This window comes from Oncorhynchus nerka, linkage group LG4, assembly GCF_034236695.1.
Source record: "Oncorhynchus nerka isolate Pitt River linkage group LG4, Oner_Uvic_2.0, whole genome shotgun sequence".
Classification (NCBI taxonomy): domain Eukaryota; kingdom Metazoa; phylum Chordata; class Actinopteri; order Salmoniformes; family Salmonidae; genus Oncorhynchus; species Oncorhynchus nerka.
In genome coordinates this window covers 36,742,638-36,976,754 of record NC_088399.1, presented here as the reverse complement: position 1 = coordinate 36,976,754, position 234,117 = coordinate 36,742,638, and the positions used below count along the sequence as shown (strand labels likewise).

Sequence of the window (234,117 nt, the reverse complement as noted above, 5' to 3'; positions counted from 1 at the left end):
ATATTTCACTGTACAGCCTTGTCTATGGATTGTGGATCAAAGAAATGGGGTATCAGTCTACACAGTGACACCCACAGAAAACAGCTGTGGAGAGTTTACACAAATATTAGCATCATAGCTCTTGTTACGGAACACTGAAATCCATGTGAAATGAGCCTCATTAAGCCTACAAGTCAACCTACTATGTGTATTGGACATTCATTTTCTCTGTAAATCAAATCCAATTTTATTGGTCACATACACATGGTTAGCAGATGTTAATGCTAGTGTAGCGAAATGCTTGTGCTTCTAGTTCCGACAACACAGTAATATCTAACAAGTAATCTAACAAATTCACAACTACCTTATACACACAAATGTAAGGGATGTACATGTAAATATATGGATGAGCGATGGCCGTGCGGCATAGGCAAGATGCGGTAGATGGTATAGAGCAGTATATACATATGAGATGAGTGATGTAGTATATGTAAACAATATTAAAGTGGTGTTATTTAAGGTGACTAGTGATACCTTTATTAAGTCCATTAATTAAAGTGGCCTGAGATTTGAGTCTGTATGCTGACAGCAGCCTCTCTATGTTAGTGATGGCTGTTTAACAGTCTGATGGCCTTGAGATAGAAGCTGTTTTTCAGTCTCTCGGTCCCAGCTTTGATGCACCTGTACTGACCTTTCCTTCTGGATGATAGCGGGGTGAACAGGCAGTGGCTCGGGTGGTTGTTGTCCTTGATGATCTTTTTGACCTTCCTGTGACATCGGGTGCTGTAGGTGTCCTGGAGGGCAGGTAGTTTGCCCCCGGTGATGTGTTGTGTAGATCAGACTACCCTTTGGAGAGCCTTGCATTTGAGGGTGGTGCAGTTGTCATACCAGGCGGCGATACAGCCCGACAGGATGCTCTCGATTGTGCATCTGTAAAAGTTTGCGAGTGTTTTAGATGACAACCCAAATCTGTACAGCCTTACCTATGGATTGTGGATCAATAAAATGTGGTATCAGTCTACTCAGTGACACCCACAGAACACAAAAACACTCATATTTGTGTAAACTCTTTATAGTTGTGTTCTGTGGATGTCACTGAGTAGACTGCTAACCAATTACATTGATCTACAATCCATAGGCAAGGTTGCACATAAGTATGCCCCAATACAAATCTGAATTTCTATTTTACCTTTATTTAACTAGGCAAGTCAGTTAAGAACAAGTTCTTTTTTTCAATGATGGCCTAGGAACAGTGGGTTAACTGCCTGTTCAGTGGAAGAACAACAGGTGTGTACCTTGTCAGCTTGGGGATTTGAACTTGCAACTTTTCGGTTACTAGTCCAATACTCTAACCACTAGGCTACCCTGCCGCCCCTGCTATGCCAATTTGAATATATTAACAGTGCAATTACAAAAGAGTTTTACTTTTTTTGTCAAATTAACTCATTATTGTCTTTTGTTGAATTTATATAACAACATTCTAACCTTGTTGAGCATTATATAGTCCAAATATGGCACGATTACAGTATTTGTATCCATTTACATCACTTTCAATGGGGACTTTTATTTAGAAGGCAAACCACAAATCCCACTAATGTGGCGAATCCTTATTGTAGCTAGCTTTACATAGATCTCAGTGGGTGAGTGCGTAAAAGGGCTGGACTTTCGACAGTCTAGCGGAGAAAGGCACTTTATATTAAGACATGGGATATTGTCCTGAGCAGCATGAAAACTGTGTGAGTATGCACAAGGACTGCACATTTGTATTTGATATGTAAATATAGAAAATTGATTATATGGGTTTAAACCAACATTAATAGCCGAGATATTCTTTTAAACAGAGGCTCCTCAATAAAGTTCACCACATGTTGTTGCAAAATAACAAAGCACTTCATTGATGAAACATGCATTTCTTTGATGAAACATGAATACCTGAAGTAATAAGTAATAATGTATGTTGGCTGTGAGCTATTTACAGCAAGGGTTCTCAAAGTGGGGACCACTACTCTAGGGGCCACGGCCAAATCTCAAAATATAATTTTTTTAATAATATATATTTTTAAACAATTGTACATAATTTTTTTAAATTAATATTTCTAACAACAACAGATGAAACAAATGTTGGCCAAGGGATCCCCAGAATAAGTTTAAAGTGTGGAAAACAATAAAATGTCATATTATTAATCTACAATTGATGTTCTTAACCCTGAGTAACATGTGCCTGGGAGGCTCACAAGGATATCGATATCCACAGTACTCCACCAATTATACATTTTGCAACTCAATACTTCTTGTATTCCCCAAAAATGGTCTATCTGCCTCATGGAAAATTGTGTAGAATTGCAGGATATAAGCGTCAAAGCTGCAACAACAAACAATCTCTATGCCCCATGACAAAATGTGTAGATTTAGATTTAAGTAATTTAGCAGACACTTTAATCCAGAGGTACTTACAGCAGCAATTAGGGTTAAGTGCCATGCTGAAAGGCACATCGACAGATTTTTCACATAGTCGGCTAAGGGGATTCGATCCAGTGACTTTTTGTTTACTGGCCCAACGCTCTTAACTGCTAGGCTACCTGCCATGGTTAAAATTAAGTAGAAAACTGAGAATTGGGCCTTTAAAGTGTTCCTTCCCAGGGCCGAGACGTGGTTTGACCAGCCAAGCACTGCCAAAGTCATTGTATGCTATTTTTTTTATGTCACTCAAGTTGTGTTCTGATTATGAGGGGGTCTCTGATGAATTTGCTATCACAAAAGGGGTCCAGATGTAGTTGGTGGATGGGAGGATGGATCTTTCCCCCTTTTGTACTCTACTCTGCCTTTCACTGACCACTCAGCTCCTGGTTTTACTGCTGAAAGTCTACTGACAAGGTAGTGAGCCTGGGTGTCTGCGTGACTTTGCATTTAGCCCACTGAGCTGACTCCTAGGCACCTTCTGTTCAAGGCATTACATCTCAGACAAGGTCCCACCACGTAGTTAACCAAACAACCTCTGCTTTCATTCTTCCACCTCCTACATTTGTGCTGTGACTCAGATCAGATAGATTATGTCTACATCAACAATTGCTAGTATTTAAGCAAGGTTAATGGGCAATTCCAGCAATTTTCAACCTCATATTCATTATCTCCACCACCAAACCAGTGTATAAACATGTGAAAATAGCATGTTTCTATGATCTGTGGTTAAAAAGATATGAAGGAAGGTCCTAAAAAATACTTCTGTGACATCACAGGGTAGGATTAAAAAGTCAAACAAACCTGCAATGAGTTTCTAGCTCCACACGTCACTGCGAATCTCATAGTGTTTGAAAACCACTGTTATTCAAATGTTTAAACTTTCGATGATGTCATCGAGTCTAACTTTTTAACTTAATATTATTGTAGAAATGTGCCGTTTTCACATAAGACTGGTATTATGCTGGAGATAATAAAAATGAGGTTGAAAAGTGGTGGAAGTGGCCTTTAAAGTGGGATGAGTGTGGTGGAGAGGAGCTACTGCTTAGCACAATTGATTCTCCACACATTTTTAAAAAACAAAGTAGACATAACTTCAGGGATGTTTTTCCACATGCTCAGGGTTTTGACATCAATTGACAGTAAAAGCCTCTTTGCAGATTTCTTATGGTTTCAATTAATACAAAAATAACACCTCATGACAGTGTACACTCAAGTATTCTGCTGTTAGAAAAGGTATAATCAACAGTATGCCTACAGCATATGTCCAGGAGGGGGAGCCCTTATCTAAGTTTTAAAAGGATATAATAGGATAAGCCAGAAGAGCAGGGAATGAAGAAAGGGGTGGTTGTATACCTTTTACACAATTTCACACTAGAGTCCTCTAGGAAACACTGACCAAAACTTGGGGATCTATCGTGTCACAAATGGGTAGCATTTGTTACGCCACCTATTCAGTACTATCTAAACCTATCAGATCAACACATGAGCTTAGAAGTAGGGGGGGCACTCTTTTCACGCAACTTCAACATTAAGTGATTTTCGTAGCAGGTTAGGAGAGGCTTTTCGCTAAACCCAACTCTTTTCATAACCTCAGTCTGTATCATAATAACCTGCTACGAAAAAATAACTTGGTTATCGAAATGGGGTGAGAAGTGTTTCCCTTGTACGTAGGGGTTGCTTCTGACATTGACAGTGACATAATACAGTTTACGGACGAGACAAGTCTAAGCTTGTTCTAAATTCATAACTGGAACGTTTTACAGACGAAGTAGTGGAAGCAAAACTTACTGGGACGCACCCCTAGCGGTGTCTGTGACGTTTCATCAATGCAGTGTTTGCGAACTTCTGCAGGCGCACGAGCGGGAATCTGACATAACAAAATGTATTACCTAGCTAGTTACACGTTACTTACAATTAAAACATTATGAGATGCATCTATAATTGACTCAATAATGGCTAACAAGCTAGCCAGCTTATTTTTTGCTTGAAGCTAGTGGCTAGCTAACTTATCTAGTTATATTTCTGAGATACTAGGTGCTGTAGTTCGCTAACGTCAGCTAAATTAACACAATTGTCACGAGCTATTTTACCTATAAATAGTAAGTTACATGGCTCAGGTGATGGCTAGCTAACAGTTTGCAACTACTTTATATGTATACCTTTATTGAGCAACTTTTCGGTTACTGACTCAATGCTCTTACCACTAGGCTACCTCCCGCCCCCTTGTGAATAGCTCCAGATGAGAGCCATAAGTAGCTAGCATTGAATCTTTGTCAGCATAGTAGTTCTAGGGTCGTTCCACCTCAAAAAACTCAAGAAAGAAGATTTCGACATCTCAGATTGTTTCTGAAATCGTTTCTGTAATTAGAAACAAATAAGGTAATTCCGGGAAAAGTATTTTGTTCAAAGACAATTTGAACTAAATTAAGCTAGTAGTTTGCACCCAAATTGGCCATTTCAATGTACAGGATTCATATACTGTAGCTAATATTCAATAAATATAGTACCCAACATCCAATTTGGACCATACCTTTTCTTAACATTGATTAAGACACGAGGATGACAAATAAATGGTCAAAAGCAACTCACGGATTCCCCAAAGCCCACACCAAAGTCCAGTATACATTATCAGTTTTCTGTCTGACAAGTTGTGGGAAGCGGCGGCTAGCAGTATATTTTTCATTATACAATGTAATGTATTTTCATTCAATTTGATGATAGTTATTTACCCCTGTTCAGAGAAATTAGTCATTGATTACCGTTACATGCACACAATAATACAATTATTGAGGATAGTCAGATTAATGTAATAGTTTTGATTAAATCGTTTACCTGCTTTGCAAGAAGAACAATTTCCCTAATAATTCTGTTTACATGGACATATCTGAAATCAGGCTACCTGATGGGACCAATCAAAATTCTACTACAGCGACCATGTTCATTTTGGAAATCCTTTTTGATTCAGACATATAACATTTGTATGTGAAAACTACTTCTAAAATGCATACCTTCAGTTGTTCCGAAACTCACTTCACTTGCGCTAGAGGGAGGCACACAGCTGGATCTAGCACATGGGGCAGATAGTTTTAACTATGTTTTGAGGCTATACAGTGTTTGTTTACATTTACTTTGTTTACATACATTGGAGTAAAACAAGCTTATATTTTGGTTTTGATGGGGTACGACAGTTGAACTAAGCTCATGAACTAAGTTAAATTCTTAAAAAATAATTTGGTACATACACTGCTCAAAAACATAAAGGGAACACTTAAACAACACAATGTAACTCCAAGTCAATCACACTTCTGTGAAATCAAACTGTCCACTTAGGAAGCAACACTGATTGACAATAAATTTCACATGCTGTTGTGCAAATGGAATAGACAACAGGTGGAAATTATAGGCAATTAGCAAGACACCCCCAATAAAGGAGTGGTTCTGCAGGTGGGGACCACAGACCACTTCTCAGTTCCTATGCTTCCTGGCTGATGTTTTGGTCACTTTTGAATGCTGGCGGTGCTTTCACTCTAGTGGTAGCATGAGACGGAGTCTACAACCCACACAAGTGGCTCAGGTAGTGCAGCTCATCCAGGATGGCACGAGATGTGGCAAGAAGGTTTGCTGTGTCTGTCAGCGTAGTGTCCAGAGCATGGAGGCGCTACCAGGAGACAGGCCAGTACATCAGGAGACGTGGAGGAGGCTGTAGGAGGGCAACAACCCAGCAGCAGGACCGCTACCTCCGCCTTTGTGCAAGGAGGAGCAGGAGGAGCACTGCCAGAGCCCTGCAAAATGACCTCCAGCAGGCCACAAATGTGCATGTGTCTGCTCAAACGGTCAGAAACAGACACCATGAGGGCCCGACGTCCACAGGTGGGGGTTGTGCTTACAGCCCAACACCGTGCAGGATGTTTGGCATTTGCCAGAGAACACCAAGATTGGAAAATTCACCACTGGCGCCCTGTGCTCTTCACAGATGAAAGCAGGTTCACACTGAGCACATGTGAGTCTGGAGACGCCGTGGAGAACGTTCTGCTGCCTGCAACATCCTCCAGCATGACCGGTTTGGCGGTGGGTCAGTCACGGTGTGGGGTGGCATTTCTTTGGGGGGCCGCACCTCCATGTGCTCGCCAGAGGTAGCCTGACTGCTATTAGGTACCGAGATGAGATCCTCAGAACCATTGTGTGACCATATGCTGGTGCGGTTGGCCCTGGGTTCCTCCTAATGCAAGACAATGCTAGACCTCATGTGGCTGGAGTGTGTCAGCAGTTCCTGCAAGAGGAAGGCATTGATGCTATGGACTGGCCCGCCCGTTCCCCAGACCTGAATCCAATTGAGCACATCTGGGACAACATGTCTCGCTCCATCCACCACAGACTGTCCAGGAGTTGGCGGATGCTTTAGTCCAGGTCTGGGAGGAGATCCCTCAGGAGACCACCTCATCAGGAGCATGCCCAGGCGTTGTAGGGAGGTCATACAGGCACGTGGAGGCCACACACACTACTGAGCCTCATTTTGACTTGTTTTAAGGACATTACATCAAAGTTGGATCAGCCTGTAGTGTGGTTTTCCACTTTAATTTTGAGTGTGACTCCAAATCCAGACCTCCATGGGTTGATAAATTTGATTTCCATTGATCATTTTTGTGTGATTTTGTTGTCAGCACATTCAACTATGTAAAGAAAAAAGTAATTATTAAGAATATTTCATTCATTCAGATCTAGGATGTGTTATTTTAGTATTCCCTTTATTTTTTTGAGCAGTGTATAATTAATTTATAAGCCCAAAATGTATGTAGCAACTGCAGATTGCTCATTTTTATATTTGCTCAAATACATCTCAAAGAAAATCATATGAAAACAAAAACAGCATTGAGGACTACTCATTCCTCATTTCATTCTTTGACTTTCTTTTCTTTCTTCAGTGCATCTTCTATTACAGGGGTTCCCAAACTTTTTTACTCGGGGGGGCTTCCCACATTTCACATCCTGCGCCCACACGCCATGTCCATTTCTATGGGCACCAGCACTGTTCATGACACAAACTGTTCACACCCCTCTTGTTAGTGCAGAATATGTTGCAGTATTAACGCTAATTTTCTTTCAATTCTATACTATGTCTAATGTGTATTAATGTGATATTTTTTTTAAACATTATCAATGGGCCAAAAAACATCATTAAAATAATGTTAGCTGACATGGACTAGTTGATCATGTATGCAATGACTAACATAACGCACTACCCAAATACCCAAAGCCTGACTTGAGTTCCTTTAAAAAAATATATGTATATATGTGTATATATATTTTATATATATATATATATATATATATATATATATATATATATATATATACACACACACAGTACCAGTCAAAAGTTTGGACACACCTACTCATTCAAGGGGTTTTCTTTATTTGTACTATTTTCTACATTGTAGAATAATAGTGAAGACATTAAAACAATGAAATAACACATATGGAACCATGTAGTAACCAAAAAAGTATTAAACAAATCCAAATATATTTTATATTTGAGATTCTTCAAATTAGCCACCCTTTGCTTGATGACAGCTTTGCACACTCTTGGCATTCTCTCAACCAGTTTCATGAGGAATGCTTTTCCAACAGTCTTGAAGGAGTTCCCACATATGCTGAGCACTTGTTGGCTGATTTTCCTTCACTCTGCGGTCCAACTCGTCCCAAGCCATCTCATTTGGGTTGAGGTCGGGCGATTGTGGAGGCTAGGTCATATGATGCAGCACTCCATCACTCTCTAAGTGCAAACCAGATGGAATGCTGTATCGCTGCAGAATGCTGTGGTAGCCATGCTGGTTAAGTGTGCCTTCAATCAGTTCTAAATAAATCACAGACAGTGTCACGAGCAAAGCACCATCACACCTCCATCCATGCGTCACGGTGGGAACCACACATGCGGAGATCATCCGTTCACCTACTCTGCGACTCACAAAGAGACGCCAGTTGGAACCAAAAATCTCAAATTTGGACTCATCAGAAGAAAGGACAGATTTCTACCAGGTTTAATGTCCATTGCTCGTGTTTCTTGGCCCAAGCAAGTCTCTTCTTTTTATTAATGGTTTCTTTGCAGCAATTCAACCATGAAGGCCTGATTCACGTAGTCTCCTCTGAACAGTTGATGTTGAGATGTGTCTGTTACTTGAACTCTGTGAAGCATTTATTTGGGCTGCAATCTGATTGTAGAATAATAGTGAAGACATTAAAACAATGAAATAACACATATGGAACCATGTAGTAACCAAAAAAGTATTAAACAAATCCAAATATATTTTATATTTGAGATTCTTCAAATTAGCCACCCTTTGCTTGATGACAGCTTTGCACACTCTTGGCATTCTCTCAACCAGCTTCATGAGGAATGCTTTTCCAACAGTCTTGAAGGAGTTCCCACATATTCTGAGCACTTGTTGGCTGATTTTCCTTCACTCTGCGGTCCAACTCGTCCCAAGCCATCTCATTTGGGTTGAGGTCGGGCGATTGTGGAGGCTAGGTCATATGATGCAGCACTCCATCACTCTCTAAGTGCAAACCAGATGGAATGCTGTATCGCTGCAGAATGCTGTGGTAGCCATGCTGGTTAAGTGTGCCTTCAATCAGTTCTAAATAAATCACAGACAGTGTCACGAGCAAAGCACCATCACACCTCCATCCATGCGTCACGGTGGGAACCACACATGCGGAGATCATCCGTTCACCTACTCTGCGACTCACAAAGAGACGCCAGTTGGAACCAAAAATCTCAAATTTGGAGTCATCAGAAGAAAGGACAGATTTCTACCAGGTTTAATGTCCATTGCTCGTGTTTCTTGGCCCAAGCAAGTCTCTTCTTCACGTAGTCTCCTCTGAACAGTTGATGTTGAGATGTGTCTGTTACTTGAACTCTGTGAAGCATTTATTTGGGCTGCAATCTGATTGTAGAATAATAGTGAAGACATTAAAACAATGAAATAACACATATGGAACCATGTAGTAACCAAAAAAGTATTAAACAAATCCAAATATATTTTATATTTGAGATTCTTCAAATTAGCCACCCTTTGCTTGATGACAGCTTTGCACACTCTTGGCATTCTCTCAACCAGCTAACTCTAATGAACTCATCCTCTGCAGCAGAGGTAACTCTGGGTCTTCCTTTCCTGTGGTGGTCGTCATGAGTGCCAGTTCCATCATAGCGCTTGATGGTTTTTGCGACTGCACTTGAAGAAACTTGAAATGTTCTTGAAATATTCCGGATTGATTGACCTACATGTCTTAAAGTAATGATGGACTGTCATTTCTCTTTGCTTATTTGAGCTGTTCTTGCCATAATATGGACTTGGTCTTTTACCAAATAGGCCTATCTTCTGTATACCACCCCTACCTTGTCACCACACAACTGATTAGCTAAAACGCATTAAGAAGGAAAGAAATTCCACAAATGAACTTTTAACAAGGCACACCTGTTAATTGAAATGCATTCCAGGTGACTACCTCGTGAAGCTGGTTGAGAGAATGCCAAGAGTGTGCAAAGCTGTCATCAAGCAAAGGGTGGCTACTTTGAAGAATCTCAAATATAAAATATATTTTGATTTGTTTAAGCATTTGATTTTCTAGTTTGCTGCTATGATGGTGAGTACTGGATTGGAATTGCAGATGCTGTGGATGATGGAAGTATGGACGTAAATGTGAAATTCATGCATCCAAGTTATCCAGCAAGGTAATTTTCTTGGCAAAACAGAGTGGACACGTTATGTACCAAAAACAAGCATCATCTGCCTGGCTACCCAAACTCCTTTCTTCGGCCAAACGCTACGCCAGGCCCACGGACGTTACTTTCTTTTCCATAATGAGCCTGGATCTGAGTACCTCCCAGACGATTTCTAGAACGCAAACACATTCTAACCGTTCTGATTGGTCTCAGAAATCGATGGGTTGGGCTAGAGACAGAACACACATGGGTAAAGCGGTATTTAGAAAAATGTTCATTGGCTTTGATCCTCTGATTTGTTGGAGATTATCCAATAGTTGATTACTTTTTTTGTACAACGCCCCTTGTTCCCCTTGTCACCACAAACGACTTCAACGATGGAAGTCTGACTGAAGTATGTAGCGAACAGAGCACCAGAATAATTCCGTTTGAGTCGTCTGGGAAATCAGCTGCACCATTAAAATGCTCTGCATGGTCAATACGACGTCTGACGAGGTCATACAGCATTTACTGTAATGCAGACTTCAGGGCTTTCATACTTCTTGCGCTTAGCATAGCAGAGCTATTGTGAAGAAAGTTGTCAAGGAATTGAGTTTGTGTTTTATACAGGAGGTTCCGCACCGGCCTACCGTCAACTGTTCCTAGGCCGTCATTGAAAATAAGAATTTCGAATTCGTAAATTTGAGAGGTGCACAGCGACGCGGTACGGAGCTTGATTTTGCCTCTGCATGCCTCCAGGGGCTCCTCAATTACATCACACCTTCCAAACGAAGCCCCCGACCACATTTTCGGATCAAGCATAAATTGGCTATAAGGCACCAACCACTGCAATCTTTTGGGATGTAGCGACATCACTGCAATAGAAGATGCACCGAAGAAAGTGAAAGTATGAAATGAGGAATGAGAAGTCCTCAATGCTGTTATTTGTTTTCTTATGATTTTTATTTGAGATGTATTTGGGCAAATAAAATGTTCTAACTTGAATTCTTCCCCCACGTTTATAAATCATTATAATTTGAAGGTTCTGTCTTGAATTAACATTGAGGGGGAGGGAGATTCATCACACTTTTTTCAACAAAGAGCAGGAACAGCACTGTCTAGTGGTTAATTCCTGGTAATATCAGGTTGTATGATGGTGCATTAACTTCAATGACTAATTTCTCTGAACAGGGGAAAATAACCATCACCACATTTACTGAGAATACATTACATCACAGGTGGTTGGTGGCACCGTAATTGGGGAGAACAGGCTCATAGTAATGGCTGGAACGGAATAAATGGGATGGTAGCAAACATATGGTTTGCATGTGTTTGATAAGATTACATTCACTCCATTATAGCCATTATTATGAGCCATCCTCCCCTCAGCACCCTTCTGTGCATTATCTAGTATGAAGAAACAATACTTCTAGCCGCAGCTTCATACTACTCGTCAGACATCGGGAACGATACTGTTTACTGGCCGTTGGGGTGGGCATGGTGGGGGGGTCCGTAGGTTGCTTTTGACAATTTCTTTGGATTCCTCATGTCTAACTAATTGGTAGCATGAAGTTTGGTACAAATCGGATTTTAGGTACTATATTAGTTTAAAATTATGTGAATCAATTTAGGTGCAATCAATTAGCTTAATTTCTCTGAAATCAAATTATATTTAAACAAAGTCATTTTAAAGGAATGCTAATCTGTCTGCAGAAACCATTTCAGAACATTCTGAGATGGTAGGTGTCATGGCTTCCTGAAATGACACTCTACCCTTTGTCTCTAGTTAGTTCAAGTAACATGTGACAGTCATCTAGAGAGATTGCAATGTATTGTTGTAAAGTAGGTTGCTCATTAGCTACATTTGATGAACTCTTCTGTTCTACAGTGCATCATGTCACAGTACTGCCTCCCCCAAGCCTGCCATGGGCCACTCCAAACACTCTGGTAGTGGAGGGCCCAGGGGCAAAGGGCTGAAAGACATACGCATCCATGAAGAAGTTAAGATTGCTGTGAACATCTCCCTTGATAGGTTTCAGTACAGTGAGCAAAAAGGTAAGAGAAAATGGTCCTTCTACTCATGCTGATGAATTGATGATTCATGGAGAAATGTGTATTATATTATTATTAGCATTATACATATATTTTTTATATTTTTTTTTACAGAGATTGAGTTTCCTTCCTCCCTGTCCAGTACTGAGAGGGCCTTCATCCATCGCATTGCGCAGTCCCTGGGATATATCTCTAAAAGCAGAGGGTGAGCTATCCAAATTGATATGAGGGATATCAGAGCCCATAGCCAGGTTGGTTGTTTAGCAACAAAACCGACTTGTGCGCAACTATGGGGCTTAACAGATGAGGTTGTCTTAAATTGTTGACAACATGTAAACTATATTTTGGCTCCATGTTTATTGAAAACATAAATACATTTGCACAATGAGCACTTGTTGTCTCTCAAATACATGGTTAGAGTTGTTAGTTAGCTACTGAATTGTTGCCATATTAGCATTGACATGAAATCAGTCAAAACAAGACATGGTATCAATAACAAGATACAATGAGCTGAAACGAGCCACCTATGATTCCCCACATAGCAGCTTATTGTCATTGTTGCTAGCTATCTGACCGTTCATAATCATAACAAACACACAGCTTCTGGCCACATCAATGCGCGCGCATAATGTTTTTGGTAATGTTGTCAGCCAACCTGTCTATAGTCTTTAGGTCAATCTCAGATACTCCCATATACACTGAGTGTACAAAACATTACAAAAACCTTCCTAATATTGAGTTGCACCACCTTTTTCTCTCAGTACAGCCTCAATTTGTCGGGGCATGGACCTACAAGGTGTCAAAAGCGTTCCACAAGGATGCTGGCCCATGTTGACGCCAATGCTTCCCACAGTTGTCAAGTTGATTGGATGTCCTGTGGGTGGTGGACCATTATTGATACACATGGGAAACTGTTGTGTGGGAAAACCCAGCATCATTGCAGTTCTTGACGCACTCAAACCTGGCACCTACTATCATACCCCGTTCAAAGGCACTACAATATTCTGTCTTGCCCATTCACCCTCTGAATGGCACACATACAGTGGGGCAAACAAGTATTTAGTCAGCCACCAATTGTGCAAGTTCTCCCACTTAAAAAGATGAGAGAGGCCTGTAATGTTCATCTTAGGTACACTTCAACTATGACAGACAAAATGAGAAAAAAAAATCCAGAAAATCACATTGTAGGATGTTTAATGAATTTATTTGCAAATTATGGTGGAAAATAAGTATTTGATCAATAACAAAAGTTTATCTCAATACTTTGTTATATACCCTTTGTTGGCAATGACAGAGGTCAAACGTTTTCTGTAAGTTTTGTATGCGTCCTTAACTATGTGTCCCAGTTTACTCTTGTATCTCTATTTTATTTGTGTATGAAATAATGACACCAACATAATCAAAAATGTAAATAAAAAAATGTAAATACATTTTTTTTAAATGTAATCCCAAGAGTTGAGAGTAATATTCCCAGTAGTTCCAAGCCTGATATGTCCTCCTCCTTCTGCTTCTCAGTGGACTACATGCACAGTGAGACAAGCGCCACTCCCCTCATGGTGGCAGCAGGTCGAGGGTTCCCCAGTCAGAATGAGCAGCTGCTTAGTATGGGAGCCAGCGTCAGAATAAAGGCCTCCAATGGCTGGTAAGGGTTCTTTGAATAACTGTGTAAATGCATCCTCTTTTTATTTACTCTATACACCATGAATGAGTCTGAAATATTGATCAGTATTTGGTTTGTTTCAGGACAGCACTGGACTGGGCCAAGCACTTCCAGCAGGCAGAGGTGGTGGACCTACTATAATCCTACCTGTAAGAGCACCATTTATCACTGTATCATTGTTATGAATGGCTCTATGTGAAAACCCTGCCTTTGTTTGAGGATGATAACAGAAATACTCCCTTCCTTGGCAGCTCATCCCTGGGGGCGGGGAAGCTGGACGAGTGGTTCCTGGTGCAGGCAGCCACCACAGAGATGAGCCCGGAGGACCAGGAGCTGCTCAAGGAATACCACCACAGCTTTGACGACGAGCAGGTGGACCTGGACCTCATCATGCACCTGCTGCAAAACATCTGCACCAGCTCTGAGGAAGGTGAGAGATTGTCTTGTCTAGTGACTACTTCATAGTCTTGTGTGGTGACTACTTGATGAGTGTTATCTAACGACTACTTGATAGTCTTATCTAGTGACTACTGAATGGTATTGTATTTTTAAACTTTTCTAATTGTTTGGCGCAAAGTCGAGAGCTTGGTGTTCTAAGGTTCTATCTGCAAAAAGATCATTATGAGCTAATTTTCTTTAAAGTTCCAAACCCTCGTTGTTTTGAATGGTGTCAGCAATTGTTATCTTCTATTCTATTGAACTGAAAACTTAACCTGAATTTGGGTATTTAGAGTACTATATAGGTAGAGAACATTGAACAGAACAAGGAAATGACAAAAATGTAGATAGATCCTTTAAAAAAAAAAAAAAAGTATTTTATTTTTAGTAGACAGTAACATGTTATTTTGGTGCCTCTCAGGGCTATGCGCGGATGATGTCGGTCATCAGACAGGGGCACTGTCAGGACTGGGGACTTCAGTGTGGAGTGGACCCGGAAGGAGAGCCTGCCCTTCCAGTATGCCCAGCAGCTGCTCAACCCCTGGAACGACAACAAGAAAGTGCAGATCAGCAGAGACGGACAGGTGGGTTACCTAACATCAATACAGTCAGAATAACTCCACAGACTAGAACCAATATAGACAACCGAATAAAGAGAGATGTTATGCTGCTAATATGGTGGTGAAAATGTCTTCACAGACTCCAGCTATTATCTCCCTCACTAACTTTAAGCACCAGCTGTCAGAGCAGCTCACAGATCACTGCACCTGTACATAGCCCATCTGTAAACAGCCCATCTATCTACCTACCTCATCCCCATACAGTATTTATTTATTTATCTTTCCCCTTTGCACCCCAGTATCTCTACTTGCACATTCATCTTCTGCACATCTACCATTCCAGTGTGTAATTGCTATATTGTAATTACTTCACCACCATGGCCTATCTATTGCCTTAACTCCCTTATCTTACCTCATTTACACTCTCTGTATATAGACTTTTTGTTTTATTTTGTTCTGCTGTATTATTGACTATGTTTTGTTTATTCCATGTGTAACTCTGTGTTGTTGTATGTGTCGAATTGCTATGCTTTATCTTGGCCAGGTCGCAGTTGCAAATGAGAACTTGTTCTCAACTGGCCTACCTGGTTAAATAAAGGTGAAATAAATAAATAAATACAAATAAATATTATGGTCAAAACTCCCCCACAGTCTACTGTTAAGAGAACTTGCCATCTTGTTGTCCTAAAAAAATGAAATGATTTAGCATTTTTTTCCTTGTTGGCCATTCCTATGAAGTCCTGTGTGGCTCAGTTGTTAGAGCATGGCGCTTGCAGAGCCAGAGTTGTGGGTGCAATTCCCAGTATGAAAATGTGTGTAATCATTATTGTAAGTCACTCAGAATAAGATCATCTGCTAAATTACAATTTAAAAAAAAATGTTTATGGGATGTGTGCTGAAAATAAGGTCTGAATTTAACAAAGGCTTAGGGGATCTTATACTTTTTGTTCTATGAGATATCAGTCCGTTAACATGAACTTTATGAATTATTAAGCCTTTATGTTATTGTTTTGATTACTCAAAATGCTTCAAAATTCACAGATAGTGATGTTAGCTGATTGAGATTATTTCATAGAACAAAACGTATTTTAGGAGATCCTCCTAAGCCTGTGTTTACCACAGACCTTATTTTCAGCGTTTATCCAAAAACCCTACAAAAAAAAACATTCATTTCCCCATAGGGAAATTTAACTAGGCAAGTCAGTTAAAAACAAATTCTTATTTTCAATGACGGCCTAGGAACAGTGGGTCAACTCGCTGCTCAGGGGCAGAAAGACAGATTTGTATCTTGTCAGCTCAGGGGTTTGAACTTGCAACCTTCTGGTTACTAGTACAACACTCTAACCACTAGGCCAACACTCTAACCACTAGGCTACCCTGCCGCCCAAAGTAAGGTATAGATATAAAGACTTTATCAATAACCTGTCAGCTTTTTTATACATCCCCATTACAGTATTACCTGAAAAGGATCGTTCACCCTAAAATCAGATTATATGGTGCCAAATCTTTCCTACCTAATGTGTATTCCAGACTGTTGAATTTAAAAAGTTGTCCATAGGAGTGCAAATCTATTCATGAATTCACTGGAATTTAGACTGAATTATTGGCACCAACCCTGACGAGAACCCTTTGATTTTGTGGTGAACAATCCCAATGAAGGTGCTGTTGGCTTATTACTGTACCTCTCAGTAAGTCATAGGAAAAACACATTTCAATAGTGCAAGAAAATATTTATTCGCTACATATTTACATTCCTTCCACCCCTAGTGGATTGTACAATGCATATTTAAGTTGAAGCCTTAGAAATGAAAACTTACTGAAGGCTACTGTAAGCACAGTAAATATTAATGTACTAGAGCTGATTGCTTTTCTTATGTAGCAAACCCACTCTTCCTTTCCTGTGTCCTGTTGTATGTGTATGCTGTGTAGGTTTTTTGCAGTAGTAGTGCATGTGAAACTGATCTAGGCGCTATTCTGGGTGTGTGTTTTGGTGAGGGCTGGCCAGTGGTTTGTTACTGAGGTCTCTCCCTTCTGGTGGCATGCAGCATCCACTGCAGCAGATCTCCTGCCAAACCTTCCATCAAGGAACTGTTCTGCTCGCTGGGTGGCTGACGTTTACTGTCGTCTAGGCAGTCTGGGTCCAGTAGACAACTCTCTGTAGAAATAAGATAGAACAATCATATAGTAGACCAAACATCAATATGGATTTTCTTTTGCATTACTATGAACTGAAGTGTCACCTCACTAACCAGTGGATGATGCAAAAGTTAAATATAGGCAAAAATATATTCTGGGTTCAAGTATTTACACAATAAGTCACCTCTTACTAGTAAAAACACTATCACATCGGTTTCAAGCTCACCTCTCCATTTACTGTCTTTATCAAGTCCAGCAGACAGACAGGCTTGGGCTAACAAAGAAAGAGGACTGTCTTACCAGCATCACAGCACACCCCAGGTGCAGCACAGTGTCCCTCCTCAGACCCACACACTCTTCCTCCGGCCTCACAGGGAGAGGGCAGGTAGTTCTCCTCCACACAACTAGCTGCCTCTGGGGAGCCCACGTAGCAGCCCATCCCTTCCCCACAGCAGATACTGGGGCCAAAGCAGAGGCCCCGGTTTCCGGGGCCACATGACATGCACTGAAAATAAAAGGAACCTTTGTAAATAGCTGTGTAGAAGGTTAAAGCCAGGTAAGTTACAACACCGCTGATTTGCCTACTGTGTTTCAGTGGCTTAAATTAATAGTTACTCTTATTTAAGATTCAATACTGCAGGCATTATCAAGGAGTCATTCACATTAAGCTGATTTGATGTGTATCTGTAAGAACTGTTTCATTAACCACGGAACAGAATGAATAGGCTACTTAATTTCAAACCAATGGATTCTTTGCACCAATAGGCCTAAAGTGTACTAAAACACCAAAGCACTCACTTCCTTCCCGAACAACCTAATTAAAACCAATCAACTGTTAAAATGATTGCGAACAAAACTGAGTAACTTTCCTTAGAAAAAATATTTTCCATCGAAAAATAACTTACCGGTCTTTGCAGATCAGGAAAAGAGCGCTTCCCGCCTCGCGGACAGTTCTGGATGTAGCATGCAGAGGAGAGCGCGAGGAGCCCCAGGACGCACAGAAGTGGAATAGTAGAATCTGGCATCTTGTTCCGTCTAAAGTGCTTCGTCCAATTTGTACTGTAGGCTACGGCTACAACTGACTCCTTCAAATGGCTCGTTTTTTTTTAACGACTTTCCGTTATTTATTGGGATCGTCCAAGTTGGTACAACGCTGATAAAGCTTAAGCTTCGCGCCTACGTCATCACATAATTTGCCTCTCCCCACCGTGACCATCGCCAATGTCCGGTCTGATCTCTGATGATTTAACTGTCAAAATTAGGCTAATCCCTCTCCCATTTGATTAAAGACTAATTAGAATTGACCAATAACACTGGTAAATTAGATGAATGAGACTGACACTGTCTGTTTATATACAGTGGCAAGAAAAAAGTATGTGAACCATTTGGAAATACCTGGATTTCTGCATAAATTGATCAAAAAATTTGATCTGATCTTCATCTAGGTCACAACAATAGACAAATCTGCTTAAACTAATAACACACAAACAATTATACGTTTTCATGTCTTTATTGAACACACCGTGTAAACATTCATAGTGCAGGGTGGGGAAAGTATGTGAACCCTTGGATTTAATAACTGGTTGACCCTCCTTAGGAAGCAATAACCTCAACCAAACTTTTTCTGTAGTTGTGGATCAGACCTGCACAACGATCAGGAGGAATTTTGGATCATTCCTCTTTACAAAACTGTTTCAGTTCAGCAATATTCTTGGGATGTCTGGTGTGAACTACTCTCTTGAGGTCATGCCACAGCATCTCAAATCGGGTTGAGGTCAGGACTCTGACTGGGCCACTCCAGAAGCCGTATTTTCTTCTGTTGTTGATTTACTTCGGTGTTTTGGGTCTTTGTCCTGTTGCATCACCCAACCTCTGTTGAGCTTCAATTGGCGGATAGACAGCCTCACATTCTCCTGAAAAATGTTTTGATAAACTTGGGAATTCATTTTTCCGTCGATGATAGCAAGCTGTCCAGGCCCTGAGCCAGCAAAGCAGCCCCAAACCATGATGCTCCTTCCACCATACTTTACAGTTGGGATGAGGTTTTGATGTTGGTGTGCTGTGCCTTTTTTCTCTCCACACAGAGTATTGTGTGTTCCTTCCAAACAACTCAACTGCAGTTTAATCTGTCCACAGAATACTTTGCCAGTAGCACTATGGAACATCCATGTGCACTTTTGCAAACTTCAGACGTGCAGCAATGTTTTTTTTTGGACAGCAGTGGCTTTTTCCGTGGTGTCCTCCCATGAACACCATTCTTGTTAAGTGTTTTACGTATTGTAGACTCATCAACAGAGATGTTAGCATGTTCCAGATATTTCTGTAAGTCTTTAGCTGACACTAGGATTACTCTTAACCTCATTGAGCATTCTGCGCTGTGCTCTTGCAGTCATCTTTGCAGTACGGCCACTCCTAGGGAGAGTAGCAACAGTGCTGAACTTTCTCCATTTATAGACAATTTGTGGACTGATGAACATCAAGGCTTTTAGAGATACTTTTGTAACCTTTTCCAGCTTTATGCAAGCCAACAAATCTTAATCTTAGGTCTTCTGAGACCTCTTTGTTCGAGGCATAGTTCACATCAGGCAATGCTTGTTGTGAATAGCAAACTCAAATTTTGTGAGTGTTTTTTATAGGGCAAGGCAGCTCTAACCAACATCTCCAATCTCATCTCATTGATTGGACTCCAGATTAGCTGACTCCTGACTCCAATTAGCTTTTGGAGAAGTCATTAGCCTAGGGGTTCACATACTTTTTCCAACCTACACCGTGAATGCTTAAATTATGTATTCAATATAGACAAGAAAAATACAATACAGTTTAAGCATGTTATGTTTGTCTATTGTTGTGACTTAGATGAAGATCAGATCAAATTTGATGACCAATTTATGCAGAAATCCAGGTAATTCCAAAGGGTTCACATACTTTTTCTTGCCACCGTACTTCAAGGAGTTGTCTGGAGAACGCTCTTGACAAGCCTATCCACTGTCAGGTTTTTGCGTAGGCCTATATGAAATGTGACACCATAGACATTCCAAGCATATGCATTACAAAGAAATATAACCATTTCATTACATATAATGCCAATGACTTCAATAATTGTCTCTAAAAACACATCCTAAACCTGTATTTCCATAACATAGGCCAAAATATCATTTGTAAGTGATCTCAACTCATTTTAGGTCATGCAAGTGGTCTCCCCTTAATTAACCGTTTGCATCCCAATCAGACAAGAGACTGAGAAGAGGGATGGCAATGTTAAAAGAGAAAGAAGGAACAGAAATAGTTAGTAATAGAGAAATGTTTGACTAAATGTGAAACAAAATGTGTGACATTGATCCAGAGTGATGTGCTTGTGACAGGTTATTAGACAGACAGACAGACACAGAGAGAGAGCAAGCATTGTAAGACCCAGAGTGATGAGCTGCATCATAAATCTTCCATTTTGTTTATGGCACATCAAGCAGGACCTCTGGGCTAAAGAAGCTGTCAGTCCTTTACAGCGATGCCACGGCTAATTGCTCTGAATATTTATGACTGTTACACTAAACCAGCTGTTCGTATGCAAGGCAGAAAACAAAATGGAGCAACAGTGAGAAGTCATGGGGAGCCTTCAAATGAATGGAGCAAAAAGAACAATATCTACCCTCCACCCCCATGGCTGTATGGAAATGATGTGATGTCACAACCACAGCCAGTGCAACTAGTTGGGAGAGGAAACATGATTCCCAATGATATTGTTACATTAGCATAAAATGGTGCAGCTTGGCACACACATTTCTTAGACTGACCAATTATTCCATACATAGTCTACTGTAGAGCAATGGCAGTTGTGGGGGAACTGTGAAAGAGACCAAAATTCTGAATGGAACAATCGTTCACAGAGCTATGGCAGTGGTGGGGGAACTGGGAAAGAGACAAGAATTCTGAATGGAACAATCGTTCACAGAGCTATGGCAGTGGTGGGGGAACTGGGAAAGAGACAAGAATTCTGAATGGAACAATCGTTCACAGAGCTATGGCAGTGGTGGGGGAACTGGGAAAGAGACAAGAATTCTGAATGGAACAATCGTTCACAGAGCTATGGCAGTGGTGGGGGAACTGGGAAAGAGACAAGAATTCTGAATGGAACAATCGTTCACAGAGCTATGGCAGTGGTGGGGGAACTGGGAAAGAGACAAGAATTCTGAATGGAACAATCGTTCAGGGTTCCATCCAATAGGCCTTATGCACATTCCATGATTGAACGTTCTAAACACACTTCCTATCGGTTTGGCAATTTCCGGTCAGTCTAGTTGTTATCGACGATATAACGTTACTACCACTATGTCGCAGTTTTTTTACTTAGGTGTCTTCAGGACTTGCCTCAAATGAATATTGTACATCGAATTGTTACATCAGCCTCCGAGACTCCAGCTAGCAAGAATGACAAGGGGTTCAAGATGTATACAGGAAGCTACATAGACAACTATGTTGATAACAACTGGACTGACCGGAAATTGCCAAACCGATAGGAAGTGTGTTTAGAACGTTCGTTCATAGAATGTGCATAAGGCCTATTGGCAACAGATTTCCATGCAAATATTCTAAAATATGCATAAAGAAAATATGCAAATTTTCTCACCAGTGGTGTTTCCACCAAACAGACTTACTGTGTGATGCCATTGTGCACACAAAATGTTATTTTTTGCTTAAAAGATTTCATGTACCGAATACAAATCTAAAGCTCAATGTGTTTCGCATAGTTCATTTTACCTCTCACAAAAAGATCCCACCATGTCAAACAAACAAATTATCTGTAGGCATTTATAAAATTGTACCAAAACTTCTTGTTTCCATCACAGCTGTAGTGACTTTTTTTATACTGTATGACTTTACTCGCATAAAAACTGTGCATAGAAACATGGTTTATGATAATAAATACCTTGAAATAAACCTTGAAACCAATATCAGTTGGACATGACATGGACAGATGGAGCAGGGAGAAAATAAGCTACAGCTTGTGTGTGGTTTTGAACACGACCATATTTATGCAGTGACATTTGACACGTTTTTATTTACGAATAAATCAAGCCATTGGAAATTCAAATGGGCCTTTTAAATGAGTGTTAATTCTCAGTGTCCTAACAGGTGGCTTGTTGCATATCATACTGACGTTAGAATAGTAAATTCTCAATAAGGGTCTCATCAGAATTAGTCAGGGGAAAAGTGACAAACAAATCCAATGCAGAGATGCACCTGGGGACATCATGTGCATGTATATAGCTCAGTTTATACCTGTGGTTAACATGCGTCCTACATCCTGATATGGTCTGTTTACACTTATAAGATCACAATGTGTCACACCCTGACCATAGTTTGCTTTGTATGTTTCTATGTTTTGTTTGGTCAGGGTGTGATCTGAGTGGGCATTCTATGTTACATGTCTAGTTTGTCTATTTCTATGTTTGGCCTGATATGGTTCTCAATCAGAGGCAGGTGTTAGTCATTGTCTCTGATTGGGAACCATATTTAGGTAGCCTGTTTGGTGTTGGGTTTTGTGGGTGATTGTTCCTGTGTTTGCACCAGATAGGGCTGTTTTGGTTTTTCACATTTCTTGTTTTGTTAGTCTATTCATGTATAGTTTCTTTATTAAAGAACCATGAATAATAACCACGCTGCGTTTTGGTCCGCCTCTCCTTCGACTCAAGAAAACCGTTACAGAATCACCCACCACAACAGGACCAAGTGGCGTGGTAACGGGCAACAGCAACAGCGGCGCAAAGAGGAATGGACATGGGACGATGTATTGGATGGCAAGGGTTGCTACACATGGGAGGAGATCCTGGCGGGAAAAGATTGCCTTCCATGGGAACAGGTGGAGGCAGCTAGGAGAGCTGAGGCAGCCGGAGAGAGGAGCCGGCGATATGAGGGAACACGGCTGGCAAGGAAGCCCGAGAGGCAGCCCCAAAAATGTATTGGGGGGGGACACACAGGAAGTATGGTGAAGCCAGGTAGGAGACCTGAGCCAACTTCCTGTGCGAGAGAGACTGGGCAGGCACCGTGTTATGCTTTGGAGCGCACGGTGTCCCCGGTGCGTAGTGCGGTACATACCAGCTCTGAGTATCAGCCGGGCTAGAGTGGGCATCGAGCCAAGTGCCATGAAGCCGGCTCTACGCATCTGGTCTCCAGTGCGTCTCCTTGGGCCGGCTTACATGGCACCAGCCTTGCGCATGGTGTCCCCGGTTCGCCTGCATAGCCCAGTGCGGGCTATTCCACCTCGCCACACTGGCAGGGCGACCAGGAGCATTCAACCAGGTAAGGTTGGGTAGGCTCGGTGCTCAAGAGCTCCAGTGCGCCTGCACGGTCCGGTCTATCCGGTACCACCTCCACGCACCACCCCTCCGGTGGCAGCCCCCCGCACCAGGCTGTCTCTCCGTCTCATCCTTACAGGTGCTCCCGCCTGTCCAGCGCTGCCGGAGCCTTCCACCTCTCCAGCGCCGCCTGAGCTACCCGTCTGCCCAGCGCCGCCTGAGCTACCCGTCTGCCCAGCGCCGCCTGAGCTGCCCGTCTGCCCAGCGCCGCCTGAGCTGCCAGTCTGCCCAGCGCCGCCAGTCTGCCCAGCGCCGCCAGTCTGCCCAGCGCCGCCAGTCTGCCCAGCGCCGCCAGTCTGCCCAGTGCGGCCAGTCTGCCCAGCACCGCCAGTGCCGCCATTCTGCCCCGCGCCGCCAGTGCCGCCAGTCTGCCAGGGGCCGCCAGTGCCACCAGTCAGCCAGGGGCCGCCAGTCAGCCAGGGGCCGCCAGTCTGCCAGGGGCCGCCAGTGCCGCCAGTCTGCCAGGGGCCGCCAGTGCCGCCAGTCTGCCAGGGGCCGCCAGTGCCGCCAGTCTGCCAGGGGCCGCCAGAGCCCCTCAGCCCAGAGGCGCCAGAGCCCCTCAGCCCAGAGGCGCCAGAGCCCCTCAGCCCAGAGCTTCCGCCCCTCTGTCCCGCCCCTCTGTCCCGAGCTGCCGCCCCTCTGTCCCGAGCTGCCGCCCCTCTGTCTAGTGGGGTCATTTAGTAGGGTCGCCATGGTTATAGGCCACGGAAGCGGACAATGGGGCGGACTAAGACTATGGTGAAGTGGGGGCCACGTCCAGCACCAGAGCCGCCACCGCGGACAGATGCCCACCCAGACCCTCCCCAATAGGTTCAGGTTTTGCGGCCGGAGTCCGCACCTTGAGTCACACCCTGACCATAGTTTGCTTTGTATGTTTCTATGTTTTGTTTGGTCAGGGTGTGATCTGAGTGGGCATTCTGTTACATGTCTAGTTTGTCTATTTCTATGTTTGGCCTGATATGGTTCTCAATCAGAGGCAAGTGTTAGTCATTGTCTCTGATTGGGAACCATATTTAGGTAGCCTGTTTGGTGTTGGGTTTTGTGGGTGATTGTTCCTGTCTCTGTGTTTGCACCAGATAGGGCTGTTTTGGTTTTTCACATTTCTTGTTTTGTTATATTCATGTATAGTTTCTTTAATAAAGAACCATGAATAATAACCACGCTGCATTTTGGTCCGCCTCTCCTTCGACTCAAGAAAACCGTTACACAATGCGTCTTTTAAACATCTACCCCTGTCTAAAAATGTGGGCACAATCATAATGTGGATGAGATCAAATCAAAATCTAATCTAATTTTATGGCATCGTACTCATATGTTGTAGATGCAGCAAAATGCTTATATTTCTTGCTATAATAGTGCAGTAATACTGAACAATACACACAAATCCCCAAAATAAAAATCAAGAAATTTCAGAAAGAGCCATGTCTGAGTCCGGAATATAAATATAATTAGAAACTGGGTGGTGGTATATTAGACCATACACCACCGGTAATACAAAATATGTATTTTTACTGATTAAATTACATTGGTAACTGTCACATTCTGACCTTTATTTCCTTTGTTTTGTATTTATTTAGTATGGTCAGGGCGTGAGTTGGGTGGGCAGTCTATGTTTGTCGTCTGAGCTACCCGTCTGCCCAGCGCCGTCTGAGCTACCCGTCTGCCCAGCGCCGCCAGTGCTGCCAGTCTGCCCAGCGCCGCCAGTCTGCCCAGCGCCGCCAGCCGCCAGTCTCCGCCAGTCTCTGAGCCCAGAGGCGCCAGAGCCCCTCAGCCCAGAGGCGCCAGAGCAGCCGCCCCTCTGTCCCGAGCAGCCGCCCCTCTGTCCAGTGGGGTCATTGAGAGGGGTTGCCATGGTTAGAGAGCCACTGAGGCGGACAATGAGGCGGACTAAGACAATGGTGAAGTGGGGTCCGCGTCCCGCGCCAGAGCCGCCACCGCGGACAGACGCCCACCCAGACCCTCCCCTATAGGTCAAGGTTTTGCGGCCGGAGTCCGCACCTTTGGGGGTACTGTCACGTTCTGACCTTTATTTCCTTTGTTTTGTATTTATTTAGTATGGTCAGGGCGTGAGTTGGGTGGGCAGTCTATGTTTGTTTTTCTAGGTTTTGGGTATTTCTATGTTTCGGCCTAGTATGGTTCTCAATCAGAGGCAGGTGTCATTAGTTGTCTCTGATTGAGAATCATACATAGGTAGCCTGGGTTTCACTGTGTGTTTGTGGGTGATTGTTCCTGTCTCTGTGTTTTGCACCAGATAGGGCTGTTTTTGGTTTTCCACGTTTATTGTTTTGTAGTGTTCATGTTTATCTGTTTTTATTAAACATGAATCAATATAACCACGCTGCGTTTTGGTCTGCCTCTACTTCACCACAGGAAAACCCTTACAGTAACCAATTTAGCTCTAGGGGTTAAGATTATGTTTAAGGTTAGGATTTAGGTTAAAGGTTAAGGTTAGAGTTAGCTAAAAGGGTTAGGGTAAGGTTAAGGGAATGGTTAGCTAATATGCTAAGTAGGTGCATGGTAGCAAAAAAGTCGTTTCTAATTACCTAAAATGCTAAAGTGGTCCGTGATGAGATTCAAACACGCAACCTTTGGGTTACTAGACTTTTGAGTTATAATAACCTCCTTTCGTTTTTGCCTTAAGTAACTAACCTAAACTCAGCAAAAAAAGAAAAGTCCCTTTTTCAGGACCCTGTCTTTCAAAGATAATTTGTAAAAATACAAATAACTTCAGATCTTCATTGTAGAGGGTTTAAACACTGTTTCCCATGCTTGTTCAATGAACCATAAACAATTCATGAACATGCACATGTGGAACGTTTGTTAAGACAATAACAGCTTACAGATGGTAGGCAATTAACGTCACACTAAAGAGGCCTTTCTACTGACTCTGAAAAACACTAAAAGAAAGATGCCCAGGGTCCCTGCTCATCTGCGTGCCTTAGGCATGCTGCAAGGAGGCATGAGGACTGCAGATGTGGCCAGGGCAATAAATTGCAATGTTTGTACTGTGAGACGCCTAAGACAGTGCTACAGGGAGACAAGATGGACCGCTGATCGTCCTTGCAGTGACAGACCACGTGTAACAACACCTGCACATGATCGGTACATCAGAACATCACACCTGCGGGACAGGTACAGGATGGCAACAACTGCCCGAGTTACAACAGGAACGCACAATCCCTCCATCAGTACTCAGACTGCCCGCAATAGGCTGCTCATTCTGTACATGATTTCCTGCAAGACATGAATGTCAGTGTTCTGTCATGGCCAGCAAAGAGCCATTCCATTGAGCACGTCTGGGACCTGTTGGATCGGAGGGTGAGGGCTAGGGCCATTCCCCCCAGAAATGCCTGGGAACTTGCAAGTGCCTTGGTGGGGTAACATCTCACAGCAAGAACTATTATCTAACCATATCAAAGGTAACATACCTGTATCATACTAATTTAAGTGTCCTGGATTTCCATTTACTATTTTACGTCTAGTCTATGCAACCAGTCTGGATCAGGACAAAGGACGCATGTTAGAACCGGGTATAAACAGGCGTGCTTTTGTTAATGTGCCTGTGTGTGTGTATGAGAAAGAGAGTGGGAAACACTTATTGCACAGCACTTATGCGCATCTGACAGAAACCTTGGTGACATTACAAGCTTTGATGCTAATTCATGCTACAGCCTATCATGCTGACACCGTTACATTTTCCCCTTGTTTTAACTGAAATATAATTTTTTAAATACCAAAAGTTCTTCAAGAAAGTATTTATGTATGAGTAAAATGTATCGATATACCTTATAAAACAACTTAAAATAACAATTACATAAAGTTGTATTTTCTTCAAAACATTAAATCAACCAATTTTACCTGCCGTTTATTATGGTTTTCACAATCTGTTGTCTATCATGAGGCCCTGTGATTTAAATTATTCACTCTATATGAAAATTAGATTTAGTTACACAATATTTGTTTATGAACTTTGCAAACAAACACTTCTATAACTCCCTCCACGACTGTTTGTCATAATGGAACACTTCATTTTTATGTGACAGTCCACTTAGCAGGACCAGTGACATCTGGCGCACATCCTCTACTTCGAGAATGATTTAGTATTTTATTAGGATCCCCATTAGCGGTTGCCAAGGCAGCACCTACTCTTCCTGTGGCCCAAACAGAAATAAAACATGACATCATACAAAACATTTCTCCATTATTACATTACAATTTTACAATACATGAATAAGAATAATGTGTGGGTGGGTGTAGAGTGTGTGTGTTAGAGTGAGTGTATGTGTGTGTTTGTTCACAGTCCGCATTGTGCCTTTATCTGTTTATTAAATCAGATTTCATTGCTAGCTTGAGTTACCTGAGGTGGGAGAGAGTTCCATGAATGGCTCTATATAGTACTGTGCATTTCTTAGCCTCTGTTCTGGACAGAGACGTCTGCAGTATGTCTTGTGGGGTATGCACACTGACATAGCACACCCCCACAAGGCCACGCCACTGGGTATGTATGGGTGTCAGCTAGAGGTCGACTGATAAATCAGAATGGCCGATTAATTAGGGCAGATTTCAAGTTTTCATAACAATCGGAAATCGGTATTTATTTATTTTTACACCTTTATTTAATCTTTATTTAACTTGGTTAAGAACACATTGTTATTTTCAATGACGGCCTAGGAACGGTGGGATAACTGCCTCGTTCAGGGGCAGAAAGACAGATTTTCACCTTGTCAGCTCGGGGGATCCAATCTTGCAACTCTACAGTTAACTAGTCCAACGCAATAACGACCTGCCTCTCTCTCCTTGCACTCCACATGGAGACTGCCTGTTACGCAAATGCAGTAAGCCAAGGTAAATTGCTAGCTAGCATTAAACCTATCTTATAAAAAACAATCAATCATAATCACTAGTTAACTACACATGGTTGATGATATGACTAGATATTATCTAGCGTGTCCTGTGTTGCATATAATCTGACTGAGCATATACTGTAAGTATCTGACTGAGTGGTGGTAGGCAGAAGCAGGCCATAAACATTCATTCAAACAGCACTTTCGTGCCAGCAGCTCTTCGTTGTGCGTCAAGCATTGCGCTGTTTATGACTTCAAACCTATCAACTCCTGAGATGAGGCTGGTGTGACCTAAGTGAAATGGCTGGCTAGTTAGTGCGTGCTAATAGCGTTTCAAACTTCACTCGCTCTGAGCCTTGGGGTGGTTGTTTCTCTTGCTCTGCATGGGTAACGCTGCTTCGATGTGGTGGCTGTTGTCGTTGTGTTGCTGGTTCGAGCCCAGGGAGGAGCGAGGAGAGGCACGGAAGCTATACTGTTACACTGGCAATACTAAAGTGCCTATAAGAACATCCAATAGTCAAAGGTTAATGAATTACAAATGGTATAGAGGGAAATAGTCCTATAATAACAACAACCTAAAATGTCTTACCTGGGAATATTGAAGACTCATGTTAAAAGGAACCAGCTTTCATATGTTCTCATGTTCTGAGCAAGGAACTGAAACGTTAGCGTTCTTACATAACACATATTGCACTTTTACGTTCTTCTCCAACACTTTGTTTTTGCATTATTTAAACCAAATTGAACATGTTTCATTATCTACTTGAGGCTAAATTGATTTTATTGATGTATTATATTAAGTTAAAATAAGTGTTAATTCAGTATTGTTGTAATTGTCATTATTACATTTTACATTGGCTACAGAACTATGCTAGCTCTGTGAAGAACGGGACCGCCAAATGCTGAAGCGCATAGTGCATAAAAACGTCTGTCTTCAGTTGCAACACTCACTACCGAGTTCCAAAGTGCCTATGGAAACAACGTCAGCACAATAACTGTTTGTCGGGAGCTTCATGGGATCACCATGCGCAATGCCAAGCATCAGCTGGAGTGGTGTAAAGCTCGCCGCCAATAGACTCTGGAGCAGTGGAAACGCGTTCTCTGGAGTGATGAACCACACGTCAACATCTGGCAGTCCGACGGACTAATCTGGGTTTGGTGGATGCCAGGAGAACGCTTCCTGCCCCGATGCATAGTGCCAACTGTAAAGTTTGGTGGAGGAGGAATAATGGTCTGAGCTGTTTTTCATGGTTTGGGCTAGGCCCCTTAGTTCTAGTGAAGGGAAATCTTAACGCTACAGCATACAATAACATTCTAGACTATTCTGAGATTCAAACTTTGTGGCAACAGTTTGGGGAAGGCCCTTTCCTGTTTCATCATGACAATGCCCCCGTGCACAAAGCGAGGTCCATACAGAAATGGTTTGTCGAGATCGGTGTGGAAGATCTTGACTGACCTGCACAGAGCCCTGACCTCAACCCCATCGAATACCTTTGGGAGGAATTGGAATGCAGACTGCGAGCCAGACCTTATTGCCCAGAATCAGTACCCGACATCGCTAATGCTCTTGTGGCTGAATGGAAGCAAGTCCCCGCAGCAATGTTCCAATATCTAGTGGAAAACCTTCCCAGAAGAGTAGAGGCTGTTATAGCAGCAAAGAGGGGACCAGCTCCATATTAATACCCATGATTTTGGAATGAGATGTTCGACATTATCACAAGTGTTGTGATAATTGCGATGTTTGCTCTATAACCTGTTAGCTCATATGCCCTGTGACCATGACATATGCCTAAGGCCGAGACAATAAGAAGACACAGTGGCAGAATAAATTCAACAACAAAACCCTGAGAGAAACCTCTGTCCGGTGAAGTCAACAAAGATAATGTTTCCGAGATTTTCCGACTACTAAACAAATATGGATTCAGAACCACGGAGAGTCGCAACATTTCTTTATCATCATAGGAGTATGCTTAGTCTAATACAGTGACAACTAAAAGATACCAAAAACTATTTAGTCCAACCAACGTAAGCTAAATATGATGTGGCTGTCCATGGTTCTGATTTGTGTGTTTGTGTTCGTGCAAGTAGAAAAACACGTTGACTCACCCTACTCATCCTCCTCTCTCATGTTGAAGAAATGGTCTATGACACTGTCATACAGTACACGCTTTAATTTTTTGTTGTCCTAGGCTACATCCTTCCAGGCTAACTTCCTTTCATGGGCAACATTAGCTAGTTAACATTAGCCTGACAGAGCTGGTGTAACGGAGTCAGGTTTGTAGGCCTCCTTCCTCGCACATGCTTTTTCAGTTCTGCCCACAAATTTTCTATAGGATTGAGGTCAGGGCTTTGTGATGGCCACTCCAATACCTTGACTTTGTTGTCCTTAAGCCATTTTGCCACAACTTTGGAAGTATGCTTGGGGTTATTGTCCATTTGGAAGACCCATTTGCGACCAAGCTTTAACTTCCTGACTTATATCTTGAGATGTTAATTCAATATATTCACGTAATTTTCCTGCCTCATGATGCCATCTATTATGTGAAGTGCACCAGTCCCTCCTGTAGCAAAGCACCCCCACAACATGATGTTGCCACTCCCGTGTTTCATGGTTGGGATGGTGTTCTTCGGCTTGCAAACCTCCCCCTTTCTCCTCCAAACATAACAATGGTCATTATGGCCAAACCGTTCTATTTTTGTTTCACCAGACCAGGGGACATTTCTCCAAAAAGTATGATCTTTGTCCCCATATGCAGTTGCAAACCATAGTCTGGCTTTTTTATGGCGGTTTTGGAACAGTGGCTTCTTCCCTGCTGAGCGGCCTTTCAGGTTATGTCGATATAGGACTCATTTTACTGTGGATATAGATACTTTTGTACCTGTTTCCTCCAGCATCTTCACAAGGTCCTTTGCTGTTGTTCTGGGATTGATTTGCACTTCTCGCACCAAAGTACGTTCATCTCTAGGAGACAGAACCTGTCTCCTTCCTGAGCGGTATGACGGCTGCGTGTTCCCATTGTGTTTATATTTGTGTACTATTGTTAGTATAGATGAACGTAGTACCTTCATGTATTTGGAAATTGCTCACAAGGATACACCAGACTTGTGGAGGTCTACAATTGTTTTTCTGATATGTTTTGATTTTCCCATGATGTCAAGCAAAGAGGCACTGAGTTTGAAGGTAGGCCTTGAAATACATCCAAAGGTACACCTCCAATTGACTCAAATGATGTCAATTAGCCTATCAGAAGCTTCTAAAGCCATGACATAATTTTATGGAATTTTCCAAGCTGTTTAAAGGCACAGTCAACTTAGTGTATGTAAACTTCTGACCCACTGGAATTGTGATACAGTGAATTATAAGTGAAATAATCGATCTGTAAACAATTGTTGGAGAAGTTACTTGTGTCATGCACAAAGTAGATGTCCTAACCAACTTGCCAAAACTATAGTTTGTTCACAAGAAATTTGTGGAGTGGTTGAAAAACGAGTTTCAATGACTCCAACCTAAGTGTATGTAAACTTCCGACTTCAACTGTACATTAATTATTACTTTTGGTTGCCTATCCTGACGTGAAGTTTGTTTTATAGAAAGTATTTGACTCTGATGTGTGCCACAGAAAGTATTTTACTCTAGCCACAAAATTAGAAGGCGGGGGGAGGATTTCGGCAAGGCCATTTTCTTGCCTGCCGAAATTCTCCCCCCTTCTATCTTGGTACTGCAAGGCCTGGCGCACTTCAGAATAATTTTTGGTGACCTATCATGCCCTCCGATGTGTGCCACATGAAGTATTAGACTCTAGTCACAAAAGGAAGTGGTTATTTCAGCAATAATAGTTTTCAGACCCCTCTACTGTTCTCTCTACCCATCCCTCAATCCCCCATCTCATCGTGCTTTTCCCTCTTATGGCTTTTCCTACTTTTTTTTAACACTTTTTCTGTTTTAGTTTTTAAGAATGTAGGTACAGTAGTAATAATAAAATAATAATAACAATAATAAATAAAAAATGTGTACTCTGGGCAAACAAGAAAGTTAAAATATATAAGTCAACTTCAGTGCATATCCATAATCACAGTAAACTTATAATAATATATTTTTTTTAAGATTAAAAAAATACATATATAATAATATAATAAACAAAACTATGACAATGTGCCTCAATGAAGAATCCCTTCCCCAATAGGTCCCTTCGCCCTCAATAGGACACCCCCAGCACCTCCACCCTCCCCATCAACCTCCCCCCACCCATCAACCACAAAACACAATAATGATAATAATAATAGAAATTAAAATAAAAAAGATATTAAGATATATATATATACATATGTACAGTAGATAAACATAAACATATTCACAGGACACTCAACTTATCTCTTATCTCTGTCACTTACATCAGATATGCAGGTGACATTTCCACCTGGATGACAGCACATAATCAGCAAGACGGAGATGCTCTTCATCCGAGGGAATGCCTGCCCATTCTCAGATGTTAGATAATCGGAGATGATCACGTCATTTACATTCCAGCCCTTGTCAGCTCCAGATTTGACTACTTCATTTCACACCCTGCTGGAATCCCTACATTCTCAGATTCCCCTGTTATTAATCTCTACATTGTAATCAATAAACTGTTTCAAAATGCTGTACTTGTATTAACATATATGTTCAGATCATTCCTGAGAGAGAAGGGGTGTAATACCTCCAGATGGGCGTGTGGTACCCTTCCTCACCCATGCCAACAAGATGTTACTTCTTGTGGGGTCTTTACCTTGAAAGTAAGTATGAGAGTATAAGTAATGAACAATTAACCTACTGAAAGTATATTGACTAAAAGGCCAAACAGAACTGTCAAATTATATTACAGCTGCGTCATTGTATACTTGCGAATTAGAACCTTAAGTGTAACAATTATGTTGGGGAAAACTGAAATTGCCATCAAATTTTTTTCCCCAGTTTGCTGAAAGTGTTCTGAAGGAGGAGTTGATTGTCTTTTCAAATACGGACAAAGATGTTAACATCATGAGAGAAGAAATAGCAGTCACTCTCCTCTAAAACACTGGTATGTCAATTTCTAATTTAATATAATTGTTGATAAAAAATAAAAATGTATATGGATCTTTCAAGGTAATCTTTGATCCAACTTCTGACTAGATGGCCACTAAAACACATGTAGTTAATTATGTTACAAGAATCCTATACTATTCTCTTGTTCCCTGTTTGCTCAGAAAAATATATGTAAAGCTGTATAGAGTACTTGACATTATGTTTTGCTAGATGACCTGAGCCAACTGTACCACTTCTGTGGGGAGGTGGACAATAATGAGGCAGACACTAACTGGGTAATTGCTTGTTCACTTCTAAAGGGACATTTTTAGGAGTACAAATTGGTGTAAGCAGTAATATTTCTAAAGAGTGTATCATCAGTTTTGTCTGATAATGAAGTGATTGTAATTCCAGAAAATGTATTTAATGTTTTAAACATATTAAACATTTTCATCATAAATTTCAGATTGGTTGTGACCGCTGCCCACGATGGTTCCACCAGTCCTGTATAAAAACCATCCCATCATTGGAGGATTATGTCTGCGCTGCCTGTCAGGACGAGGTTAGGCTTGAGTTCCAGGCAACGGTATCACCTGGAAAACTTTCCATAAAAAGTGGACTAAATGTTCAGTCGAGCTGTTGCAGCTTTCCAATATTTGTTTATGTTATTTATTGTCTTTTTATATTTGATTTGTCATTTCATACCTTATTATGCAAAGATCTAAATTTGTATTTCTTATTTAATGTTTGTTAATTAACAAACGTAACTTTCTTTTATGTTTTTCTGTAATTGTGTGATAATATTTGTGTATTATCATCCATTTCTTAAACATTACAAAATGTTTCTGAAATAAATGTTTATGTTTCTTAATACTCTAATTTTGCTTTCTGTGACACACACTAGCGGTCAACATGGCCTACCAAAATGATTCTGAAGTATGCCAGGCCTTGCAGTCCCTAGATATAAGGGGGGATTTCGGCAGGCAAGAATGTTTGCCTTAATTTTGTTGCTAGAGTAAAATACTTTCTGTGGCACACATCAGAGTCAATCATTTCTATAGAACAAACTTCACGTCAGGATAGGCAACCTGAAATTAATAATGAATGTATGTGTGTTATATTAAGCATAGAGGGAGTAAAATGAAACAAATAAACATTTCAAACTGAAAACAAATATTGCAGATTTATTTATAGACTAATACACTTGAAACAAATAACCAAACTGAAAACTGCAGATATTACTAGTACCTCCCCCACGATCACACCGACATACAAATCAAATGAAACGCAGCCTAACAGCAGTCTGTGCGCGTTCGCCATCGTGCACATTTATTTTGTCCCCCCACACCAAACGCGATCATGACACGCAGGTTAAAATATCAAAACAACCTCTGAACCAATTATATTAATTTGGGGACAGGTCGAAAAGCATTAAACATTTATGGAAATGTAGCTAGTTAGCTTGCACTTGCTAGCTAATTTGTCCTATTTAGCTAGCTTGCTGTTGCTAGCTAATTTGTCCTGGGATATAAATATTGAGTTGTTATTTTACCTGAAATGCACAAGGTCCTCTACTCCACCAATTAATCCACACATGAAACGGTTAACCAAATCGTTTCTTGTCATCTCTCTTCCTTCCAGGCTTTTTCTTCTCTTGACTTTATATTGCAATTGGCTTTCATAAATTAGGTGCATTACCGCCACTGACCTAGTTCTCTTTCAGTCACACAAGTGGGTATAACCAATGAGGAGATGGCATGTGGGTACCTGTTTCTATAAACAAATGAGGAGATGGGAGAGGCAGGACTTGCACCTGCGATCTGCGTCAGAAATATAACTGATTTCTATTGTAGCCCTTGGCAACGCAGACGCTCGTTGGCGCTTGCGAGCAGTGGGTGCAATAATTGATTAACATAGATTTCTACATTTATTTTGCAACGCTCCCATGTAGTCAGCCTGTAACGTGATCAGAAATCTCAACAAGCAAGCAAATCATAACAATGAAGATTTGAGTGCGTGCGCGTTCACGCGAAGGGTGAGGGGAGAATTCTAGCAGGGGGAGCTTTTCGGCTCAACACAGTGTTGACATGCTAACTAGTGATAAAGCTATCTGTTCTTGTTAACTAGCAACATATCTATTTGATGTAACTAGCTAGAAATCTAGCTACTTTAGTAAAATTGCGGAGTTCTACCACTTTTCGAGAACTAAATAGTTACATAACAAATAAATACAAAATACTTTACTTGATAGCAGTTTTGTCGGACGGAGATCGCTCTCGCGTTGTCACCAGCTGTCTAATACCTTAGATACGGATAACGTGATTGGCAGAGACAGTACCATGGATAGTATACACGTTTTGATTGGTTTACAGTTTAGTACACTGCGGCGTGTGCCTGTCCAGCTAATGAACACAAAAGTTAGTATTTTAATAACATGTGCAAGAATTGACATTGCCAAGAAACGGAAATGTGTTCAGAATAAATAAATATGCACATGTACAAATAAAAATAAATCCTCACCTCGACAGAGATCGATCTGGAAAACTAAAACAGCTTGCCCATCATAGAGGTCTTTCCTACTCTAAATGAAATGCTGCAGATGTGCAAGGCAGGGTTTTCCTAGTTATGCAGTTGGTCAAATTGCATTCAATCAATTGATAATCAATATATGACAATAAAATTATAATATTTACATGATCATATCATAATACTGAAATTGGCCATAATTTACCAACTGTATCCAAATAATCCTAATTATTGAACATGATTGGCCAATTGTATTTCTAATAAGAAATGAGCTACTGCAACATGTTTAAAACTGAAAGTCATATTAGTCGTAGTGGATGTGTGTACACTCTAGGCCAAAAAGGAGTTCTTCAAGATGATTTAATCACGACTTTATTAATTCAATTCATATTAGCTAAGATTTGCTTTCTTCAAGCCATTTTTCAGTAACACAAAATAAGAAATAATACCAAAAAAAAACTTGGCAGCATTTTGTCTTTTAAGACATTGCAAGAGATGAAACAACAATAAAAAGAAACAGACAATGGTTTTTGAATGTTCGCTTTAGTTGTACTGTAACATGTAGTAGATCAAAATTAAAAAGATTTAATATATGTATATATTTATATATTTATATTGATATAGTAAAAAAAATTAAAGCAGAAATGTCTGTCTCATTAATTCACAATAATCCTCTTAAAGTATTCACACGCAATAGCTTGATATATTTGAATATATATGTACACATAATAAATAAATTATATTTACATCCAAGTACACTGACTTTCTGTCTCTACCAAGAACACAGCAGGACACAACAGAAGTACATAGCAGCAAATGTTGCCCCAAGACAGAGGGTATGTGGGCCTCCATCCCTCTATACTTACACCATCCTCATATAAACCAGTCCTCTAACATTCATTCTCTCTTTAAGTCCTCACTCCTTTCACCCCTCACTTCACAAAGGCATTCTCTAAATTGCCCAGACCCATTATAAAATATATGTCAACATATACTGTACACACTATAATGTTTAGAATAGTTTCGTATATTGTAAAATGTCCCATACAGCCAAATATAATCTTGATATCTATAAAGGTAGTATATATTGACATATACATAGTTTTTTCAAATAATGGTGGGTCCTGTTCAAACAAGTACACCACACAAAACTCCATTGTCTCAAAGAATCATTCCTAAAATACATTACTCTTCCTATAAAGTCTGAATCTCACCATGAGTATTGGCTCAGCTACAACCTGCTGCTAGTGATCTTAAATAGACACTTTGCTCAGATAAGCAGCTTCATTGACCAACCTTGCCATGCAAAACAAACTCGCCCATTACCTAATCCCTAACATGTCCTTTTCTGTCACTTTAAGAAATATCAATAGAGACCAAAAGCATCTAGAACGTCAACAAATTACAAACTGCTTTTGGCTGTCGCCTACATAGTTTCGAAACGAAGAAAAATGCCACAAGTCATCCTGGGATTGATCAAGCCATTTTGTGTCAGTTGTCGCCACATGGTGGCAATCCTCAGTCACTGCAGCTACTGACAGCACAGAGAAACCTACATGTACAGCATCACTGGAGAGGTAGGAAACAAAGGCTTTTAAACCCAGCAATGTGCTGTTAATCATTCACAGCTGCAGCTCCATCAAATATTTGGAGATCTCCGATTGGTTTATACAACTGATCCTGTCATGCAATCCTGCCCCTTAGGGTTCTGAAGCCTCATTTCCATATCTCAACCAAGCACGCCTCTCACCAGTCCCCCCCTTACCATGATACAATGCAATACACTCCTGAAAAACACATCTCACATCCCTTAAAAACGGCTTCTGTATCCTAACCTTTTGGTTGTTTCCTTAGTGATTTGGTGTGGTGGTGTGTTCTTATAGCACACATAAAGCCACAGGGGGAGGCTGTGTGGATGGATCTCCCCATTTACCTGAATCATAGCTGTCTTTACCTCGTTCCTATTGTTAACAGATTATTCTAATCTGTGTACATGACCAATAAACTTTGATTGGATTTTGTTATAACCATGTGAATTAAGCAGAAGAACTGGCCCTGGACCAGTTGCACATGGCATACCATAACCACACATGCCCAACAGTCATGCCTCAAATCTGACACTTACAACAGTAGTGTTCAATGTTGTCCTTCAAGCCCCTTTTTGTATATAGGTTGGTAAAACTGTGTTTTATTCAAACTCTCTATCATACATCAGTTATTATGATGTCCTAGGCAAAATCTGCAGGATAATTCCATTGTCTATACTTTTACATTATTTGTTAACTGTAGTAGTAGTATTGGGCTTGATTTAAATAGATTCTACAGGTTTTGTATTTCAAATAATTTCTCCCACTCACTGTCTTGCTCTTTATGATATATGAATATCATGCTAACAACAATGTAACAATAGCTTTTCCAGTAGTGTGTTACTCTTGACTCCAATCTTCACCCCAACCTAAATGTTCATTTGATTGCCTCATATTGTGGACAACAGATCCATCGATCTAAAAACCTGCATACAAGGGGGCTTGAAGAGCGGCTTTGAATACCACAGTCTAAACTGTTATTTTTCTCCCCCTTTCCCATTGGTCCTCCATGCCTCTGTCCACCATTCATAGTGCAGTGCGTCCTAGGACCGCCCCGGGGTAGCAGTGAGTAGTATAACCATTTAGGACTGTACCAAATTAATGCTATTGATACAGGTGCTATGTGGTATGGTTTAATTATTGTAAACGTTTGTATAAGCTGAATTTAACTGATCGGCAGTGTTCTGGAGGGCCATATATCTACAGCAAATAGAATCTAGATCTCTGTGGACTCTATCCTCTCCAGACGGGTGGGCACCGGCCAGGGGGGCCAGCTGGTGGAGGGCGGGGGGGAATTCTTGTCCTCGGCGAGGGGAGGTGGGGAGAGAGAGAGGGAGGGTAGGGGGTGACGGGGGCAGGCAGGGGGATGGGGGCCAGGGACTGTCGGGTTGGTGAGGTGGGCGAGGGGGTGGTGTTGGTGGAGGTGAGCTTGGAGCCCAGCTGGCCGACGCGGAGCTCCAGAGCCTGGTTCTTCTGCAGGGTCTCCACATAGCTGAGCTGCAGCTGGGCCTGGTACTTGAGCACACGCTCCTTCTCGTCCATCCACACGTGGCGCTCCTTCTTGAAAGTGTGGGCCTGCCGCTCGCGCTGCTGCCGCTCGAGACGCAGCTCGCCTTGGAGGCGCTCCAGCTGCCGGCGCAGATCCCCCGCTTCCTCCCACTGCTGGTGGGCCTCCTGGCGCTGCTGGTGGATTTCCTGCCGCAATTGAACCTCTTGAAGCTGGTGGGCCTCCTGGCGCTGGTGGGCCTCCTGGCGCTGGTGGGCCTCCTGGCGCTGAACTTTAGCTTCATCGCTCTGCAAACTCAGTATGGCATCTGGGGGAGGTACAGGGGGTGGAGGCAAGGCTGGGTAGGAGAAGGCAGAGCCCTCAGGTGGGCTGTGTGGGGAGGAAAGCCCCCCTCTGGTCCTGGATGCTTCCCTGCTTCCTCCGCCACCCCTAGCCTCGATGGCCCTATCCCTCGCACTGAGCTCACCTAGGGCCCGCTTCAGCCCCACCACCTCAGCCTCAAACATGCCCAGCTTGTCCCTCAGCAGAGAGACCTGGAGAGACACAGGGAGGGGAGCAGGATGGTCAATCAGTAGTTAAGAGTTCGATTTTCAGGTTAAGGGAAAATGGGAATCAAGTGTGTGTGTGTGTGTGTGTGTGTGTGAGTGAGTTGTGTGAGTGAGTGAGTTGTGTGAGTGAGTGAGTTGTGTGAGTGAGTGAGTTGTGTGAGTGAGTGAGTGAGTGAGTGAGTGAGTGAGTGAGTGAGTGAGTGAGTGAGTGAGTGAGTGAGTGAGTGAGTGAGTGAGTGAGTGAGTGAGTGAGTGAGAGAGAGAATTATTTGTGTCTTTCAAAGTGTATGTGAATGCCTGTATCGGTATGCATGTGACTGACCCAAGAGCGCAAAACGTGTGGTGCACAGAGCAGAACAACTCTACAAATTGTAGCTAGTGTTTCAGGTCTGTCTACCTCGGTCAGCGTCCTCTGCAGCTCCCCTTCACAACGCTCCAGCTCCAGGCTCTTGGTGCTGTAAGAGTCCTTGAGGCCCAGCATGGCCTCCTCCCGGTCCCTCAGCTGGGCATTGACCTCCTTCAGCTGGCCCCGCAGGGCCACCATCTCCCCCGCCCGCTGGGTCACCTCCGCCTGGCTCTCCCTCAGCTGCTGCTTCAGCAGGGAGATCTCCCCTGCCTTCTGACACACCTTGAGGGGAGGAAGGGGAGGGGGGATGAAAGGTATGAAGATGGTGGAAATAGAGATCAACAAGCATGTCTCTGTCTAATGGTTATACATGTACAGTATAGGACAGCTATTGCATATATGATCATTGGTTTTAGACAGTACTGTCCTTTTGTCCTTTTTTGGCATGGACATCTAGTAGATGTTATGCTGGGCCCTCACTCATCTCCCTAGTATTCCACACCCAGCCACACACACCACCCCCTTAACCCCAGGTAGTCCCACCCCCCTACCTCACCTCCCACTTGGTCTCCTCCAGGCGGGGCAGGATATCGGCCTGCTCCTTCCTGTAGTCCAGGCACTTCCTCTCCAGCTCCTCCTTCTGGGCCAGCAGTGCAGCCATCTCCTCCTGTAGGCGCCGCTTATCCTGCGACAGACGGCTGATCTGGGCCTGCAAGGCACTCTGGGAGCGCTGAGCGCGACGCGTCACCTGGGTAGAAATACTTTTAGTAGAATGGACATTCCCCATTCAAATCAACATTCGGCAGTGGGTATACCGGTGGCAACCATATTGAGTGTACCATTTGGAATAAAATTAGAGAGCAGTGATTAAATCATCTCTTTGCACAGAACTTTACTCTGCATCTCTAAACTGCTCTTTTAAGCTCATTATTTGCCTTTTCTCAGTGTTTTTCCATGCAGCCATGGCTAATGCTATTGTGCTAAATGATATTGGGTATAGCCTACCACCCCACAATCTGTGAACTGAGGAGCCATTCTATACTTTTAATATACAGTATATTCTGCAATTCTAATATCTATCTATTGTAGTTGTGTGGTCACCTGCTGCAGGCGTGAGGCATAATTCTGCCGCAGCTCGTCCATCTGGCGCTCCCACACGCGCTGCTTCTCCTCAAACACCTGGACGATGGCCGCCTCACTCTGGTCCAGGTTACGGCGCATGTGGAGAACCTTGCGGAGGGGAGGAGGAAGGGAACTCGGGTGTAATTAATGTGTATTGTGAGCTGCTCATATTTCCATACACTGCAGGAGGTGTTGATGGTTATTTCACAAAATGGCTGACATCTATTATCAAGGTAAGTGCATGAGGACCAGTTACTGCCCCACTAGTCTTTCATATTTCTTTGTACTTCTCATATGCAATGTCAATGAATGTTGAATATCAATTGATAGCATTTTAGGTGATCCACTATGTCTCCTTGTATTGCATTGTATGAGGGTAACACACTTCACCCACAAACTGCCACCAATGTGTACCACTCCAATATCACATATCGCTACTTCCAAAACCCTCAGTACTTGAAAACCTTGCACTACTATTTCAGACACAAGGCCTAACGTATCTTACCTACTTGACCATCAGCTAATAAGAATACAGTTGTCCACTCAGCGAGTTTCAAGGCACACCCAATGGTTTTAACGGTTTATTCTTAAGCCATAGACAGTATTATGTACACCGTAAAATCACTGGTACAGTTACCCATGCCCTCTACAGGTCATGCAAACTCCTCAAATAACAGATTTTTGTGATTACACTCCTCTCCATATGTACTTGGACAGTGACTCTAAAATTGTACATTTGGCTCTATACTACTCCAGCATTTTAGATTTGAGATCAAATGTTTTATATGAGGCGGCAGTACAGAATGTCACCTTTTATTCAAGGGCATTTACATACATTTTACAGTTTAGAAATGAAAACACTTGTATCTAGTCCCCCCCATTTGAGGAAGTCATTTGGAAAAGTATTTGGACAAATTAACTTGAAGTGTATTAAGGTAGTCAAAGGTTTAGTATTTGGTCCCATATTCGTAGCACGCAATGACTACATCAAGCTCGTTGCATACTCGTTGCATACATTTGCAGTTTGTTTTAGTTGTGTTATATTTTGCCCAATAGGAACAGAATGGTGACTTGAGTAATTTTCTTTCTAAGTGAAAGATGTTTTCTGAACACTTCTAATTAATCCTGATAATGCCATCATTACAGAGGCTACAACAAAACATGCTACCTCTCAACATTGGGTATTGCCAGCATAGATTGTTCTGGCAATTCTCACATACTTAGAGACTTACCCAGAAAGACTGCCAAATATGATTCAAACATGTATTGACTCAGGGGGTTGAATACTTATCTAATCAAAATATATTATAGTGTTTTATATATTATATCATTTTTTGCAAATGTTAGAATTTTTCTTCCACTTAGACAGAGTATTTTGTGTAGAATCCTTGACAAAACAATTGACAATTAAATTCTAATCCAACTTTGTAACTCAACAAAATGTGGAAAAAGTCAATCAATGGGTGTGAATACTTTCTGAAGGCACTGTCTAGGTATAAAAAGAGCCAAAAATGTGCACTTTCATAAAGATTCTCAAAAATGGTTTGTGATACAAATGTAAAAAGCATGTTAAACATCCTTCCTCCCAATAAAGTTTTTATGTGAGAATTGCCAGAACTATCTGAGATACCAAAAATGTTTTCGGGCCATGCTGGCGTGGAATAGTCCCATTACCATTAACAGGGGAGGTTAGCATTTTTTGGCGGATATGATCTTTGAGCCTCTAGCCTCATTTTTCACGATTCATTCATGATTATCAATAATCATGTTAGCATCCACATTAATGTAGAAGTGTTCAGAAACATCTATTCTTACACACAATCAAAGTGACTCAAAAATGACACAATCCTGAAATACCAGCCTGAAACACAACCGAAACAAACTGCAAATACATGGAACGAGTTTGTGAGTCACAAGCTTGATGTAGTCATTGAGTGCAAGGAATATGGGACCAAATACTAAACTTTTGAATTCTTTAATACACTTGAGGTGAATTTATCCAAATACTTATGATTTACTTAAATGGGAAGGCTAGATAAATAAAGTGCATTAATTTCTAAACAGTAAAACAGATATGTAAGAAAATACCCTCAAAAAGCTGAGTTCTGTACTGTCACCTCTTATTAAACATTTTATCTCAAATACAAAATGGTGGCGTATAGAGCCAAATGTGAGAGTTTTGCTTCACTCTCAAAAATACATATGGATGGGAGTGTATATAAAATAACTGTATTCACTGTGCTATAGTTTTGATAATTTGTTCCCATTTGTTTGTTACTTCCAATATAATCTCTTAAGACTCCTCCCTTCTTAACCCCACAATAGTATCTATCCTCTCCCTTTTCATCCCTCCCTCTTTCTTTCCTCATCTCCCTTGCTGTCCTCACCTCTTGCTCTCTCTCCCATAGCCGGTCCTCCAGGTCCTGGATGACATCATCGGAGGAGGGAGAGGGCCGAAGCGGCGCGGGGGCGTCACTCAGGTGGCTGAGCCTCTGATAGGACAAGGAGCTCTTCCCGGAGGAAGAGCGACCACTATCCGAGGCGCTCAGTCCGTTCTGGTATCCACTATTACCCCCGCTACCGCTAATGCCACCAGGCTTGTCCAACTTCTCTGGGGCCCCCGTGGCCCCCAGGTGGTTGATGTGGCTGGTAGAGGCACTCAGGGGCCCCAGGACAGGCGGAGGCCCGTAGCCCGAGCCAGCATAGGTGGGCAGGCTGGTTAGAGAATTCCTCCCTGAGTCGGACAGGCTCCCCTGGCCTCCGCCCCTGCTGCCGCCCCCTCCTCCGCCTCTGGTACCTCCACCCCGGCTGCCAGGGCTGTCTGTGTCTCTGAGGGGTCCTGTTACACTGGGACCCCCACCACCTCCAGACCCTCCTCCGGCGCTGCGGCACACTCCTCCGGTTTGGGGGGGGCACACCAGATTCTGCATGGAGTGGAAGCTCTTGGGTACCACAGGCTTAAAGGCAGACGGGCGGACCAATCCTTCGTTGCTCTGGATGGGGGAGGAAGGCAAATGGTATTGGTGATGAAATATAACGCGAGGATTGTACAATATACGTTATTAGGTTTACAGGGATTATGAATATGCTGCTATATGTATAATTACTTAAACAACCAGCATACTGAAGCTAAATGTGAACTTGTGATCTTAAATTCCCTGATTACAAGGGGTATTCATCTTATTTACTATAGTTTATTAATATACTGGTACACAAACTATATATGTAGATATACATGTACCAGACCTTTTCATAAATCTAATATAGCGTACAGTAATAGCTAAGGCTAATGTTATTACAGTGCATGGATGAGTTGACAGGAGAGGAGATCATATTTCATGTAAACAACTCCCTGTCATAAATGAACAACACTGATTTACAGCCGGTAGGTAACAAAGTACAGTACATGAATTTCCGACAGTTTTTTATTGCTTGCACCATAACATACACATGCCTGTGTATACTTATACTCAACCTACAGCCTGTACTTGGACACACACACACACCATACACACACCTGAACCCACCTGAACCTGCTCCATCTTCCCAGAGATGGGGAGGATGTTGGGGGGGTTGTTATGGTTATCCAGCTTGGCTGCGCTGGCGCCCGTCTCCTTGTACTGAGCCAGCTGTTGGCTACTGTTCTTATCATTGTTCAGCACGTTGTTCCCACAAATATCCAAACTCACCGCCCCTCTTGGCACCTCTCTACTCCCATCACGCCCATCCCTCTGGTCCCGCCCATCCCTCTGGTCCCGCCCATCCCTCTGGTCCCGCCCATCACGCCGCCCGCCTCCATTCAGAAACACTGCATTGGCCACCTGCCTCTCACTGTTACCTGCCGCTGCCGCTCGGCTCCCATTGGGAATGCCCCTATTGCCATTGGAGACATGTCTGTTGCCATTGTTATGGATGGGGGCCCTCTCTCTCTCTGTCCCCTCGCAGAGCGGCGGAGGACGCTCGCTGCCGTAGTAAGTAGAAGAGTTCTCAACGGTGGCAAAGCTGCGTTCGTCCGCCGTAGTCCCCTTAGCATGGGTCAGGGGAGGAGGTTGCTGGGAGGACCTCTCGATGCTGTAACTCCTATCTTCCAAGCTCCTGCCCCTGTGGGTAGAGTTGGAGGTGGAGGAGGAAGAGGGGGTGGTGGGGGGGCGCGAGGCAGGCTGTTCTGCTGGGTGGTGCGGGTGCCCACGCTCCGCATGGCGATCTCCTGCTGCTGTTGCTGCTGACCAGAGGTGGTGGTGGTCGAGGAGGATTCCCCGCTGGCCACACTGCCCATGCCCTGGGGGCGCCCCCCCTCACTCAGCACCCCGTGCTCCACACGCACTATGATGGAGGGCAGGGAGGCAGCACCTGCCAACACACACTGCAGGACACACAGAGACAGGGACAGGGGACAGAGGGGGAGAAAGGGTTCATTAGGAGTAAGGTACACACTGTAAGTAACAGAATTACTTAATAACTATAGACTACATACAGACACAAGGAAGAGAGTAAAGGGGTTGCCATAATGTGAAGTAGACACACACACATTTTTTTAGTGACCATACACACATGATCTATAGAGTGAGACATACTATATTGTAGGATATGACTGTTGATTCATATCTTTGCACTAAGCTAAAGTGCCATAGGCCTATACGTCAGCCATGCCATTTCCTCATGCAATGTAATACTGACTGAACACCCCCCCCCCCCCCCCCTCCCCCGGGATACTGATACAGTGGGTGAGGTCATCCTTTCGCCCCCTCCTTACTTCTCTCCACCCGTGCTCTCCCCCTCACCATAGCAATGAGTTCCCAATTCCCTGTTCCCTCCTCTCCTTCTCTTTCTGTCTCTCTGAGATAGGAGTCATACTATACATCCTGCAAAAGCTATTTAGGCGATTCAAACTCTTTAAGAACAAGGTTACTTTGACACTAATTGAGATTTCTTGAGCATTCAAATATGATGTATAATTTTTTGGGACAAAAATAAGTACATTGAATGTATGATTAAAGCTTCCCCTTATACTGTTACTCCTCATTCCACATCATATCACAATTCACATATGCAACAATAATGAAGGCACAGCTGATATAAAATGTAAAAACTGTTGATATTAAAGGGCCAACAAATAGCCTAGCCAATGCAAATGATTATCAAGTTCAATCAAATCATAAAAAATATGAACTACATTCTACATTAACAGATTGTACCTCAATTACAGATCCTGAATATACAACCATAGAAGGAAAGGTTATTCTGCTCTCTGCTCACACAACCTTCTTGTCTTGTTCCTTTCTCTCACCATCTCACACTCTACTTTGTGATTGGTTAGCAGAGCAGGTCTTTTGTACACCTGGTATAGTTGCATGTTAACCCCTTGCCTTCTGACACATACACACAGTTGTTCCCCCTGTGCCAATGATAATGACAAAAACCCATCTTCTTTATCAAACCTCTAATGGAAGGAAAAACATGGGAGACAATCGTCAATACTTCATTGCAAATAAGGCCATGCACAGTTTTGTGCATATAAAGACAGTACATCACTGAGTGCAAAAAGGAACACTATCCATATTTGTATTATATCCCTGTCACTGAACCACACCCACAGGGAGCACTAACTGATTACTCACTAGAATATCTATCTCTGATTGAACATTGACCTAAAGGTAATATGTGAATTTATAGTCCATTGTACCAAGTGTAGCCTACTACTATCTGAGCAAAGATGCAGTCAAACCTTTGTGTGAATTCTCTCTCTCTCTCCATCGTCTCTCCCCATTGTCTCTTCATGCCTGAAGCCAAGCCTGTGCACATGAAGCTACTATGCTTCTATGTTACTTTGCTATAATAAGGTGAGTATTGACATTCCATCTCAGGTAGGACATGGGAACAGATTGGGATGTGAACAGGGGAGTACTGAATCCTTAGGATGAGGTGCTGTGTCCAAAACGGCCAACGGTACGATACTGCCTCGGGCCAGCAGAGGGCCCTGTTCCAGTGTTGGCTGAGCTGTGGCACGTGCCTACACTCGCCTCACTGCCACAGTTACACACTCCTAGGCATTACATCATCGGCTCCATGCTTCAAATAGAGAGCGCGCACACACAGGCAGGAACTCTCTCTGGTGCGCGCTCCACCATCATTCTCACACTTCCTCTCATTAAGGGAGTCTTCTCAATCTAATCTCCTGTGTTGACATGCAGTATGAGATAATTCCTAGATTAATAGGTGTAGTCTACACACCAGTAATACATTTTGCTCCACATATTTGCACTACATTGTCCATACATAGACCCCTATATACACCTCAAATGCAAACAAACCGCCCCCCAAACGGTGACCGCTGCTATCCCACTACACACACTTCATTCAAGGCCTCAAATAGGCCAGGCGTAGAAGTCCCGCAGAGCAGTCACATTGGGTATAGAGGTAACCACTGTACTGTAGAGAATATTAAATAATAGGCCAATTTTATCAGAGCTCCTTTGCCATTACCAGCATATTAAAACAGGCATGCTAGCTCACACTTCTAGTCCATACATATCCTCATAATAAGCTTTATATCATGTCAATAATACAGTATTTGTTTCATATATGTTTGGTAGTGATGTAGGCCTACAAATCAGCCTATTGCACGTCCAAGCAATCTATTCCTTTTAAGTACCAAGGTTGGTCTAAATTCTACTGTAGGCCATTTGCTCTTGGTCTGTCCATTTAAACTCCATGTATTCAAAATCCTCTGATTATTTTTGCAGCCGCTACAACAACCTCCCCATCACCACAGTGGTGTGTATAGGCTGTCAGCTGACGCGGCAATGCTAGAGCACAATGGTGAAATGTTACTCGCTTCTCCATACCAGTGAAAAAGACCTAACCCAGCCACTAAAGGCAAGAAGAACGAGATAATTGCCATGATCTATTCTATCCGTTTTCTTTTCATTCACGCAATAGATAATGCGTGTGTGGGTCACGCAAAGCGCTCTACTCCACTCGCAGCTCTCTCTCCGTGGGGGGAATCGGAAAGGAGCGAGCTCGAGAAAACATCAGCATCCGCTACAACCCTCGCGCACAACCTCTCGCTTGCGCCTCACCGATTTCCCATCTTTACTTTCAATCCAATGAGCAATATTAAAAAACACGGTCTCTCTCCATCTCGCTCTCCACTTATCTCTCTGCCACAACAACATTTGAATCACCCCAAATCCAACATGGAAAGCGGGATGGAGAGAGGATAATGGATTGGCAATGCGGTGAATGACGATAAATATAGAAAAACGCAGGTGTAGATTGTGCGCCGCGCTGCGTCGCTTACTAGGTGCGCGTATTTCTCTATGGAAATGAAAGAGCGCTCGGCTCCATCTCTTCATAGCCGAGAACAGCTCCGCACTTACTATTAGCGGCAGAAGCAGCACAGACAACGCCGAATGAAGCCGAATTACGTCGCCCCACTGCTCCTCGGCGAGCTGTCCGATTCGGGGTTCGCAGATAGGGACGTTGGAGTGGCAGTAGGCCTATAGCCTACTCGTGTGGCTCTGGTCGGGGGAGACTGCAACCGCTATTGCCCGTAGCGGATATCGGGTGATGGAGACAGCGAGAGGATGCGTGTATCAGCTGTGTCACACACCCACCTCCGCCCCGCCCCTTCTGATAGAGCACAGCACCTCCCCCTTCCCAGACCCGCGCCTGCGCCCACACAAAGGTGTGAATTCTTCCTCCACCTTGGAATAGCACACAATGTATTGATTCTGTTCCACACAGAATACGTATACAACTGCCGGAAAATGGGGACCCCTGCCAATTTCTATCACTATGTATGCATCTGCACATAACATTCTGTATTTATTCCTTTGAGTACTGCACAACTGAATTACACATGACCGGACAGGTTGAGTGTGTGTGTAGCTCGGACTTCAGTTCTTAGTACCAAGGGCAAGCGAGGCCTTGGGCAAACATGATGCCCAGTTCCCAGGGGCAGAGAAAGCAGAGCTGGCTGTGTAGGTGAGGAACTGGAGCCTGAAATCAGCCTCACTCAGGACTAATCGAGAGAGAGAGAAACAGAGACAGATTGCAGAAAGAGACGAGAAAGAGCATACGGCAGGGAAAGAGGGCAGAGTGAAAGAGAAACATACATGTTGAAGCTGTGGCAGGAGCTGAACCGAACTGTTAACTTGTCTGGAATTGAATATTTGGTGCTGGTCATAAAGCCAACAGACACCATCTCCCATAAGAGATAAAGTTGACAAGAAGACATCTGTCTAAAATGGCCACTCCAACGACAAAAATGAGGATAGGAGAGAGAGATGAGTAGATGGATAAGTATGACATAGAACTCTGTCCTATTTTCTAAAACTGACTGGGTTTACCAAAATCAAATACGTGTATGGCGTTAAAAATCACGGAGCTCACACACATAGGCCTTTATATGGATACAAAAACATTACAACATACGTTCCATGCAAAACACATATATCCTTTCATTGTATATGAGAGTTGCAGGTTTTATTTGGAGTAAATCAGGATCAAATGTCAAGAAATGTGTGACTCGATTCCCACTCATAATTCCTTCTTCATACACACTCCACTGTGTGCACAATCATACCTACTACAACCACTCTTCTACACATAACCCCGTCAACACGATTAGAAAACAGCCATGGTCCTTCACACTAACACACAACTGCACACAAGCCACTCCAACACAATTCACACGCACGCACGCAACTCGCTTTGCCAGTCGTAGAGGGATTACACACGACCGTCATCAGACTAAAAACACACATACACACTCTCTGATCCAGGTTGTCAGAGAAAACAATGAATACTTACATGGTACATACACACGCACTAAAGAAAATATGACCCTTGTCGCCACGTACATGGTGAGCCACACCCACTCTGGTCATTAAAAACACATATGTATTCACATTTCATGCTGTACTGACCTACTACACATAAACATAACACAGGACCAGATAGGCTACACAGGGACCGCATTCAAGTACGCAAGTGAAACAGGATCTGACATCCATCTTTAATAACGCCACTGTTCTTTCTCTCCTCTCCTCCTCTTTTTTAATTTCTGAGCCGCCATAGTTGAGTGAGAATAGGAGAATAGGAGAGTCAGAGGAAAACTGAGGGAGTGGAAGGTATACAAAGAGCAATCTCACAGCTCCACTAGTAGGCTCGTCCCTGTCGGTTCTCTCTTCATCCCTCGCTCCACTCCTCCATGTGGAGATGAACTGTAGTAATTCTCACCGCGTCCCAGCCCCTCTGAGCTACCAATAGCATCCTCTCGTTCCTCCATCCGCCTCCATAAAGTACACGCGTGCGCAAACACACACGCGCTTTGTTGAAAATATGTCCGATTTACCTCGCAAAAAGTGTGAATATTAGGGTTATAAAATAAATACATGTTTTGGAAATGCACCATATTTCAAACTATCTACATGAAAATCTGTAACTTCCCGTATATTTTTGTACAGTAAACTAGTGCTAGCACGTACCTTACATGCGTGTGTGGTGTACACACAGGATCCCACTCACTACACAGGATCCCACTCACTCACCCATGACCGCAACACCAACACTAAAATATGCTCAAATACCCTGCATTAGTCCTCTCCATTCACAAATTCACTGGCAACATCAACAATTTGTCAAGGTTACTATGGCAATGATTTCTGTCCAATGAGAGAAGGGGCTGGACTCATGTGACAGAGTAGAGGGAAAGATGGCGGGAGGGGAAAGAAACGGATTATTTCTATTTACCAATGAGTGGTTTGTCTGCTGAAGTCATTGCTTGTAGAGGGGACATCATGTTCACAGAGAGTCCTTCTGTTTGGCTAACCCTAAAATCTGCCTATGCATTCAGAAAGACATGTGGGACCGTGTTGAGGTATATTTAGAGCCATCTGACTGTCCATGAAGAGAGGTCATCAGTCCCTATATAGTCACATATACCCCAGGATACTTACTCTATACAACAGACAGGGTTCAGATTTAAATTTGGTTTAAGACAAAATCCCTAGACCCCTACTCGATGTCTCATTTGATGACAAGATGTTCCCACAAGGTGAATTTGGGTAGCAATTGATTTTATGGTACTGTTACCACCAGTGTTAGTATGGCTTTAGGTACTTTGATATAATTCACACAATTTCATAACCTATTACCAAATGGTGCCTATTGCAGGGGCTTGTTTAAATGAACCCCCCCAGAAAAAAGTAATTCATTCTGTAGATTATTACTGGGTAATTATCATTTAACCTGATCATTTGCATACCAGCAAGCAACATAATGTGTTAGATGATCTCATGGTTTTGCATTAAGATCATGTCCTGATGATGTTGGTTGGAAATAAACCTGTAGTGTCAGAGATGAGATATCAACACAAACAGATGAGTGGGAATAAGAGGAACTGGACTAGACACTTCTGTTCTGGAACAGGAAGAAAATGCATTCACACATCTCACTTAAACAGTTTAATGAATAAATAACATAACAAACAATCACAATGAACAGTCTGATTCATAGAGATGGGACTGTGACCCTGGAATAAGAGAAGGAATGTCTTCCTATGTACCTGAGGAAGAGATTGAGGGATAGTTTCCCGGACACAGATTAAGCCTGGTCTTGAAATAAAAAGAGAATCTCGATTGAACATGTTTCCCAATCCAGGATTAGGCTTAATCTGTGTCCAGGAAACAAGTGGGTAAGGAAAACCTGATTCTAGGCAGGCTCTTAGCTATCTTAATTAATTAAGCCAATATCCATGGTCCTACCATCATCTGCATCCAAACACCATCAAGGAGCTTGTTTTTTTGATTGCCTTTAAGCAGGATAACCCTGCTTTATAGAGTGGTTTGTGCTGTAATGTAACCATCTAAAGATGCCAAACTGGAATATATTTTCACAGTGATATGTATTATCTAGTAACCAATAGCAGTGTCAACATTTTATGAAATCAGAAACATTCGAATACATAAAATATTCAATACATCATATTTTAATATCATTAGTATATCAAGTCATATAAAAGGCAAGAGCCATGTATTTACACTACCTGTTGTGGAAAGGAAAGCTGTCATATCCCCCTCAATTCTTCCTATAGTAGTAAACATCCATGCATTAATAAATAGTGCATCAATTAAAAGTGATAAAAGCTAGTGGCAATAATAGCCAAACTGGCTTTTTAAATTTAACTTCTCAAAGGAAACTCTAGTTTCAGTACACTTCAGGTAAATCTATGAATAATCTATTGGATTTCTGTCCTCCATTTGGGAAACTTCAAGTGTCACTATGAAAGACTGTGCAACGGGTTTAAGAAGTTAAGATAATGCATAGGTTAGAAAACAACCTGCAAAAATCATTTTAAAAAACCTTCCTGTAGGGATTTTTATAACTAGAAGAGAATAGGTGATTGTACAAACATGGGCTATATTTCAACTTATGCTCAATTGAACATATTTTCTGGTTTTGAACTGTTTGAAACCATTCGCTGATCCTGAACACACCCCAGTGGTTATTTTTCAGTAATGGGAACAGGGTCAACGCTTGTGACGCCACGTGTTCAACTATATTGAAAAGAGCATATAATTTGTATAACGCACTTGCCCTGGTCACACAGACAGAAATAGCTTAAACATGTGGCACACTTTTTCAATCACAGCAAGCAAAATAACTATTGACCTTGGTCAAGTGAAGTTGGAGACTCTGGGCCTAAACTCCCACAAGGGAAAGATGTTATTCTTTTTAAAATGTATATTGTGCAACTGTATACACACTGACCCGAGAAGGAAGTTTAGGCAGACAAACATTAAGAGAACATTAGAAAACGTATCGGATCTCTTTTTTGGCTCCTGACAGGATTCTACTATCTTGGTCAAGTGAAGCATTAAAAGGAACCAAAACATGACCAGGGAAGGGGCCAGCACTGCTGTCTAATATAGTCTGTTACAGGCAATGTGTGATCCTGGTTCGCATTCTAGTAGAAACCAAACCACAGCTCACCTTTTGGGCTACACATAAACAGAATCCCCTTTAGCAGTCTCCACCTCCATCCACCTCCACCTGATTCAGTTCAGGGACCACCTCTCCTGCCCACTCCTCCCCCCTGTTGTCTCCGTCAGACTGGCCTACTCCCTGCTCCCTGGGGGTGAGGGGCTCTGTGTCACTGTCGTCCCCTTCCACCACGGCTGTGTAGTCACTCTGGGTAGAGGTGGGGTCCCCCGGGCAACTCAGGCTGATCACGGAAGCCAGGCAGGAAAAAAGTAGGCCCAGAATAGCAATGTAGAAGCTCTCCCCTGGGTAAGCCTGCATCCCCACTGCCCCTGCTTGGCTTCTGGTGCCAGGCCTAGGAGACCAAGACCCAGACCCGGGCCAGGTCCAGCCCCCTACCCAGTCCCACAGTAGCCCAAATTTGCCCTCCTGAAGGTTGCCGCTGATGACGTACAGGCAAGCCCCACACACTCCCAGCACGGACATTAGGAAAACAACTGGAGAGAGTGGAAGGGAGAAAAAGAGACAGAGGGAAAGGGAGAAAGAGAGCAAGAGGATGATAAACTCATTAATCCCAGAGAGAACTGCAGAGAGTGATGTAAACAAACATGGCTCTGCAAACATAAGCAGTGCGGCTTGGTTGGGTTGTTTACCGGAGGACGCATGACTTTCAACCTTCGTCTCTCCCGAGCCCGATGAGACAAGATAGTAGCTACTAACAATTGGATACAGCGAAATTGGGGAGAAAAAGGGGTAAAATAAAAATACATTTTAAAAAAGAACATTGGGCCAGTAACCGAAAGGTTGCTGGTTCAAATCCCCGAGCCGACTAAATAAAAAATAAAAAAATAGGCAGATGTACCCCTGAGCAAAGAACGTAACCCTAATTGCTCCTGTAAGTCACTGTGGAGTAGAGTGTCTGCTAAATAACTAAACATTTCAAAATATATAAAATGACAGTATAGTGATAAAACCCTCAGAAAGAGAGACAAACAGAGCGGCAGCAATTGAGACCGAACGAGAAAGAAAAAGAGAGAATAAGAAAAGTGAGACAGATAGACAAAGGGAGAAAAGTTAGGTTACCAGTGGAGATGTGGAGTGACACCACCAGTCGAGGGTGGGACATCCCAGTCCCCAAGAAGTCCAATAAGAAGGAGGAGCTGGAGAGCAGGACAGCAGTGTAGCACAGAGCCGCCAGGGCATAGAGCAGCCACATCCCCCAGCCGTTAACACCACCCAGGGGACCTACAGGGAGGGAACACACACGTACTCTCAGTCAACTCCACACACATAAACACACACCACACTCCCAGGCTTCTGCATAAACAGAAAGTAAATACGTTTAAGATCACAAACATGGAATTACGGACGAGTACAGTACATAGGCCTTTACCAGATATATGTGGGTGCAGTTAAACTGTAGAAAATGTGAACTATACAGTGTCAAAACAGATGACGACTGTCTGGTAGCAGAAATGGAAGACAAATGTCAAACAAGCTCTTCTTTGACGGTCCAGTCTTGCCCTTCCCTACCTGTGTCAGTGATGTTCTGGGCAGCGTGCAGTGTGAAGGCCACTCCATAGATGATTTGTTTTCCTCCGGGGTCAGTACTGTTCCTGACCTGGATCCAGTTGGGGTCAGCAATGGACGTGCACAGGGACACCAAAGTAAAGCACTGGCAAACCGCAGCCGGAGACATGCTCAGAGTCATGGCTGGAAGGGAGACACAATGTATCCCCATCCATAACAATTTGTACAGTCAACTGTTGCTCAGAGAATTTGCAAAAGTTGCCAAATACATAGATGTAATGTCACCATTTAGGCAAGGTGTTTTACTAGATTGTCTAACTGTTTCAGACAAATCATGTGTATGGTTAGCTGTAATAATATGACTTCAATGGATGTACAACTAAGAAATAAGAAGAGTTTATGCAATAAATAACCACGCAGCACAGAATGCTGTTGCAGGTTGTAAGAACATTTGACACTGTAAACCTGAAGTTGGGAAACTTGAAATGAAGAAGAGATCTGTGGAATGGGTCGGTATTATTAAGGCATCTGTCACTTAACCCTTCACTTACCAGCAGCTAGACTAGCACTAACCCAATATAAGATGAAAATGTAGACTAGCTAGCCACTTGCTGCTAAGGGATAACCTAGCCAAGTAAAACACAACTCTACAATGTACTTCACATCAACATAGTGGAGTTGAGTTTTACTTGGCTAGGGATAACCAAGTGCCACAAAAAAAAAAAAGTAATGTGACAACTGAATTGTCTATTGTTCAGCATATTGTCTGAAAAGCAAGCTAAAGTGCCATCAGAAAGTATTCAGACCCCTTGACTTCCTACAAATTTGATTGTGTTAGTCTGAATTTAAATTGGATTAAATGTAGATTTTTGTCACTGGCCTACACACACACACACAATACCCCATAATGTCAAAGTCAAATGATGTTAGACATTTTTACAAATGTATTAAAAATGAAAAGCTGAAATGTCTTGAGTCAATAAGTATTCAACCACTTTATTATGGAAAGCCTAAATAAGTTCAGGAGTAAAAGCATGAGATGACTACCTCATCTCTGTACCACACACATACAGATAGTTGTAAGGTCCCCCAGTTGACCTGTGAATTTCAAATACAGATTCAACCACAAAGACAAAGGAGGTTTACCAATGCCTCACATCTATTGGTAGATGGGTAGGGGGAAAAAGCAGACATTCAATATCCCATTCAATACACTTTACACTACAAAGACACAGGCAGTTGCCGGAGAGGAGAGAAAACACTCAGGGGTTTCACCATGAGGCCAAACAGTTACAGAGTTTAATAGCTGTGATAGGAGAAAACTGAGGATGGCTCAACAACATTGAAGTTACTAAACAATACTGACTTATTTAACAGAGGGAAAAGAAGGAAGCTTGTACAGAATAACAAATATTCCAAAACATGCATCCTGTTTGCAGCAAGGCACTAAAGTAATACTACAAAAAAATGTGGCAATACTCTTTTTTTTTGTGTCCTGAATACAGTGTTATGATATAGGGCAAATGCAATACAACAAATTACTGAGTACCACTCCCCAAAGTACTGTTTTCTGGCATCTTGAAGGCTGCGTTATGTTATGGGTATGATTGTAAACGTTAAGGACTGATGAGTTTTTCATGTTAAAAAATAAACAGAATGAAGTGAAGTACAGGCAACAGACATCCTAGAGGAAAACCTGGAAAGCGGACTTGACCACCAGACAATGGGAGATTAATTCACCTTTCAGCAGGACAATAACCTAAAACACAAGGCCAAATCTACACTGAAGTTGCTTACCAAGACAGTGAATGTATCTGAGTGGCCAAATTAGTTTTGACTTAAATCTACTTGAAAATCTATGTCAAGACCTGAAAATGGTTGTCTAGCAATGATCAACAACCAATTTGGACAAATTATGGACAAATTATGCACAATCCAGGTGTGGAAAATGTAAGATTTACCCATGAAACCTCACAGATGTAATCGTTGCCTAATTTGCCTCTACAAAGTATTGAATCAGGGGTGTGAATACTTATGTAAATTAGATATTTCTGTATTTCATGTTCAATAGATTTTTTTTAAATTCTAAAAACATGTTTTCACTTTGCCACTATTGGGTATTGTGTCCAGATGGATGAGGGGAAATCTATTGAATAAAATGTTTTATTCAGGCTGTAACATCAAATATGGAATAAATCAAGGGGTATGAATACTTTCTGAAGGGTGTGTAGTCAGGTTGTACATAGGCATTGCGAAATTGCACATCTCGTGTCCTGAGAATCAGTTGTCAATCAAGTAACTATAGCAGGCTAGCTAGCATATGCGCTTGCTATTTCAAATGCACGCGCACAATAATAACTCTACACAAGCTTGTTCTTTCGGAAATAGCTAGGCTAGCGTTACTTACCAGAGATACGAATACAAGGAAATCCACGAACATACAATCTATTTCTTTAAATGTATATAAGTGCCTCACGGGTGTGGCTAAATATATGTTTTTTTCTGCGCCGACATAATCGAAAGCCAATTCAAAGCACGGAATCATCTAACTTTCATTTGGCTAAAGCTGGCTCGTAGACGGTCTTCCGGGATGACCGGAAATTACAATCACGAGTGCAATGTTGTCACTAGTTACCACAGCCACAAAGGCTATATCGTAAAACTTCCTGAAAACAATCATGTGTCTTTTGGTCTTTATTTAAGATTACGGTTAGGAATGAAGCTAACGACACCGCTAAGGTTAGGTGTAAAATCATATTTTTAAAGAATAAATTGGTTTATGACTTTGTGGCTGTGGTAACTACTGACGACCCGAGTGCAACGGTGTGCAAACAATTAGTCAGTGATATGATGTAATTAACTAGCAAATCCAATAAAGCGTAAATTAGTATTTTTGTATACTGTACAATTATATACCTGTATCTGACAGGTTCATATTTATCCCACCAAGGAATCAACAATATGCTAAGAAATCTGGAACATAAATCTGCTCTAAGATTGCAATAATGTGCAACGTACTCAAGGTATAACTGTGGGTAGTGATTGTATGGCCGAGTTTAAGATACAAATAAATATGGGCTGGAAATAGACATGAAAAGAGGAAACATCCAAAATCCAATTCACATGTCGACTTTATTCATATACAGTCCGTATACTGAGTATAATGAGAACACTCAAAATAATCCAGTGTATGAAATTATAATTGTGAGTCTGTACCAGCATGAGTGTTGTCTAATCTGTTTGTGTATGCTTCATTACTTATCCGAGTTTGGCATCACAAATCTGGCAGCATTGAATATTTCAGGTTTTACTGTAGATTGATGAGGGAGTTTCTAGCTTTGGCTAAATCTGTCCTCAATGTGTGTGTGTGTGTGTGTGTGTGTGTGTCTGTATATTCCCCATTAGGTGGTGTTTCGTATCTCGGGCGTGAGGTTGATGAGTGAGTTACTAGCTTGGGCCAGCTCGCTGATAGAGACCCTCCCTCTCTGTTTGATGAACTGAGCCACAGCGTTTAACTCTTCTGGCGTGATGGAGATAAACTTCCCTCTATCGTCGATCACTCCTGAAGAAAATAATGAGAATAAAGACAGTCAGACAGCAGAGAAGCAAGAGTGCCTGACTGTACTCATTTACTCAGAGAAATAATGTTAATTTTGGCAGACACTTTTATTCACTTACCTGTGAGTTCACCATCAGCTAAGAGGTCCTGCAGTCTCGCAATTGCATCCTGTGAGCAAAGATTAGTTATGATGACCAATCTCCCTTCTCTCAACCACCACAAAAAACACTAATATAACCTTGAACCTTGTGGAGACACAATCTGACACACATTTAAAAATGAGAACAGACCATGGAGTGCAGGAATCATAGTCCTGCACTCATGGCACCCTTTGATATAATTTTCCTGCCATCACCTGTGTGCGCATTCCAAAGTGAGACGCCAGGTCTTCCAGCAGTACTACCTTGGAGTCCTGAGAGATAACCAGAGGAAAAGAGGGTAAAAAACCTACACGTGCAGAGCAATCGACTTGCCTGTAGGGGGGCAAGGAGACCCCCTGCTCTGCTAAAACCATTGACAACTGTGTGCCTTTTTCAAGGGAATGTTTTTTCAAGGGAATGTTTTTCAAGGGAATGTTGAATAAATAAAAAGTATTTAGTTGTACATCACCTCTTGAACAGCAGTCAGAACTACACATTTCTGATTATTCCATACAAAACAATTGCTGACATTTACTGTAGCTCTATCATCATAATTATACAGCAAATAGCCTACCTGCATGCTTTTCATCACCAGTAAACATCAATTGATCATGTGATTTCAGATACAGTTGAAGTCGGAAGTTAACATACACTTAGGATGGAGACAAAACTACTTTTCAACCACTCCATTAATATCTTGTTAACAAACTATAGTTTTGGCAAGTTGGTTAGGACATCTACTTTGTGCATGACAAGTGATTTTTCCAACAATTGTTTACAGACAGATTATTTCACGGTATCACAATTCCAGTGGGTCAGAAGTTACACTAAGTTGACTGTGCCTTTAAACAGCATGGAAAATTCCAGAAAATGATGTCATGGCTTTAGAAGCTTCTGATAGGCTAATTGACATCATTTGAGTCAATTGGAGGTGTACCTGTGGATGTATTTCAAGGTCTACCTTCAAACTCAGTGCCTCTTTGCTTGACATCATGGGAAAATCAAAAGAAAGCCAATACCTCAGAAAAATTGTAGACCACATGTCTGGTTCATCATTGGGAGCAATTTCGAAATGCCTGACGGTACCACGTCCAGCTGTACAAACAATAGTACACAAATAAACACCATGGGACAACAGCCATCATTCCGCTCAGGAAGGAGACGCGTTCTGCCTCCTAGAGAGGAAACTATTTTGGTGCAAAAAGTGCAAATCAATCCCAGAACAACAGCAAAGAACCTTGTAAAGATGCTGGAGGAAACAGGTACAAAAGCCTCTATATCCACAGTAAAATGAGTCCTGTAGCAACATAACCTGAAAGGCCGCTCAGCAAGGAAGAAGGCACTGCTCCAAAACCGCCATAAAAAAAGCCTATGGTTTGCAACTGCACATAGGAACAAAGATCATACTTTTTGGATAATGTCCTCTGGTCTGATGAAACAAAAAAAGAACTGTTTGGCTATAATGACCATCGTTATGTTTGGAGGGAAAAGGGGGATGCTTGCAAGTCGAAGAACATCATCCTAACCGTGAACCACAGGGCTGGCAGCATCATGTTGTGGGGGTGCTTTGCTGCAGGAGGGACTGGTGCACTTCACAAAATAGATGGCATCATGAGGGAGGAAAATGATGTGGATATATTGAAGCAACAGCTCAAGACATCAGTCAGGAAGTTAAAGCTTGGTCGCAAATGGGTCTTCAAAATGGACAATGCCCCAAGCATACTTCCAAAGTTGTGGCAAAATGGCTTAAGGACAACAAAGTCAAGGTATTGGAGTGGCCATAAAAAAGCACTCACTTTAATCTTATAGAAATGTTGTGGGCAGAACTGAAAAAGCGTGTGCGAGCAAGGAGGCCTACAAACCTGGGGTCAAAAGGAATGGGTCAAAATTCACCCAACTTACTGTGGGAAGCTTGTAGAAGGCTACAATTTAAAGGCAATGCTACCAAATACTAATTGAGTGTATGTAAACTTCTGACCCACTGGGAATGTGATGAAAGAAATAAAAGCTGAAATAAATCACTACTATTATTCTGACATTTCACATTCTTAAAATAAAGTGGTGATCCTAACTGACCTAAAACAGGAAATTTTTATTAGGATTAAATGTCAGGAATTGTGAAAAATTTAGTTTAAATGTATTTGGCCAAGATGTATGTAAACTTCTGACTTCAACTGTACATGATGATAGCCTCACGATCTCTCTTAATATTGGCTATTTGGGTGATCTAAAATACAAGTGAAGTTAACTATACCTCAGTGTGAGTGGTTTAGGATAATTTCCCATCCTTTGTGGGCTCTGCATGTCAAGAAGGGCTCGACTGCCGATGTACTGTTAGCTGATCATGTTTACGCATATTGTGTTGCAGCCATGCGGTGTTGTCTTCGGTCTCTCTTTATGTAGATTTGTGGTATCTCTTGTGATGCATGTTTGGTCCTACATTTTTAATCCCAGCCCAGGTCCCCGTAGGAGGCCTTTTGACTCTTGTTAAATAAGAATTTGTGCTTAATTTGACTAGTTAAATAAAAAATGCAATAAAATTCAAATACAAATATTACATTGCAATCTACCGGTAGAAATGTTGCACAGTTGACTAAACAGAAACTATTCATACCTCAACTTATTCCACATTTTGTTGTGTTAGAGCCTGAATTCAAAATTGATTATAGATTCTTTCCTCACCCATCTACACACAATATCCCATAATGACAAAGTAAAAACATGTTTTTAGAAATCTATAGAAAATAAAATATAGAAATATCTCATTTACATAAGTATTCACACCCCTGAGTCAATACTTTGTAAAAGCACCGATTACAGCTTTGAGTCATCTTTGGTAGGCATGTATCAGCTTTGCACATCTGGATTTGGGAATTTCCTCCCATTCTTCCTCAAGGATTTTTTCAAGCTCTGTCAAGTTGGATGGAGAGTGGCGGTGAATAGCAATCTTCAAGACTTTCCACAGATTTTAAATGAGATTCAAGACTGGGCCACTCAAGAACATTTCACATTCTTGTTCTGAAGCCATTTCAGTGTTGCTTTGGCTGTATGCTTGGGGTCATTGTCTTATTGGAATGGAAATCTTCGCCCCAGTCTAAGGTCGTTTGCACGCTGGGGGAGGTTCTCATTACGGATTTGGCTCCATTCATTGTTCTCTCTATCCTTACCAGTCTCCCAGTCCATCGCTGAAAACCATCCCATAGCATGATTCTGCCACCACCATGCTTCATGGTAGGGATGGTGTTAACCAGGCACAGCTCACACCCGTCTTTCTCCACACACAGCGTTTTGCAATTCAGGACAAATAGTTCAATTTGAATTATCAGTCCACATAATCCTTTGCCTTATGCTCTGAGGCTTTCCCATGCCTTTTTGCAAACTCCAGGTGTGATGTCATGTGCTTTTTATCTCAGGAGTGGCTTCTGTTGGGCCACTCACCCATAATGCACAGATTGGTGAAGTACTGTAAAGACTTGTCCTTCTGGCAGGTTCTACCATCTCAGCCAAGGAACTCTGTAGTTCTGTCAGAGTGATCATTGGGTTATTGGTCACCTCCTTGACCAAGGTCCTTCTTACCCGGTTGCTCAGTTTGGTCGGACGGCCAGCTCTAGGCAGAGTCTGGGTAGTTCCATATTTTGTCAATTTTCCAACGACTTGGATCAATGTGCTCTTGGAAACGTTCAACACTAGTAATAGTTGTATACCCTTCCCCAGATACATGCCGCATTACAATTCTCTGAGTTCTATGAACAGTTCCTTGGATTTCATGGTATAGTTTCTGCTCTGGCATGCCTGTCAATTGTGGAACCTTACAGTACCAGTCAAAAGTTTGGACACCTACTCATTCTAGGGTTTTTCATTATTTTCACAATTTTCTACATTGTAGAATAATTCTGAAGACATCAAAACTATGAAATACCACATATGGAATTATGTAGTAACCAAAAAAAATCGAAATATATTTTATATTTGAGATTCTTGAAAGCAGTCACCCTTTGCTTTGATGACAGCTTTACACTCTTGGCATTCTCTCAACCAGCTTCATGAGGTAGTCACCTGGAATGCATTTCAATTAACAGGTGTGCCTTGTTAAAAGTTCATTTGTGGAATATCTTTCCTTCTTAATGCATTTGAGACGATCAGATGTGTTGTGACAAGGTAGGGGTGGTATACAGAAGATAGCCCTATTTGGTAAAATACCAAGTCCATATTACGGCAAGAACCGCTCAAAAGCAGAGAAACGACAGTCATTACTTTAAGAAATGAATACCAGTCAATCCGGAATATTTCAAGAACTTTGAACATTTCAAGTGCAGTCACAAAAACCAAGCGCTATGATGAAACTGGCCCTCATGAGGACCTCCACAGGAAATGAAGACCCAGAGTTACCTCTGCTGCAGAGGATAAGTTCATTAGAGTTACCAGCCTCAGAAATAGGCAATTAACTGCACCTCAGACTGCAGCCTAAATAAATGCTTTAGAGTTCAAGTAACAGACACATCAACTATTCAGAGGAGACTGCGTGAATCATGCCTTCACAATTTCTACAAAGAAACTACTAAATTACACCAATAAGAAGAGACTTGCTTGGGCCAAGAAACATGAGCAATTGACATTAGACTGGTGGAAATCTGTCCTTAGGTCTGAGTCGTCCAAATTTTAGATTTTTGGTTCCAACCACCGTGTCTTTGAGACACAGATTTGTTGAACGGATAATCTCTGTATGTGTGGTTCCCACCGTGAAGCATGGAGGAGGTGTGATGGTGTGGGGTGCTTTGCTGGTGACACTGTCAGGGATTTATTTAAAATTCCAGACACACTTAACCAGGATGGCTACCACAGAATTCTGTTTTGCGCTTAGTGGGACTATCATTTGTTTTTAAACAGGACAATGACAAAACACACCTCCAGGCTGTGTAAGGGCTATTTGACCAAGGAGGAGAGTGATGGAGTGCTGCATCAGATGACCTGGCCTCCACAATCACCTGACATCAACCCAATTGAGACGGTTTGGGTTGAGTTGGACCGCAGCGTGAAGGAAAAGCAGCCAACAAGTGCTCAGAAATGTGGGAACTCCTTCAAGACTGTTGGAAAAGCATTCCAGGTGACAACTGAGAGATGATTGAGGGAATACCAAGAGTGTGCAAAGCTGTCATCAAGGCAAAGGGTGCCTACTTTTAAGAATATAAAATATATTGTGATTTGTTTAACCCTTTTTTGATTACTACATGCTTCCACATGTTATTTCATAGTTTTGATGTCTTACCTATTTTTCTACAATGTAGAAAATAGTCAAAATAATGAAAAACCCTTGAATGAGTAGGTGTCCAAACCTTTGACTGGTACTGTATATAGACAGGTGTTTCTTTCTAAATCATGTCCAAACAATTTAATTGGCCACAGGTGGACTCCAATCAAGTTGTAGTGACATCAAGGATGATCAAATGAAATTGGATGCACCTGAACTCCATGTGTAGTGTCAAAGCAAAGGGGTGTAAATAGTTACATAAATTAGATATCTATTTCATTTTCAATAAATCTGCAAACATTTCTAAAAACTTTTCACTTTTTCATTATGAGATTTTGTGTGTAGATGGGTGAGGATTCAAATATATTTAATCAATTTTGAATTCAGGCTGTAAGAACAAAATGTGGACTAAGGGGTATGAATACTTTGAATGCATCTTTTTTATTTAACTAGGCAAGTCAGTTAAGAACAAATTCTTATTTACAATGACAGCCTAGGAACAGTGGGGTGCCTTGTTCAGGGGCAGCTTTTTACCTTGTCAGCTCGGGGATTCAATCTAGCAACCTTCGATCTAGCAACTGGCCCAATGCTCTAACCACTAGGCTACCTGCCGCCCCATGAATGCACTGTAGTGGTAATGGATTTTTTTCTCCAACCAACGTAGGCCTACCTAATTAAGTTAACACTATTCCCTTTTCAACATTGTTTTTAAGAGTGTTTAATCACAATTGCAGTAGACAGACATGATAGGCTACATTGATTAATGGACGATGTCAAATTGGCTACCTAGCTAATAACAGATCATGTCAATATGGTTAGTTAACATTCAGGGGATAAACTAGATGGCTTTATCCAAAGTGTTTGATTTGCTTGCCATCTAGTGGTGATGACATAAGTCCAATAAAGTTAAAAAATAAAAAATGGTTAGGCTATCCTCACGCTTCTGAAATGACATGATCAATTGATCATGAAAAGCATGCAGTTAATTGCTATAGCCTATAACTATGATAGAGCTAAATGTGGAATAATCAGAACTGTGGTAGGTCTGACTATTCTCTTCAAGAGGTTATGATGTTAAAACCAAATAGTTAACATTTATTTAACATTCCCTTGAAAACAGCACATTGTTGTTAAAGGTTTTAGGAGCTGGGGGTCTCCATGCCCTGACGAATTGAGGCTGTTCTGCGGGAAAAAGGTGGTGCAACTCAATATTAGGAAGATTTTCCTAAAGTTTTGTACACAGTGTATATGGTACTGGTTAGGTTCCTGCTCATACCTTGATGTACTGGATGAACTCTTGTAGAAGGTTGCGTGACTATAAAAAAAGAACAAACATTTACATAAAATAGGGATTTCATGCCAGGAATCCAGGTTACCGAGATTTACCGTCCAAAACTACTCCCTTTTCCCGGGATAAATAACTACGAGAAACCGGTAAATTATTTACATGAACAACATAGTGTGAAATGGAACTGTTAAATTACATGCGATGTCTAAATGTGGCTTCTCTACGGCCTCTGCCGTGGGGACAGACAGCCCATCTCAGTATGGAGACCTATCATCTCATGGTAACAAAATGTTTTTATTTTGACAGGTAGGTCTACATTTGTTGCAGCATAACCTACACTACAGTAATATAAAAAGATAGAATGCTTGTCTAATTTACCCATCTGGCTTTCGGGGGTGACCTTGTTTTTTAATTATAACAATTTTCTTATTATTGCAGCTGCTGAGTTTTAAAACAAATCAGTCGAATATCATTGCTTTAAAATCAGTGCACCCGCAGGCACTCTCTAGCAGTCTCTCGCAACGCCATTGAAATTTTATCCAAACTAGATAATCCTGTGTAATGCTCATGCTGTTTAATCAGCTTCTTGATATACCACACCTGTCAAGTAAATGGATTATCTTGGCAAAAGAGAAATGCTCACTAACAGGGATGTAAACAAATTTGTGGACATACGGCACAACACTTTAGAGAAAAGCTTTTTGTGCGTATGGAAAATGTATGGGATCTTTTATTTCAGCTCATGAAAACAACACTTTACATGTTGCGTTTATATTTTTGTTCTCTCTCCTTTCTTCCTCCCTCCCTCCCTCCCTCCCTCCCTGGGCCAACAAAAGGGGGACAGTGGGCCGCCATTTGCCCAGCCCCAATCTACTTGATAAAAACGGGTTTATGTCGACAGCCACCTAAACCAAACTATGTGAATACACTAGTAAACTACCTCTTCCTCTGTGACATCATCAGCTTCACCCTGCTCCTCGACGACAAAGGACTGTTTGAGCCTTAGGTACTCCTCTTCCTCCTCCTTCTCCTGCTCCTCTTTGGCCCGCCGCTCCTCTTCCTCCTAAACAGAAAATAATAATAGGAGAAAGAAGGAATGAGTGCAAGAATGGGAATAATAAGTGATGTGTCTACCTGCATCTGTGTTCAAAATAGTGAGATAGTGTGTGTGTGTGTTTTATTACCTCTTTCTGCTCCTGTTGTCTCTCTTTCTCATCCTCCTTGCTTCTCTCCTGCTCTCGGAGCTCCTGCATTTTCTTCCTTTCCTCTCTCTCTGCCAGCTCAGCCTGAGGAACACAGCATCAAACCAAGTCGCCAAGAACACTTGCAAACATAAAATATAATGATTTGAAAACGCAGGGTGGGTCAAAGCAATATGGTGGATGCCCTTCACCTGCCTGGTTCTATCACAGCATTGCAGCTGAGAGAAGAAGCAGTGCTGCTGAAGGGAGAACGCCATTTGAGGAGAGAAAGCCATTGTAGACTATTGACTAGGGCAATATTATTGAGGCAATATTTTTGTTCATGGCAAACAGGAAAACAAGAAGCAGATTGGTCCTTTAAAAAAACTGCTGTATGTAAAATCAAATCAAATTCAAATCAAATTTATTTATAAAGCCCTTCAGCTGATGTCACAAAGTGCTGTACAGAAACCCAGCCTAAAACTCCAAACAGCAAGCAATGCAGGTGTAGAAGCACGATGGCTAGGAAAAACTCCCTAGAAAAGCCAGAACCTAGAAAGAAACCTAGAGAGGAATCAGGCTATGAGGGGTGGCCAGTCCTCTTCTGGCTGTGCCAGGTGGAGATTATAACAGAACATGGCCAAGATGTTCATAGATGACCAGCAGGGTAAAATATTGTGTGCTATAGCTGGAAAATAATTGTGACACTGGATGACAACATAATTATGTTTGTTTCCAACATTAGGGCTGTTTTCCTAAAGAAGTTAAATCCGCTTCATGTTTTGTTTCCTTGCCACAATACTAACGAGTATTGTGATACTGGTATCATCCCGGCCCTACTGTTGATTGACATGCTACTGATAACATATAATGGACAATCTCCAATGGAGAACTGTTCTCCAGCTGTTCCAGAGAGTGGTAATACCTCTCTCTGAGCCCGTTTGGCTTGTTTCTCCTCCAGTTTCCTCTGCTTCTTGGCTCCAAGCTTCCCTGTGGCCTGGAACTGCTGTTCCTCCTCTTCTTCCTGTTCCTCCACAGCCACTTCTTCTACAGGGCTGTCCTCTGAAAGAGCATTCACACATTTGTGAAACTTCATTTTCACAGTAGAAACACATGTGATACTCATGTGTGTGTGTGTGTGTATGTCAGATGTGTTACCGTTGTCGGATGCGTCCCTCTGGGCTCGCCTCTGGGCCATTACCCTGCTGTTGAGATTTCTACGGCGCCGGGGCATGCCCACCCCACGCTCCTCGGCCACCTGCGGGCGAGGAGCTGCCACCCGAGCCAACACATCCTGCCTCTGTTCACGATCAGCTGGAGAGAGAGAGGGGGGGGGTCAATGACAGATTATCGGGTCAATTTAGGCCCAAAACGAGTGCACATATGCGGAGAGGTAAAGAGCAGGAGGCATGGGGAAGAGTTAATGGAGGGAGTCAGGGAAGGCAGATAATGGGAGCACAGATAGACTCGATTACGTTTACTAGTAGAATGTAGAGGAAGAGAATAGGGGAGGGAGACTTAAGTATAGCAAGAGAAATAACGTAAATAAACTTGTCAACATGTTCCTTAGTCAGCTACAACAGTAGCTAGCTAGCTAACGTTAGCTAGCTACATTGAGAACTGACAGGTTATGACGAGCAAGTGACAGGGAAAATTTTTTAACACCCAAACAACCTATACTTTTAACTTATAAATAGCCAGTGTTAAACACGAATAGAAACGCGATTGCTAACGTTAGCTGTTTAAGTATTGGTGTCGTTATCCAAACGCTTGGTAGCTACAGTTAACTCCTTACCTTCCTCTGTTTTTCCTCGTACCTTCACAGCAAAAACGATCAACACAATAAGGATTGCTGCAGCAATCAAATACACCACAATGTCCATTGCAAATTTAAAATGGCTATTTCAGATTCTATGAATTTCACATTTCAAACTCTCTTCTCCACCATGACAGACACGTATGTTGTGTTGTGCTTCAGCCTCCCATGTCACGTGATATTCTTCTTCTTTAAGTTTTGATTGGCGAATCGCAACCAACTAATAAGTGCATACACCGCCATCTACTGTGCTGGAGTGTGAGGCCGGTCACGACCTACCGAAAACACCATATTCTCTTAATTAACTAACCCCGAATTTCGAAGAAAATAAATATTTCCCTAACAAACCTCTCTACTCCCATCACCCCCACCCAAAATATCACCCACTCCACATTCAAGTCCAACCTCTCTGACCCTGTCAAACAACCTCTCATTCTACATCATACATTTCACAAAGTAATAATACATGTTCAAATGTTTCCTCTACCATACAGCCATTACACATTCCAGTACCATGTTTCCCTATCAATTTCAAAGACAAATTATGCCCTAATCTCATCCAACACAACATAACGTCCTCCCTTCTATTCCCATTATATGGCACTACCTCCCGTACAGATTTCCTTGTACTATAAACATTTCTGCCATCACTACTTTCACCCCATTGTCTCTGCCAGCAATCTAACCCATTTTTCAGAATAAATGTTTTCATTTCCCCTCTTCCCAACTGTACCTGTATATCCACAATAGTTTTTTTCAATGATTTTTTGCTATTATGAGCAGGAATCCAACAGAACTGAATTTCAATTACCATTCTTTTGTAATCCAGCAACAGCATAAATATTTCTAACCATAAAGCCTCACGTTCTGACTTTCCAGATTTTAAACTACACAAAACTAATACAGAGTCCGAACATATTACTACTCTTCTTGGTTGCACCTCCTATGTCCATTGCAATCCAACAATTATCGCAACCACTTCATGGAATATACTGATACATCATTTGTTAGTCTCTTGCATATATTAACATCGAACTCAAGAATAAATACACCTTCTCCTGTTTTCCCATTCATAGGATCCTTTGAACCATCTGTATACACTGCAAGGCAAGAACAAAACTGAGTACTAATATACTGATCCACTATTGTTTCTACATTAGCTTCTTCACACCACTGTTTATTTTCTTCCATCAGGCTATGATCAACATGTGGCCTTATATAAAACCATTGTGGCACATTTCCTATTGCCACAGATGGCACTATAACAAGGTCCCCGAGTCCATATTTATCAACCCTTTTCCCAATCTCTGACAAAACCCCTATTTTGATGTCGTTCATAGTCCCAGCAGTTTTCTAATACTGTCAGTGTTGGATGATCTACCGTACTACCATTCAGTCTGCCAGGGCTAGATGAACTCATCTAAGGGATTGTGGCATTTCTGCAGAATCTACCTGTAAAGCCTCAGCAGGTGTAGTTTTAAATGCACCATCGCACATCTTGAGTGCCCTCGCTTGCATTCTATCAAGGCGCAACATCGATGTAAAAGCCGCAGAACCATATGCAAAGTACCCATGTCACGTGATCAACTAGCGTTGTCTCATTATTTAAATGTCAAATCATAGAGCGTGAAATACCAGAACCGTGTGGCTAGACAAATTCATAGCATAAAGACGGCAAGGCGCTACAGAGGGTGGTGACTACAGCTCAGTATATCACGGGGCCGAGCTCCCTGCCATTCAGGCAGTGGCGTGTATTCATGGATACTAAGGGAAGCCAGACTTTCTCTAAAAATTGATCAAGAAAGAAATATAAAAACATAAAATAAAGTATATTTTGTCTCTCTGTGTTTCATAATTGTCCTTCAATTTGAAAGAGGCGAAACATCACCCCCTGTCTCTGTATGTGTTGACGCCATCTATCTGACGCTGTCTGGTCCAAAGGAGTACGACATTGTTTCCGCCCGTAGCATTGAATGCAAGAGAAGCCAGGGGGCATTTTGGCCTCCCTTGATAAAAAAGTATAACATAATAGCCAATCAGCATTGAGCTAAACTGAGTGAGCTCAACTGTGAATGATCCTGCCGCACCAAAAGAAAATGTAATGGGAAGTCAATTTGGACTTGGAGTCAATCTAATAAAATTGCATTGAGAGCATATGTAATTGACAGAAACAACTTGAATTGTTGCATCTGGTTGTGTTGTTGAATTCCAGTGGCTAGCCAGCTAGATTGCTAAATTGTCCCTTTCCTAAATTATCCATGAATGGAGATAGGGATTTGGACATGTGGTTTTACTTAATTCTCCGTACTGGCCAATGATTAAAATGACGATTCTGATCCAACCATTAATTCATACATTGTGCCTCTGGCCTGAGTGGATGGAAGTTAAATATGTTGCTACAGTAGATGTAGAAGGCTAATGTTAACTAACTAACGTTGCCTATGATCATCACTCAATGCCTAGGTTTACCTCCACTGTATTCACATTCTACCATACCTTTGTCTGTACATTATACATTGAAGCTATTTTATCGCCCCCAGAAACCTCCTTTTACTCTCTGCTCCGGATGTCCTAGACGACCAATTCTCATAGCTTTTAGCCGTACCCTTATCCTACTCCTACTCTGTTCCTCTGGTGATGTAGAGGTGAATCCAGGCCCTGCATTGCCTAGCTCCAATCCTATTCCTCAGGCGCTCTCTTTCGATGACTTCTGCAACTGTAATATCCTTGATTTCATGCATGTTAACATTAGAAGCCTCCTCCCTAAATTTGTTTTATTCACTGCTTTAGCACACTCTGCCAACCCGGATGTCCTAGCCGTGTCTGAATCCTGGCTTAGGAAGACCACCAAAAACTCTGAAATCTCCATCCCTAACGACAACATTTTCAGACAAGATTGAACGGCCAAAAGGGGTGGTGTTGCAATCTACTGCAGAGATAGGCTGCAGAGTTCTGTCCTACTAAACAAGTCTCTCACTGTTGCCACCTGCTATAGACCACCCTCGGCCCCCAGCTGTGCTCTGGACACCATATGTGAACTGATTGCCCTACATCTATCTTCAGAGCTCTTGCTGCTAGGTGACCTAAACTGGAACATGCTTTAACACCCCAGCCATTCTACAATCTAAGCTTGTTATCCTCAATCTCACACAAATGATCAATGAACCTACCAGGTACCACCCCAAAGCCATAAACACGGGCACCCTCATAGATATCATCCTAACCAACTTACATCTCTGCTGTTTTCAACCAAGATCTTAGCGATCACTGCCTCATTGCCTGCAACCGTAATGGGTCAGCGATCAAGCGACCTCCACTCATCACTGTCAAACGCTCCCTGAAACACTTCAGCAAGCAGGCCTTTCTAATCGACCTGGCCCGGGTATCCTGGAAGGATATTGACCTCATCCCGTCAGTAGAGGAAGCCTGGTTATTTTTTTAAATGCCTTCCTCACCATCTTAAATAAGCATGCCCCATTCAAAAAATATAGAACCAGGAACAGATATAGCCCTTGGTTCTCTCCAGACCTGACTGCCCTTAACCAACACAAAACATCCTACGGTGTTCTGCATTAGCATCGAACAGCCCCGTGATATGCAACTTTTCAGGGAAGTTAGAAACCAATATACACAGGCAGTTAGAAAAGCCAAGGCAAGGTTTTTCAAACAGAAATTTGCTTCCTGCAACACCAACTCAAAAGAGTTCTGAGACACTGTAAAGTCCATGGAGAATAAGAACACCTCCTCCCAGCTGCCCACTGCACTGAGGATAGGAAACTCTGTCACCATCGATAAATCCACTATAATTGAGAATTTCAATAAGCATTTTTCTACGGCTGGCCATGCTTTACACCTGGCTACCCCTGCTCCGGTCAACAGCACTGTACCCCCAACAGCAACTTGCGCAAGCCTTCCCCATTTCTCCTTCTCCCAAATCCAGTCAGCTAATGTTCTGAAAGAGCTGCAAAATCTGGACCCCTACAAAACAGCCGGGCTAGACAATCTGGACCCTTTCTTTCTAAAATCATCTGCTGAAATTGTTGCAACCCCTATTACTAGCCTGTTCAAGCTCTCTTTCGTGTCGTCTGAGATTCCCAAAGATTGGAAAGCAGCTGCGGTCATCCCCCTCTTCAAAAGGGGGACACTCTTGACCCAAACTGCTGCAGACCTATATCTATCCTACCCTGCCTTTCTAAGGTCTTCGAAAGTCAAGTCAACAAACAGATTACCGACCATTTCGATTCGCACTGCACCTTCTCTGCTATGCAATCTGGTTTCAGAGCTGGTCATGGGTGCACCTCAGCCACGCTCAAGGTTCTAAACGATATCTTAAGAAACAATATTGTGCAGCCGTATTCGTTGACCTGGCCAAGGCTTTCGACTCTGTCAATCACCACATCCTCATCGGCAGACTTGATAGCCTTGGTTTCTTGCCTCGCCTGGTTCACCAACTACTTCTCAGACTGAGTTCAGTGTGTCAAATCAGAGGGCCTGTTGTCCGGGCCTCTGGCAGTCTCTATGGGGGTGCCACAGGTTTCAATTCTTGGGCCGACTCTCTTCTCTGTATACATCAATGACGTCGCTCTTGCTGCTGGTGAGTCTCTGATCCACCTCTACGCAGACGACACCATTCTGTATACTTCTGGCCCTTCTTTGGACACTGTGTTAACTAACCTCCAGACGAGCTTCAATGCCGTACAACTCTGCTTCCGTGACCTCCAACTGCTCTTAAATACAAGTAAAACTAAATGCATGCTCTTCAACCGATCGCTGCCTGCACCTGCCGCAACAAAGCATCCTTCACTCATGCTGCCAAACATACCCTCTTAAAACTGACCATCCTACCGATCATCGACTTCGGCGATGTCATTTACAAAATAGCCTCCAATACCCTACTCAATAAATTGGATGCAGTCTATCACAGTGCCATCCGTTTTGTCACCGAAGCCCCATATACTACCCACCACTGCGACCTGTACCCTCTCGTTGGCTGGCCCTCGCTTCATACTCGTCGCCAAACCCACTGGCTCCAGGTCATCTACAAGACCCTGCTAGGTAAAGTCCCCCCTTATCTCAGCTCGCTGGTCACCATAGCAGCACCCACCTGTAGCACGTGCTCCAGCAGGGATATCTCTATGGTCACCCCCAAAACCAATTCTTCCTTTGGCTGCCTCTCCTTCCAGTTCTCTGCTGCCAATGACTGGAACGAACTACAAGAATCTCTGATACTGGAAACACTTATCTCCCTCACTAGCTTTAAGCACCAGCTGTCAGAGCAGCTACCAGATTACTGCACCTGTTCATAGCCCATCTATAATTTAGCCCAAACAACTACCTCTTTCCCTACTGTATTTATTTATTTATTTATTTTGCTCCTTTGCACCCCATAATTTCTATTTCTACTTTGCACATTCTTCCACTGCAAATCTACCATTCCAGTGTTTTACTTGCTATATTGTATTTACTTCGCCACCATGGCCTTTTTTTGGCCTTTACCTCCCTTATCTCACCTCATTTTCTCACATCGTATATAGACTTATTTTTCTACTGTATTATTGACTGTATGTTTGTTTTACTCCATGTGTAACTCTGTGTTGTTGTATGTGTCGAACTGCTTTGCTTTATCTTGGCCAGGTCGCAATTGTAAATGAGAACTTGTTCTCAACTTGCCTACCTGGTTAAATAAAGGTGAAAAAAAAAAAATATCAAGGGTTTTCCTTTATTTTTAATATTTAATATTTTTTTAGAATAATAGTGAAGACATCAAAACTACTAAATAACACATATGGAATCATGTAGTAACCAAAAAAGTGTTTCAGATTCTTCAAATAGCTACATTTTGCCTTGATAACAGCTTTGCACACTCTTTTTTTTCTTTTTTCGATTGACCAGTATTGCTATCTGCAGCGTTAGTTCTTGGTAAATGTTGCAATTCTTCAGCAATTCCTGGACCTGTCGGAAGTTTACATAGACCTTAGCACATGACATCATGCCTGGAGTTTGCAAAAAGGCATGGGAACGCCTCAGAGCATAAGGCAAAGGATTATATAGACCGATAATGCAAAGTGAACTCTTTGGCCTGAATGTAAAGCGCTGTGTGGAGAAAGACGGGTGTGAGCTGTGCCTGGTTAACACCATCCCTACCATGAAGCATGGCGGTGGTGGAAACTCATTTGCGACCAAGCTTTAACTTCCTGACATGTCTTGAGATGTTGCTTCAATATATCCGCATAATTTTCCTTCCTCATGATGCCATATATTTTGTGAAGTGCACCAGTCCCTCCTGCAGCAAAGCACCCCCATAAAATGATGCTGCCACCCCTGTGCTCCACGGTTGGGATGGTGTTCTTCGGCTTGCAAGCATCCCCCATTGTCCTCCAAACATAACGATGGTTATTATGGCCAAACAGTTCTATTTTTGTTTCATCAGACCAGAGGACATTTCTCCAAAAAGTACAATCTTTGTCCCCATGTGCAATTGCAAACCGTAGTCTGGCTTTTTTATGGCAGTTTTGGAGCAAATCAAATCAAAATCAAATCAAATCAAATTTATTTATATAGCCCTTCGTACATCAGCTGATATCTCAAAGTGCTGTACAGAAACCCAGCCTAAAACCCCAAACAGCATGCAATGCAGGTGTAAAAGCACCTGTAGATTGCAAAATTGCAGTGGCTTCTTCCTTGTTGGGCGGCCTTTCAGGCTATGTCGATATAGGACTCATTTTACTGTGGATGTAGATAATTTTTTACCTGTTTCCTCCGGCATCTTCACAAGGTCCTTTGCTGTTGTTCTGGGATTGATTTGCACTTTTCACACCAAAGTACGTTCATCTCTAGCAGACAGAACACGTCTCCTTCCTGAGCGGTATATTGTTTGTACAGATGAACGTGGTACCTTCAGGTGTTTGGAAATTGCTCCCAAGGATGAACCAGACTTTTGGAGGTCTACAATGTTTTTTCTGAGGTCTTGGCTGATTTATTTTGATTTCCCCATGATGTCAAGCAAAGAGATATTGAGTTTGAATGTAGACCTTGAAATAAATCCACAGGTACACCTCCAATTGACTCAAATTATGTCAATTAGCCTATCAGAAGCTTCTAAAGCCATGACATAATTTTCTGGAATTTTCCAAGCTGTTTAAAGGCACAGTCAACTTAGTGTATGTAAACTTCTGAAATAATCTGTCTGTAAATTGTTGGAAAAATGACTTGTGTCATGCACAAAGTAGATGTCCTAACCGACTTGCCAAAACTGCAGTTTGTTAACAAGACATTTGTGGAGTGGTTGAAAAATGAGTTTTAATGACTCCAACCTAAGTGTTTGTAAACTTCCGACTTCAACTGTATATAACATTCTATTGGTTGCAAGAATTTTGCATAATCATTTAAATGTTGTTTTGTGTATCAGTTCATAAAAAATGTGCCATGGAATTGGTACATCAAAAATCTCTTCCCAGCTATTTTGCAATTTACATGGCACAGCTGTCAATTTCTTGGTCCTTAAATGGAACTGCTATAGTTTTTTATTTATCACAATTGTCTTTGGTCATAGTGGAGTTTGGAGTGTGACTGTTTGAGGTTGTGGACAGGTGTCTTTTATACTGATAACAAGTTCAAACAGGTGCCATTAATACAGGTAACGAGTGGAGGACAGATGAGCCTCTTAAAGAAGAAGTTACAGGTCTGTGAGAGACAGAAATCTTGCTTGTTTATAGGTAACCAAATACTTATTTTCCACCATAATTTGCAAATAAATTAATAAAAAATCCTACAATGTGATTTTCTGGATTTTGTTTTCTAATTTTGTCTGTCATAGTTGAAGTGTACCTATGATGAACATTACAGGCCTCTCTCATCTTTAAGTGGGAGAACTTGTACAATTGGTGGCTGACTAAATACTTTTTTGCCCCACTGAATATACTGAGATCATGTGACAGATCATGTGACACTTAGATTGCACACAGGTGGACTTTATTTTACTAATTGTGTGACATTTGAAGGTAAGTGGTTGCACCAGATCTTATTTAGGGGCTTCGTAGGAAAGGGGGTGAATACATATGCACGCACCACTTTTCCATTTGTTAGTGTTTAGAATTTTTTGAAACAAGTCATTTTTCATTTCACTTCAGCAATTTGGAATATTTTGTGTATGTCCATTACGTGAAATCCAAATAAAAATCTATTTAAACTACAGGTTGTAATGCAACAAAATAGGAAACACGAAGGGGGATGAATACTTTTGTAAGGCACTGTACATTACAAAGTAATTCAAAGTAATTCTGCTGTTATGAAGTCAAATATTTTGTGTTAGGTTCTTCAATCTCTCCCATCTTCATCTTCCAAAGAACATCTGCCAGGTACTACATGACACACACACACACACACACAAATCTTATCCTCCTCCCTTCATCCTCCCACCCCTGCTTTTTCCCTTATCCCCCTCCTCTTCCACCTCTCCCACACTCCCTACTGTAAACAATTTGTCTCCACAAGGCTGTGTAATCCCAGACGCATCCTCACGTGTTTTGGTGTTTTTTTTCAAGTATTAATTACCCTGTGAAGTGAAAGGGAAAATGTGACCCATCCAGCCCTGTTTCCTATAATAAAAACGGAGTTATGTATCTGTCAACTCCTTTTTTTTTTACAGGATATTACAGCATTCTTGTAACGGCTTTCTAATGGTGAAGGAGAGTCGGACCAAACTGCAGCGTGTCTATTGCGATTCATCTTTAATAAACAAACGTAACACGACAAAACACTAACACTACAAAACAATAAAGAAACGAAAACAGCCTATACAAGTGTCTACTAACCTCTAACAAGGACATCAATACACACAGGACAATCACCCACAATACAACCAAAGAATATGGCTGCCTAAATATGGTTCCCAATCAGAGACAACGGTAAACACCTGCCTCTGATTGAGAACCACTTCAGACAGCCATAGACTCTCCTAGAACACCCCACTAAGCTACAATCCCACTATACATACACACCAAAATCCCAAGACAAAACACACCACAATACAAAAACTCTATGCCACACCCTGGCCTGACCCAATACATGAAGAAAACACAAAATACTTAGACCAGGGCGTGACAATTCTATAACTCATGACATTCAATGAGGTTTTATTGCTTGGTATTAAATGGGGCTATCCTATATAACTTCAAATAACAACACAGCAATGTATTCTGATTGAACTTGACCATTTTTCATACACAGTATGTGACCGTCTTGCTATCCTTCAGATTTATATATTTTGACAAAAGATAGGAAGGGGCACTGGATGAGAGGAACGTGTGAACAGCCAATGTGAATCAGCCAGATACAGGAAGCAGAAAGGAGAACAAGAGAACTGGTGACTTGTGCAGAATGTGGTAATGATATAATGACTGTGGTAATGATATAATGACTGTGGTAATGACAGATACAGTAGCTAGAGTAATAGCAAAATCAGCAGAGATAAATGTTTGATCAGGCCTCTTCCCAGTCAGCTGCTTCCTACTCCCTTCCCCAGACAGACTGACAGACAGACACAGCTGCCAGACCAAAATACCCTGCCTGGCCTGAACCAACCCCAAGGATGGGAGGACACCCAGGCAGACCTGGGCAAGTCCCCCCTATGGAGCATGCCTGCCCAGTACTTCCACTCCCAATCCCCTTGACTCCCACAGCTCCCCCTCCCACCCAATCCACACACCCCTGCCCCGTCATGGCACAGTCCCACAGTCCCAGGATGGCCAGTCTATTTATGGAGGGCGGGGTCTGGCTGAGGAGAGGGGCAGGTGCTAAAAGTTTTTGGAGACTGTGAGAGTCGGTGAATGCACTTCAGCCAGCACTTTCTTCCTCTCCCACTCTTTTTTTCTGTGAGGTGTTCCAGTCTTCTATCCACTTGGTAATGACCCTGGATATGGACAATGTGGAGGTGTTTGATACTGGGGTAAAGGGCAGAGGCCTCAGGACCACCAAGGACCTCTGTGCTGGGGAGGTGGTACTCGCTGAGCCCAGCTTCGCTGCAGTGGTCTTCGACAGGTAGGGACCAATGCATGGAGATTTTGGTCATAATGACCAAATTTCTCAGTGGCATGCACACACACATCAATTATTTCTAAGTAAGAAAGACAAATTGAATGCAAAAAGGATACCTTCATGGTTCCTGTATCAATTCATATCCTTAACAATTTGATATTGTGGTTCTATTTATAAAAAAAATACTTACATTCTGCTATGTCTTTGATGGGTAGGGCCTGGTTCATGGTTTGTATCGTGGTGGCCAAAAGGCCATGTATAGTATTGGTATTTCACAGTGGAGTGAGCATATCCATTACTCCTCAGGTGCCAGCCTGGTCTCATAGACTAGGCGTAGCATAGTATACGTAAATCCAGGATGTTTCGTATGGTTATACACTGAGTATATAAAACATTAAGAACACGTGCTCGTTCCATGACCTAGACTAACCAGGTGAATCCAGGTGAAATATATGATCTGGTATTGTTGTCACTTGTTACAATTGAGACATGGATTGTGTATGTGTGCCATTCAGAAGGTGAATGGGGAGGACCAACAATGTAAGTGCCTTTGAACGGGGTATGGTAGTAGATGCCAGGCGCATTGGTTTGTGTCAAGAACTGCAACCGGGTTGCTGGGTTTTTCACATTCAACAGTTTCCCGTGTATATCAAGAATGGCCCACCATTCAAAGGATATCCAGCCAACTTGACACGACTGTGGGAAGCATTTGAGTCAACATGGGCCAGCATCCCTGTGGAACCCTTTCGACACCTTGTAGAGTCCATTCCCAACAAATTTCGGCTGTTCTAATGGCAAAAGGGAGGGACAACTCAATATTAGAAAGGTGTTCCTAATGTTTGGTATACTCAATGTATAAGACAAAAGGTTATTTAAGGCAAAAACAAAAGGAGGGTGTTTGGTCGGGTGGATGGGCAGGAATATAACGCAAACATGTCCGAACCCAAAAGATCAGTGTTCAAATCTCATCATGGACAACTTTAGCATTTTAGCTAATTAGCAACTTTGTAACTAATTACTACTTTTTAGCTACTGCACAACTACTTAGCATGTTAGCTAACCCTTCCCCCAACCTCAACCCTTTAACCTAACTTCTAATCTTAACCCTAACCTTAACACTTAACCATAACCCCCAGCCGAGCTAACGTTAGAGTTAGCCACCTAGCTAACGTTAGCCACATCAAATTGGAATTCGTAACGTGTCATACGAATTGTACTTCGTAACATACAGTATCATACGAAATGATTGATGGACATCCACAAATTAACGCATATAATTTCGAAACAACATATTATACTAAATGGAGGGAGACAGATTTACATTTACTATGACGTTATGTCTACCCCTGAGTCCAGATTGCAGGTGCTGGGTAGAAAATGATACCTGCTGTTTATGTACCAATGTAAACATAATCAATGTAATATCTCTTTAATATTACAATCTTACAGATTCTTGAAAGAAATGTCAGTGAAGTTTGTTTAAAATTCAACATCTTGTTGTTTGAGTGCTTTATAAATGGGTTGGGTTTGTCTTTCAGATACTCATGTTGTCACACTTTCAGTGATGTGCCACTCATATACAGTAGAATGATGTCATACTATGTCCTTTGCCACCATTATTATTTTCACAAGGGGGAGTCACTCTGTCCCTCTCAAATAGGAAAACAAAGGTGAGGCTATTTTTACAAATGACAATGTATAGTGCAGATATTTCTTAACTGTAGAAAGTCCCCACATAAAAATACTTCAGTTTACTCTAGAATACTATAGTACTTACTATAGAATTCTATAGAATTATGTAGTAAACTGTAGTATACTGTAGAATCCTATACTCAAAACTGTTGTATCCCTCGATCGTGTAGTGCATACTATAGACTTTTGTTGTATACTGTAGAATACTATACTACACACTGTAGTGTATCCTTCGATCATGTCGTGCTTACTATAATATTTTGTCGTATACTGTAGAATACTATACTACACGCTGTAGTATCCCCCTTGATCGTGTAGTGCTTACTATGTAATGTTGTAGTATACTGTGTAGAATACTATACTACACACTGTAGTATCCCTTGATCACGTAGTGCTTACTTTAGAATTTTTTGATCGATTGCACCGCTAGCTAGTTTTATCGATGCTGTTTTTGTGAGGACAGACGCTGGGAGACGAAAAGCAAGTACAAGGAGGGGATATTTAATATATAACAGACATGAAACAAAACAAGGACAGCATATGGAAAAGCGGAACAAAATAACATTAATGCAGACACGGGGATCAAACCGAGGAACAGACAGATATAGGAGGGGCACTATACAAAATAATGGAGTCCATGTGAGTCCAAAGATGCGCTGGTGCACGTAACGATGGTGACAGGTGTTGGTAAGGATGGATAGCCTGGTGCCCTTGAGAGCCAGGGAGGGGAAGCTGTAACCCCCGCTATTGGGGGTGCCACCCAGTGTCCCACCTGGGCGAGCCTAACAGGCCGGCAGTGACATGGGAGTCGGACAAGCCGGCTGAGGCATGGAAGCCTGACGAGCCGGCTGAGGCGTGGGAGCCCGACAATCCCGCTGAGGCGTGGGTGCCTGACGAGCCAGCTGAGGCATGACGTGGGATGGGAGCCTGATGTGCCAGCTAAGGCGTGGATGCCCGACGAGCCAGCTGAGGCATCCCCAGTTCCATCGGTAGCGGCACCCGGACCCGACGTCACCAACAAAAACATAAAAGTCCCTGATGCTTCAAAAATTTGTTTCTGCATTCCGTAAGGACAGACGCTGGGAGACGAAAAGCAAGTACATGGGGTAAACATTTAAGAAATACCGGACATGAAACAGAACACGGACAGCGTCTGGACAGGGGAAACAAAACGGCATTAATGCAGACACGGGGATCAAGACGAGGAACAGACAGATATAGGAGGGGCAATAAACAAAATAATGGAGTCCAGGTGAGTCCAAAGACGCACTGGTGCGTGCATCGATGGTGACAGGTGTGAGTAATGATGGGCAGCCTGGCACCCTCGAGAGCCAGGGAGGGGGAGGGGAGCAAGCGTGACAGTTTTGATTTGAACGTGCTGTCCTTGGGGAGCTCATTGCCTCTGAGGTTCCCCCCTTTAACATTTTTGTGGACATAACATTCTATAGTAATCACTGTAGTGTTTTTGTAGACTTTACCTTAGTATTGAATATAGCGTTTTGCAGATTTGACTGTAGTATACTGCAGTATTTACTGTGGTGCTTTTGCGGACTTTACTGTAGTATAGTATAGTAATCACTGTAGTGTTTTTGCAGACTTTACTGTAGTATTCAATATAGTGTTTGCAGACTTGACTGTAGTATACTGCAATATTTACTGTAGGGTTTTTGCGGACATGACTGTGGTATAATATAGTATTCACTGTAGGGTTTTTGCAGACTTTACTGTAGTATTCACTATAGTGTTTTGCGGATATGACTGTAGTATACTATAGTATTCACTATAGTGTTTTGTAGACTTGACTGTAGTATACTGCAGTATTTACTGTAGGGTTTTTGCGGACATGACTGTAGCATGCTATAGTATTCACTGTAGGGTTTTTGCAGACTTTACTGTAGTATTCACTATAGTGTTTTGCGGATATGACTGTAATATACTGCAGTGTTTTTGAGGACATGACTGTAGTATGCTATAGTATTCACTGTCGTGTTTTTGCTGACATTACTGTAGTATTTACTGTAGTGTTTTTGCAGACAAGACTGTAGTATATTGTAGTAACACCTGCTGACTAGAATTAGCTAAAATGGCACAACAACCGACAACCCCAGTTACTTTTTAATGAGAGGAACACCTCAACCAGAACATAAGACACAACGGTTTGTGACAGGCCACCTATTGAGTTGGGTCAACAGTTCTGAGCAATGCAACAGACCAGACAACACCTAGCAAAAATATACCATTTTTATTACAATTGTAACATCTAAACGTTAGACACTTTCTAGGCTCATTAAATAATGTAATTGATTATTGTCATTGATAATTGCCATTAACAGTTTTGTAGGTTTTGCTCATTGTGTCAAGGATTATTTCTGTCTGTAATAAAGCCATTTTATGGGGAAAAGCTCCTTCTGATTGGCTAGGCCTGGCTGCCAAGTGGGTGGGGCTATGCCCTCCCAGGCCCACCCATGGCTGCACCCCTGCCCAGTCATGTGAAGTCCTAATTAATTAATTTAATTTGACTGATTTCCTTATATGAACTGTAACTCAGAAAAATCTTTAAAATTGTTACGCGTTGTGTTTATATTTTTGTTCAGTATAGATTGGAATGTACTTTATCTAGTGTAGATAAGCGACACACACACAAACACATATTACAATACAGTGTATCAATCTCTCCATCTACTGTACAGGTGGATGGCCCATGAATAAGACCACACTTTCAGTTCTGTGCACTGTACTCTGTTTCTAAATGTGTATGAGTATGTGTTTGAGAGTGTGTGTGCATTGAGGGGTCTCGGTCTCAGTCTCATTATCTGCTGGAATGCTGGTCACAGATATGCCTGCTTACTGCTGGCCAGTGTGGAACCATATAAGCGCTAGCATCGGGATGACAGCAGACATAGCAGGTATGCAATGAAAGGATCACGCTCTTTGGAAAGAGGGGTGTGTGAGCTTTCCAAAACTAGAGAAGAAGAATAGTGCAGGGGCTGTGTGTGTGTGTGTCTTGTCCCCTGGCAGCTATCTGCTTACAGAAGATGTGTTGAAGCTTTACAGCATGCCAACAATCATTGCAGGCATTAAGCTAGGTCCATTTCCTTTTAGACACACTCCCAGACACTCATAGGATAAACTGTTTACACACACAAGCCTGTCTTCAAGGTGTGGCAGTTATTTTATGGCTGTTTAGTATTGTGTTTTTGGCATAGCCATGTCACTTACATATGTTTTTAGTCCTACGTTGAAGCTTTTTGCACAATCTTTGCACACCTAGGAAAATATTGTGTCGTAGTCCACTTAGTCGTTCTATTTTTATATACAAAACCATACTGTACTCACCCGCCTTCACCTTAAGGCAAAGTTCAGAGATCGAGGAAGTTGTGTACAACATGCATGTCGAGAAAGCAAGTTTGAATGCTGCTAGATGAAAAACGCTTAGAAAGTCTGGCCTCATGTGTATTGCGTGATTGTCTATTATAGAAATGGAATCTCAGGTACCTGTTTATTGGCACATCAGGGGAATGATAGCTGGGACCAGTCGGGTGCCTGTCCACCGGGGTGTATTTAGTGATTTGGGGGCCTCCCCAACCTTTCCACAGACATTACTTGCTATGATTATGTTTATCCCACAACTGAATATATTCATTTCAAAAGCTTTTTTTCATTTCAGGAATTTATTCAATATATAGGCTGCATAAAGTTGTTAACAATCAGTCAGTGGGGACCACCTGGTCAGCTGGGGCACGTTTAAATGGAAAACTATGAAACATACTGTAGCAAGGTTTGCCTCTGCCTGTCATAAACACATATATACAAGCATACAAGCGCAATCACACAAACATGATTAAACATTGTTTTAGGGTAACGTTTTGTTGTTTTCCTCATTGTTGAAATGGTTGAGATGTTTGCTTCATGTTCAAGTGTCACGGGTAAAGTAAATAATGTCCTTATTTGTTCAGTTTGGATATTACTTTATAATAAGCTCACATAAAAAAAATACTACAGTTTACTATAGAATACAATAGTACTTACTATAGAATTCTATAGTACTCTGCAGAGGTGGGAACAAGTCATTGTTTTATAAGTCACAAGTAAGTCTCAAGTCTTAGCACTCAAGTCCCAAGTCAAGTCCCAAGTTACGTCCCAAGTCAAGACAGGTAAGTCCGAGTCAAGTCTTAAGTCAAGAACGTCAAGTATCAAGTGAAGTCTCAAGTCCTAAACTTTGAGTTTTGAGTCCTAAACAAGTCATAATGTGCTCTTCAACAAATGTAATACCATTTCATATTTTTAACAAGATTAAGTTAGTATATTACATTTACGCAAATCATGAATGCTTTTAAAAATATATATATATTTATTACTTTCCAAATAAATGTTATATTTCCATGGAAATACATGGGTAGCCATGAGAAAGACACATCCCCTCATAGTGATCAAGGATTGCTATGGGGCACAATCGGGCGATGTTGGCTTGTACACAATTGCCCAACCTTAACACACACACACACACACACACACACACACACACACACACACACTCTCTGTGGTTATGGTAGGCTAACGTATGTCAATGATTTGAGCCAGTTGTAGCTCAATCTTGGGTGCAATGATCACGTCCCCGCACTGACTGACTATGTGGAGGCTCATTGATTTAACGTTATGTTAGCCATACACTAGTAAAGTAATAAAATATATAACTGTTGGCTATATTAGCTACAACTTACCCTTCTTTGTGCAGCTTCAAATGTCGAACAAAGTTGGAAATTGTTGCGCCTCCGTCTGTAATTTTCCCCCCGCATGTTTTGCAAGTTGAAATCAGTTTTTTATTGATATGTCGTCTTTATATCCGAAAATAAAAATGTTGGGAATCATCTTTCCAAGGGCTCCATCTAAATTCACCCGCCGACATTCCTCTGCACTGCCACGCACAACTTTTTTTCAGCTTGCACAATTTGATTGGCTGCTGTCCGATTCAAACTGTAATCCGTTAAATGAAGAGTTGATGCTCTGCCCACTTTTTATAATAGCATCATTTTTTATATTTGGGCTTGGGGAGGTTATCAAGTCAGGCGAGTCAAAAGGTTCAAGTCCAAGTCATTGGTGTTAAAGTCAAAGTTGAGTTGCAAGTCATCATATTTGTGACTCGAGTCCAAGTCATGTGACTTGAGTCCACAACCTCTGGTATTCTGTAGTAAACTGTAGTACACTGTAGAATACTATATTACACTCTGTAGTATCCCTCAATCATGTGTAGTGCTTACTATAGAATGTTGTAGAATATTATACTACAACACCGTAATATCCCTCGATCGTGTAGCGCTTACTATATCATTTTGTAGTATACTGTAGAATATTATACTATACACTGTAGTATCCCTCGATAGTGCTAATATCCCTCGATAGTGCTTAATATATACAGTAATTTTGTAGTATGCTGCCAAATATTATACTACACACTGTAGTATCCCTTGATCATGTAGTGCATACTATAGAATGCTGTAGTATACTGTAGAATAATATATACTACATACTGCATTGATATGCTAATATTAAATTAGCATATGTCCCTTTCATTCCCCTCCCCCATACCTCAATGTGTGCCACCCATGACTGAAAAACCTTCATGCCAAGTAGAGACCATATATTGTTAAATAAAATATTCTCCATACCTAATTAATTCAATGGAAACACAAACGACATTGGAAGAGCAGGAGGAGGCGAGTTTGATAATGACTCACCCCGCTCCTGTACAAAGGACCGAAGACAGCTTTTTAACATATTTTCCATGTCTTAAAAATGTTTTACTTTTGTTAAATCATTTGTACACATTTTAAATGGCTTTACAGAATTGGATGTTTTACATAGAAAAGTGCTTTTAATTATGGCTTGTTTTTATTGGTTTTAACATGTACTTTTTAACAAATTTACATGTAATATCCAAATGCTGTTTTTATGCTTTTATGCCATTTTTACGTGTAAAGAAATGACAAAAATATATATGAGCTGTTTTAAAGGAAATGCGATAAAACTTTTCCAAAAGAAAAAATCAACAATAAGCACAACCATTCATCCCACTACTCAAAAATCACAAACCTCCCCTCCCAGTATCTTGAAGAAGAAGTTTCCATCCCCTACGTTAAATTTTTAATAAAGTTATTTCCTCTTTCCTCCAACTCAAGTCACCTAAACCGGGTTTGTATCCTATTCCCAACCTTTACCCTAAACCAGCTTCGTATCCTCTTGTATTTTTTACTTTACTTCTTTACTTATTAAAATCCATAAAAAATGTGTTTTCATCAAGTTGAGAAAAAAAGGAGAACTCCCCCATCCTCTCCCCCTTGTACCTTGCCAAACCTGACCTTCACCAGACAGAAGGTCAACCTAACCGGTCAGACCACTGTCCTACCTACAGTACATACAGGTTATTGTAATGTAGTCTGTGTGTAGCTGGTGTAGAGGGGTCAGGCGCAGGACAGCCGATATGAGTAAATAAACATATTTTACTCAAAAAATAGACAAATACAACACAAAATAAGTGAGCCCACATAAACGGACCGTATTACATAAAAACAATCACTCACAAACAAACATGGGGGAACAGAGGGTTAAATAATGAACAAGTAATTGGGGAATTGAAACCAGGTGTATAAGACAAAGACAAAACAAATGGAAAATGAAAAGTGGATCGGCGATGGTTAGAAGGCCGGTGACGTCTACCAATGAACGCCGCCCGAACACGGAGAGAGACCGAATTTGGGGGAAGTCGTGACAGTTATGGACAATTTGCTTTTTTGTGTTTGTCCAGTAAGTTTCCTCAAGGAGAAAACCCCCAAATTTTTTTCAAGATGATTAAAAAGATAATAAAACAAAAGACAATTCAACAAAAGCACTATAGTAAATACTACATATACTACAGTAATGTCTGCAAAAACAGTACAGTAAACACTACATTCATGTCCACAAAAACACTTCAGTAAATACTACAGTATTACAGTATTCACTCTAGTGTCTAGTGTTTTTGCCCAAAAACACTGCGCAAAAACACAACCGTGAATACTATAGTCAAGTCCGCAAAAAAGGTACTGTGAATACTATAGTATATACTGTACATCAGTTGGGGTCTCTATAAGCTTGAATATGAGTTCCTAAACATAGCATGCAAGTGTATCCTTGTAGCTCTGTGGGCTAATATAGTCAAAATATTTGCCTTGGTGTAAGTTGAGCCAATGACCATGGGGTAAGTTGAGCCAATAGTTGAGCCAATGGCAAGTTGAGCAAATCTAAGTGTTTTCTTCCTAGGCGTGATGCAAGGCATCATCGCTGAGATGTGAGGTAACAACAGTGCTGGCCTATGTTAAAAGTGTTTGTTAGGTTTAAAGCCTGTTAAAAGACGCTTAAAATTATTAACAGACAAAAAAGTGATTGTGATTGTATTGAATTGTGTTTGGGAAATAAAGATAGACTTGGTTTTAAAAAGGTAGTGGTAATATTTAATTCAGTACAGACATTTGTACACGGCTTAACTTAACCCGGGGGAGGGTCGTGCCAAATGACCACTTTTTTTGGACAAGCTATGTTTTCAAAACTGTAATGTTTACATGAATTCTGATTATTTCCAGGTATACACAACATTCTGAATATATGCAGATATCTTTGCTAAAATTTGATTTCCTTTTACGGAATGATGCTGATAGTAAAAAATGGCTCAATTGACCAACTCTCCCCTACATATAGTAAACCAGAACAGATATAGTGGTGGAGCTCAACAAGTACACGGAATGACAGTGGAAACATTCTCAGATGAAGTGCAAACAGATTTTTAGAGAGAGAGAGAGAGAGAAGTTTGGAAGAATACCATCATATTTCTGTAAAGTCATCTCAGTATAGCTCATTACATAAATACAGTGCATTCGGAAAGTATTCAGACCCTTTCACTTTTTCCACATTTTGTTACGTTAAAGCTGTATTCTAAAATTGATTACATTATTTTTTCCCCTCATCAATCAACACACAATACCCCCATAATGACAAAGCAAAAACAGGTTTATCATTCTTTTTGCAAATATATTAAAATAAACAGATCACATTTACATAAGTATTCAGACCCTTTACTCAGTACTTTGTTGAAGCACCTTTGGCATCAATTACAGCCTCAAGTCTTCTTAGGTATGACGCTACAAGCTTGGCACACCTGTATTTGGGGAGTTTCTCCCATTCTTCTCTGCAGATCCTCTCAAGCTCTGTCAGGTTGGATGGGGAGCATCGCTGCACAGCTATTTTCAGGTCTCTCCAGAGATGTTCGATTGGGTTCAAGTCCGGGATCTGGCTGGGCCACTCAAGGACATTCAGGGACTTGTCCTGAAGCCATTCCTGCATTACGCTTCTACCCTTCACTACCCTTTTCCAGATCTGTGCCCTGACACAATCCTGTCTTGAGCTTTACGGACAATCCCTTCGACCTCATTGCTTGGTTTTTGTTCAAATGTATACATTTGCAAAACAAATTACAAACCTGTTTTCGCTTTGTCATGGGGTATTGTGTAGATTGATGAGGATTTTTTATTCATTTAATCCATCTTAGAATAAGGTTTAATGTAACAAAATGTGGAAAAAGTCAAGGAGTCTGAATACGAGTCAATATTTATTGGGTCTGTATGAAAAAGGGCGAGGGAAAAGGGCGATGCACTGAAAAAAGGGCAAGGGAAGAGGATAGCCAGGAAAGACATATAAAAAAAGGAGAGAGGAAATATGAGGTAAGTAGTTAAGGGACTGCGAGATTTAAATGCTGACACAGAACAGGTCTTTCTCTTCACTGATAAGGTACAGAAATGGCTCCCCACTCAGTTTGCTGTGAGAGCGTATTATCATTCATCCCTAAACCTACACTCTCCAGCACACCAACATATCCCTGTTTTTAAAAATCTATTTAATGTCTTAATGTCCAACCTGCTGGCTTCTCACACTACCATGGCCATCTAATCACCCCCAGCTTCAAATAGGCGCAATCACTCGTTTTAAGACCCACCAGAGTGAAAATTGCTAGTGAAATAAATCCACTCCATTGTCAGTCCATGATGTCATCCACTGGTCATTGCCTTGCGTTGTTATTCTCTACCCCATATACACTAATTATACTAAACATTAGGAACAACTTCCTAATATTGAGTTGCACCCCCCCATTTTGCCCTCATAACAGCCTCAATACGTCGGGGCATTGACTCTACAAGGTGTCGAAAGCATTCCACAGGGATGCTGGCCCATGTTGACTCCAATGCTTCCCACAGTTGTGTTAAGTTGGCTGGATATCCTTTGGATGGTGGACCATTCTTGATACACACAGGAAATTGTTGAGCGTGAAAAACCCTGCAGCGTTGCAGTTCTTGACACAAACCGGTGTGCCTAGCACTTAGTACCATACCCCGTTCAAAGGCACTTCAATCTTTTGTCTTTTCCATTCATCCTCTGAATGGCACATGTACACAATCCATGTCTCAATTGTCTCAAGGCTTAAAGATCCTCCTTTAACCTGACTCCTCCCCTTCATCTACACTGATGGAAGTTGTTTTAAAAAGTGACATCAATAAGGGCTCATAGCTTTCACCTGGATTCACCTGGTCAGTCTGTCATGGAAAGAGCATGTTCTTAATGTTTTGTATACTCCTGACCACGACTCCATTTTGTTGATCCCTGCCTACAGGCAGAAACTTAAACAAGAGGCTCCCACGCTGAGGTCTGTCCAACGCTGGTCAGACCAAGCTGACTCCACACTCCAAGACTGCTTCCATCACGTGGACTGGGACATGTTTCGTATTGCGTCAGATGAAAATATTGACGAATACGCTGATTCGGTGTGCGAGTTCATTAGAACGTGCGTCGAATATGTCGTTCCCATAGCAACGATAAAAACATTCCCAAACCAGAAACCGTGGATTGATGGCAGCATTCGCGTGAAACTGAAAGCACGAACCACTGCTTTTAATCAGGGCAAGGTGTCTGGTAACATGTCCGAATATAAACAATGCAGCTATTCCCTCCGCAAGGCTATTAAACAAGCTAAGCGTCAGTACAGAGACAAAGTGGAATCTCAATTCAATGGCTCAGACACAAGAGGCATGTGGCAGGGTCTACAGTCAATCACGGACTACAAGAAGAAACCCAGCCCAGTCACGGACCAGGATGTCTTGCTCCCAGGCAGACTAAATAACTTTTTTGCCCGCTTTGAGGACAATACAGTGCCACTGACACGGCCTGCAACGAAAACATGCGGTCTCTCCTTCACTGCAGCCGAGGTGAGTAAGACATTTAAACGTGTTAACCCTAGCAAGGCTGCAGGCCCAGACGGCATCCCCAGCCGCGCCCTCAGAGCATGCGCAGACCAGCTGGCCGGTGTGTTTACGGACATATTCAATCAATCCCTATACCAGTCTGCTGTTCCCACATGCTTCAAGAGGGCCACCATTGTTCCTGTTCCCAAGAAAGCTAAGGTAACTGAGCTAAACGAACCGCCCCGTAGCACTCACTTCCGTCATCATGAAGTGCTTTGAGAGACTAGTCAAGGACCATATCACCTCCACCCTACCTGACACCCTAGACCCACTCCAATTTGCTTACCGCCCAAATAGGTCCACAGACGATGCAATCTCAACCACACTGCACACTGCCCTAACCCACCTGGACAAGAGGAATACCATGTGAGAATGCTGTTCATCGACTACAGCTGCATTCAACACCATAGTTTCGTCATCAAGCTCGAGACCCTGGGTCTCGACCCCGCCCTGTGCAACTGGGTACTGGACTTCCTGACGGGCCGCCCCCAGGTGGTGAGGGTAGGACAACATCTCCTCCCCGCTGATCCTCAACACGGGGCCCCACAAGGGTTCTGAGCCCTCTCCTGTACTCCCTGTTCACCACGACTGCGTGCCACGCACGCCTCCAACTCAATCATCAAGTTTGCGGACGACACAACAGTGGTACTTGATTACCAACAACGACGAGACGGCCTACAGGGAGGAGGTGAGGGCCCTCGGAGTGTGGTGTCAGGAAAATAACCTCACACTCAACGTCAACAAAACTAAGGAGATGATTGTGGACTTCAGGAAACAGCAGAGGGAACACCCCTATCCACATCGATGGAACAGTAGTGGAGAGGGTAGCAAGTTTTAAGTTCCTTGGCATACACATCACAGACAAACTGAATTGGTCCACTCACACTGACAGCGTCGTGAAGAAGGCGCAGCAGCGCCTCTTCAACCTCAGGAGGCTGAAGAAATTCGGCTTGTCACCAAAAGCACTCACAAACTTCTACAGATGCACAATCGAGAGCATCCTGGCGGGCTGTATCACCGCCTGGTACGGCAACTGCTCCGCCTCAACCGTAAGGCTCTCCAGAGGGTAGTGAGGTCTGCACAACGCATCACCGGGGGCAAACTACCTGCCCTCCAGGACACCTACACCACCCGATGTCACAGGAAGGCCATAAAGATCATCAAGGACATCAACCACCCGAACCACTGCCTGTTCACCCCGCTATCATCCAGAAGGCGAGGTCAGTACAGGTGCATCAAAGCTGGGACTGAGAGACTGAAAACAGCTTCTATCTCAAGGCTATCAGACTGTTAAACAGCCACCATTGAGTGGCTGCTGCCAACACACTGTCATTGACACTGACCCAACTCCAGCCACTTTAATAATGGGAATTGATGGGAAATGATGTAAATATATCACTAGCCACTTTAAACAATGCTACCTTATATAATGTTACTTACCCTACATTATTCATCTCATATGCATACGTATATACTGTACTCTACATCATCGACTGCATCCTTATGTAATACATGTATCACTAGCCACTTTAACTATGCCACTTTGTTTACTTTGTCTACATACTCATCTCATATGTATATACTGTACTCGATACCATCTACTGTATGCTGCTCTGTACCATCACTCACTCATCTATCCTTATGTACATATTCTTTATCCCCTTACACTGTGTATAAGACAGTAGTTTTAGAATTGTTAGTTAGATTACTTGTTGGTTATCACTGCATTGTCGGAACTAGAAGCACAAGCATTTCGCTACACTCGCATTAACATCTGCTAACCATGTGTATGTGACAGATCAAATTTGATTTGATTTGGCTCCGTGTATAAGCTATGTTCCCAGGACAGTTTGGAACTTCATTTCCCACAGGGCCTATGTAGTAGTTCGGACTGATTTCTCTAGGGACCATGTGTGTGGGCCTGCCATTAGGTTGTATGGTAACAGGTTTCCACTAAATCTGATAGTTACCAAGGACAGAAGGGAGGATGAGAGCGCAGCAGGGTTTGATTTTCAATTGTTTCAGGGGGCTGGTAAACCCCTGAACCCCATAAGAAATCATGACCTCTAACCCTTGACCTCCCCACTTTTCCCAGTCTGTCTCAGCAGGTGTGTCATAGCTGCTTCCGTCGCCAGGCCAACCTCCACCGCTGCGCCCAGTGTAAGTTTGCCCATTACTGTGACCGCACCTGTCAGACTGCATGCTGGGACGAGCACAAGCAGGAGTGTGGTGCCATCAAGAAGAACGGAAAGGCCCCCAATGAGAATGTCCGGTAAGAAGGAGGGAGGAGAGAGAGTGGAGGAGGGAGACAAATAGAGGAGAAGGAGAGAGAGTTAGCGGAGAGAGGTGGTGGAGGAAGGAGAGAGAGGGGAGTAGGAAGAGAATGGATGGACAGGGGAAGGTGAGTGGTTGCCAATGCCTTGCCAAGTTGCATAAAAAAGAAACCAGGCTATGTCAGCCACTCATATAAAACTATAATGCTAACTCTCCCTGTCCCTCTCCAGTCTTGCTGCCCGTGTGCTGTGGCGCATACAGAAGGACACAGGCATTGTGTCGGACAGCCAGCTGACCTCAGTGGACCAGCTGGAGGACCACGTGGCCGACATGCCCGCCGACAACCTCAAAGAGCTCAAGATCGACGTGCACAACTTCCTGGACTACTGTCCCAACACCAGGCATGGCGTGGAGTACATCTCACACATCTTTGGCATAGTACGTATCAATGAGTTAGTCATCTTACCATCCAGATATCTCAAACTTTGGCACAGTACGTACAAGACCACTAGTTGATCTATTTTGACTATAGTATGTGTTATTTTACTCTCTATAGACTATGAGGTAGTGTCATTAACCATTCATCTCTTTATTCCTCTCTCTCTGTCTTCTTCCACTGTCATTCTCATTCCATCTCTCTCTCCCCTCTCTTTCTTTTTTTCTCTCCATCCCCCCCTTTCTCCATCCATCTGTAGATCAACTGTAATGGTTTTACTCTGAGTGACCAGAGGGGTCAGCAGGCAGTGGGAGTAGGTCTGTTCCCTAACCTGTGTCTGGTCAACCATGACTGCTGGCCCAACTGTGCTGTCATCCTCAACCATGGCAAGTATGTATCCCCCAAGAGAGGGAGAGGGAGAGATGAAACGTTTGTACGTGATTTGTAAACTCTTTGACTGCCATCTCTTCCAGTCAGTCAGCTCTGAATGCAACCTTCCACTCTAAGAGGAGGTGGGTCTTTCTGCCTGCTTCAAACTAACATCTAACCTTTGAACCTTGAGCATCCGATCCTCAAAGATCTCATTAACACATGTTATTAACCCTCAATCACTGGAGGTTAGTGAGGAAGTCAACATAACAACAGTACCAAATGACAGTCAGGCATTCTAATCTTGACCCTGACATTGAATAGTGTGATTTCCCCTATATTTCCCTATGTTTCCTTCTTTACCACAGGACCGTTTCCTCATTAAGCATGATCAAATGACTCATTATCATAAAATTATTATCAAATCTAACCCCTAAAGTTAATAACTGAGGGGAAAACAGAATATTACGAAACAAATTGTGTCTGTCCGACTATAGCATGGTTTGTTTAACTCTCAGTAGGACTGAGTTGCTATTCTGCTTGAGGCTTTGTTGTGTGAAGTGTGTCTATTGTTAGATTTTGCTCAGTTTTCAGTCAACTACCTGATAAGATTACTTCAAACATCACATCATAACATGAATGTATTTTTAGACTTCTAGACTGCCTGCACTGTGTTGGTGATGATGGCTGTTTTTGGTTGTCTGTCAGTGCAAAATCCCAAAACTGCTTTGTTAGAATGTTGTTTCAAGTTGAGTGAAATGAAAACCCCCACACTGAGCTTGCAGCTGGGCTATGGATGTTCCTCCAAAGCATATTTATGAACGATCACTATAACTTTCTCTGAACCACGAGCTGCAAGGATTATCCAACCAGTGATGTTTATGTTTGCTGACTGGTCAATGAAGGTTTCCTATCTCCAAAAAAATACAAAAATGCTGTCAGCTCCCTGGCCAACTATGTCACTGCAATAACTTTCCTGGCCTTTCGCTATTGTAGCAATTGAGAGAGAACATTCGTAGCAGGGCTTGAACTTGCAGACCTGTCCTAGTAGTGCAGCGGTCTAAGGCACTGCATCTTAGTGCATGGTTCAAATCCAGGCTGTATCACATCTGTCTGTGATTGGGAGTCCCATCAAGTGTTGTACAATTGGCCCAGTGTCGTACGGGTTTGGCCAGGGTAGGCCTTCATTGTAAATAAGAATTTGTTCTTAACTGACTTGCCTAGTTAAATAAATAAAAAAACAGGGAACGCTGTAAAGGTCCAGAGACCTACTAGGGGCTACACTACACTACCCCCTTTACCATCCCTTATGGTTACTGCCATCACACTACACTACCCCCTTTACCATCCCTTATGGTTACTACCGTCACACTACACTACCCCCTTTACCATCCCTTATGGTTACTACCCTCACACTACACTACCCCCTTTACCATCCCTTATGGTTACTACCCTCACACTACACTACCCCCTTTACCATCCCTTATGGTTACTACCATCACACTACACTACCCCCTTTACCTTCCCTTATGGTTACTACCATCACACTACACTACCCCCTTTACCCTCCCTTATGGTTACTACCATCACACTACACTACCCCCTTTACCATCCCTTATGGTTACTACCATCACACTACACTACCCCCTTTACCATCCCTTATGGTTACTACCATCACACTACACTACCCCCTTTACCCTCCCTTATGGTTACTACCCTCACACTACACTACCCCCTTTACCCCCCTTATGGTTACTACCATCACACTACACTACCCCCTTTACCCTCCCTTATGGTTACTACCATCACACTACACTACCCCCCGACCCCCCTTATGGTTACTACCCTCACACTACACTACCCCTTTACCATCCCTTATGGTTACTACCATCACACTACACTACCCCCTTTACCCTCCCTTATGGTTACTACCATCACACTACACTACCCCCGACCCCCCTTATGGTTACTACCCTCACACTACACTACCCCCTTTATCCCCCTTATGGTTACTCCCCTCACACTACACTACCCCCTTTACCATCCCTTATGGTTACTACTCTCACACTACACTACCCCCTTTACCCTCCCTTATGGTTACTACCATCACACTACACTACCCCTTTACCATCCCTTATGGTTACTACCATGACACTACACTACCCCCTTTACCCTCCCTTATGGTTACTACCCTCACACTACACTACCCCTTTACCTTCCCTTATGGTTACTACTCTCACACTACACTACCCCCTTTACCCTCCCTTATGTTTACTACCCTCACACTACACTACCCCCTTTACCCTCCCTTATGGTTACTACCCTCACACTACACTACCCCCTTTACCTTCCCTTATGGTTACTACCATCACACTACACTACCCCCTTTACCCTCCCTTATGGTTACTCCCATCACACTACACTACCCCCTTTACCCTCCCTTATAGTTAGTACCATCACATCACACTACATCACCCCCTTATCCCTTATGCTCCAGGGCCTGTTCTTTCAGCATGTGACATGCACAAGCTGATCCTAGAGCAGCTGTTACTCTGGCACTAGGCTAACCTTGCCGCCCTGCTCCCTCAGGGTTGAGCTGCGTGCGCTTGGTAAGATTGCTGAGAATGAGGAGCTGACGGTGGGCTACGTGGACTTCCTGAACGTGTCAACGGACCGCCAGAGAGCCCTGAAGCACCAGTACCACTTTGACTGCACCTGCAAAAGCTGCAGCAAGAACCTCAAAGATGACCTAATGATGGCTGCCAAGGAGACCGAAGGCAACAAGGTGGGAGAAGTAGTGACACGTTGAGGGCAGAGTTGGGGTCAATTCATTCCATTCCAAACAGTGGGGTCCTAGGTCCTTGGCCCCATGCCGTACCCAGACTCACGTTGGGCACATAACCCTATCACGCAGATGGGCATCTCACAGCTGATGCACCAGAAGCATGTAGTCAAATGCACAAATGAACACCTGATCATACCTCTGAGGGCCCAGGGGCCAACAACACATCACCCTAATTACTTTTCAGTTCAATAAAGTTCCATGCTTCCACTCTCCCTTAATGGATCTCAACTCTCACTGTACTCGTGCCTCACATGAGATCCCAACCCTAAATATCAGCTATCATAGATAGAACAAAATACATGTAGCAGTTGATATGAAATTAAGCTTTTCTGATTTCATCTGAGATATGGTAACCTAATGCTGAATTCCAATTGATTGTCTGAGACATCGCAAAATAATATGACTAACTCTCTTATCACACGACCATATCTTTAGACATGGGTCAATGCCATGGACCTGGATATGTGTTATATCAGTATCTATGTATGGGAGTTGACTTGGAGCAAATTATGATAAAGTCACAAGGTGTGTAACACAAGTATAAGTCTGTGTCCTACACTAGTCCATTTTTGTAGTTGCCGGACCATTAGTCTCCTCACACAGCTGCTGTGTCTGTGAGAAGAGACTACTGGGACCTGAACACATTATACAACATTTCCTTCAATGGAACACTGTTTTCAGAGTTGTTGGATATGTCACTCTCTTGTGGTTCTCTGCAGTAGTGCATTTTGGTCATCGGGCATTTTCCTTTCCTGTCAATGATCAGGAGTGAATGATGGTGGGATGTGCAATGTGCATACTCCCAAATGTTAATACACTGACGCTGTTGTGTTTACTATATTCTCTCTCTCAGCCCTCTGATGAGCTTGTGAAAGAGGTACAGGAGTTAAGTTTGGAGTGCCTGGCCAAGGTTGAGGCGGCTCGTACTGCAGGTGACTTTCATGAGGTAACAACAACAACCCCCTCCTTTACCTTTAGGGATGGCTTTGGAGTTTGGTAAATACCTCTCTTTCACTGTCCCATATAATTCACTCTCCCTCTTTTGTTAAACCTGCTAAATTCCCCCTCCATCCCTCCCTTTCCCTGCACAGGTGGTGAAGCTGTGTCGTGAGTGTCTGGACAAACAGGAACCTGTGTTGGCTGATACACACCTGTACCAACTGCGTATGCTGAGTGCAGCCAGCGAGGTGCTGTCCTACCTGAAGTTCTTCTCTGAGGCTGCAGAATACTCACGCAGGATGGTGGAGGGATACATGTGAGTGTTTGTAATGGGGACAGAGTGGTGGAGACTAATCTAATGGACCATATGAAGATTTGCATGTCTACAGCTTTAAAATCCCATTTCTATGTTTACATTTGAGTCATTTAGCAGATACTCTCATCCAGAGCGACTTACAGTTAGTGTATTCATCTTAAGATAGCTAGATAGGACAACAACATACACTACATGGTCGTCGAACATCTCATTCCAAAATAATGGGCATTAATATGCAGTTAGTCTCCCCTTTGCTGATATAACAGCCTCTACTCTTCTGGGAAGGCTTTCCACTAAATGTTGGAACATTGCTGCGGGGACTTGCTTCCATTCAGCCGCAAGAACATTAGTGAGGTCGGACACTGATGTTGGGCGATTAGGCCTGGCTCACAATTGGTGTTCCAATTCATCCCAAAGGTGTTCGATGGGGTGAGGTCAGGGCTCTGTGCAGGCCAGTCAAGTTCTTCCACACCGATCTAGACAAACCATTTCTGTATGGACCTCACTTTGTGCACGGGGGCATTGTCATGCTGAAACAGGAACGGGCCTTCCCCAAACTGTTGCCACAAAGTTGGAAGCACAGAATTGTCTAGAATGTCATTGTATGCTGTAGCTTTAAGATTTCCCTTCACTGGAACTAAGGCGCCTAGCCCAAACCATGGAAAACAGCCCCAGACCATTATTCCTCCTCCACCAAACTTTACCCTTGGCACTATGCATCTGGGCAGATAGCATTCTCCTGGCATACGCAAACCCAGATTTGTCCATCGGACTGCTAAATGGTGAAGTGTGATTCATCACCCTAGAGAACGCGTTTCCACTGCTCCAGAGTCCAATGGCGGCAAGCTTTACACCACTCCAGCCGTGCTTGGCATTGCGCATTGGTGATTTTAGGCTTGTGTGCAGCTGCTGACTCCCAACGAACAGTTCTTGTGCTGACATTGCTTCCAGGGGCAGTTTGGAACTTGGTAGTGAGTGTTGCAACTGAGGACAGATGATTTTTACTCACTTCAGCCCTCACCGGTCCCGGTCTGTGAGCTTGTGTGGCCTACCACTTCACAGCTGAGATGTTGTTGCTCCTAGAAGTTTCCACTTAACAATAACAGCACTTACAGTTGACCGGGGCAACTCTAGCAGGGCAGACATTTGACAAACTAACTTGTTGGGAAGGTGGCATCTTATGACGCTACCATGTTTAAAGTCACTGAGCTCTTCAGTAAGGCCATTCTACTGCCAGTGTTTGTCTATGGAGATTGCATAGCTGTGTGCTCGATTGTACACACCTGTCAGCAACGGTGTGGCTGAAATAGCCGAATCCACAAATTTGAAGGGGTGTCCACATACTTTTGTATATTTAGTGCACTAATTACTTAATCTTAAACATGTTCTCTTTTCCTCCCCTTCCCTTTGCACCAACCCTCTTCTATCTCTTCTCCTGTGCAGGAAGTTGTACCACCCCAATAACGCCCAGTTGGGCATGGCCACCATGCGGGCTGGCGTGACTCACTGGCATGCAGGGCTCATCGAGGTGGGCCATGGCATGATCTGTAAGGCCTACGCCATTCTCATGATCACACATGGACCCAACCACTCCATCACCAAGGACTTGGAGGTACACTAGACTACAGGCTGCCTCAATAGTTTTATTAACCTATGACATTAGAAAAAGATAGCATGGGGCCAGTTCAGTAGGGCATAATGTTACAAAACATTCAACAAAAATGTGTGGAAGGGAGATATGATTGTCAGGTAGAATAGTGAAGTGTAAGCTCTATTGTTTACATATCTATAATTTCACCTCACTGAATACTAATTTCCCAGATTATACCAGACCAGTCTACCTTTTGACCCCTGACCCCTTGTTTCCTAGTCAATGCGTATGCAGACCGAGATGGAGCAGAGGATTTTCAAGCAGAATGAGTGCGTCTACCACAGCATGAGAGAGGCTGCCCTGCAGAACAAGTCCATGGGCATGATGGCTGAGGCAGTCAGTGTTGAGGACAACGTCAAGGCCCTCTTCCACAAGCAATGAGCTTCTGTACACACCACTTTCATACCATTGAAATGCAGTGGTCACCAAATCTGCCCCCCAAAATAATTATTGGCTGGCCCTCAACTACAGCTGTAAGGCTCAAAGTTCCTATGAACGTCTTACCTTTTTTGAGTTAGTAAACATTAAATCAGTATACCCACCTTGTGCCATATTACCATGTAAAATATTGAATGATAAATGCAATAAAAGCGAACACTGGATAGAGTCTGGAGTCTGTTTTGCTATACATTGCAGCTCAACCAATCAAAGCTAAGGATCAACTCTTTATAGACAAACCATAGAAGTCAATAAATTTTCTTAATTTATTCAAAAAGGGTTGAGAGATCACTACATGCACTTACTTATCCTCTTGCAGACGATGGGGCGAAGCGTCATGGTCTGGAAAGATAAAGGGTGCACACAGATGAGGTTTTACAGCCCAGTTACATGAAGGAGGGAAATTCCACCCCTTGTTGACAATTCAAACCCATTCTAGTCCCCAACCATAATACTCACAACGATGATGTTCCATGACTGACTCAATGCCCTTCAGTGAGACGTTTAGCATGTTCCCAACCAGGTTCACCTTAGCCTGGGAAAGGGTAGAGGAGTTAGTGCATGACATACCATGCAAGAGTAACAAACTAGAAATTCCAAGTTAGCACACTACGGCTTGTTATAAGTAGGTTTAGCACCACTCATAGAATGGGTCATGCAAAAAAAGAACACATTCAAAGTAGGGAGAGCAACTGTTCATTGATCGCATGTGTAGACTTTTGCTCCAGTTCTAAGGAAACTGATAAACATTTTATATGGTGCAAAAGCTGAACTGGAACAAATGCCTGCACACTTTGGCCCTCCAGGACTGGAATTCCCCATCTATGTAATTTACAGTTTAAGTACAAGTTAGCCAATGTGCAGGTGCGCCCATGAGGCCACAAGTAAGTGTGGGTGTGTCTGGTTGAGCAACTCACCTTGTTCTTCTCTCCAGTCATCGTCTCCAGCTTAGCCCCCTGGCCAACTGTGAATGAGTTGACCATGAATTCGGTGTCTCAAATCAAATCAAATCAAATTGTATTGGTCACATACACATGGTTAGCAGATGTTCATGCGAGTGTAGCGAAATGCTTGTGCTTCTAGTTACGACAATGCAGTAATATCTAAGAAGTAATCTAACAATTCCCAAACAGCGACCTACTACACACAAATCTAAAGGGATGGAATATGAATATGTACAAATGAATATTTGGATGAGCAATGGCCGAGTGGCATAGGCAAGATGCAATAGATGGTATAAGATACCGTATATACATATGAGATGAGTAATGTAAGATCTGTAAACATTATTAAATTGGCATTGTTTAAAGTGTCTAGTGAGTCTCTTTGTAGGCAGCAGCCTCTCTGAGTTAGTGATTGCTGTTTAGCAGTCTGATGGCCTTGAAGCTGTTTGTAGTTTGCCCCCGGTGATGCATTGTGTAGACTGCATCACCACTCTGGAGAGACTTGCGGGTTGAGGGCGGTGCAGTTGTCGTACAAGGCGATGATACAGCCTGACAGGATGCTCTCAATTGTGCATCTGTAAAAGTTTGTCAGGGTTTTAGGTGACAAACCAAATTTCTTAAGCCTCCTGAGGCTGTCTGTGTGGGTGGATCATTTCAGTTTGTCTGTGATGTGTACTGCATGCCGAGGAACTTAAAACTTTCAACCTTCTTGACTACTGTCCCTTCGATGTGGATAGGGGAGTGCTCCCTCTGCTGTTTCATGAAGTCCACAATCATCTCCTTTGTTTGGTTGACATTGAGTGAGAGGTTGTTTTCCTGACACCACACTCCGAGTGCCCTCACCTCCCTGTAGGCTGTCTCGTCATTGTTGGTAATCAAGCCCACTGCTGTTGTGGCGTCTGCAAACTTGATGATTGAGATGGAGGTGTGCATGGCCACACAGTCATGGGTGAACAGGGGGTATAGGAGGGGACTGAACACGCTCCCTTGTGGGGCCCCTGTGTTGAGGGTCAGCGAAGTGGAGATGTTGTTTCCTACCTTGACCACCTGGGGGCGGCCCGTCAGAAAGTCCAGGACCCAATTGCATAGGGCGGGGTTGAGAACCAGGGACTCTAGCTTAATGATGAGCTTGGATGGTACTATGGTGTTGAATGCTGAGCTGTAGTCAATGAACAGCATTCTTACATAGGTATTCCTCTTGTCCAGATGGGATAGGGCAGTATGCAGTGTGATGGCGATTGCATCATCTGTGGACCTGTTGGGGCAGTATGCAAACTGAAGTGGGTCTAGGGTGTCAGGTAAGGTGGAGGTGATATGATCCTTGACTAGTCTCCCAAAGCACTTCATGATGACTGAAGTGAGTGCTACGGGGCGATAGTCATTTAGCTCAGTTATCTTTGCCTTCTTGGGTACAGGAACAATGGTGGCCATCTTGAAGCATGTGGGGACAGCAGACTGGGATAGGGAACGATTGAATATGTCCGTTATCACAGCCAGCTGGTCTGCGCATGCTCTGAGGATGCGGCCAGGGATGCCGTCTGGGCCAGCCGCCTTGTGAGGGTTAACACATTTAAATGGTCATCTTGAAGTGGTCTCCATTCTGCTTGATCTCACCTGCATCCCTTTGCAGACCTAAGGGTTGAGAAGGAACACAGTACACATGGAACTACAGTATGTATACAAGCAATTAGTTATTATTTTAAACATTGTAAACCCTACTTTACAGCCTATGACAATGGTGTGCTGGTTCCCTTGGGATTACAATACAAATATATATGATTTTCTAGTTTGAATTTGTAGTGAAGACATCTTTAGATGACTGAATAACCGTTGCTGAGGAGCACCATAGTTCGATTATAAATAAGACAGAAAAACTCAACTGACCTAGCAGTAATTTTTGGTGCAGGCCTTAAGCCATTGGATACAATAACCATTGGGGGTGGTATTTTTAAGACCACAAATAACAATAACTGTAGCGACCCTGTGTTTATAAACGCATGCTTTTGTGACACAGTCGGTGCCACGCAGGGCTACCTGCCGGGAAGGTTGAGGGTTCGCCGACTACCATGGACGAGTTCACTTTGTTTCACTAGGCCTACATACGACCAAACCCAGCTGCAGCTAGGGGGATATCAGATTTTCAACATTTTGATACCATATTTATAATTATATTAAATATATGGAACGAATTTTCAATTCAATATCATGGTTTGCGTTTTCAACGTCACAATAAATAGAATATGTAAATCTCAACCAACAGTAAATACATCCCTCCCTACCTTGTAGGCCTACCCAATAACAAAGGCTTGACAATCTCCGAATGTCATTAAACGTTTTGGTGTTTTGTAAGATGTCTCTTTCCATTCATCTTTCTGCTTCATAGTTTGGATTGATTGATTAATTGATTGAAATTATTTGTCAGATAATATCAAAATGTGGTTGTCTCTTATTAAACTCCTTTGAATGCAGTTTGCTATAATGACCTGCAGGTGACGCTTTAGAGTAGATATTTTTTAAACGTTTGGCACCAGATTGACCTCTTTACTTCGAAATTCGAACTCTGGTGTTGCACCAATACAGTTCCCCGGGTCATCTCGTAGCTACAGTACGCTACTTCGGAGCTATTTCTTCTTATAGCAAGCAGACGGTAAATAATCCTAATTTAAAATTGTATGGACTAGATACGATAGTCAGCAGCATTGAATTTACCTAACCATAATTTATTTAAAATAAATAAGCTATAATATGTTTTTTCAACAGTAGTTTACTGTAAATTTAAGCTGACAGTTATGTTTTCTATTATGCTATGTATTAATAATGCAATCTAATCCCATAATTAAAAAATTAACATGAACACATGTTTTTGAAACTACAGTAGGCTGACTGTTATGCATTAATAATAATTATAATGTTATTACATTATAGTCCAATACTCACTTATGAACTGTTGATCCGTGTGCCCAGATAGATATGTCTGCCCTTGCATCCTTATTGTAAATGATTCTGTCAAATTGCTACAACAATGAAGCGAACTTAACCCAAAGGCTTATCATCATACTATTTTTCATCATACTGTTTTGACTACTGACAGGTGTCAGATATGCAGTACTGCAGCACGCGTGGCGGTGTCCAGGGTTGGGACTTTCAGGATGTTTTGTTATCGGGATATGCACCAGACGGGGGGATGTTCATGCCTGAGACCCTCCCCACCCTGACCCCTGATACCCTGAGGTCCTGGAGCTCCCTGTCCTACCCACAGCTAGTGACAGAGGTCTGCTCCCTGTTCATCCCTACAGAGCTGATCCCTCGAGCAGACCTAGACAGTGAGACCTGGAGGGTTTGGGTAGCTGAGTGACACGTTGATGGATTGATTGATGGTTGGAAAATATGGTACAGTTAGGTGTAAAGTGAAGAGGGTTTGGCACATATTTTTTTTCCACATCTGGGTGTATATCAAAATGAAGCAACTCTGTTCATGTCCCTTCCTCACCGCTTTTCCTTCACTCTCTCTCTCTCTCTCTCTCTCTCTCTTTTGTGTGATCCTTCTGCCCATCTCACTCTCTCAATCTCACTCTTTCACACCTCTCTCCGCTCTCTCTCTCCCTCCCTTGCCCCAGGCCTGGTGAGTGCGGCCCTGTCTGGGTTCGCCGTGCCGGGGGTGGTGAGCTTGGCCAGGCTGAAGGGTGGGCTGTGTGTGCTGGAACTCTTCCACGGTGAGACCCTGGCCTTCAAGGACCTGGCAATGACCTGCACCGTGCGCTTCCTCGACTACTTCCTGCGCAAGGAAAGCCGGCGCGCCATCGTATTAGTGGGTGAGAAGGGGCACTTTGGGCAGCATTTGGAGTGTTTACATGTTTAGTTACATGCTAGGTCTATTATGTTGATGTATATTACATCTTACGTGTCTTAATAGTGTCCTCCTATCCTCTTCCCTCTCCCACGCTGCGGCCTACCTTCCTAGGCACATCTGGGGACACGGGTGGTTCAGCCATCCAAAGTGCGAGAGGCCTTGGTGGGGTAGACGTGGTAGTGGTGTACCCCCGGGGCCGCATAACTCTTGTGCAGGAGAAACAGATGATCACCTGCCTGGAGGACAATATCCATGTGTTTGCAGGTTAGAGACAGGGCCAAATAGTATGCGGGAGCAATATTCTAAAGTGGCTTTCTCTCCTTGCCCCCTTCTTTGATAGTGAGAGATGATGGCCATATCATGGGAAAATATAGGAGTTTTAGTCTTCAGTAATAATGATCTTACCTTAACCTGTGATAAGATGGTATCATTGGTATGATAACACAACCCTAATTTTTCTCCCCTGCACTACTAGCGGATGGCAGTTCTGATGACATCGACGTGCCCATCCGTCGACTGTTTTCAGACCAGGAGCTGGTGAAACAACACAGCCTGATGAGTCTCAACTCAGTCAACTGGTCTCGTGTCATGGTGCAGCTGGCACACTTCATTTATGCCTACCTGCATGTGAGTGGGCTGGAGCAGGCAGAGACGGGGGCACCCCTACCCGCCTTGGAGATGGTAGTGCCCACAGGGGGGGCGGGGAATATCGCCGGTGAGAAGTTTTACAATGACAAAGTGTTTCCACTACTTTTTCCCATTTTTGCCCCTTTTTGTATATATTTTTTGGATTAGAGATATATTTATATTTCTTCCCTACTTTTTTGCTCAAAGAGGAAAGGAAACTAAGCCAATTGAGAGTATTGGAACATAGCTCATGTTTTTCTCTGGTTTTCCTTAATCTCTCTTCATTCTTTGTCTGTCTCTCTGTCCCCTCTCTCAGCCGGCTGCATTGTGAAGCAGATGGGGATACCGCTGTGCCTCGTTGCCATGACGAACGCTAATGACATAGTGCACAGGACTGTGCAGAGTGGGGACTTTTCCATGGCAACCAATGTCACGCAGACCATGGCCCCGGCTATAGACATTCAGGTGCTGTGCGTGATGGCTCATCACTTTGTTTAAGGTTTAAGAAGTGTGTGTGTGTACGTACTGTGGCTAACACTGTGCTCTCACCCCAGGACCCCTATAACATGGAGCGTGTGTTCTGGCTGCTGTCTGGTAGAGATGGAGCCCTGGTAAAGGGCATGATGGAGGAGTTTCAGCACTCTCACAGACACACTCTGCCTGAAGCTCTCCACAAACAGGTCAGATGCATGAATACATAATTGACATGTTCTTGTAGAAAGATAAGTGCCCAGTACCGTTGGTTGTTTAATGTTCTCTCTCAAATCACCACACATACTTACCCCTCCCCTCTGACATCTCAGTCAACCAGACAGGTCCTACAGGCCTTAGTTTTGTCACACCAGGACTACTTCCCAGTTGTGTGGTCAGGTGCGGCAAAGAACGACATAGGCAAATTGCAGTTGGTCCAGAACAGAGCAGCACTTATTGTACTTAGATGTACAGTACCTGTCAAAAGTTTGGACACACATACTCATTCAAGGGTTTTTCTTTATTTTGACTATTTCCTACATTGTAGAATAATAGTGAAGACATCAAAACTATAGAATAACACAAATTGTATCATTTAGTAACCAAAAAAAATCCAATCAAAATGTATTAAATATTGTAGATGATCAAAGTAGTCACCCTTTGCTTGATGACAGTTTGCACACACTTGGCATTCTCTCAACCAGCTTCACCTGGAATGCTTTTCCAACAGTCTTGAAGGAGTTCCCACATATGCTGAGCACTTGTTGGCTGCTTTTCCTTCACTCTGATGTCTAAATCATCCCAAACCATCTCAATTGGGTTGAGGTTGGGTGATTGTGGAGGCCAGGTCATCTGATGCAGCACTCCATCACTCTCCTTCTTGGTCAAATAGCCCTTACACAGCCTGGAGGTGTGTTGGGTCATTGTCCTGTTGAAAAACAAACGATAGTCCCACTAAATGCAAACCAGATGGGATGGTATATCGTTGCAGAATGATGTGGTAGATATGCTGTTTAAGTGTGCCTGGAATTCTTAAATAAATCCCTGACAGTGTCACCAGCAAAGCAACCCTACACCATCACACCTCCTCCTCCATGCTTCAAGGTGGGAACCACACATGCAGAGATCATCCTTTCACCTACTCTGCGTCTCACAAAGACACTGCGGTTAGAACCAAAAATCTCAAATTTGGAACCATCAGACCAAAAGACAGATTTCCACTGGTCTAATGTTCATTGCTCGTGTTTCTTGGCCCAATCAAGTCTCTTCTTCTTACTGGTGTACTTTAGTAGTGGTTTCTTTGCAGCAATTCAACCATGAAGGCCTGATTCATGCAGTCTCCTCTGAACAGTTGATGTTGAGATGTGTCTGTTACTTGAATTCTGTGAAGCATTTATTTGGGCTGCAATTTCTGAGGCTGGTAACTCTAATGAACTTTTCCTCTGCTGCAGAGGTAACTCTGGGTCTTGCTTTCCTGTGGCAGTCCTCATGAGAGCCAGTTTCATCACAGTGCTTGATGTTTTTTGCGACTGCACTTGAAGAAAATTTTCCGGATTGACTGACCTTCATGTCTTAAAGTAATGATGGACTTTCATTTCTCTTTGCTTATTTGAGCTGTTCTTGCCATAATATGGACTTGGTCTTTTACAAAATAGGGCTATCTTCTGTATACCCCCCCCTACCATGTCACAACACAACTGATCAGCTCAAACGCATTAAGGAAAGAAATTCCACAAATTAACTTTTAACAAGGCACACCTGTTAATTGAAATGTATTCTAGTTGACTACCTCATGAAGCTGGTTGAGAGAATGCCAAGAGTGTGCAAAGCTGTCATCAAGGCCTAGGATGGCTACTTTGAAGAATCTCAAATGTAAAATATATTTAGATTTGTTTAACACTTTTTTGGTTACAACATGATTCCATATGGGTTTTTTCATAGTTTTCATGTCTTCCCTATTATTCTATAATGCATAAAATAGTAAAAATAAATAAAACCCTTGATTGAGTAGGTACGTCCAAACTTTTGACTGGTACTGTACATGGAGGGTGAATGCCAGTAACACACATGTCAATATCTCCTGGCTCAAAGTTGAGAAGAGATTAACTGCATCACTATTGGTCTTTGTACCAGGTGTTGAAGGTACCGAACTGTCTGTTCAAGCGGTTGGCACACAGTTCGGACACTCATTGGTACCACACAAGACATGCAACCAGAGGTCTCTTCACAGTCCCCAGGTCCAAAACAGACCCGGTGAAACACACAGTATTAAATAGAGCCATGAATACATAGAACTCTCTGACACCCTAGGTAACTCAAACTAGCAATAAAATCTGATTTAATAAAAAATCAGATGGGGGGGACTGGGAAGAGAAAAACAGACATTTTAATGTATTTATTGTATTGTATTTTGCATTGATATGTGATGCGTGGTTCTCTCGCCTGGCTATCTTAAGATGAATGCACTAGCAGTGGGTCGCTCTGGATAGGAAGATATGCTAAATGACTAAATTGTGATGTAATTGTAGTGCTATGTACACTGAGTGTACAAAACATTAAGGACACCTGCTCTTTCCATGGCAAAGACTGACCAGGCCAATTCAGGTGAAAGCTATGAGCCCTTATTGATGTCACTTGTTAAATCCACTTCAATAAGTGTAGTTGAAGGGGAGGAGGCAGGTTAAAGAAGGATTTTTAAGCATTGAGACAATTGAGACATGGATTGTGTATGGGTGCCATTCAGAGGCTGAATGGGCAAGACAAAATATTGTAGTGCCTTTTAACGGGGTATGATAGTAGGTGACAGGCACACCGGTTTGTGTCAAGAACTGCAACGCTGCTGGGTTTTTAACGCTCAACAGTTTCCTGTGTGTATCAAGAATGGTCCACCATCCAAAGGACATCCAGACAACTTTTATAATTATGTATTTTTTATTTAACCTTTATTTAACTTGACACAATTGTGGAAAGCATTGTAGTCAACATGGGCCATCATCCCTGGACCTTGTAGAATCCATTCCCTGACGAATTGAGGCTGTTCTGAGGGCAAAGGGGGTGTTGGAGGGTGCAACTCAATATTAGGAAGGTGTTTTTAATGTTTTGTACACTTCGTGTATATTATGTATTTTATTTGTTGTTGTGATTTGTGTTTGGACCCCAGGAAGAGTAGCCGCTGCCTCGGCAGCAGCTAATTGGGGATCCTAATAAATACTACTCCTCCCCTCCTCTCCAGTTGTCTCAGGTCCTCACAGCAGGTGCAGTAAGAGATGAGGGGATAGTGGAGACCATGCAGAGATGCTGGAAGGAGAACCAGTATCTACTATGTCCCCACACTGCAGTGGCTGTGTGGCATCACTACCATTATCCCCCAACTGCAGGGGTCAACAGGTAAGAGACACAGACACACACACACACTTTTAGTGTTTTACTAAATAAACACATTTCTTAGTTGCAGGCTCAACCATTTACATAATGCATCATGGCTGCATACCGAATACCGCTGTCTAGCTCACAATGTTAAACCCCTTCCCCTGTCTAGGTGTTGCATAGCAACAGCCTCTCCGGCCAAGTTCCAGGCGGCAGCGCAGAAGGCAGGGCTGACCCTTGACCTCCCTGAGGCAGTGCGGGCTCTGGACAAGATGTCCACTCGCTACCTGGCCTTGGAGCGGGGCCAAGACTGGGGCAAGGACTGGGAGTGCATGCTGAAGCAACACATCCAGGCTATAGGCTCAGCCAGGCAACGTGGAGTGGCCTACTACTCAACTGTGGAGTGTAACTAGTTATTTAAGAAATTAGGCTTATGGATGCACACTGATAATTCAGATGGAACTGTTAACTGGCATTTGCCATGGATTATCATAAATAACAAACACTTATTAACTGATGAGATTGTTTTATAAAGTGGATAATAGACAACTTACTGCTAATACCAGCAATAATATGCCCACAGTTAGATGTTTTATGTACTGTTTTGAAGAGATCAGTTTTATATGATCAGATATTGTTACAGTATAAGAAGATTGTTTATTGTATACGTTTGATCAGAATTCAGATGAAATGGTGTAATTGCCAAATGGTGTGTTTTGCAATCAAACTTCTGCACAATTTATTGCCTGACCATAAATGCTGACAATAAAAGTTGCAGAGGCAATCATGTGTGCAGGAGTAATTACAGTAAATGATTAGAACGGAGCTATGAAGCCAGCAGCATACCACCCTGCATACCACTGCTGGCTTGCTTCTGAAGCTAAGCAGGGTTGGTCCTGGTCAGTCCCTGGATGGTAGACCAGATGCTGCTGAAAGTGGTGTTGGAGGGTCAGTAGGAGGTACTCTTTCCTCTGGTCTAATTTTTTATCCCAATGCCCCAGGGCAGTGATTGGGGACATTGCCCTGTGTAGGTTGCTGTCTTTCGGATGGGACGTTAAACAGGTGTCCTGACTCTCTGAGGTCATTAAAAGACCCCATGGCACTTATTGTAAGAGTAGGGGTGTTAACTCTGGTGTCCTGGCTAAATTCCCAATCTGACCCTCAAACCATCACTGTCACCTAATAATCCCCAGGTTACAATTGGCTCCTCTCCACTGTAACTATTCCCCAGGTCGTTGCTGCAAATGAAAATGTGTTCACAGTCAACTTACCTGGTAAAATAACAGATAAATAAATAAAAATGATTAGGTTTTTATTCCCATCACTACATGTAAGAGAGACAGTGTGGTGGTGGGCATGATGCCTGTCAATATTGCCTTAAGAAATTTCCTGTGTACCATAGGCTTTAGCATTCACTTCAGAAGACATAGGACCGTAGGTTTATATGGGTAACATGGGATTCTCTCACAAGCTGTCGGTTTGTATCTTTGGATAAGACCTTTTACAGCCCGAACTCCTGATCTATTGTACTGTCAGGCAGCTGAGAGGGACTTTGGTCTCATAAAGATGATGTCAGAGGTTGTTTGACTGAGCTCTGTTCATGCATCGTAAAGTAAGACATATACATATACAGTACACACATAACCACAAAAACTCATCCATACCGTTTATATATTTCAGCAACATCTCGTGGTGAGTTTTAGCGTGTGTGTTTTGGTATTGGAAATAATTGAGACCCGAGTTGACTTGAAACATGCAACAATGACTAACCAGAAAGTTATGTTTTTGTACAGTAAGCTGCATTTGTCTCAGAGCACAAGCCATTACACAAGCAGTTACAAGCAAAAACTCATATTTTACATCTATATATCTGCTGTAGAAAATGTATGTACATACTGCAGGTATGCCCGACATTGAAACATGCAACAGATTTTTTTACACTGTCCTTCAATTCAGGACTGTCCCTGAAAACGCCTAGAGGCTATTTTATTGGTGGACTCTGTGGGGAGGGGTGTGGCTAATCATGTGCAGTAGCTTCATCAGCAGATCGTGGTCATGGCTACTGCTCTCCGTCCTCACAGGGAGATGTCAGGTAGTTCTCCTCCACACAACTAGCTGCCTCTGGGGAGCCCATGTAGCAACCCATCCCCTCCCCACAGCAGATAATGGGGCCAAAGCAGCGGCCCCTGTCGCCCGGGCCACACGACATGCACTGGAAAGATAATAGGAAACAAAGTTATAGTTACATTGTTATTATAGATAAAAGTGATATATTTATAGAAAAGGGAAGTGGTTTTCAGCTTTGTGGTTTAACAAAAAAAACGGTACAATACAACATACAATATTGACATACAATAACCTTTGATTTAACTGTGCAATCTCAACCCTTCCAAGGTAAGAGGCAAGCCTCTATGGCAGGCAACCACCAATCTAGCTCTATAACAGACACACAGTTACAATAAACAGTAACAAAGTGGAACTGCTGAGAATGACAGTACCTTTCTGGATGGGAAGTCTAGTGCTGATCTCTTGCCTCCTATAGGGCAGTTGGAGATGTAGCAGGCAGGTCACACAGATAGCAGGAACAGCAGACAGAGGGCAGACACTGGGGCGACAGACATTGCCACTGAGAATGAAGGAAAAAAGATTTAAGTTTTATAAAGTGGATGCGTCTTGTCTCAGGATAAATATAATATAGTAAGATTAATCATAGTCTATTGTTGCAATATTTTTTGCAAATGTCTGTTACAAAAACATTTCCTGCAGTTATGTTTTTTAAGATAAAATAGATTTAAAAGATTGTCAGAGAAAATACATACTGTTTGAGACACAAAATTACACACAATGAGTTCAGCTTTCCACAGTTCTACGCCACATTCTTAAACATTATTGTATGAACAACAACAGTAGGAGGGAGGATGTTAAGGGTAAGACGGGAGCTATGACTTCAGAGCTGTTTGTGTGTGTGTGTGTATGTGCGTGCGTGTATGAGAGAGAGAGGGACATATTTGAGTGTGCGTGCGTGACAGAGAGAGGGAGTGTGAGAGAGGGACGTATGAGTGTGTGTGTGTGTATAACTTAACTCAGCCTATATAGTCTATGTAACAACTAATAGGATAAAAAGAGAACTTTAGATAAATAAAGAAATGACTCAAAGGATGTTTAAAAGGTTTATTGTCCTCAGAGGGTCCTGCATTAATAATAAGAGCACAGATGACCTTGACCTCACCATGTCAATCATGTATTTCTCATTATGTTTTATCCTGGACAGATCCTATACATTTAACTCAAGCCATTATTTGAACACTGTTATTTCCACCACAACTTAATTTTTCGAATTACACTAATTATTACTCAGTCCACCTAATGGAAAAACGTCAATTGACGTCATAGGCCTACATGATAATGCTGAAAAATGAACATTGAGAAAGTGTCACGTTCTGACCTTAGTTCCTTTGTTTTGTCTTTTGTTTTAGTATGGTCAGGGCGTGAGTTGGGTGGGTTGTCTATGTTAGTTTGTCTATGATTTTCTATTTCTGTGTTTGGCCTGGTATGGTTCTCAATCAGAGGCAGCTGTCAATCGTTGTCCCTGATTGAGAACCATATTTAGGTAGCCTGTTTTCCATTGTGTTTTGTGGGTGGTTGTTTTCAGTCTTTGTGTGTTTGCACCAGACAGAACTGTTTCGGTTGTTTCTTTGTTATTTTGTTATTCAGTGTTCAGTTGTGATTATTATTAAAAATCATGAACACTTACCACGCTGCACCTTGGTCCTCACCTTCTTCTTCCCACCACAGCCGTTACAGAAAGGCATATTTGGAAAGTCCTAGTGGACATATTTTAATACATCTAATAATAATAAAAATAGCTCATCTTATATTTGTGCGAAAATATGCGACGGACTAAGAAGAACAATTCATTTATGAATTTGTAAAATGTTATAATGTATCCGTGTATAAAATTGCTTTGATGAAAGGGTACATCACAGTTGAGACTTGGCGTGTCAAAAATACATTTGATTTCTGACAGACGACAGAGACATGCTCCTCCCCCTTTGACTGTCGACTCCACCTGCCCTCTAGTGATGGGCATTCCGTCTTTTCGGCTCCGTTCACTTAAAAGAGCCGGCTCATTTCGCTCCCAAACGGATCTTAGTGTAAAATGCGACTTAGAACCTACAAATATCAAATGTAAAGCCCAAAAGGTAGGCTACCAGTATATCAGATCGTGAAATGCGCGTTCAAATACATTTTTACCTGGCCAAATTATTAGATGGTCTCAGTGGTTTTTAGTGGAGGGTATACGCCGCACACCCACGTATTTCTTAATCCCCATTGATACATAACAATTTAGTATAGTGGAGGTATACGCCACTTCGATTAATAAGGCTGATGGAACAGATCAGAATGTTTAGCTTAAAATGTTGATAAACTATTTCTTCACATTTTAGTCGCAACCATGTACAGACGACCGTAGGGCTTTGGGTGAATGTTCCAAAATGCAATTTGCGGGAAGACGCCGTTCTAAAATGTGCACCACACATGCGAGCGGTTTCATGAACAGAGATGGACATTTCCGTTAGAAATGTTGAAAGAATGGGTGTTTAAATATGCAACAACTATCATGGGTTGCTAATATGACTAGGATAATGCATTTGGCTGCTAGACAATGAAAGAAAGTTTAAAGAAAACGCATACGAGTAGGCCTAAGTGTTTATAAAAAATAATTGCCTACACGTTTCTATGGTGGGGTTTTGGCTATAGGCTACTTTCAAGTAAGGTAAGACATGCCTCATAATATGAACTAAAAAGTCCAGGTGTCAAACAGTTAAAGAATACAAATATATATAGCGATGCTAATGATAAGGATTTTGAGAAAGGCCTCTCTATTAAATGTTAATTACAGTAGCTACAAAGTAGCCTATGCCTACCTGTCAGAATGATGTCATGATTATTTGTGTCAATCCAGTAGGCATTTATTTAGCAAGCTACAGAAACACTGCTAACCAAACAACAGTGCTAGGTGCCTGCACACTTGAATTAAACTACACTCAAAAAAACAACATTTCTTATATTTTTCCCAGACCTCAAAAGTGGACTTAGAACAGCGTTTCCCAACCCTGGTTCTGGAGTACCCCCCACAGTGTAATTTTGTATTGTAACCCTGGACAAGCACACCTGCTTCAACTTGTCAACTAATCATCAAGCCCTCAATGAGCTGAATGAGGTGTGGTTGTTCAGGGCTCCAACAAAAAGTGTACTGTTGGGGGTACTCTGACTTAGAACATAAAATGGTGTTGTTTTTCTGTAAAAAAAAAAAAAAAGTGTGGCTTTGAGAGTGAAAACCTGAAAAATGTAGCGAAAATAGGAAACCTGTGATTAAAAACAACATGTATCTATTTCAATGGTAGGCCTACTATTAGCCTAGTTATACAGTACAGCTTGGGTTGGCCTAACTTTGAAAAAACAATATGGGATTTATCGTTTTAGGTCATTCTGAGTGTAGGCTATGTCACTGTTTTTCATATAATTTTTGCGTCTGGAAAAAATGGAGTATACCTACTTCTCCAGGCATCACTACACCATTGGATGGCCTGTTGTCTTTAGGGCACTCAACATATCAGCTTGGATGGGCTCTCCCCACTATTTGTGGTTTCTGCAGTGAGGATTCACCCTCATTAATTAATCATTTTGTACCTTATCTGCAGAAAAACGTTGTTTTAAACTCACAAAGCAGTAGTAGCAATATGCAAATCAGGGAGCCAAATTAACGTCTCTTTCACCAATGCGATTCGGTTCCCGACGTTCACCAAAAAGATCCGTTCAAAAAGAGCCGTTCGTTCGCGAACGACCCATCACTACTGCCACGGTGAGTCGGACAAACATGGCGGCGGTTCGGTAGATAAAGACCGGACGACGAGCTTTATTTTATTAATGTCAACAATCACGGATAAACCAGAGGCCGAGAAGAACTGAATAGAGACTCCGTGTATAGTGGCAAACGGAAACATATTATTATTTTTCATCCAAGAAACGTCATACAGGTTTGTGTGACAACAGTGAACAGTAGAACGCTTCACTCACAGCGCAGTGGATAATTATTTTGCTGGACATCCTGAACCTTGTTTGGGATTTTAGGAGACTCCAGAGAAATGTGTGGGAGGTAAGATGTCAATGGCATTTGACTACGTGGTTCTATGGTTGTTTTCGTCCCAGTTGGCTTATTTATATTTCTTTACTATCGTGCGTGTGTGTCACTGTCAGCTGACACGTATTTCCTGACAGGTCGATACCCGACTCGGGAGATGGGCAGTAAACTAAGGGAGATAAGGAGAACAGGGAATGAATACACACAGCATGAGTTATTGTTGGACGACTGACACAGGTGTTGTCAGCCCTAGTTTATAATTACCAAAAGCAGTGTCCATATCAGTCTATTGTCATGGCCATACAGTTCTCAAATATGGTCTCACATTCACATAATTGTTTTGGGGGATGCATTTGCACATAATGCCAAATAGTTACATACCAATATAACAATGCCTTTGTTTGCATGATAGTAAACGATAGATGTAAAAATAATACTAGTCATTGTTGACTATAACATAGTTATGACATGCGATGTCCTGCATCCAGTACTATTAGTTATTTTCCACTGTAAGCCCCAGGCTGACACTAGACCACTCCCACATGTGATTCATATATGATGTTGAACATTACTATTCAACTCCCCATTCAACCTCCCCTCCTCAACCCATATTTCCCCATGGGTGGACTCCCTTCATGCAATGAGCTCTAATGTTTTCCCCATAGCTCATACTAGCCCTCTGTGTATTCTTTGTTTTTGTATGCAGTTATATGTCAGTGTCAAGCAGGTCAGGCTACTGGTAACCATGGACCATCAGAAGACAATATATATACAAAAGTGCAGTTGAAGTCGGAAGTTTACATAAACCTTAGCCAAATACATTTAAACTCAGTTTTTACAATTCCTGACATTTAATCCTAGTAAACATTCCCTGTCTTAGGTCAGTTGGGATCACCACTTTATTTTAAGAATGTGAAATGTCCGAATAATAGTAGAGAGAATTATTTATTTCAGCTTTTATTTCTTTCATCACATTCCCAGTGGGTCAGATGTTAACATACACTCAATTTGTATTTGGTAGCATTGCCTTGAAATGGTTTAACTTGGGTCAAACGTTTCAGGTAGCCTTCCACAAGCTTCCCACAATAAATTGGGGAATTTTGGCCCATTCCTCCTGACAGAGGTTGTGTAACTGAGTCAGGTTTTTAGGCCTCCTTGCTCGCACACACTTTTTCAGTTCTGCCCACAAAATTTCTATAGGATTGAGGTTTGGGCTTTGTGATGGCCACTCCAGTACCTCGACTTTGTTGTCCTTAAGCCCTTTTGCCACAACTTTGGAAGTATGCTTGGGGTCATTGTCCATTTGGAAGACCCATTTGCGACCAAGCTTAAACTTCCTGACTGATGTCTTGAGATGTTGCTTCAATATATCCACATCATTTTATTCCTCATGAAGCCATCTATTTTGTGAAGTGCACCAGTCCCTCCTGTAGCAAAGCATCCCCACAACATGATGCTGCCACACCTGTGCTTCACGGTTGGGATGTTGTTCTTCGGCTTGCAAGCCTCCCCCTTTTTCCTCCAAACATAATGATGGTCATTATGGCCAAACAGTTCTATTTTTGTTTCATCAGACAAGAGGACATTTCTCCAAAAAGTGCCATCTTTGTCCCTATGTGCAGTTGCAAACCGTAGTCTGGCTTTTTTATGGCGGTTTTGGAGCAGTGGCTTCTTCCTTGCCTGAGCAGCCTTTCAGGGTATGTCGATATAGGACTCGTTTTACTGTGGATATACAGTGGGGCAAAAAAGAATTTAGTCAGCCACCAATTGTGCAAGTTCTCCCACTTAAAAAGATGACAGGGGCCTGTAATTTTCATCATAGGTACACTTCAACTATCACAGACAAAGTGAGGGGAAAAAAATTCAGAAAATCACATTGTAGGATCTTTAATGAATTTATTTGCAAATTATGGTGGAAAATAAGTATTTGGTCAATATCAAAAGTTTATCTCAATACTTTGTTATATACCCTTTGTTGGCAATGACAGAGGTCAAATGTTTTCTGTAAGTTTTCACACTGTTGCTGGTATTATGGCCCATTCCTCCATGCAGATCTCCTCTAGAGCAGTGATGTTTTGGGGCTGTTGCTGGGCAACACGGACTTTCAACTCCCTCCAAAGATTTTCTATGGGGTTGAGATCTGGAGATTGGCTAGGCCACTCCAGGACCTTGAAATGCTTCGTTGTCCGGGCGATGTGTTTGGGATCATTGTCATGCTGAAAGACCCAGCCACGCTTCATCTTCAATGCCCTTGCTGATGGAAGGAGGTTTTCACTCAAAATCTCACGATACATGGCCCCATTCATTCTTTCCTTTACAGGGATCAGTCGTCCTGGTCCCTTTGCAGAAAAACAGCCCCAAAGCATGATGTTTCCACCCCCATGCTTCACAGTAGGTATGGTGTTCTTTGGATGCAACTCAGCATTCTTTGTCCTCCAAACACGACGAGTTGAGTTTTTACCAAAACGTTATATTTTGGTTTCATCAAACCATATAACATTCTCCCAATCTTCTTCTGGATCATCCAAATGCTCTCTAGCAAACTTCAGACGGGCCTGGACATGTACTGGCTTAAGCAGGGGGACACGTCTCGCACTGCAGGATTTGAGTCCCTGGCGGCGTAGTGTGTTACTGATGGAAGGCTTTGTTACTTTGGTCCCAGCTCTCTGCAGCTCTCTGCAGGTCATTCACTAGATCCCCCTGTGTGGTTCTGGGATTTTTGCTCACCGTTCTTGTGATCATTTTGACCCTACGGGGTGAGATCTTGCGTGGAGCCCCAGATCAAGGGAGATTATCAGTGGTATTGTATGTCTTCCATTTCCTAATAATTGCTCCCACAGTTGATTTCTTCAAACCAAGCTGCTTACCTATTGCAGATTCAGTCTTCCCAGCCTGGTGCAGGTCTACAATTTTGTTTCTAGTGTCCTTTGACAGCTCTTTGGTCTTGGCCATAGTAGAGTTTGGAGTGTGACTGTTTGAGGTTGTGGACAGGTGTCTTTTATACTGATAATAAGTTCAAACAGGTGCCATTAATACAGGTAACGAGTGGAGGACAGAGGAGCCTCTTAAAGAAGAAGTTACAGGTCTGTGAGAGCCAGAAATCTTGCTTGTTTGTAGGTGACCAAATACTTATTTTCCACCATAATTTGCAAATAAATTCATTAAAAATCCTACAATATGATTTTCTGGATTTTGTTTTCTCATTTTGTCTGTCATAGTTGAAGTGTACCTATGATGAAAATTACAGGCCTCTCTCATATTTTTAAGTGGGAGAACTTGCACAATTGGTGGCTGACTAAATACTTTTTTGCCCCACTGTAGATACTTTTGTACCTGTTTCCTCCAGCATCTTCACAAGGTCCTTTGCTGTTGTTCCGGGATTGATTTGCACTTTTCGCATCAAAGTACGTTCATCTCTAGGAGACAGAACGCGTCTCCTTCCTGAGCAGTATGACGGCTGCATGGTCCCATGGTGTTTATACTTGCGTACTATTGTTTGTACAGATGAACGTGGTACCTTCAGGAGTTTGGAAATTGCTCCCAAGGATACACCAGACTTGTGGAGGTCTACAATTGTTTTTCTGAGGTCTTGACTCATTTGTTTTCCCATGATGTCAAGCAAAGAGGCACTGATTTTGAAGGTAGGCCTTGAAATACATCCAAAGGTACACCTTCAATTGACTCAGATTATGTCAATTAGCCTATCAGAAACTTCTAAAGCCATGGCATCATTTTCTGGAATTTCCAAGCTGTTTAAAGGCACAGTCAACTTAGTGTATGTAAACTTCTGACCCACTGGAATTGTGATACAGTGAATTATAAGTGAAATAATCTGTCTGTAAACAATTGTTGGAAAAATTACTTGTGTCATATGCAACGTAATGTCCAAACCGACTTGCCAAAACTAGTTTGTTAACAAGAAATTTGTGGAGTGGTTGAAAAACGAGTTTTAATGACTCCAACCTAAGTGTATGTAAACTTCCGACTTCAACTATGAATACAGTCGTGGCCAAAAGTTTTGAGAATGAAACAAATATTAATTTTAACAAACTTTGCTGCTTCAGTGTCTTTAGATATTTTTGTCAGATGTTTACATTGTTAAAATAAGTGGTGATCCTAACTGACCTAAGACAGGGAATTTTTACTAGGATTAAACGTCAAGAATTGTGAAAAACTGAGTTTAAATGTATTTGGCCAAGGTGTATGTAAACTTCCGACTTCAACTGTATTTAACCAACCACAACTTACCCATTTTAAAGTCATACATTATTTTATCCAGCCTAGTAGTGAAGTTAATCTAGGTCTTATACCATTTTTATCTGAGGTTTCTAGGGAATGTACAAAGGCAGCTTCCATCTAGAGTGTAGACTTTGCATTATGGACAAATTTTATGCATTGACTCGGTCCGCATTGTTTGCATATCAGTGTTGCTGATGGTTTTAACACAGAGAAGTGGGTGTTAACCATGACTGATTACATGTGTGTGTCTGTGTCTTTCTGTGTTGTGTGTGTGTGAGAGAGAGAGAGAGAGAGAGAGAGAGAGTGCTCTCGTGTGGATTGCTCCATGCACATGGGGCAAATGCAGACATTCCAGGAGTGAGTGGAATATCACAGGCCCATAGCTGCTGTACAGAGCTAGAGCTGCTCTGTGCTGTCTGTCACTGAAGCTGTCTGACTTCCTAGGCCTTTCAATGACTACACTGGCAACTATGCACTCTGCATAGCACAACTGTTACTGTATACTTAGCTAGTCAAGGTTGAAAAAAAAAAATAAGTTTGAGGCTTCTTACACCACATCAAACTTTCTATCTCAGGATATAAATCATAACGTGATATACAGTACCAGTCAAAAGTTTGGACACACCTACTCACTCAAGGTTTTTTCTTTATTTGTACTTTTCTACATTGTAGAATAATAGTGAATACATAAAAACTATGAAATAACTCATGTGGAATCATGTAGTAACCAAAAAAGGGTTAAACAAATCAAAATATATTTTAGATTAATCAAAGTTGCCACCCTTTGCCTTCATGACAGCTTTGCACACTCTTGGCATTCTCTCAACCAGCTTCACCCGGAATGCTTTTCCAACAGTCTTGAAGGAGTTCCCACATATTCTGAGCACTTGTTGGGTGCTTTTCCTTCACGCTGCGGTCCAACTCATCCCAATCCATCTCAATTGGGTTGATGTCAGGTGATTGTGGAGGCCAGGTCATCTGATGCAGCACTCCATCACTCTCCTTCTTGGTTAAATAGCCCTTACACAGCCTGGAGGTGTGTTGGGTCATTGTCCTGTTGAAAAACAAATGATAGTCCCACTAAGCGCAAACCAGATGGGATGGCGTATCGCTGCAGAATGCTGTGGTAGCCATGCTGGTTAAGTGTGCCTGGAATATGGACTTGGTCTTTTACCAAATAGGACTATCTTCTGTATACATTGTCACAAAACAACTGATTGGCTCAAATGCATTAAGAAGGAAAGAAATTCCACAAATGAACTTTTAACAAGGCACACCTGTTAATTGAAATGCATTCCAGGTGACTACCTCATGAAGCTGGTTGAGAGAATGCCAAGAGTGTGCAAAGCTGTCATCAAGGCAAAGGGTACTTTGAAGAATCTCAAATATAAAATAGATTTTGATTTGTTTACCGCTTTTTGGGTTACTATATGATTTCATATGTGTTTTTTCATAGTTGTGACGTCTTCACTATTATTCTACAATGTAGAAAATAGTAAAAATAAAGAAAACCCTGGAATGAGAAGGTGTGTCCAGACTTTTGACTGGTATTGTATATATATTACATTTCCTTCAGTGACTCAAGTTTAACACCAGGTCCCTAGCCTCAAGCAAATTAATCCCTATGTCTCAAGACAGGGGTCAACTAGGTTGACTTTAAAACTTGCTCTACAAGCTCTAACACAACAGCATCCATCCAGTCAACCAATGCCTCTTATTCTTTGTTCCTCTCCCCAGGTAATCTCCAGTCACTCAGTTACCACCCCTTTCCCTTTCTCCCCTTCCGTCTCCCCCCACCCACCCTGCAATTATGGCATCATCCCCTCCTGCAGCCCCCTCGACAACGTCCCCCTCTACCCTCCGCCCTCCCTCAGCTCTGGACTCTCTCTCCATGTCCTCTCTCCTGTCTGGGAACCTGGAAGACGAGGCGGGAGACAGAGGGGGGGAAGAGGGTGGCCTGGGTGACCTGGAGGTGAACCCGTACGACGGCTTGCCCTTCTCGTCACGCTACTACTCCCTGCTGGAGGAGAGGAAGAGGCTTCCTGTTTGGAGCCTTAAGTACCGTCTGCTGGAACACCTGGAGACAAACAGCATGGTCGTGGTCAGCGCCCCCAGTGGCACGGGAAAGAGCACACAGGTAAGAGGCATGCATAATACGTACAAACATGCATGCACACACAGAGGCATGGGCACACACATGAGCGCTGGTGGTGAAGAGCACTCTCATTCTGTCTCCCTCCATCTCTTTGTCTCTATCTCTGTTCCTCACCTTCTCCCTCCAAGGTGCCCCAGTGGTGTGTGGAGTATGCCCAGTCCCATGAGTTCTCCCATGGCTTGGTGTGCTGTTCCCAACCCTACGCTGTGGCTGCAGCGAGTCTGGCCCTCAGAGTGGCTGATGAGATGGACCTGAGTCTGGGCCTGGAGGTGGGCTACTGTGTCCCCCATGATGATGGCTGTACCCCCGATACGCTACTCAGGTGAGGAGGGAGGTAGACACACAGGTGTGCATGAAGATTGGGCCATGTGTATGTACACACACATACACATAGGTACAAGCTTGGGTACACACCCATCACACTATATGACGGTATGGTCCTTACTTCCTCTTTATCTTCTTCTAACTCAAATCAAATGTATTTCTAAAGTGCTTTTTACTTCAGAAACCCAGCCTAAAACCCCACACGGTGGTTTGTCTAACTGGTTTGTCTACCCTCCTTTCTGCTCTTCCTGGCCTGGATTAGAATATTGTTGTCCTTGTATTCATATCTCTTATCTCTCTTTCTCTCTCTGTCTCCCCCTGAGGTGCAATACAATCTAATTAAAAGTGCAATATGCAGAAATTAAGTGAACTATTGGAATTTTAGCAACCAGGAAATGATGGGGATTTCTATATAGTGCATCTTTAAGACCGGGAAGCATAGAAATAGCACACACAGAACATATTTACCGCTTCTGTGTAAGAATGACAATGTAATGAGAATGACAGATCTATAACTTAATTTAAAAAAAAAAAAGTTACATATTGCATCTTTAAGGGGTGAGTTTGTTTCTCTCCATGATCTCTCAGGTTTGTCAGTGACTCTCTGCTCCTGGGAGAGATGATGTCGGACCCCCTGCTGCGTCAGTACGGGGTGCTGGTGGTGGACGAGGTGCAGGAGCGCACGGTGCCCACCGACGTCCTCCTGGGCCTGCTGCGGGATGTATGTGACCAGCGCTCCGACAACCTCCGTGTGGTCCTGCTCACCGACCCCTCCCTCGCCCCCAGCCTTGCCACCTTCCTGGGTGAAAGAGTTCCGCTTCTAACACTGGGTGAGCCTGTCGGAGGTACACCCGACACAGAGACGAGGAGGAGACCACTGGTTGTCATGGAAACTGTGTACAGGGATCCTGGAGGGAGGGAGTCGGCGGCAGCAGCGTGTCATATAGTGTTGGATCTTCACCGCAGGGGGGAGGAGGGGGATGTAATGGTCTTTCTCCCCAGCGCCCAGGTAGATGCACGCACACACACAACACAGTATACTAAATATATCCAAGCTAATCTCATTAACTACTGGGGCTGTTTTTATCAGATCAGTAGACGGTAGATGCCAAGCAGGACTACTGCTGGTACAGAGAGATGGCTCAGTGGGTTACGTTTGGTCGGGTTAGTTAGGGTAGTTAGGGCTAGTTGGTGTTAGTGTAGTTGGGGTTAGTGGGGTACATGCAACAGTAGAGTTGTGATATTACTTCCCACATGATGTAAGTCGTTTTGGATCAAAGTGACTGCTAAATCAACTTATTTTCTATCCCATATTTTCTTGTCCGTTTCTGATCGACTTTCTTCCATCTGAAAATCCCTATTGAACTGAGTCTTATTTCTTAATGCTTTGTTGTGCTGTGTTTTGTAATATGCCATCCTCTTCCTTGTCTGTTGTTGCCTCTCACGCTGGGGACAGAGAAATGGGGGCACTGTAACCTTAGACTGCAGAATGGCATCAGTGTGTATCCGGTGTCCTGGTTAATGCATCCAGAACACACACACACACAGATTGATAGATAAATAGATACATACACTTCACCCAGACATGCACATATTTTAGGATATTATTCATTTCCAGCACAGATCCCTGTCATATTCACATCCACCTCTCACATACACACTCCCACTATGTCAACATCACCACACCCTAGCTCCTCGCCGCATTCCCGGCCATGGTTTCAAATCCAGAGGCATACCTGGACTTAAGTACAGTAGTTGACGCCATGGCTGTAAAACACAGGGCTAGCTACCCAGCAGAAGTGATCTGGTTAAGGCTTATTAGAAGAGTCACAGTGAACAGAGTACTGTTTGCCAAGTCTCAACTCAGATCAACCTAAACTATGCGTTTAGGGAGAGGGAGGGAGCGAGAGAGGGGGTGAAACACGAGAAAGGAGCAGGAGAATGGGCACAGGGGATATACCCCAATATGCTCAAATAGATTATTTGTTCATTTAGATAACGTTTTACTTTTTAAAACAATAAAATCTCATTGGTTTAGATAGCTTAATGTGAGGATGCCATTAAAAAGTGTGAAGACTTTGCCAGGGGGTGGGGTGGGGCAGTGGCAAAGATGAGGAGTTGCTTCCACTCTTCCCCTTTAATTGCCCTCAGTCTGTACCCTATGGTCAATCCCTTTAACTGGTTAGCATATCAAATCCCACACAGCTGCAGGAAGGAGGGAGAAAATGATAGCCTTCAAATCCAATCCAATTTTATTGGTCACATACACATCTTTAGCAGATGTTATTGCGGGTGTAGTGAAATGCTTGTGTTCTAGCTCCAGCAGTGTAGTAATATCTAACAATTCACAACAATACACACATCTAAAAGTAAAAGAATGGAATTAATAAATATATAAATATAAATAGGACTAGCAATGTCGGAGTGGCATTGACTAAATACAGTAGATTTATATGAGATGAGTAAAGCAGTATGTAAACATGATTAAAGTGATTATTGTTCCATTATTTAAAGTGGCCAGTGATTCCATGTCTATGTATATAGGGCAGCAGCCTCTAAGGTACAGGGTTGAGTAGCCGGGTGGTACCCGACTCGTGATGGCTATTTAACAGTCTGATCGCCTTGAGATAGAACTATTTTTTAGTCTCTCAGTTCCAACTTTGATGCACCTGTACTGACCTTGCCTTCTGCGGGGTGAACGGGCCGTGGCTTAGGTGGTTGATGATCTTTTTGGCCTTCCTGTGACATCAGGTGCTGTAGGTGACCTGGAGGGCAGGCAGTGTGCCCCCGGTGATGCGTTGGGCAGACCACACCACCCTCTGGAGAGCCCTGCGGTTGCAGGCGGTGCAGTTGCAGTCCCAGGAGGTGATACAGCCAAACAGAATGCTCTCAATTGTGCATCTGTAAAAGTTTGTGTGGGTCTTAGGGACCAAGCCGAATTGCTTCAGCCTCCTGAGGTTGAAGAGGCGCTGTTGTGCCTTCCTCACCACAGTGTCTGTGTGGGTGGACTATTTCAGTGATGTGTACACCGAGGGACTTGAAGCTTTCCACATTATCCACTGCGGTCCCATCGATGTGGATAAGGGCGTGCTCCCTCTGCTGTTTCCTGAAGTAAACGATCAGCTCCTTTGTTTTGTTGATGTTGGAGGGGTAGAGTGGAGTTTGCAGGGGTAGAGTGGAGAGCGGAGGTGTAGAGTGGAGAGCGGAAAGAGTGGATGCATTTGGAACACTAAACTCTACATTGCATTCATGCACTGCATTTAGGGAGCTTAAATAGCATGTTCTCCTTTCATTGAAATGACAGTGTCTCTACTTGTCCACTCATTCACTTGTCTAAGCAAGGACAAGTTTTAGAATGTCAGGAAATAAAGTTTCTCAAGAGCGTGTCAAGGTGCCCAGGATAGAACAGTATACAGTGCATTCGGAGTATTCAGAACCCTAACATATTTTGTTACGTTAACAGCCTTATTCTAAAATGTATTTAAAATGTTTTATCTACACACAATACCCCATATTGACAAAGCAAAAACAGGTTTTTAGAAATTATTGCAAATGTGTAATATATATATATATACCTGTATATAGGGAAATATTACATTTACAGACCCTTTACTCAGTAATTTGTTGAAACACCTTTTGCAGCGATTACATCCTCGAGACACTACAAGCTTGGCACACCTGTATTTGGGGAGTTTCTCCCATTCTTCTCTGCAGATCCTCTCAAGCTCTGTCAGGTTGGATGGGAAGTGTTGCTGCACAGCTAATTTCAGGTCTCCAGAGAAGTTTGATCGGGTTCAAGTCTAGGCTCTGGCTGGGCCACTCAAGGACATTCCGAGACTTGTCCCGAAGCCACTCCTGCATTGTCTTGGCTGTGTGCTTAGGGTCGTTGTCCTGTTGGAAGGTGAACCTTCACCCCAGTCTGAGTTCTTGAGCACTCTGGAGCAGGTTGTCATCAAGGCTCTCTCTGTACTTTGCTCCGTTCATCTTTCCCTCGTCTCCCAGTCCCTGCTGCTGAAAAACATTCCCACAGCATGATGCTGCCACCACCATGCTTCACTCTAGGGATGGTGCCAGGTTTCCTCCAGACGTGGCGCTTGGCATTCAGGCCAAAGAGTTCAATCTTGGTTTCATCAGACCAGAGAATCTTGTTTCTCATGGGCTGAGAGTCCTTTAGGTGCCTTTTGGCAAACTCCAAGCGGGCTGTCATATGCCTTTTACTGAGGAGTGGCTTCCGTCTGGCCACTCTACCATGAAGACCTGATTGGAAAGGAAAGGGGGATACCTAGTCAGTTGTACAACTGAATGACTTCAACTGAAATGTGTCTTCCGGATTTAATCCAACCCTTCTGAATCAGAGAGGTGCGGGGGGTGGCCTTAATTGACATCCACGTCTTCGGCGCCCGGGGAACAGTGGGTTAACTGCCTTGCTGAGGGGCAGAACGACATATGTTTACCTTGTCAGCTTGTGGTGGAATGCTGCAGAGATGGTTGTCTTTCTGGAAGCTCTGTCAGTGACCATCGGGTTCTTGGTCACCACCCTGATAAAAGCACTTCTCCCCCGATTGCTCAGTTTGGCCGGACGGCCACCTCTAGGAAGAGTCTTGGTGGTTCCAAACTTCTTCCATTTAAGAAGGATGGACGCCACTGTGTTCTTGGGGACCTTCAATGCTGCAGACATTTTTTGGAACCCTTCCCCAGATCTGTGCCTCGACACAATCCTGCCTCGGTGCTCTACAGACAATTGGCTTGGTTTTTGCTCATGCAATGTCAACTGTGGGACCTTATATAGACAGGTGTGTGCCTTTCCAAATCATGTCCAATCAATAGAATTTATCACAGGTAGACTCCAATCAAGTTGTAGAAAAATCTCAAGGATGATCAATGGAAACAGGATGCACCTGAGCTCATAGCATTTTTTAAAAATATGGCTGTAATATAACAAAATGTGGGGAAAGGGAAGGGGTCTGAATACTTTCCGAATGCACTCTATATTATCAACCATCTCTCTCTCTCTGTTTCTCAGGAGATAGATGAGTGTGGCTTTCTGCTGCAGAAGGAGTCTGTGGCCCTGAGTCCTCAGCTGGGGCCCCTCAGAGTTCTACACCTCCATACAGGCCTTGGGGGGGCCACCCAGCGCGTCTACGAACCTGAGCCAGAAAGGCCTTCTGGCGACACGGAGGGGTCTGAAGGACTGGAAGGGCCAGGGATAGGGGTGGGGATGGGAGTGAGGCGCAAGGTTATCCTCACAGACACCCTGGGGGAGGCCTCCTTCTCTCTATCTGCAGTGCGCTACGTCATAGACACAGGCATGCAACTCAAGACAGTGAGTATTCATTTATCAGAGGTGGGAGGGAGAAGGAGTGTGTGTGGTACTATCCCACACAGTGGGCTCATCCCCGTTGTCAAATGTGGCAATGCTACAATGCCGCATAACCTCAACAAACTATTGAGGTGTACCGAGTTGCAGTGCCATGCATAACCTCCCACTCTTCTGCCTCCGTGTCATAGGTTTACAACCCTCAAATCAGAGCGGACTCACAGGTCCTGCGTCCAATCAGCCGGCACCAGGCAGACATGCGGACGCAGAGGGTAAACGGTGACCTACCAGGTAGGTTAGGGTCAATCAAGCCGTTTAAAAAAATCATCATGGAATGTGGTGTTTTTCTCATTTAAGAGAAGGGACATAGATAGCTGTTACAGGCCAACTATCCTCTCTATGTGTTCTTATGACCCCTCTCTCCTGTCCCTCCAGGTCTGTGTTTCCGTCTGTACCCCCAGGCTCTTTATGAGGAGGGCATGGCAGAGGCCCGCAGCCCGGGGGTGATGGAAGAGAACCTCAGCCACCTGGTGCTGCTGCTCAAGAGGCTGGACATCGCTGACATGGGCCAGTGCAAGTTCCTGGACAGGCCTGGTAAGGAGGGTCACGCATCATCTAGCTAGTTGAGTCTTGCTCTTCTCCTTTGAATGAATAAAGTGCACCTTTTTTTCATGGGAGTTTGTGTTTACTAGGTACCTTCTATTTTGTGATATCAGACAAAATATAAATATAATATCTTCCAATATCCCTCAATTTCTTCAATCCATCCCTCTCTCTTTTATTTCCCTCCCCCCAGCTCCCGAGGCTCTGATGCAGGCTCTAGAAGACCTGGACTACCTTGCAGCACTGGATGATGATGGGAACCTGTCTGAAGTGGGCATCATTATGTCAGAGCTGCCTCTGGAGCCTTCGCTGGCTAAGGCCCTCATCGCTGCCTGCGAGTTCGACTGTGTCAATGAGCTGCTCACCATTGCCGCCATGCTCACAGGTACACACAGACACACACACTACACTCACTACACTGACCAAGGTGCTTATTACTTGGCTATAAAATGTGCCTTTACTCATAGCTTCTCTTTTTTTACGTGCAATTCAGAATATTGCTTTGTTTCTATAACTTTTACTTTTTGTTCTTTAACATTTATTTAAATTCTCCACCTGTGTGTGTTCCCAGCTCCCCCCTGCTTTGTGACCCCCATACCCCAGAGGGAGGAGGCAGCAGCCACTCACAGACGTCCACTGTTGCACAATGAGGGAGACCACCTCACCCTCATCAACATCTACAACGCCTATATACAGCGTGAGTCTATATAATACTACACACACACAGCTGCAATGTACAGGAGGTTTTGGTTTATGCGCACAAATACACACGCACACAAACATCAACTTATAGATATACACATATGGGCACAACATGTATTTTACACAGTTCTCCTCCTGAATATTAATCTGACTGCTCTTTTAGACAATGAGGATGATGCCTGGTGTACTACCAACTTCCTGAACCCCGCTGCATTAAGATTGGCTGGGATGATTAGGGCGGAGCTGCTGGAGGTGATGCAACGAATAGAGTTGCCCATCTCGCCTCCTGCGTTTGGTTGCCAAGAAAACTGCACTAATATCAAGCGTGCGCTCATCTCAGGGTTCTTCCTCAAGGTAAAAAGCCTCATCAGTTCACTTCTCCATTGAAGATTAGTGTGTTAGTTAATGTTGTGTGTCTGAAATTTGATAGGGAAATATATAGACCCTAACCTCTCTCTCTCTCTCTCTATCCCTCCCCCCTATATGTCTTTACCTTACTGTCTTTCTCAATTTTCATATTTTCTTCTTTCTTTCCATTCTGGTGTCTCTCTGCCTTTTGCCCCCTCCCCCTCGGTCTCTCCTGCTATTTCTGTACTTGTTTCTCTATTTTGTTGCGTTTTCTCTTCTCCCTTCCCCTGTCTCTCTCTCAGGTGGCTCATGATGTGGACGGCTCAGGTAATTACCTCCTGTTGACTCACCGTCACGTGGCTCACCTCCACCCCTTCTCCTCCTATCTGTGTCGCCGGCCACGCCCCAACCCCCCCCCCTGGGTGCTCTACCACGAATTTACCATCTCCCACGACAACTGTGTCCGCACCGCCTCCGAGGTGCATCCCCACATGTGAGTAACCCCAACATTTTTTGTGAACTTTTGTTGTAGTTGGTATTGCATGTAACGCACACAGTAACCCTGAACTTCTTTAGGCCATCCACATAGTGGCGACTTTGCTCCCTTTAGAATACTAGTCATTTGATAGACAGTTCAGTAAACTGGACTATCTGTCAGAAGATAGTGGGTGCATTCCAGGTTGTCATGCTGCGCAGATGATCAGATCGAACAACCACAAGCGTTAAACTTCTACGGAACCATGTTAATATGATCGAGAAGTCTTCTGACATGTGCACATGTCATTACATTGAGGTAAACTAGGCATTTAAGTGCATTACTTTTATGTAACCTTGTTTTCTGTGGGAAGGTTGGTGGAGCTGGCCCCTCAGTACTACCTGGGCAACCTGCCGTCCAGCGAGGGACGGGACCAGCTGATGGAGCTGAGACAGAGTCTGCTGCCCCCAGAGGAGGAACAGGAGAGGGGGCCAGAGGGGACCTATGACACACCCCACATTGAGGACCACTTAGACAGGACCGCAGATCCACGTAATCAGGACAGCACTGAGCTGTGTGTCATACAGTAACGGGGACGGAGTGGCCGACCAAAAGCAGAACCAAGGGAGGAGAACCTGAGATGGAGGACATGGATGCACTATGCACACTCAAAGTGCTTACTGGGAACACACTACAGAACTGTACTGTTGCACGGACAGCTGATGAGTGAGAGAATGTACAGTACACTCTCCAGCCATGCACAGCTGTATGGAAGCAGTTGTTTACATCTGAGTGAATAGGGCTCACCTACAGGTGTTAGTGAAATATTTTTCAAATGAGATTACATGCATTTTTGGCACATGAAAATGTTTGAGACTGAACCTGCATAGTTCCTATAAAATAAACTGTATACTGGTACCCAACGTAATATACAGTGTATTTGGAAAGTATTGAGTCCCCTTGACTTGATTTTTGCTGTGACATGCACTGTCAACTGTGGGACCTTACATAGACAGGTGTGTGCCTTTCCAAATCATGTCCAATCAATTGAATTTACCACAGGTGGACTCCAATCAAGTTGTAGAAACATCTCAAGAAGTTTCAATATCGAGTCCCATAGCAGAGGGTCTGAATACTTACCAGTATGTAAGTAAGGCATTTGTTTTTTATTTTTTATAAATGTGCAAATGTTTCTAAAAACCTGTTTTTCACTTTGTCATTATATGCATTGTGTGTAGATTGATGGCCAAAGAGTTCAATCTTGGTAGAATAAGGCTGTATCGTAACGAAATGTAGAAAAAAGGAAGGGGTTTGAATACTTCCCGAATGCACTGTTGAGAATTATATATTGTCAGAAAAGTTTACTATTTTACGAGGGTACCTGATACTTCACTGAAGATAGACAGTTGAGGTATGGCATTGATGCTGTCACTTCCAGGGAATTTGTTTTTGTTGTTTGTTGTGGCACCAGCACCTATCTCTTCAGTGGAAACTTTGATCCCTTTGTAGAAGTGCCCAATCACAGAAGTTTGATGTGGACTGGACATGTGATTCTCAGGGCTCAGTTGGGTTTATGGAGGGCGATCTACCATTGTACAGAGCTTCCAGAATCCAGTTTTTGCTACCGTTCTTTGTATTCTATTGGGTTTAGTGTTTGTATCTGGACACCCCTTCCCCCCACCCCAATGTGTTTAAATAATCAAATATTTGTGTGTGCAAATCAAGGGTGTCAGGTCAGCCTCCCCTATCTAAAACAACTTAAGTATATGATATTGAACATCAAAATAAAAGGTTAATTTGTTGAATATCGACTTGAAATAGTTAACTACTTCATTTGAAAGGATTCCTCCGGCCTTTGATGTTAGCCGACACCAACCTGTCAAAGATGGAGCGTTTGTGCTTCTCCTCGGGTTGAGTGGTAGAGGGAATCCAAAACCAATTGTATGCCTTACGAATTTTTTTTCTTCTAAATATTCAGAAAGAGTATTTGGTATTTCATTTTGGATCCACATTAGCTGTTGCGAAAGCCGCTGCTACTCTTCCTGGGGTCCACACAGAACATGAAACATAATATAGAACATTAACAGACAACAGTTCAAGGACAGAGCTACATACATTTAAAAACGGCACACAGCCTACATATCAATGCATAGATAAAAATATCTAGGTGGGAGAGGCGTTAGGTTTGCTTTATCCGTTTTAAACCAGGTTTGCTGTTCATTTGAGCAATAGGAGATGGGAGTTCCATGCAATAATGGCTCTATATAATACTGTAAGCTTTCTTGAATTTGGGGACTATGAAAAGACCCCTGGTGGCATGTTTGGTAGGGAAATTGTGTGAGCTATTAATTGACTTTGCAAACTATTTAGAATTTAACACGTTTCTTATAAAAACAAGTGATGCAGTCAGTCAAAACATTATTACGGACAGACCTCTTCCCCACCATTGAATCTATATGTTTTGACCATGACACAGTTTACAATCTAAGGTAACAATGAGTAAACTCATATCTTGGAACAGCACCTTCAATGGGAAGTATTGAACAAGTATTGAGAACCTTTGATGTTGGATGTGTTGAACACTGATCGACCCCAGAAGAAAAGCATAGAAAATATTGGTTGTTTTAAATACATTGTACATCAGGGGTAGGCAACTAGATAAGACCTTTCAAACAAGTTCTTTGGAAAAAATTTGCCCTGCTAGATCTGCCCCGGTCAACTGTAAGTGCTATTATTGTGAAGTGGAAACGTCTAGGATCAACAACGGCTCAGCTGCGACGTGGTAGACCACACAAGCTTAAACTGCCTCTGGAAGCAACATCAGCACAAGAAAAGTAGAGGCTGTTATAGCAAAGGGAGGACCAAGTCCATATTAATGGCCATCATTTTCGAATGAGATGTTCGACGAGCAGGTGTCCACATACACAACTAAAAGCATGTTTTTCTTCCCCATTTGTGGGAATATTGTAAACAAATTTCCTAAATTAAACTAATCTTTAGTCAAATTCCTGGTGATTTTAGTCTTTTAAAACCAGAAAATCACCCCCTCAATTTTTTGGGGCCTGCAGGCCGTCTGTTGCCGACCCGTTGTACAGCAATTGTACAACCTGAGTGCACAGGGCCAATGTGTCAAGATTGGTTTAATTAACCCTAGTAACATTACAAGACACCAAAACATCTTATTTCAAGGTCTTCTCTAATAAAAAACTGCAGATAACATAACACATTCTATCTTCAAAATTACCAACAGATGACACACACAGAAGTAAACTGTCAAACTTTATTTGAAGATCAAAACCAAGCTACAGCAGTAGGACATGTCCATATCGTAGTGACACAATATGCAAAGTGTTTGAAAAGGCTGCAATCAAGCACGTTCAAAATGGTTAAAAAGAACATGTTCAGAGAAAAATGTATGTTAGAGTCGATGCACATGGCCATGGTAAAATTCACCTTGTCCCAAAAAAAGTTAAAGAAAAAAATTCATTTCAGAGCACTTTTGGTTAGCACGTTTTGCAATGCATTCAGTCGTTCATTCATTGATTATAAGTAATTTGTGATGATTTGTCAGTATATGCAGCTTGCAACGTGGTGGATCACCAGGTCCTGTAGCAGGACACAGGTGGAGGTCAGCCCAGGTAGAGGAGGGTGATAGGGGAGAGAGGGGGGTTTGGAGAGTTAAGGAAGGCAGGGTCATAACTGGAGTAGGAAGGTAGGGATAGAGATGGGGGAGGGGAAGGGGGCTGATTTCGAGGCTTTGTCCTCATTTCTTCTTTGGTTTTGCCTCCAGAGGCAGTCCAATATCTTTCCCGCGCAGCTTCAAACCTGAGAACAAAAAGTTGTGACGTCAGACAAACAAGGACCAATGGTGAAATTAAAAGTACTGATGAATAAGGTGGCATTACGCTACTCTGAAACATGATAAAACATAGGGGTTGATTATTAACAATGTCAGTGACAGTCTGTCCCAGATTCCACTCACCGATTGCTCTCTCAATTTTGCCCATGACCTGATTGTTGGGAATTGCTTTTCCACACTCATAGTCAGCGATGACCTGAGGCTTCTCATTAATTTTCTGAAAGTCAAAGCCAAAAGAGACATCAGAAGAAATCAGTGACCTAAAAACATGATATTTAGACCTAGTCAAAAACTGTTGAAATGTCAGTCAGAGGCCATCTCATTTAAGCTACATACACACATGATTAGATGCATCTCGGAAGTGTCCTCCTGTCCTCATCTACAGCTGTACAGATGTGAATGTATTGGACATTGTTTTCACCTACCCTGTGTTTTCAGATGAGTACAGATGTAGAGAAGACGAGGAGAGTAAGCCACAGAAATTCTGACTACAGAAATGCACCAATGTCCTTATGCTGTGGTATTCAAAGTCAGGGGGAGATGCAGTGGGGTCCCCCCAAAAATAAAAAATGAATACATATGAATAGTACAGATTATTGTATGGGGTAATATACAAACGATTTTGAGAAAGATCATAAAAAAAAAAAAGCTAATATATTTAAAATGGTTTCTTTTCATTTTGATAAGGGATTAAAATGTAACGAATTAAGGGTTATTTGTTAATGAAAAAATCTCAAATGTACCAATTTTAAGGTTGTGTCATAATATTTGGGGTGGGGTGGTCACAAAAAAGTTACTGCGAAAAACATTGGGTCCCCAGAAATTTTGTCTGAAAAATTGGAGTCCTCACTGAAAAACGTTTAATACCTCTGTCCTAATGAATCATGTGGGTCTGCAGCAGCTTTACTCACAGTGGCCAGATCTTTCTGGGTGAGGCCACTGTTCTGGCGGCCCTGCTGGATAACCTTTCCCACCTCCAGGGAGACCCTCAGGTGCTGCAGCTCCTCTGTCTCCCGGTCCAGCTTGGCAGTGTTCTTGGTCACCAGGTGCTGCTTGTTCTGCCCTGCAGACCCTGTGGACACAGATTAATTGGCGTGGTTAGTAAACAAGCCATGACATAATTTCATTCAGAAATCAATCCATCATGTTCCAGACCTCCAAGTAGGGGAGATGGTGGATTGCACATGAATTGCGATTTATAATAAAGGCTTACATTTCTTGGTAGTATCGAGGTCTTCTCCACGTCTCTGTGCAGCTGTGATAGCCTAGAGATAACATAGTACATCATTCAACACTTTACTATACCATTCCATAACAAAGGGATACATTTAGCTAGTATAGATGAGTAGTCCAGGACAGGGTGCGGATACAACACACAATCCAAACACAAGCCAGCTACAAAAATGTTTTTAAATGGTGTTAATTAACAAAAAAATACATATTTTCAGTCTCCTGATTTTTTTTTCTTCTTTTCAGTCTCCTGAGGGGGAAAGGTGTTGTGGTGCCCTCTTCACAACTGTCTTGGTGTGCTTGGACCATGATGGTGTCCACATCACCAAGGAACTTGAAACTCTAGACCTGTTCCACTACAGCCCCGTCGATGTTAATGGGGGCCTGTTCGGCCCGCCTTTTCCTGTAGTCCACGATCATCTCCAATGTCTTGCTCACATTGAGGGAGAGGTAGTTGTCCTGGCAGTGTGTCTCAGACCTCCTCCCTATAGGCTGTCTCATCATTGTCAGTGATCAGGCCTACCACTGTTGTGTCGTCCGCAAACTTAATGATGGTGCAGGGGGGTCATGCTTGGCCACGCAGTCGTGGGTGAACAGGGAGTACAGGAGGGGACTAAGCACGCACCCCTGAGGGGCCCCTGTGTTGAGGATCAGCGTGGCGGATGTGTTGTTACGTACCCTTACCACCTGGGGGTGGCCGCCAGGAAGTCCAGGATCCAGTTGCAGAGAGAGGCGTTTGGTCCCAGGGACCTTAGCTTAGTGATGAGCTTTGTGGGCACTATGGTGTTGAACGTTGAGATGTCAATGAACAGCATTCTCACATACATTTGAAGTCGGAAGTTTACATACACTTAGGTTGGAGTCATTAAAACTCGTTTTTCAATCACTCCAGACATTTCTTGTTAACAAACTACAGTTTTGGTAAGTCGGATAGGACATCTACTTTGTGCATGACACGCGTAATTCTTCCAACAATCGTTTACAGACAGATTATTTCACTGTATCACAAATCCAGTGGATCAGAAGTGTACATGCACTAAGTTGACTGTGCCTTTAACTTCTTGGATATAGGGGGCGCTATTTTAATTTTTTGGATGAAAAACGTTCCCGCTTTAAACAAGATATTTTGTCACGAAAAGATGCTAGACTATACATATAATTGACAGCTTTGGAAAGAAAACACTCTGACGTTTCCAAAACTGCAAAGATATTGTCTGTGAGTGCCACAGAACTGATGTTACAGAAAAAACAGATAAAAATCCAATCAGGAAGTGCCGCATTTTTTAAAACCGCCTCATGGCAATGACTCCTTATATGGCTGTGAATGGGCCACGACTGAGCTTAGTCTTTCTGTCGCTTCTGAGGATTACTGAGGATAATAGCAGACAATATTGCCATTCCTATTTGCCACATCTTCAATTTAAGCCTACTAGAAATTGTGTGCCCTCAGGCCTGGAGGGAAGCAAGTCATTCCACTTCCTAAGAATAGTAAAGCCCACTTTACTGGCTCAGATAGCCGACGACTGAGCCTGTTACAACCCCTAGTAAACTTCTGGGGGAAGAAAAGTGTTTGACCAGATACAATGCTATTTTACAGTAAATAAATTGACAGACTTTCAGCACACTTATAGGGAAGGACATTCAACAAGCACAGCACTTACACAAATGACTGATTGGCTAAGAGAAAATTATTAAAAAGATTGCAGGGGCTGTTTTAGACTTCAATCATCTGCTGCTGGAAAGCTTTACACCCCCTGCTATGTTGTGGATAGAGTTTCCTGTAATAGAACAGGGTGTTCTTTAATGGAAGCCTCCAACAAAATGCAGGTAGAATTAGGAATTCCCCAGGGCAGCTGTCCAGGTCCCTTTTTCAATCTAATGACATGCCAAGGGCTTTGAGAAATGCCAGTGTCTGTATGCAGATGACTCAACACTGTACATGTCAGCTACTAGAGACTGAAATGACTGCAACACTTAGAGAGCTGCAGTTAGTTTCAGAATGGGTGGCAAGGAATAAGTGTGTCCTAAATAAAAAATAAAAGCATTGTATTTGGGACAAAGTCATTCACTAAACACTAAACCACATCTTCTAATGAATAATGTGGAAGTTGAGGTGACTAAACTGCTTGGAGTTACCCTGGATTGTAAAATGTCATGGTCAAAACATATTGATACAAAAATAGCTAAAATGGGAAGAAGTCAGTCCATAATAAAGCACTATGCCTTAACAAGGCAGGTCCTACAGGCCCTAGTTTTGTAGCCACAGAGGGACTTAGGAAAATTACAACTGGCTCAGAACAGGGCAGCACGGCTGGCCCTTGGACGTACAGAGGGCTAACATTAATTATATGCAAGTCAATCTCATGGTGCAGTCCAAAAGCCACTCAGTAGAAGGCACACGACAGACTGACAGATTCTCTGGTCTCAAACCAAGATTGAAATCTTTGGCATGAATGGCCAAGTATTACGAGAAAACCTGGCACTATCCCTACGGTGAAGCATGGCGGTGGCAGCATCATGCTGTGGGGTTGTTTTTCAGGGGCAGGGACTGGGAAAATCCAGAAAATCACATTGTAGGATTTTTTATGAATTTACTTGCAAATTATGGTGGAAAATACAGACCTGTAACTTCTTCTTTAAGAGGCTCCTCTGTCCTCCACTCGTTACCTGTATTAATGGCACCTGTTTGAACTTATCAGTATAAAAGACACCTGTCCACAACCTCAAACAGTCACACTCCAAACTCCACTATGGCCAAGACCAAAGAGCTGTCAAAGGACACTAGAAACAAAATTGTAGACCTGCACCAGGCTGGGAAGACTGAATCTGCAATAGGTAAGCAGCTTGGTTTGAAGAAATCAACTGTGGGAGCAATTATTAGGAAATGGAAGACATACAATACCACTGATAATCTCCCTTGATCTGGGGCTCCACGCAAGATCTCACCCCGTAGGGTCAAAATGATCACAAGAACAGTGAGCAAAAATCCCAGAACCACACAGGGGGATCTAGTGAATGACCTGCAGAGAGCTGGGACCAAAGTAACAAAGCCTTCCATCAGTAACACACTACGCCGCCAGGGACTCAAATCCTGCAGTGCGAGACGTGTCCCCCTGCTTAAGCCAGTACATGTCCAGGCCCGTCTGAAGTTTGCTAGAGAGCATTTGGATGATCCAGAAGAAGATTGGGAGAATGTTATATGGTCAGATGAAACCAAAATATAACTTTTTGGTAAAAACTCAACTCGTCGTGTTTGGAGGACAAAGAATGCTGAGTTGCATCCAAAGAACACCATACCTACTGTGAAGCATGGGGGTGGAAACATCATGCTTTGGGGCTGTTTTTCTGCAAAGGGACCAGGATGACTGATCCCTGTAAAGGAAAGAATGAATGGGGCCATGTATCGTGAGATTTTGAGTGAAAACCTCCTTCCATCAGCAAGGGCATTGAAGATGAAACGTGGCTGGGTCTTTCAGCATGACAATGATCCCAAACACACCGCCCGGGCAACGAAGGAGTGGCTTCGTAAGAAGCATTTCAAGGTCCTGGAGTGGCCTAGCCAGTCTCCAGATCTCAACCCCATAGAACATCTTTGGAGGGAGTTGAAAGTCCGTGTTGCCCAGCAACAGCCCCAAAACGTCACTGCTCTAGAGGAGATCTGCATGGAGGAATGGGCCAAAATACCAGCAACAGTGTGTGAAAACCTCACGAAGACTTACAGAAAACGTTTGACCTCTGTCATTGCCAACAAAGGGTATATAACAAAGTATTGAGATAAACTTTTGTTATTGACCAAATACTTATTTTCCACCATAATTTACAAATAAATTAATTAGAAATCCTACAATGTGATTTTCTGGATTTTTTTTCTCATTTTGTCTGTCATAGTTGAAGTGTACCTATGATAAATTACAGGCCTCTCATCTTTTTAAGTGGAAGAACTTGCACAATTGGTGGCTGACTAAATACCTTTTGCCCCACTGTAGCTATATTTGCTAAGCTATCCATTTGATTAAAAATGCTGCTAGCTAGATTGAAGCTGCTGGGGGAAAGTCATGTAACGTTAGCTAACTCCCATCAGTCAGAGTTCGCTACCTAAGTGGACTGTTCCTAGGTTTCTAGAAAATAACAATATATTTGCTAGCTATATGACTGACTATTGTGAACACTGATGGTTTTGATGCACTGGTGACAAAGTTGGCAAGAAAAATGGGCCTTTTTCCCCCACTGGCAACAGGCTGTGTTTTGGTATAATTTGGCAAATTTACCTTCAGTGGTTCCGGAAGCAAGGGCCTAGTGCTGAGCGATTAGTGCTTTTTGAAGTTGTTTCGATTTATATGGGTTGAATGCTGTAACAGAATAAAACAAATGTCCCATGATGGTTGTGACTGCCCATGCTTATCACTTAGTAACATTAAAATATTTAAGTTGTGTAGAGTTTTACATTTCAATCCAAGTCATCTCTATAGAGTTGCTGGCTATGCTGTCTGACAAAATCACTGTTGTAGTTCTTAAAGTAAAGCATACTTAAGACTGCCGAAAACCAACAATCACTTAAATAATGTATTTTCGGGTAGAGATAATTTGCGAATCAACAGCGGCTCTATATCCCCTCACGATCACGCATTTTCTTTCTTCCGTAGCAGGAGTAAAAGAAAGACCGGACAAGTAGATGCGCAATGGATTATAGTCATTGTAGGCAATTACCACGTTTTATGTGCTAAACGATGAAGAATATTGGCCTGTTATTGGGGGGTTGGGCTCATGAGTTCAGTGTTTGTGGCCCCCACCAAAGTTGCCCATCCTTGATGTTTAAGTTATCAGAGTTAGTAAAAATTTGAAGACCAACATGCTATGAAAAAGTTGTTTTGTAACTGTAGAATGAATTGAATGTTTATTAAAAAAAAGAAAATGACATGGCAAGTCACCAAGTCCTAGAGAGATTTACTTATCAAAATGCTGGGGTAAGCCTACACTACACAGCCCTTATTTTAAGTTTCTAAAATCCCTTATGGGAAAAGCGATTGGAAAAGTTTCCCTGTGTGACCGCTAGGTTTTATGGGTATTGAGACTCCTAATGTGGTACTCTATACAGGCAGAAAAAATGTAATGTCATACACGTGGTATGTGATATACCACGGCTGTCAGCAAATCAGAATTTAGGGCTCAAAACACAGTTTTAAAAAAATCGATTATATTTATAATGTCAGATTTCTTTTTAAAGTGACAGATTCATACATATGCTATAGGGCTGTCCCTGCCTAAAAAAACTAAAGTAGTCTTGTTCTTTTGACCAATTTTTATTTTATTTTTTACATGTATTTTTCCATATATAGTCACACCCTATGTGACTAAATTAAATCAACTATATGCATGGAGTTTGTCTGATGCTTTAAGCTTACGGTTTGATGAAATAAGACAAATGCCTCTCCAGAGATCTAGATAACCAAACAACAAAAAAACAATCTGACCCAACTATTCTCCTCTCGCAGAGTCTGCCATTACTCTCCTGAAATAGGCGGTAATAGGCTACACGAGTCTGCCACCTTTCATGTGGGAAGCCAATTTATCTTACCATTTCTACCGATCTGTGTGCCAGTTAAGGTTAATATGCACATTTTTGTGAAAGTTATTTAATTTATAATGTCTTCATATCTCAATCATTGCCATGTGGTTAATCAAAATTCTATCCAAATGAAAAATAAACCTAAAAAGGTAACTTTAATTGCCAACCATATAAAAACAGCCTACATAGCTGCAAGTAGAAAATATAATAAATATCCTATAAATCACATCGTTGCAGACAGGCCATGTGTAGTCAGACTTCAAACATTGTATCAACTATTATCTTGGGTCCGGCTGAAGCTTGTGCTAGCGAATTTGCAACATTGCATAAAATATTCTGGGCCCTCAGTTTCCATAGTGACACACCCTTCTGTATGCTATTTTCACAAGGTATGAGAAACGGTCCTTGACTAGGTCAGGAGTACACAGTAGCTGAGTACAGGCACCTCAAATGTTCTACTGCTTCAGCTCAAGAGTATTGTGGAGCACCTGCACCTAAATATAAACAGCACCAGCACCCAAAATGAGTACCGAAACCTATTTCAGTTAAGCATGGATAAGTAATAAGTTAGGCCAATTTTATGACATTTCCACTGAATCAGAGCATGACATTTTTCCCTTTCACACTGAGTGGTTGTCAAATGGGAGAGAGCATGAAAGACTTTTCTAATACATTGAAGAACTACTGTAAATCAATTCTTATTTACAATGACGGCCTACACCGGCCAAATCTGGGCTATTTGTGAGCCGCCATATGGGACTCCCAGTCACGGCCAGTTGTGATACAGCCTGGAATCGAACCAGGGTGTCTGTAGTGACGCCTCAAGCACTGAGATGCAGTGCCTTAAGACCGCTGCGCCACTCGGGAGTCCAAACCAGAGTTCAAGTAACACACATCTCAACATCAACTGTTCAGAGGAGACTGCATGAATCAGGCCTTCATGGTCAAATTGCTACAAAGAAACCATTACTAAATAATAGGAAGAATAAGAAGAAACCTGCTTGGGCCAAGAAACACGAGCAATGGACAGACCGGTGGAAATCTGTCCTTTGGTCTGAGGAATCCAACCACCGGTTCCAACCACCGTGCCTCTGTGAGATGCAGAGTAGGTGAACGGATGATCTCCGCGTGTGTGGTTCCCACCGTGAAGCATGGAGGTGGTGGTATGGTGCTTTGCTGATTTATTTAGAATTTGACCAAGGAGAGATGGAGTGCTGCATCAGATGACCTGGCCTCCACAAGCTCCCCACCTCAGCACAGTTAAGATGGTTTAGGATGAGTTGGACCGCAGAGTGAAGGAAAAGCAGCCACAAGTGCTCAGCATGTGTGGGAACTCCTTCAAGACGGTTGGAAAAGCATTCCTCAAAGTTGGTTGAGAGAATGCTTAGAGTGTGCAAAGCTGTCATCAAGGCAAAGGGTGGCTACTTTAAAGAATATAAAAATATATTTTGATTTGTTTAACACTTTGGTTACTACATGATTCCATATCAGTTATTTAATTGTTGATGTCTTCACCATTATTCTACAATGTAGAAAATAGTACAAATAAAGAAATACCCTTGAATGAGGTGTCCAAACTTTGACTGGTACTGTGTGTGCGAGCGTTACTGCTCGACTCAAAACAACCTCCGTCAATCAACAGACTAACAACCAAACAATCAAATAATTGTGGTCAGCACTAATATGCACTACTCGTTTGGGGGATTTTAAAGTGAAACATGGCTTTTAAGATAAAGCATTAACCAATTCAGAAGAGGACTAGTCTTGAATGCACCCGCTAACTAGTTGCCTTGAAAGTAGCTCCCTAATGTAGCAACTCAACAAGCACCAGCTGCTTCTAATTGCAAATCAGCCTAGCCAAACTCATGATAACATTCCATCCATTAAACCCTCAGATGTAAAGTCCCCTTTTTAGAGGACCTGCGTGGTTCTGGCCGACATTTTCGCTTATAAAATCGATCTGTGGACACCGTAGATTGTAATGGCTGGCAGTGAGAAATAGCTCTGGTTTCCACCAAGAAAGTATATTTTCAGAGCCTGTGTGACTTAGGATGTCAAATCTGAAACCACATTACGCTGGAATGTTCCCCCTACCATTTAATTTACTTTTCCGACTGACTGTCCATAAACTCCTGGCTGAACCCTACATCACAGCCAATGACAAAGCACATGCCTGCAATCATTACATCGTAGTGCAGCAGGAGAGAGTGGTTTCCTCATGGTTATACATTCAGAGATCGATTATAGCCATTGACCTAAAATATTTTTCATTTTAAAACAGAAAACACAAATGGACAAGATTAATATGAGATGAAGGGCAAGTTCCTAACGACTTCAGGAAGCCAAGTTATAGTAATTTGACATTCACAGCAATGGGGGCAGAAGTTTTGATCAAGAGTGACCTTTGGAAAAGATGCACCTTTTCTCTAACACTAAACATACAACTATTTTACAGTTGTGGAATCTTAAGTTTTTATCAATTTGATTATACTACACTGAACAAAAATATAAACGCTACATGTAACAATTTCAAAAATTGTACTGAGTTATAGTTCATTTCAGGAAATGTATTAATTAGGCCCTAATCTATGGATTTCACATCGATGGGCAGGAGCGCAGACATGGGCGGGCCTGGGAGGGTATAGGCCTACCCACTTGGGACCCAGACCCACCCACTGCGGAGCCAGGCCCAGCCAATCAGAAGGAGTTTACCCCCACAAAAGGACTTTATTGCAGACATAAATACACACAACACCCCCAGCCGAGTCCGCAGGTGAAGCTGGATGGAGATCCTGGGGTGGTGTGGGTCCGCGTGGTTTGCGACTGAGGCAAGTTGGAAGTAGTGCCAATTCTCTAAAATGACATTGAGACAAATTATGGTAGAGAAATTAACCTTCAATTCTCTGGCAACAGCTCTGGTAGACATTCCTGCAGTCAGCATGGCAATTGCACACTCCCCCAATTTGAGACATCTGTGGCATTGCGTTGTGACAACTGCATATTTGAGTGGCCTTAAATTGTCCCCAGCACAAGCTGCACTTGTATAATGATCATGCTGTCTAATCAGCTTCTTGATATGCCCTACCTGTCAGGTGGATGGATTATTTTAGCTCACTAACAGGGATGTTTAAAAAAAAAGTGCACAAAATTAGAAATGTGGAAATTTTTATTTCAGCTCATTAAACATAAGAACGCTAGATGTTGCACTTTTGTTTAGTATATATTTGAAAGCTTATTTCAAGCCTTATTCGTACAGTTTTGTTGTAGGAAATACATAAGATATTAGTTTTCAAATTTGTACATTTATCAAATTTGTAACGTTACTTGATTGTGTGCTCAAGTGAATACACCTCGGCAATAACCATTTTCACCAGAAAGGTGAGATTACCCTTGGAGTATGCAGCATTACTAGATATTATGGCCCTGATAGTATCTAAATCATTATTTTATACAGATTCACATTTCGATTGCATTCAGCTACATTTAACTGGTTAACTCAATTACACCGATTTCCATGTTTGGTCCTTATATATTAATCGACGTTAGACAAATGATAGCTAGATGAAAACCCACAGTCGTTTCCTGTCCACGTCGATCGTTTTACCTATCGACCAGGAAATTCCAAAGAGAAGCGAGAAGGTTGTCCCCCGGGATGTATAATATTAGTAAGGTTGCCTGCAGGCAGTGACCGTGTGTAGCCAACATGGGCTCAGTGGTTGGAGTCAACCGCATGTTCACATGTTGGCTAATGTTAGCTGCTATAGCTAACGCTAGCTGACTAACCGTACTGTACCTGCTTAGATTTGGCCTGGGCAGCAGTCGGACCCTTCTTCCTCAACACAGTCACAGTGTCCCAGTCGCTTTCTGCCATTTTTCCCAGGAATTATTACCTTAACCTTACGATAATACCTATACATACAAATGTAAACCTATCCGCCGGGGGATATTGAAACGATAGCTGACAATGTAGGGAGACGTAAAGGCTTACTTTGCTACGCTGGCGCTGACAAACGACGGAGTCATTGAGAGGGTTCGTTTATGGTTTTACTCCGGTGGGAGGAGTTTAACTGGGTGAAAGTTGATTGCAATTCCTTTTGGAACCAGACTGCCCCGGGCGTGAGCCGGGTGCCGTTCAAAGCCCACGGCGAAGTATGTTCAAAACAAAAGTGACTTAATTAATCACGTGGAGTAATGAGTAGTATTCTGCGTTTTCACATGCAAAATTGATTGCTTTGATAACTCTGCCTTTCCAATGAAAACTAGTTTGACAATTCAAATATATATTTTATGGAAAAAATGTGTTTCTGAACGATGCACATTGTTGAAACATTACCGAGCGCCGCAGACGACGGTTCGATTTGAGAAGGGCGCTCTTCCCTTCCAGCTTTTGACCGTCCTCGTCATGGGCCATAGACCGGTGCCGCGCGTCTCAGTATAATCGAATACGCCCACTATAGTAAAGACTCACCCGTCAGTGACTCACTGACGCGTCTTCCAATTCCAAAACTTTATTGAAACAACCTCGTTAACAGGTAAATAACAGAGCTACTACAGCGCCCTCTTCTGTTGGAAAGAAAGTGCCTGAGAACCAAGGAAATGTCCATGTTCCAGTCAATGATGTGTGTATATATACAGTAACTCATTGCATATACCTTGATACTACACAATATCCCTCATTCTTAATGATGTTACTATACAATGTTACTATGCAATGATGTTACTATACAATTCCCACTTCAATGGGTTGAAGTGGGAATTCAGAAGTGGAATGGAGGAGCCCATATTTGCAACATTGTCTCAGAGCATTTCGTATTATTATGTATGTAAACTCGAGACATCTGTTTGTTTGGTATGTCATATATTTGAATATCCATCAATTTCGTGTGATATGTTGCGAATTGTAATTCGTGCAATACGTTATGAATTGCAAAATGTACAATGTTACAAATTTCCTAAATGTATATGTTAGTAATTCCAATTTGTTGTGGCTAACATTATCTAGCTCTAGGGATTAGGGTTAGGAGTTAGGTTGACAAAAACCTAAGGTCTTTGTCCACACAGAAATCAAATTGGCACAGCTGGATTGTACAATACTTACCCATTTATTATTTTTTTAAATTATTCTGCTCTGTCAAATTTGTTGTTGATCATTGCTAGATGACCATTTTCAAGTCTTGCCATAGATTTTCAAGCAGATTTATGTCAAAACGACAACTCATGAACATTCACTGTCTTCTTGGTAAGCAACTCGTGTAGATTTTGCCTTATGTTTTAGGTTATTCTACTGCTTCCGGTATGTGGGTCAAATCACTAAGGAAGCCAAGCCAGTAAAAAAGCCATATTACAACCTATGTTGTGATAATTGTGTAGTTTGCTCTTTAACCCATGTGTTCATATGCCACAGTGATATACAATAAAGCTGTGACATCAAAAAGAAAAGTCACACAATGCCGGAATGAACTCAAGTACAAATGCAGTGCATTCGGAAAGCATGCAGACCCCTAGAATTTTTCTACATTTTATGTTGTTTTTATTCTAAAATTTAGTAAATTTGTTTGTTTTTTCCCCATCGTCAATTTACACACAATACCCCATAATGACAAAGCAAAAACAGGATTTTAGAAAATGTTGCACTAAAAATAAACCCTGAAATATCACATTTACATACAGTTGAAGTCGAAAGTTTACATACACTTAGGTTGGAGTTATTAAAACTCGTTTTTCAACCACACACACAACCAAAAAACGTTAGTTTTGGCAAGTCTGTTAGGACATCTACTTTGTGCATGACGCAAGTAATTTTTCCAACAATTGTTTACAGACAGATTATTTCACTGTATCACAATTTCAGTGGGTCAGAAGTTTACATACACTAAGTTGACTGTGCCTTTAAAAAGCTCGGAAAATTCCAGAAAATTATGTCATGGTTTTAGAAGCTTCCGATAGGCTAATTGACATAATTTGAGTCAATTGGAGGTGTACCTGTGGATGTATTTCAAGACCTGGCTTCAAACTCAGTGCCTCTTTGCTTGACATCATGGGAAAATCAAAAGAAATCAGCACAGACCGCAGGAAAATAAATTGCAGACCTCCACAAGTCTGGTTCATCCTTGGGAGCAATTTCGAAATGCCTGAAGGTACCATGTTCATCTGTACAAACAATAGTAAAAAGTATAAACACCATGGGACAACGCAGCCATCATACCACTCAGGAAAACGAGTCCTATATCAACATAACCTGAAAGGCCGCTCAGCAAGGAAGAAGCCACTGCTCCAAAACCGCCATAAAAAAAGCCAGACTACGGTTTGCAACTGCACATGGGGACAAAGATCGTACTTTTTGGAGAAATGTCCTCTGGTCTGATGAAACAAAAATAGAACTGTTTGGCCATAATAACCATTGTTATGTTTGGAGGAGAAAGGGGGAGACTTGCAAGCTGAAGAACACCATCCCAACCTTGAAGCACGGGGGTGGCAGCAACATGTTGATGATGATGCTTTGCTGCAGGAGGGACTGGTGCACTTCACAAAATAGATGGCATCACGAGGAGGAAAAGTCTGAGGATATATTGAAGCAACATCTCAAGACATCAGTCAGGAAGTTAAAGCTTGGTCGCAAATGGGTCTTCCAAATGGACAATGACCCCAAGCGTACTTCCAAAGTTGTTACAAAATGGCTTAAGGACAACAAAGTCAAGGCCATCACAAAGCCCAAACCTCAATCCTATAGAAAATTTGTGGGCAGAACTGAAAAAGTGTGTGTGAGCAAGGCCTACAAACCTGATTCAATTACAACAGCTCTGTCATAAATAATGGGCCACAATTCACCCAACTTATTGTGGGAAGCTTGTGGAAGGCTAACCGAAACGTTTGACCCAAGTGAAACAATTTCAAGGCAATGCTACCAAATACTAATGGAGTGTATGTAAACTTCTGACCCACTGAGAATGATGAAATAAATAAAAGCTGAAATAAATCATACTCTACTATTATTCTGACATTTCACATTCTTAAAATAAAGTGGTGATCCTAACTGACCTAAGACAGGGAATTTTTACTAGGATTAAATGTTAGGAATTGTGAAAAACTGAGTTTAAATGTATTTGTCTAAAGTGTATGTAAACTTATGACTTCAACTGTAAGTATTCAGTACCTTTTTTTCAGTTCAAGTCCGGGCTCTGGCTGGGCCACTCAAGGACATTCAGAGACTTGTCCCGATGCCACTTCTGCGTTGTCTTTGCTGTGTGCTTAGGGTCATTGTCCTATTGGAAGGTGAACCTTCGCCCCAGTCTGAGGTCCTGAGCACCCTGGAGCAGGTTTTCGTCAAGGACCTCTCTGTACTGGTCTACCAGTCCCTGCTGCTGAAAAACACCCCCACGGCATGGTGCTGCCACCACCATGTTTCACCGTAGGGATGGTACCATGTTTCCTCCAGATGTGACGCTTGGTATTCAGGTCAAAGAGTTCAATCTTTGTTTCATCAGACCAGAGAATATTATTTCTCATGGTCTGAGAGTCTTTCAGTGCCGTTTGGCAAACTCCAAGCGGGCTGTCATGTACCTTTTACTGAGGAGTGGCTTCAGTCTGGCCACTCTACCATAAAGGCCTGATTGGTGGAGTGCTGCAGAGATGGTTGAATTCTGGAAGGTTCTCCCATCTCCACAGAGGAAATCTGGAGCTCTGTCAGAGTGACCATCGGGTTTCTTTGTCATCTCCCTGACCAAGGCCCTTCTCCCCCGATTTCTCGGTCTGGCCGGGCGGCCAGCTCCAGGAAGAGTCTTGGTGGTTCCAAACTTCTTCCATTTAAGAATGATGAAGGCCACTAACTTCTTGGGGACCGTCAATGCTGCAGGCATTATTTGGTACCCTTCCACACATACTCCTCCCAGTCGATGAGGTACTGGAGAAGCCCCGTCCAACACCTCAAATCCAGGACTTCACGGACCGAGTACGCCGGACCTCCCTCGATGTCCAGAGGAGGAGGCAGGGCATCACTGGGTCCAGCCTCAGCGAGGGGACCAGGCACCACTGGCCTGATGAGAGACACATGAATAGTTGGGTCAATGTGATAATCAGCAGGGAGTTGCAAATGGTACATTCATTTATTAACCCTCCTCATGACTTTAAACGGCCCCACAAACCACGTGCTCAGCACCCGGCAGGGCAGGCGGAGGGGCAGGTTCTGGGTGGAGAGCCAGATCCGGTCACCTGGAGAGAAAACAGTTGCCTCACTGCGGTGGCGGTCAGCCTGTTCCTTGTGCCGACGCACGGCCCGCTGGAGACGATTGTGTGCAGTGTTCCAGATCTCCTCAGCGCACCGAAAACACTCGTCCACCGCAGGGGCCTCGGTCTGGCTCGGATGCCAAGTTGCCAGGGCCGGCTGATACTCCTTTCCAGTGCGTGTTGGGGTGAGGTTAGTGGAGGAGTGGTGAAGGGAATTCTGCCCAAGGTAGAAAATCCACCCACTCCCCCGGACGGGCCTGACAGTAACACCTCAGGAACCTGCCCACTTCCTGATTGACCCTCTCCGCCTGCCCATTTGCTTGAGGATGGTACCCGTAGGTGAGACTGACCATGACCCCCCAGGCGTTCCATGAACGCCTTCCATACGCGTGAGGTGAAATGAGGGCCACGATCTGACACAATGTCCTCCGGGATCCCGTAGTGCCAGAAGACATGCATAAAAAGAGCCTCCGCAGTTTGCATGGCCGACGGGAGCCCATTCAGAGGAAGGAGGTGACATTACGAGATACTCGTAATGCCCCGTGGTCGTGGAAAAGACCGTTTTCCATTCGTCGCTTGCACGAATGCGCACCAGATTGTAGGCACTCCTCAAGTCCAGTTTCGTGAAGTACTGTGCCCCGTGATTTTGTTCGATGATGGTTGGGATAAGGGGTAAAGGATAGCTGAACATAATGGTGGCTTTTTTCAGTTGTTCGATAATCAATGCAGGGGTGCAGTCCCCCATCTTTCTTTTTAACAGTCTCCTCTCGGACCCCGAAATAACAGGGTTATGCCAACTCAACCAGGGGAGACCTAAAACAACGGGGTGCGTGGGGGTGTCTATAATCAAAAAGGTGATCTGTTCTAAATGATTGTTATGGGTCAGCAGAGAAACGGGAACAGTGATGTACAAGCCCTGTCCCTATTGGACGAATATCCAGGGCTTGAACCGGAATGGGTGACTGTAAGGGAACCAAAGGAATGCGTAATGCAGAGGCCGGTGAGCTAAAAGATTCCCGGCAGCTCCGGAATCAATCAGAGCTAACGGGAGTGAGGGGCTAGGATATTCAAGGAATCTAATGGGAAAACACACTGGTTGAGTTGACAGAAATCTTGCATCCTCCCTGGGTTGGAGCAGGGCAATTCCCTGGCTTGTCACCTCCTCGCCTATTAGTGGATAGAGGGCAGGTCGGGGAGAAATTACCCCTTTCTCCACAGTAGGAGCAGAGGCCCAGATTCTTCCTTCTCCTAAGCACTGCCTCAGGTAAAAGTGCAGAGCACACCTCCATGGGCTCTGGCCACAGAGCAGGTGTAGCCATGGGCTCCGTATTCCACGCAGGTCGTCGGGACCACAGGAGGTTGTCCAACCGGATCGCCATGCTGATGAGCTGGTCGAGTGACAGGTTATCATCACGGCAGGCTCACTCCATCTGTACCTCCTCCCGCAGTCCGCTGCGTAAAACGGTGATCAAAGTCAACTCGTTCCATCCGGTGGAGGCCGCGACGGTCCGGAACTCCGAGGGGGTCCTAGATCCCAGGTGGTCTGAGTAGGCACTCACCCCCCCTAGGCCCTCCACAGGATGATCAAACACCGAGCGGAAGAGGATGGTGAAGTGCTCTTAGACCTCGGGTCCACTCTTAGACTCGACCTCGGGTCCACCCGTTTCCCGCTGTCTCCATTAGATGGGTTGATTATTCTGTCCCGTTGTATAATGATAGGAGACAGTAAAATGACCAATAAAATGTGTATATATATATTCATTCATTCCCCACACAAGCCAATACATTGCTCATCCAATTGACACACTTGAATACAAATCTAACAAGGACAAGGGTTTTGAAAAAGCACAACTGCTTTATTTTTTCTCTCAATAAGGAAAGGGTGATTATGATCACATATCTGAAAGGATAAACATCAGGTAGGATAAATAGACAGTATGATCAGTTCCAGAGTGAACAGGTCCTCTGACAAATTAAATATGTATCCTAAAAGTATCAACAAAAAAAGCATCAGGACGATATCTTGGTGTAGGTACAGTAATGAGTGAAGACGAGAGCAGGCGGAAACCAAATTAAGTTTCTCATGTGTGTATAAGACGTTTCAGTGTACACCTTCCAGTCTGTCCAAAAAGCACAGTAGAGATGGGCAATAAGCCATTCCACAAGTGAAAGCAGTCCACCCTGTGAGAACATCATAGTGACCTTTGAAACACTTACCCTTTTATTAGTGATACAATACATGACTCAAACATGATTTTAGACTCCCACCCTCCCCGACTGACCGTAACTCTGAATATAGTTGAACAGGTATGCATCATGTACAGACGTCAGTGAAACACTGCCATAAAAGACGAGTCTGAACATTTTGTAGTGTCATGGAGCATTAATACGCAGAAACATTTATAACCAGTTATGACATTGGAATAGTAAGTTTCAAAATGAGTGCCCCCTTTTTTTTAATCACAGATTCCAACAGTTCATATTATTTTTCTAACAAAAATGCTTTAATATTTCCTTCTTCAGAGAGCCCAAAACAACTACAGCGTTCACCAAAAAACCTACGCGAAGAAAGTACATCAATTCATCAAGCAATTCTAAACACCCTCTTTTGTCGTGAAATTATAACATAAAAATAGATATTTGGACCCTGATTGAGAGTTAGGCTGCGTTTATTGCTAGCGCCACCCCAGAGGCCTTACATGGTGCTGAATGTTCACTAGAGAGGTGTGCCTACTCATTCCTTCACTAACCCCTCCACCTTTCCATCGAGTTGTGTTCAAAAAAACAAACAATAGAGAAGTGTTTAATAGCTCTAGGAGCAAAAGCAAAAACACTATAGGAGGGAATATAAAAGCACTTGACATGTATCAGATGTGAATTCAGATTTCAGCAACTCATTACAACCAAAAGGATAGCAATAAAAAGCAACATTTCAATCAGCTGTTGAGATCGTACAGTAAGTCATTGAAGCCCGTCGTCACTCCCAAACACTATAGATACTCCCTAACACTATAGAATAAACCACATTTTTTGCCAGCTCGGTTGATCAAAACCTCACACTACGGCAGCAGTGTCCGCTGTCTTTTGAAATGTTGCGATAGGGTCCTGAATTAGGCTCTACGATTAACACACATTCAGCACATCACATGCACACACTGCATCAACGCTAGGATAGCTTCAAATGAGGCAAGATGATGATTTCTCTAAAATGTCCTAGTTTTTGCTTCTGTTTACAAAACACATAGGAGAGAGAGAGAAGAGACAAAACACATAGGAGAGAGAGAGAAGAGACAAAACACATAGGAGAGAGAGAGAAGAGACAAAACACATAGGAGAGAGAGAGAAGAGACAAAACACATAGGAGAGAGAGAGAAGAGACAAAACACATAGGAGAGAGAGAGAAGAGACAAAACACATAGGAGAGAGAGAGAAGAGACAAAACAAAAGGAAAAAAACAGCATTCAAAAAAAATAACGGAAACATTTTCTAAAAATCGAAGCAGTTTTGTCACAGTTCACGAGCTGTGTGAAGTACCCCAGGGGTCTCTGAGGGCGACACGCCCCAATTCACACCTTTCCATGTTTACACACAATGATGTCCTTAAAATCTGTCTTTGAAGTCCTTTAATAATAGAGCAAACAGGCGATGATTACTTTAAAAAAAATATTAAAACTACCAGCAAAAATCTTCAAAAAGTGAAGGAAAAGGAAACATTTGTTTTTTACGGTTACAGATTTGATTTCTTGTGGTGACATGTCAAGTGTCTGCCTCCTCTACTGGGCTATAGTCCAAAAAAGTAGTGTGGCAAAAACGGGGTGAACTAGGTGTGAACTATCTGCAGGAGCTGTTCGTTTCCTTTTTTGGATGCAGAGCAACACAGAAAACGTGCATTTATTTCAGATTTTTTTGTTACCGTTCTTCTCTCGAAAAAGGACAATGTTAATAAATAAGGAGAACCATGAGTCTGCTTATACACACACACACACACACACACACACACACACGGTGTTTAATAATAATAATGTGTCCGGTTCTGATAGTTCGGGGAGTTGGTACAGTATGCCTGCTTGCTCCTTAGTTTGGCGCCCGATCTGGGGGTTGGCAATAGAGGCTGGTAGGTGGGTCGAAAGAGGGTGCACGGGGTTGTGTCTTCCAGGGGCAGGTTGGGTGGAGGTTGAAGGTCCGTTGCCATGCCTTGCCCTCCACTTTGACAGCCTGGGGTTTGATGGCTCAGGTGCATGGTGCTGGTTTGCCCTGCCAGCCGGGAAGGGACTCCTGGAGTGTGCTGGTCGTCAGGCCCCACGACAGTGCCTTCCCCTCACCCACCAGCTGGCGCTCATTTCGCAGGGCTTTACTTTAAAACACACACATATGAAATGTTATCCATGTGTTTCTCATCTTTGACAAGTGGACAACAAAACAATAACACTAATGTCACCAAGGAGGGAAATTGTTAAAACAATCTAATTTCAAAACGGTCTAATAGCAAGAATTAGACGCCATTAGAAAAAAATTATTATGCACGGGAGAAGATTAATACAGTATTTGTGTAACATTTCAACACATTCAAAAGAAACACCAGAGCATTCATGTAAGAACTGCTTGCTGTGTGTAAAGAACATGACCCTCTTACATCCAAGTTGTAAATATTAGAGGTAAATATGTATGATATTTGATTTACAGCATTTATTTATCGCCTATGACATTTCTTTGTGCATTTAATTGTGTTCATGTAATGATATGGGATTGTATGTGTAATTTGTTTTGTGCATATAACTGTGATAATGTACTGATATGTGATTTTGTATTTCTTTCCTTTTGTTTCCATAAATGCCCATCTAGAGACACGGGTGTTAAATTAGCATAAACTAGAAACACTCCTGCAATGCATCGGACGATTGTTTGTTCAATGTCTTTGTACTTGTCCCTATCCAAATATACCAGTAAATGATACTACGTGCCTACAAGATTAGGCTACCTATGTCTATGAGCACCATTTGATTAAATACAGTTCCCTAGGTAAGTTTAAAGACAAGTTAATCTTGTGATGAGAATTTTTTACCTCAAGTACCATATTATTGGTTATGACGCAATATGTTCATTATTAATTACAATAGTTCATAGCAGTGCATCCAGTTGAGTTCATTCAGAGCCATATATAGTCTGTTCAGGGCAACTTTGACAACTAGACACTAGGTGCTTCTTAACAGACATGGAGAGTTGAGGTGCTGACAGTGGTAATTGACGTCACAACACACTTTAACCAATCAAAATTAATTGAGGTCAAAATCGATGGAAACGGCAACTACCAAACTCTCTTCATATATGGCTTTGATTTCATACATTGGATTGAAGAAAAACAAAAAACGAAATGGATAAAAATCTAATTACCTATATTTACAGTGGGTGGCTCACCTTCATGCCATCCTCCGGCCCCTTGACAGTGGGCTCAGGGGCCGAGGAGGGGCTGGAGTGGGGTGGCTCGCGCCCGGGATTGGGGTAAGGGGGAGCGGATGATGACTGTCTTGTTGACCTGCATGACAGGTCTCTGGATGGGGGTGGGAAAGGGGCCGGTGGTAGGAGGACGCATGTGCATAACCATGCTGCCCTGGGGAGGGGGGACCTGGTGGAACACACACACACTGTTAGCATGGCAACACGTCTCAGTATATATACATGGGTATTTTTCTTTATGCAAATATTAAGGGGGTTGCGGAGATGTGTGCAAAGCGACAAATATTTTCCAGACTGAATTCTAAAATTACATTTCATCAAATTGCTTTATGCTCGTGACTCAAACGTACACTAAGGTCTTGAGAGGCCATTGTGCCAGAGCAGTTCAGGGAAGCTGCATGTCAAAACTGATTAGTCATTCAAGTGGTGCAACATCACAGTGATTTGAACAAGCAGAATGATTGAGTTGAGGTTTCTATAACCTTGCCGTGTAGGGGGCACAGCAGGGCCTCATACCAGCCGGTGGCCGGGTCTCTGTAGCAGCAACTACAGGTCAGGCCAGGGCCACTGCAAGCCCAGCCTCGCTGCTGAACGGCCTGCATGGATGAGGTCTTCTGTTTCCAATGAAATGGGAGGGGGAGGCTATATGAGTGTGTATGGGCAGCTGGGATTATGTGTCAGGACCGTTTGTGTGGTGGGGGCGGGGGGTACCTACTACTGTAAGAGCCTGTAAAATTGTGTTTGTGTGTATGAGAGTGTGTGAAGTGCACTGGAGAACCTTGATTGTCAGTTGACCTAGTTGTTGATTGTAGAATGTGAACAGTAACTAGTACTACCAAGGTGCGTGTATGTACCTAATGTGTGTATGACTGTGTTGGGTCATACCTGCTGGTTGTAATGCCCAGGCAGAGGGCCCACGGGGCCAGACTGCTTCCCACTGGGGCTGGCAGACCCTGGTCTGATGGGAGAGAGAGGGAAAAATATAGGTTTACCATTGGCTTCCAATTACATCTATATCATCACTTTAATGCCATTATATGATCACTAAATGTTTTTTAAAATATTGGACAAACTAGAAGAAAACTAAAAGTAAACGCAGCTGTGCTGTCAGTTTCTTGACAAGTCTAAACATTTTACTGGCAGCGAACCATGTAGAATCCTTTGGCATGTTACAATAAAATGAAGACGTTTATAAGGATATGAACTAAGAGAAGACGTTTTGTGATTAAACATAAGTTTCAAGGTGACACTTCGCTGTTCCTGCTCACCTGTTGTATCCTCCAGGCATGCCCTGGGAGTGATTGGGCTTGTCAGAGAACTGGAAGCCTATCTTTTCCATCTGGGAGGTCTGGAGAAGGACAACAAACAAACATCCCCATTAAATATACAAGTAAGAACATCTCAATGCCATCTATGAAATGTTGTGGCATTAAAGTGATAGTTCACCCAAATGACAAATTCACTACAGTTGTTCCTTACCTTGTAAGTAGTATACGGACCAGTAGACATTGGGAAATTCTGCAAAAAAATCAAGTAATTTTGTAATTTAGGTGAACTATCCCTTCTATTTCAAAGGGATGGGTTTCACTACATTCAACGTGCATTTTTGTTTGTTTATACATTAAATGTTTCCAAATCCAACCTAAAGCTAACATTTACCAATCATTAGGGTAGTTAAGCTGTAGAATTGTTGGAAGGGACACTTGGTGGGTCTGTAGAGCTCACCTCTCTACTGCCGGTCATGACAGGGGGCTGGGAGCCAGGGGGGAGCATCCTGCGGGCAGCTCCGACGGAGAGGTTCTGGCCCTGCTGGAGCTGGATGGATTGGGGCAGGATGAGGTGCTGCTGGGCAGAGCCATAACGCAGCTGGGAGCCCGGCAAGGGCATGGTCACCTGGAGCGAGAGAGAGGAAGGATCATTGTTCGGGCCTTTTAAACATTGAATGAAGAGAGTATAATGTTTCCATTAGAAGCCAAGTAAACTGTTCCTTCAAACTAAGTGTGCCACTGACAGAGTTGTTCCCCTTACCTGGATGAGCTGGGAGTCCATGAGCTGGGAGGAGCTCATGCCAGGGCCCTGGTTCATCTGGCCGTCGTAGACCATGGTCTGGCTGCCGTTCATGGGCTGGTAGTGGGAGCCCGACTGGGGCTTGACCATGTCCGATGGCTGCATGCCCGGGAAGGCCGAATAGGGCCCCTTCAGGGGGCCACCGCCTGACAGCACCATGGGGTTAGGCTGAGACAGATTGGGATGCATGTACACCTGGGACCTGAAGGAGGGAATGGAGTTGAACATCTCCTGGGACTGGGAGACGGGAAGGCCTCCCCGGAGACCGAGCTGGGCCTGCAGAGAGGTGTGTAGGGAGATGGGGATCTGCTGGGCAGCCGCGGCCGCCTGCGTGCACACACAGGAAGGAGTGAATTATAATATTACAGTTTACCCTCCCCCACCAGTGCATTTTCATGACAAATTGGACATATCACAAATTGCCATGCAAAATGTCATTATTGACTCAGCAAAAATCAAGCACTTTTGGCATGTATCACAAAAAAATTGAAATCCAGGCGGTACCGATTATTGCCCAAAATATATATTATATAAATATTTATTTTTTTACACTAACGTTCAAAAGTTTGGGATCACTTAGAAATATCCTTGTTTTTGAAAGAAAAGCACATTTTCCCCCCATTAAAATAACATCAAATTGATCAGAAATACAGTGTAGACATTCTAAATGTTGTAGGTGGAAATGGCAGATTTTTTATGGAATATCTATTTAGGCGTACAGAGGCCCATTATCAGCAACCATCACTCCTGTGTTCCAATGGCACGTTGTGTTAGCTAATCCAAGTTAATCATTTCAAAAGGCCAGCATCCAGGAATCGCCTCTTCGCTGTTGACGTTGAGACCAGTGGTTTGCGGGTACTATTTAATGAATCTACCAGTTGAGGACTTGTGAGGCGTCTGTTTCTCAAACTAGACACTAATGTACTTGTCCTCTTGCTCAGTTGTGCACCGGGGCCTCCCACTCCTCTGTCTATTCTGGTTAGAGACCGTTTGTGCTGTTCTGTGAAGGGAGTAGTACACAGCAGTGTACGAGATCTTCAGTTTCTTGGCAATTTCTCACATGGAATAGCCTTCATTTCGCAGAACAAGAATAGAAGTTATTTGTTTCTGGTCATTTTAAGCCTGTAATCAAACCCACAAATGCTGATGCTCCAGATACTCAACTAGTCTAAAGGAGGACCGTTTTACTGCTTCTTTAAAATCAGGACAACAGTTTTCAGCTGTGCTAACATAATTGCAAAAGGGTTTTCTCTAATGATCAATTAGCCTTTTAAAATTCTAAACTTGGATTAGCTAAAACAACGTGCCATTGGAACACAGCAGTGATGGTTGCTGATAATGGGCTTCTGTAGATATTCCATTAAAAATCAGCTGTTTCCAGCAACAATTGTCATTTAAAACGTTAACAATGTCTACACTGTATTTCTAATCAATTTGATGTTATTTTAAACGTACAAAAAAAAGTGATTTTCTGTCAAAAACCAGGACATTTCCGAGTGACCCCAAACTTTTGAACGGTAGTGTATATAAAGAAGAAAAATAATTGGAATAAAATCCTGTAAGAGCCTATACTTGTAAGTGTAGTACCTGTTGGTAGCTCTGCTGCTGGGTCATGGTTGGGGGCACCAGACGAGGCTGGCTGGGAAAGACATGGCCGTCCAGATACAGCGGGGGGACATGGTTACCTACAGAGACGGAAATACAATTGTTATTTCAAAGATATAATAATAATGCACAGATTTACATTTCATACAACGCATAGTCTTTTGGCAAATATAGCAATAATGTCAATGTTTAATGTGCGAGTGTCCTCTTACCCTGCATGGACATGGAAGGCGCCACGGAGGCAATGGGCATGGGGGGCATGGACACCCCTCCGAAAGAGCTGTAGCTCACCCCGCTGGAGGAGCCCACGCTGCAAGGGGGCTGGGCACCAGAGGCACCCCCACCAGGAGAGCCCTGCTCGGGGAGAGACTGGGAGTTCTCCCACGCCTTACGGGCCGACTCCATCTGAGAAAGATGGGACGAAGGGATAGAAATGGTCGGTGAAATTACAAAAACTTTTGTGTTTACTAACGTTTATTTGATCTAACCTTGACTTAGCCAGGTAGGTAACTGAGAATTACATTTATTTAAGACTAGTGTTTAGAGATGTCTGGAGTGTGGAGAGTGTGAGGCAGTGGGGTGTGTACCTTGAGTGTGAGGTCAGCACTGGGGAAAGAGATGGGGTTGAGGTTGATGCCAGGCTGCAGGTGGTCTCTACGCAGCATGGGAATGGCCTGGGTCAGGGCCGGCTACACACACACAAAGGTTATACATATCAACAACTAGCCAATGACATCCTTTGTCCATTTTACCTCTCATTTATGATATTTATTTTATCAAGCCACTTCAAGTGTAGCACTTGAAGGATTCATTTTAATAGCCCACCTTATAATCATGGGAATCCAGTTGAACTCAGTGTATTTGTACTCACATTGCTAACGAGGGCGTCCTGCAGCTTGGTGACAGGGTTGGACACGGGCACTGGGGTGGAACCGGGTGGCAGACTAAAGTCAGAGTCCTTGGCACTGACACCAAACTCGATGGGTGGCACAGGCAGCACCGTGTCCACGTGGAGGTCCACGCCGTTGACGGGAGTGATGGGCCTCCCCTCCAGACGCTCCACACCCTCCGAGCCCTTGCGGTGCTTGAGTGAACGTTCGTTGCCGATGGGACCGGGCTTGTGCTGCTCCTTGCTCTGCTCAGGGCCCGCGTCAGAATCCTCCGAGTTGGGCTCGCTGCCTGTGAAGGAGACCTGCTTGGTCCACGAATCTCCTCCAGATGACTGGATTGAGAGAGCTGAGGGAAGGAATAGAACCATAGAACCAATGTATTATGTTATACAGTTGACAGCACAAGAATGTTCCTATGTAGTTTGGAGGGAAAAGCCGAGTATGGGAAACAGTTATCAGATGGGGTGGAAGATGATGTGTGTGAAGGCTGGGGTGTTGCCCCTATTCCTACCTGAGCTGTTAGTCTCCCAGATATCTGTGCCCAGGTTGTTGGCAGAGAGTCCCTCTTCTGGCTGATCAATGGTCATGCCACCCTGCTTCTTGGCAAACCGCGGGGGCATCTTGGAGGTGATCGGTCTGTTTTTTACTGGAACCTGCAGTGTGGCAAAGAAATGCTTTTTTTCCATAGATTAAGTACAACACAGCACCTCAAGTCATGTACAACTGTACTTAATATAACATATGATTGAGATATTTAGGAAAAAACAGTATGTTGTTAAAGAAGTATCGTTGCTTGCATGAATCCATTAGCAATTATGTCCCCGATTGAGTCTGTAATACCAAAATGTTTCAAGCAGACCACCATAGTCCCTGTGCCCAAGAACACAAAGGCAACCTGCCTAAATGACTATAAACCCGTAGCACTCACGTCCATACCCATGTAGTGCTTTGAAAGGTTGATAACTGCTCACAGCAACACCATTATCCCAGGAACCCTAGACCCACTCCAATTTGCATACCGCCCAAACAGATCCACAGATGATGCACTCTCTATTGCACTCCACACTGCCCTTTCCCACCTGGACAAAAGGAACACTTATGTGAGAATGCTATTCAATGACTACAGCTCAGCGTTCAACACCATAGTACCCGCAAAGCTCATCGCTAAGCTAAGGATCCTGGACTTCCTGGCTAAGGATCCTAAACACCTCCCTCTGCGACTGGATCCTGGACTTCCTGACGAGCCACCCCCAGGTGGTGAGGGTAGGTAGCGACACATCTGCCACGCTGATCCTCAACACTGGAGCTCCCCAGGGGTGTGTGCTCAGTCCCCTCCTGTACTCCTTGTTCACCCATGACTGCAGGGCCAGGCACGACTCTAACACCATCATTAAGTTTGCAGACGACAACAGTGGTAGACCTGATCACTGACGAGACAGCCTATAGGGAGGAACTCAGACCTGGCCGGGTGGTGCCAGAATTACAACCTATCCCTCAACGTAACCAAGACTAAGATGATTGTGCATGACAGGAAAAGGAGGATCGAGCTCGCCCCCATTCTCATCGACGGGGCTGTAGTGGAGCAGGTTGAGAGCTTCAAGTTCCTTGGTGTCCACATCAACAACAAACTAGACTGGTTCAAACACACCAAGACAGTCATGAAGAGGGCACGACAAAGCCTATTCCCCTTCAGGAAACTAAAAAGATTTGGCATGGGTCCTGAGATCCTCAAAAGGTTCTACAGCTGCAACATCGAGAGCATCCTCCTGACTAGTTGCATCACTGCCTGGTACGGCAATTGTTCGGCCTCTGACCGCAAGGCACTACAGAGGGTAGTGCGTACGGCCCAGTACATCACTGGGGTTAAGCTACCTGCCATCCAGGACCTCTATACCAGACGTTGTTAGAAGAAGGCCCAAAAATGGTCAAAGACCCCAGCCTTCCCAGTCATAGACTGTTCTCTCTACTACCGCATGGCAAGCGGTACCGGAGTACAAAGTCTAGGACAAAAAGGCTTCTCAACAGTTTTTACCCCCAAGCCATAAGATTCCTGAACAGGTCATTAAATGGCTACCCGGACTATTTGCATTGTGTGCCCCCCAACCCTCTTTTTACGCTGCTGCTACTCTCTGTCTATCATATATGCAAAGTCACTTTAACTATACATTCATGTACATACTACCTCAATTGGGCCGACCAACCAGTGCTCCCGCACATTGGTTAATAGGCCTATCTGCATTGTGTCAAGCCACCCACCAACCCCTCTTTTACGCTACTGCTACTCTGTTCATCATATATGCATAGTCACTTTAACCATATCTACATGTACATACTACCTCAATCAGCCTGACTAACAGGTGTCTGTATGTAGCCGCGCTACTTTTATAGCCTCTCTACTGTATATAACCGGTCTTTTTACTGTCGCTTTATTTCATTAACTTACCTATTGTTCACCTAATACCTTTTTTTTGCACTATTGGTTAGAGCCTGTAAGGTTGCATTTCACTGTAAGGTTGCATTCGGTGCACGTGACAAATAAACTTTGATTTGGAATTATTTAGATTTTACTCAAAACTGGGTCTATACTCTAGACACCGAAAGCTCTTTTGCCAATTGTTAGTTTTATTTAAATGTCTCAGGCTTATTTGAATGTTCTGTCAACTTACAGGAGCTCCTTGTTCCTTTCTCCTTCTGTCGTCTTCCTGTGGGCGCCGCAGCTGTTTCTTGGACAGGTCTTGGAACCCATCTGGACTAGGACACCCAGAATCCCCCTCAACTGGAAGACACACGTGTGCCACATTAAATCAGTCATCTGGCCCACCAGGTTGAGACCCCTGGTTTAGATTTAATTTGAGCCTTGCTTAATTGACTCAAGTAGGTGTTATTATGAAGTTGGTGCCTAGCATACTCACTGGGGTAGCTGTTGAGGTCGTACTGAGACAGTGGTTTGGCCAGGTCTCCCTTCACAGACCTGGGCTTCAGCTCCTTGTCCAGCTTCTTCCCCGAGGGTTCGTTTGCCTGGTGGCCCTCCTCAGACTGCTCAACATTGTAGACTGGGCCTGACTCCTCTGGGCTCCTGCTGGAATCAGGTAGAGACATTCCATGAGTCAGGTGTTACCACTTAAAACATATTATTGTGCGAAAGTGTTGCTAAGGTTTGTTTTTAGAAGCTCCGGTATATTGATGTCTTGAGAATGTTTTGAAACAATTAAGTCAAGACAAAACAATATCAATAGTTTTGTTGAACGTTCTCACACCAAGTTCGCATAAGCCAAAGTTAGCACAGCACTCACCTCTTATGGTTGGAGGCCCCTCCATTCTGCCAGCCGTCATTCCTGTTACAGGAGGGCAGAGTGTTAGGTTTCTCTGAAGAGCGCGTCATCTTGTTCCCATCCACCTCACCCTTCCTGTTCTGCCGGTCCACCAGGGGGCGCTGGCTGGAGAAACTCCTCTTGGCCAGCTCCCTCTTCTCTCCAGACCCAGGATCCCCGTGGCCTGAGTCTGAGTGCACATCTCCCCCGTGTGTCTGCTGCTGCTGCCCTCCCCCACGCTTCTCCCTCCAGTCACTGAAGTCGCTGTTCTCTGAGCCAGTCTCCCAGTCCTCCGCCTGGCCGTGCTGACCACCGGACCTACCCCCCCCTCCGGAGTAGTGGCCACTGGACCAGCCGTCCTCTTTACCTCCCTCCTTGGAGCGGCTCGGCCAGGGGTTCGCGAATCCTTCTGATCCGTTGATGTACTCATCGCTGGTCCACTGGCCACTGCCAGGCTCTCTCTCTTGACGTAGTCGGCGGAAACGCGGGGGCTTGTCCTGGCGCGGCGGCCTCCGTCTTCTCAACGGCTGTTGTCCAGGGTTGTCGCTGTCTATGTAGTACTCACCCTCCCCGCTGCGGTCCTCAGTGCCGTTCTCCATGAAGGAACCAGTAGAGCCAGTAAACTTGGGGGTGTATTTGAGGGGCTCACGCTCTGCAGGCGGTCTCCTGGGATAGGTCTCGGTGCCCAAGACGTAGCCGTTCTCCTGCATGGGCCCACCGCCACTGCCAAACTGAGTCCCCCTTCCTCTCCAGGTGGAGATGTCTCTGGAGCCGTTGTTGAACCCTCGGCTGGTGTTGTAGCCCCTGCCAGTATCGAGTCTGGGAGGCAGGGAGCGGCCGAAGCCTCCGAACCCCCTGCTGCTGGCTTTGGCCTTGTCGCGGGCGTCACTGGTCGCCTGTTCTTCCGTGTACACCTTGTTGGACCTCCAAGAGTCTCGGTCGGCCTTCCTGGTCTCTCCCTGCTCTGGGTAGCTGCCACCCTCTCCGTTTTCAGAGCCCTTCTGGCGTCGCCGCTTGGGCAGCTCCTCATACTCTGAGGTCTCGCTCAGAGTCTCGCTGACGTTGCGCCTCCTCGGCTTCCCCCTCTGCAGGTCCTCCACCTTGACAAATTCCCTGGGCAGTCCTCTGCCTCTGCCTGGTCTCTGGGTTCCAGCAGCGTCCCTGCTGTTGATATTGTTGTTGTAGCCTCCTCTGGGGTTCTCTCGGCCTCCCCGGCCACCACGGTCTCCTCTTGAACTGAACTCCTTGAAGCCGCCACGGCTCCGACCTTTACCCGTTCCCCTGGCTCCGGCAAAGGCCTGCTCCTCATCGATGAAGATCCAGTTGTTGCGTCGTGGTGCACCAGGCTCCCTGCTCTCCTGGCTGTCTCTGGAGGACTGGCTCTTTCCGCTGTCCCAGCTGTTTTCCTTCGGCAAATCCTCACTGTGGGTACTGGCTGGCCGCTCTATTTTAGCAGGAGCTGGTGGTTGTTGCTTCTCTTCTGGCTGCTTCTCAATAGCAGGCGAGGCCGATCGTCTGTTACTTACTAGGGGCTGGTTATCTTTCTTCAGGTCATATACGTTGGTGAGCACCTCCTTTTCCAGGCGGTAAGGGACTACCTTCTCCTCAGGCTCCACTTTGGGCTTCTCGTTCTCCTTGTCCTCCACTTTGAGGGCCTTTAGCACAGGCTTCTTGATGGGACCAGTCCTGCGGGTCAGGGTCCTACCGCCAGTCTCAGAGGGCTGGCTTACACTGCTGGCAGGGGTGCTGGAGCCAGGATCAGACCACTGGTTATGACCACCAACACAAACTTCCTTCTTCTGGCCTCCATCTCGCCTATGGAAGTCGGAGTCAAAAAACTTTTCCTTGGAGGTGTCGAAGACTTCGTCACAGGGTTCAGTGCCGTCCTTCAGGTACCTGTCTTTGGGCTCCTGTTTGGGGTAGTCGCTGTCTGCATGCTGCTGCTGGGGCCGGCTCGGGGCTGAGGAGAGCAGGCCTTGGTCGTGCGGGTGGTGATCCCTGTCGGGACCTTTGCTCTGGTGGTAGGCCTGATGGGAGAGGTCACCAGATGGGTTGTCTAGGCACTCGTTACCACTCTCTTCGTACAAGTCCTGCTGGGAGCATGTCCTGTCACTCCGGTCGTCTGGCTGGCTCCTGTCTGAGCTCTCGTGCTGTCTCTGGTAGGGTGGGGTGAAACTGCGAGGAGGGTAGCCATCTTGGTTCCACAAGGGGTAGGGCTCGGTGGAGGGGGCCCTCCGCTCCTGATGCATGCTTGGATGGCAGCCATCGTCAGAGGGGGACCCTGGGCTGTTCAGATGGTCTGGCTGCATCCTCGATTTCATCATTCCTACGCAAACACAGAGGTGGTAATCTACAGTTAGAGATGATACAGATGCAGGATTTATTTGGAGATCCATATCAATCTAGAAAGTTTGACCATGATGTCACTAAACTAAAAAGTGAATTAAGAAATTAAATCAGGAAATTCATCATTCCCTTTAGTAAAATAATGCTATTTTCTCAGGTCTCACCTGAAGAGTGGACAGCATTGGGGTAGTAGTCTACGGGGAGCGGCCCTGGGCCATGCGGGGGTCCAAGAAAGGGGGCATCATCATCCAGCGGGGGTCGAAGCCCAGCATGTGTGGGGGGTAGTACCCCCTCGGGGGGTGGCTGGAGCCCGAGGGGGCGGGGTGGCCAGACTGCTGCTGCTGCCAGTGCTGCATTTTATACACTTGGTCCTGAGAGGGGGAGGGACGACAGCGCATGAACCCATTATGTTCACACTGGTAGAATTATTCACCTCACATAAAAAAGTGACTAGATGCATTTAAAGAAGTGTACTATATGCAGCGAGTGGTTATTTCCTGTTTTGTCAATTGCCTATTGCTGTGCATCCACCACAGAACTCATTAAAACACTACACAACAGAACAAAACAAACACACCCATTGGCCCCCTTCATAATACCCGACACCTGCTCCTGTGAACTGACGGGCCTTTCTCAAGCCGCTAATCCCACCAGGAATTAGGGAAGGGATAAGGATTTTTGGGGCTGCTGGGAAAGCATCAGATGGCGTTGGCCGGGCGGCTCACCTGCTGCTGCTTTTGGAAGCGGGGCGGGACGGGCTTGGAGGCCTGGTGGTTTGTGTAGTCGGGCAGGGGAGAAGTGGGATCAGCCCCGCCATCGTCCTCATTGCGGTAGGGGGCGAAGCCCAAGGTGCCCTCTTCCCTGTAGTCCTGCTGGCCGGGGGAGTGCTCCAAGGGACACTCAGTGTCTGGGACAGGAGAGGGAGCGTGTTATAATCCTACTTTTACATAGCTACCCATGTTTCCAGTGTTGCCATGTTTGCAGTTTTCCAGCCAAATTGGACTACTTTGAAAACGGTGTCACGGGTGAAAATGTATTTGTCACGGGTGGCAGGTTTTTGGGCTACTTCTAAATTGTACAGCGGCCACCATGGCATTTCTCTTAAAAAATATATACATTTCACTGTGACCTGCTGCTGCTGACTATCAGGCAGTGATCAAGCTGTGAGTGAGTGAATGGTGGAGAGGGGGAGGGCCGAAGGGGTGTGTGTGTGTTGAAAGCACAGGCTGAGAGAGTGCTGCAGTAGAGGCAGTTGAGTCACGGAGACAGCAGCACGCGTACACGTCATGACAACTTTTTACCAGTTGTAGATTGGTCATTACGGAGACTACCTTTTCCATAAAACCTGCTAATGCGCTAAAACTGATATAACAGCGACAAAGCATTAGAAAACTACTCCAGGAGCACTAGAGCTCTATGGATAAATTCGCTCAGGAGGTGATTTAAAGTAGACTGCATTCTAATGTCAACTTTTCTTATGTCCTAAGAACAGCCTTTAGCCTTGGTATATTGGTCATATACCACACCTCTGGCCTTATTGCTTAATCATAGCAGTCAAAACAAGTTAAATCGACATCCATTGATGGAAAATGATCTGGAGAGATGAATAAGGTCAATTCATTTTCCCCTTGCAATATATTCTTAAATTCGCAAGAATTATTTTGACGGAAAACCGAATTTTGCTTCTTAACCTACATCATTAAAAATGACATCGATATTCCTTCTTAATTCGCTCAATAACGTTATGGGAAAAGGGTTTATTGGATAAATTTGGCAACTCTCGGGGCAAACATTTTTGGGGGCCTAGTTTTCAAGCCTTGTGGGCAGTTTCAGAGGTCATTGGGCTAGAGATTTGAGTTAGTCCTGGAAACCCTGTATGTTTCCTACATGTCATTCAGTAATAGCCATACCGTTGAAATTAAGCGTTTTACTGGAAGTGCACACTATGACTGAGAATTGCAAGTTAGTATTTTCAACTGATAAATCTGAATAAATAAATGTTTACTAAACAAACACTAATGGCGGTTTGGTGTTACCTTTCGTGCCATATTGCCAGCTCTCCTGGTGGTTTTTGCTCTCTCTCCCAGGGGACAGTGCTGCCTCCTTGCTCTCTGCATCCTTCACTCCCTCCTCAGACCTTGACAACTGTCTCTCAGTCTTCCCAAACCTCTCGTCTAGCCTCTTGAGCTTCTCGGCGCAGGCGGCAAGTCTCTCCTCACGGGCGCGTCTCTCCTCCTCCTCCCTGCGCCGGCGAGCTCTCTCCACTGCCTCAGAGAGTTCCGGTGATACAAACTTGGCCCGGGCTGGGCCCTGGCGCTCCTCCTGGTCGTCCAGGGGTTCACCCTGGTGGGCCATGCCAGGCCCGGAGCTCTTCTGTTGGGCCTGGGCCTAGAGACGCCACAGAGGAGGGTTCGGGTGTTAAAGTGGGGACTACATGGTTTCTGTGTACAATGGACATAAGACACATGCATATAAATGTGACTCAATTGTTCTCTTCCTACAGGTGTATGTACTCTTTATGCTTTAAATGCCTAAACATTAGTTAATCTTAGTGACCTCCACCATATCTCCATATAAGCTTCTGCATTTATACCCTGGAAGTTAATTAAACATTCACTTTTTAATCACTACAAAGCAATTTGTTGAGTCTTATTTCAATCAAGGGTTATTGATAATAGTCATGTGCATTGTCTGAAGACTTCATAAAGGTAAAGGTGAAATGACTGGACAGGCTTCTGCCATACTTCTTTAAACTCAAAACTTCAGAGATCAGTAGTATTGAAGGCTAGGGGACCAGGCAAGGGTAGCAGTCTGAGGCACAGTGGACTCAGGTACGACCTTACCTGTGGTTCTCCAGAGGGGAACCTGCTGTTGGTCTTCCTGTGGGCCATCTGCTCCTGGAAGGCCAGGTAAGCCTCCTCCTCAGGGCCCTCCTGGGGGTACGCCCCCTCTCCTGTGCTCAGCGACAACTGGTGCTCGCGACGCTGGTTCTCCCATTCAGCCCTGGGTCAGAGATAGAGCTCACAATCAGTCACTGCTACAAGGTCACTGCTCTTAAAACTACAGAAATAACACCAACAATATTCTTTTCAGTCACAAACACAAAGGGGGTGGGGGTAATTTCACCACATCTTGTTCTTTTCGGCGTGCTCCTCCTCATCGTCACTGAACTTGAGTTTCTCGCCATAATCCACTTCTTCATGGATACCTGGAAAGGTAAGAGAACAACATTTTTATCAAGGTCAATCTAGTTCCGCTACGGCACATCCACAGAAATGTTGTTTCAGTCTTTGTATGATGCGATAACAGAAAGCCCCCCCCCACCTGCCCAGCCGTCTTCACAGTCGTTGTCCAGCTCGTCCAGATCCTTCAGGTCCTCTGGGTTGATGATGGCCGGACGAGGGGGTCTGTCACCGGGCCGACGGATGGGTCTGGAGGAGAGGTTGCGGGAGGGCCCACGGATGAAGCGGTTTTCTTCTCTCCTAACCTCACCGCTATAAGGAGATTATGAACATGGGGAGGTGAGAGACCTGCGATTATTTTTGCAAAGAAAACAAAAGAATTCACAGAATCTTCAATTGTATTATCCATTTTAATCTTTCATTATTTTAACTGAGCATCGCTTTCAGAGAGTAGGCATATGCTGGTGACAACTTACTTGACAGGCTCTTGGTTGATGTTGGGGTAGGGCTGTCTGAAGGTGGGCCGGTTGTCAAAGCGAACTGGGGCGACCACAGTGACAGGGCCAGTGTGTTCAGCAGTGCCAGGAGCATCACGAGTCTCTTTGGGGCACATCTGAAAACCAATAGACAAAAAGTGTACAGTCAGAATAGAACCTTGCATTAAGGTGTCATGAAGTGAGAATAAATTAAGAGTAGTATTGTGCTACTTACGAAGGCAGGCAGCATGTCGTGGTAGGTGGTGGTGGTGGTAGGGTGGTGGAGCTGGTGATGGTTCAGGGCAGGGGGGGTGGGCCTGCGGAGGGGCTGGGCAGGGCGCAGACAGGGCTCCTTGGGCTCTAGGACTGAAGGGGCGCTGACAACAGTGGCAGGGGTGGGACTGACCATGGAGGCAGAGAGGGGGGCAGAGGGGGGAAGAGGTGGAGGGGGGCTTCCAGTCTCAGCTACGCCGCTGGCCTTGCCCTCGGAATCCGAGGGCAGGCCTGCTGGCAGGGATGAGGGCACAAGGTTCCTCCCACCACCCTCCCTCCAACTTGTCACATCTGGAAAGACAAGAGGAAAACGAATTTGAGAAAACAAGCCTGTGTCTAAGGAGTTAGAAGGTGAAATTGCAGTGTATTCAGTTTTTTTAAAGTATGTGCACAATATTTTCCCACAGCACTTATTAGCAACTGCTCCAACATGAACTGGAGTACATGTTTGTGCCACCACAGCTATGTCCACTGGACTCACTCTGGGGGCGGAGGCTTGGTCCGGGCCCATACGACGGATCGAAGGCGCTTCTTTCCTTGCCAGCCTTGTCCTGTTCCCCAGCAGCCTTCAGCGTTGGAAATTCCTCGTGAGAGAAGGGCTGCAGTCGGTTTGAGGCCCTTAAACCTGCTGTCGCCATGGAAACAAGAGGCACAGCTGTCAGTCACAGCAGAGTCAAAAGAAATGGAGGCTGATGGAAAATCATGAGGTGGAGGCATGCAGTAAATTGACACGTCTGATAGCACCTCCATCAATGTTGACCAAAGAGACAAAGTCAATTTGAACAGTTGAGTTTTCCATTCCAACTCACCATCTAGTTCTACGGCCTTTCCATTTAGCTGGGCCCATTGCTTTGGTCCACCTGTGTTTGTGCTCTGTGGAAACAACAGAGGAAATTGTATTAAAGAGATTTCAGTCTTGGAGGTATGTTTCCTGACCAATTTTGCATTCAGGTTGGAAGCCTATTTCACTTCCTTAAAATACCCAGAATGAATTGAAGATTACTCGAGTTATCTGTAATGAATTTTGACCGAGGATGTTTTAGTTGCTCAATTTTACATTAAGTTATTTCGCAAGTAAAAGAAATGCGCAACGTGTGTAAACAGTAGGAGCTGCTAGTCTAACCATCTATGCTATTGATTAGTGAGCAATCACCGCAGCTCTTCACCCCATGTTAGGAGGCAAATAGACATCAAAACCCAACCTTCATTTACCGGATGTTCCAAACATTTTAGAAAAGATTGACTTTATGCCTAAAATTATCCTATTTACACTTTGTAGTCAATTTTGACACACTTTCAGACTCATAGATGCCAAATAGGCAATTTTCAAAGGGATTCATTGCTTCTTAAAGGCAGTCACTCTAAGAAAAGAAAAATCACAATTCAAAGTGAAACCGAAAGATGTAGATGACAAAAATCAAGAGGCCAAGCCCACCTCCTGACTGGCTACCGGTGTGGGCTTCTGGAGATTGGAGACAGATTTCTGCAAAGCCAGCTGTGGCTGCAACTCCAGCAGCTGTGCTGTTGATGCAATGGAACTGAGGGAGGGAGAGAGAGAGAGAGGGAACCGTCACTCCAGAGATAGAATAGATACATATACATCTTGATACAGACATGCCATACTGCGCAGTTTCACTTTTACACGTTACAGAACTTGGACACTTGTAACCCAGCTATAAACTCTTGATGAATTTATCCCAGCCAAACAGTGAAGAATTAGAAATAAATAGTACTCCCACTCTGTTCTTTCTCACTTGCCAGGCAACATAACACAAACCGACTCACTTTTCTGTTATCAAATGACTACATTTTAGTCATTGAGCCAGAGGCTCTTATCCAGAGCGACTTACAGTAGTGAGTGCACGCACACATATTTCTTACTTTTCATACAGGTGCCTCATGGAAATCAAACCACAACCCTGGCATTGCAAGCGCCATGCTCTATCAACTGAGCCACATGGGACCAGTGTGAAAAATGTCATGCCTGCTATGCAAATAACACTAAAAAGTAGCAACATGAACACTGGTTTTATAAATGCCATATGTTTGGTGTTCAATCAACATTGCCATATACTCACTGTATGTTAGCTCCTCAGTCTTCCTGCGCCCACTCCTCCAGCCACCCACAGACTCACACACACCAAACAGAGTGGTCACTTCCCACCAATCAACTCCCACACACAGACAGCTCTTCAGATTGCATGTGAGCTAACCTTGAGGTAGCAAACACAAACGCCTCTCAAGTCTGACACAAGGCTATCTTTCCTGCAGCTGTACATGGGGCTAATGCCTTGATCACACCTAGTGTCATTGCGTAAAATTCAACTTCTGCTCAAAATTCAACTTCTGCTACCATTTCTGTCAAGCCGTTTACGCATACAGTTTGACAAATCAAACGTACGCACTGCAACTGCCTCTGCAACGCTGCAAGTCAAACGCAGCCTTCCATTGGAAATGAATGTACTTCTGGTGTACCAAAATGCAATGACGCGGTCTGTGTGATCGAGACGTACACTACCTTTCCAAGGTTTGGGGTCACTGAGAAATATCCTTGTTTTTGAAAGAAAAGCACATTTTTTGTCCATTAAAATAACATAAAATTGATCAGAAATACAGTGTAGACATTGTTAATGTTGTAAATGACTATTATAGCTGGAAATGGCTGATTTGTAATGGATTAAAGAAGCAATAAAACTGGCCTTCTTTAGACTAATTGAGTATCTGGAGCATCAGCATTTGCGGGTTTGATTACAGTCTCAAAATGACCAGAAACAAATATTCTTGTTCTGTTCTGAGAAATGAAGGCTATTCCATGCGAGAAATTGCCAAGAAACTGAAGATCCCGTACACTGCTGTGTACTACTCCCTTCACAGAACAGCGCCAACTGTCTCCCACTCCTGATGCTCCAGATACTCAACTAGTCTAAAGAAGGCCAGTTTTATTGCTTCTTTAATCAGGACAACAGTTTTCAGCTGTGCTAACATAATTGCAAAAGGGTTTTCTAATGATCAATTAGCCTTTTACAATGATAGACTTGGATTAGCTAACACAACGTGCCATTGGAACACAGGAGTGATGGTTGCAGATAATGGGCCTCTGTACACCTAAATAGATATTCCATAAAAATTCAAATCAGCTGTTTCCACATACAATTGTCATTTACAACATTAATAATGTCTACACTGTATTTCTGATCAATTTGATGTTATTTTACAGACATTTTTTTTTGCTTTTCTTTAAAAAAAATAAGGACATTCCTAAGTGACCCCAACCGTTTGAACGGTAGTGTACGTGTTTGAACGCATCCATAAAGAAGTGCACGCAGACAGCACTGGAAAGTGTACAGAAACACAAACCTCAGCAAAGTGTGTACCAGGTGAACAAATACCCTTTTCTTTGCTCATCACTCATTCTTGCATCATCCAATGTTACCCTTTGGTTGTGTAAAAGATGACTCGTTCCCTCAGAAAACAAAACCTATTGAATGAATTTAACATATTGCATCATAGTAAAACATTAATCCAAGAGTGCATCTCAATAGTCTATAGCGGCATCCTTTCCTCATCTCCACTAATTAATCTGAAATAACCTGTAAAAAACGATTACATCACAGAATTTAATGCACATCACTTGTCAGTTTTCAGATCAGTGAGACGACACAGCCATTTTAAACTACTGAGACTATAAATCATTAAGCCGCTGTTAGCCAACTTTATTTCTCCCTGGAACTTAATTGAATATATAGCACTGATTGGCCAGTGTTCACTCAATTGGTTTCTTCAATGTACATCAGCTGCTGATTGAAATGGCAAGATTGCTGTGTCTACGGATTTTCAATCTTCAAGAAACTGAGTTGGGTATAAATGCATTCATCTGCTATCCAGACCACCTTTCCCAGTGTCTGTTCCGGGCTCTCTCACCTACCTCTTTTGATCGGTTTGTTCCTGTGTGTTTGCCCATCCTGTTCCGTCTTTGGGCACGATAATCACGTTTGGATCGTTTCCTTTGTTCTCTGACTTCAGGCTCGGCAGGTGAGCAGGTGGGGGCATGCGCCGGGCTGCGGCCACTTTGCCAAGACTCTGTAAGCCATGTCGCGGAACTGCTGGGAGGAAGAGGGGGAGTGAGCGGACACAAACGGAGGGAAGGAGAGAGGTGTGAATAAAGCTCTTTGCAAACTTTATGTATTGGTCAAGCTTCATGGGCCTTTCAAATCCTTAAAGCCATACACATAGGAGTTGAACACAGAGGTACTTGAGAAAGATTGGACAATGACTTACCTGCTGTTTTCTGAGTTTCTATAGACTTTCCCTTGTACTTATCAAATAGGCTGAGTGAGGAGTACTTGCTTTTCCCATCCTTGGACTTGGTTATTTGCCCCAAACGATCGGACATTGCGATGTAATGTCATCGAGTATGAAAATGTTTCTATGCGCCTCTTCTTGTGCCTTCTTTTTCTGCAGAGAGAATAGAGGATACAATGTTATCTAACAAACTACAGCAGCTTAGAATTGGAAAGGAATATCCTATCTATTCTACAGCGTGAAGGAAAATGTATTCAATTTCCCCAAATGCAACGTTTAAAGGATCCCCAAACTCATTGCTAAACAAAAAACAAGGCCTACCAGCTAACTACACATTCCACAGCAAAGGCTAAATGCAGCTCTGGCAAGGGAAAAGACTGAGAACAGTCATTGATCAAAACAACATTGGGGGGCTAAATATTCACATAAAACATTTTGATTAAATGGTCAGTCAGGCACATCCAAATACACATGACCAGTTCTGCGTAGTTTTAACCTCTTAGTCCGCCCCATCCCGCATGCGGTATCGTTACTACAGCCTCAAGCTCATTAGCATAATGCAACATTAGCGATTTTTTAAAATCGCAAATGAAACGAAATAAATATGCCTGTTCTCAAGCTTATCCTTTTCTTAACAATCCTGTCGTCTCAGATTTTCAAAATATGCTTTAGAACCAGAGAAAATCACTAATTTGTGTAAGAGTGGTGATAGCTAGCTTAGCGTTAGCATTAGCATTTAGCACGCAACATATTCACAAAAACCAGCCAAGGAATCAAATAAAATAATTTACCTTTGAAGAACTTCAGATGTTTCAATGAGGAGACTCTCAGTTACATAGCAGATGTCCAGTTTTTCCTGAAAGATTCTTGTGTAGGACACATCGTTCCCTTTTGTTACTATGCATATGGCTACCGAAACTAACCGAAAATTCAGTCACCTACACGTCGAACTTTTTTCCCAATTAACTCCATAATATTGACTGAAACATGGAAAACGTTGTTTGAATCAATCCTGAAGGTGGTTTGTCATATTTCTCTCCGTTGAAAGCACCGTCCTTGTAGCCTGGTTTGTTCTGAGATTTGAATGGAAAAATACCGGGACCTGACTTTTGCGCACCAATTGCCACGCAGCCACCTAGCGGGACACCTGGTAAATGTAGTCTCTTATGGTCAATCTTCCAATGATATGCCTACAAATACGTCACAATGCTGCAGAGACCTTGGGGAAACAAGAGAAAGAGTCCGTTGATTCCTGTCGCATTCACAGCCATATAAGGCGATCATGGAAAACGTAGCCTCAGAAATCCTGTGCATTTCCTGGTCGGTCATACATCTTGGTTTTGCCCGAAACATTTGTTCTAAGGGACTCACAGTGAAAATCTTTGCATTTCTGGAAACGTAAGACTGTCTTCTTTCCAAAGCTATCAATTCCAAGCATATTCGAGCATCTTTTCGTGACAAAATATTGCGCTTAAAACGGGCACGTCTTTTTATCCAAAAATGAAATACTGCCCCTATAGGACTAACAGGTTAAGTACATAATATCAAGGGTGGTCTGGAAAGCATCACTCTTCACAATCACGCAGCAAGGAACACACAAATATTTAAAGGGGGTTTATAGCCATAACAGGGCAGTAGAGGATGCAGTCTACCACTTTGACGGTTCAAAGCAACAACATTCAAAGACAGCAAAGATGAGGGCCACTAGGAGTATGGAAGACTGCCAGACAGTCTTCTAGTGGTGAGCAGTGGTAAAACTAAACAAATGCAGATGGTTCCACATAGAACAGGCATGGAAAATATGTTCAAATAACACTTCTGAAATCCTCCTTTCCTTCAAGACAACTGGTGTGAGAGAAGTGGAAAAGGAAATAGGAATGCCAGTGCCATAGTCCTGCTTAGAATAGGGTGTTAAGGGAAAGGAGATAAGGATAGGAAACCAGTTGTAACCACAGACACAGCCAGGAACACAGTGGACTTCAGAGAGACTACTGCTCTAGAGAGCTGCTCCTGGGCTTTCAGGGTATAGAGTAAACAACGATTCATAGATGGCATGACACGGCCAAGTGATGGAGGAGCAATTGTTATGAACGTTCTGAAACTGCCCTCCTTCGGCAGCGCCATAGTGGTGCCCTAAAGTGGTGATAAGCCCAGTCATTCTGGATGGATGCTAACTACAGTTTAGTCTAAATTGCACTATAAAATCGAAATGTTATTTGTCACATGCTCCAAATACAACAGGAGTAGGTAGACCTTACCGTGAATTGATTTCTTACAAGCCCTTAACCTGTTGAAGCTATGGGGGCACGATTTCATTATTGGATTAAAAAAACGTGCCCATTTTAAGCGCAATATTTTGTCACAAAAAGATGCTCGACTATGCATATAATTGACAGCTTTGGAAAGAAAACACTCTGACGTTTCCAAAACTGCAAAGATATTATCTGTGAGTGCCACAGAACTGATGCTACAGGCGAAACCAAGATGAAACTTCAAACAGGAAATGAGCAGAATTTTTGAGGCTCTGTTTTCCATTGTCTCCTTATATGGCTGTGAATGCGCCCTGAACGAGCCTACACGTTCTGCCGTTTGCCCAAGGTGTCTGCAGCATTGTGACGTATTTGTAGGCATATCATTGGAAGATTGGCCATAAGAGACTACATTTACCAGGTGTCCGCCCGGTGTCCTTTGTCAAAATTGCTGCGTAATCTACAAGCTGCACGCATTCATCCATGTGATTCAGGGGAGAGGAGACTTCCACGAACTATATATCATCGAAGAGATATGTGAAAAACACCTTGAGGATTGATTCTAAACAACGTTTACCATGTTTCAGTCGATATTATGGAGTTAATTTGGAAAAAGTTTGGCGTTTTGATGACTGAATTTTCGTTTTTTTTTGGTAGCCAAACGTGACGCAGAAAACGGAGCGATTTCTCCTAAACAAATAATCTTTCAGGAAAAACTGAACATTTGCTATCTAACTGAGAGTCTCCTCATTGAAAACATCCGAAGTTCTTCAAAGGTAAATGATTTTATTTGAATGCTTTTCTGGTTTTTGTGAAAATGTTGCCTGCTGAATGCTAACGCTAAATGCTATGCTAGCTATCAATACTGTTACACAAATGCTTGTTTTGCTATGGTTGAGAAGCATATTTTGAAAATCTGAGATGACAGTGTTGTTAACAAAAGGCTAAGCTTGAGGGCTAGCATATTGATTTCATTTCATTTGCGATTTTCATGAATAGTTAACGTTGCGTTATGGTAATGGACTTGAGGCTGTAGTCACGATCCCGGATCCGGGATGGCTCGACGCAAGAAGTTAACCAACAAAGCAGTTCAAGAAAGAGCGAAGAAAATACATTTTACAAATAAAAAAAGTATCAAAATAATAACGAGGCTATATACAGGGGGTACACTTTAGTCGAGGTAATTTGTACATGCAGGTATGGGTAATGTATAGCTAGTGCGTAGCAGCATTGTAAAATTGATTAATTGTTCAGCAGTCTTATGGCTTGGGGGTAAAAGCTGTTAAGGAGCCTTTTGGTCCTGGACTTGGTGCTCCGGTACTACTTGGTGCTCCGGTACTGCTTGCCGTGCAGGAGCAGAAAGAACAGTCTATTACATTTACATTACATTTAAGTCATTTAGCAGACGCTCTTATCCAGAGCGACTTACAAATTGGTGCATTCACCTTATGACCTCCAGTGGAACAGTAGTGCATCTAAATCTTTTCAGGGGGAGGGGGGGTGAGAGGGATTACTTTATCCTATCCTAGGTATTACTTGGGTGATATGGGTCTGACAATTTTATGGGCCTTCCTCTGACACTATAATGTCTGGAAATACGATGACATTGTTAAAAGTAGTCAAATATTTAGTAGGAAACAACTTTGCCCGCATTATCATGTCGTCAAACTTACAGATGGCAATGCTGTCAACAGTTAGCAAAGTTCGCCAAAAATAGCAAGCAATGCTAATGTTAGCTAGCTAAAAACCCAGTGGCCTCCAATCTTAGCTAGCTAGCTAACATTATACTGCATATTAAGTAAATCTGGTGACATCAAAATGATGACTTGCTAAATGACTTAAATGTTAAATGTAATGACAAAGGGTTTTCCTTCAAATTATTTGCCTCCTTTCGAATGTCACTCATTTCCAAGTCAATTTAATGTCAATTTAATGATCAAATCTTCATCAGCGCTCATCAATGATGCATTGAGTAGAATGCTCAGTCAGTCGGGCATAAGTCCAAAACAAACTTTCAAAATAATATTGTGACAAAACATGCAATCCATGAATAGAATTGGGCAGCCACGCAATCGAGGCCTACTCCTTAATAACAGACTTTGAATTACTGGAGCTACTTTAACAAAACCCTACTGTGATGAGACCTATTGCAATTTGTGATCTAGAAATAGTGTTCTCTGATGTGAAAGAACATGCATTTACAAAAATGGATACCGGTTAACCTGCTGATACTGATCTGATCTGACTGAAGAACCAGACATTGATGCCACCACTTAGAAATGTTAATAGAGTACGCCTACATTCAAGCCGCTTGAGGTTCCAGCCTTCAAATTGAAAGGTTGCCCTGGGGTACCTCCACTGAGTATTGAGTTTATTATTAGTAACGCTACTAGAATTGGTAGAATGGATGTGCCAATTCAAAGTGATAATCAGCCAATGGATGCATATTGCATCATCTCTCAGAAAGTTAATACAGTGCTCAGAGCACTACATTTCTGCTGATACTGTCCTTGCATTCAATGACATTGCGGAAATATACACTGCTCAAAATAATAAAGGGAACACTTAACCTGTTGCTTCTACCCTCTACTTTTTTGAACATTCTGTTAAAAATCGCGCAACATTTCAGCGCCCTGCTACTCATGCCAGGAATATAGTATATGCATTTGCTTAGTCTGTGTGGATAGAAAACACTCAGACGTTTATAAAACTGGTTAAATCACTGCTGTGGCTTTACCAGAACGGCATTTACATCGAAAAGCACAGGAAAAACTGATCACTGAAAATGGGAAAATATATCCATGCGCTACTTGAACCCATTGATAAAGGTGAACCACAATTAATTGACTGAGGTTGCAGTACCTACAGCTTCCACACGGTGTCTAGAGTCTTGTCATTTCCCTTCGAGTTTTTTCTTGGTCAAACACATGCAGGGCACCGTATTTCTTCAGGTCTAGGACCGGATATTTTCGTTGAGTTTCTAGCCGGACATTTTTCCAGACGGACAGCTAATGATCTTTACATCGCCTCCTGATGAATTTTATCGCTTATTAACGTTTACTAATACCTAAAGTTGCATGACAAACGTATTTCGAAGTGTTTTGTGAAAGTTTATCGTCGACTTTTTGAATTTAAAAAAATGACGTTACGTTTTGAAAACGCTGTTTTTTTCGTTTATCACACAGTCTACATATAACGATATCTTGGCTTTATATGGACCGATTTAATCGAAATAAAGACCCAATAGTGTTTATGGGACATCTAGGAGTGCCAACAAAGAAGATGGTGAAAGGTAAGGACTGTTTTCTATTTTATTGTGCGGTTTGTGTAACGCCGAAATGCTAATTATTTTGTTTACGTCCCCTGCGTGGCTTTTGTGTTGTAGTGTATTGGTGCATGCTATCAGATAATAGCTTCTCATGCTTTCGCCGAAAAGCATTTTAAAAATCTGACTTGTTGCCTGGATTCACAACGAGTGTAGCTTTAATTCGATACCCTGCATGTGTATTTTAATGAACGTTTGAGTTTTAACTAATACTATTAGCATTTAGCGTTGCGCATTTGCATTTCCAGAGCTCTAGTTGGGACGCAAGCGTCTCAGGTAGAAGCAAGAGGTTAACCTCTTGAACCTCTGGGGGCAGTATTTCATTTTTGGATGAAAAACGTTCCCGTTTTAAACAAGATATTTTTCCAAGATGCTCGACTATGCATATAATTGACAGCTTTGGAAAGAAAACACTGACGTTTCCAAAACTGCAAAGATATTGTCTGTGAGTGCCACAGAACTAATGCTACAGGCGAAACCAAGATGAAATTTCATACAGGAAGTGAGCCAGATTTTGAATGCGCTGTGTTCCAATGTCTCCTTATATGGCTGTGAATGTGCAAGGAATGAGCCTACACTTTCTGTCGTTTCCCCAGGGTGTCTGCAGCATTGTGACGTATTTGTAGGTATATCATTGGAAAATTGACCATAAGAGACTACATTTACCAGGTGTCCGCTCGGTGTCCTCCGTCGAAACTATTGCGTAATCTCCAGGTGCGTGCATTTTTCCATTTTGTTCAGAGGAGAAACCAAACTGCCACGAGTGATTTATCATCGAATAGATATGTGAAAAACACCTTGAGGATTGATTCTAAACAACGTTTGCCATGTTTCTGTCGATATTATGGAGTTAATTTGGAAAAAAGTTTGCCGTTGTAATGACTGAATTTTCGGGGGGTTTTCTTAGCCAAACGTGATGAACAAAACGGAGCGATTTCTCCTACACAAATAATCTTTTTGGAAAAATTGAACATTTGCTATCTAACTGAGAGTCTCCTCATAGAAAACATCCGAAGTTCTTCAAAGGTAAATGATTTTATTTGAATGCTTTCTTGTTTTTGTGAAAATGTTGCCTGCTGAATGCTAGGCTTAATGCTATGCTAGCTATCAATACTCTTACACAAATACTTGTGTAGCTATGATTGAAAAGCATTTTTTGAAAATCTGAGATGACAGTGTTGTTAACATAAGGCTAAGCTTGTGAGTCAATATATTTATTTCATTTCATTTGCGATTTTCATGAATAGTTAACGTTGCGTTATGGTAATGAGCTTGAGGCTATAATTACGCTCCCGGATACGGGATTGCTCGTCGCAACAGGTTAAACAACACAATGTAACTCCAAGTCAATCACACTTCTATGAAATCAAACTGTCCACTTAGGATTGATTGACAATAAATTTCAAATGGAATAGACAACAGGTGGAAATTATAGGCAATTAGCAAGACACCCCCAATAAAGGAGTGGTTCTTGCAGGTGGTGACCACAGACCACTTCTCAGTTCCTATGCTTCCTGGCTGATGTTTTCGTCCATTTTGAATGCTGGCGGTGCTTTCACTCTAGTGGTAGCATGAGACGGAGTCTACAACCAACACAAGTGGCTCAGGTAGTGCAGCTCATCCAGGATGGCACATCAATACGAGCTGAGGCAAGAAGGTTTGCTGTGTCTGTCAGCGTAGTGTCCAGAGCATGGAGGCGCTACCAGGAGACAGGCCAAATACATCAGGAGACGTGGAGACAGGCCGTAGGAGGGCAACAACCCAGTAGCAGGACCGCTACCTCCGCCTTTGTGCAAGGAGGAGCAGGAGGAGCACTGCCAGAGCCCTGCAAAATGACCTCCAGCAGGCCACAAATGTGCATGTGTCTGCTCAAACGGTCAGAAACAGACTCCGTGAGGGTGGTATGAGGGCCCGACGTCCACAGGTGGGGGTTGTGCTTACAGCCCAACACCGTGCAGGACGTTTGGCATTTGTCAGAGAACACCAAGATTGGCAAATTCGCCACTGGCGCCCTGTGCTCTTCACAGATGAAAGCAGGTTCACACTGAGCACGTGACAGAGTCTGGAGACGCAGTGGAGATCGTTCTGCTGCCTGCAACACCCTCCAGCATGACCGGTTTGGCGGTGGGTTAGTCATGGTGTGGGGTGGCATTTCTTTGGGGTGCCGCACAGCCCTCCAAGTGCTCGCCAGAGGTAGCCTGACTGCCATTAGGTACCGAGATGAGATCTGCTGGTGCGGTTGGCCCTGGGTTCCTCCTAATGCAAGACAATGCTAGACCTCATGTGGCTGGAGTGTGTCAGCAGTTCCTGCAAGAGGAAGGCATTGATGCTATGGACTGGCCTGCCCGTTCCCCAGACCTGAATCCAATTGAGCACATCTGGGACATCATGTCTCGCTCCATCCACCAACGCCACGTTGCACCACAGACTGTCCAGGAGTTGGCGGATGCTTTAGTCCAGGTCTGGGAGGAGATCCCTCAGGAGACCATCCGCCACCTCATCAGAAGCATGCCCAGGCGTTGTAGGGAGGTCATACAGGCACGTGGAGGCCACACACACACAGTGAGCCTCATTTTGACTTGTTTTAAGGACATTACATCAAAGTTGGATCAGCCTGTAGTGTGGTTTTCCACTTTAATTTTGAGTGAGACTCCAAATCCAGACCTCCATGGGTTGATAAATTTGATTTCCATTGATAATTTGTGTGATTTTGTTGTCAGCACATTCAACTATGTAAAGAAAAAAGTATTTAATAAGAATATTTCATTCACTCAGATCTAGGATGTGTTATTTTAGTGTTCCCTCTATTTGTTTGAGCAGTACATATATATACAAATATATATGTCTGCTCTACCCTCTTCTTTTCTACATAAAACCCCTTGTGATGACCCCAATATCCCGTCATTCACTTGGTCCCTCCGTGTGGTTCTGGGATCTCCCAGATCGAGGGAGATTATCAGTGGTCTTGTATGTCTTCCATTTCCTAATAATTGCTCCCACAGTTGATTTCTTCAAACCAAGCTGCTTACCTATTGCAGATTCAGTCCTCCCAGCCTGGTGCAGGTCTACAATTTTGTTTCTGGTGTCCTTTGACAGCTCTTTGGTCTTGGCCATAGTGGAGTTTGGAGTGTGACTGTTTGAGGTTGTGAACAGGTGTCTTTTATACTGATAACAAGTTCAAACAGGTGCCATTAATACAGGTAACGAGTGGAGGACAGAGGAGCCTCTTAAAGAAGAAGTTACAGGTCTGTGAGAGCCAGAAATCTTGCTTGTTTGTAGGTGACCAAATACTTATTTTCCACCATAATTTGCAAATAAATTCATTAAAAATCCTACAATGTGATTTTCTGGATTTTTTTCTCTCATTTTGTCTGTCATAGTTGAAGTGGTACCTATGATGAAAATTACAGGCCTCATCTTTTTATGTGGGAAAACTTGCACAATTGGTGGCGGGCTAAATACTTTTTTGCCCCACTGTATAGGGCAGCAGCCTATAAGTTGCAGGGTTGCATAACCGGGTGGAAGCCGGCTAGTGATGGCTATTTAACAGTCTGATGGCCTTGAGATAAACAGCTTCTATCAGTCCCTCAATCCTAGCTTTGATGCACCTGTACTTACCTCGCCTTCTGGGTGATAGCGGGGTGAACAGGCCGTGACTTGGGTGGTTGATGTATTTGATGTTTTTTGGCCTTCCTGTGACATCGGGTGCTGTAGGTGTCTTGGAGGGCAGACCGCACCACCCTCTGTAGAGCCCTGCGGTTGCGGGCGGTGCAGTTGTCGTACCAGCTGGTGATACAGCCTGACAGGATGCTCTCAATTGTGCATCTGTAAAAGTTTGTGAGGGTATTAGATGCCAAGCCACATTTCTTCAGCCTCCTGGGGTTGAAGAGGCGCTCTTGTGCCTTCTTCACCACACTGTCTGTGTGGGTGGACCATTCAGATCATCGGTGATGTGTACGCAGAGGAACTTGAAGCTTTCCACCGCAGTCCCCTCGAAGTGGATAGGGGATAGGGGTGTGCTCCCATCGCATTTAACTACGTCAAGGTGACTGGGAATATGGGCGAATACAAACAGTGTAGTTATTCCCTCCGTAAGTCAGGCAAAATGTCAGTACAGAGAGTGGAGTCACAATTCAATGGCTCAGACAAGACCCCTATGGCAGGGTCTACAGACAATCATGGATTACAAAGGGAAAACTACCCACGTCGCGGACACCAACGTCTTACTCCCGGACAAGCTAAACACCTTTGCCCCCACTGAGGATAACATAGTGCCACCGACGTGGCCCGCTCCCAAGGACTGAGAGCTCTTGTTCCCCGTGGTCGACGCGAGTAAGACTTTTAAGCGTGTTAACCCTCGCAGGGCTGCAGGCCAAGATGGCGTCACTAGCCGCAGCCTGAGCATGTGCAGACCAGTTGGATGGAGTGTTTACGGACATATTCAATCTCTCCCTATCCCAGTCTGCTGTCCCTACTTGCTTCAAGATGTCCACCATTATTCCTGTACCCAAGAAAGCAAAGGTAACTCAACTAAATGACTATCGCCCTGTTGCACTCACGTCTGTCATTCTGTCATCATGAAGTGCTTTGAGAGGCAAGTTAAGGATCATATCACCTCTACCTTACCGGAGACCCACTTCAATTTGCTTACCGCCCCAATAGATCCACAGACGATGCAATCGCCATCGCACTACACACTGTCCTATCCCATCTGGACAAGAGGAATACCTACGTAAGAATGCTGCTCATTGACTATAGCTCAGCCTTCAACACCATAGTACCCTCCAAGCTCATCATTAAGCTTGGGGCCCTGGGTCTGAACCCTACCCTGTGCAATTGGTTCCTGGACTTCCTGACAGTGGTGAAGGTAGGAAACAACACCTCCACTTTGCTGATCCTCAACACAGGGGCCCAACAAGGGTGAGTGCTCAGCCCCCTCCTGTACTCCCTGTTCACTCATGCCTCCAACGCAATCATTGAGTTTACAGACGACAACAGTGGTAGACCTGATTACCAACTATGACAAGACAGCCTACAGGGAGGAGGTGAGGGCCCTGGTAGAGTGGTGCCAGGAAAATAACCTCTCCCTCAACAAAACGAAGGAGCTGATCGTGGACTTCAGGAAACAGCAGAGAGGGAGCACGCCCCTATCCAGATCGAAGGGACCACAGTGGAGAAGGCGGAAAGCTTCAAGTTCCTCTGTATTCACGACAAGATCCGAAATGGTCAATCCACAAAGATAGTGTGGTGAAGAAGGCGCTCTTCAACCTCAGGAGGCTGAAGAAATTCAGCCTGGCCCCTAATACCCTCACAAACTTTTTACAGATGCACTTGAGTGCATCCTGTCAGGCTGTATCACCGCCTGGTACAGCAATTGCACCACCCATAACCGCAGGGCTCTCCAGAGGGTGGTGCTGTCTGCTCAACGCATGACTGGGGGCACAGCACCTGCCCTCCATGACACCTACAGCACCCAATGTCACAAGAAGGCCAAAAAGATCATCAAGGACGTCAACCATCCTAGCCACGGCCTGTTCACCCCACTATCATCCAGTACAGGTGCATCAAAGCAGGGACTGAGAGACTGAAAAACATCTTCTATCGCAACGCCATCAGACTGTTAAATGGCCATCACTAGCCAGCTTCTACCCAGTTCCTCAACCCTGCACCTTAGAGGCTGCTGCCCTATGTACATATCATCATTTGCCACTTTAATAATGGAACACTAGTCACTTTAATCATGTTTACATAGTTCTTTACTCATCTCATATGTATATACTATATTTTATACTACTGTATTTTAGTCAATGCCACTCCTACATTGCTCAGCTAATATTTATATATTTTTAAATTTCATTATTTTACTTTTAGATTTGTGTATATTGTTGTGAATTGTTAGATACTACTGCACTGTTGGAGCTAGGAACAAAAGCATTTCGCTACACCCGCAATAATATCTGATAAATGTGTGTATGTGACCAATAAAATTTGATTTGATGTGCATCAGGCCATGCAAAACGTGCTAAAGCCTTCAAAAAACTGGGAACATGGAAAAATACGAGGCCAAGTCATGACGTCAATGATCTTCAGGTCGGATAGTCAGAGCTCTAGAACGACGCCAGAGTTCCCAGTTGGATGACCATTCAAAACAATTTTCCCAGTCGGAGTTCGTTTTCACCCACGAGTTCCCAGTTGTTTTTAACGCTGCATCACTCCTGTACTCTTCCCTTGACGTCACTTTTCCAACATGACTTCGGTCAAATTCATATAAAATATACATTTATCCCAAAATACAAATAAAAAGTGATATGTCGTATTGGGACTTTTAGTTGGATGGATTAAACAAATCAGAATGTTTTAACAGCAACCTAATTATGTAATCTTTCGTTTGAAGTTCATGTAAAGTTCCAGTGTGTTGTCGCCGTTATTTCTTGACGCGAATCGGTTCTAGCGGGTTAATATTTATGGTAAAAAAGACATTCAGAATAGCTAGTTCAATTATTCCGGGTTAACACTCAATTATTTTAAAGATGGATCCAAATAATCATATAATCATCAGCAAACAGACGGTTCAAAGGCAACAAACCCCCAAATAAAACGTAACGCAGCTTTCTAGCTAACACCAAGGCATAATTAAAATGGCAGTTTGCAGTGATGTTAGCCAGCTATTTTAAACGGATGCTAGCTAGTTAACGTTAGCTAATATAATTGTATAATATAATATAATAAACATGGTTGATGCTGGCTACACAATACATATTGGCTTATGTCTATCAATTACACTATTAGTAACAGAGGGAATTAGGCCACGGATGAATCCATGTTGATAGTCAAATCATAACGTACTGTCGCTAATCAAACGTAGTGGCAGGCAGGGGCGAGCCAACTAGTTTAGCCATCCGGAATTGCTAACAAGCTACACGCTTGGTCTGCACAGCATCACCGTATGTAAACATTGCGTTGTTTATGTCTGCGAGTTCGTGAAAAAAAGAGGTGACACACTGCCATTAATCCTTAATCATAACAATAATTTATTAGGTATTGATATAACTCAGTTTAAAATAACATTGCCACTAAAGTTATTTAGCTAGATGTCAAATTAGCTAGCCTAACAACTAACGTTACCAGCTAGCGAAGATTGTGAGACGGCAAATCAGCTGAAGTTCCTGTCTTGTATTCCAAAAACAAATCCCCAGAAAACGCGAAAAATTTGGCATTTGAGACTAGAACACGTAGCTATAATGAAACCCTTGCCTTTTAGCTGAGAACAAAGTATATAAGCAATTTTCCAGATTTCAGGACCACGGAAGGCAGCGATAAATACATAGGACAAGATTATTAAAAATGGCTGCTGCCCAGAACAAAGCAACAATAAAACTGGGCAGTCGGAGAAGTCATTGCAAAAACATACACATAAACCCAAAACACATTAATAACTCACCGATTTTACTTGTTAGTATTTCCTGTGAACAATAATGGCGATTTAACTCCTAAATATTACGTTTCTTCAAAGGATGGCTGATGATTGTGCTGCCGACTCTTAATCTATTTGACCGTTTACTTGAGTTGTTGGTGGGCAACCTACCCGGCCTGAAAAAGAAAGTCCTTGCTCTCGTCGACTGGTGTGGCTGTATACGGATATGACGAACAAAATGGAGCAGTGACCCCTGGTGTCCTTTTTAGAACATTACATTTCGGTTACAGAGATTTATGAACTTGAATTTGCTTATATTCAATGTACACTGATATCACATTTGTGATATGTTTCCCCTTGAGTTCTTCTCCATGTCTTATTTATTTTGTATGATTTAGTGATGAATAGGATGAGAGCTTCTTGCATCAATACATGTCATGTTTCTTGTGGAAAACATATATTATTTTATGTCATTGCAAAAGAAACTGTGCACTAGTTAATGCCTTGGGCAAAAACAAGTAATTCTCATGAAAAGCAATGAGTCAGTAGCAATGCTGTGCTTGACATTGGCCTCTTCGAAATTGCAGTGATCTTATGGTTGCTATGGCTCCAATATCAAGTTCAGTGGTTGAGGAGACAAACTGCAGCCAGCAGCACTGTATCGCATGCTTTTTAATCACTGTCTTGGTCAGTAATGGCAAATTCGATGCCAACAGTCCACCTCCAGTGAGCAGGAATGGCGTCAGTGAGTGACGGGAGGGTAGGAAGAGCAAGGTAGACAATGATCTGGGTAATCACATTAACCTAATTGGGAATCTCCACTACATCCCAAAGACAGCTGGGATGGGTGGATGCTGCTGTCTGGGTTCACTTTCTATTTGTGTGTGTATGTGTGTGTGCGTGCGTGTGTGAGTTTGGTTTGTGTGTGTGTGTGACTGTGACTGTAGCTTATGTGTCTTGTGATGTTGTAGTTGCTGATGTTCTTTCAGATTATGATTTAGAGCAGAATCACGTCATTGTCTACTAATCCCATCTGACCTCTACTGAAACCTTGTGATTATGAGTATGGGACTAATGAAAGGTTAATTCAATTTTATGTCACTCAAACCAGTGTATGTGTGTTTGTGTGTGTATCTGTGTTTGCCCACATATGTATGCTTGTTTATTCCATGTGTAACTCTGTGTTGTTGTTTGTGTCGCACTGCTTTGCTTTATCTTGGCCAGGTCACAGTTGTAAATGAGAACTTGTTCTCAACTAGCTTACCTGGTTAAATAAAGGTGAAATTTAAAAAATATATATAATTATAAATCTGTGTGTGCATGTTTTTGTGTTGTGTGCCTGTGTGACTGCGTGTCTGTCTTTAAGTGCGTCTGTGCGTATGTCTGTGTCATGGTGCTATGAGGACGGTGCCTGGTGTTTAGAATCCACGGACCCATCTAGTTAAGTAGACAGAAGCCTTGGCCAAACTACTATCAATGTGTGGCACGTACCGCGACAATAGTCTCACATAGCCTTTATTGAGACAGCATACAGGCACTAACTATTGATTAATACTTTTAGTGAGACACATAGGTGCACAGTACCTACACATTCAATTTAAAAGACCAACACAGTGATATTTCAGAGCAATAACAGAGTCATTTGCGAGTATTGTACCCTCACAAAATATGGATTGAGAATCAGTCCTAGTAGAGTAAGAGCTTAAAATGCCCTCTGGAGGGCGCACTTGTCAAGCTATTTGAATGACTAGACTGGTGCATTGGAATGACAAACCTTGTTCAAATCAAAGCAAATTTCATTAGTCACATACACATATTTAGCAGATGTTATTGCGGGTGTAGCGAAATGCTTGTGTTCCTAGCTCCAACAGTGCAGTAATATGTAACAATTCACAACAGTGCACACACATCTAAAGTAAAATAATGGAGTTAAGAAGTAGTAGGACGAGCAATGTCGGAGTGGCATTGACTAAAATACAGTAGAATAGAATACAGTATGTACATATGATATGAGTAAAGCGGGATGTAAACATCATTTAAGTGGCCAGTGATTCCATGTCTATGTATATAGGGCAGTTTTAACATTCATAGGCTTTGGCATTTGCACACAATGCACTCATCAATGGTTTGTCAGTAATGTGTGAAGAAGGTGTTAATTACTTTCCCTGCTCTGAGGGGTAAATTGATGGATTGGTCTCTAAGGGAGTGATAAGAGTTGCAGATAGAAACTATTGTAGCTTAGGGAGGGGATACTATTGAAATAGAGAAATGCACATAATATAAAAAGCTATTGCATCATTAAAACCACATGAAAATAACCATAACAGTCTAATTTTACACAATGACACTTCACTTATTATTGTCCCTGTAGAAATGAATACTGGACTAAATATTATGATTTGTGCAATGCACAGTATCTGTTCTACATCCTGCTTGAATATGTCAGAAATGCGCTGAAAAAAATTGTATCATGGCAGAGGAAAACAGCTACGGTCTCTCTCAGAGTTGCTCCAGGCAAGATTGGCTATTGCCTGGCTGCATAAACATGTATGAGGATGAGTCAGGAGGTTCAAGTCCTTTCACTTTTAGATGCAGTTAGTATGCCTACAGATATCAAGCTTTAGGCGAGATCAATAAAGAAAGATTCCTTGGGTTGTTTTTTTCAACAATGTGATGTTACTACACATTTCTACCTGTAATCATGTTTCGACTTGTGGAATTTCTGTCCATAAACAGCCTTTTATGAATTAAATTAACAATGAAATGAAATCAATGAATCGCTCATTTTTAACCATTAAAATACTGACACAATGATTGGGTTAATCAATACTGTCATTATTACTCTAGGTTTTTATCCAAAAACAAACTGACAGTAACACTGCTTTATGCTTCTCTGTGTGTGTGTGTGTGTGTGTGTGTGTGTGTGTGTGTGTGTGTGTGTGTGTGTGTGTGTGTGTGTGTGTGTGTGTGTGTGTGTGTGTACGTGCATGCGTGCATGCGTGTGTGTGTGTATTTTGATGCAGTTAGTTTTGGGGTATAGGATCTGACAAAGTTGTATTGCATTCTATATTTGGCACTTAGTGAAAAAGGGAAAATCTCAATTGCATACTCCTTGCGTCCTCCCTCCTTTCCTCTCATCTCCTTCTCAAAACCCATTGGATGAGAAAGCCAGAAGTCCCTCCCCTCTGTTCTCCTCCAATGGGTTTTGAGAAGGAGATAATGGGGGTGCCACAGGGTTCAATTCTTGGACCGACTTCTCTGTATACATCAATCATGTCGCTCTTGCTGCTGGTGAGTCTCTGATCCACCTCTACGCAGACGACACCATTCTGTATACCTCTGGCCCTTCTTTGGACACTGTGTTAACAACCTTCCAGGCAAGCTTCAATGCCATACAACTCTCCTTCTGTTGCCTCCAATTGCTCTTAAATACAAGTAAAACTAAATGCATGCCCTTCAACCGATCGCTGCCTACACCTGCCCGCCTGTCCAACATCACTACTCTGGACGGCTCTGACTTAGAATACGTGGACAACTACAAATACCTAGGTGTCTGGTTAGACTGTAAACTCTCCTTCTAGACTCACATCAAACATTTCCAATCCAAAGTTAAATCTAGAATTGGCTTTCTATTTCGCAACAAAGCATCCTTCACTCATGCTACCAAACATACCCTCGTAAAACTGACCATCCTACCGATCCTCGACTTTGGCGATGTCATTTACAAAATAGCCTCCAATACCCTACTCAACAAATTGGATGCAGTCTATCACAGTGCCATCCGTTTTGTCACCAAAGCCCCATATACTACCCACCATTGCGACCTGTACGCTCTCGTTGGCTGGCCCTCGCTTCATACTCGTCGCCAAACCCACTGGCTCCATGTCATCTATAAGACCCTGCTAGGTAAAGTCCCCCCTTATCTCAGCTCGCTGGTCACCATAGCATCACCCACCTGTAGCACGCGCTCCAGCAGGTATATCTCTCTGGTCACCCCCAAAACCAATTCTTTCTTTGGTCGCCTCTCCTTCCAGTTCTCTGCTGCCAATGACTGGAACAAACTACAAACATCTCTGAAACTGGAAACACTTATCAGAGCAGCTCACAGATTACTGCACCTGTACATAGCCCACCTATAATTTAGCCCAAACAACTACCTCTTTCCCTACTGTATTTATTTTATTTTATTTATTTATTTTGCTCCTTTGCACCCCATTATTTTTATTTCTACTTTGCACATTCTTCCACTGCAAATCTACCATTCCAGTGTTTTACTTGCTATATTGTATTTACTTTGCCACCATGGCCTTTTTTTGCCTTTACCTCCCTTATCTCACCTCATTTGCTCACATCGTACATAGACTTATTTTTCTACTGTATTATTGACTATGTTTTGTTTTACTCCATGTGCAACTCTGTGTTGTTGTATGTGTCGAACTGCTTTGCTTTATCTTGGCCAGGTCGCAATTGTAAATGAGAACTTGTTCTCAACTTGCCTACCTGGTTAAATAAAGGTGAAATAAATAAAAAATAAGGAGAGATGAGTGAGGACGCAAGAATTATGCAATTGAGATCTTCCTAAGGACTTGAGGACTCTGTCTAGAGGACTATGTAATGTCTTAATAAGATGTGAGCATAAACAGCCCACTGTGCCATTATGACAGCCCGATCATAGACTACTCCAGACTTCCAATAGTTGCTTTAAAATGAGACTTGGAAGCTGTCTTCTTAACAATATGGTTCAGGTGGCTATTGTATGGTTAGAGTTTAAATATTTTGTATTGGTTCAGGAGGAAGAAATAGATTGCATTTATTTGGATAATAAACATACCACAAGATGTACAATGTATTTCTAGAGGATAGTATTAACTATGAAGTATTTATTAAACACTTATTTAATCATAGAACAAGTAAAAATGTGTGACACTAGCACCCCTGTATATTGATCCATTTTGTGAGATTTCGATTAAAAATGTAGTATTCTTTTACATATCAGACCCTTTCAAGGTCAAGTTCAAGTTTCAACTTTATTTGACCCAGAAGGCAATTGGTTTTGCAGCAGAGGAGCATATGAGACATAAGAAACATGTAAAAATCCACATACACAATGATACTGAATAACAATGGACTAGCACATCGTCCATGGGCTGACAGCCATCGATGTAAATATGTACAATACTAATGTTTAACATTAGCAGCAGCACACAAGTATAGCAATGGTACAAAGTTACATAACAAGTAGAGTGCACTGTGCACATCTTTGAATCATCACGTCAATATCATCAAAACTATGCTGACCAAAATCATCATCATCATCACAGTCATCAACCTCACTATCACATTACCATCATCATCATCATGTTATGACAACCAATGATAATGATGCCAGTTCAAGTTTGGACAGACTACAAAGGGCAACAGAGTACCACAGTAGGAGTCATAATACCCATAAAACCTAGCGGTCAAACATGGAAATGGTTCCAATCATTTTTACACCATTAATTCTGCCCATAGGGGATTTAAGAAACACTTAAAATAAGGGCTGTGTTTCATGTAGGCCTACCCTCACGTGACGTTTTGATAACTTTGTAAATCTCTCTAGGATAAGGTGACTTTTATCAATATAAAAGCTGTTAATGTGGCTATTATAAAGAACTACAAATGCCATGATGATATGGATGAGACTGACAAAATCGAGGCAAAGGTAAGAATCTCTGGATTAACTCTCTAATGTTAGCTAAATGTAGTAATTCATAAATTGGCTTAATTTCTTTTAATGGACAATTCTGTGAACTGTCTTGTACTAGTTTTAAATTGACACAATACCTGTTCTCAAAAGCTAGAGATGCCATGCAGGAACTTGTACGTATTTGTAGTTTTGCATGATGTCTACTTTGATGCTTATTACCATTTTTCATCTGAGAGTAAATAGAGCCTACACTAAACACTAAAATCCCCAATGTGAAAAATGAATGGTAGAAAAATTATTGGAACCATTTCCCTGTTTGACCACTAGGTTTTATGGGTATTATGACACCTCCACTGTGGAGATCTATCGGATCTGGCAGGCAACCGGGCAGTATTAAAAGTTCAATGCAGCCATTTTTATCTCAGTATAAAATCCTTTCTGGGTAGCAATTAAGTACCTTACTGTGTTTGTAGCACATTGTAGCAATTTCTCGAGCCACAATTTTGCTAGAACTGTCTGGTAGTGGTCTGAGTGGGGAGGGGAGGGAAAACTGAAAACTAGCTGTTATTGGCAGAGAGGTTTGGAACTCTCTTTCACCAGGCATGCCAAAACTCCATCCCACCCAAACTGGCTGAAATTTCAGGCGGTCTTTTCAAACAGCTCTTACACTAAAAGGGAATTATCATCATCTTCACAATATCACAGTATTATTCAAACCTCGTAGTTTGGAAATATATATAAAACATAGGAAATCACTTTTGTTGACTGCACTGGGCCTTTAATAGAGTGCTGAGTCAGAGCTGGCCCACAGACTGAGCAGAGGATTTATTTATTTTATTTAACCTAGGCAAGTCAGTTAAGAACAAATTCTTATTTACAATGACGGCCTATCCCAGCCAAACCCGGACGACTATTGTGATCAGGGACGGAGAAAGAGAGGGAGTTATAGTTAACAGCTTTTAGAATCCTAGCATAAGACAAAGAAGGACATGCCAATGACAACATTATGAAGGATATGTGAAGCTACTCACTGGAGCCAAAGTTTCTAAGATGATCTGGTCCATTTTCTACCATTCTCCCCACCACCATATACACTGAGTGTACAAAACATTAGGAACACCTTCCTAATATTGAGTTGCACCCCCAACTTCTGCCCTCAGAACAGCCTCAAATCGTCAGGGCAAGAATTCCACAAGCTGCCAAAGCGTTCCACAGGTATGCTGGCCCATGTTGACTCCAATGCTTCCCACAGTTGTGTCATACACAATCCATGTCTCAATTCTCTAAAGGCTTAAAAATCCTTCTTTAATTAACCTGTATGCTCCCCTCCATCTACACTGATTGAAGTGGATTTAGCAAGTGACATCAATAAGGGAGCATAGCTTTAACCTGGATTCACCTGGTCAGTCTATGTCATGGAAAGAGCTTAATGTTTTGAATACTCACTGTATTTCCTAGATCATATATAGTGTAGAGATTGATTTAATTGTCCAATTCCCCTTCATTTGATCCTGGTCTGTATCTGGGTGCATTACACGTTGGCACTGGTTGGGCACAATGACAGGGGCTTTCAGTATGGGATCCACATCTTAGTTCCTGGCCCTCCTCCACCTCCCTCTATCTCTCTCTGTTAGAGTCTCTCTGTCTCCTCTCTCTCTCTCTCTCTCTCTCTCTCTCTCTCTCTCTCTCTCTCTCTCTCTCTCTCAGATTCAGATTCAGACTCAGATAAGCTTTATTAGCATGAATGACAAGGCCACTATTGCTAAAGCGAAGTGAGATACATTTATAATAATAATGTATCTTCTCTCTCTCTCTCTTTCTCTCTCTCTCTCTCGCTCTCTACGGCCGTCAGAATCATCCGCCTCTAGTCAGCAGCTACTGGCAGGCAGCGACAGAACCCACTGAAGGACACTCATCTCTCTCTCTCTCTCTCTCTCTCTCTCTCTCTCTCTCTCTCTCTCTCTCTCTCTCTCTCTCTCTCAGAATCATCCGCCTCTAGTCAGAAGCTACTGTGAGAAAGCGACAGAATCCCCCGAATGACGCTCATCTCTCTCTCTCCTCTTTTCTTACTCGCTACCTACTGCCTATCACTCTTCTCAGCCTGCTGCGTTTCACTGGACATGTTTCAAGTGAATATGTAGGAAATTATTTACATGTTATCAGTGGTGTAATTGTGTTGGCTCATTGTTGAATGATGCATTATGAAAATTATGAGTAAGAGACTTGGAGGTGATGTATAATGGTGCTATATGGTCTAGGCTAGCAGATGTAGTAATACCGGGCTGAAAGGACCTGTCAGTAAAGGATGGCCTTCCATAATGAACATGACACAAATACATGTGCTTATTATTCATAGAACATCTATAACAGACAGGAAGAGAGAAGCAAGGTTACCATGCCGATAGAGAAGAAGAAAGTGAAAGATGGGTCGAGAAGTAAATAGAATACGATATTGAATGAGGAAGTCTGAGAAAAAGAAACAATCTTTTTCAATTTCTCTTTCTCTTTTCCTGTTATTGATCTTTTTATATGAATATACGGCCTCAGTGCAACAGAGTTGTCTGTCCCAAAATGTCTTGCTATATAAAGGGTGGCAAGGAGGTTATGACACATTTGGCAAAGCACCAAGTGTAAATACCTTTTATTTCACCCTTTATGTGGTATGATTTTGCTTTAGTTGTAAAGCATCTATATAGTGCTTATGAAGACTCCATTAATGCTTTATAAGTTGTTACTTTAAAGTGTGACAGAGTTGTGGGACAGAGTTGTCACCAGTCATTTCAGAACACAAACTCAGGCATGAGGCATCGCCACTACTTCCTGTGTCGGTCAGCTTTCTATTGTAAAAACAACTGATGACAAGAAGCTACAGTCTCAGTGATACCAAAAGCAAATCATCTCTCTGTGATAATGTTAGACAACTGTAACATAGGTATGTGAGAAGGAGAAATGTGAGTGAAAAAAAGCCTAAAATAATGGACACCTCTTTGTTTCTATCCTCAAGATCAGACAGCATTGAGACATGATACGGTCTACAGCCATCTGCCTTGCAATTTAACCATGAATGAAAGCAGAAGAGTTAAATGTATACTTAGTGAGCACAGTTGAGCTCAGGGCTGAACTATCCAGGTCTTGTACTGCATCAGCTTTGAGGGAGAACTGTACAGGGATGTTAGTTCATCTCAGCCATTATGACACAGATACAGAAATGTTATGTCTATCCAAGTCTATGGTCCTGGCCCATCACCTTATACAATATCATTGCACCCTAGTGTCAAAACAATCTATAGGCCTACAACACAGAAATGGCTCCTAGCCTTCTACACATACGGCTACTTTCTGTCCCTAACACCAAAAGTCAAAATGAAATAAATATAAAAACAAAATATAAATGTTTTTATCAAACTGACACTAAATAAAAACTAGGAAAAAAAATGGAAAAAAATGGAATAGAATTAAACACACCTGATTTCTGTGTTGTGATGCACTAAATCAGACATTGTGTTTCTACAGTTTCCTGATTTCTGTGTTGTGTAGGGAGGGGGGAAATAGATCAGACTACATGTAGCACTCTGAATGCTTACAAACATTCCATGTTCCACTATAGCAATTCTCATCTTCTCGCTCGTCATGAATGCTTTAGACACTGCACATTCTAGGCAAAATGTTCTCTTAAATGTGACTGAACAGAAGGATACACAAACACGAAACAAACACGCAACACTAGATTTCCTACCCGCAAACAGTCATGATTAATTAATGAGCTAATTTTAAAACTGTACTGTAGTACGCCCTTAGAGTACCCCAGGAATAATCCATAAATACAAATACAGTTGAAGTCGGAAGTTTACATACACCTTAGCCAAATACATTTAAACTCAGTTTTTCACAATTCAATTTTTGTTTCATCAGACCAGAGAACATTTCTCCAAAAAATACAATCTTTGTCCCCATGTGCAGTTGCAAACCGTAGTCTGGCTTTTTAATGGCGGTTTTGGAGCAGTGGCTTCTTCCTTGCTGAGCGGCCTTTCAGGTTATGTCGATATAGGACTTGTTTTACTGTGGATATAGATACTTTTGTATCTGTTTCCTCCAGCATCTTCACAAGGTCCTTTGCTGTTGTTCTGATTGATTTGCACTTTTCGCACCAAAGTACGTTAATCTCTAGGAAAGAGAACACGTCTCCTTCCTGAGCAGTATGACGGCTGCGTGGTCCCATGGTGTTTATACTTGCGTACTATTGTTTGTACAGATGAACGTGGTACTTTCAGGTGTTTCAAAATTGCTCCCAAGGATGAACCAGACTTGTGGAGGTCTACAATTCCTTTTCTGAGGTCTTGGCTGATTTATTTTGATTTTCCCATGATGTCAAGCAAAAAGGCACTGAGTTTGAAGGTAGGCCTTAAAACACATCCACTGTTACACCTCCAATTGACTCAAATTATGTCAATTAGCCTATCAGAAGCTTCTACAGACATGACATAATTTTCTGGAATTTTCCAAGCTGTTTAAAGGCACAGTCAACTTAGTGTATGTAAACTTCTGACCCACTGAAATTGTGATACAGTGAATTATAAGTGAAATAATCTGTCTGTAAACAATTGTTGAAAAAATCACTTGTGTCATGCACAAAGTAGATGTCCTAACTGACTTGGCAAAACTACAGTTTGTTAACAAGACATGTGTGGAGTGGTTGAAAAATGAGTTTTTTAAATAATTTTTATTTTACCCCCTTTTTCCCCCAATTTCGTGGTAGTTACTATCTTGTCTTATCGCTACAACTCCCATACGGGCTCGGGAGAGACAAAGGTCGAAAGCCATGCGTCCTCCGAAACACAACCCAACCAAGCCACACTGCTTCTTAACACAGCGCGCATCCAACCTGGAAGCCAGCCGCTCCAATGTGTCGGAGGAAACACCGTGCACCTGGCGACCTGGTTAACGTGCACTGCGCCCGGCCCACCACAGGAGTCACTAGTGCGCGATGAGACAAACCCTCCCTAACCCAGACGACGCTAGGTCAATTTTGCGTCGCCCCACGGACCTCCCGGTCGCGTCCGGCTGCGACAGAGCCTGGGCGCGAACCCAGAGTCTCTGGTGGCACAGCTAGCACTGCGATGCAGTGCCTTAGACCACTGCGCACCCCAGGAGGCCCGAACAATGAGTTTTAAATACTACAACCTAAGTGTATGTAAACTTCTGACTTCAACTGCATCTGTTTTTCTTCTCCCAAGGCAAGGGAATAGCAGTCTGCACGTACCTTGTAGTGTCTGAATGTCTGCTATCTCCCGATTTTCAAGTCTCTCGGGAGACTTTTTAGCTCTCCTCTCCTCCCCTTTCCTCTCCTCCCCTTCCCACAAAACTATAATAACCTTGTTGCACACATGTTGTTACACATCATTAAATATATTGATGCCCAAATGACAGGCAGTAGCCTACAATTAGCAACATGGAACTAAATGTATTGAACATGAAATGTGTATCACATAATTGAAATATATTAGTCTATGTAAGCTTGATTATGAGTTGATTATTTGAATCAGCTGTGTAGTTGTGCTAGGGCAAAACCCCAACATGTCCACTCCTTGGTGTCCCCAGGACCGTGTTTGGGAAACGCTGCTATTGGTCCTTGAACGAGTCAGCTGTCCAATCAATCAACTCAGGAAGAACCTGAAAGAAACGGTAGCTGGACAAGTGGGGAGTTGCAGTAGGGTCTAAAAGCAGCTGGTCAGTGGTAGAACAGGACAAGTGGGGTCATGGTTCTAGGTTGACTCAGAATGGACAGCTCTGTGGGAACAGTAGGAATATAATACAAATATGGAGTTATATGTCAACTGGGCAGCACACACCATTTGTTACACAGAAAGCCAAGCCAATAGCACATGGTTGCTGTTCCTGATGACTCGCTAACTTCTTCCCTGTGTGTGAATAGATTGACAGGGTGTGTCAATGTGTGTGAATCAGTGAATGTATTGTTGGGCACTTCAATATGCCATCATTATGTTGTTTTACATATTCATAAGCATGATCAAGTTGTCTCAGATTAACTTTTAATTAGTAATTTCATACTTCACATTTTCTTTACATAACAACTATAAGATTATCTTGACCCATCATCACAACAACTGTGCATTTTTACACAATCAAAAAATGGCAGACGTTTTACGTGCCCCCAGCCAATTGTGTTTTATTGTTTACTTATTTGTGTTGTTTGTAACTTATTATTTTACTTCTTTTTGTAAATTACTTATTTTTGTCCATAATGCCGCTACCGTCTCTTATGACCGAAAATAACTTATAGACATCAGGAATGCAATTACTCACCATGGACTAGCAGAATCCTCTTTTTCCTTTCACGACTGACAAGCCTGATGCGAAGGATATGCTGATTCCTCGGGAACAGGCCCCAATCCCTGTGATATGCGTGAAGAGGAGGCGGAGAAAGAGGGGCCGAAGGTCCAGCTGCCTTCTGAGAGTTTGCAGGCGATCGAATAAACCCCCACTTCTCTCCATTCTGCTAGCAAACATGCAATCTTTGGATAATAAAATTGACGAGTTACACGGAAGATTAAACTACCAACGGGACATTAAAAACTGCCACATCTTATGCCTCACAGAGTCGACAACATCAACATACAGCTGGCTGCTTATACGATGTACCGGCAGGATAGAACAGCGGCGTCTGGTAAGACAAGGGGCGGTGGTCTATGTATTTTTGTAAACAACAGCTGATGCACGATATCTAAGGAAGTCTCAAGCTATTGCTCGCCTGAGGTAGAGTTTCTCATGATAAACTGTGGACCACACTACCTACTGAGAGAGTTTAATTTGTATTCTTGGTAGCTGTTTACATACCACCACAGTCAGAGGCTAGCACTAAGACAGCATTTAATGAGCTGTATTCCGCCATAAGCAAACAAGAAAACGCTCACCCAGAGGTGGCGCTCCTAGTAGCCGGGGACTTTAATGCAGGGAAACTTAAATCAGTTTTTACCAAACTTCTATCAGCATGTTAAATGTGCAACCAGAGGAAAAAGAACTCTGGACCACCTACAGTGGGGCAAAAAAGTATTTAGTCAGCCACCAATTGTGCAAGTTCTCCCACTTAAAAAGATGAGAGAGGCCTGTAATTTTCATCATAGGTACACTTCAACAATGACAAACAAAATTTGAAAGAAAAATCCAGAAAATCACATTGTAGGATTTTTTAATGAATTTATTTGCAAATTATGGTGGAAAATAAGTATTTGGTCACCTACAAACAAGCAAGATTTCTGGCTCTCACAGACCTGTAACTTCTTCTTTAAGAGGCTCCTCTGTCCTCCACTCGTTACCTGTATTAATGGCACCTGTTTGAACTTGTTATCAGTATAAAAGACACCTGTCCACAACCTCAAACAGTCACACTCCAAACTCCACTATGGCCAAGACCAAAGAGCTGTCAAAGGACACCAGAAACAAAATTGTAGACCTGGGAAGACTGAATCTGCAATAGGTAAGCAGCTTGGTTTGAAGAAATCAACTGTGGAAGCAATTATTAGGAAATGGAAGACATACAAGACCACTGATAATCTCTCTCGATCTGGGGCTCCACGCAAGATCTCACCCCGTGGGGTCAAAATGATCACAAGAACGGTGAGCAAAAATCCCAGAACCACACGGAGGGACCTAGTGAATGACCTGCAGAGAGCTGGGACCAAAGTAACAAAGCCTACCATCAGCAAGGGCATTGAAGATGAAACGTGGCTGGGTCTTTCAGCATGACAATGATCCCAAACACACCGCCCGGGCAACGAAGGAGTGGCTTCGTAAGAAGCATTTCAAGGTCCTGGAGTGGCCTAGCCAGTCTCCAGATCTCAACCCCATAGAACATCTTTGGAGAGAGTTGAAAGTCCGTGTTGCCCAGCAACAGCCTCAAAACGTCACTGCTCTAGAGGAGATCTGCATGGAGGAATGGGCCAAAATACCAGAAACAGTGTGTGAAAACCTCGTGAAGACTTACAGAAAACGTTTGACCTCTATCATTGCCAACAAAGGTTATATAACAAAGTATTGAGATAAACTTTTGTTATTGACCAAATACTTATTTTCCACCATAATTTGCAAATAAATTCATAAAAAATCCTACAATGTGATTTTCTGGATTTTTTGTTCTCATTTTGTCTGTCAAACTTGAAGTGTACCTATGATGAAAATTACAGGCCTCTCTCATCTTTTTAAGTGGGAGATCTTGCACAATTGGTGGCTGACTAAATACTTTTTTTGCCCCACTGTATACTCCACACACAGAGACACATACAAAGCTCTCCCTTGCCCTCCATTTGACAGACCTGACCATAATTATATCTTCCTGATTCCTGCATACAAGAATAATGATAGCTGGAAGCACCAGTGACTAGATCAATAAAAAAGGGTTCAGATTAAACAGATGCTAAGCTAGGACTGTTTTGTTGTCACAGACTGGAATATGTTCCGGGTTTCCTCCGATGGCATTGAGGAGTACACCACATCAGTCATTGGCTTCATCAATAAGTGCATCGATGATGTCGTCCCCACAGTGACCGTATGTACATACCCCAACCAGAAGCCATGGATTACAGGCAGCATCCGCACTGAGCTAAAGGCTAGAGCTGCCGCTTTCAAGGAGTGGGACTATAACCCGGGAAGCTTATAAGAAATTCCGCTATGTCCTCTGACGAACCATCAAACAGGCAAAGTGTCAATACAGGACTGAGATTGAATCGTACTACACCGGCTCTGACGCTCATCGGATGCGGCAGGGCTTGCAAACCATTAAAGACTACAAGGGGAAGCACAGCCAAGAGCTGCCCAGTGACACAAGCCTACCAGAGGAGCTAAACTACTTCTATGCTCGCGTCGAGGCAAATAACACTGAAACATGCATGAGAGCACCAGCTGTTCCGGAAGACTGTGTGATCACGCTCTCCGCAGCCGAGGTAAAATCTTTAAACTAGTCAACATTCTCAAGGCCGCAGGGACAGATGGATTACCAGGATGTGTACTGCGAGCATGCGCAGAGCAACTGGCAAGTGTCTCCACGGACATTTTCAACCTCTCCCTGTCCGAGTCTGTAATACCAACATGTTTTAAGCAGACCACCATAGTCCCTGTGCCCAAGAACACGAAGGTAACCTGCCTAAACTACTACCGACCCATAGCACTCATGTCTGTAGCCATGAAGTGCCTTGAAAGGCTGGCCATGACTCACATCAACACCATCATTCCAGAAACCCTAGACCTACTCCAATTTGCATACCGCCCTAACAGATCCACAGATTATGCAATCTCCATTGCACTCCACACTTCCCTTTCCCACCTGGACAAAAGGAACACCTATGTGAGAATGCTATTCATTGACTACAGCTCAGCGTTCAACACCATAGTGCCCTCAAAGCTCATCAATAAGCTAGGAACCCTGGGACTAAACACCTCCCTCTGCAACTGGATCCTGGACTTCCTGACAGGCCGCCCCTAAGCGGTAAGGGTAGGTATCAACACATCCGCCATGCTGATCCTCAACACAGGGGCCCCTCAGGGGTGCGTGCTCAGGTCCCTCCTGTACTCCCTGTTCACTCATGACTGCAAGGTCAGGCACGACTCCAACACCATCATTAAATTTGATGACACAACAGTGGTAGGCCTGATCACCGACAACGACGAGACAGCCTATAGGGAGGAGGTCAGAGACCTGGCCATGTGGTGCCAGGACAACAACTTCCCTCAACGTGCGTGCTCAGGTCCCTCCTGTACTCCCTGTTCACTCATGACTGCAAGGTCAGGCACGACTCCAACACCATCATTAAATTTGATGACACAACAGTGGTAGGCCTGATCACCGACAACGACGAGACAGCCTATAGGGAGGAGGTCAGAGACCTGGCCATGTGGTGCCAGGACAACAACCTCCCTCAACGTGATCAAGACAAAGGAGATGATTGTGGACTACAGGAAAAAGAGGACCGAGTGCACCCCCATTCTCATCGACACGGCTGCAATGGAACTGTTTGAGACCTTCAAGTTCCTTGGTGTCCACATCACCAACAAACTAACATGGTCCAAGCACACCAAAACAGCTGTGAAGAAGGCACAACAAAACCTATTCCCCTTCAGGAGACTGAAAAGATTTGGCATGGGTCCTGAGATCCTCAAAAGGTTCTACAGCTGCACCATCGAGAGCATCGCTGCCTGGTATGGCAACTGCTCGTCCTCCAACCACAAGACACTACAGAGGGTAGTACATCACGGCCCAGTACATCATAGGGCCAAGCTTCCTGCCATCCAGGCCTTATACCAGGCAGTGTCAGAGGAAGGCCCTAAAAATTGTCAAAGACTCGAGACACCCTAGTCATAGACTGTTCTTCTCTCTCCAGACCAAATTCACGTAGACTTGTTCGATAAATAACACACATTTCTAAGAAGTGGAAGATATGTTCTATGTGTACAGTTTCTATGCTTCCCTTTCTTAAGTTTTGGTTGTGTACACCAGCTTCAAACAGCTGAAAATACAATATTTTTGGTTATGGAAAATATATTTAGATGGTACAATTCTCTACACTTATATGTGCTTGTTTTGTCACATAAACTGAAATTAGACAAACTCTTTGAATTTTAGCCACCAGTTAATGGAGGAGTTATTTCAGCATAGTGCATCATTAGCTGGTAACATAGCCCCTAAATCCAATGGGCAAATGACAGATTTGTACCTTGTCAGCTCGGGGATTTGAACTTGCAACTTTCCGGTTACTAGTCCAACGCTCTAACCACCAGGCTACCCTGCCACCCCAATATAGGCTGTGTGTAGCAGTTAACGGTCAGGATATGACGGTTTGGTGTGTACAGTTTTTTTTTGCCTGGTCACAGACAGCTGATGTGTTGTGCACTGAAGTAGATAGATCCGAGAAGGAATTGTGTATATACAACAAGCTGTTTGTATGTGGCTGCTATGAAAGGGAGGTGTGCTTGCGTGTGATCAGGGGTGTATTCTTATTGTTCAGAAATGTGGTGGGTACTCTCTTCGTTCGCTGGACATTATCCTGCTAACTGTTCCAAATGTCCGAACTGAATTTGGTAAAAGGGCTTTTAGGTACTCTGCGCCATCGTCTTGGAACGCCAAACAAAATACTTTTAAATTGGAAGAACTTGTCACGATTGGTATTTTTAAATCACTGATGAATGATCTTGAGACTGATTCCCTGACCTGTCAATGTTTTTAATTTGCTATGGTTTTTACTAGATTACTTAGTTTTTCATGTTGTTTGCCTGTAATTTTTGTAATGACTTGGTGCTGCCTATCTTGGCCAGGACGCTCTTGGAAAAACAGAGATTTTAAATCTTTATGAGCCCTTCCTGGTTAAATAAAGGTATAATAATAATAAAAATTATTTGCTCTGATTCTATTGAAAAACATTTCTTTAACAGAAGCAAACGGAACAAAACTCTTGTTTGAAACTACACACTATATCAGCTAGATTCAGGCAAGAGTGTGCAAGACGGTATTGAATGTGTCACTCTGTCACATTAATTACTCAAAATTCTCTCGACCTGTTTACCTTCATTGTAAACTTTCATTCATAGGTTAGATTAATGCAACCGTATGATGGATAAAGGGAAAATTTGAGTATTATGTAGTAGCCTAAACCTATCGATGTTACATTGAGCTGGGTGAATGGAATATGAATGACAGTCATCCAAGATGATGCAACAGAACAAGGTGACCGCCACTGACACACAATGACTATTGCAGCTGGAAACGGCTGTTTTTAATGGAACCTGATTTTAGTTGGAACTCAACTCGTCTAAAGGCCAGTTTTATTGCTTCTTTAATCAGGACAACAGTTTTCACCTGTGCTAACATAATTGCAAAAGGCTTTTCTAATGATCAATTAACCTTTTAAAAGGATAAACTTGGATTAGCTAACACAACGTGCCATTGGAACAGGAGTGATGGTTGCTGATAATGGGCCTCTATATGCCTATGTAGATATTTAAATAAAAACACCCGTTTCCAGCTACATTAGTCATTTACAACATTAACAATGTCTAAACTGTATTTCTGATCAATTTAATGTTATTTTAATGAACGAAAAATGTACTTTTCTTTCACAAAGAAGGACATTTCTAAGTGACCCCAAACTTTTGAACGGTAGTGTATGTTTAGATTTCATTTTGATTACTGTTACAAATGCAATTTGAGTTAATTGGATTCGTTTTGACATTTCTTGATTACTTGTGTTTTTTTGTGTGATTATTTGTGTACTTGTTTGACATTTTACTGCATTGTTAGGAGGTAGTAACATAAGCATTTCACTTCACCCGCTATAACATCTTCTAAACTGTGTACACAACCAGTAAACTTTGATTTGATACACCACCATCAAAACATACATGTCACACACGTATGCGTACACTCATACGCGCACGCAGAGAAAAACAACACGAAAATAAGTCATGGCAAATGGTGTATTTATGAGCATGCATAAACAACCTAGGAAATACTGAAGACATTCCACTTTTTCAGAGTCCACATCTTACAAAGGCTATCGATCCATCTTCTTCATTTTGTAAATTAGACTGGATAAATTGAAACACTGCATGAAAATTACTTTTTTTTATCATCCTTGTGCAAAACAAATCATGCTGACTTGCACAAATGCAATATTGTATCTATACATACAGGTCCAACCCAATTAAAAATATTTTTTTGTGGCAGCAAAAAGGCTACGGCTAAAATAGTTTGGTTCCCAATTCCATAATATCACAAAAAAACTAAAAAAACTAAAAGAGATTATCAGCAGAAGACCAATAAATGAAATATGTGAATGAAGGCATACACTAGGTAAACTCAGCAAAAAGAAAAACATCCCCTTTTCAGGATCCTGTCTTTCAAAGATAATTCGTAAAAATCCAAATAACTTCACAGATCTTCATTGTAAAGGGTTTAAACACTGTTTCCCATACTTGTTCAATGAACCATAAACAATTAATGAACATGCACCTGTGGAACAGTCGTTAAGACACTAACAGCTTCAATTAAGGTCACAGTTATGAAAACTTAGGACACTAAAGAGGCCTTTCTACTGACTCTGAAAAACACACAAAAAAGATGCCCAGGGTCCCTCTTCATCTGCGTGAATGTGCCTTGGGCATGCTGCAAGAAGGACTGCAGTGTCCGTACGCCTAAGACAGCGCTACAGGGAGACAGGACGGACAGCTGATCGTCCTCACAGTGGCAAACCACGTGTAACAACACCTGCAAAGGATTGGTACATCTGAACATCACACATGCGGGACAGGTACAGGATGGCAACAACAACTGCCCGAGATACACCAGGAACACACAATCCCTCCATCAGTGCACAGACTGTCCGCAATAGGCTGAGAGAGGCTGGACTGAGGGCTTGTAGGCCTTTTGTAAGGCAGGTCCTCATAAGACATCACCGGCAACAACGTAGCCTATGGGCACAAACCCACTGTCGCTGGACCAAACAGGACTGGTAAAAAGTGCTCTTCACTGACGAGTCGAAGGAATGAGCGTTACACTGAGGCCTGTACTCTGGAGCGGGATCGATTTGGAGGCGGAGGGTCCGTCATGGTCTGGGGTGGTGTGTTACAGCATCATCGGATTGAGCTTGTTGTGATTGCAGGCAATTTCAACGCAATGAGTTATGGGGAAAACATCCTCCTCCCTCATGTGGTACCCTTTCTACAGGCTCATCCTGACATGACCCTCCAGCATGACAATGCCACCAGCCATACTACTCATTCTGTGCGTGATTTCCTGTCCTCCTGTCAGTGTTCTGCCATGGCCAGCAAAGAGCCCGGATCTCCATCCCATTGAGCATGTCTGGGACCTGTCAGATCGGAGGGTGAGGGCTAGGGCCATTCCCCACAGAAATGTCCGGAAACTTGCAGGTGCCTTGGTGGAAGAGTGGGGTAACATCTCATAGCAAGAACTGGCAAATCTGGTGCAGTCCATGAGGAGGAGATGCACTGCAGTACTTAATGCATCTGGTGGCCACACCAGATATTGACTGTTACTTTTGATTTTGACCCCACCCCCTTTGTTCAGGGACACATTATTCCATTTCTGTTAGTCACATGTCTGTGGAACTTGTTCAGTTTATGTCTCAGTTGTTGAATCTTGTTATGTTCATGCAAATATTTACACATGTTAAGTTTGCTGAAAATAAACGCAGTTGACAGTGAGAGGACGTTTCTTTTTTTGCTGAGTTTATAAAGATATCAGGTATAATACATATTTTGTACACTTCAGTGAACATTCATGACTTTACCCAGACTGCATAGGTTTACTCATTGACTTTAACCCTCCAAAATACATTACATTTGGCTCACAAAGGCACAAACATAAGAGATCTTGCATGCATGCATGCATGCAATGCACACACACATGCACAGACACACACACATGCACAGACACACACAGACACACAGAGACACACACGCAATCATCCGCACATACCCACGTCACACACACACACACACCCATACACACACAAACACAGTGTCAATGGTAAGCCCAGGCCTGATGGAGACTTCTCACAGATGTTGTTCAGTCAGTGAGGCATGAAATAAGCATCATTACCAAACCGACGGTGTCTGTTTGGTTAATGATTATTGCTGCAGGGAAGGCAAACAATATGGAATACACATACACATCTATCATGAAACTGCTAGCCTCAAACTAATCAAAACCTACTTTTGAAACTTATTTGGATAAGATAAATATTTAACCCAGTAGAAAAATCCCTGATCTAGACAACAATGATGCTATTTATTTTACATAATAGCCCATTTCAACGACAGCAGAAATATATTCATTTGGAGTCCAGTCCATCTCAATAATTGGTAGTTTTAACAATTGATAGTTTCCAGCAGAAACATACAAACAACATAATTGAAAGGAAATCAAAGAGCTTCCTAACATCTCTTTTCTTAATATGCAAATGGTCCAATCATGTGTGGACACATTTCAAAACCTTTAGAAAACCATTTCATCCCTTCAAAGTACTGGGCAATATTTTGATCAAGTACAATTAAAAACATTTCAAAAGACAAAAAGGGGTAAAGGTTGACAGACAGGAGGAAAGAGGAACGGGGGAGAGAGGAAAAGTATGCAGAAGAGAAAGAGGAAGGTGAGGAGTGGTGGAATAGGCAGAAAGAAAAGAAAGAAACTGACAGCAGTGAGAACCAATAACATTAGATATACGCCAGTGTGGGCTCTCAAGCATTATGATTAGTTCAGTGGAAGAGAAAAGGTGGTAGAGACATTACAGAAGTCTTTGTAAATATGAATAAATATCAACACTACCACATTTTCTTTCTTTGAGTCATCAATGATCAAAATGACTCCAACGAGCACATTTACCTCCCTCAAATAACATTTACGGCAAATACTGTAAATGAGGTCACCCAGATAGGACCTAATTGTGTGTATAGAAGTTATTGTCATCACAGATAAAGCTTATATGTAGGTCTAACACAGCCTTAGACAGTAGGCCCTGATCAGGAAAAACTCTCGTCAGGAAAAACTCCTGGCCTTACTTATATGGCTTCATAAAGCCAGGCTTTACAGCTTCAAACAGGAGTTGAGGGCCTTGGTAGATAGCCCTCAATAGAAAGGGCTCCAGCTGAGGGTCCCTATAGAGATGAGGGTCTGACAGGCGCTGGACGACAGCCACACCGTCTCCACCAGGCTGAAGTGCAGCAGGCCAAGGGCGAAGCCACACGCCATGTCGGTTAGGTGGTGCCTACCCAGCAACACCCGGGACATGCCCACCAGGAAGGCCCAGAGCACCAGCAGGATACGGAGTGGAACGGCCAGGACCAGGTGGGAAAGCAGGAACTTGGACACCATGGCAGCGCGACTGGCGTGGGCCGCCGGGAAGGAGTACACGTCCATGGCACAGTAGTCCAGGAAGCCCGGAGTCATCTCCCAGGGTCCTTTGCGTTTGATCAGCTTCTGGACACCGGCCACAGTCATGATGTCAAGTAGGAGGGCTGAGGAGGGAGGATTAAAAAAAACAATGTTGCATGAAAAAGCCCAATTAGATCAATTAACCATAGGGCAGTAAACCACAACACGCAATATCAGTAGTCAAAAACCCATGGAGATTAATTACATTCTCAATGATGTAATATCTGTTACAAGGCTAAGCATCAGTGGTTAAGCAAAGAGGCAGGCCAGGCAGTACCTCAGCAATGCCGCAGTGGATTTAACGAAGAGCCGAGAGTTTGTGGAACAGTAGCGCATCGCCTCACCCCCCCTCTCTTCCCTGTATGTGATCAGAAAGACTCTATGCTACAGCATCCCAATGGCAACATTATCAGGCTAGCAGCCTAGGTACTCTATAAATAGGTCTGGAAGCTAGCACAGGACTGGGAGAGTTCTTAGCTTATAGTTAGTTCAGCTTTGGCTTAATTTATGTGCACTGTCTGTGTAGTCATTTGATCTGAGGCGACTGTCACTGAGAGTATTTGCAAGTGAAATACTGAGATAGAAACATTTTCCTCCTCAAACCCTTGTAATAAGACTGTAATAAACTGGTAATAGATGTATAATAGACTTACTTAACCATGCTTGGGTGTGATATAGATACCTATGAATGATTTAAATATGTCTGACTTGATGCAGGCCTAAAGTTGATATTTTCATGTCATGTCTTCTGCAGACCTCTTTTTTAGAAGCATCCAACCCTCTTCGTGCAGCCCAAAATATCCCCACAATCACCACCTTTCATGTTTGATTACCCAGCTACCACCCCACCCTGTGGAATCTGTCAGGACTCAGGATTACAACATTGATTACGCTGTCTTCTTCCTGTACACCCACACACATATAACCCCCTAATTCTGGACTAAAGTAAACTGTTAGCAATTAAAGAATTTACTGTGGTCACCGACATTAACATTACATGACATGGAATGGGACGAAGGAACTGGGTTAAGGATGAAAAAGGGAAAGGAATGTGGGGAATATTAAAGAAGGCAAAGAGAAGAAAATGGACAGCATGGAAGTGAGTAGGTGGTACATTGAGGTCATTCTGGGACAGTGGGGACACAGCGCTGAGTGGCTTGGAAAGAAAGCAATTGGTACCAACTATAGGACCCAGCTCTGCTCCCTGATACAGCCCACCTCAGCACTACTGAAGGTAAGGGAGGAGACCCATGGATTTCACCAGTCTAGAATGTTATGTACTGTATGATGCCCTTCAAAGCAAAAAGATGTGTATCTTTTCTAAAATCGAGCACACAGCCATGTAATCTTCATAGACAAATATTGGCAGTAGAATGGCCCGTACTGAAGAGCTCAGTGACTTTCAACGATGCCACCTTTCCAAAAAGTAATTCATAAATTTTCTGCCCTGGTCAACTATAAGTGCTGTTATTGTGAAGTGGAAATGTCTAGGATCAACAACGGCTCAGCTGTGAAGTGGTAGGCCACACACACAAGCTCACAGAACAGAACCACCGAGTGCTGAAGCGCATAATGTGTAAAAATCATCTGTCCTTGGTTTCAACACTTACTCCCGAGTTCCAAACTGCCTCTGGAAGCAACGTCAGCACAATAACTGTTCGTTGGCAGCTTCATGAAATGGGTTTCCATGGCCAAGCAGCTGCACACAAGCCTGAGAGCACCATGTGCAATGCCAAGCGTCGGCTGGAGTGGTGTAAAGCTTGCCGCCATTGGACTCTGGAGCAGTGGAAACGAGTTCTCTGGAGTGATGAATCATGCTTCACCATCGACAGTTTGGGTTTGGCAGATGCCAGGAGAACGCTACCTGCCCCAATGCATAGTGCCAACTGTAGAGTTCGGGCAGAGGAGGAATAATGGTCCGGGGCTGTTTTTCATGGTTCAGGCTAGGCCCCTTAGTTCCAGTGAAGGGAAATCTTAACGCTACAGCATACAGTGACATTATAGATGATTCTGTGCTTCCAACTTGTGGCAACAGTTTTGGGAAGGCTCTTTCCTGTTTCAGTATGACAATGCCCCCTTGCACAAAGCGAGGTCCATACAGAAACGGTTTGTCAAGATTTGTGTGGAAGAACTTGACTGGTCTGCACAGAGCCCTGACCTCAACCCAATCGGACTTTTGGGATGAATTGGAACGCAGACTGCGAGCCAGGCCTAATCGGCCAATATCAGTGCCCTACCTCACTAATGCTCTTGTGGCTGAATGGAAGCAAGTCCCTGCAGCAATGTTCCAACATCTAGTTTCAAGCCTTCCCAGAAGAGTGGAGTCTGTTATGGCAGCAATGTGGGGTCCAACTCCATATTAATGTCCATGATTTTGGAATGAGATGTTCAACAAGCAGGTGTCCACATAGTGTATCTGTCTATTTGACTGTGCCTGTCTATTCCTTGCAAAATTAAGTCAAAGAGAAGTGTTATTGAGAATTATACTGCATTCACAGCTCGCCTTAATCAGGATGTTTGTTTAAGCACAGTGGTTCCCTATCCCACCCTGGTTCACTATTAATGACCTGAACAATGCCCCAAACACAATATCCCAAACGGTCCCAAATTAAACAGATTATAGACTGAACACAATACAGCTTCAGTCCACAGATTTGCAGTGTTTTTCTGAGTAATTCCACCTAAACCAGACATCCGGCACAGGAGTAAAAAATAAAATCCCTCAGGGGGGATATGGTGAATTCACAGGTATGAACCAGTCAACATGGTGGGCCTAAGATAGCAAAGGGGTGTGTAGTAGTACACACAGCTGAATGAGAATAATACACACACCTGTGGCAATCTGTTGGATGTGTGTGGGCCTATAGCACTTTTGAAGTATCACACGCACACACGGATGTACACACACAAACACACACATGCGCACACACACACATTTTGTCACAGTGGCCCCAATTTGTTCTGAGAAATGCACAATTCACTCAAATCAATCTGGGGGATAGTCTGCTGCTCTCCTTCACAGAAGTGTGTAAAAATAACCACCTAAAATGAGTTCACCATCTAGGAGGATTCCATTACCTCTAGTTAGAGAAATCAGGGTCGTACTTTATGTTGGCTATGTCACATTCGTTTGACTAAAGCAACTGTAGGGAAATAACCTATTGATCCTATATCAAGGAGGTAAGTATCATAAACTATTTATTACTTTCATAAGGTACTTTGGAAAATGATTCTACTGTAGCGTCTGTAGTAGCTGCCATAGTGGGGATAAGAAGTGCAAAGCAGTGTGTAGGCCTGTATCTTCATATAGGCCGATGCTTGACACTAATGATACTGACTTCACTGAGTCTTTCGATGTAGGCCCCTGGCTTGTTAAAATGTCTACTTATAGTTCTTCAGTCCAAAGTCAAATCATGATGTGTGGAGCCTTAAGCCTTGCACCTGTTCCCCAGGCCTGGTTCTGTGCTGGGTGATGGAGAGAGTAGAGACCATGGAGGGCTAGGATTTCATAATGACCTGCTTCTGATACTCTAAAATTATACTCTAGAATGCTCTAAAATCATATTCTGGTGGACAAGGACATCCTTTGGTGAGATGTTGTTAACAACGATGCTTTAAATATATCCTATATTGACATGGATTATATAGGCCTAATACAGGGCCTGGGTCCAGGGACAAGGAAGTAGAGGGAAATGTGATCATATCAGTAGGCTACACCAGAGGTTCCCAACTTTTTTTTGCCCAGGCCCCCCTTTTTCACATTTGAAGAATGTCACATCCCCTTGGGAAAATGTGGTTGTTTTGAAGCTCAATTCCTGCAATTCTACTTAGTTTAACAAGATGCATTACATAATTTAGGTAGGCTATATAATTATAATAATATTAATAATTATCATTATTATAATTTCCCAAATGGTATTCTGCTACCAAATATAGTTTATTATGATCATTTATATGAAAACCCAATTGAATTATACATATTGTTTTTTACAGAAAGTAATTCATTCAATTGATAGTGACAGAGTCACATATTATATAAGATTACTTTCTAAGTAAATGAGGGTGGGCAAGCCCCTTAGGTTGGGGGCCCCTGGGCTACACCTATTACAAATGCACTGATAGACACACTATAATAACCAAGCCATTAAAGAAGAGCTGAGTCACACATGTAGCTTACAATTCAATAACATAATTATTACACAATGTGTTTTGGGTAAAGAGTGAGGAGTGCATTTACCAAGTAATAGATTGACCAAGACCTCTTGTCCAGCCAGCGTATTACTCCTTGTCAGACACACGATAGTGCCAAAGATCCACGTGATTCCGTGCCCTGTAAGCGCGAGCAGGGTGATCATGGAACGAACGCTGCCCCAAGACGACGACGTGTAGGCGCAGACCCCCAGGCGCTTGGACAGACAAATGTCAATGGCGAGGAGGGAGCTCATCGCTATCCCTTTGAAGGAAGGGTTCAGCTGGATACAGTCCTCATCGGGCAGTTTCGCGGGCTCTTTCCGATCCTTGTTGGCACTGTCGGTAGGTTCCTGCGGGTCGCACGGTTGGCTTGCTTGGTGTTTGGGTTGGGCCGGTCGCCTTGCGGTGCCACGGGTCTCAGAGTTAACGCACCGGAGAGGCTGATTCAGGGACATGAACTCGGGTCTGCTCAGGACGTTGTTCCGATCCCGCGTCCTGGACCTAGAACTCGGAATTGCGGGCATTTTGGATTGGTCTCACGTTACTACGTTTCAGAAGGACAATTTCTCGTTTTACGCACGAAGGCTAAATGTCCAAAGCTAAGCCCTGTCGCCCTGTCCTTCCCCTCCTGTGGCCCTATCAGATATATTTAGCCGGTTGGAATGCGCGCAGCCCATGCTGCTGTGTTTAGCCTGCAACGGGATCCATGCAGGCATGAAGAGTCTTGACTGACATCTGCCTGGGCCAATCGAACGAGACACAATCTACAGCGAAAACAGAATGTCATCATCAGCTTTTAACATGTCATGAACTAAAATATACAATAATGAGCAACTAACATGGAATGGCATAGAGGTTTTGTCTTAATCCTGAACGGCAGGTGCAGTGGTGCAGTAGGCCTATCACGAACAGAAACTGAAGACACTGGTTTTGTGCATAAATAGATGGGCCATATTGTACGTCTGTTATGCTCAAGGAGAAAGACAAATGGTATCATCTTACCAGGCCGAAGTATAGGAATTGGCTATCGTTCAGATCCCTTTCGCGTGCTGCACAACACTGGCTCTTGGATTGGAATTTAGAGAATGCGGAAAGAATTCTAGCTAGACAGTGTCGAGTTAATTAAAGGCAATCAACAAATCCATAGTCATCTCGGCGAGCCAGGTAAAATAAATGCAATATTTAGAAAACAATGAGAGCTCTTAGGGCCGAGTCAGTCGTGGACATGACGTAGCATACGCAACCGTGCTCATTCACGGACACGCTCTTCGGGATGGGAGTTCTCCAAGGTTCTTAAATTGACAGCAACAGAGACGCACACTCTAAGCACGAACCCATGGCACGTCTTCGTCAATTTGGCAATGACCAAAAATAGAAGAAAATAAACCGCATATCAAGAAGCAATAACAAACATTAAATTATGAAAATTGACTTGATCAATTTCTTAAAAGGTTTCTTCTCATGAGGACTGAGGAGCATATATAAGTGGGACTATTATCAGGCGAAAAGCATGGGAAGCAATTTAATTCAAAGTAGGCCTAAATGGATATTATTTTATTTTTATTAAATATTTCACCACTGTATTTTTTATAATTAGACATGCAGCCAAACTGATGTGAGCTATAGCCTATAACATCATCCAAAACAGCTATTCGCTTAACATTGACATATAGAATTGGCCTATTATAGCCTATAATTATGTTATATTTAATAAGCGTAGCGAGAAGCCATCACTACATTTCCCAGAATGCTTGCAGTGGCGAGGGGAAGTGTCGTCTCAAAGGTACTTAAATAAAGGAGCTGAAGCTCAAGCCTCTAGAATAGACCAATGCGGGAGGGCGAACCTGCTGTGGCCGCGATGGGACCAGCACACAGAAATGACAGTCTGTCTTGGAATTGGGACTAAATTATACTCAAAGGACAGGGATCGAGGAGGGAGCCTGGTTGGGTTATCGGACATTCCTTGTTTTAAAATAGTTTTTTATTAGTTGATCTACAAGAAGATATGGATCCAAACGGAGAGGGGAAAGTTAACCTGGTTGTCTTTGAATATTTCCGGTGTTCATTGTAACCCACGATTAAATAAATGTAAGTTGAAATGATACCACTACCGGACCTTGAAATTGAATGCAATAATAAAAGAGAAGGGAACCAACTGGGAAGATAACGGAATTACCACTCGAACCATGCGCGCACGCATCTAGGGCAGTCCTAAAAACTGTCTTTTGAGGGGACAATTCACAAAGACGGGCTTGCATTGGACAAAAGTGTGGTAAACCTCTATTTCCAAAAAATAAAAAAATAGATTTGGTTTATGCTACAACAGGCATTTTGCAACGAGACTACATTTATATTTACATTTGAGTAATTTAGCAGATGCTCTTATCCAGAGCGACTTACAGTTAGTGCATTCATCTTAAGATGGCTAGGTGGGACAACCACAAATCACAGTCATAGTAAGTACATTTCTCTTCAGTAAAGTAGCTATCAACAAAATCAGAGTTAGTAAGGGGGAGGGGAAAGTCCAGTGCGAGTGTTAGTTCATTCAGCAAAGTAATATTTTCCAATTGTTTTATTGTAGGCTAAACGTCACTTAACCAATTTCCTTTTGCATACCATGTCTACAATTTGCGGCGTTGTAAGGACAGCAATATTTATGATAGATGTATTCTTATCCCTCATATAGTCCCCGTGCAAAGAGTTATTGTGGGATTGCACGCGGGCTGTGTATCTATTTTAGTGTGAACCTTAAGCAACATATTCTAGAGGGGTTATATAATATGTATAAAGGAATACTTTTGATACATATGATTAAATTAATGTGCACGTGCTCCTCATGTAGTCCATTTTTATGTGGCATTGTGGCAAAGGGGGCCTATTATAGCCTACTGTGGTATTAAACGTCAACAGTTTATTGTTACATAATTAAGACGTTGTTCAACACAAGCCATTGCTGACCTCCTATCCACACCAAAACTACTTTTTTGGGGGAATGGAACGCTTTCACCAGTGTAAAAATGCTTAATTGAGGCAAAAGTTGATTTTACGCATGTTCAGAATGAAAATTGACATGAATAGGCAAAAACAAATGAGTGGCGCTGAGCTCGGCCAATATGACGTCGAAATGCTATGTTAGCAGTTTTTTGTAAATTATGCTTAGGTCACAATTATCAATTAAGTTTGCTTAATTAGACCACAAGGCACATGTGAGCGGTGGCTGTTGCACATATCCAACGGTCGCAAATTGCCAGTAATCCAGGTCGATTTCGCGCTGCTTGTGGAGGTGAGAGAGCACACAGCACACATCTGGAGGCACTTCTATTGGTGGAGGAAGCTTCAAGACACGGAAAAGAAAGTTGCATCGGCTGTTTTGGTGATGTGATCTGATGGCCAATGAAAAGCAGAAAGCATGCTGATATGAATTTAATCACAACTCTTCCATTATTGAGTAAATTATTACATTTTCCATCATAGTGTTGGAATACAGAACTGGTTGCAAAGTGCATGGCTTTTATGAACATGTCAGCAAAGAGATAGCCTAGTCATTCTCAACGGAGAACACTGGCCATTTGACAGTGCCACCCTTTTTCGTTTTTTGGGGTCTTTTTTGACTATTGAAAATGTGGATGCAATTGTGAATTTCTTGCTGTTTCCATGCGTCTTTCTCCTCCAGACCTCGGGACGTTGTTGTGGATTGTATTGCTATTTAATGCAATGGGCTGTATCCAGAGTATCAGGTGTAAGCCCAAGAGTTTCCGTGAAAGTATCATCGTTCTCGAGGTGAACTCCTCCATTGACTCCACGCCAACCAGCATCGACGAGTCATCCAGCGTGGTTCTGCGCTATCGGACACCGCACTTCCGAGCCTCTGCTCGGGTACTAGTGCCGCCCGTGGCCGGAAAAGAGACGTGGACCGTTGGCTGGATTCAAGCATGCAACCACATGGAGTTCTACAACAAATATGGAACCAAAGGGATGTGAGTATCAACCTAAATCTAAACCCAACCCACATTACAATTAAATTATTATCACATTTGATTAGACAAAGGCCTAATAAAAAATAACTCAGAATTAAAATGGCAGACAATACCTGCCACCCGCAATCTACTTAATTATTCATGTTCACCTCTCAATGGCGCTGGGGCATTTGGAAAGTATTCAGACCCCTTTACTTTTTCCACATTTTTTTTACATTACAGCCTTATTCTAAAATGGATTGAATAAAATGTTCCCTCATCTATCTACACACAATATAAAATAAAGACAGAAATACCTTATTTACATAAGTATTCAGACCATTTGTTATGATACTCGAAATTGAGCTCAGGTGCACCCTGTTTACATTGATCATCCTTGAGATGTTTATACAACTTGATTAGAGTCCACCTGTGGTAAATTCAATTTATTGGAAATGATTTGGAAAGGCACACACCTGTCTATATATGGTCCCACAGTTGACAGTGCATGTCACAGCAAAAACCAAGCCATGAGGTCGAAGTAATTGTCCATAGAGCTCCTAGACAGGATTGTGTCAAGGCACAGATCTGGGCAATGGTACCAAAAAATGTCTGCAGCATTGAAGGTCCCCAAGAACACAGTGGCCTCCATCCTTCTTAAATGGAATCCTTCTTAAATGGAAGAAGTTTGGAACCACCAAGACTTTTCCTAGAGCTGGCAATCGGAGGAGAAGGGCCTTGGTCAGGGAGGTGACCAAGAACCTGATGGTCACTCTGACAGAGCTACAGAGTTCCTCTGTGGCAATGGGAGCACCTTCCAGAAGGACAACCATCTCTGCAGTACTCCACCAATCAGGCCTTTATGGTAGAGTGGCCAGATGGAAGCCATTCCTCAGTAAAAGGCACATGACAGCCCGCGTTGAGTTTGCCAAAAGGCACTTAAATACTCTCAGACCATGAGAAACAAGATTCTCTTTGGCCTGAATACCAAGTGTCACATCTGGAGGAAACCTGGCACTATACCGGGTGAAGCATGGTGGTGGCAGCATCATTCTGTGGGGATGTTTTTCAGTGCCAGGGACTGGGAGACTAGTCAGGATTGAGGGAAAGATGAACGGAGCAGAGTACAGAGAAATCCTTGATGGAAAACTTCTCCAGAGCACATAGGACCTCAGACTGGGCCCAAGGTTCACCTTCCAACGGGACAATGACCCTAAGCACAAAGCCAAGACAACGCAGGAGTGGCTTCGGGACAAGTCTCTGAATGTCCTTGAGTGGCCCAGCCAGAGCCCGGACTTGAACCCCATTGAACATCTCTGGAGAGACCTGAAAATAGCTGTGCAGCGACACTCCCCATCCAACCTGACGGAGCTTGAGAGGATCTGCAGGGAAGAATGGGAGAAACTCCCCAAATCCAGGTGTGCCAAGCTTTTAGCGTCATACCTAAGAATACTTGAGGCTGTAAACACTGTCAAAGGTGCTTCAACAAAGTACTGAGTAAATGGTCTGAATACTTATGTAAATGTGATATTTATTTCATTTGCTTTGTCATTATGGGGTATTGTGTGTAGATTGATGAGGGGAAAAAACAAATCCATTTTAGATTAAGGCTGTAATGTAACAACTTGTGGAAAAAATAAAGGGGTCTGAATACTTTCCGAATGCACTGTATTTTCAGATAGATTGGAGGTGTTAATTCTAGAACATCAACAGTCTACTTTAGGCTTCCTTGTAGCTGGATCACTGAACCATGCGTCATGATGAGTTAGTGATAATTAGAACGAAGATGTACATTTTTATTCATACTGCAAATCCATCCTCTATTGCAGAATCAAATCAATTATTATACTGAACAAAAATATAAATGCAATATGTAAAGTGTTGGTCCCATGTTTCATGAGCTGAAATATAAAATCCCAGAAATTTTCCATATGCACAAAAAGCTTATTTCTCAGAAGTTTTGTGCATACATTTCTTTACATTCCTGTTAGTGAACATTTCTCCTTTGCCAAGATAATCCATCCACCTGACAGGTGTGGCATATCAAGAAGCTGATTAAACAGCATGATCATAACAGAGGTGTACCTTGTGCTGGGGACAATAAAAGGCCACTCTAAAATCTGCAGTTTCCCCTCATGTTTCAGCTTAATAATGCACGGCCCCATTTCACAAAGATCTGTACACCATTCCTGGAAGCTGAAAATGTCCCAGTTCTTCCAGGACCTGCATACTCACAAGACATGTCACCCATTGAGCACGTTTGGGATGCTCTGGAGTGACGTGTACGACAGCGTGTTTCAGTACCCGCCAATATCCATCTACTTCACACAGCCGTCGAAGAGGAGTGGGACAACATTCCACAAGCCACAATCACCAACCTGATCAATTATATGCAAAGGAGATGTGACGCACTGCATGAGGCAAATGGTGGTCACACCGGATACTGACTGGTTTTCTGATCCACGCCCTTACTTTAAAAAAAAAAGGTATCTGTGACCAACAGATGCATACCAGTCATGTAAAATCCATAGATTAGGGCCTAATGAATTGATATCAATTGATCGATTTCCTTATATGAACAGTAACTCAGTAAAACCTTTGAAATTGTTGCATGTTGGATTTATATTTTTGTTAAGTATAATTTTGATTTACGTTTGGTTGAGTTGTCAACTAATGTGAATTCAAAGTGAAATCAACAAAAAAGGTCACCATATCATTGGATTTAGGTTCAAAGTTGGTTAAAAAGAATACAAAATTCTTATGTTTATTACTTTTTGCAAATGCGATCAGTTAACCACATTGATTCCAAGTTATTACATACATTTTTGGGGTTGAAATTACGTTGAAACACCGTTGACTCAACCAGTTTTTTCCCAGTGAGAAGGCTTTCACAAACACTGTTTGTAAAATGTATCAACTCAAGCCAGGTTTCATTGTGAGGTAGGCTACTGGAGTCAACCAAAACTGTGTGGTATGAGAAATCAAATTATTCTCAAAATATTAGGAAATTAATTAAAGGCCAGACAATTCATTAGAATACCCCATTCGTTCACCTCTGTGACTGTTTACAGATGTCTGTGACTTACACAATGTCACACAAATTCAGTTTGTCCCACATCCTGTGGAGGCGACCACAAGTTGACGTATACCCAGAATGCTGAAGGTTTATCTTCACCCGTTACAGCATGTGATGTTTGGGTCTGCATGTCACAGATTACACACACCATCCCAATACTGCGATCTCCTCCCCTACATTGCCTTCTCCCCTTTCGCTAGTCTGGCTCCGTGTGTTTGTCTGTGCGTGTTTGTCTCTGTGTGTGTGTGTGTTAATCTCTCGCTCTGGGCCTAAAGAGACACTGAATCGGAAAAACAATTTTAATGCTGTGTGAGATTAGAGAGACATGTCCCTCTGCTCTGCAAACAAAACCTCATTTGAAGAGAGACTAGAGTAAGAGAAAAAGAGAGCGAGAGAGATGAAACAGGCATTAACAACCTCTCTCTTTCTCAGAGCAGCTATGACCTCAAAGCGACACATTTCTGCTGATTTGAGGTATAAAAAATGCCCCGGTAGTCAGATTTGTAAATAGCATTTCCCCCTTATGCTTTTCTGTGTAGTATAGAGCCTATTCTCTGAAAGAGAGAACCATGATTTCCCTGTAAAATTTGTCGTTAGTCTTGACAAATGCCTTCATACATTTAATCTCATTGCCATTATCATTCAGTGTTGCCCTTTTGACTGCAATCTCAGAGAAAGACAAAATGTACTTTGTAGCTTCTTAATAACCCAGAGCTGTGTCATCCATGTTTGAGGAGTTAGTTAAGATGCAGGACGTAAGCTCTCCCTCTATTGAGACTCCTGTTCTGAGGTCTGTCAATTACTGCGGTAAACTTCCAGGATGCTCTGGTCTAATTGGACAGAGTGACTCAGGATAATACCCTGGATGATTTCTCTATCAGTTCAGGTGCGTGCCCTGGTTTCTGAATTTGCCAGACACCCAGTCTTACAGCTGCGGAATAGATCAGCAGTAGTCTATTATTCACTTTTAGTGGTATAGGAGTGTTAGGTGTATAGACACATGTAATGCAACACACACACACACACACACACACACACACACACACACACACACACACACACACACACACACACACACACACACACACACACAAAGGATACACGCACATACAGTGCCTTCAGAATGTATTCACACCCCTTGACTTTTTCCACATTTTGTTGTGGTACAGCATGAATTTAAAAAGGATTCCATTTTTTACACTACAACAATACCCCACAGACATTGAATATATAATTGACATGCATTCAAGGTGACTACCTCATGAAGCTGGTTGAGATAATGTCAAGAGTGTGCAAAGCTGTCATCAAAGCAAAGGGTGGCTATATGAAGAATCTCAAATATAAAATATATTTTGATTTGTTTAACACTTTTTTGGTTACTACATGATTCCATATGTGTTATTTAATAGTTTTGATGTCTAAACTATTATTCTACAATGTAAAAATAGTAAAAATAAAGAAAAATACTTGAATGAGTAGGTGTTCTAAAACCTTTGCCTGGTAGTGTAAATGACAGAGTGAAAAGAAGGATTTTTTTCATTTTACCTTTATTTAACTAGGCAAGTCAGTTAAGAACAAATTCTTATTTTCAGTGACAGCCTTGGAACAGTGGTTAACTGCCTTGTTCAGGGGAAGAACGACAGATTTTTACCTTGTCAGCTCGGGGATTCAATCTTGCAACCTTCCGGTTACTAGATCCAACGCTCTAACCACTAGGCTACCTGCCGCCCCCGGAAGCCTGTACAGAATAAAACATATTCTAAAACATGCATCCTGTTTGCAAAAGGCACTGAAGTAAAAATGGAAAAAAGTGTGGCAATTTGGGTCAAATTGTTAAGTTTGGGTCAAATCCAACACAACACATCACTGAGTACCACTCTTCATATTTTCAAGCATGGTGGTGGCTGCATCATGTTATGTGTATGCTTGTCATTGGCAAGGACTAAGGAGTTTTTGAGTATAAAAATAAATGGAATAGAGATAAGCACAGGCAAAATTCTAGAGGAAAACCTGGTTCAGTCTGCTTTCCAACAGACACTGGGAGACAAATTCACCTTTCAACAGGACAATAACCTAAAACACAAGTCCAAATATACACTGGAGTTGCTCACCAAGACAACATTGAATATTCCTGAGTGGCCTACTTACAGTTTTGACTTAAATCAGCTTGAAAATCTATGACAAGACTTGAAAATGTCTGTCTAGCAATGATGAACAACAAACTTCACAGAGTTTGAATAAAAATGTAATAATAATGTGCAAATATTGTACAATCCAGGAGTGCAAAGCTCTAGAGACTTACCCAGAAAGACTCACAGCTGTAATCGCTGGCAAAGGTGAATCTAACATGTATTGATTGACTCAGGGGTCTGAATACTTTTGTAAATGAGATATTTCTGAATTTAATTTTCAATACATTTGCAAACATTTCTAAAAACATGTTTTTACTTTGCCATTATGGGGTATTGTGTGTAGATGGTTGAGAAAACAATTATGTTTAATCCATTTTGAATTCAGGCTGTAACACGACAAAATGTGGAATAAGTCAAGGGTTATGAATACTTCCTGAAGGCACTGTAGGTGGGCACCATAGGAGGCTTGATAATTGCTGGAATGAAATTAACGGAACAGAGTCAAACATGTTGTTTCCATATGTTTGATGTGTTTGATACCATTCCATTTATTCTATTCCAACCATTACAATGAGCCCGTCCTCCTATAGCTCCTTCCACCATCCTCCACTGTATACATGCACACACACAGACCCCACACACTGTGCTAAGACTCAAGGGGGCTGTCCCAAGTAGTTTTTCCAGACTGTGCACACTCGCATCGGCACAGAGACACAGGCTCAGACACATCACATCCACTCGCCCACAACATCCAACATCCAACAGACATACTCACACACCCACATTGTTTGTTGAGGATATGTCAAGAAGCCCAGACACAATCAAACCCATTTATGTGTACACACACACGCAGACACGCATACAAATGCTCAAGGATGCTATGATTGATTACCCTGAATTAGTCAACTCGCCACCCATGTGCCTGAGTATCCCGTCTAAATAATCTCTCCCTTCACTGTTTGGTAAAAATTTGCAATAAAACCTCCTTTATACTAGCACAATTGAGATATACAGTTGAAGTCGGAAGTTTACATACACCTGAGCCAAATACATTTAAACTCAGTTTATCACAATTCCTGACATTTATTCCAAGTAAAAATGATCTGTCTTAGGTCAGTTAGGTTCACCACTTCATTTTAAGAATGTGAAATGTCCGAATGATAGGAGAGAGAATGATTTATTTCAGCTTTTATTTCTTTCATCACATCTCCAGTGGGTCAGAAGTTTAAATTTTAATTGTTTAACTTGGGTCAAACGTTTCGGGTAGCCTTCCACAAGCTTCCCACAATAAGTTGGGTTAAATTTGGCCCATTCCTCCTGACAGAGCTGTTGTAACTGAGTCAGGTTTGTAGGCCTCCTTGCTTGCACACACTTTTTCAGTTCTGCCAACACATTTTCTATAGGATTGAGGTCAAGGCTTTGTGATGGCCACTCCAATACCTTGACTTTGTTGTCCTTAAGCCATTTTGAAAGTATGCTTGGGGTCATTGTCCATTTGGAAGACCCATTTGCGACCAAGCTTTAACTTCCTGACTGATGTCTTGAGATGCTGCTTCAATATATCCACATAATTTTCCTCCTCATGATGCCATCTATTTTTTTTAAGTGCACCAGACCCTTCTGCAGCAAAGCACCTGTCACGCCCTGACAGAGAGCTGTTTTATTTCTCTATTTGGTTAGGTCAGGGTGTGATGTGGGGTGGGCATTCTATGTTCTATTTTCTATGTTTTGTATTTCTTTGTTTTGGCTGGGTATGGCTCTCAATCAGGGACAGCTGTCTATCGTTGTCTCTGATTGGGAACCATACTTAGGCAGTCCTTTTTCTCACCTGTCTTTGTGGGTGGTTAACTTTGTTTGTGGCACATAGCCCTTAAGCTTCACGGTTGTTCGTTTTGTTTCTTGTTTTGTTGGTGTCATTCCAAAATAAAAAGGAAAATGGACGCTCACAACGCTGCACCTTGGTCAACTTCTTACGATGGCCGTGACAGCACCCCCACAACATGATGCTGCCACCCATTTGGTATGGTTGGGATGGTGTTCTTCAGCTTCCAAGCCTCCCCTTTCTCCTCCAAACATAATGATGGTCATTATGGCCAAACAGTTTTATATTTATTTCATCAGACCGGAGGACATTTCTCCAAAAAGTATGATCTTCGTCCCCATGTGCATTTGCAAACCGTAGTCTGGCTTTTTTATGGCAGTTTTGGAGCAGTGGCTTCTTCCTTGCTGAGCGGCCTTTCGTTATGTCGATATAGGACTCATTTTACTGTGGATATAGATACTTTTGTACCTGTTTCCTCCAGCATCTTCACAAGGTCTTTTGCTGTTGTTCTGGGATTGATTCACACTTTGCACACCAAATTACGTTCATCTCTAGGAGACAGTAGTATGGTGGCTGCGTGGTCCCATGGTGTTTAAACTTGCGTACTATTGTTTGTACAGATGAACATGGTACATTCAGGCGTTTCGAAATTGCTCCCAAGGATGAACCAGACTTGTGGAGGTCTACAATTCATTTTCTGAGGTCTTGGCTGATTTATTTTGATTTTCCCATGATGTCAATCAAAGAGGCACTGAGTTTGAAGGGAGGCCTTGAAATACATCCACAGCTACACCTCCAATTGACTCAAATGATGTAAATTAGCCTATCAGAAGCTTCTAAAGCCATGACATAATTTTCTGGAATTTTCCAAGCTGTTGAAAGGCACAGTCAACTTAGTGTATGTAAACTTCTGACCCACTGGAATTGTGATACAGTGAATTATAAGTGAAATAATCTGTCTGTAAACAATTATTGGAAAAATGACTTGTGTCATTCACGAAGTAGATGTTCTAACCGACTTGCCAAAACTATAGTTTGTTAACAAGAAATGTGTTGAGTGGTTGAGAAACGAGTTTTAATGACTCCAACCTAAGTGTATGTAAAATTCTGCCTTCAACTGTGTCACTTACTGTGTCACTTACTATAAGAGGGTATAGCAAATTGTTGGTGTCTCTGCTTGTCATGTATCTAGTCCGTCACTCAACATCAAAAGAAGCAACGCTCACCACTACAGTTGATTGGCCGTTTAGTCCATTGGGTCCTTTCTACAGATGTAAGATCTTCATTTTCCTTCTGTAGCCAGTTTGCTATAGTAGGAAAATAATCCTGCAGCAACTGGAAATATGAATTACTATGTGGATTATAATTAATGGGCATTTTGTAGGGCAAAATAATTAATGGACCATTTTTTTCACAAGGGCAAATCAGGTCTGACATTTCTATGTGGAAATTACAAACTTTAAAAGCCTTTTTAAAAGTCAAATACACTACAAGTTTGCATTTCCTGGAAAATTCTCAGCAACAACAGAGTGATCAAATTAAGATCCTACATCTGTAGGATCTATTTCAATAGAGCACCTCCCATGGTTTTGAACGAGAGCACTATACTGAAAATAGTATAGTACTGTAATGAAAATGCCATCAATAAAGAGTAGGTAGATCCTGTAGTATCATTAGACCTCCAATAGGGGGAGAGAGAAAAGGAGCATGATGAACACAAGGCAAATGTTCTTGCGCTTGGGCATGTTCTGTTCTCAAGAAACCATGTGTTATCAAGATAAAAATACGAGGAGAGTGTTTTGTTGCCATTGTCTGCAGTCGTTGGCCCTTCACCGTGGAATTGATGTAACAGTTTGGCTCCTGTCTGAGATATACAGTATTTATAGATAGAAAGATTGTTCAACTTGTTTTGGAGACAGATTGATAGAGGATATAGTGATTTGTAACGACAAGAATGGACATGGATGAAACATAATCCTTGTTCTTTACAGACACACACACACACACACACGCACAAAGAAAAACAATATTGCCCACTCACACCCACTCCCATAGACACACACACACGCTAAAATGTATATGCTATTCTACTGAGCCATTACCTTTATGTTCGTATTCTTATCTTTTATTAGTTCTTATTGATGTTGCATTGTCGAGAAGGAACCTGCAAGTAAGCATTTCGTTTATCTGTCGGCCCCAACTCAGGCCCTGTGTGTAGTTAACCGACCCTCTCTGCCCATTCATCGCCATTTTACCTGTTGTTGTTGTCTTAGTTGATTAGCTGTTGTTGTTGTCTTACCCGTTGTTGCCTTAACCAACTCTCCCAATCAACACCTGTGATTGCTTTATGCCTCGCTTTATGGCTCTCTCAAATGTCAATATGCCTTGTACACTGTTGTTTAGGATAGTTATTATTGTCTTTGTTTACTGCGGAGCCCCTAGTCCCACTCAACATGCCTCAGTTAACTCCTTTATCTGCTCCTTTTATTCTCTGCCCCCAACGCACTAGACGACCAGTTTTGATAGCCTTTAGCTGTACCCTCATCCTACTCCTCCTCTGTTCCTCGGGTGATGTGGAGGTTAACCCAGGCCCTGCATGTCCCCAGGCACTCTCATTTGTTGACTTCTGTAACCGAAAAAGCCTTGGTTTCATGCATGTTAACATCAGAAGCCTCCTCCCTAAGTTTGTTTTTCTCACTGCTTTAGCACACTCCACCAACCCTGATGTCCTTGCCGTGTCTGGATACTGGCTTAGGAAGGCCACCAAAAATTTTGAGATTTCCATACCCAACTACAACATTTTCCGTCAAGATAGAACTGTCAAAGGGGGATGAGCTGCAATCTACTCCAGAGATAGCCTGCAAAGTTCTGTCATACTTTCCAGGTCTATGCCCAAACAGTTTCTAATTTTAAAAATGAATCTCTCCAGAAATAAGTCTCTCACTGTTGCCGCCTGTTATAGACCCCCCTCAGCTCCCAGCTGTGCTCTGGACACCATATGTGAATTGATTGCCCCCATCTATCTTCAGAGTTCGTTCTGTTAGGTGACCTAAACTGGGATATGCTTAACACCCCGGCAGTCCTACAATCTAAGCTAGATGCCCTCAATGTCACACAAATGATCAAGGAACCCACCAGGTACAACCCTAAATCCATAAACATGGGCAGCCTCATAGATATTATCCTGACCAACTTGCCCTGTAAATATACCTCTGCTGTTTTCAATCAGGATCTCAGCGATCACTGCCTCATTGCCTGCATCCGCTATGGGTCCACTGTCAAATGACCACTCCTCATCACTGTCAAACGCCCCCTAAAACACTTCTGCGAGCAGGCCTTTCTAATCGACCTGGCCCGGGTATCCTGGAAGGATATTGACCTCATCCCGTCAGTCGAGGATGCCTGGTCGTTCTTTAAAAGTAATTTCCTCACCATCTTAAATAAGCATGCCCATTTCAAAAGGTAGAACTAAGAACAGATATACCTCTTGGTTCACTCCAGACCTGACTGCCCTCGACCAGCACAAAAACATCCTGTGGCGGACTGCACTAGCATCGAATAGTCCCCGCGATATGCAACTTTTCAGGGAAGTCAGGAACCAATACACACAGTCAGTCAGGAAAGCAAAGGCTAGCTTTTTCAAACAGAAATTTGCATCCTGTAGCTCTAACTCCAAAAAGTTTTGGGACACTGTAAAGTCCATGGAGAATAAGAGCACCTCCTCCCAGCTGCCCACTGCACTTGAGGCTAGGTCTGGATAAGAGCGTCTGCTAAATGACTTAAATGTAAATGTAATGTAACACTGTCACCACCGATACATCCACGATAATCGAGAATTTCAATAAGCATTTCTCTGGCCATGCTTTCCTCCTGGCTACCCCAACCCCTGCCAACAGCTCCGCACCCTCCGCAGGTACTTGCCCAAGCCTTCCCAGCTTCTCTTTCACCCAAATCCAGATAACAGATGTTCTGAAAGAGCTGTAAAACCTGGACCCGTACAAATCAGCTGGGCTAGACAATCTGGACCCTCTCTTTCTAAAATTATCCGCCGCCATTGTTGCAACCCCTATTACCAGTCTGTTCAAACCTCTCTTTCGTATCGTCCGAGATCCCTAAAGTTTGGAAAGCTGCCGCGGTCATCCCCCTCATCAAAGGGGGTGACACTCTAGACCCCAACTGTTATAGACCTATAGCCATCCTGCCCTGCCTTTCTAAATTCTTCGAAAGCCAAGTTAATAAACAGCTCACCTACCATTTCGAATCCCACCGTACCTTCTTCGCTGTGCAATCCGGTTTCCGAGCTGGTCACAGGTGCACCTCAGCCACGCTCAAGGTACTAAACGATACCATAACACCATCGATAAAAGACAGTACTGTGGCCTCCCGGGTGGCACAGTGGTCTAGGGCACTGCATCGCAGCGCTAGCTGTGCCACCAGAGACACTGGGTTCGTGCCCAGGCTCTGTCACAGCCGGCCACGACCGGGAGGTCCGTGGGGCGACGCACAATTGGCCTAGCGTCGTCCGGGTCAGGGAGGGCTTGGCCGGTAGGGATATCCTTGTCATCCTTCATTTCTCGGTCCGACTATTTTCTCTCTATATATCAACGATGTCGCTCTTGCTGCGGGTGATTCCCTGATCCACCTCTATGCAGACAACACCATTCTGTATACATCTGGCTCTTCCTTTGACACTGTGTTAAATAACCTCCAAACGAGCTTCAATGCCACACAACACTTCTTCCGTGGCCTCCAACTACTCTTAAACGCTAGTAAAACCAAATGCATGCTTTTCAACCTTTCACTGCCCACACCCGCCCGCCCGACTATCACTACTCTGGACGGTTCTGACTTAGGTATGTGTAGTTGTCCACATATTCTAGGTGTCTAGCTAGACTGTAAACTCTCCTTCCGGACTCATATTAAACATCTCCAATCCAAAATTAAATCTAGAATCGGCTTCCTATTTCGCAACAAAGCCTCCTTCACTCATGCTGACAAACATACCCTCGTAAAACTGACTATCCTACCGATCCTCTACTTTGGCGATGTCATTTACAAAATAGCTTCCAATACTCTACTCAGCAAACTGGATGCAGTCCATCACAGTGCCAATCCGCATTGTCACCAAAGCCCCATATACCACCCACCACTGCAACCTGTATGCTCTAGTCGGCTGGCCCTACATATTCGTCGCCAGACCCACTGGCTCCAGGTCATCTATAAGTCTATGCTAGGTAAAGCTCCGCCTTATCCCAGCTCACTGGTCACGATAACAACACCCACCTGCAGCACACGCTCCAGCAGGCAAAGCCAACACCTCCTTTGGCCGCCTTTCCTTCCAGTTCTCTGCTGCCTGTGACTGGAACGAATTGCAAAAATCGTTGAAGTTGGAGACTTATATTTCCCTCACTAACTTTAAACATCAGCTATCTGAGCAGCTAACCGATCGCTGCAGCTGTACATAGCCCATCTGTAAATAGCCCACCCAATCTACCTACCTCATCCCCATATTGTTTTTATTTACTGTTCTGCCCTTTTGCACACAAGTATTTCTACTTGCACATCATCATCTGCTTATCTATCACTCCAGTGTTAATTTGCTAAACTGTAATTACTTCGCTACTATGGCCTATTTATTGCCTTACCTCCTCACGCCATTTTCACACACTGTATATAAACGCTCTTTTTTTTCCTATTGTGTTATTGACTGTACGCTTGTTTATTCCATGTGTAACTCTGTGTTGTTGTTTGTGTCGCATTGCTTTGCTTCATCTTGGCCAGGTCGCAGTTATAAATGAGAACTTGTTCTCAACTAGCCTACCTGGTTAAATAGAGGTGAAATTAAAAAGACAGTGTATACGATGTGGATACTGTACACAACTAATAAAACGTTCAACTGAAACACACACACTTTAACCCCCCCCCCCCAACACACAGACTGGGGCTTACCTTTTACTATTATTATTATTCTAGAGATCATAATCTAGCTCCTCTGTGAATAAATGGCCATGCAGGCCTATCATGTGTCTGGTGATCACTGTTATCTGTAGTAGTTCTGCTGATTCCTTTACTTCTTCCTGCCGAGGGGGAATCGATAGGCGGACGGACCGGAGTGTTTATGAGGTGCCTCTGTCCCACATTGTCCCCCACTGCGTCTCAATACTCCAAAGGGGCGCACTTAATTCACTCAGATCTGAAATAATAGTGGATGAGGTAAAGCAATCCTGATAGGCTTTGGACATATTGCTTTCACCTATCCTGTGTTGACAGATCAGTGGTCAGTGCAGAGGTGGTAAAGGAAATGAGAAAAGAAAGCCACGACTATTGAGATGCACCTATAGTGACTTACTACACAGGTTAAACAGATGGGAGGCTCTTAACAATGGGAACCTGTGGTGTGCTGTGATTGTGCTGCCCTGACCTGAATCGCAACAGCTACTGAGCTGATGTTTGTAGAGCAAACCCACTCAGTCAGGCTGTTTGAGCCTCTCATGGACATAGATAGTCTCCTCCACTCTTCTTATCCTCCAGCTTTTATTTAACAGTGGGTAGGAGCCTATTACGATTGATATCTCTCTCAAGCGATTCTAGGCAGGAAAGCAGTAGCAACATGCAGAGAGATTCTCACTTGTAAAACAAGTCTCACCCTTTTGTTTCCACTTCCACGTTAAAGGATTTGTTCACCCAAAATCAACAATTTCTTCCTGTTTTCACACCATAAAAGTGGTCTAAAATTGTGTTGGGTTGACAGTTCACATCACCTGTTGTGTAGATTTAGCTATATATTAGGATACTTTATTCCCATATGAATGGGAGTGATTCGCATCATTTTTTATTTTGTCGTGAACTATCCCTTTAAGCTTCACTCTGTTTTCCCTTCCGGGTTAAATCTCACTGCCTGCTTTTCCACGTCCAGGTCGAGCTGGGAACTCCCTGACCTACGGGATGGCAAGATCCAGGCCATCAGCGACTCGGACGGCGTCAACTACCCGTGGTATGGCAACACCACGGAGACGTGCACCATCGTGGGTCCCACCAAGAAGGCCACCAAGTTCACGGTTAGCATGAATGACAACTTCTACCCCAGCGTTACATGGGGTGTGCCTGTGAGCGATAGCAACCTGCCGCAGCTCAGCAGCATCCGCCGCGACCAGAGCTTCACCACCTGGCTGGTGGCCATCAATCAGGCCACGGCCGAGACCCTGGTGCTGCAGACCATCCGCTGGAGGATGCAGCTCCACATCGAGGTGGACCCGGACAAGCCTCTGGGCCAGAGGGCCACGCTGCGTGAGCCTGTGGCCCAGGAGCAGCCCCATGTCCTGGGCAAGAACGAGCCCATCCCCCCCAATGCCATGGTCAAGCCCAACGCCAACGACGCTCAAGTGCTCATGTGGCGGCCAAAGACCGGGGACCCCATCGTGGTCATCCCGCCCAAATATTGAATGACCTTGGTGGGGTTAAACACACTCCTCTACCTACTCTCACTTTTCATTTTCTCTCTCTTTACCTACTTTCCTTTTTTCTCCTTTTCTCCTTCCCTCAAGCTCCTTGCCTCTTTGCCTCTCTGTTTCTCTCCTCTCCTCTTTTTTTTGTAAGAACTGAGCAAAAGAGGGAGAGAGAGAGAGAGAGAGTGAAACAAGGACAAGAGCAGTTTGGAGAAAGAGGACGTCCCCTATAAGTGGGAGCTGGAGCTGACTTTAAAAACTGGAGTGAACAAACTGCAACCATTCTACCTTCAAACGGGGTCGGGTTTCACTGTGCTAGATAAAGTCATTGCAAAAAAAAAACTAAAATAAGAAACTTTGCTTTTTGGGATTGGGGTTTGGGGTTGGAAGGGATGGGGAGTGTGTGTGGGTTGACAAAAATATAGTATTTATGTTCATATTTATGTACATGGTACATACATGTATACATGCACAAAGTTTGCGTATACCAGTTGAGTTTTTATTTATGGGCTGGGAGAGAGCATTTTTTGTGAATAAGCGCTATTTTGTGCTCCACATGAGTGATATGTGAATACGAACCGTATCGGGGTGACATATGTAGTTTTAGTACTTTTGTAAACATGAGAGTCATTCAATCCATGCTGCCTTAAGTTTAAATCGCTTTCCACTGCAAATGTTTAGCCTTAAACCAAGTGCAATGCAGTATTCCTTCACCTGTCCTCTCTCTTCTTCCATCCAGACTGTTGGTGCTGGTGTGTGTGGGTTTAGGAACGGAACAGTGGCTTGTGGACAATGGGTTATCAGGAACCAAATTGGGTCCTAAAACTGCTGGAACCCTTTTTCTACCACAGAACAAAAGAGAATAGACATTCAAACAAACCCTTTCAAATAGTCAGTTAGGTCGTCATCTCATCATGCATGGCTGTGGAGAAGGTTTTTCTGACAACATTAAATTCCATTGAGACTGATATTCAGCTGACTTTTAGAGTTGTCAACAATCTCCCTTTACAGAAAGAAAACAGTATTTCATCATGTTATCTTTCATTTGCTTTATTACCACTCCCTCCATCTCAGAGCCCTGTCGCTGTACTCCTCTCCCTCTGCCTTTCTTCTCTCCTCTCCACAGATGTCGGAGGGGACAACCCTGCTAGCACCTAATCAATACTGTTATTACAGCAAGCAGCAGCCAGGGGAAATGATTGTGCATTTCATAACAGGGGCAATAAAAAATTGGTCCTCCATGCGATGCTATGGGAGATAAATAATCTCGGCTTTAGGGTGCCTGTGTGTGAATCCACATGGTGCAGAGATGGTTGCAGCGCACCGCCCTCCATCTCTGCTCTCTCTTTCTGTAGTCCCCCCTTGCTCTCCTCGCACTCTCTCTCTCTTCTGATGTTCATCCCCATTCATACTCTCTCACCCTGTCCCTACTTTCTCCTCTCTGATCAATCTTTCTCTCTGCTCCCATTGATTGGTCTCTATTTCCTCCATCCATCCATCCATCCATCCATCCATCCATCCCTCCACCCTTCACCCTGTCCTCTTTGCAGCAGTAGGCATGTGAGGCTCAGCCTGGCATATAGATGACCCACTTCTGGGGTTGCCACTACCAGTTGTAGCCCGCTGCAGAAATGTGGTGCTTTTTTTCTCCTCTCACAGAGCCCCGGCTAGCTAAATACCTCCATAAACTTGACGATGCCCAGCCACTCGTTAATCTATGGGCAGGGCAGCTTTACCCAGAGCTGAAATCGCTCATGGAGGAGGGAGGGAGGGGGTGGGGGTTTAGAGGGATAGCTGGGGGATAGAATTTGGTATCAGGCTTTTTATCTCCTTATAATATCAACGACAACAAGAACAACAGCATCAGCAGTATGAGCTTAAAAAAAAGGAACAGAGACTGATGTTTGAAGTGGTTAAGAAAACTGCATCTCTGCTTCTGTCACTGAAGGTATTGTTTTTTCATTAAGTTTATGCTAGTTATGATGTTGTGATATTTTATTGATGCAAAGCTTCCTTGGTAGAGGAATAGCATTTCCATCAAATGCCACCAACAACTGGGCAACATTGTTTGCTCGTTATTTCAACCTACCTTATCAACGTTATCACACTGCATCAACCTGGCTACTTGATTGAATTTGCCAAAAGTCATTGACATTTTGTCTTGATATAACCAAATAGTGTCGACAGGTTTCTGTGGTTTGGTTTATTTCAAATTAAACTCAAATCTATTGACATCTCAACCAAATATCACCCGTAATTTGAAGTTTATCTGACATCTTTACCTGGTTAGAAAAGACAGAGCAGCAGGTCAGTAGCAGCTGAATATAATTAAGAAAAACCAGGGCTCAGAAACCAGAGAGACTGATAGCCTGCTCTGGACTCAATCATCTGGGCCGAGAAGGAGGGGTCTGGTGGGGAGAAGTGTGAAATACTGAGCACCCTTCAGATGCATTGTGCTGTGCCAAGGCTGGCTATAGTAATATAGCCTCTTGGGGCTAGAGGACAAAGGTCAGTGTTAGAAGGGGTTGGGGGTCGGGATTGAGGTGGAAGGGGGTAATGGTGGTAGTCAGGGTGATAGAGTGACAAGGAGGTGGGTTGGTGTCACAATCTGCACACTGCTGAGTGGTTTATTGGAAAGCCCAGCAGGGATTGCTTGTTACCATGTATAAAACACATCAGTAGCTGGCTAGCTGTCCTTAGTCACTGCATGACCTAAATACTCTCATTGATCTGGTGCAGCTGTAGCTGTTGTTGAACTATGGCTCCGTCTGTTCACTCACACAGGGCACATCCTTGTCATAAGACAGCAGGGGCGGTCTCTCCTGGCATGCTATCTGATCATCACAGCATCACACTGGGGCCGAGTGTTAACAGCGTTTATCAGCAGAGCACGTGGCCCCCAGCAACACAAACACACACTAGAGAGAGGGAGGTCACGGGAAGGCGATTGCCTCGATTTGTGTCTTCACTCTGACAGTGTTATGTGCTACTGATGAGTCTATCTCATGTACAACTACTTCCTCAAAACACATCTCTAACCGAGTTCTGTTTTTAGAAATGGACATTTACGTAAATATTCATGAGATTTCGATTCCATCATTGAACAAGTGAAACTCATGGACTTCATGTCTCCTTCTGGGGTTGTGCCACTGAGTAGCCTTCCATTCCTAAACCCACAGCTCTTAGTTCTGAGGGCGGCCACCTTTTCTATAGATCTTTATGTAAAAGAGTAATGTAAACTACAGCCCACTACACGTCATAGACCAGCAGAAAAGGTTTCTCTTTTAGTTACAAATAACAAGCCCAAGCTCACTCTCAGGATCACCCATCGTTGTTTCCTATCCTTTACTATTAGTTTACCCCATATAAACAAAAGAGTTGTCCGTCTATCTTGCCATTCGCTCCCTGCAACTCTGACTAGGTTTTCAGTAGAGTAGCCTTATGGCTAACTGTAGCAGACTATACACAACTGGCTACAATATATTTCAAATGTTGGGTGTTTTTGTCTTCTGAAAAATCATCTAATATATTTTGCAGCACTGAAACAAAAATACAGTATGTTTTTTTTGTATTTGTCATTGACACTGATACTTGATACTTGAACACAGAACAGTACTGGCAAATATTTAAAACTGTGAAAATGCACAATGTTTAAAAAAAAAAAATGAAGAAAATGGAAAAAGTATTTTTCATGAATAAATAAGAATGTGCGAATGTTATCTGTTCCTTGTCACTTTTCTCCAAACGTGTGGATAGACCTGTGTGGATAGACCTGTGTGGATAGACCTGTGTGGAAAGACCTGTGTGGATAGACCTGTGTGGAAAGACCTGTGTGGATAGACCTGTGTGGATAGACCTGTGTGGATAGACCTGTGTGGATAGACCTGTGTGGATAGACCTGTGTGGATAGACCTGTGTGGATAGACCTGTGTGGATAGACCTGGCTTTCACCTCAGCAGTGTGATGGGGAAATATGCATCCTGTAACATATGAGGATTCTTTCTACAGAAGCGCCTTGTCAAGATGCTTCACAAACACCACCAACACCTTAGCTTTTATCAACTGTGATACCATGTCTGAAAAATCACACTTTTAACCCTGAGACTTTCTCCCTTCTTTATGAGGAAAAAGAGTTGGTGACACTTTATTTGAAGGTCTGCTTATAAACTGCTTATTAACCATAATCAATAGTTAATAAAAACCATTAGTAAACGTTGGAATACATAATCTATGAACAAAAGTAAATACAGTAAATAAACCATTTATTGCAATCATATACAAATCACGAACAACAATCCATATACATGTACTTACGTGGTTAACAAGTCATATTTACAGGCAGTTTATAAGCAGTTTATCGTCAAAATAAAGTCATACTGAAAAAAAGGATGTGGTGCATTTCCTATCACTTTTTTTTACACTAAGGTTGACTTGTTTTAGAGCGTACGTGCATTAACTCAAATCCCTATTGAAGACCATAGGCGTTCATCCTTTCCCTCTGCTCTGGCCCTGCTAAGATGGACTTCCAAGGCGTTTGATCAGAAAGCCAGAGTCATAATGGGCCATTTTACCACTGTAAGTATTTGACTAATTCAACCTCAATCTAGTGTTACACTTGTTTAAGGAAGTTGTTCTCCTTTGTGCCCCGTGATTCAAGCCTAGGAAAAGTAGAGACTCAAACAAGTCCATGATGTCATTTGTTACTGTATATGCTAGCTTTACTCACAACACTGGAGTACAACGTTTCAAATGTTGCAGATAGAAATGCTATGTATAGAGCTGACACAATTCCCTAATCTACAAGGTGGAGAGTCATTTCTGTTCTACACAACACATTTCTATCTGTGTAACGTTGCGCCACCCTGAATAAGTGGGGGAATCAGTCTATTCAAAGTCACAAGGACCATGTCACGTGTCTGCTGGTTTTTGCCTCCTCTTACTGCTGAACTGCTGATTCAGAGCAAAACCAGGTGAGTAGACACCTCCATGACTTCAGTCAATCCTTGGCTTTCATTCATTTACCTATAGTGTCAAGGGAAAGAACCCTGTATGCACCTCCTAGGGACAGGAGTTGGACACCTTGCTGTGCACAGCAAACACATTGCTGAACATTACTTATATTGATTGTATCAGTTTTGATTATGTAAGTCGTATACAAACTAGAGGGGTGGAAAGAGAGTGAACGTATAGGGGAGGATTAGAGAGAGAGATGGTCGAAGAGAAAGAAAGAGATGGTCAAAGAGAGAGAGAGATGGTCAAAGAGAGAGAGATGGCCAACGAGAGAAATAAAGAGAGAGAGAGAGAAAGGAGAAGAGGTTATTGGCGAACCTGGCATCAGAGGATAATTCTGTACGTAAATCTGAGGCACTACATTTGCTATGATACTGTATGTTATGTTTCGTATGGTACGTATTCATTTGTGGATCTCCATAACCCATTTTGTACAATATGTTATGAATTACAATTCATATTATATTATTATATGAATTTGCTAAATGTACTATATGTAACAAATTTGCTAAATATATGACATGTTACGGATTCTAGCTAGGTGACTAGGTGGCTAATATTAGCTAGCTGTCTAAT

General features: G+C 42.9%; 10 protein-coding genes and 1 pseudogene across 15 annotated transcripts; 4 read left to right on the top strand and 7 right to left on the bottom strand.

Moving 5' to 3' along the window:
- Positions 1–16,596: 16,596 nt before the first annotated feature.
- Positions 16,597–18,101, bottom strand: LOC115123306 (vasotocin-neurophysin VT 1). Its single transcript, XM_029652644.2, has 3 exons — positions 17,893–18,101; positions 17,288–17,492; positions 16,597–17,006 (listed from the first exon to the last, which is right to left on the bottom strand). The coding sequence occupies exons 1-3, from the start codon at positions 18,010–18,012 to the stop codon at positions 16,864–16,866; spliced, it is 468 nt and encodes a 155-aa protein (XP_029508504.1). The 5' UTR covers positions 18,013–18,101; the 3' UTR covers positions 16,597–16,863.
- Positions 18,102–36,127: 18,026 nt separating this feature from the next.
- Positions 36,128–45,275, bottom strand: LOC115123252 (leucine zipper putative tumor suppressor 3-like; annotated as a pseudogene).
- A 6,044-nt stretch (positions 45,276–51,319) lies between these two features.
- LOC115123292 (uncharacterized) lies at positions 51,320–56,981 on the bottom strand. Of its 2 annotated transcripts, XM_029652631.2 has the most exons (4): positions 56,786–56,981; positions 54,382–54,561; positions 53,932–54,093; positions 51,320–53,345 (listed from the first exon to the last, which is right to left on the bottom strand). In XM_029652631.2, exons 2-4 carry the CDS (start codon positions 54,557–54,559, stop codon positions 52,891–52,893), a joined length of 795 nt encoding a protein of 264 aa, XP_029508491.1. In that variant the 5' UTR covers positions 54,560–54,561; positions 56,786–56,981; the 3' UTR covers positions 51,320–52,890. The 2 variants fall into 2 exon arrangements, with proteins under 2 accessions (XP_029508491.1, XP_029508483.1); XM_029652623.2 differs by lacking the exon at positions 56,786–56,981 and having other exon boundaries at positions 54,382–56,779.
- Positions 56,982–57,491: 510 nt separating this feature from the next.
- Positions 57,492–67,789, bottom strand: LOC115123281 (DDRGK domain-containing protein 1). Its single transcript, XM_029652612.2, has 9 exons — positions 67,590–67,789; positions 66,953–67,108; positions 66,720–66,856; positions 65,798–65,899; positions 65,554–65,676; positions 64,602–64,640; positions 58,293–58,349; positions 58,057–58,105; positions 57,492–57,940 (listed from the first exon to the last, which is right to left on the bottom strand). The coding sequence occupies exons 1-9, from the start codon at positions 67,675–67,677 to the stop codon at positions 57,780–57,782; spliced, it is 912 nt and encodes a 303-aa protein (XP_029508472.2). The 5' UTR covers positions 67,678–67,789; the 3' UTR covers positions 57,492–57,779.
- Positions 67,790–77,398: 9,609 nt separating this feature from the next.
- On the top strand, positions 77,399–99,091 carry LOC115123272 (histone-lysine N-methyltransferase Smyd1-like). The gene is made up of 10 exons (XM_029652605.2): positions 77,399–77,648; positions 91,755–91,931; positions 92,164–92,371; positions 92,629–92,759; positions 92,843–92,881; positions 95,328–95,523; positions 96,437–96,529; positions 96,675–96,838; positions 98,282–98,450; positions 98,709–99,091. Exons 1-10 carry the CDS (start codon positions 77,515–77,517, stop codon positions 98,868–98,870), a joined length of 1,473 nt encoding a protein of 490 aa, XP_029508465.1. The 5' UTR covers positions 77,399–77,514; the 3' UTR covers positions 98,871–99,091.
- A 3,351-nt stretch (positions 99,092–102,442) lies between these two features.
- thnsl2 (threonine synthase-like 2) lies at positions 102,443–108,969 on the top strand. Its single transcript, XM_065017489.1, has 9 exons — positions 102,443–102,518; positions 102,963–103,194; positions 103,489–103,683; positions 103,833–103,985; positions 104,197–104,436; positions 104,665–104,813; positions 104,903–105,028; positions 108,052–108,206; positions 108,358–108,969. Exons 2-9 carry the CDS (start codon positions 102,972–102,974, stop codon positions 108,596–108,598), a joined length of 1,482 nt encoding a protein of 493 aa, XP_064873561.1. The 5' UTR covers positions 102,443–102,518; positions 102,963–102,971; the 3' UTR covers positions 108,599–108,969.
- Positions 108,970–114,032: 5,063 nt separating this feature from the next.
- LOC115123245 (ATP-dependent RNA helicase DQX1-like) lies at positions 114,033–130,298 on the top strand. The gene is made up of 12 exons (XM_029652571.2): positions 114,033–114,345; positions 120,307–120,706; positions 120,853–121,046; positions 121,637–122,057; positions 126,072–126,371; positions 126,557–126,656; positions 126,801–126,959; positions 127,162–127,353; positions 127,540–127,665; positions 127,834–128,024; positions 128,321–128,511; positions 128,867–130,298. Exons 2-12 carry the CDS (start codon positions 120,380–120,382, stop codon positions 129,081–129,083), a joined length of 2,418 nt encoding a protein of 805 aa, XP_029508431.2. The 5' UTR covers positions 114,033–114,345; positions 120,307–120,379; the 3' UTR covers positions 129,084–130,298.
- Positions 130,299–131,759: 1,461 nt separating this feature from the next.
- On the bottom strand, positions 131,760–143,206 carry LOC115123229 (endothelial differentiation-related factor 1 homolog). Of its 2 annotated transcripts, XM_029652559.2 has the most exons (5): positions 142,942–143,203; positions 133,566–133,617; positions 133,264–133,424; positions 132,476–132,569; positions 131,760–132,318 (listed from the first exon to the last, which is right to left on the bottom strand). In XM_029652559.2, exons 1-5 carry the CDS (start codon positions 143,017–143,019, stop codon positions 132,257–132,259), a joined length of 447 nt encoding a protein of 148 aa, XP_029508419.1. In that variant the 5' UTR covers positions 143,020–143,203; the 3' UTR covers positions 131,760–132,256. The 2 variants fall into 2 exon arrangements, with proteins under 2 accessions (XP_029508419.1, XP_029508424.1); XM_029652564.2 differs by lacking the exons at positions 131,760–132,318; positions 132,476–132,569 and adding an exon at positions 132,586–132,867 and having other exon boundaries at positions 133,220–133,424; positions 142,942–143,206.
- Positions 143,207–151,600: 8,394 nt separating this feature from the next.
- Positions 151,601–184,458, bottom strand: prrc2b (proline-rich coiled-coil 2B). Its single transcript, XM_029652538.2, is given in 32 exon segments — positions 151,601–151,725; positions 152,787–152,880; positions 152,882–152,994; positions 153,308–153,439; positions 153,711–153,783; positions 154,094–154,173; positions 154,305–154,343; positions 154,551–154,718; positions 154,854–155,219; positions 156,480–156,577; positions 156,710–156,902; positions 157,085–157,186; positions 157,369–157,733; positions 157,899–158,040; positions 160,054–160,163; positions 160,300–160,466; positions 160,681–163,024; positions 163,209–163,247; positions 163,250–163,415; positions 163,770–163,951; positions 165,081–165,432; positions 165,888–166,047; positions 166,171–166,252; positions 166,369–166,538; positions 166,703–166,839; positions 166,938–167,266; positions 167,457–167,603; positions 167,785–167,848; positions 168,411–168,513; positions 170,901–171,078; positions 171,254–171,430; positions 184,293–184,458. Coding segments are annotated over 31 exon segments (6,813 nt in total). The 5' UTR covers positions 171,369–171,430; positions 184,293–184,458; the 3' UTR covers positions 151,601–151,722.
- Positions 184,459–202,420: 17,962 nt separating this feature from the next.
- LOC115123144 (inactive phospholipid phosphatase 7-like) lies at positions 202,421–211,360 on the bottom strand. The gene is made up of 3 exons (XM_029652475.2): positions 211,103–211,360; positions 210,147–210,864; positions 202,421–205,992 (listed from the first exon to the last, which is right to left on the bottom strand). Exons 2-3 carry the CDS (start codon positions 210,622–210,624, stop codon positions 205,604–205,606), a joined length of 867 nt encoding a protein of 288 aa, XP_029508335.1. The 5' UTR covers positions 210,625–210,864; positions 211,103–211,360; the 3' UTR covers positions 202,421–205,603.
- On the top strand, positions 210,380–232,250 carry fam78ab (family with sequence similarity 78 member Ab). 4 transcript variants are annotated; one of them, XM_029652497.2, is made up of 3 exons: positions 210,380–210,442; positions 213,774–214,077; positions 228,003–232,250. In XM_029652497.2, the coding sequence occupies exons 2-3, from the start codon at positions 213,815–213,817 to the stop codon at positions 228,526–228,528; spliced, it is 789 nt and encodes a 262-aa protein (XP_029508357.2). In that variant the 5' UTR covers positions 210,380–210,442; positions 213,774–213,814; the 3' UTR covers positions 228,529–232,250. The 4 variants fall into 4 exon arrangements, with proteins under 4 accessions (XP_029508357.2, XP_029508349.2, XP_064873560.1 ...); XM_029652489.2 differs by lacking the exon at positions 210,380–210,442 and adding an exon at positions 211,902–212,188; XM_065017488.1 differs by lacking the exon at positions 210,380–210,442 and adding an exon at positions 211,902–212,556.
- Positions 232,251–234,117: the final 1,867 nt, after the last annotated feature.

What these genes read in the sequence shown, in the direction of transcription:
- fam78ab (XM_029652482.2), top strand. Translation starts at nt 213,755, where the DNA reads ATGCGTCTTTCTCCTCCAGACCTCGGGACGTTGTTGTGGATTGTATTG. An exon ending in AAATATGGAACCAAAGGGAT is followed by an intron (nt 214,078 to 228,002) that starts GTGAGTATCAAC and finishes TTCCACGTCCAG; the next exon opens with GTCGAGCTGGGAACTCCCTG.
- LOC115123281 (XM_029652612.2), bottom strand. Translation starts at nt 67,677, where the DNA reads ATGGACATTGTGGTGTATTTGATTGCTGCAGCAATCCTTATTGTGTTG. An exon ending in CCAAACGGGCTCAGAGAGAG is followed by an intron (nt 65,900 to 66,719) that starts GTATTACCACTC and finishes TGTGTTCCTCAG; the next exon opens with GCTGAGCTGGCAGAGAGAGA. An exon ending in ATGATGTCACAGAGGAAGAG is followed by an intron (nt 64,641 to 65,553) that starts GTAGTTTACTAG and finishes CTTTTTTTATAG; the next exon opens with TCACGCAACCTTCTACAAGA.
- LOC115123272 (XM_029652605.2), top strand. Translation starts at nt 77,515, where the DNA reads ATGACCCTGGATATGGACAATGTGGAGGTGTTTGATACTGGGGTAAAG. An exon ending in GCTGCAGTGGTCTTCGACAG is followed by an intron (nt 77,649 to 91,754) that starts GTAGGGACCAAT and finishes CACTTTTCCCAG; the next exon opens with TCTGTCTCAGCAGGTGTGTC. An exon ending in ACCTTCCACTCTAAGAGGAG is followed by an intron (nt 92,882 to 95,327) that starts GTGGGTCTTTCT and finishes CTGCTCCCTCAG; the next exon opens with GGTTGAGCTGCGTGCGCTTG.
- LOC115123245 (XM_029652571.2), top strand. Translation starts at nt 120,380, where the DNA reads ATGGCATCATCCCCTCCTGCAGCCCCCTCGACAACGTCCCCCTCTACC. An exon ending in GCACGGGAAAGAGCACACAG is followed by an intron (nt 120,707 to 120,852) that starts GTAAGAGGCATG and finishes TCTCCCTCCAAG; the next exon opens with GTGCCCCAGTGGTGTGTGGA. An exon ending in TCCGAGGTGCATCCCCACAT is followed by an intron (nt 128,512 to 128,866) that starts GTGAGTAACCCC and finishes TTCTGTGGGAAG; the next exon opens with GTTGGTGGAGCTGGCCCCTC.
- LOC115123144 (XM_029652475.2), bottom strand. Translation starts at nt 210,624, where the DNA reads ATGCCCGCAATTCCGAGTTCTAGGTCCAGGACGCGGGATCGGAACAAC. An exon ending in CTTGGTCAATCTATTACTTG is followed by an intron (nt 205,993 to 210,146) that starts GTAAATGCACTC and finishes CTCCCTCCTCAG; the next exon opens with CCCTCCTACTTGACATCATG.
- LOC115123229 (XM_029652559.2), bottom strand. Translation starts at nt 143,019, where the DNA reads ATGGCAGAAAGCGACTGGGACACTGTGACTGTGTTGAGGAAGAAGGGT. An exon ending in CCTCGATACTACCAAGAAAT is followed by an intron (nt 133,425 to 133,565) that starts GTAAGCCTTTAT and finishes CTGTGTCCACAG; the next exon opens with GGTCTGCAGGGCAGAACAAG. An exon ending in CAAAATTGAGAGAGCAATCG is followed by an intron (nt 132,319 to 132,475) that starts GTGAGTGGAATC and finishes TTTTGTTCTCAG; the next exon opens with GTTTGAAGCTGCGCGGGAAA.
- thnsl2 (XM_065017489.1), top strand. Translation starts at nt 102,972, where the DNA reads ATGCAGTACTGCAGCACGCGTGGCGGTGTCCAGGGTTGGGACTTTCAG. An exon ending in CTGAAGCTCTCCACAAACAG is followed by an intron (nt 105,029 to 108,051) that starts GTCAGATGCATG and finishes CCTCCTCTCCAG; the next exon opens with TTGTCTCAGGTCCTCACAGC. An exon ending in CCAACTGCAGGGGTCAACAG is followed by an intron (nt 108,207 to 108,357) that starts GTAAGAGACACA and finishes TCCCCTGTCTAG; the next exon opens with GTGTTGCATAGCAACAGCCT.
- LOC115123292 (XM_029652623.2), bottom strand. Translation starts at nt 54,589, where the DNA reads ATGGGGATACATTGTGTCTCCCTTCCAGCCATGACTCTGAGCATGTCT. An exon ending in CCAGAACATCACTGACACAG is followed by an intron (nt 54,094 to 54,381) that starts GTAGGGAAGGGC and finishes CCCTCCCTGTAG; the next exon opens with GTCCCCTGGGTGGTGTTAAC. An exon ending in GTCACTCCACATCTCCACTG is followed by an intron (nt 53,346 to 53,931) that starts GTAACCTAACTT and finishes CACTCTCTCCAG; the next exon opens with TTGTTTTCCTAATGTCCGTG.
- LOC115123306 (XM_029652644.2), bottom strand. Translation starts at nt 18,012, where the DNA reads ATGCCAGATTCTACTATTCCACTTCTGTGCGTCCTGGGGCTCCTCGCG. An exon ending in TTCCTGATCTGCAAAGACCG is followed by an intron (nt 17,493 to 17,892) that starts GTAAGTTATTTT and finishes TTTTATTTTCAG; the next exon opens with TGCATGTCATGTGGCCCCGG. An exon ending in TGGGGTGTGCTGTGATGCTG is followed by an intron (nt 17,007 to 17,287) that starts GTAAGACAGTCC and finishes TTATTTCTACAG; the next exon opens with AGAGTTGTCTACTGGACCCA.